The 288,358-nt window shown below is 46.5% G+C and overlaps 10 protein-coding genes and 1 non-coding gene across 22 annotated transcripts in view; 5 read left to right on the top strand and 6 right to left on the bottom strand.

Annotated features, from left to right (window-relative positions):
• LOC144093617 (beta-mannosidase-like) overlaps nt 1-4,318 on the top strand; it is a 43,578-nt gene extending 39,260 nt beyond the window's left edge. For both annotated transcript variants that reach the window (XM_077627189.1, XM_077627188.1), the window contains exons 17-18: nt 1-63; nt 2,410-4,318. The exon at nt 1-63 is cut by the window's left edge and continues 129 nt beyond it. In XM_077627189.1, coding sequence (XP_077483315.1) covers nt 1-63; nt 2,410-2,667 — 321 coding nt within the window. In that variant the 3' untranslated portion in view covers nt 2,668-4,318. The remainder of the gene's footprint in view (nt 64-2,409) is intronic.
• Nucleotides 4,319-8,635: 4,317 nt separating this feature from the next.
• Nucleotides 8,636-38,323, bottom strand: LOC144094755 (beta-mannosidase-like). Its single transcript, XM_077628665.1, has 17 exons — nt 38,053-38,323; nt 36,439-36,585; nt 35,117-35,265; nt 33,130-33,335; nt 30,553-30,623; nt 28,790-28,980; nt 27,266-27,419; nt 26,436-26,575; nt 24,794-24,970; nt 22,315-22,397; nt 21,491-21,687; nt 18,325-18,507; nt 17,861-17,955; nt 16,552-16,696; nt 14,758-14,981; nt 13,145-13,333; nt 8,636-9,236 (listed from the first exon to the last, which is right to left on the bottom strand). Exons 1-17 carry the CDS (start codon nt 38,210-38,212, stop codon nt 8,967-8,969), a joined length of 2,781 nt encoding a protein of 926 aa, XP_077484791.1. The 5' UTR covers nt 38,213-38,323; the 3' UTR covers nt 8,636-8,966.
• Nucleotides 38,324-41,831: 3,508 nt separating this feature from the next.
• Nucleotides 41,832-51,272, bottom strand: LOC144095313 (facilitated trehalose transporter Tret1-like). Its single transcript, XM_077629086.1, has 5 exons — nt 51,161-51,272; nt 50,097-50,320; nt 46,585-46,856; nt 43,974-44,246; nt 41,832-42,186 (listed from the first exon to the last, which is right to left on the bottom strand). Exons 1-5 carry the CDS (start codon nt 51,270-51,272, stop codon nt 41,832-41,834), a joined length of 1,236 nt encoding a protein of 411 aa, XP_077485212.1.
• On the top strand, nt 43,538-43,723 carry LOC144095728 (U2 spliceosomal RNA). The gene has a single exon (XR_013306751.1). It is a non-coding gene; the product is annotated as a U2 spliceosomal RNA (small nuclear RNA).
• A 9,655-nt stretch (nt 51,273-60,927) lies between the features above and the next one.
• On the bottom strand, nt 60,928-75,218 carry LOC144094754 (facilitated trehalose transporter Tret1-like). The gene is made up of 6 exons (XM_077628664.1): nt 75,143-75,218; nt 71,642-71,994; nt 67,971-68,194; nt 65,980-66,266; nt 63,945-64,217; nt 60,928-61,375 (listed from the first exon to the last, which is right to left on the bottom strand). Exons 1-6 carry the CDS (start codon nt 75,166-75,168, stop codon nt 61,024-61,026), a joined length of 1,515 nt encoding a protein of 504 aa, XP_077484790.1. The 5' UTR covers nt 75,169-75,218; the 3' UTR covers nt 60,928-61,023.
• Nucleotides 75,219-78,315: 3,097 nt separating this feature from the next.
• Nucleotides 78,316-90,047, bottom strand: LOC144094753 (endothelin-converting enzyme 1-like). Its single transcript, XM_077628663.1, has 5 exons — nt 89,661-90,047; nt 87,488-87,684; nt 83,077-83,332; nt 82,368-82,511; nt 78,316-79,654 (listed from the first exon to the last, which is right to left on the bottom strand). Exons 1-5 carry the CDS (start codon nt 90,036-90,038, stop codon nt 78,371-78,373), a joined length of 2,259 nt encoding a protein of 752 aa, XP_077484789.1. The 5' UTR covers nt 90,039-90,047; the 3' UTR covers nt 78,316-78,370.
• Nucleotides 90,048-90,998: 951 nt separating this feature from the next.
• LOC144095312 (uncharacterized) lies at nt 90,999-103,473 on the bottom strand. The gene is made up of 3 exons (XM_077629085.1): nt 103,414-103,473; nt 92,046-93,102; nt 90,999-91,012 (listed from the first exon to the last, which is right to left on the bottom strand). Exons 1-3 carry the CDS (start codon nt 103,471-103,473, stop codon nt 90,999-91,001), a joined length of 1,131 nt encoding a protein of 376 aa, XP_077485211.1.
• A 6,116-nt stretch (nt 103,474-109,589) lies between these two features.
• On the top strand, nt 109,590-123,262 carry LOC144095310 (phospholipid-transporting ATPase ABCA3-like). Its single transcript, XM_077629084.1, has 10 exons — nt 109,590-109,761; nt 110,533-110,833; nt 113,067-113,504; nt 114,352-114,664; nt 115,448-116,699; nt 118,245-118,373; nt 119,322-119,652; nt 120,456-120,638; nt 121,676-122,116; nt 122,550-123,262. The coding sequence occupies exons 1-10, from the start codon at nt 109,590-109,592 to the stop codon at nt 123,148-123,150; spliced, it is 4,161 nt and encodes a 1,386-aa protein (XP_077485210.1). The 3' UTR covers nt 123,151-123,262.
• A 10,360-nt stretch (nt 123,263-133,622) lies between these two features.
• LOC144093615 (uncharacterized) lies at nt 133,623-219,329 on the bottom strand. 11 transcript variants are annotated; one of them, XM_077627183.1, is made up of 25 exons: nt 219,205-219,271; nt 219,066-219,135; nt 216,641-216,744; nt 215,805-215,866; nt 210,407-210,479; nt 204,319-204,363; nt 202,607-202,668; nt 201,396-201,515; nt 194,078-194,228; nt 189,562-189,696; nt 185,062-185,775; nt 181,754-181,992; nt 175,173-175,445; nt 172,324-172,471; nt 170,938-171,071; nt 169,192-169,406; nt 165,627-165,836; nt 162,563-162,650; nt 158,784-158,984; nt 152,295-152,502; nt 147,116-147,192; nt 144,785-144,909; nt 143,481-143,569; nt 141,902-142,049; nt 133,623-133,780 (listed from the first exon to the last, which is right to left on the bottom strand). In XM_077627183.1, the coding sequence occupies exons 5-25, from the start codon at nt 210,465-210,467 to the stop codon at nt 133,738-133,740; spliced, it is 3,486 nt and encodes a 1,161-aa protein (XP_077483309.1). In that variant the 5' UTR covers nt 210,468-210,479; nt 215,805-215,866; nt 216,641-216,744; nt 219,066-219,135; nt 219,205-219,271; the 3' UTR covers nt 133,623-133,737. The 11 variants fall into 11 exon arrangements, with proteins under 11 accessions (XP_077483309.1, XP_077483308.1, XP_077483310.1 ...); XM_077627182.1 differs by lacking the exon at nt 219,066-219,135 and having other exon boundaries at nt 201,348-201,515; nt 219,205-219,329; XM_077627184.1 differs by lacking the exon at nt 219,066-219,135 and having other exon boundaries at nt 219,205-219,329.
• Nucleotides 219,330-244,382: 25,053 nt separating this feature from the next.
• LOC144093614 (venom serine carboxypeptidase-like) lies at nt 244,383-271,401 on the top strand. Its single transcript, XM_077627175.1, has 6 exons — nt 244,383-244,605; nt 248,448-248,543; nt 260,707-260,756; nt 264,256-264,425; nt 267,337-267,670; nt 268,280-271,401. The coding sequence occupies exons 1-6, from the start codon at nt 244,532-244,534 to the stop codon at nt 269,080-269,082; spliced, it is 1,527 nt and encodes a 508-aa protein (XP_077483301.1). The 5' UTR covers nt 244,383-244,531; the 3' UTR covers nt 269,083-271,401.
• Nucleotides 271,402-285,552: 14,151 nt separating this feature from the next.
• LOC144093613 (venom serine carboxypeptidase-like) overlaps nt 285,553-288,358 on the top strand; it is a 14,312-nt gene continuing 11,506 nt past the window's right edge. Inside the window, exon 1 of the mRNA XM_077627174.1 lies at nt 285,553-285,723. Within this exon, the coding sequence (XP_077483300.1) occupies nt 285,650-285,723 (74 nt within the window). The 5' untranslated portion in view covers nt 285,553-285,649. The remainder of the gene's footprint in view (nt 285,724-288,358) is intronic.

Below are 288,358 nucleotides of genomic sequence, written 5' to 3'. Positions count from 1 at the left end.
CCGGACACGTTTCTGGTGCCCGAAGAGCCGAAAAATCTTTCCCTGCCGCCAGCGTCTATAACTGTACGAGTACCATTGTTACTGGTATACTTTTCCATTGCTCCTTTGAGCGCTGCGCATCGCTACTTTGATAGAAACACGGTATACTGTGCGCCTTGCTGAGCTGCTCATATTTAAAAAATGGCTGTGTTTTAACGTAGGTAGCGAGTAGGCGTGCGAAAGCATGTCTTTAGCATGGTTGGCTCCTGGTTTTGCTTTGCTGGGTTGGCGACACGACTGGCGACGATATTAGACTCAGGCTAAGCTCTGATCGAAGTTCAGCTGATCTGCTCTGTTCGCGCCGCAGACGGAAGTTGATGAAGACGACGATGCGCAATGCAGAGTGCCCTCGTGCCGTGGCCAAGCTGATCTGTTCCTGCCGCCGCGAATTCGAATCCCAGTTGCGACAATATTTGCTTCGTTTTTCACGGTGAAGGCTTCAGCGATGACCCGGCTTTGGCAGTTTTGGTCGTGAAGTAGTCGTTAAGTAGAGCTCTGGCTTTAAAATGGTCCGCAGTTTCTTTTGGTTAGCAGCTGCAATGAAAAAACAGGCGCAAAGTGCGCAATTCGAATAATCCTCAGACAGAGCCTAGCTGTCGCGTGGCTCATTTTACCGGGAGAACTGTTAGTTTCCGACACTCAAAAATTATTAGAGAGTTTTAGTTTCACGTACGTACAGAGTTCACGTACGCAAACGTGAGAAGTCTACGTAGCATGCGCGCATGTCGTTTCGAACCCTTTTAGTTGCACGTACGCGACAGGCGCCGCGTGTTCTTCTTCCTAGCGCCATCTACTGACAGATGAAGGCACTGCTGTAGCTACTCTAAGACAAGACGAGTCAAAGCCAAGCCAGTCGAACTGCATCAGAGCGCTGCTTCGTTAGGCTTAACAGCTGGGAACTCGTCCTTATATCTTACAAACAAAAGCTATTTGCCACTTGAAAATTTATGCGAGGGTAAGAATGGGCAAATCGAAGGCGTATACAACAGTTTAGAACACGATATCGCGTCGAGGGATTAGCGAGGAAGCTGTTATCGCTGTGAAGCGGGCGGGCAGGGCGCTGCCATGTTTGTCAACGCTACGTACGCAAGCAACGCAAAGAGCGCAACGTAAAAATCCGAACCTCACGTACGTACGTGAGACTCGCGCATACCCTTTGCGTTCTGCGCATGCGCACTGGTCACCCGTAGAGCTCTACGTACGTGAAGCCTCTACTACTTGAAACTAAAACTCTCTATTGCGGCAGGAACACACAGCGCCGCGCGTCGCGGTTACGCTCGTAAACTGGCCGGCCTGCGGTTTCGCTGTTCAGTGAGAGCTGTTAGCGATACCGCCAGTCTTGCCCGCGTCGGGAGAAAAAAAAAATTTTGAGCAAAATAAACATTTTTTTTCGATAAAAGTCGGCTCACTGGAGAAGGAACACGCTAAACCCGTGATATTTGAATGATTTCATTTTCGCACCCAAGAATTCTGGGCAAAGCATTTATGAGCAGGAAAGAGTTTCTCAAGGCAATTTTTTTATGTATTGGAAGATTTCACTATAACAATCAACTTAACCGCAGATCTCCCGTCGGCAGGCTTGCATTTGCTATTAATATTTTTCTTTTTCTCAAAAGCGTTCCCACATCGGTTTTTATGGCAGTCTTAAATGCTCGATGCGATCGATGGAAAAAGTTTAGGATGAAAATTGATGGAAAGATATTGCTACAGATCGGAAGAATGAACCATTGCCTTTAACATTTCCATAAGAGTGTCTTCAAATTTTCAAATATTCAAAAATTTGTCCAAGGTTGTTGGGAAAGTTTTTTAATGAACCCCCATTGTTGTATTACAAAACGAGTGGGGTAACATGAAGTGAAGAAGATTATGAATAAAAAAAAACACTTCGCCCACATGGAACGTTATGTCTACCTATAAGTTAAGGCACATATAAAAGAGGATCTTTTTCGACTCACTATACCCTTCTTTAGCCGCACCTATCTAGACATGCTTGTTCTACGGTCTTATTACTTCTCTCCCATTCTTTATAAATATGACATTCCTGATAGAATTCGTTTTCCGTGTTAGAGAAAAAGTAGTCAGAGCTGAGAGCTCCTGTGCGAAGGGTCGTGCATATCTGAATCGCGTTCCAAAACAGAAGTTAAAAAGTCTAAGTCGCGTTACCATTTAAGAAAAAAAAGTAAGGCTAAAATATAAATAGCCACGTAATGCATAACTTTGGCACAATCCCGCTATACGAACACTTGCATACAATTGGCGACATTCCTCGTTAACTTGCTGTTTTGTGTACACACTGTACTTGGACACAACCGCACTTGATGCGCCTAGCGAGCCCGTGCAATTCTGTTTGACATTAAACTGTTATTTCAGGTTACTTCCGTGACCGGGCCCAATCCGTCATCTTCGAAGCCAGATTTCAAGGTATTTAGCGTCGGTCTTCGCACGGACAACGTCGCCCTCTTCGTATGGCTGAATGCGCACAACGTCAGCGGCCACTTCAGCGACAACGGATTCCTGCTTAAGGAGCAGACGAGCGCCGTCAACTTCTACACGCGCGAGAACGTGACTGCTCAACAACTTCGAGAGGCGCTTACGGTCAACTCTCTCACAGACTACTCGGTCGTTTAACACCGGCGTATAGTAAATAGCAGTGCAATAACGGACTTACTTAGAAAGCTGGGCGGCCCACTTAAAGCTGGAGGACTTGCCACCCCGTTTGTGCAATGATGGGACCCAGGCTTACTAGGGCGGCGATATTGAGTAAATTTTTGAACTTTACTGGGGCTACAGGTGTAGCCGAGTGTGGGGAATATGATTAAATAAAATAGGACGAAAAAGCCCGAAAGAGAACCAATCTTCCTGCTTTCTCTCTGCCAAATAACGATGGTGATTTCAATCACGGATGGGAAGGTTGCCTTTCACTTGTAAATGTAAGCAATATTTGTCAGTTTTAAGGCATTCGAGTTAAGCAGTAAGTGTTGTGGTAGACATGGAGTGCGGCCCGTCTGTTCTTCAGTACTCGCCAAAGAGTGGGTTACGTCACATCGTTAACGCAAGAGTTAAAAAATAAAGCATAAAACTTGATGATGATGCATGAATCTCGAAAGCTTCAATATAATGGTAAAAAACCCCGAGGTGGCCATGAAGAATTGCTGTTTACCATACGGTCCTTCATTTCATGCCTCAATACAGCCAAATTGAAAAAAATTGGTGGTTTTTCGCACCTAATAACTTTGTTGCTGCTGCAGGATTCACACCTCTATTGAGAGAGAGAGAGAAGTTGTTGCCAGGAAGAAAGAAAAGGAAAGTGCACAGGCCTGCCCACTGGCTGAAGCCGAGCCACAATTGCTACCATGTGCAGATAGTAGGAAAGTTGAAAGATGGGATAGAAAGACAGGATAGTAAAGACGCGCACTTCTTTAGAGGCCTTGTGTTATACCGCATGGCTCTATTAGGTTCGCATATCTCTCAAGGTGCGCAGTATTGCATCTATTTATTCTGAATCCCAATCCAGAGAGTGGGAAGGCAGTCTGTACGAACACAATTTAAAATAAAATTAGGCCGAGCACGGAACTTTAGCAGAATTACTCTTGCTGGATAATACGCAGCCTTTGAATTCAGATAAGCGAGAAATAGGGCCGAGTTTCAACGCTGGTTCTTTTCCTTATACAGACATCTTCAATTAGTCCCTAACCTCCACTTATTCTTCACTTTTGAGCATTGTTTTGATGGGAAAAGCTTATTGCCAAATTACCGCAAATAACCTGCATGTCAGTCTCAAAGAAACAAGTTGCCTCTTGTTTCGCTATGTAGCAGAGCGGATCGCTTCGGTTCCACTCTCTGCCACTTTTCTTCGTTTACGCTGCGAACAAACAATTACCGTACGTGCTCGAGAGCATGCTTTTATCGGCACGGCTCCCTGATTACTCGAGGTAGGTTGGTACAGCTTTGTTTTGGACGAAAACAACCCTCTTCAGCATTTATGTTCCAAACTACAAACGCAATCTTTGTTATTTTATGCGTCCGTGAATTCGGCAGTTGTGTCTGCTCACCAGAAATCATCAAGTGGGATGTCTCAGAAGAGTTAGCATCTAAATTACTATGGCTAGGGTAAAGCGCATTTTTATTTTATCCAGAATCCCATCCGAAGTGCCCATCATCTCCGACTTCGTGCAGAAATATTTATGCATGATTACGTTTGTGAGCCCATAGTGTGACTTGAAATCGTGTTATGCGCATGTTTACTCGAAAACAAAGCTCGTTCATTTTTTACGTATTGAACATGTAGTATGTTTGGCGATGTTCAAAAAGACACTCTTGGCAGTATACTACTTCTTTTTATCAATAAAAGTGCTACAAGACTTGGACAGAAATTCTGGTCCGCCAGATTCTATGTCACGTAGCGACAAGGTTGACAAAATCTACTCTTTTTCCGCGCTGAGGTGAATAAATTCTATGTCTCACGCGAGGTTGGAACAGCGCTGAACAAAATGAGCCATAGTGAACAAAATACACCATTTACCTTTCTTCCTTTGCCTCACTGCTCTCGGAAAATCAGCTTCGCTAAGAAATACTACTAGTTCTAATTTCAACACCATTTTTACAGCAGAAATAAGAGCGAATTTAAGGAACATAGAAATCAGACGTTCCCCTTTGCCATTTGGTTTGAGGAACTGGGCTTCTGTGGCTGTGCAAAAGGTTGGAAAAAAATGTCAAGGAAGGATTCGACATTCGAGATTTGCAGAAAACCGAAATCTATTTTTTTTTATTTCAAGGAGAAATTGAAGTTGGTATGTTTCAATAGAGTACCACGTTATACCATCAAAGAGACTACTCTTACTAAGACTGATCCTTTATAAACTGGGAAAAGTAAAAAAAAGAATACAAGTGACAAAAGGGACGAGAGAAAAGAGACAGACACATGCGCTGAAACGCAACCATACTGTTTATTGCAAAAAAAGACGGCAATATATATCAGCAGGGCAAGCGAACAAGCCCGACTTAGCCCTCTTGTGGCTTACAAGTGTCGCCATCCCAAGCCGACATCGCAACTAAATTGAGATGCGTCTACACAACATTTCGCGCCCATCCCTGAGGCTATGGTGTGCCGCCGCCTTTCACTCCAAAGCTATGGTCAGAAATCCCTCTTCGGTGTAGACGTCACGAGTATGAACAGAGTGGTGGAATCATCTTTAAGTGCAGTTCCTCAGGAAGATTACGGAGGGCACTTAAGACTAACTATGCGCTTTGAATGTGAAAGCGCTTTTTTTCATCATCATCATCATAATTCATCATTATCAGCCATACTACACCCGCTGCAGGGCAAAGGCCTTTCCCATATCTCTCCAATTAACCCTTCCCTGTGCGAGCGGCGCCCACCCTATGCCCGCAAACTTCCTAATCTCATCCGCCCACCTAACTTTCTGCCGCCCCCTGCTACGCTTGCCTTCTCTTGGAATCCACTCCGTTACCCTTAAAGGGGCTGTGAAGGGGGCTCTAATAAAGTTGCGGCATGCCTGGGATATTGAAGCACGCCGCTTCACGAAGTGTCCAGCAAGGATTTTTTAAATGCGCCTTGTAGAAGCTGAGTTATGTGTAGTTAAAATTTGAATTTCAGCGTCTTCGCGTCTTTCCCTCTCCTCTCGTCACTTTCAGCACGCTGGAAGGTAGGCGCTCCTTCGCCGACCCCCCCTGTAGGAGCGGAGCATCCCGATCCGCCGGAGATAAGCGGCTTATTGGCCGCGGCCACGGTAGCCGCCTGACGTCTGAAAGAGCCTAACCAACGGCCACCTCTCACCTTGTCTACGCAGATGCGGGGGGACGGATGAGGGTGCGAGCATGAAAAAGTCGTTGGGAAGGGCTCGCCAACTTTGACGCGTGATTGTGGGCCGTCTGCTGCGTGTAGAAGAGTATTATTTGGCTCTGGTTTTCATGGCAACACAGTGCAGTGATTAAGTGAGTTAATGTGCTCTCCTCGGAAGGCGTTTCAGAGCCCCTTAAAGGACCAGCGGTTATCTTGCCTGCGTCTTACATGCCTTGCCCAAGCCCATTTCTTCCTGTTGATTTCAACTATAGGATGTCATTAACCCGCGTTTGTTCCCTCACCCACTCCGACCACATCCGATCTCTTAACGTTACACCTATCATTTTTCTTTCCATGGCTCGCTGCGTTGCCCTTAAATTAAGCTGAACCCTTTTAGTTAGCCTCCATGTTTCTGCCCCGTAGGTGAGCACCGATAAGATACAGCTGTCGTACACTTTTCTCTTGAGAGATATTGGTAAACTGCCACTCATGATCTGAGAGAACCCATGCATTCACGTGTTCAAATGTGAGGAATACCGAGAAATATGAAATTTCTGGAATAGACGACGTTAGCAGCGGCATCGTTTCCCCGGTGGGAAAGCGCTGAAGCTATCTTTTGTTTCAAGAATTCGTTGGTAATTTCTGTCACACATGCTACGTAATAGAACAAAACGGCACATAATCACTACAGATGCGAAATGGCAGCTTGTTCCATCACAATGCCACAGAGTCGCCCGTAAAAGCTTTGCTTATATCTTTAGAAACGGCAGCTTCCGTTCTTTTTCATCATACTAATCCACCCTTTCCAAGTTCTCTCAATCGGAGGGCTTTGTGTGCGTCGTCCTGCGTGCGTGAAGCGACAAAAATGAAGTGAATCATAAAATGGCAGTTCTGTTTCAAAGAATTGAAACAGACAGTGTAGTTGAGTTTTATACGGCGTTAAATAAAAGATTAGAGGTGTCGCTGGCGGGGGTGTCCGCATAACATTTAGGGGCTTGTCTTCGCTTGATTTATTACTGGTGTAACGCCAATTCTTTTTCGCGATTATTATATGATTGGCAGCTTAAATACAAATTTCTCAAAGAAACAAATTGCCTTACAGTATGGCCCCAAAAGCTTTGGGGTGCTTTTGACGTATACAAGTAGGACTGTATTATCGTGGTTGTTAAATGGCTCTGCTCGAGGTGAAGAGGATGTTCGCCAACTAAGATTCCAACTAATCATGTCGCTGAAGGCTGTAAAAATTGAGAAAAGCCAAAATCAGGATGATAGCCTTTTTCAAAATAAGCAGGAGAGTTATTCCAGATTTTCTCAGAGCGCCCGTACTGCGGTTAAGTGCACTTACCCGCAACTGCCTTTAAGTGCTTAGAGTTTGCTAAAGGTAGTCAGATATGCTAACAGATTATCGTCTGTGCCATGCTTTCGTTCCTTCTTAATTCTCGTAATATACCACCGTTATCTTGGGTCGCCAAATTCGAATTCGCCAATGACCGTGTTATATATGTTTCCGTTGTCTTATCTATTTTTTTTAGCTTCGTCCGCCAATGAGGTATTTCGAGGTGTTTCGAGGAAGCAATATTTTCGCATTTCAGTCGCAAGCTGGACGAGTGGAAAGCTAAAAAGTAGTTTTTTCACATCAAGGATCCTTTTATAGGGTTCATGCGCTTAGAATCATGCGCTTAGAAGCTGAGTATAAATTAAACATAAAAATGCGATGGCTTTTTACAGATCTCTTGAATCACCACCGCGCTTAGTTTTAGCACAGGGGATTATATAGTAATACTGTTCCTTGTTTCGAATTCATTAGAAGCAACACGTGGTGACACGTCAATAGTTGACGTCACGTAGTATGTCCGCATGATACTGCACACAGAAACTGTGGCAGTGCTTTTTTACGTTACATTGATACTGCAAAGTAGGGCGCTAAGATACTGTCTACTTGGTACTTTAATATGTTGTTTCATAGCATTTGTAGCGTGTTTTGACAGGTTAGGGCATTTTAATTGGGAACATTGTGCAATAAACTTGAAGCACTCACCATCGTATTTTTTTTTTTGCTCGCAGTTGCCAGCGCTTCTCTGAGCCAAACCCAAGTGCACTTCATGGTTGTGCAACGGGACACTGAACGCTCCCAGGTTATTCGACGCCCTTAACATGTACTGTCAAGGACAAATTTACGAAATACACACCTATGTAAATTAATTTAGGCTACCCACTCAAATTAGTATTAGCCTGAACAGATCCAAGAACAACAAATTAACTTGGGTCGGATCAGTCGCATACAGGCAAAGGTGGTTTCGACGAATAATTGGGTTGGGGAGGTGAAATTACTGTATAAACGCGTGTAACGTCACCGCAGCCGTGTACAGGCTGCACCCTGTTTTTCTGAAGGAAATTAAAAAAAGATCAGTGTTAAGGGCCACACCCGAACTTTACATGACCTACCCACGCGAGAATACCCTTCCAAATGCATGCGCTGTGGCCTCCGCGATCAGTCCCAGCTGCGAGCGAAGTTTTTAGAGAGGACAGAAAACTTGCTCCGGCCAAAGGGTCCTATTCGATCAAAGCGAAAGCTTTATTGCACAATGTCCGGCGATTTTCGCCGACAACGTCGCTATTACCCGCCGCGTTGGCTCAGTGGTTAGAGCGCTCGGCTACTGAGCCGGAGTTCCCGGGTTCAAATATCTTTTGAACAAGGAACACACACACATCGAGCCTAATTTGTATTTACGCGCCTTGGCTGCATCCAGCGATGTTAAATGCACCGTGCTGCTCTGTACAGCGTAGCGGGCAGAAAACAAGCAACTGCATTTATTTACCTGTACAAGAGCCAGCAGCAGTAACAATAACCAAAAACAAAAATAACAGTTTGATAACAGGAGACACACACTGATACACGTCATGATGCTGTTCAGTTCATTTGTCCTCCACGCACATGACACTCACGAACAAAATTCATGCACACAACAAGAAAACATTTTTGCAACATTTTACAGTGCCAACAGCAAAAGAGAGAAATGAAAGAGTAAAAAAAAAAGACAGGAGGCATGCCTGTCCCTGCAGGCAGCTTTTTAGGATGCGGTTCAGTGGCCCAGGACACACACTGCCCGCTTCGTTGACTCATTCATTGGCGGGCTAGCTTTGTGTAGTCCGTAAGCGTCGTGACGTTGATTAACTCCATAATCCGTTCAGCAGTCACATCTTCGGTTGTTTTGAAGTCCACTGCGAGAGCACGATCCTTCATGACGAACGCGTTCTGCGAGAAGTACCCGTCGACGCCCGGTACCGACAGCCACACGTACAGGGCGATTTTGTTCGTTCTCAACTGCACCGTGAACACCTTCTGGCGTTGTCCCCACAGTGTGAAGCGACGAGGTCCCGTTACCGACGAAACCTGCACAATCATCGAAGGAAAAAGCGTCACTCAACAAATCTGACGCTCGTGGACTACGAGCTAAGGACTCCCGCTATCGCGTAGGACATTTCATGCCGAAGCTCCCTTTCAATGTACTCAAATCAATATGAGTCGCTGAGTTCCATTAACGCGTGAGGTGTATGTCAAGGAAGGCTCTGGGGTGCATTGAAAGAACTACAAATCAAGGATTCATTCATTCATTCATTCATTCATTCATTCATTCATTCATTCATTCATTCATTCATTCATTCATTCATTCATTCATTCATTCATTCATTCATTCATTCGAGTCATTCATGATGCATTCGATTCCCGCTATTGCGCATGACACCGCAGCGGTGGCCAAGTGGTTGAGCATCCACCTCGCATGCAGGAGACGTGGGGTTCGATCCCCAGTGCCGCCGGGTACCCACCGATGATACAATGGGTACAAGCTTTCCCCTGGTCTGGTGCTCGGCTTATTTAGGGTGGAATGCTTGGGAAATGGGTCTTCGACCCCACCTTGAGTAGTCAAAAACACCTTGTGCCATGGCGCTCTTTGGCCACAGAGGCCCTTGCACCATAAAAATCTGTAGTCATCATCATCACTGTGCATGAAGTATGCTATAGCTGCGGCTTTGGCGTTGTCAACAGCTGAGGCTTCGTTACTCAGCTCATACCAAATCTCCAAGCTTGTGACCGCCACCAGCGCTGCGAATGCTCATCAAGAAGGGGATACCAGAGGCGGACCCAGTATTTGTGTATTGAAAACCAAACTAGAAACGACCTACAGGATAGGTCCTATTTTGCATGGAACTGGTGTTGTGGGTGCTTTCCTCTTTCCACATACGAAGGACGGACGTTAGATATAAAGCACAGATTTCGTCCCTGCATTTAAACTGCCACCCGTCACATCACATCTCAACGAGTGCTCATATGTACCATAAACGTAACTGAAACGCAAACACAAGAACGCAAAAATATTAGTGCTTTAAAGGAAATATGGGAAGGGTCCGTCAACATTTAGACGCAGCGTTTTCCGCGCCATCGAAAAGAAAATTTAGCTAAGAATTGAACCCACGGACAACAGAACACCTCTGCTGAGACGACAGAAGTGCAGCGCGCGGTCGTCGAAGATAAGAAGGGGCCATTGACGTCGGCCGCATTCGATCGGCAGCGCCGACAACAATCCGGAACGTACAAGAAAATGTCTCGGCGTAATCACGATATCTCCAGAACGGTCTGGTCGCTTGTCGCGTATCAATCACAAAGCGATTATTCCGTGTACCGGCGACAACTCAGAAATAAAAGAACGTCAAAAACAAACATAACGCGTGGCGTCAGTATTCTCACTCCGTCAACTAAAATCTCCTTGTTTTGATGTTTCCATTACAGTTGTCTTGTTCGAGCTTCATTTGACGCTGACTGTACATCGAGCAACCCGTACACTTCCCAGAGTGAGAAAACGAGGTGTCTAATCATGCGGCTACTACACGGTGATTACCGTGCGACCTCACACGTATGCTGCTTCACTCCTCGCTTTTTTTTTTTGCAGGCAGTGGATACCTACCGACGCAGCCGTTCGTACGGACCTACCGTTCGTACGGACCCGTAATTCAGTTGTTCGCATGCGTTATAAATTTCGCCATCTTCACTTGTTCATCCCAGAGCCGTAGATAACATCAAATAGACTGTTCCAGAAGCGCAAGCGCGAAATTTATGAAACAGAAACGCAGTTCCTGCGGAGCCTCGAATATCATGATGGCCGAGCGAATGTTACAATCGGCGTTGCACGCTTATTCAGTTATTCGGCCATTTACCCTCAAATTCCACCCGCGTTCGATGTGTCATTTCTACGTATTCTCTAATATTCAACAAATGGGCTTTTCGAGGAATAAAGATACTTTTCACGGTATGTCACGCCGGAGGTGGAAGCCGTCTGAAAAAAAAAGGGGGAAGGGAATCATATTCTCTAGTAGTGCAGTTAATTAAACTCCAGCGTTTATTTCTCTATTGCAGTGAGAGGCCTACTTTTAATTAGAGATTTACAACCGAAAGTTATTAGTACACACAATAAAGCTCTAAAATTTCCGAAACGTAAGTGTCACGCAACATTTTGTGTTCCTCCCGAAGGCACTGCACGCTGTCTTAGCCCTTCAGCGCGCGTAGGGCGAGCAGGCCAAGGATATAGCACGCCGCAAAGAGACGCGTGCTCATGGGTGTGGCTGAGAGCACTCCTCCAGTTCGCCGTTTCGGTTTTTCATGTAAGAAGGGCCATAATTACACTCGCATAAACTTTTAGCAGCACTGCAGCAAAGGTTAGGCTGGAAAGGGAAGCAGATTGTTATTTGTCCTCGTGCCGTGTGCTCCCCACTGCTCGGGGACAAAGGCCCGTATCCTTCTCTTGCCTGTTTACCGTCTGTCGCAGTGCCATTGAATGCCGATCGCAAGTATATAGTTGATGCCACAGCGCTAAGCTGAATTGCTTTTTACGCTGATGGTGCATAAACTCCAGCACACAAGGTTGCCAGATGACGCTAACATGCTGGCTCATTGTGAAGAAGGACGCGCGAGACGTACCTCGCCGTGCCTTCTCCCCATGCATAGCATGCAGAAAAACGTTGTGAGAAAGCACGTGCAAAACAAGGCGAACATACATCTGACACATATAGCGAAAGACGAAAGTTGGTGCTGCTCCAGAAAAAAAAAGACTGTCGTTACATCTCGCAATTCTTTCCGTGTATGTAACTGCGTATTCTAAGAACACAAGAGAACTGGCAAACCAACGAACTCTCCAGATTTTCGCGGCGTGTCCTCACGTCCAATGGTCTTCGTCTTTGCTATACTTTCCTAACAGTTCTCAGTTTCCTTATTGCATGCCTATTAACAAGCTGTAGTCATTGCAAGTGTCTCCTTACTTCTCCTTTAGAACATACGTAGTGAGCACTAGGAACCACTGCATCGCACTACATTAAATTCTATGTGATGCGGTGCAAACTGTGAAAGGGGTCATGGTGTGGAAGGGGAACACAGTAATCTTTATGGAGCTTAATGTGTCATAAGACAATTAGTCACATGCCCCCCCGCGGTGGCTTAGTAGCTATGGCATGCGGTTACTGACCAATGTCAACCAATGGCATCGGCCCAATGACGCGACAGTGAATCGAGGCCGCAGAGCTCGCATTCAAAGAAGGGGACAAAAAATTTAGGCATGGCTTAATCACGGTTATTTAAAGGTCGAGCGATAGCATTTTGGCAACGACTCGGGCCAAATTTGGACGTCGCCATCGCGTCGGGCACGCTCAATTATGGTTGGACATCGATTTTGGTCCAAACTGGCCAAGGTCAAATTTCGGCGGTGGCTAGGGCTAAATTTTCGCAAAAACCCGGACCAAATTTGGAGGTCGCCATCGTGTCGGGCATGGTCAGTTGTGGTTGGTCATCGATTTTGGTCCAAATCGGATAACGGCAATGTGCCAAAGTCAATTTGTTGCTATGCTGTGCTTCTCAAGGATAAACCATGGTCAAAACAGGCATGGAATGGTGAGCGACTTTTGCGTCGAGTAGAGCTACCGCTCTAAAACGCCGTGTGCTGCACGATGTCCTTGCACGTTATTAATGAACACCAGCCTACATAAATAGATACGGAGCCCTCTGCCAAGGCGTCTCTCATAGCCCCATGAGCAGATTGAGGACGTTAAAGCCCACATACCATGACCCATAGTTCGCCCATAGAGCATGCTACCATAGACAATGAGTCATGTCACCGATGACCGATAACGAAAGGTAACACATTATCGACCACACGAACGATGATGACGTCATGCGAACACGCCGTCCTTTTGTGCTAACCACATGATCTCTGCCCAACAATCATTTAAGAGCTAGCGGTGCATAAATGTGCTCACCTTGACCGTCGGCCTTCGGTGCTTTGTCATGTACGGCGTGGCGATCAAGAGGATTTGGTCCGGGGCCAGCCGCGCGCCTCTGGCGTCGCGAAGCGTGCCTGTCAGGAAGCATTTATCCTCGTCGCAAACCTTGTCGTGGAACAGCTCCCTTTGCTTCTTCTCGAACACGAGCTTCACCGTCCCGTTAGGCTGCCGGAGTGCAGAGAGCAGATCCGCCGCACAGTTACAGAGCGAACACAGACACGGTTTACCCTTCTTCTTGGGCCGCAAAGAGACAGGCAGACTTCGAGCAACTTTTTAGAAATTTCCTTCCGATACTATAGAACTACAGGAGGAGTTTTACCGGCGTACTCAGAGGAGAACTGCTACCATTACGGACACGGCAGTTTATAATCGTTCGCAGGAAAACATTTAGAACGGAATGCGTGGCGTAACAATGTAAAGCGTCTGTCAGGATTAAAGAGACCAAGGTATTTGCTTCCGAGCCGTGTAGTGGGCCCCTCTGGCATACGTGGAAGTCCTAACTTTCGTAAGAATGTGGCCTACGCTTCCAACCAGCTTCGAAAGATTCTGAACGCTAGCGAGCCGTAACGATCCCACGCAGCATGGTCCAGAAGGAAAACTTTTTGGCTCTTTACTCTTGACTATGGCTGTACATAAGCTCAACGAGATTCACAAGTTTCCGGAAGGTGAAGAGGTTTTCATCAAGCAGCAGTTCGTTTTCCTTCATATGGGTCTCAGATACATTGAGAAAGCTAAACTACACAGATGATTAACGAATTTCTTGATATAAGGAATGACATCAAAAATTCACTGTACTGATCGAGCACTAATGCTAGGCTTGCTTTCCTGAACTTCGATGTCCAAGGTGGGGTTAAGAAATTAGACTCCCCGATTCGTCGCATCATTATAAAGAGCGTTTACTAAGGTTATGCTAAATTTATCACCGATAAATTTTCTCTCCAGTATACTGTATAAAAGTCATCACATCTGAGCTACTAAACTCTTAAATGCGAAATGCAGGAATCTTGGTATTCAAAAAACAATAACCTCTAATTTCAAGCCAGTCTAACTACTTCTAGGAAGAATAACTTGTAATAACAGCACCGATCGCTTACATTGAGACGTGGTCGCTACAACACCTGTTATGCAATTTCCTTGTGTCATGATTACGCTAAGCATGATCTGCACCATTTCGCTCATCTCGAAGTCAACTGACTGCACTATTCTCTGCTCACGGATCTCCTTGCAATCGTTCAAAAATATTTTCGTATATTTCAAGCATGCGAACTTCTGTATTCACAAGAAAGGAAAGCCGTCATGATAGCCTGTATTGAAAGGATTGTAATAAAGCCTGGGTTTCCTGAAAAACTAAATTTCTAAAAATATCGAAGTGCTACAGATTCTGTAGCGCTCGCTGACGCTCCGAGCCCATTTAGAGCCTGTGAAAAATTGTAGAGGGTATCGTTTTGGCTTTTGGGCAGTTCAGCGGCGTTTGTGTCGAATAGTCAGCGCTCAAAACCACCCCGAGGGTGGACAGGGGGCGCACGTCATTCGAGGTGCGAGGAACGAGCCCGTCCACCGGTTGTTACTCAAGCACAACAACTGCTTACCACATCGTCGATCGTAATGATGTCCTCTCTGAGTGGTTTGAAGGATGAATAGTTGTAGTGCTTGAGGGATAGCGTGGCTGGCCCCAGGCTGCGCTGCAGGTCGTTAATGATCCATATCTTGATCCAGGCCGTCAGATACACCCACTCCAAAGCCATCGACACCAGCAAGGGGCTGAAGAACTGCCGAGCGAAGTAGTGCAGCATCTTCCACTTGCCACCGTACTCTGTGCCAGGAGGAGGACGCGAGCCGTACGTGAGGAGATGCGGATAAGGAAATGAGGAGAGCTGCGACGCGACCAGAGCAGCACGCGAAGAAACGGCCGCTACTTGAGTGTTAGAGGCATCTAAGAGAGCAAGAACTCGTCTTGGTCGGCGGCTTATACTTACGAGACAACGCGCGAAACTAGTAGCAAAAAACCGAGAGAGCCACAGAGTCGAAGACACCGGGACACTAAACAGACGCAGCGCGTACTCGAAAAAGGATTTATTCGACGGAAAAGGCTTCTTTCCACGTACAGGTAGCTGTGATAACGTTTCGTTTTCTAGTAAAGATACGTCTTTACATCAGAATACTTAGGGATATCTTCTACTTTGATGTAACGTCGTATATACAGCTAGTGTAACCCCTTTCTGCGCAATAAATAATTTGTGGGTACGCGCTTCGTCGGTTCAGTCCCCTCTGTGTATTTGTGCTCGTTTTTCGAAACCCCTCCTCTAATGTGTTAGTCCGTCAGTGTGATAGAGTTTCACCTCAACTCAGAGCTAACTCCCATAACTGCACTAACATTACCGCTGACGGCATACTTTCGAGAAAATCCATCCCACAACACAGGGTTGGCCTATAGTGTTAAAAGGGAGCTGGACTAGGTTATGGCTGGTAAGCCGGTGAAAGCTAAAGACGTTGGCTGCGATAATATCGGAACGACGACGCCAGGTAACAATTAGCAAATTCCTTCGCATGGCCACATGCTGACGTCACTTAGCCATGAATGTACATTACGTCAGGATCGGCTACAGACATCTGAAATCTCCATCTATTCCTCTAGAGCATATCGCAAGAAAGTGCGCAGAAATGGTGTTGCTTTTTTGCTATTAAAACGGTTTTCTGGTATACTCACAGTCTCCAGTTGTACGCCCTAATAAACCAAACTGAAGCAACTGAACTGGGGTTGCAAACTGTGCGCCTTTTTCATCGTCACGCCAGAGATGAATAACTGCCAGCTGGGATGTGATTATTGACTCCATTGATGAGAAGACTGCAAGTAATACAATATCTTTTTGGCCGCCCCTTCAACCGCTTTCTGTGCCGCTGCTCGTAATTTTTCATTAACGGTGTTTTACTTTCTAAGAAAATCAATAGCCTATTTTGCGCACCTGGACATAGACTTCATTTCTTGCGACATTTCGCAACCCCAAAACTTTACACACATTTCGCAGTTGTGAAACATTCACTGCGTAAAAAAAAATATAGGGAAATATAAGCAATTATTATGACGTATAAATGCGAAAGGAAGTGTAACTGGCTCTCTGGGTGAGTGGACACCTCAATTGATGACGTCATTTGCGTGCCGCGCTTCGGCCCAGGCTTTCTGATGACGGCGCAGTTTTCGCACAATGAGCCATGTAATGCTCTCGCGTTAAAAGAACGGCTTGTTGCTCTAAACGTTCGAAACTTACGCGCACCCAGTGCAAAAATATCAAACACCACTGAAATTTATATAGCATAGCTTTTGAGTACAGTTTTAGATTAGCAGAAGTATAGGCTCTCAGTGAAGATGTCGCCGACTGTATTACCGATGGATGACCAGGTAGCTCCGGGCCACATGTCGTTCATGTGCCAGTACAGGGCGCCCATGGTGTGGCCGTATCCTTTGTCCATGCGGACCCTGTTCCGCCGGAAGAGCTCCGTGGCAATGCGCATAGACTGGGCCTGTATCAGCTGCACGGCCACACATCGAAGATATGAGAGCACTTGCCGCTGTGCATTGAATTATGGCAGGCATGCCGTTACACGCTACCCGCTAGCACGCTCATTGCCATATAGTGCTCATAACTCGTTCAAAAGCAAAATCATGACAGAACGGAGCCTTTCAGTACGAGTTCCAATTTAAGTGTCATTTTTTACGCATACTCTGGAATATCAAATGTACAGAATCTCGCGAAAGGACAAAAAAAAAATTGTCAGCGTGGTTCTTAAGTGGTACATCAGACGAATAAAATGGATACGAACGTCGCCAGCAAGTGGTAAAAGCGACGCATTGTATACTACTCTGGTTTAATTTGTTATTTTTTTACCATTTTAGTCAGGCAAGCTGCGAGTTAACTTCCATCGATTATGCCTGAAAACACTTTTGAAGGTGAGAGACTGGGAACTCTTTTGTAGACAATAACATGGCCTAAGATAAAAAAAACGAACCTAGAGATCCACTGCGTTCCCACGACAGGAAAGAGAGACAACTGTAGCTGCTCCACAGCCTCGGTGTGCTAACCCGCGCACGGGCTTATTATAAGCGCTTCCGCGGGACCACATCATACCCAACAACTCTGGGCAAAATCGGTTTTGAACGGGAAGGGTTTATGAAGGCATTATTTTCATATATTGTGAGATTTCAATATAGCAGTATATCCGCAGATCCGCGCAGGCTTGCTTATTTTTTTGCTGTTCACGTTTTTGCGATCATCAAAAGCGCTCCTCATTTCTTTCTATGGCAGTCTTAACTGCTCCATGAGAGAGATGGAAACACTATAAAAGAAAGGTATTGTTATACATCGGAAGTATGGACCATTACCTTCAATATTTTCATAGCAGCACCTTAAAGCTTTCTAACTTCCAAAATTTTTGTCCAAGATAGTTGGACATGAACCAGAAATGGCACTGTTCCATAACCCCCACAATCTCCACAAGTACTTTATGGTTGAGGCCAACCTGAATGGATAGGACATTAGAAATCGAAGGGGGGGGGGGGGGCGAGTTTTTGGTATCTCCATACTACACCGAAAGCGATGACAATGTTGTTCACTCTAGGCGAACTTTCTCATAAATCTACCGTTGCAAGAGATATATTAAGAAGACTGCGACAAGTTACTTTTCAGATAATCTCACCTGTGTCATGTATGCGCACATATCGTAACCCTTTGTACCCGAGAGTGTGTACGGCCGAAATTGATGCCAGTAGTTTGTTAGCGACTCGTCGGTCCCTGCAATAGAGTGCAAGAGTGTCGACAGTTATATCGTGCTCCGCCAGCAGTGATTTAGTTGGCTGTGGATTTTTTTTCCCTCTCGCGTCCTTTTCTGTGCATTCATTCAAATCTGAGCACGGAAAGAAAAGATGCTCACAGAGATGTTTTACATGACCGATCTTGCTATCTACAATGTAGTCTCAAACCCGCATCAGATTATAATTTCTTCGAACAGTATATACTGTCGCCGCGTTCAACCCGAGCATAAGCGAATGCAAAGACACTCATGATATCATTCCCAATCCCAGACTCCAGAAACGTTAAAGGCGAAAGTGCAGAAAACGTCATGATAAAAGAAAAATAAAAGTGTAGACTATAGGCGCTTACCTCCAGTCCTGCGCTCTCGGTGGTTGAGAAACTTGGTTAGCGGGAAGACGACCTCGCCTGGATCGCTGTATTTTTCCATGAGCTCGCGCGATGGATACGACTGCCGGCCGTATGCCGACACAAAACGGGCCAACGGGTAAATCTGGTACTGCCAGGGGTCCTCGTTGTAGTTGAAGAAGTGGGCTGAAAGTAAATAAAAGTACTGTTTTCCCGTGCAGCAGTGATTTCTTTTGAGAGGTGGGGGGTGAACCAGACGGTTCTGTTTCAGTAAACCAAACGGTTTACTGAAAAAGCCCGAGTAGCCATCGCAAAGAACTTTAAACCATTGCCTGCCAATGTTAAACAGCAAAAGCGAGAAGCCTTGAGGTTACTGGGCGAAATGAATCTACAATGGCTCCACTCGTCTGTTAAGAATGCAAAAGAAGACTGTCTGGACATATTTTTTTCAGCAAAAACGCATAAGCCCGATGTTCCTTTCCGCTGTATTGTTACAGAGCGTGCAACATGGCAATATGAGGTTTCAAGTTTCTTACAGAAAAACCTTGGTTCACTAACAATTGATGATCCGTTTCTTGTGTCTAATTCCCTGGCTGTTGTCGACTATTTGAAGTGTCATAATCCGGGTTTGTGCAGTATGTTCAGCGTAGATGTTCAGGACTTATTTTATTCACTTCCGCACAATAGTCTGCTACGATATGTTCGCAAGTGTATAGAAGATGAGAATGATGAAAGCGATTTCATTTCAAAATGCGGGATCTCTGTGGGGGCCTTTTTGGAGCTTTTATCGTTTTATCTTAAGTCCACCTTTGTTGAATGGGAGGGGAGGTTGTACACTCAAAAACAGGGGGTGTGCATTGGTTCAAAAGTGGCTCCTGTACTAAGTAACATCTTTCTCAGTTATGTAGATAAAGCTGTTAGGAGTAATTTGGGTGCCAATACAAAACGCATCTTCAGATATGTGGATGATTATCTTGTTTTTATGGAACACGACGACTTCAATAGGCAGGTCGATAAGGTGTTAAAGATTTTTGGCGAAAGCGGACACGGCCTAACTTTCACCTGTGAAAAACCTCAAGGGAATGAGCTACAATTTTTAGATATAAGATTGGCAACGAAGCCAGATCACGTGTGCTGGTCCTTCCTACAGAGATCAGAAAAGCCTTTGCTCAGTTTTCGTTCGGCGCATTCGAAGGTGGTTAAAAGTGGCATTGCAGTTTCTTGCCTAGGTGCTGCCATTGTCAAGTCATGCGTGCATGGTATCAGCACAAGTTTTAATCAGCAGGTTCAGAGACTAAGAATTGCGGGCTTTCCAGATGATGTCTTAGTACTTGCTTGTAGTAAGATAATTAAAAAGGTCAAAAGGGGAGAATCTCAGGATCATTCACAAAAAGATAAAAAGAAAATTGCTGTTCTTCCGTACATTCATCAAACTTCACACCGTTTGAAGCAAGTGGGCAGCAGGTGTGGAGTTGATGTTTTATTTTCTGCACCTAACAAGCTCGGCAAATTGTGTGCCATTGTAGATAGAAAGGCCAGAGAAGAGGAAAAGAAACGAAGAAAAACAAAAAGTGGGTGCCAGATAAAGCATGGCCTGAGGTTTGTCCCTTGTGCTGAAGGGGTTGTGTATGAAGTGCCGTTCACGTGCGGGAAGACCTACATAGGTCAAACAGGAAGGTGCTTAAATACCCGCCTACGAGACCACAACACTTCTCTGAAAGGGGCTCCGTCCTCAAATCTGGCTTTACATTAAAGGAACTGTCCCCGGAATAACCAGCCTGATTCTTCTGAAAAATCATGTACACCCATCTTTAATAAAACTAAAATCCTGTACAAACACAAAGATAAATTAACAAGAGAAATCAGTGAAGCGTTTCATATGCATAAAAACATTGACTCATGCGTGAGCACCCCCTCTGTAACAGTTCATGACTGTGAACTAATGTATCTGGATTTAAGTGATTGATTTATCACTGTGGCTTTTGGTGTTGCGCACGCGCCAGTGGTTGTCAAATGAGTATATTTTGCGTGTTTTTTCTAATAAACTTTCAGTTGTTAGTCAGCGCCGGTCCTGTCGTCTTCTTCTTTCTTGTCCCTCGTCTACGCGCTGTTATTCCCAGCAGTACTGAATTACTAGCAGTCGAACAAGTGAGATCCCGACTACTATATGGCACGGATATGGCAACACTGTAGGTCATCAAAAAAGTCATCCATGCAAATATTTTTGTAAAAATGATAACAATAACTGACTATCCTATCATCAAGAGCAAGACAAAGTATCGAGTTCTCCCTAAGAAGTAGTCTGAACAGTCTGTGCCAGCTGTCACACCAAACTTGCACAAGTGACCAACGGTCCGTGCAACCGGCATTGCCAGATGCCTTTGTGCGCCGCCAGCGCTAGCTTGAGCACTTTTTAATTGTGTTTCACAAACTGGCGCCGCTACTGCCACAGCAGCGTATGCACAAGGTAGCGTGTATCGCTTGCCTTGTTTCATGGCTAAAGCAATCAGCGCGAATTGTTGGTAGTTCGCGTATGTCCTTTCAGCTTCTGCGTTCGTCCTCGTCTTTAAGCGCACTTCTAGCCATGCAACGCGTATTGTCTCTTGCATCTACGCGTTTAAGAGCGTTCTACGAAACCAGCTGGATTACTTCATAGTTTGTTTTATACCTTCTACGAACACCTATTTAGTCAACTTTGCCGGTCTTTGAGCGTAAAAGTTTCGGAATATACGTCTCTTCTGTAGCCAGGCGGCGGCCACCAATGAGTTACGTTCCTTTCGATATCACAAGCTACATGAGCATTCGAACACTTGGATGAACCTGCGAAACCCAGTTGGTGTATTTCACACGAATCACACGCAGGAACCATCAAGACATCTAACCTACGCAGTTAATAAGATAAGTTCAATTCCGTCCTAAGGTTTTTTCAAAAGTCACTGTTTAATGCAACATAGCACGCGCGGTAAATAATGTTCGTTTACCCAAGAAATGAGACTGAAAAGAAAAAGGCAAAAAATTATCACATGCTAAAAAATGAGCATTCCTTTGTATTTCCTTTAGTGACAACATTTGGGTGGGTGCGTTAAGGAGACGACAGCTAGGATATATTTTATAGCTGAACAAATAAAACTGGACAGAGGTACGCAGTGCGAGTCCAATAAATGCTCACTGTCGCCGTGACGCCTGGTGTTGGGGTTGATGGCTAAGCCTTGCGCGTCCTCATTCCGGCTGAACATGCCGTTGGTTGGGCTGGAAAGGGTGTAAGGCCGGGACCCGTCATTTTCTTTTACCACCCGCTCGATGGTGTCGACGAACAGCAGGCGGTAGTCGAGGGTGTGGCGCATCTCCCGCAGAAGCATCTCCGGCCTGCGTGTCACGTGGGTGACGAACAGTGTGCTCTATGCCGCATTTTGTGCAGCACACTGCAGTACGAAATACCGTTGAAAGCAGCCTCCCCGAAAACAGCGTAATAGAAGAAAAAAACCTTTGGACATTTCACTATGCTGTGGTCCAAAAGAAATGAGGCAACAGTAGCGTGGTGATGCCACGCGATGCAAGTGCAGCTACATGCAAGCGCACTTAATTCCCAGTGCACGTGGCCAAGTATGGAAAATTCTCTAGACGATCGCCTTGATTTTCCACGTGATTTACCGTTTGAGTAACATTTTGAATGGGCCGTAGGTAAGCGCTGGCGTTCTGGCACACTACAACGCCCATGCTTTTTGTGACAGTAAAACCATCTATGCGGTTATAGCTGCAGAAAGGTGCCATATTTGTCATGGTCTAAGCATCAGTCGTTAGTTTCATGACATTGAAAACTTGTTGCACATAGGTTCCTCCCTCTAAGCATGCAGTATATATCTGTGGGTTTTTTTTTGTATGTCACTGCATTCGTTCTTGTGAAGAACTGATGACAGGAGCCAAAGGTGAGGCAGCTGTTGAATGTCTGCCCAATAGTGAAGAATGGATCGGACGCAGTTTGTCTTCACGTACCACCACCTATCGGCGATTCCTTGCTCGATCTGGTAGTTTCCAGTCCAGACGATGAGCGACGGATGTCGCTGCAGGCGACGAACCTGGTAGGAGGAACTCTTGGTTAGCACTTTGGTACTAGCTTTCCGCAGAAGAAGGGAGATATAGATAAAACTCGATTTAACGTACTATTTCGTTAAAACGAAAATTCCCAAAATCAAGGGCACCACTTTTCCGCACTTCGAAATCTAAAATCCTGACGTAGCGGCACCTAAAAGTTACGGCGGCATCGTATTTGCCGATAACCTGCACGAAGCATGACAGTGTTGACTCGCGAAGTCGGAGGCACCTATACCCTATTCGAGCGCGGGCTGATGGGATTGCGTGGCGGCCCAGGTTTGTCTGACGGTAAGGGCCGGGCCCGCCCTAGGTACGCGCTTCCTGAGTGGTCAGGCTTGTGCTACATACGTTCTGTACAGCGGCGTTTCGCGGGAGTTGTCTCTATGTCTTTCCACTGAATAGACGTGCAGCGCGGGCGCGACAAAGCGCGAATCGGTTTCTAGGCCTACCTGGCATGGATGCATCCACGAACTTTATCATGGCCGTGACTTAGTCCGACAAAGAGTTTGATTACCTTGGTCAGATCAACGCCGCATGCCCTGTGGAGTGAAGCCTTTAACGGTCATAGGTAGACCTCTTACAGACCTATCAGGGCGGGAAAGAAAGAGGGGTCCGCTCCTCCCGGGAGAAGAGGGGGGCCCAGTTGGCAACTGTAACAGCCAGAGTCTGAGAGGGCGAAGTCAGCGCATTCCTTTTCGTGTGTGTGCGTGTGGTGGTGTCACAAAGTACGGCGTTTCAACAAATGCAGGGAAGGCGGATCGTTCGGGTTCGAACCCGGCCGCGGCGGCCGCATTTTGATGGAGGCAAAACGCAAACGACGCCCGTGTGCTGTGCGATATCAGTGCACGCTAAACATCCCCAGGTGGTCGAAATTATTCCAAAGCCTGAATCGCTTGCGTATGAAAGCCAGCTGGTAAAACGGATTCGAAGCCAAGGTCGGAAGCGCCGCCTAGTCCGTTGTTCCGTGCAACGGCGCAGCTTGCAGCCCCAGTCAAAATAAAACCAGGGCCATGACATGAGCGCAAAGTGTTACTGCTGGCACATAAGCAGCTCTGGCTATCATGCGCCTTACCGGAGGTTTAAAAGTTGTTCGTTTTATATGTAGTGAAGAAGTTGAGCCGAATGGCTAGGGGCAGACGAAGACGAGATGTGAATGCCACACAGTCCGCCGGACCACCAGCGCTTGCTACCCGCGAACCAAATGGGCTCACCGGGCGCTTCAATCGCACACTGGGGGTGACATGCCTTCAATGCACATCGCCTCCAATCACTTCAATTGGGCCCAGATTCTACCATTTGTTACATATGCCTACAACACCGCTGTTCAAGCAACCACTGGATTCTCTCCATTTCTCCTGCATGGCCGCGAGCCTCCTCCTGTGCTCGACACAGTCCTGCCCTACCGTCCTGACATCTCGAAGTACACCTCAGTTTCGGAACCTGCCAGGCATGCTGATGAGTGCCGCAAGCTGGCGACTTCGGAAGAGCAGTGCCACAAGAAAGCCCGCAGCTACAACATTCACTCCGGCCACACCTTCCTTTCCGGTGCTCATGCCTCGCTCTGGGTACCTTCGACGCTAGCGGGCCTGTCCAGTAAGCTGGTTGCCAAATATCACGGGCCGATTACGTCGTTAAACCTTTCGCCCACTCCAGCGACCTTCGCCGCCGTGGCCGTGAGATCGTCCACGCCGACCGCTTGAAGCCATATTATGAACCCGCTATCATTTCGCCACCTTGAGTAGCCAGGGTGACCCCCCCCTCCCCCCCCTTTCCTGCGGGGGCCAGATTGTAGTGAAGAAGTTGAGGCGAACGACTAGAGGCAGACTAAGGCGAGAAGTGTGGCTGCCCGACAGACTACAATAGAAACATACAATACATGGCAAATTTGCAAATGCATTTTCATGTAACAGCAACGTTGGATCAAAGGGAATGTGTTCACTGTAGAATAGAGTAAAATATTTTAGCTGTTTCTGGTCCTTTCGAAACCGCAGTCGTCGCTCAACTTGATCTCAAGCCCTGACTCACGTGTCTACTTCTGGCGTTACCAAGACCGTGCGAACAGCCTGCAGCTCACCACTGCACTCCTATACGTTCCCGGCGCTTGAGCATCGTTCGGATTAACCACAGTCATGTGTTATATCAGCTTTTTTAATCACGTGCACCACCTATTGCGAGAGTATCAGCATGTATAAATTTTGCATGTGACATATACGGTGCTGCTTTTAAATCTGTAAGGCGGATGTCGTTTATTCAGACCTCGTTAGACATCTGCGCTGAGAGATTTTCTTCTCGTTTACTTACACCCCGCCCCTTTCCACTCCAGAAACTGAGAACTTCGCGCTTTTGAAGATTCCACACATGAAGTATCGCCGCAACTTACCTGCTGCTGGACTTCCAAGGCGACGTCGGAAAGGAACTTTTCATGCGCTGGATACAGGCTGCTTGCGAACATCATATCTTGCCACACAAGGATTCCCAACTCGTCGGCCAGGTCATAGAAGTCGTCCGACTCGTAGTAGCCGCCTCCCCACACCCGAAGCATGTTCATGTGCGCAAACTGGATGCAGTAGAATAAGATATGCAGCAAGCCCGAAACGGTTTATTATCAACGCTACAGCAAGGATGGACTATAATGGACGGCCCCTACGGTAATTGCAGTCAGGAATGTTTGTTCTCAGAAAGAAGAGTAAGGTGCGCTTCAAATCACAACGAAATTGTGCGCATTCGTTAAAGAGATTTGTTACAGTGCTTACATCCCACCAGAGATAGACTATTGTGTTATGGCAGTTTTTCATCGAATAACTTTTGCACTACCTCATTCTCTCTTCCTTAGGCGACTCTCTAAATTAAGTGAGATTGTAATGAACCACTAAATAGAAGCGGAACATGAGAACGTATTTTGTTACTATGGTCTCGTTAATTAACAACTACGGGGTCTCTGCTCGCATCAGTGCCTGACGTTAACCACCAACAAAACAAATAAAAAGAACCATTAGAGGCCTACAAACTGTGGAAGAGAGACTTCCGGAATAAAATAGCGGCACATAATAAAAAACAAGGCCAGAAAAAAATAGTCGACGCCGGTCCAACCGAAGATTAAACGCATACATACGGAAGTTGTAGCTTCACTTTCTATTCCACGAGCGCATTCTTTTTATACATTTACCTTCACCTAACAGAGAGATGGATCAATTAAGATGTCTTTCTGCTGATTTATGCTTCAACTACTTCTTAAGACATTTATTTCTTTTTCTAGACCTGGTCCACACACACACACACACACACACACACACACACACACACACACACACACACACACACACACACACACACACACACACACACACACACACACACACACACACACACACACACACACACACACACACACACACACACACACACACACACACACACACACACACACACACACACACACACACACACACACACACACACACACACACACACACACACACACACACACACACACACACACACACACACACACACACACACACACACACACACACACACACACACACACACACACACACACACACACACACACACACACACACACACACACACACACACACACACACACACACACACACACACACACACACACACACACACACACACACACACACACACACACACACACACACACACACACACACACACACACACACACACACACACACACACACACACACACACACACACACACACACACACACACACACACACACACACACACACACACACACACACACACACACACACACACACACACACACACACACACACACACACACACACACACACACACACACACACACACACACACACACACACACACGCACGCACGCACGCACGCACGCACGCACGCACGCACACACACACACACACACACATATATATTTAGAGACAGCGCGGCAGGAGCTGGGAAAGTATTACTGAACAAAGAAGCGCCAATCAAAAGCAGCTACAAGTTACCGCGCGTAAAAATTTGTCACCTTTGCGGCGCGCAGGAGTTTTTCCACGTATTCACGTGACACCCTTTCCGGAAAAGCGTCCGCTGGTAACCAAGTGCTTCCCTTCATGAATATTGGCACATCGTTGACCTTGAAGTAGAACTCTGTCCCGTCTTTTCCCTCTGCAAAAGCATCGAGGGCGAACAGCTTTCAGAAAGCTTTCAGATGATGCGCATGACAAATGTGCTTGTGTGAATGTGACTTGCAAGATGTGTGTTAACCAACTAGCCCAATACGCCATAGTCGTTGATAAACTTTAAGACTAGTATTTTCGTTCCTTCAGGACGAAAAACCAAGACCGGAGCCTGTACCACACCCTAGTGAGTACCCTCCCCAAGCTACTACCACTGTCATCGCCATCATCTCCATATCTTCAGCTGGATTACGCACACTGCCGTTAAGAGGCATCTCCCAATGCTCTGAGACATTTGTGGAAACTACATCCTTGCAAACTACGCCCCCCTCCCCCCCCCCCCCCCGCCCCCATCTCATCTTTCCTCCTTATATTAAAAGAGATGAGGAGAAATGAAGTGTGCTGGGGTAGAGCAGCCGCGGTTAGGGCAGGAATGGAATAACCGGCCAGCATTGAGAGAAGACTCTCCCCTGCAAAAAAATTTATAAGCCCAGGCGTAAACGATGCTTGAAATACTATTAGAGAAAACACTCCTATTACAGCAACAATTTATAATCGCGGTTGTCAGCTACGCCTTAATGCACTGCTAAAGATTTTAAAGAGAGACACAACAGAGAGTCTCTTAGTGTGGATTCCGCAGTGAAATAGGAAGCGCCAGGCGGAAAAAAGAACGACTCACTTCTGCCCAAAGGGCGCTCGACCAAATGGACTGTGCGGAAGCCAAACCTGACGCTCTTCGTGGCCACCTCCCCGTTGACGGTAAGAGTGGCGCGTAGGGTGTAAAGTGCCTGCTTCCCGTATGCGTGCGGCCACCATCTCTCCACTTTGAAAGACTGTGAAGAAGCGAAACAGTGGGCACCGCTTAAATCGCTGGTTTAAATTAAAGATCAGAACTGCGCAAATAAGACAGCACAGGAGACGTAGAAACAAAAAGGACACCACGGGCTAATTAACCAACTGGCCAGCCAGAACGTTCTACATCTCTGATTTGTACTGACACTGTGATAAAAGTAACTTAATGGCAGCAGAAAGCACATCCGAGCACAATGGTTGTATTTGCTCATCTTGTTATTTTCCCCGAGCTAGAACGTCAATTCGTCAACCGTCAAGAACGTCAATCCATGCGAGCGCATTCAGCAGCATTTTTCATTTAAAAAATAGGGAAAATGGGAGGTACTTGTCCGTTTGCAAATCTGCAGCAAGCAGTAGTTTAATTAATGGAAACGTTTGCAGTAAGCCGATGGTGGGCCCCGCCGCGGTGGCTCAGTGGTTAGGGCACTCGATTACTGATCCGGAGTTCCCGGGTTCGATCCCGACCGCGGCGGCTGCGTTTTTATGGAGGAAAAACGCTACGGCGCCCGTGTGCTGTGCGATGTCAGTGCACGTTAAAGATCCCCAGGTGGTCTAAATTATTCCGGAGCCCTCCACTACGGCACCTCTTCTTCCTTTCTTCTTTCATTCCCTCCTTTATCCCTTCCCTTACGCCGCGGTTCAGGTGTCCAACGATATATGAGACAGATACTGCGCCATTTCCTTTCCCCCAAAACCAATTATTATTATTAGCCGATGGTGGGTCCTTATTTGCCTCAGCGTTTGTTCGACAACTAGATAAAGCCCCGGTAGATGTGACATGAGAGATGCACTGCGTTAACAATGTTGTAATATCGAAAGAACCTCACTGCAGTGTCATCGAATTGAGGAACTTAATTCTCCCAAGGCTGCAGGCATTGACATTATAACTAACGGTTTTTAAAAACTATACTTCGAATAGGTTTCGCATTTCGCTCCTTGAAGGTGTCCGAGCGACTGGCTATTAACAAGAGTTGTTCCAGTTTTTTTTTAATGTGGAGCTGTATATTTTTATGCATAATATGCACCGAAAACTCCTGAACAAGGGATGACTTGCAAAAGCCTAAAAGAATAGGCTTGTGCGACTGTCCACTTTAGGACCTATTTATCAGCGATTCAATTGCCTCATAAAATTAAAATGTCTATGAAAACGTTCTCTGTATGCGTACACCAATTCATTCAGTAAATACGTTTTGTTACGCACATAGATTAAACAAAATTAGGCAATGAAAACAAAAGTGGCCCTCCTAACCACCCTTATATGTTTGACCTTAGGCGAGACTGCGGTGTTTTTTTTTTTTTTTAGCCTAGGTTCAGCGCAGTAGCTATGCGGTCACGTTGAAGCCATGTTTACCTGAGGAACTTGGAATTCAAACGACAGCCCCTTCTGAAGGATTCCCGTCGCCTCGAAAACAACTTCGTGTTCACCAAACGATACACCTTCTTCCAACTGAAGATGCATAGATCCATTTCTCGCTTCATTCGACGCTAACTCTGTGAAAACATTCACACTGATCGTCCACTCTTCTGTCTCGTTTTCCAGGCCTGCGAGAAAAAAGTTTCATCAGCAGCAGCGAGCAAGAGGAGCCGGCTAGCGAAAGCAAACGCTGATGTGACGGGCACGTTTCGTGGCTATCTAAAAACCACATAAAGCAAACTCCACGTAATATACATGACCCCCAATTTGCGTAGTGCACGATAAGAAATAATTGATAGATATAAATAATAACTGCAGGGCGATTCCACTGACTTAAAGAAGCCTGGAGAACAAACTAAAATACAGCAACCTGACGCTCCTAAACCCTGACTATGTAGAAAGCCTACAAAAAATTAGCAGTACGTAAATCATCTTTTTAGTCGCGTATGCGCTGAGTTTCTATCACAGCCGCCCCTACTTCTTGGGGCTTGGGATTTGACCACGGTAATTACACTTGGCCCTTTTGGTAAAGGAAATCTTAAGGTAAATATTACACCTAGTGAATAAGGCTTTTCCCCATAAGCTTAACGCATATTGCAGTTCCCGATGTCTTTCAGTCTGGAAGATAAATTTCAGTCTCGGAGCAATTTACATAAGTGGTTGGCATCTGAAGGCTTGCAATACCAGTAATAAAGCATTACATCCGCATTTTGAAAAAAAAATTATATCCTTATGTAGTTAATACACCCATACCGTCCAAGAAAAGTAATTAAAGCAAGCGCGATTCTCATAAAACAAAAAATGCCTGCTTCCGCTACCAAAATGACTAATTATAAATGAAAAATGTATTATCGAACATTTTTATGCTACTGCAAAACTACAAGCCATTTTGAGATGATTGCTTGCAAGTGTACAGTCGGGGGCGAAAGAGTTAGAAGCAGTGTTCCGCAAACTATCAGCCGGCAGTTAATAATAAAGCAATGAGCTTCGTTTACAGAGCATGCGGTACAGAGACTTTCGTACCCGACTGTACATGTCTGGCCTTTTGGCGTAATGCTGTAATTGCTACCTTTACAAATTATACGAGAGGATGCCAGTGAGTTTAGAGTGCAAAGCCTTAACTATAAGACAGCAGTTCTTGTGACGCGCCTAGAACACGTAGCATGCGTATGAAGGAAGCGCTAGCGGCCTGCTGCAGTCGTGAGCAACCTCGGCATCCCCACTAGTATTTGAAAGTGCTGTTTGGTGTTGCTGTTATGCAAGTATAGGGTTGGATTTCTGCGTGCCTTTAAAACAAATTGTTTTGACAAGCAGATTATATGGTGTCATGCGAAGCCACGTTTATTTCCGCTGCCGTACACACAAATGTTGGCACTTCTAAGTTAGGCTTAACAACCTAACGCACTCCTTTAAACACTTGGAATGATTAGTGTTACGCTCTTTTAGAAACAGCTGCGAGGCGCGTCATCGTTATTTTGCTATGGTATCTGTCTCCTGTGCAGTGTCCTGTTCATTAATGAGTTTAAATACAAAAATTGGCAAATATATCGGCGCATATTATTTTATCAAAATATTAAAGAAAGCAGGCCGCTGTACTTAGCGCAGTGCATAAGGTCGCTCATAATATGGAGGTCGCAGAATTATATCTCGTTTCCCTTTCCCCGAAAATGGTTTTTCGACCTCCTCGTCTTACTACTTACGCGCAACAGATGGGGTGACTGTGATGTCACGGATAAGAACTTCGCTGTACGCTTCAAGCCCGATCGGTTTCCTGCGCAGAGGGCCAAAAAGCGACAAAAGTACACAGACTTGGTGAGGCGTGCGAGCTCATTTCCCATGAATTGTGGCGAAAAAAAAATCTAGATCTGAAACGCAGCTACGCGGAAATTTTAGAGTAAAACCCGTGATGTTCACCCTTTTGCTTTTATGCCGAATGCCGCCTAGTACAGACACAATACAAATTGAAACTAGGCGAGGTGCCCTCTAATCTGTCATTTTATGTTCGAGACGATTCCGTGAAACACGGCACAGCACAGAGGGGCACAAGCTAAGATCACATTATTGCACAATAATTTGCCCATACATGAAACTTACACGCATATATTTGTCACGCAGACGCAAGGCGACTTCCGCTTTCTAAGGGAAACGAATGACCATGCATGGGGCCTGATCAGTGCTTCGTATAAGCATTTCTTCCAAGTTCATCATTATGTGTGCCTTGAGTGTGTGTGGGCATGCGCACGCGCTTTCTGTTTATGCTCTCGTGGCCACTAAGCAAGGGGCATCATCATCGTTGTCATCAGCCCTGTTAAGTTCAGAGCAGGGTAAGACCCTTTTCACTGATCTCCAATTTGATTTTCGGTACGCCAGCTTAACTGCTGTCACGAATCTCCTTGCGGCGTTATATGCCAGGCTTTCTTAACCATATTTTCACCCTTCACATCCCTATTTTCAAGTTTGGCTGAACCTTTCCTGAAAGAAACTGCTTACCAGTACGCAGCCACCGAGGGAAGCTATCATTTCACTGAAATTCAAGCGTGTGTGACTGTGTGAGGGTGTTTGCTAATAGTTGACATGCATTCCTTTTTTACTCTTCACCTCTCGTTACACCACTTGAGACTGCTATAACACTATGTCCCATGCTCGTAGCCATGGACCAAGCAGTCTACGCTAAATCCCTTTTCCTGCATCTTCTGACAAACTTTACTCTCTGGGATTCTTCACCTCAGTCATTCATAATTTAACAGCTTCGCGAAAGATGCTTCCTGTATGAAGTTCGACAGTCGCGGGCATAACCCTATGTGCAGCCTATTTTTTGTCAGACCTCATCGAATTATCTAAATAAGTGCCATAGTGTCTCTCAAATTAGTCGCTGATAAATGTTCTTAACAACGCAGCCTAAGCCGCTCTCTGCACGAAATACACCATTTAGGGTAACTGAGGAAACCCGACCCCTAACGTTCTCGTGCCATATAGCTGCTCCCCCCCCCCCCCCCCCCCCCAATTTTCCAATACTCCACTAGAACCCACCTACGCATCTTTTAGCAGCTATCGAGGGAAGCGCTTTTGGAACCCGCAAACACGCATGTGCTTGCATAAATCATGCCTGAACCCTCTACAGTTCTATAACCTCGCGTCTTGAACACTGCTGAGCCGAACAAGGCATTGACCTCGATATCCGTCCGAAAAAGCCTGTACAAAAAACTGAAAGCGAGAAATAGAGTTCGCGGTGGTATCCACGACTATGGCGTACAAAATTAAGCCTTGCACACCGTGCACTCTACCGAGTGGTCAATGTGCTCGGGACTCCGCGTACTCTGCTATTTTGTCCAACAAGGGCATACCTTAAAGCGGACGATGCACCCTGTCCTATAGCGTGCGAGTCACGGGTCATTGAATACTCTGTATGGCAACGGCTGCGTTCACGGCGGTTAATCTACCATGACGTCGATAAAAGCGTGACGCTCACTTCAAGGAAACAACGGCTGGAAGAGGGCTCCGCATCGCGCCCTTCCGTAATGACGTCAGCAGCATAAGCATAGAAAGCGAGTTCAGTGTCCTTGCCTCCCTTGTCCCCTTCAAGGCTAAAGGTAGAAAACGCACACATTGTATTCCCCTCACGCGCTCTTTACAGATAATTTAGGGCTGTCGTGTTTTCGCACTTCGTTCTTGTCGTCTACCTGCTTGATCGCTTTGCCTGCTTTGGGGGCAACGGAGCCATCTACTCGCCCATACAGGGACTGAATTCATAACGAGGGCTTCGGTTCTAGCAGTCAATGTCAGTACAGCTGCTTCCCTCACCGTTCGATCCCGTTCCGCGTGGCGCTTGGTGTATTACAGGATGTTCCAGCGTCAGCCGCTATGGTTGATGGTGGCGCTGGTTAACACTCCCAAGATTATGTACATCAGAATATGCACCCAAGAAAGCAGAAGATTAAACCGCTGCCGTCGTAGTCAGTTTGGTAAAGCACCGCACGCGACATGCAGATTTCCTCCGTTCGGATCCCTCAAGCCCCGTTTAGCTTTTTATTCTGGTTTCTAAAGAAGCATCTTAGAGGTAAAAAATATCTACACTAGCCGTTTTCCATTAATCACCACCATAACTTTAAATAAGTGGAGCCATCCCATGATGCCATGCCACCTCTGCGCCACATGTAATTCCAGGCCACTTTGGCATCCGCCCCCTACTGCGCGACTCGTTTGTTTGCGTAGCTTTGCAAATGGCAGCGGTGCCTCGAAAAAAATTCCCTCAGTATGCGACTGCAGCGCCAACTGACCAGATTCCTTGCGAAGGGAAGGCAGGTCCCATCTCCGAGCCGAAGCCGCTCTGGGTGCGTCGGATGTGCTGGACGTGGCAGTAGCCGTGCTGGTGCTCCGGCGGGCAAAAAGGGTACACCGGGTAGAAGAGAGACTGGGCCTGGTGCTGCCGCAGCGCGTAGTTCACGGGAGACTCGCATCGCACCGTGATCTTGTTGTTCAGTTCCTGCACACAGAGCGATGTTCACGAACAAATGCGACGACACTGCGCCGAGGCTAATCTTCTAGATTGTTCAGACTGCGACACAGTGCACTCGCGCTCTAAATGGCGGAATCTTAGTTATGGGCTGGGGGCGCCAACGTAACGACGCCTTCAGCGTCGATATGCCTTTACCTGCACTCTGCAGTAATTTCTCTCCCAACTTCGTCTCTCCTTCCTCCCGTATACCTCCCGCCAGAAATAGGGATCTGGATGCATCCATAGAGCCTGCCAAGGTGCTGTCGCTATTACAAGCGGTACGGCGTATGAGATCGAGCGAAATCAAAGTTAGGCAATCGGTCCAATAGATGACTAGTGAGGGTGTGCTGTCTAGCAAACTGCAGAAGCAGGCAGACTAAGTCTGAATTTGATGAAAAGTACCGAGATTGGTGGACTGCGTTTTGCTGAACCATTCTTCTACAGTGCCTTCCCAGGCCTTTTGCGATATAGGTAACGAACAGCAGCGATGTACGCTCGGTGGCGCACTTTACATCGTCGCTTGCCTTGCTGCAGTAGTCGAGCACTTCCGGCAACCAAGTAACGAGCTCGCACACGCGGGCACAATTTCGAGTCGCGGCATGTTCTGGTGCGCACATTCTGAGCAGTGTAAACACCAGGACACCGCCCTTAGAAGCTACGGGCCAATCTCTTACAAAAATTTTAGTAGGCTGTCTATAGATTGTTTATATGTATCCTGTACTTCAGTAGAAAGCCTTGGAAAACCTCAGAAATTGTGCGACGATTCATAGGCGGTCGAAATGATTCCCTGGTCCTCCAATACGGCACCTTTTTACCACTTTCTTCTATCACTTCCTCCGTCATCCTTTCCCTCTTGGACTTTGCTTTCAATAATAATAATAATTGGTTTTTTGGGGAAAGGAAATGGCGCACTATATGTTTCATAGTCAACGATACATGCGACAGATACTGCGCCATTTCCTTTTCTCAAAAACCAAATATTACTATTATTGAAAGCAAACTCCCAGTGACTGTGTCATTCTCTGTTAATTGTTTCTTTAAAGGAAAGACGCAGTAACTGTCTCAATTGTAGATGAACGCCTCAACCATGCCGTGAGACAATGTTGTACCTGTGGAAAGGAAAGGGTTCAGTAACTGTCTCGTTTCTCGGAAGACACCTCGATTGCCCCTTAAGGGAAAGGATGGCGGAGGGAACGAAAGAAGAAAATGGTAAAATGGTGCCGTATTGAAGGACTCGGGAATCATTTCGGCCGCCTATGAATCTTAACTTGCACTGACACCGCACAGCACAGGGGTGCTTTTTGTGTTTCTTTTTCTTCCAAAAGCGGCCGCCCGCTACGGCCGAGGTTACATCCAGTTCGTCCGGCACTGAGCGGGCCACCACGGCAGGTAAGAAAGTAGGGAATGAAAGAAGAAAAAGAGAAAGAGGCACCGGGGCAGAAGACTCCGGTTTAATTTCGGTCAACTGGGGTTCTTTAACGTGCACTGCATCGAACAGTGTGCAGGTGTGTTATGGATTTTGCCTCCGTCAAAAAACGACTGCCGAGACCGGGATTTGAACCCACGCCCTCGTGAAGATCTTGTCACACGTAGTACCAACGCATATCAAGGAAATAATTGCACCTCCTTCCCGGTATATTTTTTGAGAGCTTGTTGTGGCCGACGCCTGAAGTATAAGCGTCGCCCCTGGTAAACAAGACGAGCATTACAGCGCTTGCTCAGACAGCGCCAGGAGCGGCCAGATTTGCCATGCGCACAGCGCCACCCACCTTCAGCACTTGCTTGGCGTCTGCCACGTATCGGATGAACATGTCGGTGGAAGAGATGAGCAGCTTTCCGTTGACCGTCACATCGCACACAGTGTCCAGCCCGTGCGCCACAAGGTTGATCCGTTTGTACGTGAGGAAATATGGGGGCACTGCGCAGAGGGGCGAACATTTTTGAGAGAACGTCGTTATGTCGCCACCTACGCGTCTGCATCACGTGATGAGGGTGTGAAACAATTGTTCAGTAGGAGGAAATTAACTTCTTGGCGGCAATAGACTGGTTCGTACAAAAAAAAAACAGCCCGTATTTTGTTACGGTGCAGCGCATTCCTTTCATGTAGAGTACCTGTCCGCACTAGGACCTCTGGTGATCAATCACACAGTAATAAATTGTAATAAGTTGTAGAAATTTCCTCTTTCCCGTAGTTTTCCTTTTCCACAAGCGTAACCATTGATTTTGTTGGGAACATTCTTAGGTATTGTTTTAAATATCGAGAATTGTTCAACGTGTAAATATCTGAAACAATCCTTAGATGCTACTTGCAGAATACGCAATGCATTCTTCGGTGTGACCGAAAACACACCTAGCAGCCCAAAAAACGCTTTATACAGGAAAACGCTGTATCATCACTAGTGAGATATGGAGGTAAATGAGTGTTTGCTGAGACAAAATGGCAAAGAAGTTCATCTTGATGGCCTTTGCTTTGCTTCACAGTATTTACAGCTCCAAGGCTGGAACCTCTCACAACAGTTCCGGGACCGCAATTTTTATGGCGAAATTGAAGGCATTAAATTTACGCTTTGCATCAGAGGAACTGTACTGCTTCAGCACGATATTCATAAAAAAATAATAGTGGTGTCTTTCATTTGTTCTAAAACGCTTCCTTCGGTTTGGTATGCGGGGTTAGGTAGGTTTTTCACCCCCTTAAACGCACGCAGGTTATGAACGATGGCATAGTGAAATACTGGTAGTTAAGTACGACCTGCTGGAATTTTTCTTTCTCATCAACTGATAACACTTTTTCCCATCTCTCCCATCTTTCCGCGTACTCTATACACGAAGCGTGGGTCAAGACCAGCTGCCCGCGTTACATAAGCTGGCATCAGTGATGCAGAGGCGTTCAGCTGCAAAATAGCTGGCTCTCTACCGCTCCAGAAAGTGACGGCAGTCCTCTGTTTACCCAGCTTCAGAACTCTAGGAGTGTCACATGAGCCGCACAACACAGCCTGGAACTATATTCGGTCAGGCGCCATTGTGAGCCGTTCGCTTTTTGACAAGAGGCACGCATGCTAAGGCAACACTGCGAGCCCCATTCATGACCAACCTTCAAAGGTCCTGGAGAAGGTCCAGTTGTCCATGGCCACCCATTGGTACAGAACATCGTTGAACCCGTGGTATGGATCGTTGATGATATTGTTGCTGTGCAAGATTGTGTAGATGCCACCAGGGATGACACCGGGCACAGTAATCGCTGCAAAAATAAAAATAGGTCACATGTCTCTGTGCTCTCTTCTACTATCGATTATCGAATTGCTAGAATCACCCCAAGACAATCTGTGCAAGGAATTCTCCAGTGCCTGGAGCAAAATGTTTCAGGCCGAATGGGAAGAAATATGTGAGAAAAAACGGGGCAGCTGGTGCAGCGGTTGCTGTCTTCGCGACCGGCACCAGGTACAAAAGCAGGAGTCTAAATGTAAGTTGCCCTTTTCAGCTGCTAGACCGCTTTTTATTGCATGCGAATTAATAAACTAACATGGCTAAACATTCGCTCATCCAAATTTTTGTGCATGTGCCTTTATCAGTACGAAATTGCGACGGTGTTCCGAAAGTATAGTTCTCCCAGTGAGCTGGCAGAAACACTAGATTCCAATATTATATTACATTTTAAGGTATTGCATGTAAATACGAGAATAAAAGACTTATGCAATAAGCCATATATCCTTAGGATGAGGGAAACGGATCTATGTTCTCAGTTAAGGAACCGGCCATAATGGCAATGTAGCCTTCATCTGTTCCGCTCAGTAATAACGTTTTGTACACAATACGTGTTGCAGTCTTAAGCCAACAAGCCAACGGGCTTATTGCCTTACTCTACTTGCAGGGAAGAGAAACTACACTTAATTCAATACATTTCTCATGGGAACTGTCCCTGCATATGATGCAACCTCCTGCACGCGGAATTATAACAGTCGCCGGTGACTGAAGATCTCCGTTCCTTGCGTTCTCCAAGAGATCAAAAGCCTCATGATACGAGGATATCCTGCCTCCATCTTCAAAGCTCGGAACAGCCCAAGCGCCATAGCAATCCGACCAAATGGTCAGGACACAGTGCGGACCTGTTTGCTTTTAATGAGGTAAGACTTAGAGGAAGAGTATACCGTGCTGTGGCGCAATTTCAGGTCGGAGGCCAGGTACAAGGTTCGCTTTTCAAGCGTGCATCGTTCCATGTAATGGCTCATCTTAGCAGATGCACCTGTTCTAGAGGGAGCCGAATAGATTTAAGTGCACTTTTTTTCCTAGACATGGCAGCTAAATCCCATCAGCTTTCAGAAAAGAGGACTAATGCGGTCACAGAAAACTGTACTGGAAAATATAAATCCCGCACCAAATGCACCAATTTCAACAGTACCCTGTGGACCACAGGGTTCAAGCATGAAGCAGTGCGTGCAAAGTCAGCACGCAGAGGAAAGAGAAAAATGAAGACTATTTGGGTAAGCGGACGGTTTTTAGGCGTGGTACTGGCGCAGAAATAATCCCGGTACTGCCTGTATCCAAGCACCGACAGCCACTGGCGGCCAGGAGCACAGGACTCCGATCGCGGTATGCCCTATGCTTACCAGTCAGCGGTTAAACAAGATGCGCTCAAGATTTCACGGAATTCTACTCGGTAGGCCGGGATTGCAAAAGATGGGGCTAGGGTCCGCCACGGTGTACTCACATTGGTTTTCGTTGGTGACCGTCCAGCGGCCCTCCAGGGAGAGTTCCCGGGTCTCGAGCTGCCTCATGAGGTAGAGCAGCGCAATGGCAATTGCGCCGACGAGTATCGACAGGATCTGGAATGTCCTGGGCGAACTCATGCTGCTTGTGCCTGACTTCATCTTAGAGAGGCCACCGCACCGCTGGCGACGTCGTTCGTCGAACTGTGCCGGTCGACCTTCGGAGATCTTCGTTTTCTTCAGAAGGGCGAATGTTCTACACGCGCACGTCGCCGTGAAGATGACGAAGTGTGTTCTGACTCAGCTGTTCTTCTTCTTCTTCACCCCAGGTATATGGCACATACCCACGCGGGGGGATTGGCCAAGGTGTAGTTGAATAAACAAAGAAGTTTCCATGGAAGATGATGACAAAAATGTAGCACCAATCGTGAATTTTTTAAAAAATTTTTCGTGAACCTTTCACTTCTTCTACTTCGCATTTTTTCTTTCTCTCGCATCGAACCTTTAAAACTTTTTCGCGATTGATCACTTTTAACACAGTGTGTTGATTTACAGGTCTATCCCTTGTTGTTCTTTTTTTTCTAGTGTGTTTTATTTTTATTTTCGACTACGCCAACAATGTATTTTCTTTTGCTCGACGTTTTTTTTAATGCTAGGTTTGTTGGTGCAAATCATTGATGTCTCAGAGTTTTTGCTCACTGCTCTTGGACGGTCTGGCATTGTACTTGGAGGTTATGCACAGGATAGCGAACGCGCAGCTCACCCTAGAGTTTACGCATCGCCACCATCATTATTCATTACACGCCCACCGCCCTCGCCTGCATGGCCCTGTTCCTAGAGCACCGCTAGATAGCGCCACATCTTTGGTGGACGAGACGTAATCAATGCCGCCAGCGGTGAACTGCCAGGAGAAGGAGAGAACACTTATTTGGTGAGGTCCTTAGTTCAGGACCCGGCGCGGAATTAAATACAGGGCTGCTTGCGAATTGACTCAATAGATGGTGTTTAAACAAAATTACGGAGGGCAGTCAGGACTACTTACGTGCTGTGAATGAAAAAGCATGCATGCGGGGTATTCGGCTGCGGTGATGGTGCACTACTCTAATATAGTGGCTAGCGAAGCTACTTTGTTCGCGCCGCCCGAATGGAAGTTGATGAAGACGACGATACCTACATCCAGCGCGAGAAACTGGCAGTTCAGCGCGTGGGGCGTTTTTCTGCGATGATTAAGTGTCCAGCACAGATGATCTGTTCGCGCCAGCCTTCTGGGTTCGAAACCCACTTCGAGAGAAATTTTATAGAGATTTTATTTTTAATTGCTTCCTGAGGATCTCGGCACTGTCGGTGACGCCACGAGGTCCTGTGGTTTTCCGGATCGTCTGGACTGAACACAACGCCGCATTTTCCGCATCATGAGCCAAAAAATGCATTCACACTGTTAAATATAGCCCGCACAGATGTGCTTACGCTGGTGCTGACACTATGGTACTGTGAAAAAGACTATTGACCCTAGAGGGACACGCCACTCGGAAAGGGCTACGAAAGAAAGAGGAATGCGCACAGCTTGAAAGTGTTCAGTGCCGCTGAAAGGTATCTAGTTTTGTTTTTAGCACATCCACCCTGCTCAGCGATTGTTTGCGGAGCATGCCGCACCTAGAAAGGCTCCGCTCCGTGCTTGTCTGTCGTGCTCGAGCAGAAGAAGAGTGGTTTATGGCACACACGGTGCTAGCCTAAATTTGGACGCTCGACGAACGGGATGATTTCTGCCGCGGCCATTACGCAAAGCCCCACAGTTGCCTCTGCCATGCAACTTACACGAAAGCGTGAGCGGCTCAGAATTCTTGCATTTCGGCTCTTTTTCAACAATACGGGCAGGACGTGCCGTAGAAGGACCAACGCCATCTAGAGAGACGATCCGCTACCGCTAGGACCCGACGGCGCGTCTGAGCAGTAGTGCCACATAACCGTAGGCGGCCTTTTTGCCTTTCCAGAAGAACAAATTCCTTCTGCTACTCAGGGCCATTTCAGCACGCGCGGTTGGCGTCTCGCAGTAGCACACGTTGGAACATGCGCTTCTTAAGACTGTTGGAATGTCCAGCAGAGCGCTGAAGAAGAATGCATCTCCGGATTCATGAAGGTTATGGTGCACAGGGCACGATTTTTTTAAATTTCGGGCATCCCACCTCGCTTCTTCCGAAAGTAAAGTTCCTTCCTTCCTTCCCCGGGTTCGAACCCTACCGCGGCGGCTGCGTTTTTATGGAGGCAAAACGCTAAGGCGCCCGTGTGCTGGGCGATGTCAGTGCACGTTGAAGATCCCCAGGTGGTCGAAATTATTCCGGAGCCCTCCACTACGGCACCTCTCTTTTCCTTTCTTCTTTCACTCCCTCCTTTATCCCTTCCCTACTGCGCCATTTCCTTTCCCAAAAACCTATTATTATTATTATAATTATTATTATTATTATTATTATTATTATTATTATTATTATTATTATTATTATTATTATTATTATTATTATTATTATTATTATTCCTTCCTTCCCCTCATCAGCATCACTTTTAATCACAACACACAGGCTGTCCACCGCAGCTTCAGGCACATCAGAGGCACTGTGAAGATTAAAATCTTTGCTATGCCTGCTGCTGCATACTAATGCAAAATACATACTAATTGCCTTGAAAAGCGTTTCCAAGAGGTGTCTTGCCGCGCAAACAACTCTGCACCCACAGCGAAGTGTCCGTGCTGTCGTTATAAACGCAAATAAATGGCATTTTTTAGCGCAAAGCCAATCGACCCAGTTACTTTAGTGCACTCCAAACATAATGGGATGCAACGTTTTCTTCGCAAGAAATAACGTAGACGAGGGATGGCTATCGCGCACCTGAACCCAATACAGCGTTCAATTTAAAACGTCTCAATAGCTAGTATTCTACGCATAAAAACTGGCAGTTACACAACCATCACATTTTAAAACGTGCTGATTGAAAGGAGCCTTCGACCGGAGAAGGCAATTCATGCAGCGTTGCACACCAAAGTGTGAAGCAGGTATTCCTACCGCCGGCGGCGCTGGCACCGATGCTAATTTTCTTGCAGCGTGCCGTACACTTACAAAAAAAAAACTTTCTTGAGACATTCCTCATCTGTGCTTCAAGCCTCGACTTTTACTTATTGTTCGGTGACTATTTTGTTATTGTCGTCTTCGTTTTGCCTCGTGCTGCATTGGCGGCAAAGGTCGCTGACTGTTCATTTTCCATGCGTGCACCTTATGGTTCGTCGTGGTCCTCTCGGTTTTATCGGTTCTTGGCTGACTTTGCGTTACCCAGATATGTATCACTTTGATATTGTGTACTTCGTTTTGTTTTTTTGTATTAGATAGTTGAACGCGTTCGCTATTTTCTTGGTCACGTGGGTGTTGGACTGCGTTATATAAGCTGCTCATCTTTCTGAATAAATGTGTTGGTAGTACAGCGCCCTGTCCTGTCCACTTCTGTTCGTCCTTGTTTTTTTCGCGCTGCATTCTTTTACCATCTTCAAGCCAGGCTGCCTGCATGGCGCTTATGCCGCGTTATTAAAGCTAGAAGCATGTCTCAGATTCAACAACATAAAAATTTCGCACTGAACATGTTATAATTACGCATTGGTTGTTGAAGGAATCACGTTCACACGTGTCGCGTCCAGTGAAACAACGTTTGTCGCAACGGATGCACGCTAAGCACAGCTATAAACTGCGTTTGAATACAAGTTCGGTAATGCGCGCGACACGTCCAGTCGTGCGCGCGCATCTCAGCCAGCCCGCTCAATATCGTTCAGCGTCTGGCCTTCGGTCTCGGGCAGTAGAAAGGCCAGCGCACAGATGAGCACCGCCAGGGCGGCAGCCGCCACCAAATGCGCGTGCTTTCGGCGCATGAGCGCCACGACGGGGTCGTTGAACTGGACCAGGAGGAAGACGAGCAGCCAGCGCGTGGCCCAGGCGATCGGGGCGCCCAGGTGGCGAAGCCATCTGGATCCCGAGCAGAGCTCGGCCGTGAACAGCGCCGGAACGTGGCAGAGACCGACCGAGTAGCTGAGCACCACCAGATTAACCGAGTACACGGCACTCCAGCTCACCTCTCCTTCGTCAGACGGCATCGACCACTCGCTGTGGGCCCGGACATGCAAGCAGAGGCATAGGCCACGGTGGCACGAATGTTGGCGACCAAGCGCAGGTTTAACTACGGCTTGATAGGGCAGCATATATACAGGGCGTGTCGTTTTAGTCGATAGTATTTTTTCTTGAACATAATTACTACATTAGCTAAAGAACCCCGCTTTAACGTTCGGTTATCTGTCCACGGAGGCGCTTCGTTTAAGCAGAGCTGTCAGTCACACTTAAATCGTTAACAAATATGCTTTTATTAACTATCTGATGCCCTGACGTAGTTATTGAGTGTTGCATAAAATAGAGCACCCTATAAAAAGCTTTATCGTCTCAGATTGATTGACACATCGAGAAGCCTACATTCAGAGGTTACAAGTACAAGATTGTTCGAATCGTGAATCCAACGTTACCGAGAATGATTTCTAGCCTAAGACCTCGGAAAAATGCATAATCATTTCATTTTTAATGTGATCAGTAAGAAGATTCGTGCTAAGTTTAAGCGGATAGTTCTGTTTGTTGTGAATGGCTATTTTGGCCTCTTGATATATGAGTTTCAAAAACGCAAGGTAGTAGAAGGAGGGAGAACCATATACTTCACTTGCAACTACCCATTCATCAGGAAGCTAAAAGAAAAGATTCTTGTTCGGCATTGCTGAGATAGTTGCATGCGTCATTTTCTTGCAACTAATAACTACTGCGTTCACCTCAGCGAAATATAGGCGTGGGCTTTCTCGAAGTAGTCCGCTAGTCGTGCTCGTTTTCAAGATGGACCTGATAGTGGGAGCACTTCCGGGCGGTGGGAACTGCTGCGATGCAGCCATCGCTGTCCTTCCATGACTCCATGAGAAGGTTGCAAGTATTTCAGGTAATATATTGTCTTTGTCCCTCGCCTCGACACTCACAGCATTGTTTCAGAAAATGGCCTGATTAGTATCCGCGTGTCGCATAAGAAAAAAAACATCTTGGAGTCATGCCCGCGTTAACGTTGGACTAGATTACTGCAGCGATCCACTTGATGTTATGAGGTGGTGACTACTTTGTAATGGAGAGCTTCCATTGGAGCTGATCTAAAGGAACTTGTATTGAAATGAGGCTAACTTCTACACCGTATATGTCTCACTCTTCTTCCAAGACTAGATGAATAACATGTGTTCCTTGGAATACGTCTTTTCTCAGTGTAACATGTAGGCAATGTGGAGTACACGTGGCTATAATTATTGTGTACGTTTATAAGGACGTAGGCAGTCATTGTCCCTGGCCAATATCTAGCTAAAATAAAGAGCACACGTGAGATTATAAGCGCACAATAGCGTACATCGCGTACATGGCCGAGTTGGTAGGAGGGTACGTTATCCGTGTCATCCCGGTGCGATTGAAAGGATGCATGGGTTGTCAAAGAGATCTGATTTAATATCTGCTACGGGTCCTATTTGGACCCAAGATAATAAACTTATTTTTGGAATATGGCGGAGTGCTTGAAGCACTCCGGCATGGGTTGGTCCGGTATTGCACTGCCTCCGGGATCGGCCCGGGTTATAATAGCGCGTGTCTTTTCCTTCAATCTTGGCACTCCTATCTTTCCACTCTCCTACTTTCAGCACATGTGAGCGATTGTCGTTCGGCTTGAGCCAGTGGGCAGGCACTTTTCCTTTTCATTCTTCCTGTCAACAACAGCAAGGAGCAAGCAAGCAAGGTGGTCAAAGATGAGCGGACGTAGGATAAAGTGGAGATGTGGACGTGAAATGGATGCATAAAAGAACAGCCAGTATATTTGTTCTCCCGCTTGCCTCATGGCGAGATGCTCGAATGGTGGAAACGCGCAGAAGCAGAAGACCTCCAGCAGCGCAGACACGACCAGGAGCTCCCGGCGCCCCGTGACGCGGGTCAGGGAGCTGAAGAGGGCGACGAAAGACACGTGCATGGTCGTCGTGATGAGTGTGGCCCACGGTCCCTGCATGTCCTTCACGAGAAACCCCATGGTTTGGAGGGCTCGGCAGAAGAACAGCTGAGCACAAGTGGCCCCTTGCAGCACTTGGAGGAGCAGACAGGTGGTCAGCCGTCTGTAGACCAGCACGAGGAGGAGGAGAAAAAAATTATTTAGTGCAAGCGCTAAGGTCCAGTCAAAAAACAGCGCTTGCTCCAGTTAGGCCCTTTGCTCATCAGTCGGGTCCAAGTGAAAATTGGAGGCTTCAGAGAAAAGAAAACTGCGCAGTAACTTCCTCACTTCTCGATGGACACCCCCACCGCGCTGTAAGGGAACAGAAGATGATGGGAAGAAGAGGGGGAAAGTCAAGCCCTCCAGGAAGAAGCGGGAGGGTAAGGAAAATAAGGACAGGTAATGGCAGCTACATGAGTCATGTGTTCTGTACCTGCCCTGATGAAGACCACGCGACAGGCCGTCGGTTCTCACAGCTCTCACTTGATGTACTCGCCAGAGCGGTCTATGGTTTTATGTGGTTTAACTTCCCAAAGCGACTCAGACTATTAGGGACGCTGTAGTGGAGGCCTCCAAAAATCTCGACCACATGTGGTTTTTAGCGTGCACTGACTTCGCACAGCACATGGGCCTCTAGCATTTGCCTCCATCGAAATTCGACTGCCGTGGCCGGGATCGAACCCGCATCTTTCGAATCAGCAGCCGAGCCCCATAACCACTGAACCACCGCGGCGGCGAAAGCGGTCTGTTGCCGCTCCGCTGCCTTTCTACTCAATGCCACAAGATGGAACCGGCGTTTAGTAGGCGAGGTTGATAACTAGCCTGCTCGGCTCAGCTGCTTCTGACGCACCCGCTGGCGCCATAGACCACGCATGGTTTGCGTCTGGTCTTCTTGCTATCTTCCCCTTTTTCGTCCTTCAGGAGCGTTTAAACAAAACTGCAAATTATGGGGCATAATGGGATGCCGGGCAATCCGGGATGCTGTAGTGGAGGACACCAGAATAATTTAGACTACCTGGAGTTCTCTAGTGCGCGGTAACATCGCACACTATGCGAACACTTTTGTATTTCGTCTGCATCGAAGTACGGCCGTCGCGTCAGAAGCGCTTTCCAGTGCCACTCGCAGTGAGACAGTCAACAGGCCGTTTGTTTCTGTAACCCGCAGCAAAGCCTTGGACTTGTCACGCAGACGCCTGATCCACCCGCCACTGCGGTTCAGTGGTTAGAGTACCCGGCTCCTGAGCCCGAGGATGCGGGTTCAATACCGGGCGTGTTTCGATGGAGGCGAAACACGATACGCTCGTATGCTGTGCGATGTCAGTGCAAAGAACTCCAGTTGGTCGAAATACTTCCGGATCACTACATTACGGTCTCTTTAAGTGTGAAAGCACTTCTAGCCGCACTCCCCGAGTATCGGCGATGTATGTCTAAAGCCTCTGAGTGTCAAGTGTAACTGGCTTACTGGGTCAGTGGAAACGTCAATATCACTGTGAGTAGGCGGTAGTGTTCACTTCAAACTGAGGCAGCTATACGCCCTTCCATTTCTCAGAACCAGCGGAAGGTTCTCTCGCGGGCGGTCGACGCTCTCTGGATATTATTTAAAAAAATATATAGAGGGCATGCACTTACATTGAAAGAAATGTTTTCTCATTAAAACTTTTAAGCAGAATCTGTAGTACAGCGTCGTCGATGGCTGCAGGCGAGGTCTGCACTTTCCTTTTAAAGTCACTTTATAGAAAAGATTCTTACTAGATGACCAGTAGTTAAGACGCTGAAAGCAATGGCTTGGAGGGCCACTGCAGTTGCATTACGGCTCTAATTGCAGTGTCTCTGCGCTTTATCTTCGTTGTGAACCGGTGTGGTTTTTTTTTTGGTGCGGAAGCTTTTATGAGGCATCAGGGTATAAAGTGTAACTAGCACTGTCCTCTTCCACCGGAGAGGACTGGAAGGTAAGACCTCAAGGCCCAAAAGGCCTTGTTTCAACGGACGCGTGTGGCGTTGCTTGCCAATAGGGCCCTGAAATAGGGGCTCTACTTAGTATTGTGAGAGGAAAGACCCATTACGGCCCTAACCCAATCACCTCTCTGTAGCCACTCAATGGTTAATAAATGTTCTTCACCACCATCACCAACACAGTACACGGGCCTTTAGCAGCGTGGCCGTGATTGATTCCGCGTCTTTCGAGTCAGCAGCCAAGCGCGGTAACCACTGAGCCACCGCGGCAGCTGTATATTGTCTATGGGTGTACGCAGTAGTACATGTCCTTTTGTGGTTAGTCTCCAAGGGAGCAATGGTTGGTCGTTGAGGAACTAATGGAAGCGAACAAACACCATCCGCAAATGACTAGCCCTTGTGACGCTGATTTTTTTTTTGGTTTCGGGTGCATATATATGCCTTCCGCCTGTCAGATAGGAAGTGGTTGCTGCTAGCAAGCGAGCGTATATTGTGTTGAAATGACTAGCCTCGTTTGTCCCCTGGCGGGAACTGTTTCCTTGATGTCCAGCTGCTGGCGCCTTGGCTTCAGCTCCTGCGGCACGTGGAAACCGTAGAGGCGCGCGGCGGCCGTGTCTACCTCCTCAAGGCGGCCACGCGCCAAGAGCCAGCGCGGGCACTCGACCAAGACACGCTGCGCTCCCAGCAGAGGCAGAGGTGCCAGAGCCCACACCGTCGCTTGCACGCGCCATGAGGCGCCGGTCAGAGCGTAACTCGCCAGGATGCCGCCGCTGGTGGCCACCTGGTGGCGCAACGAGGGAACAGCTGTTAGAAAAAGCAATCCCTTCTAGAAGACATGCAAAGCGTAGACCCAACATTTGTAGGACTCGGATCAGTTTTAACTACACGAAAACACCACGTTAATGAACCACGTCGTCGTTTGACCTTGTGCCGTCATCACAACCGGCCCAAGGGATTGCTCACAATGGCAGGTGTCAGCTAAATGAATGACTGGTCACTGGAGAAGAGCAACCTGGGTCGCACAAGCCCCACCGGCGGCAGCACCTGCCATCGCAGGGCAGTGGCGCACCGCTTAACCGCTGCACCATGGCGCCAGGAGTGATATGATGACTCCCAAGGGTCTATGAACGTAAAGTTGAGAATAGCCAATTCCGCATATATCGACATTGAAGGGAACTATCAAGCTCTGTCTGAAGGTTATGACGCGATAGCGTTACTCGGTTAATGAAATAATAATAATAATAATAATAATAATAATAATAATAGGTTTTTGGTGGAAAGGAAATGGCGCAGTATCTGTCTCATATATCGTTGGACACCTGAACCGCGCCGTAAGGGAAGGGATAAAGGAGGGAGTGAAAGAAGAAAGAGAGAAATAGGTACCGTAGTGGAGGGCTCCGGAATAATTTCGACCACCTGGGGATCTTTAACGTGCACTGACATCGCACAGCACACGGGCGCCTTAGCGTTTTTCCTCCATAAAAACGCAGCCGCCGCGGTCGGGATCGAACCCGGGAACTCCGGATCAGTAGTCGAGCGCCCTAACCACTGAGCCACCGCGGCGGGTGTTAAATGAAAATTGGTTTTGAAGAAAGGAAATGACGTGGTAACTGCCTCACATATCTCGATGGACTCCAGAACCGTGCGGTAAGGGAAGGTATAAAGGAGGGAGTGAATGAAGAAAGGGAGAAAGAGGCACCGTAGTGGAGGTCTCCGGAAAAGAGGTTGTAGAATTTATTCCGGAGACCTCCACTACAGCACCTCTTCCTCCCTTTCTTCTTTCACTCCCTCCTTTATTCCTTCCCTTACCGCACGGTTCTGGAGTCCATCGAGATATGTGAGCCAGTTACCACGTCATTTCCTTTCCTCAAAAACAATTTTCATTTGATTAATTAACCCATTAACGCTATCGCGTCATAACCTTAAGACAGAGCTTAAGAGATCTCTTTAAATTTCTATTAAACTATTTATTTAGTACGTCGAGTACCCTTCAGAACGCAGACATGAATGAGGGGACTGGTTACAAAGCTGGACGCAGCGAAAATCTTCCACATTTTGCGAATACAAGAAAACCAGATCCTAGTTAGAGAACGTCAAGTATGGAGTTAATGAATGTGTATATAAATTCACAGTATCGAGAGCATGACCTTTTGCGAATATACCTTATTCCTGGCGCCAATGAATAGCACTACACAGTGGGTGCTATTATTCAAAGTTTTTTTCCTTTTAATCTTCGAAATTGCCACACGCATTGGCTGCGTGTGGCCCGAGGAACGACGGGAGAGTCACGGAATCGCGACGAGTGCTGCTTTTGATGGATGCGGTGCAATGGAAACACTGAAGCACCTGCTCCTTCGTTGTGCCGCGTACGGCGATGCTCGTCGCGATATGCTTGCGGCCTATAAGGGCGCTGGGCATACTACCAGACTTCCTCAAGACGCAATTGTGGCCGCAGGGCAGTGCGCGCACCCGTGAGCGGACCTTGGTGAGCCTCTGTGCTTTCCTCGAGCAGACGGGCTTGACGTTCCGTCTGTTCTCCGCCATGTAGTTACACGCAGTGACCGAACGCTCCGCGAGCTCTACCTTGGACAATTAACAAGTGGACGCCCCACTCCAGTGGTAGTCAACATAGTGCTGTGCGCGTGTGTTTTTATTGCTCCATCATGAACTAATCACGCGCACAACCTGAACATATTTCTTATTGTGTAAATAGTTTGTGTATATTACTTCTCCCCCTATCCTCTCTTCCTGTCCTCTCACCTCCTTTATTTCATTTCTCCATTCTGCCTGCTATCCTTTATTTCCGCTGCCCCAGCTCAGCTGATTCAGTAGCGATGGCAGATTCCGGGGCTAGTAAAAATCTTCTCCTTCCTTTTTATTATTGTTTTAATAAAAAAACCACTTACTATACGGCCTTGAGCCTCCCTCTCTAAATAAACAGCTCATAAATTCATTCAATCTTCGAAACTGAACCCGCCGCGGTCGCTCAGTGGTTAGGGCTCTCGGCTACTGCTCCGGAGTTCCCGGGTTCGGACCCAACCGCGGTGGTTGTGTTTTTATAGAGGCCAAACGCTAAGGCGCCCGTGTGCTGTGCGATGTCAATGCACGTTAAAGATCCCCGCTATTCCCCCCATCCCCAACCCAACCCGGGAGGACTGGGAGGCGACCCTGCTCGGCTGCCACGACTTACAGGCCCAACAAGCCTTAGTCAGGCGCGCCCGGGTGGCGGCAACCGCCACTGGGGTCCCATACTAGGGACCTCCACCTAGTGCTTGTACGGATCGGTCCCTTACGGGCTGATCCAAACATACCTCCTATTCATCCGTAATAAATGTTTTCACCACCACCACCACCACCACCAGGTGGTAGAAATTATTCCGGAGCCCTCCACTACGCACCTCCTTCTTCCTTTGTTATTTCACTCCCTCCTTTATTCCTTCTCTTATGGCGCGGTTCAGGTGTCCAACGATATATGAGACAGATACTGCGCTTTCCTTTCCCCCAAAACCAATTATTATTATTATTATCTTCGAAACTGAAAATACAACAGGATGTTTCATTTTGCTCGGTCCATAGCTCGGTGAGAACGCTCGGTAATAGTCAAAAAGTTAACTTTTATAACTTAGTTCTTTGCTTTAATAGATAACATGACTCGACACTTTTTTGATGTCCACCAACACTGATAATACTGTGCCACATGCCCCAGGAAGTTTCTCTTTAGCTCAAAAACCCTATTTTTGTGAATTAGTGGCGGGCTTCCCTGAAACACCTGGCATAGGGAATGTTCACAGAGCAATTAGTGCCACAAAATCCGCCGTAATTGAGGACTTCGCATTAATTTCTGTCATTGCGAGTTACGGACGCTTCTGCATATCGCTCCATAGAAATGTACTGCTGCTGACTGGATTCGACCCCGTCACCTCGAATTCAACGGCCAGTGAGCCAACGTAGCGCATCTCAACTGCGCAGCTCAGCTCAGAGATATCTGCATTACGACGCAGGCATTGCCTCGAATTCGAACCTCGGCGAGACCCATGAACAAGGCTCTCTTCTCGGGAGGTGCCACCTCGGCCACGTAGAGGCTGGCGCCGATGGTGGTCAAGCCTAGCCACACGCCGCATGCCGCCCTTGCCGCGACCAGCACGCCAGTGTTGTCAGACATGGCGAGCGCAAGCCACGAGGCAGCCAAAAGCAGGAGGCACAGGAGCAGCGTCCTCCGATTGCCCAGGAACCACAGCGGCAGCCCTGTGCACGAGGAGAGCAGGTTCTTCAATCTGCATAGTGTTTTATTGCCACAAAGCGCAGTGCCGCTGAATGTTTTGCACGGCCGTATTCGGCTGGCGAGCTTGAGCACTCGGGTTCAAATCCCGGCCAAGGCGACCGCGTTTTGGAGGAAGCGAAACGTGAACGATACCCGTGAGCTGCGCGACGCTAGGAAAACAAAAAGAGGCGAGGTTTTAACGTAGTGAAACCGAGTAGACGTGCGAAAGCATGTGTTTATTCTTCGCGTCTTCTTTCTGGCATCTGCATGTGCACGCAACCACGTTTTTCTCGCTCTTCATCGTCCTGTCTCCACATGAGGCAGCTGGTGCGACGCCCTCCTTGCACTAGCTGCAGCTTTCGCGACGCTCCTTCGAACTAACCGAAGCTTACCTGAGTTACTCCGATCACACAAATTAAGACTCATGCTCGCGGTTGGTAAATCTGGAGTAGTATTTCCACGTTAAAACATCGGCGTAAATAATAATAATAATAGGTTTTGGGGGAAAGGAAATGGCGCAGTATCTGTCTCATATATCGTTGGACACCTGAACCGCGCCGCAAGGGAAGGAACAAAGGAGGGAGTGAAAGAAGAAAGGAAGAAAGAGGTGCCGTAGTAGAGGGCTCCGGAATAATTTCGACCACCTGGGGATCTTTAACGTGCACTGACATCGCACAGCACACGGGCGCCTTAGAGTTTTTCCTCCATAAAAATGCAGCCGCCGCGGTCGGGTTCGAACCCGGGAACTCCGGATCAGTAGCCGAGCGCACACACATCGGCGTAAATGAAGTTGAAATGAAGAAGACCGTTCAGCTTGCACATACCTGAAAGAAGCGCGCCAGCGGAGGCCCCTAGCAGCAGCACACTGACGATCCAGCGGTTTTCAGGTGGCCTCTTAGCCACGGTGTACCAGGACTCACGCTCGATGTAAGGCATGGCCGCCGAAGCGAAGCCCAGCGTGGTGCCTGCGGCGCAGGAGCAGAGGCAGGCCACCAGCATGGCGCGCACGTGGTGTCCCCGGGTGCCGTGGCTGTCGGTGTCGGTTGCCGGAGAGCCTCCCCAGGGCGCCAGCTTCAGGCTACGCAGGTATTCCATGGCCGGATTGGGGGGCGATTCCTCTGCTGGTGGTCCGGCGTTGGCGGCCAACGGCGCCTTGGATGCTGCCTTGAGCGGGACGGTGGATACAGGCTTCGTTGTCACTGAGGAAGACGCCTTGGACGACCCCGAGGAAGATGCCCTGGACACCGTCTCGGTCGCTATGGCGGTTACCGCGGCTGACGTGGCTGCACCAGGTTGGCTGAGAAAAGAACACGGATAGCACTGATTACTATGATTTTACAGGTAGAGCCGTTTCTAGAACATTACAGCTTTTCCAGCACGCTGATCGCTAGACTACGACCCGTGTACTGACATCGCACAGTGCACGGACCTCTAACATTTAGATAGAGGAGCAATGCGAAACGCCCGCGTACTGTGCGATGTGAGTGCATGTTAAAGAACCCCAGGTGGCCGAAATTATCCGGAGCCGTCTACTGCGGCGTCCCTCATAGCCTTAGTCGCTTTGAGACGTTAAACCCTATAAAACGAAAAGCTAACATTAACGCAGTGGAGCAGTATCGCCTCATCTACTTTTTCTGCTTAAAACGAGATGGCGCTGCAATTCTGTATAACTTAAAGTGCAGATCAGGAAGGAATCGTTCGATGATAACTTAAGAGGCAGTGCCCTACTCTTTGAAGCTAGATCACGGTGTCTTAGAACGCGAAGCTAGAAAAATAAATTTAAACAAAATGACACATGTAACAATTGAACACCTTATACTAGAATGTGGTAGTAGCCATCCGAATGTCGATCCAGGCATATCCCATCTCTCTGAGGTCCTAGGGTTTGAGATAACAATGGTCACGTGAATCAACCTGCGATAGAAGTTAGCCAAAAGGGATTGGAAGATCGCTGGCTCCAAAGCAGAGAGGTGACATTTTTTTTTTCAGAGCAGTGAGTTGGGCAGCATGTCGCCGGCCATTTTTATGCAGGCAGATTTTGCCTCGAGTCATAATATCAATTTTTTTTGCACAATTTCGACCGTAATCTGCACCTTCGAAACACGAAGTGATTCCACGATCCCTCGGATGCTTATTTGACAAAACCAGTTTCTGAGCATTGCTAATGAAGTAGTGTTTTTACACTAGAAATGACGCATGAAAAGTTTAGACGCGAGGTGTCGCTTTTAAACGGTTTCTAAGCCAATTGTCATTCACCATCATTATCAGCCTGACTACGCCCACTGCAGGAAGAAGGCCTCTCCCATACCTCTCCAATTAACCATGTGCTTTGCCAACTACGGTCATTGTACCCCCGGTAATAATTCTTAATATCGTCTACCCGCCAAGCCTGCTGGCGCCCCCTGCTACGTTTGCCTAACCTTGGAATCCAGTGCGTTACTTTTAGACACCAGCGGTTATCTTGCCTTCGCATTACATGCCCTGCCCGCGCCCATTTCTTCCACTTGATTTCTACTAGGATGTCACTACGCGTTTCTTCCCTCTCCCACTCTGCCAGCTTCCGGTCTCTTAACGTTACACCTATCATTTTTTTTTCCATCGCTCGCTGCGTTTCCCTTAACATAAGCTGAACCCTTTTCGTTAGACTGCACGTTTCTGCCGCATATGTGAGTACAGGTAACATACAGCTATAGATTCAGATTCCGTGCGGTCTTTCTTAGCTGACTGCGCGTATGGGTGCCGAGAAGGCTTTGGCGCTTCAGTGCGTGTTTGGCATCGGCGCGGCTTTGCCGAAAAGCGCGCATTGATCACTAAACACAGCCCCTGCGTCGACCTCGTCTTCGAGAGAGACCGCCTCGTCTGCGATGTGCACATCATCAACCACTTCACCGGTGCACCTTAAACCGCTAAAGAGCTCTCACAGTGTTGTTGGCTTACCCAGCAATGATAAGCACTGGTGAATATTTTTTTTTGACAATTTACAACTATGTATGGGAGCTATTGCACTGGAACTATGCTCAACACTTTCTATGCTAGCAGCTCAATAAGGGCAAAAGTTTGGGAGTCTTATTGTCCTGTGCCGGAATGAAAAGCATCATTACTGAGCCTTCATGTTACTCTGAAAGAATTACTATGAATATGCCTGCGCGAAATAAGGAAACGCAGGTGTATTTCTGCGCGGGGTTTAAGCGTCAATGCTCCATCTGCGACACCACGTTAAGACAGATGTCTTCTGCTCGGGTGCAAGGCAACGATATGGCAGTCGCTAGCTTGCAAAGAGCAAGTGCGTTTGTGCTCGGTGGTCAAGACACCTTGGCAGAATGAGTTGCATGAACATTATCAGTCAGATGCCGCAACTATCTGGCTAGCGGTTTTAATATGATAGCACTGCAATGTTCTACGATTGCCTGGGGAAATTGACGTCACTAGACGGGAGCATTCCCGCTGACTGGGCGGGAAGGGACGTCATTTCCGGTAAAGGCGTCAACAGACGGTAATGATATCGCATTGCCAAAACACAATTTAATTAGGTGTCCGTGTTAATATTTTCTCATTGCTCTTCTTCGTTGGTTTGTCACTGTTCCTTTGTACCCAGGAGTGGTAGGATGACTCCCAGGGATCTATGAATGTTAAGTAGCAATTCTGCATATTTGGGCATTAACCCATTATCGCTATCCGAACAACTTTCATCCGTGAACAACGGATCCGTACACCGGAACCTTAGTGAAAACCACTAGCACACTTAATTCGCATTTGGCCTAACTAAGCTAATCGTAGACCGTCATTTTTTTTTGTTATTCCTCTAAGTGAATAGCTAGAACATTCGCCAGTCAAGTGGAAACGATATGACGTATTCAATTTATCGAAAGGGTCGAATCAAAAAGCGCCTTCAGATGGATAGGACAATCAAAATCTTAACGCGCAGCGTTATCGAACAATAATTACTATTTGACGTGACAAGAAAAAGAACACAAAAATTGGGAAGGAACAGAAGATCACGTATTAAGGCAACGTAAAGGGCCACAACAGCTAATGCAGCTCTTGCACTAACTATACCAGGCATGAAAATCCCGGGGAGTTCCCACACCAATGTTACCGCAATATTTCACTACTCTCAGCCCTTGGGTTGAGGCTGCCGTATTAGCGTACGATAATGAAAACTGCAAGAGTCATGACTCCAACACAACTCCCAGTGAGCGCGATGCGAGCGCTATATATCCTTCAAGATATCGCAAAATGCACTCTGCACGAATATTATGAAAGGTATCAATGAAAACTTTTACGTACGCATCTGATTTCTTCATTGCCGATGCCATATTGGTTGTCCCTTGAGCTCCTTTTTAGCACTGCGTCCTCCTCGGAGAAATGTTCTTCTTCTTTTGGAATGCGCGAGGTCTCTTCGCATGCGCTCTCATGGCGTTCTTGTCTTCTTTTTCTTCGTGAATTGGTACAAAAACCGCCAGTCAAAAGACAATACTTAACGAATGGGAGGCCGCCCTGCTCAACGCAGACGCAGACCCTGAGGGCCAGAAATGGCGCGTAAACAAGGTCGCCGTATAAAGTTGGGAACAAGTCAAGAACGAAGCGTCCTTTCCCCGTCAAAGGACCCCCCTTCCAGCCAATGGCGTCGGCCGATTCTCATGAACTTGCTAGCATGACAATGCAGGGAAGGTGCTATCCCCGACCAATGATATATGGAGGGAGGGGACTATCCCCTTTCATCTGCTCCTCTTTGCATTGTCCCGCTAACAGGTTCATGAGAATCGGCCTACGCCATTGGCTGGAAGGAGACCGTTTAACGGGTAAAAGCCGGTTCGTTCTTGAGTTGCATCCGACTATAGCAGCTTCGACCAATGGAACCTTGAAATAGGGGTTCCAACCACTAGGATCGTGCTGAATTCGATCAATAAACATTTTTAACAACGAGCAGCGCGCTTTCTTCAGGTTATCAGAAATTTAGAATTCAAAAGTACCGCAAGATGAACTGAACATGTGAATTTCTTGCCACACGAGATGATCCAAGAAACAAGGGGCTGGTTTCAAACACTTCTAGCCAGTATGTAGCCAAACTTCAACGTTTCGCCAACACAAAGCCAGAGCGGCAGATGTCTGTTAGGGTGATGAAACTTGGATATAGCAGCGCGGAAAGGGTGCCTGCTAAAGAGTGCTAATGTAAGATAAAGGTAGTCGAAAATAACTTGTGGAGTCCTAGGATCTTGATGATACCGTCGCAACATTAAAAGTGCTTAGCATTGCGGCACTAGTTTAGATTACGGTAAACCTCCTTTCCCCGGTGGCGCACGCTACGCGGCTACCCAAGCTTCGGGACCAAAGTAAGTAGGCACACAGCTGTGTGAGGAATATACGTCCAAAAATACCGTTCGCGTTTCCTCGGCAGCTCTTCCTGCACAGGCTAATACAAACGTTTAAGTACACCATAGCATCCAAAACAATCGGCACACACCCAGAAAAAGTAATCTGTCTACAAAAGCATACCCAGCAATTATGTAAAAAAGCAGATCTCAAAGAGAAAGAGTTTTTGAACCGTTTGCGTTTCTTCGGCAGCTCTTCCTGCACAGGCTAATGCAAAGCTACAGTCGATCAAACTGCGCGTCGGAAGAATGGACCATTGATTTCAACTTTCTTACAATATTCCAATATTCAACAGTTTTTTCCAAGAATGCTGGATGTGGCAATATCAAGTATGATATGAGGGGACGCAGCTTATGCCATGTAAATAATGGAAGAATACTAAATCACGGGCATTTAGGTGCCAGCCAGAAATTCACGCATCCCACCAAGTACGCTCGATTAAATACTTATTGAGAGTCGTTATTCAGGACTACCACAACATTCACACTTTTCTGGCTAAAATAGGTGACAAACTTGGAACTCTGGAGAGCACTTTATCGCAGTGAAGGATGCCACCCCTGCATCAGCGTGCATTACGCTTCTACTAGTCGCATTCTTAGTTCAGGGAAAGCGAATGGTTTTCTGTTTTTTTTTCTTTGTTTTCCCGAGAGGGTGCTTCTTTCTCGCTCGTCCCCCGACAGGCCGAGCGTAGGGAGTTGTTCTTTTGCTGAGTGCTGGCGCAAGGCGCGCCAGACTTGTGGTTGAGAAGGGGAGTTCCTTGCTTCAACTTTAGGCGGTGTTTATTCAGAAAAAAATAAACCAGACAAAAGATGCACACACGAAAACTGAAAAGATTGGGACGAGGCTGGACTGCCAACCCAGTCAGTTGGTCAGCTGAAGCAATGGACTTCGCCACTGCGGCTGCCGGTGGGTGGAAATGCCTTTTTCCCAGTGGATGCCCGGATGTGCGCCCACAGGAGTGTGCATCAAGGGTGGAGGCCGCACACGCACACGCGCTCTTCACAGTAATTTCTGGGAAGGAGGCTATACCACTAACGCTGTAAATAAAACTACGACCATACTCTAGTTCCGAGTGGTATTCGAACCAGTGGCGACACATCAAAGAAGCCTCCTTTACCGATGCCTTAGTCTACTCGGCCATCTCCGGAGTTTTTTTTTTATTGTCGCATGGAATATAAGGAACCTCCCAGGCTCTCCTTGTGCCTTACTTGACCGGGTCAAATTCAGCGATCTCGGCATACGGCCTCACATCACCATCACGGGCATTCAGGTGCTAGCCGTGAATTCACGCATCCCACCAAATACGCTCGATTAAATACTTATTGAGAGTCCTTATTCAGTACTGCAACAACATTCACACTTTTCTGGCGGAAGGCGGACACGTCAAGAAAGGGGAAACCAGTCAGGAGATTGAACTTGCACAGAATGCACCTCCTGCGCGAAAATTCCTTGTTCTGTTGCGGTTCAGCGTGTTTATCCATCATGAGGCTTTTCCACACGCTAAACAGCCCTATGAACAAAAAACTTTCACACAGAATTCCGGACTCTTTCACCACAGGCAGAAATATTATAGTGCAAAGAGTGGTCACAATATCGTTTTTAAGAGCATGCTAAAATATATCCCAAACGAACATAGAATCACAACACAATCCTTACAAGGAAATTAACTCCTTTGATGACCATATAGTTTTAAATAACGCCTTAACAGCAGTGTACCAGTGGTGTCAGGACTGGCAGATGGACATCAATTTAAATAAATCTGTTCTTTTATCTATAACTAGGAAAAACACACATCAGCTTTTCAGTACACGCTTAATAATATTCATCTTGCATCTGTCCTTGAGCATAAGTACCTTGGTGTGACACTAACATCTGATTTCAGATGGGATTCGCACGTTAACATCATCACATCTAATGCACTAAAACAAGTCTTCTTCCCTAACAGACGCCTTAAACTAGCACCCCCTGAAACAAGATTACTAGAATATAAAACTATTGTCAGACCAATTCTAGAATACGGCAACACCGTTTGGTTTCCCTTTACTAACAAGTTCATTAAAAAACTTGAAGGGGTGCAGAGAAAGGCACTAAGATGTGTATATAATAAAAACTCCCTTACAGACTCACCAACACAATTACTAAAACGTGCAGAACTCCTAACCCTGGAGAACAGAGCAAAATTCGCAAGACAAACTTATGTATCAGCTAATACACAACCAACTAAAAGTGCCCGCTACAAAATACATAACGACCACAAAAACTAGATCGACCCGCCACAACCTCACACACAAATTAAACGAGTTTCCATTCCGTACTGACATATTCAAATACTCATTTTTTCCTCGAGCTACAAGAGAATGGAACAATCTAGACATAGATATTACTAACAGCTCATCATTAGATGCGTTCAGTGCCCTGGTTATAGATCACCTGTTTGTTTCCCAGTAGTTATTCTCATTTTCCACAGTTTTCTGCCCTGTTTATTTTTACCGTTTTGTTTGTGCCTAGATTGAAAATACAACACTAACTGCAGCCGATTTCCTTTTTTTGGTATCCTTGTCATGATGTTTGCCGCCTATTATTTGTACCTCAACTTGAATTCTCTAACCGATTTAGTACCTATTTTTGCCATATGTTATTGTTAAATTGTTTACTACCAACATGTGCACTACAACTGTATCATTCAGAGCCCTTCCTGTTACAGTCCTTGATGGGACTTACAGTATCAAATAAATAAAAATAATTTCATAGTTCAATAACTTACAACTTACTCATCGCTCGCACAGGTAAAAATTCACTGACGACGGCACAAACGTCCCTTGGCGCAAATGCACATTCTAACGCGTAAGGTCATTTGAAGTCTAAAAAAACGTTTATTTGGCCTTTGGAATCTAGATCCGCTAAACTCGCTTTAATGCACGCACCGTTTGCATTGTTGGAGGAAAACCGAAGACTTAGTAAATGGAGTGTATCGGCACAAAATTATCTTACGTTCGTGTCCAGAAAGAGAAGAGTCCTTGTTCGCCCAATAAGCGCAGCTGCCAGGACGGGGTGGTTTGTGGGTTCGCAAAATAAAAACTTTGAAACAAGTCGGAGGACAAAAAGTGCACAACAGATTCACCAGACTCTATCAAGGAAGCAAAGAATTCTGTTAACGCATAGCTAGGCTCCTTTTGATAGCGCCCAAGAATTCACAAAAAATTATGTAACGCATTTACGTTCTTCACCGAACAGTGCAGCACTTGCATTAGTGCCACAACGCAACGTCGCCATTAAGATGTTGCAAATTTGTGTCCGTACAGACATGAAGTGCTCCCAATCCACTCAAGCCTGCTTTTTTTGTCATACTCTTTTTATGAGAACAAAAGGCGGCGGCGACATCAGCACAGGCCAAATTATCAACTTTACGCCGTACTAGCTTGAAGCCACGATTAGCCGTGTTCCTGAAGATACTGAGCTATAAGTAACAAAGGCGATGTAGAACGGGCGATTTAAATAAAAAATTGGAGAGGACACTTAAGCATCGCCTTAAGGGTATGACGCGATACGGTAATGGATTAATTCCTGCACATGCAGAAGGTCATTCCCTACTTTACATTCCTAGATCCCTGGGAGCCCTCTACCCCTCCTGGGGCAATAGTGCAGCGGTTAAAGGGCCACAGAAAGGGGTGTTTGAGCTTGGCTTTAAAATGCTTGCACTATGTAGAGTACAGGCCGCCGAGCGTCCATGCCGCGTACGAGACCTCAGAAGCGAACGGGAAATTTACAATACATTTTTAAAATGTCCCGCTTTCGCACCTCGCGGCGACGCGCGGTGCCGGGCTTTCACACGAAAACCTGGCAGACGACGTCACGTTTTGCAAATGACGTCAGCAGCCGGTGGTTATCATTGGTTCACAGCGCCAAACTCTTTCAGACGTCACGCGCTACCGCGGCCTAGGCCACTCCGCGCGCGCCGCAGCCGGCGGAGGTAGGCAAGGGGACGAGTGAGTGGGGCCGGCGGAGGAACGCCGCCGTTTTGGCGAGCGAGAGGAGAGGGAAAGGCGCGAAGACGCGGAAGTTCAAATTTTGTCTTCATATAACTCAGCTTCCACAAAACGCATTAAAATAATTCTTGCTGGGGGATAATTATGAACCGTCGTCTTTTAACATCCCAGACATATCGCACCTTTATTGAGACCCCATTTCTGGGTCCCTTTAAGCGATGCGCCACTGCACTGGGATGGCAGGTGCTGCCACCGGTAGGCATTGTGCGACTGACGTTTCTCTTCCCGAGGCACCAATCCTTAATTTAACTGCTACCTGCCACGGTGGACAGTTTGATCGCTATCCGGTGGGACGGCTGTGATGACGCCGCAAGGTCACGTGACCTAAGAAGCCCCCCTGCATTCTAAGTCGCTCTTTGGGAACCACCTGCCAGAGACATGGCGGTGATTTTTCGCCCAACGCCGACGCCGGATTTTCTGGGGCCTTAGCGTTGTCGCGTTAAAATACGTTTGGTAAGCTCTTGAGTTGCATGTTGCTGATGTGCCGGGTCCCAGCAGCGGCGGTCGAATTTAGATGGAGGCGAAATGCACAAACCCTGTGTGCTGTGTGATGTCAGAGCTCGTTTAAGAACTCGAGATGGTTGAAATTAATGGGGGTTCTCCACTATGTACTTCCCAATAACGTCACCACCAATTATTTCTAACGAGGTGTATCTGTTTACAAACAAAACACCGTCGTCTACTGCCGTATATATTTAAGGTTTCACAAGCAGCAAATGGTATTTACTGTTTAATCCCCGTGTCATATGAAGGACGCGCCTTGAAACCACCACGCAGCGACAATGGTTCCAAATCCAAATGCATTTTTCTCCTCTCAGACTGCAATTTATGTGAACGTAGCACACAGTACGCTTCCGATAGTTCAAGGAAGAGAACAGAAGCGTACACTAAAGGGCAAGTAGAAGCAACTTGAAGATTATAGTCGCTCAAGATTTGTCCTTCCCTTTGATCTGGGTTCCTAACCGAAATGCAGAGAAAGTCAAAGCAAAGAAAGGTGAGAGCATGCGATCACATCGTAGAGAATAGTCTGAACGACGCAAACGCACGCAACGAATCCACATGAGGCAAGCGAATCTCCGCGTAAAAACCAAATTCAGAAAAAGGGTTTGTTTTAGTGTCCTTGGGGAGCCAAAACAATATTATTTTTTGGCGAACGTTATAAAATAGGCGAGGATTCGATAAGACGCTTCTTTGCAAGATACAGTCAATCCGGGTAAGCGTTCGTGACCTAACATTGATGAACCTGTCGACAGAGACGTCAGGCGACGTCACTGGTAGCGGTCGATATCTTCAAGAGAGCGTCCGTCAGTCTCCGGCATGTAGACCACAGCGGCGCCAGTAATGAGCACCAGCGTCAGGCTGTAGGCCACAGTCGACCCCTGGTACTCGTCGATGCGCAGCACTTGGTGGTCGCCATGAACCAGCGCGAACGCTACGAGCCAACGGAAGCTCCAGACGCACGAGGCGCCCAGGAAGCGCCACCTGTTGAGGGGCAGCAGCTCGCTGGTCAGCAGCGACGGCAAGTGGCACAGCCCCACTGAGTGGCCGAGGGCCAGCAGGCTGACCGAGATCACGGCGTCCCACTGGGTCGCAGTGGGCACCTCCTCTGTCGTCCATTGCCTTCAGCGCATGGGTAGGCACCACAGTAATCAACTAACTTTGCGATAGGGCGGTTACCGTGCTATCACGCAGTTTAGGGGAAAATAACGTTAACCCTATATTCAGCGCATTTAGGATGTTCTCGCGGAGCTTCACCACCGGTAGAAACACTCGTAAAGGCCGATAGATTCTGCTCACCGCGCAGCCTGAGCTATGGGCGCTATGCTGACAGCCATTTTCCCGGTCTCAAGCCATCCAGGGAGGTAGAAGTGTGGACCGCAAACACCGCGCGATTCATTCATTCATTCATTCATTCATTCATTCATTCATTCATTCATTCATTCATTCATTCATTCATTCATTCATTCATTCATTCATTCATCTTTATTCGGCATCTTTACAGAGGTCTGGAGCACAGACAAAAAGCTGAAAAAGACAGCTTGACGGGGTCTGTGCCCCTTAATAATTCATGTTCGTACAGACATGTATTTAAATGATAGTTGGCAACGTCAGTTGCAAATTTATAATTCAGAACATAAATAGTCACGACTGAAAACTAAATGAACGAATCTCTTATTAATATCTGTGGATAAACAATTCACAATATACTAGTAAAAAACATTCTGGGTAATGATACAAGGTAGATACAAGGATAATGGCTGAGTAAAACAAAGGACGACAGCAAGGAAGCACAGGTGGATACAGGATAACAAAGCCAACAATCTGAACGTTAGAAAAGCAATAGAAAGTGACACGTTCATGAAAGCTGTAAAAACTGTAGGAAAAGACGTAGTCTTTCTTCTACGTTTTCTTTTGGCTTACAGATTTCTTTTTTCATAGATTACGAATATCTAGTAGGGACGGTAATCTCACGCGTAATGACTGAGTGCCGTAGTTGGTGCGCACTGATGGAATGTGCCATATTTCATGGTGACGTGTTTCATAAACATTATCATTTCTCATCAGGTTCGATAATGTTGCAATGATAGTATTTCCTTGGTTTCTAGTTCTAAAGTATCGTCAGCCGTTCACGTCAAACGCAGAGATAGGCTCGGAAAGTTTCTAAATGCTGTATGCATGAAATGCTGTTCCGTTATAGGAGGTATTCGTGTGAAATCACGGGCGCCATTTTGTTGTCCATCGCCCAGCTTCAGCAGTGCAGGCCAGAGGAGGGAAGAAGAAGAGGATAATCTGATTAGACACGCGCCGTAGCCTTTCGCCGTGCTGCATGGACGCCAAAATGACGACCATTGTGGCTTGAGTGCATACCTCCTATACGAGTACACCAAGTGTAGCCCGAACCAGCAATGCTAGTGGCGACATCTTGTGCCGCTGCGCTTAACCAAAACTAGTGGGGGCTGTCGAGGTGTGTTGCTGTTCTCAGCAGGCTTAACGAACTGTGCTAGGATCAATTCTGAGGAGAAACATTCATGCCAGGAAGCAAACATTGCACGGTCATGCAACAGCTCTAGCTATATCGCACTCACCACGTCACTAGTGGTGGTGCTACTGGCTATGATGGTATGATGTCACAGCATTTAGACGAGCCCCAGGATAGCCTCTATTAGGCACACTTTTACGCCAATAGAGCCAAGCCGTTGTCTCATCAGACTTGGCATGAAGGAAGACAACTAGTGTCTCGGTGTGTGTGTGTGGTGTGTGACAATAACTGTACTCCACTTCTAAAACAATAATCAACTTTCTGCTCCGATACAGCCGCCCACATACCCTTGCGCAACGGTGTTGCCGAGCGGACACATAGCAATAGGACAATTTCTGAACTTCTTTTTCTTTTTGCCGTTGTTCTTTGGAAGTTCAGCTTATTTGTTCAATATCGACTTCTAGCATACTGTGTTTTCGCCATTACAGCTTGCGCACCAAACGTCGGTAATCAAGGCACGTAGCAAATATAATGAAACATATAAAAGCAGGTCCTCTCAAAAGTGCGATTTAGAGAAGAAATTAGCGTCGAGATGAATTTAACAAGCAAATCGTAAACACTGGTGTATGTACCATTTATAGCCTTACAATATGAGTCAGGTCACGTGCTTTGTCTCACCTGTGTGCACCAAATAATAGCTAAATGCATCGATAGGGCAGTCATTGATATTCATTGCTGATACAAATATCGTTGTAAATAAAGACATTAACGCTATGCGTCTAGACCGAGCAATGAACGAACTGTCGCTTTTCGAAAGGTACGATGGCCGCTAAGCAAAAAAAAAGTGCACTGGATGTCGAAGACTACCAGACATTTCTCACGCTCCTTAGCCAAATAATTTCAGGGCTAGCATTATCCTAATACGTAGTCTTCCGCCACGTCTGTGCCTGCTGCCGGCCCAACTACAGTCGCAATCATAGTCACACATGGCATATTTTCCTTAGCACACCTTTCCGGCCAAAATATCTTTAATGACTCAGGCTCACTTTGAAACAGTCAATTTGGATACCACATACAAACACGCAGACACAGACCACGATGTTGTTGCCATGAAGAAAGCCCCTCTTGCATCTACCATCGTAAATAGCGAGCAAATGGCAGTAGCATGCAGGAAATGAGCGTATAGCCTGTGCGTGACAGGACGCCAACCTGAAGACCAGGTGCTCGAGGGGCCGCAAGGTTACGATAACTGCGGCCACCAGCACGGCAGAAGCACCGAGCAAACGGCGGCGACCCGCTACGTGCGTCAGAGTAGCGAATAAAGCTGCCCAGGACACGTGCAGTAAGACCATCAGGACAGCGGCCTCGTGTGCAGACAGTGTGGACACCAGCGGTTCCATGATCTGCACCGCTCGCAGTAGTAGGAGCTGAATGAAGGACAGGTTCTGCACCAGGTTCACCATCAGGCACAGGGACACCATCCTGCGCAAAGAAGCAAAAAGAACAATCAACCTAAATGGCCGCTGAACCAAATGCAGACTTTAGGCAGCGCTCGCCTTTGTGTTCTTCCTACGTCCCCATCCCGCCTCTTTTTTGTGCTGTCTACATTCATGGATTACCAACTCGTCCAAGCGTCTGTTTTAACGAATGCAAAGACGTCCTCTGCCTAACAAAAACGTTCTAACTTAATTTTCCATGGTAAGTCAGGCGTGTAGTTGAAGTTGAAAGTTTATTAATACGCTGTAGCAAGCAAGCTTTTCCACCTTTCTTTATGCTTTCCACACAACCCGCACATTGACGTACAGGGTGTTTCACGTAACTTTACCAAAGGCTTAAAAAAAAAGGGGGGGGGGGGGTGGCCCCACATGCGTGAAACCAGCGCCGGATTGTTTGTCGTCGAATGGGGCAACTCAGTCTTTGTTTTTAACTTCATATATCTGGCTAATTAGCTAATACAAGCTCTTTAACCCCCAGTGTCGTGAATTCCTGACATACAGTCTGTACGGCGTGTAGTCATTACATGGAGTTTCGTACACAAAGTTTGATGTTGATATGTTCGCAGTAACCAGCGCTTTTCGACAAGAATTTCTGGCGTCACTGTGTGGAAACTATGCGAAGAAGGCGCGAATGTGCGCCTTCGAGCCAGCGTTTAACGATTAATAATAATAATAATTGGTTTTTGTGGAAAGGAAATAGCGCAGTATCTGTCTCATATATCGTTGGACACCTGAACCGCGCCGTAAGGGAAGGGATAGAGGAGGGATTGAAAGAAGAAAGGAAGAAAGAGGTACCGTAGTGGAGGGCTCCGAACGAATTTCAACCATCTGGGGATCTTTGACATGCACTGACATCGCACAGTACACGGCGCCTTAGAGTTTTGCCTCCATAAAAGCGCAGCCGCCGCGGTCGCGTTCAAACCCGGGAACTCCGGATCAGTAGTCGTAGTTCCCGGATTCGAACCTTGTCTCATTTTCTGACAACTGTTGCGGGAGGAAGACGAGTATGTTTTTGGATAAAAAATCATCTACTGCCCCTAGCCCTTCAAATATTTCGAGACAGTAAAGTTGGTCTCTTATACAATTCGGACTAGCTGCAGAAAATTAAGCAAATGCCCACTGTCTCGAATTCGCGACCTAGAGATTTTATCATATTTTAGCTGCACTAACAAATTATAGACATTGGCTTTTGATTGTGGGTACACTATAGCTGAAATAATTTGGGGCAATGACGTTTCCTTAGACACTTTACAGTTTCGGCAATAAAGGATCAATTGGGTAAAATTTGTATTTGTTCGGAAAATTTGTAGGCACAATCGTATTTCATTAGGTTGTAAGGATTTTCAGCGGATTCAGTTTGTTATAGCAGCCTACTTTCTTTGCAAAAAGCAAGTAAGTACCAGGGTTTGTTTCCTGACCGTGTAGCGGAGCAATTACACTGCCATTGAAGCTCTAAATCTGTGAAAAGTAAGCGGAACCCTTGTCCTCACCTTTCGAGACCATTTGTTCTTTAAGGGTGCTGCAGCGGCTCCGCTATATGAATAAAGCAAACCCCGTTGCATGGTTAGTTTTGGCAAAGACGGTAGCTCCTGCGTAGTCCTTCTTTCTGACATTTGAAGAAAGCCGGCCAAATATAAAAAAAGACGAAAACACATGACTATGATCTTGCGCTATCGCACTGTACAAGCTCGCAAGACTCATCTAACTATAAAGCCGTATTTTTTAAAGGCTGCACAGTCCACACCCACTTGGCCTCCTTCCGCCAGCGCAGCAAAGTCCCGTCCAGGTGAACCTCGCTTCGTGTCTGCCTCCTGCACCTGAACTCCGGCGGCGGGTCCATGCCGTACAGCTGTGTCACGGCCGTGTCTGCGTCGTGGCCCCTGCCGCGAGCTCGGAGCCAGAGAGGGCTCTCGATGACGTGGTGGTGCATCGCCAACACCGGGAGGGGCGCCATTGCGCACAGGATCGCCTGGATCTCCCACTTGAATCCACTCAACGAATAGGCTGATAGCGCCCCCATGTTCATGGCAACCTGCTACCACGGAAAGCACACAAAAGCAAAAACAGCGGATGTCTTAAAAGGGCTCGCGTGCAGACCACAGGTCTGTTGACAAAAACTAGCCAGTGTGTGGCCAGAGACGCCAGTTTGGCCGCCTGTTGACCGCTGCCGCGTTTGGAGTGTTTTAGTGGCGCTACTAAATGGTAACGAATGCGGCACTGCGATTTGTTGGAATTCTGCAGATTACCGTCAAGAGGAAATCCCCCAACAGGGAACGCCTGCCCTGCGATATCAAGAAAGCTTCGGAAACAATGAAGTGGCTGGTGCTAGGAAGAACCAGTGACGGCACATATTTCTTCCTCTAAGAAGATTTAGTGTCACGTGTGCATCTCTGTCACCTGAGTCTGGCAGATCATCGACATAGGCTTGCTGCGAAATGCTGACAGTAGCCAGAAGATGGCCCATCAGCTTTCGCCGGTTAAGTTGTCGCGTGTTTTTAACCTTTCTGAGCTCCACAAAAACGGTGTCCTGTGAATTTGACCCTTGAGCACCCTTTGTCCTTTGGATGAGTGTGCGGACAGAGTGAGCGTGCGCAGTATCGTGGCGGTGTGTTCATTAAAGTGGAAAGTCTGACCAGAGTCCTCGTTTTGAACAAAAATGAAAGCACCGAACATGCCGCTGCCTACAGTGCCTCAGCTGTGCGGGAAGTGGATGAGCTGTATCTTCAGAACCAGAACAGTATCTTACTTTTGTTCTGCGGAAAAGGCTGGTGATGCTCCGCGAAGCAGTTTGTGACAACTTCCCTTTCAGCTTTATTTGCCGACACGCCGGTTTCCTATATGGCAGCTAGGCTTATGGCTTTTACCATCCCCGTCAGTAAGTATAGTCTACAATGCGTATCTACGCAATACAAGCTCATGAAATGAAACAACCTGAGTTCTCTTGAACTGAAAACAACAGATATAAACGAGACTTTCTCCTGGATGAATGGAATCAGCGCCACTGCTACAACTACTGCTACTGCTGATAGGAAGAAAGAAAAGGAAAGTGCACAGGACTGCCTACTGGCTCAAGCCGAGCTGCTATCACTGTTTTAGCACGTCGCAACGACAAACTCCCGAAATACATGCTGGCTGATCGCAATGATATCCAAGCGGTCCTAATGTGGAATCTAGAGTAGGCGCTCATGAGAGCATGCAATGGTACTCAAGTGGGAATAGGCTTCAAGCGCCAAGGGAACCGGAGAGTAGGCGCTTTCAAGACTGAGGCCATCATGTGTGCTCTTTTGATGTACAAGTGACCGTTTACGTAAAGCGTACGGTAAAGCTCTCGCTACGGTTTTCTTCCCCTTGAAGACGGCGAAAAGTCGGGCAGCTATTTCTTTCTCTTTGCAACGCAGCTTTGACAGGGAGATTTTTCAGGACGTATGGGGTAGTTTTCGTTGCCCTGCTAATGCCAATAGTAGTAGTGCGTCGAAGCGCAAAACTAAATGAAGTGATCACCTCTCCATCGTCATGTGATCACTCTTTGAGCAATGCGGTGTCTGTCTGCCAGCCAGCGAAAAAGTTATACCTGGAGCCATGGGGCTCAGGTCCGTAGTCTAACATCAGTGTGTGCCTCCTTGAATGGCAGAAGGCTTACCCAACCGAAGGGGCTAGTCCTAAAGTCCGGGAAGATTTGTGAGTCTCGCTGTGAACCGATCACAGCGGGCATAGAGTAGAAATCGCCGCTTATGCACACCTCCGTGAGGCCGCCGAACAAGGATCTCTTCGCAGGAGGAGCCACATCGCACACGTAGAGGCTAGCGCAGTTGGTGGTGACACCCAGCCAGAAGCCGCACAGAGCTCTGCCGACGAGCAGCATGGCGACATGGTTGGACACGAAGAGAGAGATCCACGCGCCGAACTGGCCGATCGCGGACAACATCAGCGTCCTCCGGTGGCCCACCAGGCGAAGCAGGAGCCCTGCACGCAACCAGGCCACGTCTCTGTCGCAAATCAGGCCACACTGAACCCAACTGCCGCGAACGCTGAGGCTGCTACGAGTGCAGTATTAATGGCATCCCTTTTTGCTCAAGGACGCCCGGAGGAATCATTAGTGAAAACCTATCTGTCTACTAAAGAAACTCCAAAGGCTGTGGGAATTCGACGTACAGCATTGAACAGTCGTTTCCAGTGCTTTCTAATGGTCTAGTTGCAAAATTTCTGGAGTTATGATTCACAGCGTTTCTCTTAAGTTTGGTCGGGTGTGCAGCGCTCTCTCCAATATACACTATTGTCAAACATTTGCATCACAGGGGATTTCTTTCGAAGCCATGGTGCAGCCGCGCTCCAGTATCCTCCATGGAAGTCCAAACTTTAATAAGGGGGGGGGGGAGGGCTGCAGGTCAGAGGAACTCTAGCCCTCACCCTTCTGAAAGCTAGGCCTCCCACGCATGGCTTGGAATCAAACCACTTGGGATGTAAACTTTTGACAAACGCGTGTACACGATTGTGAGGTCAGGGGAAGACGCCACGTTGTGGTTTCAAAATGTGGAGGAGGAATAATGTGCATCCGAGTAAGAGGCTTAAGCAAAAGGCAGCGGAACGTACAAAGAACAGATGTATAGCAGAGAACGCTCCAACTGGCGGCGGCGTTGTCTACAACTATCAATATGTTATCAATGACTGCTTTTTCTGAAGAGCTTGTGTTAGCTCTTTTTTGTTTCGTATGTTTGTGTCTTTTTGGAGACGATTCACCATCCCCCCAGATAAGCAGTGAATTGTTAGAAGGGAGTTCAACTGTTTCTTGTAATAGATCGTCAAAATGTGCCCTGCTATTAATCCAGACTGGATTCGTACGTAATACAACGCCATTAATCCAGCGAAGGAGCAAGAGTACTGCGTGGCCTTAAATTCGCAACAGGGGTTCGCAATGGGACAAAACCTCAATATTTAGATATCGTTCTCTTTCTCCAAGAGGAAAACTTTATCTTTATGAGAATCCTTATGAGAAAAGCCTTGGCTCTCTTGATTTCTGTCTCAACGTGGCTGTGATGCTTGCTTAAGAAAATAACCACGTGTGTTTGCGTTACCGTATGAGACTGGCCAAACCATTGCTAAACATCACATCCGGCGCCTGGAAGCTCATCAAAGATGGCATCACTCTCTCGCCTGATGAAAGGTGTAACGAAAACAGCGCGACCAACGGACACAAAGACGCACAAACGACAGGATCAGCGACAGTGCCGTTTACTGTCGTCTTTGTTCCCGTATGCAGTGACGTACTCTCTATATCTTTTAACACGAACAAACTTGCCTGAACAAGAGTATTACTATCGCCTGAAATTGGCAATAAGGGAGTCATGTCAAGAAAGGATTAGTACGAGCGTTTTGGCGCAGGCTCGCAAATTACGGGTCGACGGCTGTCCGGTTAATCTCATTTCTAGTGTTTCTGAGAAGCTGCTCAGGCGGGTTTAAGCAAAGGGTCCTCCCAAAAAGAGCAGAAAAAAAGTTCGGCTCTTGTTCAGTACGCACGTGGCAACTCAGCTGAGATGCGGGGAGGTGCAACGTTGAGATCTCTTTTCCGTCCACATGAAAAAATTCGGGGGTCACTTAAGCTCCGCCTTAAGGGTATGACGCGATAGTGCTAGGTCCCTTCAGCGGCCCGGGGTCCTCTTTGCATACGACTTGGCAAATACGGTACAATGGTATTTGTTATATTTCGTTTGATATTATTATTTGTATTTTTTTATTTACTACACGACACAAAAGACATCCCTTTAACCAGGTCAAATGAAAGTTCAACTTGTATTGCATTGTATGGCCACGCCTTAAAAGACAATAAAGAAGAAAGAAAAGGCTTTTAATTGGTCTAAAGGTACAGCGCCCGGCTCACGACCCAAGGGGCTGCTGTTCGAGTCCCAACTCGACAATTTTTCTTTCCAGCACAGTTGCTTTTCTTTCTTCACAAGCACTACGTTGTGATAATGGAATGATGTCACGACCATGCAGACCAATGAGGAATTGTGTAGTAACGTCGTCACTGTTGTGCTGTGATTGTTATGAGGTATATGAATTACCCGCGTGAGGTCATGTAGTGGTGACGTTATGATCCTCTTAACCAATCCCGATTTTCTTGACACGCCACCAGCTACGGTGTTTCTCCACATGAGCGAAACTCTTAACGCTGTGGCGTTCATAAGATGTGCGGGCAAACTGAGCTTAAAAAGAATGGAAGGAAAGACGGCTGTTTTGTGGCAACAGGTTTTCCCAGCTCATCCCGTGTGTTTTAGGCATGATCTGCAAGATTCTGTTGCGATGCATAACATCGCCGAAACAGGAATATGCGCAATCTAGCAGCTTAACGAACATTACAGGGCCCGTGGGATCCCTCAAAGCTGTCTCTTGCAAGAGATGAAGATGTATACCGATGTTCACATCGCCGTTTTACTTCGTACCTAATAAAAAAAAGTTTAACCGCGATATCACTGGACTTTCCCTCATTCAGAAAGACATAATCACGTGCGTGAGCCATTCATCTGTGCTTTCAGTGAATATATATTATCTCGTAGCCCTCTGGTCATACCTGAATGTCTTTTAGCTTAGATTCTTAAGCTTCATTTTTTTTTGTATTCCTTATATTCCTACCCATTTCCTGAATAGTTTCGAATTAGTTGTGAGCCAGCGCTTGTCTGTGATTTTTTTCCTGCTACACTCGTGAGCAATAAAATAGAGAACAAACATTTTGTGCTAATTTTCTGGTTATTTGTTCACTAAATTTGAGAATGACTTTTGTATAATATACAACAAGAGGAAAACTAGTTTGAAAAAGAAAAACAGTGCTTATCATACCAATTATGGAGCTAAATGACTGCTCAAATGGCAGAACGTCTTGTTTACTTAGCAGTGTAACTCCTAACAAATCCACGCTAACTTGTCCACTCGTCGAATTTTCTCACTGGATGCGTTATACGTGACGTCACAGGCGCCTTAATGATAGACTGCGCATGATCGCATGGCGTTGTTTGGACCCTGAGGCGATCAGCCGATCAGATAAACCCTTCGCACTCTGTTTTGCTACAGGAACCAGAATGGCGGCCAGTATGACGTTGGTGCGAGACAATACATAATACCAATGATGTAATGTATAGAACACAATGTAATGAAGCATTATATATAAGAAATGATGTCGCGAGTAGCATAGACACTCACTTCTGGTACAGTGCTTTGCACGATAGGTCAATAAGGCATTCACTTCGGCACGTCCATTCGGTTCGCATAATGCACTACCACACGATCTGATTTGGTGTCCAGGCTGGATAGTCAAACTTCAGAAAATTCGGCTGCACTGATAATACAAAAGCAATATTTCTCGTCGATACGGGTACGCAGTCCTGCCAATCTCGTTCGCGGTGACACGTAACAACTCACCGGACAGCAGCGCTCCTGCCGCAGCCCCGACTAGCAGTATGTCGGCGACCCAGCGGTTCTGCGGGGGGCTGCGTTCCAGGCTGTACCAGTACTCGCGCTCGATGGAAGGCATGGTCACAGAGGCGTGGCCCAGCGCGGTGCCGGACGCCAGGGAGGCTAGGCAGGCGATCGCCATGGCACGCACGTGGTCTCCCCGGTGCAGCGAGGTCTCCACGTCGGTGACAGGAGTGCCACCTACGGCCGAGGGACACAACTTGCGCAGTCGCTCCATGGCGGCGTTGAAGGGCAGAGACGAGGACGCCGCGGGCTCGCTGCTCGCGGAGATCATCGCCGACGACGGTGCGGCCAGCGAACTGGGAGCACGTTTCATCGCAGCTCAGACCGACGGCGCAGTGTGTTTAAAGGAGGGCGTAAACCGATTTTTCAGTTTGCTTTTCGCTGGTAGCGTTACGCAGCGCCATACGAACGACGCAACTGATGGGGATGCGCCCCAGTGTGCTTTAAGCAATTATTACACCACTATTTTTAGTCTGTAATTTCGGCTTCTGCTTCCACGGCCTGTGACACTCAAAGATAGCACACAAAACCCCAGCGAACACGTGCGCCAATAAAACTAAGACGACGCACTGCTTCGTCGCTTGCTGCGAACACACACGACTTGCGGCGGTTCTGTGCTTCGCAGCAGCCGATGGATCAACGAATGCGTCACTGTTCTGTAAGCGCAAGGCTTACGGCGGTTCTGTGCGGTATATTTTTACGGGACAGCCATCAGAAACAGACTCGAGACAGCAGGCGAAAAACAGCGCAGCAATGAATTCTTAAAGACGTACTGGAATCCTATATATATTTTCCTCATTTCTGTCGTTGCTAAGCCCATCCCTATCGAAAAACAGAGGAGAAAATATTCTGTTGCCACGGCAGATTTGCTTGTGATATATTGGGATGTGACAACAGAAATAATTGTAGTAACGACAGGACTTTCTGTAGCATTTTGCAGTGCCCTTTCGTAGCGACGGAGCGGTTCTGTCGCTGCAACAGACGATTTCGCAATACTACGGAATAATCTGTCGTAACGACAGGACGACAAAAAAAAAACTGTCGTATCTTGGGACCGATTCTTTGTACTTTCAATTGGGATGTGCATGTTAACAAATGGGAAACAATGCAGTATGCCTACTTCTTTTTAATGCGCTGGCAAAAGAACGCAACAAATGTTCCCGGGAAAAAAAAATTAAGGCGGTCTTATTCAGGTTGTCGATTTCTTTGGCACCGTAACGTAGGTGTTGGACTTTAAGTTAATAGTTTTGCGTTCGACCTTTTATTTGTGCGAAATACCACCTAAACAGTACCGCGAATACCACGTAATCGACTACACGGATGCTTCACACAATCCCACCCACTCACACGCCACCACCGCCATTGTGGCGTGTGACACCCGGCACTCAGCATTCAACGCCGCCCGAATCCAATCCATCACCATCGCCGAGGCCCAATGCCGGGTCATCGCACTCATCATCACACACGTGGGCTTAAAACAGACATAGCACACGACAGTATGCACAGCCTCCCAAGCAACATACCGACAGCCCCTCCTAGGGACCATCCCACGTTTTTCCACTCGAATAGTCTCCGCACTCTCCGGTCTAAAGTGGCGCCTCTTTTTTTTTTTACAAAGCTCTCCACTGTGCAGCCCATTTCTGAAAAACTGCAGAGCGAGAGTTCTTTATTTTTGACGGTAGGCCAAGATTATAGGTTACGTATGCCTGTCCCAAGCGTTGTGAATAACTGAGAACCAAAGTAGCGTGTTCCTTTCTTAGGCACCGTCTATGAAGAATAAACTGTGAACCACTTAAGAACGATATTTAATATTTTATTCAAGTTCAATGCCCTGGCTACTTGCGTAAGTGGTGTTACGAACATCCTGGTTGGCGCAACGAATAAGTTCACGTTTTTATGTGTAGCAGGATCTAGGCAAGATCTACGGCGTCGAGTGCATGAACACAGTATCGCAGTTTACAGTAAAATGCGCTATGTACTCCAAACGCGAACACGCATACGCTCAGACAGTATTTAAGTGGAATAATCCTCGTAGCTTCGCTGGTCGAGCAATTCTTCCTAATTAATTATGAAATATGCACTGACCCACCACAATACTGGCATGGCATATCAATGGTGCACAACTTAAGGTAAACTGTGTCACAAGGAAAGTTAAAATGAACAAGTTTTCTTGGAAGCTTCACTTCTTTTTTTTCAGGTTCTGTACCAGTCTCATTCAAAGCAACAACTAGCAGACTGTAGCGAAATTAAGCGCGGCTTTACCCGAAGCGATGGCTGAGAGGGTATCAAATTTTCATTGACATAAATTTACCACTATAATAGTCGAGTTTTAATATAGGGCTATGCCGCTTTTCTTCCCGCGCAAAGAATTATGACCTTATGTTTGTTAACAATAGTAATAATAATAATTGGTTTTGGGGGGAAAGGAAATGGCGCTGTATCTGTCTCATATATCGTTGGACACCTGAACCGCGCCGTAAGGGAAGGGATAAAGGAGGTAGTGAAAGCAGAAAGGAAGAATTAGGTGCCGTTGTGGAGGACTCCGGAATACTTTCGACCACCTGTGGATCTTTACCGTGCACTGACATCGCACAGCACACGGGCGCCTTAGCGTTTTTCCTCCATAAAAACGCAGCCGCCGCGGTCGGGTTCGAACCGAGGCGGCTGCGTTTTTATGGAGGAAAAAACGCTAAGGCGCCCGTGTGTTCCCCTTAGCAAGATTTTGCTGGTATTCTTTGTCACAAAGCAAACTTGGTCCGTCATCTGGAGAAAAAAAAAATCAAACAGTGAACACATGAAAGACATAATAAATAAACGAAAGAGAAAAGAGGAGTCTTTTTCGCGTGGCCTTCATAAGATGTCCTGGGAATGCAAACGACAGAAAATTATGCTGCAAGTAGAAAATTTTGATTTTACAGAAATCTGCTTGATGTTTTTCCTAAGTGCGGAAACCGCATCTCTTATTAAGCTTCCTTAGCACCACTAATTTGCAAGGTGTTTTCAGAACAAAGCCGAGTGGCTGCTCAGTACTCCTCAAACAACTGGAATGAAATAAAGAAAAAGTTTACGCTACCATCTGTCGGAAACGAACAACCGCATCAGTGGAGGAATGCCTCAACTGCTCTAAAAACAGGTGACCCTCGCTTCTAAAGGTACCAACACAATCCTTTTCCAGTTCGCAAAGCTCCTTCTAACCAACACGATGAATCGTCTCAGCAGAGCGGTCACCCTTTAAACGCTGAGACTTTGGTTGCGTGAGGATACCAGGTGGCCAAACCGCAATTTGATGCCATAAAACACATTTCTATGCCGGCCCTGGTCGGAGTACATCGGCAAGCGCCGGAGTAGCTAGTTCAACCTCCCTGCAATCATCCAAACAAGGCAGCCAGACCACGTTTTGTTTGGGAGCAGAAGACACCCACGTAACGATGAAGCGCTACTCACGTCTTGGACCTCATTGGCGACGCCATGATCGAGTTTTAACAAAGCACAAAACGGACAGCTGATGCGATATTCTCTGGCTTTTTGCTTCTTCTTCTTCTTCTTCTTCTTCTTCTTCTTCTGCGTCTTCTCGGGAGTTCCGCGCGCTGTGCTGAGTGCAAAGAGCATTTGAAGCGAAATCCTTACAGCCGGTTCAACTCTTACGAAAGCGGTGCTATAGACCAAAGGCAATGGTTTTGGCACGTGTGATGTGCTACAATTCCTAGTTTTTTTTTGTTTTTTACAGTGAGACCGCCACATGCCGGACTAAAAACTTACAACACTGCAAAACCATAGAAATGTGTAAGCATTAAACAACTAATATCCAACCTACCGTTCTGTCGTGTGCGGTTAGAGCTCATTCAATTTGCTGTCATAGTTATGCTGTCATTGGCCACACCAAAATATAGTCATGTAAGATCGGTGTACCCGTGGGTCGAAAATCGAACCGCTGTAATCTTTTTTTTTTATTCTGGCAGATTTCATTCTACTGCACTTCGCTCCAAGCGAATGAAGAGCACAGCGTGACTAGCCCTGCTTCGCCCAGCGCTAAACCGGGAAGCTCAGTTTAGACGCGGAGTTTAAGTTGCAGGACGGATGCAGCACCTGTTCGTTTGAATAGATTGGAGCTCTGCTGTGAAGTTTTTTTTTTATGAAACGTCATATCTGATCTCATCGAACTGCCATATACGCGGATGCCACCCTGCAGTGTAACCACAGCTCTTGTATCATGGACGCCAAGAGGTGGCACAGATCAGGTGTGTACGTTACCGGAGCACGTATTCTCGAGCACGGGCCATCTGCCAAAAGGAATGGCGGCGCCTTTAGAATTTTTTCAGTATCTCGACTGTGAGATGAGTTGGCAGCGCGTAGTGTCCTCACTCTTGGCCCCACCGCAGCTGCTTAGAAATGAAAGAGGGGGCTTTAATTTACCGTGGTTTCTGACCAGATTGGCGCTGCCTATCATTCGTGAATAAAAGCTGGCTTCGATGAAAAAGCTAGCGAGCTACACTGCGTGCCAGCTAACAGCCGTGACATCAATGGAGAAACATCGGCCTTTAGGCCGTCGACTTTGTAATCAGATGCGCGCCGTACACACCCAGTTTCTATTTTCACGAGTGTAATTCACATCACGATGGTGAAAGTAAAGTAATTGCATCTAGTCACCAACCTTATAGTTATGTCCAAGGCGAAAAAAAGTGTATGCAAGTGCATTATTTCCCTTCGTTTCTGCTAAACTTTACAACTTATACGCAGCTCATTCTACCATTCCCGGAAGTTTCGAAATGTTTAAAGGCACACAACTGGAGCTTCGATTCAGCAAAACGTTCACCTGTCGCTCCCATTTTTCCGCCCTGGGGAAATCTGCAAGTTCGAGAGTTTTTTTTCGACTGCGAGGCACATGCACAGATATTAGTGAACGCGATATAGAGAGAGCGTGCGCAAGGTTTCCTTCACAGATACTGAGTACCTTTCAGATGCTAATTATTATCCAGTGCGGCAAGATTTTCAGATTTTGCTGACGACCATGCAAATATTGCACAGCAAGCGTACTTACTCTCCCAGGTGATTGTGCACCTTCTTTCGGGCCCTAATATATCCACACCTCATCTCAGTCTTTTCAGCGTCTAAGTTAAACTTTTTAAAAAATCACTAATCAGTGCTCATGGTTACCAAAAAACAAGAAAACAGAGCTACCGTAGACGCAGCACTGCAACTATTCTGATATATCACCCAAGGCACAACTATTAGCTAGGCGCCAGTTTACCCTCTTCTTTGGGCTCTCCTCAATGAACCCTGGCCAATCCCCCGTCGTGGGTATAAGTGTCATGTCACTAAGGCAACAACAAAAACAACATATTAAACCGGTGACCCGTCATCATCATCATCAGCCTGACTACGCCCACTGCAGGGCCACGACCTTTCCCATGTCTCTCCAATTAACCCTTCATTTGCCAGCTGCGGCCACCCTATGCCTGCAAACTTCTTAACCTCATCCGCCCGCCTAACCTTGTGCCGCCCCCTGCTACACTCGCTTCTCTTTAAATCCACTCCGTTACCAGTACCAGAGATGAAAAGGGTTTTCTTTTCCTCCATTGTAAAAACGATTTTGACGCATGGCTGCCTTGAGATGGCTTTATGCATGATTTTTCAGATTTACGCACATTTTTATTTCGTACACATTTGCAAGCATTACACCCTGCAGGCGCGGATTTGATAGCATTCATGTCTCGAAATGTGGTCGCAGTTTCTCGAGGGGGTATACTGGCACGGTATATCTCGGATGCTGATGCCTTTACTGTGAATGGAAGCGATATGCTTCGTGTAAAATATAAATTATGTGGCACCACTTTACTATTTGGTTTGCTAGCTTCCGAAGTAAAGGAATACTAAAGTCAACTACCAAAACAAAACGTAAAACAACTTTCTTCGGCCCATGAGCGGGACTAACGGCTGGTGAAGCAAGCAAGTAACAATGATAAGCCATTCTGTAAACAGTGGAGGAAGGTTACTTGGGACAGTGTATGCGCTATGTGGCGGAGCTGGGGCCCTTCACTTCTCAGCTCGTTAAAGCTATAGTGGCCTTTTTTGCCACCGTTACAGGGCGCCGCTGTACCATGATGCGTGATATCCACAAGTCCTTCCACTCTTCACCATCGAATCCGTCGTTTGTGTAAGTTTTGAGGCCATGATGCAATGTTGTTCTATAAACAGCGTACAGCTTCCAGGTACAGGCAGTTCCTTAGAGAACTAGATATAATTGGGGATCGTCGGTGTCTCACTACGGCAATTCCATCCAATGTGCGCAAGTGGCAGACACTAATACATTAATGAAAGCTCGTTGTTCCAATAGCGCACACTGTTCCAACAGCGCACAAGCCAGACGGCGTTCACATGGCACACAAAAATGTTCATAAAACAATTCCACATACACGCATGCAGAAAACTAGCACGCCACAACCGGAAAATGTGTAGCTTCGCGATTTGAACATTCATTACAGAGCCTCGCTTCCATCGCAGCAGCACTGATTTGGAATGCACACCAAATGTGCTGTGGAGTACGATTTTGCTCTATACCTATGTGCATGCCAATACTGTTCGCGAATTTCTGACAATATAAGTAATTTTGACCCTTATACAATTTTTAAATATGCCCAGATGCCCAATATATTGAGCGGCGAAAGCAACTGTTCACATAAAGTCGCAGCGCATCGACGGGTTCATCGCTTTTCCCGCGCCGCACTCGAACGCCTCGGCAAACTCGGGCATGTTCAGCAGGGGAACGTTACAGCGCATGCGTGGCGGCGAGTACCAGCCGGGGCTCTGCTTCTCGTCTCGCGAGCACCACTTGAAGCAGCTGCTCACGAAAAACAACTGCTCGGCACTGAAGCGAGCCAGCGGCGACGACGCAGCGTCGTCAGGGAGCTGCGTCTCCGTCACCGCCTTGGACACAGCCCGGAAAGCGCGGTACGCCTTGAGCACACCGCCGCTGTCGGCGAAGTTCTCAGACAGCGCGTGGTCGCCGAAGTTGACGCCGCCGGACCACGGAATCTCGTTGTACAGCCTGCGCAAGCAGGCCAGCTTGGCCTCAAACATCTTGCGCGAGGCGGGGGTCCACCAGTCGTGGCGGAGCCCATCGCGGTCGTACAGGCCCATGTCGGGGTCGAACGCGTGCGTCATCTCGTGGCCTAGCACGTGTCCGAGGCTGCCGTAGTTGTACGAGGCCGGGTCAGAGGTCACGTAGAAAGGCGGGTAGAGGATGGCCGCCGGTATGACCACCACGTGGTACACGGGCAGGTAGAAGGCGTTGACCATCGTCAGCGGCACGTTGACCCGGTCGGGCGATGAGCCGTTGGCGCGCAGAAAGCGCTTGACGTAATTCAGCTCCGCCACGTGCAGCGTCAGCACCATCTCCAGGTATGTGCCTCGCAGCTCAGGCAGGTAGGGGTAGAGCTGCAGCAGAGCGTGGTCGGAGGTCAGGTTCTCGGGGCTGCCCACGATGGAACGCAGCGTGGCCAGCTTCTCGAAGGCGGCCCGCTTGGTCTCATCGTCCATCCAAGACACGGCGGCCATCGTGGCGTTGGCCATCGCCCGGATGTCGGCTAGCATGGAGGTCACGTCGCGCACGGTCCGCTTGGGCAGCCAGCGATGCGTGAAGACGTGTGCGAAGGCGTACGGCAGCCTGGAGTCGGCGTCCACGTAGCAGCGACCGATCATGTAGCCCAGCGTGGCGCTGTGGCTGGTGGTCCCCGATTCATGACGGACGTTCGGGTAGTCCTCGAACTGGGTGCGCGACAGCGGGTACGATGTCATGGGCGCCACGTGTCGCGCCACGTGCCAGGTGATGTACGACAGCAGCGCAGCGGGGTCGTCGAAGCCGGAGATGAGCCACGCGAGCAGTTTGAGCAGCCGCCGGTTCAGGACGAAGATTTCGTCGTCCAGACCTAGGTTAACGGGCAGGTGTTTGTTTACCACCTGCGAATGAGCGAAATTTGTTGCCGACAAACACTTCGGACGAACCAGTACAGTGCGACTCGTCTGTATACGTACAGCCTTCCCGATTTTTAATAATATAGCGCGAGGGTCGACCAACCTGCTGGTCAGAGCCTTATAACGGCAATAAGCGTGCAACACGGCGAGAGTTCGTGCACGTGCACGAAGGGACAGAGTCGTCTGCTACGCTGTTCCGATCACGAGGACACACGCCCTGCCACAATATCTGTTCGCAAAAAAAATGGGTGGACAGTAGAGCACGTGCGCATGACTAAGATGTGGCACTGAGACGCTTGAAAGCTGCGGTGCTTTTTTTATGCCGTCTAGAGAGTGAAAAACTGACATGGTGCCAGCAGAGGGGTACGAACCCACGCCCTATTGCTACTGAACTGAATGCTGACTGAAGCTAAGTGCCGTACGGAAAAAGCGAAAAGAGCAGCAAGCCGCCTTGTGGTTGGTGCCCCTTTTATCGTGTTCCCACCTCGCGGAGAGTTGCTCAAATCAGAAGGTTCGCATTCCAAGCAGTGGCTTGCAATTGCTGCTGTATTTCCCTTTTATTTTTTCTTATCTTAACTCTGCGTCGTTAGCGCGGCCTCCTGTAGTAGGGGAAAAAAAAGAGAGAGAAAGCAGGTCTCAATGTCGCATCTTAGTCATGTACATGTGCTCTACTGCCTGCCGGTTTTTTTGCGAGCCGATATTGTGGCAGGGCGTGTGTCTTCGTGATCGGAACAGTGTTGCAGACGACGCTCTCTCGCGAACTCTCGCCGTGTTGCACGCTTATCGCCGTTATAAGGCTCTGACCAGCAATTTTGTCGACGCTCGCGCTATATTATTAAAAATCAGGAAGGCTGTACATAAAATTTTGCTATCAGTGCGCTAGCACTAGATGGGCCACCAGCGAAAAGGCCGTGACTCGTCAGGTTGAAGCCTCGGAGTAACTAGGGTGAACTCGGAGGAGCGTCGCACCAGCTGCAGCCGAGTGCAGAGATTGTGTAAAAATGAAGAGCGAGAAACGCGGTTGCGTGTACATGCAGATTCCAGAAAGAAGAGGCGAAGGGTAAAGTCGCAGGAGGAATGTGCAGTGCAGCGAACGGTTAATCATGGAAAAAACCGTTCTTTAGACCGACTCCGAAGCCGAACGACGTTCATGGCGAGTTGAACAGCGACGCGGAATAAGGTAGCTTTAAAGTAAATCAACCAATGCAGCGGGTATGACCGTATAAGTGAGGCGGCAAGCCGACGAAATGACGAAGAGCAAGGAAGAAGAGGCGAATGATGAAGTCATCGAAGGAACGTGCAGTCGAGAGGCTTCAGAGACTGTCAAATAGGGAACGGCGACTCGAATCGCAAGGAGGAGCCCAGGCGGCCTTACGCATGACTAAAACCGAGCAACGGCTGCGAGAACATTTGGGTGCAACTCGAATTTTAAGGCTTATAAAAATGTTCTTGGTTTATGGGGGTGTTAACGTCCCGAAGCGACTCAGGCTATGAGAGACGCCGTAGTGAAGGGCTCCGGAAATTTCGGCCACCTGGCGTTCTTTAACGTGCACTGACATTGCACAGTACACGGGCCTCTAGAATTATGCCTCCATCGAAATTCGACCGCGGCAGCCGGGATCGAACCCGCGTCTTTCGGGTCAGCAGCCGAGCGCCATAACCACTGAGCCACCGCGGCGGCTGTTTATAAAAATGTAAACAAATATTAACAAAACTAAACAAGCGCAGCTAAGTCGCATTTAGGTTAAGCGGGTACATCGGGGCAATTTTTTATTCGTCCCGTCCACAACAAGCACGTACTCCTCGCGCACGTCACACAGTGGTGCGAGTGCTTCGTGCTCTTTTTCGAAGCCCCGGGGTGGAAGCAGGGCACGTGGCAGGCACGCCGCTGTGTGACGCGTACTCGTAGGTTACGTGGCTAGCTCTTTCTCCGGCCGCGCGGTTTCGGTTTCCCCCACGGGTGGCCCTAAAGTTTCTTGCGCTGCAGTGGCACCGAGAATGCAATTTTCAAAAATCTATAAACAGTTATGGGCATCACTTAAGGTGGGCTAGAAACCTCTCAATAATTAAGGAGTCTAACTGCAATAGTTAAAAAGTTAACTATATCAATATTAGTTAAAGAACCTGCCGTTAATACGTCTTAGGTGTGTTCCGAGGCACACCATCGCTGACGACGATATGCCGAAGACGGCGCTCTTCTAACTCAGAAATATTATTTCAGGTGAAACACCCTGAACACTGCTATGTCGGACACGCCTCGTCTCTGTGTCGAGGGAGATGAAGAGAAAGATAAAACGTCCAAAAGTTGCACGAAATCAGTGCCGTAGCGGCTCGCGCTATTCTTGGCGTTGCCCTTCGTTTTGGTTTCTGTGAAGTAACCCCCCCCCCCCCCCAGCTTTTCTTTTGTATGAACCTCATTTCAATATTTATTATTTATTTATTTATTTAGCAGGATTTTTAGCAGGATTATGAAAACATCACCTGAAAACAAAAGTCATGGATACATGACGACAGCCAGTAAAGGCGGAGAACAACCTGCTTCCTCCCACTGAATAATTACATTTAATAAAAATACTTTGAGTTAGTTAACACACATCTTTCAAGCAAGAAACCCTACTTCATAAGTAAGCTTAGCTGAGAAGCGCGTCATGTTTCACAACCTCTTCGTTTCACAACCTCTTCGTGACACGAAACGTACCTGCAGCCACTCAGCTGCAGAGAGGTAAGGGCCGGTGACGAAGTCAAGCTGGCGGAAGGCAATGTACTCCATGTAGGAGTCCGGTCGCGGATCCATCAGAGATGGCACTACAGCGGACAACACTCGGTTGTCCACCATGAGCACCTGCGTTGAACAAGAGAACAATAGCGCACAACAGCTTTAGCAAAGCGCCCACTAGCCGTTGACAGTGAGGAAGTGGAGGGCACGTCATATCATGGGAAATGTAGGGGGCGTTGCTATATGCTGTCATGTACGTGTCAACGAGAGCGAACTCTAACAGTAATATCCGCCACTATGCAGGAGGATCGGATGATGGCTGACGTTATGCGATTGCGTGAGCACTTCATACCCCAAGGTCCAGGTAAAATATGCCCCATCTGGAAAAACTTGGTGTAAATATGCGGCTTAGAACTAACAATTGATTTGCAGACGTTCGTGTAATGTGAAAATCCATCGCAATTTGTATTTTTTCCTCTCCCATGACAAGAGGCCTCTGCCCTGCAGTGGGCGTAGTCGGGCCGATGATAAAGATGATGATGATGATGATCAAGCTTGGTCTACTGAGAGCGAGGAGTATTTGCTCTTGACTTAGCTGTCGTTCTGTTCTGGTCAAAAAGCAAGAGTTTCATGGAGGCTTCGTTTATATATATGTGTGCCAGCAATTTCCGCCACATTGAGCCCAGCTCACCTTCTCCACGGTGTCCCGGCATGCGGACGAGCCATTGAGAATGATCGAGGCGCGGTCGAAGTAGCCGAGAAGCGCTCCCTTCTCCTGGAGGGCGTTGCGTGCCACGAACCACTCCAGAAGGTACGGGTTGCTGCCGAAGTGCAAGATGCGGAAGCCGGGCTGCTTGAAGTACGCGTCCACGCTCAGATGGAAGAACACCGAAATGCCCCAGTCCAGCGACAAGGAGACCAGGGTGTCCAGGATTTCCAGCTTTGACCTGCAGCGGCGCACCCGTGGAGACCAGTCGGAAAACAGGCGGGCAACTTGTGCCTATCGATGTAATTGCTAGAGTCGGATACAACTCGAGAACAAAGCGACTCTTCCCCGTTAAAGGACCCCCTTCCAGTCAATAGCGTCGATCGATTCTCACGAACCTGCTAGCGTGACAATGAAAAAAGCGGCGTGACAATGCAGGGAGGGAGCTGTCCCCGGCCATGGAGGAGGGGGACTATCCCCTTTCATCTGCCACTCCCTGCATTGTTGCGCTAGCAGGTTCGTGAGAATCGATCGACGCTATTGGCTGGAAGGGGTTCCTTCGATGGGGAAAAGCCGCTTCATTCTTGAGTTGTATCCGACTAAAGTGTGTAGCCACTAACCACTTATATACTCTGCCAAATTGTCAGAGCCATTACAGCCGGTACAAATCTACAGTGGCAACATTCACTTGCTTTCATGCAATGAAAAATTACGTGCAAAACAGGACATGCTAGTGAGCACGGTAATGAAAAAAAGCATGGCGATAAGAAAGTAACATCCATGATGATGCACCTTTGCGGATCATCGCAATCAAGACAAAAATTAAGGTTCACAAAGGCTTTTTTTGTTTCACTGCGAAGGATGCCTTGCTATGTGTTAGGTGTTAGATGAAGTACAACCAGCACGCAACACTACCAGGCCCCAAAAAAAGAGAGACAGGTAAAGTTAATGAGCTAGCATGTGTAATTTTTAAAGAGCAAGAGTTGGGTACAATAAAATATTTTTTATAGTCCGCAGAACATAAGCCCTACGTAAAGTAAACAAGTGAATCACACTGGTACGAGAAAAAAAAAACGGGTGCATTCATGCAACTGTGTTCATGTTCGTTCTTCAGGGAGCCAAGGCACTCATACTGGTGCTCGTGCTGCACACATGTAGACTTAGAACGCATTACAGTAACACCCATGATTTACAGGCGCTTCATGCTCCCCAAAACTGCAAAATGACGCAGCTTGCTTGCCGCTTCACGGATCGAACTTGCAAGATCGTGCGCATCGCAGGCGCAGCTGCTTTCTCGCCTGTCTCGATTCAGTGTGCGCAGCACCTGTCGGATTCGCCACTCGATTAGTGACGATTTTCAAGACTTAGAAGAGCGCCTCAGTTTATCCAATATGGCGGCGCTGCGAAGGACTGCTTCTAGGCGCAGCTTAGATGTAGTCATGCTTGTTTCGAAATTTCACTGTAATCTCTTCCTTTCTTCTTTCACTCCCTCCTTTACCCTTCCCTTACGGCGCGGTTCAGGTGTCCAACGATATATGAGACAGATACTGCGCCATTTCCTTTCCCCCCAAACCAATTATTATTATTATTAATCTCTCTTTTTTGTCGATTCTGGCGACCTCGAGTGAGTCTTCCTTCGTTGCCGGACGGCGTAAAAAAAATCGGCTGACACACTTAAGACTGCTTACGTGTGAGAAAGCGAAATCATTACTGTCCCTGGGTGCATTGTTTACGCGAATGTTTGTACATGCATTAAAGTTCTTTTTTACGAGTTTATGTGTTTGCGTATTGTTTGCGAATCAGACCGCAAACGTTCGGACTTTCTCGCTGCACGGTAAAGAGGTTGGTCGAGTTTTCATGTCGTGGACGCGATGTATAACACAACCCACAAACACACACACGCGTATTACACAGCCCGAAACACTGTACGACGAACGGTAGCATCAAAGTTTTAATACGAAGGCCTGGGTAGGCATACAATTGAAGGTGCATACGTCGTCGGTTTGAATCCCTCTTGCAAGCTATCATCAAACTTGACTAGCACATCTAAGCTATATGCAACGAGAAATCGTATGATACCAACCGGAACCCTGCAGGACAAAGGGTTGCGTCACATTTTTGGTATGAATGTAGGGAAAACTGGCGCTACAAGGAGATCGACCAGTGGCGATTACATATAGACGAACGACATGTATATGATTTGTAGTAGCGATGCTCGGCTGGCTGTGTGCGTCATACGGTCAATAGACGACGTTATCCCTATTTTCCTTTCCATCGCTGGGATTTTTTGTACCACCTGCGAGTACACACACAAACACACACACACACACACACACACACACACACACACACACACACACACACACACATCACCGGAGCTTCTCGTAATGGTCAGCAAGGCGGAGTTTTGGGCGAGTTGGTAAGTACTCATCATTTTTGCTCACAGAGCAACAGGGACGGGACACGAAACAAAAGACGCACAAACTAGCGCTATCTACTTGTTTTTTTTTTTGTTGAAGAGCGAAAGCCGTATATACACAGGCAATGAAAGACTTATCGAGAAAACAAAAGTTATATGGAAGGCACGTGGGAGGTCGGATAAGTCAATTCCCTCTCGGATAATGCAATGGAAGGGCTGCTGATACACATCGTACCGTTGTGGTGAATATAGAAGGCCTCCATTACCTCCCGTGTTAGTTTATCGCTGTGTCGGAACAGGATGCGCGTTCTTGTCTAAAAGGATGAAACGAGAGACAAGCAAGAAAATGCTGTCTGGCGTGTGAAAACGGCTGGCGTGAATGCGGAGCGGTAGACGGTGGAGGTGCACTTTGGAGATAACTTAAAATCAATAATATCGATGTTGGAGACTTATAAAACGAGTGAATTATAGAAATATAAGTTCAATTATTTTGAATTTAGCATTACATGATAACAATAATCAACGACTGTCATGCGGCTTGCGCAGAAAACAAGGAAGACATGCTCTCACTGTCGCATGAGTTTTAAATGCGATTTGCCCCTGCTTTGTGTTTTTGCGTGCTCATAAATTGTAACGACCGCGTGCTACTTGAGGCACGAATAAAGGCTTTAATCGTTCATACAAGGAAGAAAGCCAGAATAATAGCAGATCGCCTTCCCCGCGTGCTATTTTCTCAGAGAAAGCGCGCCTGGCGCTCTCTGATCGTGAACAGTTGGCAGAAGGCACGTAATGAACGTAAGACCACTGTGACAACATCATCTCGTGTGATTCTATTCGGTTCTTACCATCCGCCCATCTGAATGCACGTCCCTAGTCACGGCGGCGAAGGCATGAGGCAATAACAAAGTGATAACGAACGAAATTGAGTTCGAGTAAATTAGAATATCAACCGCCTTACCCCGCTAGCCCCCTCCCCCCCCCCCCTACCTCATGATAACAAATCAAGTACACGTACGTCGTAATAAGGCCTGCCATTGCAAGACCATCCATGCACATAACTCCTTGGTCGCTTCCGGTAGCTATGTGTGCACGCTCAGCGATGGTTTCTTACAAATAGCACCTCGTATTTGCATAGGTCCATGCAAATCAACTCTTTAGAAATACAGGCTCGGGTGCCAGCAGGCGCTCCTAATACACAGCGTGCAAACTTCCTGTCCCCGTGCTCTCTCTGTATTGCTGGCGCCTGAAAACTATAGCGCAACGACGTTTACTGCCTCTTCAATCTCGTCAGCATGCAGACATCCGCGCAACTGGGCTCCTAAGATATATTTCTACGGCAGAACTCCGACAACAACTCTGAGTGTGCTTGTGAACCGCCTATGCAACGAAGCAAACATCGCGGTTTCGCGCGCCGATCCTCCTTAGAATAGTTCGCGGCACCGCCTCAACGGGGCGTCGATTTCGCGAAAATCGATGATCTACGGCACTTAAGTTTCGCTATAAATATCCGTCGAAAACGGCAAGTCAAGCCCTTTCCCGCCCTTTTATTCTGTCATTCCCCTCTCACTAGCTTTCCCGCCTGTCCAAGCTCACGCTTGCCACGTGCCGTACTGTTCCTATAGGTGCTGCCGTACTGCGCTCCGCGTAGCGGAATCTGTACGAAGCACGCAGAAGACGGATCGAGACACTCAGTGAAGCGAAACGTGTGCCACTGAAAAGCTGATTTCTCCAGTTAGAAAGCTGACAGATTTTTGCTTCGTCTTTCAATGACAGGCAACTGTAGGTCTGCGCCACGTCGTGGAGGCCATAGGAAGCACCGTTCGGCGTCGGTACCCGAGTCGTGCAGCGCTCTCTCTAGCCTCACCATATCGTGAAAGGGCGGCGAACGATGGTTGGCACTGCTCCCATTGGAAAGCGAGTGGTATGACAGACATTTATAACAAAGGAGGCGTTGGTAGAAGACGTCAACCAACGAACCTGGGTAGTGACGTAGGCCAGCTGAGGTTGAAACGTGCCAGGAAACCCCGCAACTCGTGCAACCTGTGCTGCTGGTTGAATGCCAGTTGTGCGCATCGCTGAAACAGGCGCGCCACTTGCTGCCTCGGCCTGGGACCGTCACCGTCTTCCAGCATGAGACTCACGATGGCTGCTAGGGCTACGCGCTGTTGGAGAGCCTGCGCGTGTGAGAGGCCCAAGTGGTCAACGAATGGAGCTTTTGTCTGCCACGACCACAGTCTCAGAAGACGCTCAACACGGTTTCAAGGAACATGACTCCGAGATACAGGGCGCGAGCCGCACCACCGGAGCGATCGGCGCTAGCGTCGATCCTGCGCCGCAGGTGAATTCACGTGATTACCCTTACTGCGAAAGCAGCGGGCAGCTCTTTGGAGTTTCTGAACTTTTAAGACACCAGGCCTCGCTATTCTCATCATTTTTCCTGGTTAGTGAAGTCTTTTATTCCTCATATGGAGAGGGAACAGGAGCACAAAACAATAAACGCGGAAACTAAACAGCCATTGAGGTAGCTCAAAATAAGAAGGCAACACACGTGATCCCCTTTCCAGAATCACGCTGGCGCAGCGAGAGATGGGGTCACGGTATGTCCTCGCGTTGAATACGACCTGGTGCGAAAAACTTTTATTATTGCAAGCTGTATCATTTAGGCCTTTCTCTTTACCGTGAGCACTCAATAAGCACGTCTAAGGAACATAAGCTGTATGGTGGCCTGGCTGGTGCGTAAACGCTGCCTCTTTTTCGTACGCCTCGCAGCTTTGGCTAGAATATATCGAGAAATTCTGGACAAGTGCATTTTTCAACGGGAAATTATTTATGAACAAAGCTTTTTTATACCAAGATTCCGCAGTAGCAATCAATATATCCGCAGGTATCCCCATTAACATTTTTGCCGCGTCAAAAACGTTCTTCATTGGCTTTCTATCGCAGTCTATCTACTCGATGGAAGCAACGGACAAACCTTAAAATAACTATTCACGTAGCCGGGAGCCGGTTGATGAGTCCACCGCTACGCACATGTTAACCTTCTGACACGCCATTTTTTGCTTCCATCGAAATTAAATATTTATCCGCCTAAATAGTATATCCAGGCATTAAGCAATACAGTTTGTTAGTTTCTCAGCGTATAGCGCTTGATTTTTTAGGGACGTGCAAAACTTAGTACAGAGTGTCACATTGATAAATTAGCAACGTCGAAATGCCGCGATTTATCAAGCAAACCAGAAAAATCGTGGAAATAATTTCTTTTTCGAAGGTGCAAATTGCGCCTGAAACTGCGAAAGAAAAAGCTATTTCACTACTGGTGGCAAAATATGTACGCACAAAAATTACTGCCGACGTGCTACTCCGCTGTTTCGAGAAATATTTACAGCATTCGCCATATGGCATAAAAAAAAACTAGCATATTTGCGATATGAGGGATGCGAAATTGACCTGAAACAAAGCTCCAACTCCCTTTATTTACAACTGCGTACATCATCATAATCATCATAAGTCTGACTACGCCCACTGCAGGGCAAAGGCCTCTCCCACGTTTCTGCAATTAACCCTGTCATTTGCCAGCTGCGGCCACAGTACCACCGCAAACTTCTTAACCTCATCGGCCCACCTTTCTGCCACCCCCTGCTACGCTTGCCTTCTCTTGGAATCCACTCCGTTACGCTTAAGGACCTGCGGTTATATTGTCTTCGCAGTACATGCCCTGCCCAAGCCCGTTTCTTGCTCCTGATTTTGGACTAGGATGTCATTAACCCGCGTTTTGTTCCCTCACCCACTCCGCCCGCATCCGATCTCTTAACGTTACACCTATCACTATTCTTTCCATAGCTCGCTCCGTTGTCCTCAACTTAAGCTGAACCCTTTTCGTTAGCCTCCACGTTTCTTCCCCGCAGATGAGTACCGGTACATAGGTGTACATAGCGTATCGAAGCGTTAAGACGTGTCATTACTGAAAAACCGAATAACCTAAACCCCGCTCGTCCAGCATAGTCTCGAATGTGAAGAGTATTCAGTGCCCTACGTCTACGTTACCCGACGTAAGTTGCATGCACCCTTTGCGGATATCTATGACATTTTAGCGCGAAATAATCCTCATCCCAGTATCAGGGCGTTCCGCCTGCCAAAGCGCTCCCCTAACCTGGAAGTGGTTGGCAGCCCCTGGGTTGGCGCGCTGCCACCCGCCGCACACGAATCCGTAGAAGTCTTCGCAGGGATCTCCCTTCGCGTCCTGCAGCGACTTGCCCAGCATGGCGCTGGCCTCGAAGCACCCGGGATCCATGCAGCCGAACATGTGCCGCCGTAGAAGGTGCGACAGCGCGAACCCCAGGAACAGCGTCATCAGCGTCAGAGACGACACGAATGTGCCGTACCGGTACCACGATGCCCTACCCGGGCTGGCGGCGCATGAGGTAGTGCGCCGTACGTCGTACGGCAGGTACGTCGTCTTGGCCAAGTCTCCGCTGGAAGGCACCTGGCTAGAAACGGAGACTCGTGGCTGGCCGTGGGAAGACGCCATAGTTCGGAATTCTCGGTGCCGCGAAAGCAACGTTGCCGCGTTGCTGCGTGACAAAGCAATATGGCGACCCAGAGGAAGGAGACTGGTATTCCGCGTCTTTGTTTTCGTCTGCGCGCACTAGCTCGAGACCTCGCTGGTCTTTCTTCTGGCGGGCAAAGTTGGATTTTATAATAAAAAAAAACCGCGCACACTTAAACGTAATGACAAAACAGCAATCATGTCCAACATTCTTTGGCAAAAATTTTGAAAATTGGAAAATTGTAAGATACTTTTGCTGAAATATTGAAGGCAATGGTCCATTCTTCTGTTATGTAGCAAAATCTTTCTTTTCAAGTGTTTCCATCGATTGCATCGAGCAGCTATGGCTACCATAGAAAACCAATGGGGAACGCTTTTGACGATAGCAAAGCCATTAATAGAAAATGCAATGCATTCCTGCAGTCGGGTGACGTGCGGATATATTGATTATTATAGTGAAATTTTACATTATATGAAAAAAATGGTCAAATGTTTTAGGGGAATCCCACAAGGTGGAGTAGATCCGTAATTACATATTATTACATATGAAAAAAAAAATTCGTTCATAAACGGTTTCACGCTCAAAAATGCTTCTGTCCAGAATTCTTGGGTATGAATGCATGAATGATCGCTAGCTCCACGCTACAAATTAGCCATCGTGATAACGCTAAACTAAGTTAACAGCGATGTCATTTGTGGACATAGTATTGCTCTTGTAAGAGGAACAGAAATAGTTCCCGTTTAATAAAGAACGCAAATTAAGCTCTCAAAGTACATTTCAAACTATTCTGTGAGATTACTTCCCCTGGCAAAACAAGTTAGTATTTCTGGATCCCTCATTTGCAAGAAAAATGGCCACGATACTAGACGGTTTCATTGTAAAGTTGCTAGTAACGCTCCGTGAGTGACTCACAAGATCGCCAACCCTTTTTATTGCCCGGCTCAGCCAGTTGGTTCTGATAGGGATTATAACAATACAGGATGGAATGACAAGAAGTACTATAATGTATTGGTCCTTGTCACAAACTTTTGATTCCCATGACGCTTTGTACATGAATCTGTGCATACTTGTAGAAAGCAAAAAGTACATGTTGCCCTGTGCAAAACAAGTAAATTTTATTGGCCGCTCTGCAGATTATTTAGAGCGGCGAAATTTTTTTAGCACCGAAAAAAAAAACGAGTGGCGCTGGAAGAGGTTAATGTACAGACAATAAAAACATGCCAGGGAATAACCTCCTTTGAGCCCACGCACATCGAGGAGCCCTTGAAACAGTATGTATTCTGTAGGATGAATAAAAACATATGTCACAGTTTTCATCGCAATTTTTTTTATTAAAAGCAGCTAAACCTTCATTTGCGTTCCCATACATGCATGGCTTGCAAGCTGGCTGCTGTGATCCGGAATGAAATGGCTTGCTTCTGACCTGTGAAACCCGTCTACCTGATCCACGATCAAAACAGGTCTGCCCATTCTGTGCGCGCCGTTGAAGGGATCTGCATGAAACATGCCGTTACCTTCATAGTGAGTATTCGGAATGGCGACTTATGCAGCCGGGGCTTAGGGAGTTTCGGTAATCTTGGGAAGTCTGTCCTCATCGTTTATCAAGGCCGAACCACCGTGTCCGGTCGTTTAATGACGGACTATTAGTGTTGGTCGCAAGTTCAGCTTATGCGACTGCTTCTGAATGTTATCCGGACGCACTAATGACTTCACAGCTGATTCAGGCAGCCTGGAATTTCTGGCATTGTGTTTGAAAGTAACATCGGCCATCTTTTTATGGTTGAAGATTTCTTGACGTGGTAGAGCTGCTAACGTGCTGCTGTAATCATCCGCCGAACTACGCCTGGTACTAGAGAAATCGACGTGCTGTTTTGAAGGAACAGTTGCCTCTTCCTGGCCTAAAATACGCACATTAGGATTCTTCAGATTTAACCAGTTGGTTTGAAAGGAATCGTACGCGCGCCAGAATCCCTCGTATGGAGCCGCACGGCGTAGCGCTTCCATGGCACCGCTTTCTTCCACCAGAGATGTCAGGTTACGGACCGCCGAGCGGCCACGGTCGAGGAAATCAGGTCCGAAGAGATTTCCGTAGCCTTCATACATTGAAGACACTCTATCAAGTACGTATGTTTCGTTGGTTAGCCTCTGGACTCCCATGTTGAGCAATCTGTAAGCCGCAAGAACAGTAAGCGGCATATGCTGTGTGCCTGGCAAAAGCTTACTGACGGACGTAAGTTGAGCGTTGCTGAGGTTTCCACCGGTGTCGACGTACGACATGATGCGACCTGCCACCGCACGGTCTAGAGTATGGACTGTGTTGTTCGATGGCAGCAAGTCATGGAACCCATAGTAGTCTTCATTAGACGAGGAAGGCATGTTAAACAATTCTTGGAGGACAGATGTAGCGTTCTTGTGTCCAGTACTGATTGGAAATCGACATGGCGATGCTTTACTGGCTTCCACGCAGAGCATTTTCGGGGGGTCAAAACGCATTTCGTGAGGACACTGAAATACGTGCTTCAGAAAAGTGGACCGCGCAACCCCGAAGCACGAGTAATACTTTCGACATCCAGATTTAACATCAGGGAAATATCCTAAGTTTGACGGACAAACGTTGCGCCTCCGAGCTTGCTGTCTGCGTTTTTTGTTTCTATTTATCTTCGTCTTGGCTTCGTGCTCTCTTTCGTTTGTGTTAGTGCTTATCGTCTTCACAGTGTGTGGAAGGTCAGTCGCATTTTCTGACAGGTCACGCCGGGAAGCTGTTTCCTCGCTTGTGACCTGGGTAACGTGCTCCGTAGCTTCCAGTTCCATCGTTGAGAGTTCTTCGGGGCCACACGGCACCTTCCTCCACCCACAAGCGCCTCTCAAAGTGTCGAACATTGTGCCCGGAGGGCAAGCCATTAGACGGTGTCGCCAACTACCGTCTTCCGCCCTCGTGCAGTAGTGGTAGCGCTGGCAAGCAGAGGAGAAGTCGGCGTAGAAGTTTCCACGGGCGCGGTCGCAGCTGGAGTTCTCCACTGTTGAGCCCTCATCCGTCTTCTTGACCTTTTGAGAGCAGAGAAAAAACAAACACAAGGCGTCATATGAAAATTAATGGCATGAACATACGAGGAGCTTATTCGCTTAAAGGAACCATGAAATTACATTTACTGAGGTCAGGAAAAGAGCAGGAGCGATCGTCATTCTGTCACTGATCACCACACCGGAAAACTTTTTAAGCTAGCTTCGTTAACACCAAAGATATCGGCGACTAAAAATGATTCTCCTCTCAGCCCCCCTCAACTCAAAAACGCCGACGCGCCAGAAGAAAAAACATTAGGCAGGGCTTAACCACGGTTACAACCAAAGGCCAATCAGGCAAACGCGGCTACGCGGCGTTTATGTACGTGCCATACGTTTACGTCACGTCACGTGACTTGACAGCAGCGCCACCTCAACGAAACTCCTTTAAGGAGAAATGTTAAAAGCCAAAGGTAAAGGTCAAAGTTCAAAGAGCAAGCCACCATGAATGATATCAGGCATTATGGTGTACCTTTGGCAGCCATGGTACGCTATAGGTTTTTAACTTCGTTAAACCTATTATAGTGCGAAAGCATTCTCAAATCTCCAAGGTCAAATTTTTGCAATGACCCGAACCAATCTTGGATGTCAACATCGTTTCTCGGTGGCTCTTTTCTTCATGGCTTGAAGCTCTTTCCGGTTCCCCGAACTTTTCTTCGCGGTTTAAGTTGTCCTTTCATCGCCCCCAACCCCTTCTATCCACGGCTTGAAATTCTCTCCGTCGGCTCGGGAGGGGAAGCGAGCCAGCACCAGGAAAATGGAGATGCATACCCCTTTTCGACGCCCATTCCGGCGCACGCCAAGAGCGCCGACGCTGAGCGCGTACGTCCAGGAAGGGCCCTTGGAGTTGGCGCTTAAAGGGTCTGTGAAGGGGGGCTCTAATAAAATTGCGGCATGCCTGGGATATTGAAGCACGCCGCTTCACGAATAGTGTCCAGCAAGGATTTTTTTAATGCGCTTTGTAGAAGCTGAGTTATCTGTAGTTAAAATTTGAATTTCAGCGTCTTCGTGTCTTTCCCTCTCCTCTCGTCACTTTTTGCACGCTGGAAGGTAGGTGCTCCTTCGCCGACTCCCCTCTGGGAGCGGAGCTTCCCGACCCGCCGGAGATAAGCGGCTTATTGGCCGCGGCCACGGTAGTTGCCTGACGTCTGCAAGAATCTAACCAATGGCCACCTCTCACTTTGTCTACGCAGATGCGGGAAACGGAGGAGGGTGCGAGCATGAAAAAGTCGCCGGGAAGGGCTCGCCAACTTTGACGCGTGATTGCGTGTCGTCTGCTGCGTGTAGAAGAGTATTATTTAGCTCTGGTTTTCATGGCAACACAGTGCAGTGATTAAGTGAGTTAATGTGCTCTCCTCGGAAGGCGTTTCAGAGCCCCTTTAAGAACGCGCGGTGCGGTGTCGCCCTGATAGGTTGCAAACTACTCCGAGCAGCAATTTTCAAAAAGTATTGGTAAATTATAGGGTTCACGTGGAGCGTTTAAATATAACTCGAATACTCACAAAGACTGCCGCTACCGATCTGTTGGACTAGAATATGATAATCTAAATTATTTCAGGGTCCCTTTAAAACAGGCAGTAGTATACCTCTTCCTACATGCATTGGCCCACGTTTAAAGGGACACTGAAGATTACTTCATCTGATTTTTGTTCTTAGTAAAAATCGTTTCTGTGGCTCTTTTCTGCCTATGTTAAAGTTTTTCCCGAAACAAAAACTCATTTATTGCTGAGAAATATTGATTTTAAAATTTTCCTGCCACTCGATTTAAACTTGTGACGTCAAGACAAAAAAAAAAGGACTCAGCGATCACATCACGATTTGGAGGTGAACGGTAGCATAGCCTAGCCTCAGGGATCCGTTCGGGAGCAATGGTTTGTTTGCTAAAACGGGGACCCTTTATTTCAGTTTGTCTTTTTCTAGATCATAAAAACCTCCGTTTTCGGGGAAAATAGCATCTTCGTCATTAAAACACAGAAATTATTGATACAAGCCACCTTCAATTTGTCCTAAATTTCTTTAATAAATCGCGTGTTATGATTGATAGAAAATACATTATTTAAAATTGCAATGAAAATAAAATTATTTTCCACTCGTATAGCTCGCAGATAAGAATAGGCCTCGGTTTGCTGATTATTCAGCTCATCCGAGTGGTCTAAATTTTTCGCAGATGGCAATGCTCCAAAATCACAATACCTAATATCTGCCCATGAGACATCGAATGCGCTTTCACGAACTAGAGCATGCCGTAGACACGGTCAAGAGCAAGCGCTGTCAAGCACACTGTTGATTTAATCTGATGCCGTACTGCTAGTAAACCAGTTTATTTTTTATGCGCCAAACCGTTGGGAACCGAAGCATGGAAAACAAGGACTGCAAGCACTTGAGGGGACCTCACCATCTAATACACAGTAACTAACACCAAAATAACGCCAAACCTCCGCGTCTTTTGTGTAATAGTTTGTTACCCACCGCAAATTTATGCACTTATTCTTTTTATCTTTGTTTCTGTCTGGCGTCTTTCCACGACGCCACGTTACCTAGGGGACGCTGTGCCAGCAGGCCTTTGTTTGTGTTGCCTACCTGATGCTGTGCTTGTACGGTGTCATTTTTCGCTGCTTCATGGCACAGTACGTGGTCGGCAAGCCCAGCGATAACTGCAAGAAATAAATCGGACTGTCTTTACCGAGAGTTTTGAAATCAAAGTACTGGAAAACCAGGGGGCAAATGAAGGAGTTTGTTCGGTTCACAGCCAGGACGACTTCAATTTAAACCTTGCAAAGAAACTACACCTCAGTCTTGAAGACAAAAATTTCAGGGGAACTACACTTTTCTGAAATTTCTTTAATCAAAACAAACTATATATGAGTTTATAGTGATTGGGGGGTTTTACCGTCCCCCGAACTGTGACAGTGCATTTTGTGACAAAGTCAACGAGTTCTTGTGCGCATACAGGAACCACTCCTGCAGTTTGCTTATGGCTGGCGATTTTAATGTTCCATCTATAGATTGGAGTTGTGATTTACCAATCGCTCTTTCTAGTTCCTCTGAACCCTTTGTTGATCTTATTTTACTGCATGGCATGAGCCAGCTAGTAAAAGAACCCATCCGCATTCAAAAAGGTTACGGGTTCGTCCTGGACCTCTTTCTCGTTAATAATGCAGTCGTTATTCGAAACCCGCGCATTGAAGTAGTTGAAGAAATTTCAGACCATAAAATTGTGTGTCTATCACTGTACATCAAATCCATTCACAAACCCCCTGAAAAAGAGCGACTCGTTCCAGTGTTCACGCGTGCTAGCCATGTTGACATCTTAGACACACTTGAGAGCTCATATTCTGTCTTTTCCTCTTTCTGCGCTTCAAACAAACACACTACTGACAATTTATGGTGTTTCTTTAAGGATCTGGTTCTGACGTGCATTACGAACTACGTTCCTTGTAAACTCAAAAGATAGCGAACCAACACTCCGTGATGACAAAAGAAATCATACGTCTGAAGAGGAAACTAAAGAAAACTAGAAAACAGCACAAGCAGCACCCGTCACCGTCCACCGCAGTGAAACTTTGTAGTATGAGGGAATTACTGAACGGTAAAATTCAGACAGCGAAAAACTATTACCAAAGCGTCTCACTAAAAAACTTTCTTCTATCGTCCCCAGCTAAATTCTGGCGTCACATTGCGCCAGTAAAGAAAACTGCCCCTATCATTTGCATATATGAGGTCGCTGTAACCGACAAAGTGGAAATTGCTGAAGCACTAAACAACTATTTCTGTTTTGTATTCACCCAAGATAATAGTGCAGTGCCCAGCGTTGCTTGTTTCGAAGAAATCCCGGATATCTCAGACTTGAGTGTTAGCGAGGAAGGCGTTCTGTCTGTACTACTTAACTTAGACATTAAGAAATCGCCAGGAATCGACATGATACCAAGCGCCTTTCTTGTACGCTACGCCGAATGGTGTGCAAAATACCTTGCCCAAATTTTTAACAAGTCCCTACAGTATGCACAACTGCCACAGGACTGGAAATACAGTAAAATCATTCCCGTGCCGAAGACAGGTAGTAGCTCACTTCCTGAGTCATACAGGCCCATTTCACTACTTTGTACATCTGTTAAAATGCTTGAGCACATCATATTCAAACACATTTCAATTTTCGTCGAAGAAAATCAGATTATTACTGACGCGCAACACGGTTTCCGCAAAGGACTATCAACTGTAACACAACTGCTAGACGCAGTCCATGACCTTGCATCTGCCCTAGATAAGCAAGGTCAAATTGACATCATTTTCCTTGATTTTGAAAAAGCCTTTGATCGCGTATCCTGCAAAAAGCTGCTTCTTAAGTTAAAGCCAATCCTTAAGAATGACAAGTTACTCGCGTGGATTCAAGCATATCTTTCTTATAGATACCAGGCCGTCAGCATCGACGATGTGCTATCCAATTTTAATTTTTCATCAGTTGAGTCCGGCGTCCCGCAGGGCTCAGTTTTGGGGCCGCTCCTGTTTTTGGTCTTCATTAATGATATCACTGCTGAAATACCAGTAAAAATTAAGCTTTTTGAAGATGACTGCATAATCTACCATTCAATATCTCCTGCTCACAATCAAGCAACCTTAAACTCACCACTCGCTAAATTACAGACCCGGTGTTCTATATGGCAAATGACTATAAACACCAAAAAAAAAACTGTTGCAATGGCTGTAACTCGAAAGAAAGACCCGCTAACATTTAAATATCAAATCGGAAGCCATTATCTGGCAACAGTGTCAAGTTTTAAGTACCTGGGAATCATAATCACTCCTGACCTTAGTTGGAACCAGCACATAGTCTATATTAAAAATAAAGCAATGCAGCGACTTGGATATCTGAGAAGGACCCTCGGAAAGTCCCCTCCTGAAATAAAACTACTAGCATACAAAACATACGTTAGGCCGATTTTGGAATACGCAGCCACCGTATGGGACCCCTTCAAAAAAAAAAAAACATAGCGAAACTAGAAAACGTTCAGCGCAAATCCGCGAGGTTTATTTACAACTGCTATAGGCGGTGCATGTCCCCCACCTGTCTATTACAGACTGCTAACTTAGATACACTGGAATCACGTCGGTACCATGAAAGATTGAAGTTTTATTTCTTACTGTACAACGACAAAACACGAATAGACAAAAGCACATACATCCAACCCGCGAATGTGCGTACGACCCGTTTATTCCACAGGAAAAGGTTAAGGATTTCACGTGTAAAACTAACGGGCTCAAGAACTCTTTTTCCCAGGACAACACCTGACTGGATTGCACTGGATGCCCAAACTGTTGAATGCTCCACTCTTGGTGCGTTCACAGACGTACTCCTGAGTAAAAAACAAAAAGTATTGTAATCTGCTCTGAGCCTTTTTCCCGGTCACAATTGAACTTTGTATAAAGAACCATGCGGATTTTGACGCTGGAGACCATCTGTTATCTTGAAGTGCGCTTTCTTGTCAGATGTATCTATTCTGAATGATTATTGCCACCAACTCCTGCTCAAGACATTGCATGAGGTCGGCAGTACATGTAAAATAAAATAAATAAATTATTTTTTTTTTCTAAATGAGCCTTATCCAGAAAACAAATTTAAGTACACCTCTAGTTGCAAGTTAACCGATAAGCCTTACCTTTTAAAAACTATCATAATTGAATCGCACATATAACTAGCATCTTAAAGCATATCACGTTAAAGCTTCTAATGCGTTGCTGCGCATAAAAATATTCCGCGTTTTTCGTGGTTGCAACGCATTGTGCTGCTTGTCGAAAAATATTAAATAAAGCATTTCTTTGGTTTGGCTATATCGCATTTCGCTCGCTTTCCTCAGCGAGCAAAAACACCGTCGCTATAAAACAACTGCTACAGTAATTGCGCCGTTTGTCGTATTACTTGCGCCCTAAAAATTTCTGAATAACACTTCACAATTCTGTCAGCTGGGCTTAAAAGTTTACTAATGACTATTTATTGATTTTATTAGCCCGAATAAAAATCCTCCTGTTTAGTTTACACGACGCCTGACAGAAGTGGTTCGGTTTTCGTTCCAAAAACCTTTAGCAATTTATCGTTAAACCCACGATCAGAGGAACACCACTCATATTGATCACGAAGCGCAAATTCCGCATATTTTAAAATATTTGGGTGTGATGAGAAAAGTTTCTTGGAACTTACCTCGGTTTATCCTCACTGATTTCCGTGATACAATATCTCCCAAAGAAAAGTGAAATTTTCTGCTCTTCTCTATTTTACACTGTTTGTTAATGAGTCAAATTGAGTACAAAAGCTTAAAACATTTACCCACGACCAGAACTTGTAGGTGCACCCCATGCTGCCCTCCGATACAATATTGAGTATAATATCGCATGAAAATGGAAGCGCAAGGAAGAAGCTGTCTTATGGATAACTTGACAAAGCCCCACGCTTCCACAGTCGAACAATCAAAACAGCAATGACAGTAATATATTGCATTCATAAAGAATATATAGGTCAGCATATACTGTGCAACTGAGTCAAACGTAAAAAAAAGAGGCAAAACTGGCCTAAAAACTGAAAGCAAAAAATACACGAGCAATTTACAGTGAATGCATACAACAGCTCAAAAATAAACCGAACAAAGCAGCATACGGTCTTTAAGATCTCACTCTTGCAGGAGTTGCTGTTAATTACACGTATTGTTTCAAGCTAACTGCAGTAAGATATACGAGTTCTGACAATCAAGCCAATTAGGTAGCCTTGGCAGTCTGTTTTCTATGATTTGTGGTTCATATGTAGTTTTATGTTTTTACTCGCCATGATTCGCTATATCGGGCTCTGTAGATAGGGGGCAGTTAATTGCAGATTGGCTAATGATGCCAAAAACCAGACGCGATATTTAAATGTTGTTTGGGTGTCCTACAAATCCAGCATTCTTGCTTCATAGAACACACATTTCTTGAAGAACTCACCCAGGACCAGGAGAATGAGCCAATGGCCGCGCATCGTTTTCTGCAATGCCTGCAAAGTGAAAGTGACAGCTTAGTATGCAAACGCTTCCTTCTTGCTTTAGATATGGAGAAACCCAGTAGTCATCGAAACCAAACAAAGAATGGGGAATATTTCTGTATTTTTATTTGTGGTGTTAATCAAAGGCAAATTAACAATGTAATTACTTTTGACTGGAAGGTAATTTATGAAAAAGTAGAAGCAAAAACAACCGCAAGCCGCCGGAGGAATCCCGAACTCATGGCATCCTAGGAGTACGGGTGGGGCTCTCGAGGACTCGTTTCTTCATGGCTTGGAGCTCTTTTAGGTTCCCCCCACATTTATAATAAGGGAGTAATTACTCATTGGCATCCATCCAAGCACAGCCATACGGCTACAAAGGAAAGCTATACAGCTTTTTTACTCCACATTGAGGGATGCCCCTAAACATTTGACCAACACTGTTCCCACTTCGAGTTATTGATCAATTCGCTCTCACCGTAGCATAAGCTTGCCGTCCCGGTTAGCTCTCTCAATACAGCGACTGCTCCGGAGAAGTGGTGGTCCCAGGTTTGAAACCCCGGACCAGGACAAATTTTTCTTTAACTACGAAGTTTCTGAGAAAGCTGTATAGCTTTCTTTTGTCGCCGTATGGCTGCGCTTGGGTGGATGCCAATGAATAATTACTCCCTCATTACAAATTTAGTCCACCTTTGGGGATTCCCTTAAACATTTGACCAACAATTTTTGTCGGCAAAATTACTTCAGTCTCAACCTTTTCGTAACAATCTCCTATGTAACGGCCGATCTTTTTCCTGGCGGGCAAGCGCTTTCGTAGACTTATACCCCAACTAGGCAAATTAAGTAAACATTGTCGCGTCGTATGAATTTCGCCCTCAATTCACGCACAGGCAGAAATAAAACAGAAAAGCTCACCGATCTGACGCAGCCGCCCATCATTCAGGCACTGCTCACGACCAGTTGACGAGCGTGCATACGCCACTGAGGGCTTCCACTGCTGGGCGTCCTTTGCGCAGTTCCTCGCGTCGCCAAAGTCGCAGAGCCAGTGTGAGGCCAGACGGGTTCCGCGGCCGCGGCGCCCGCGAGCCAGAACATTCCTGGGGGGTGGTTACACTTAGTGGAAAAATTAACCGCGCAGTTTCCCGAGAGGAAGCTTGCGGGTGCGTGTGGCTAAAGGGTGGTGGTTGCTAAGCGCACCCGTGCGCTGCCACCCTGGCAACTGGCTACGAGCCGTGCTTGCAACATCGGAAGGGAGACGGGTGTCAGAGGACGGGAGAGGAGGGATAGCAGGCAGAAGGGTGGAAAGGGGAGAGAGGAGGTAGACAGAGAGAATGCACGCACTGAACACACGAAAAAGCTATGCCTGTCGTTTTGGGGGAATGTGCTGGGGAGACATGACAGTGATCGATGTGGACAAAAGACACCGGCACGCAGCGGAGAGATGGCGATTTGAAAAAAAAAGAAGCTCGTACCCTTTATTCCTATCGTTCCCTCTTTCTTTCCCCCTTTACTATCTTCTCCCTGTCCTTTTACTTATGCTAGCCGCATCTCAGGTGCTTCAGGTTTTGGTGGCAGATGCCGCGGATCGCGTCTACCCGGCCCCTGCAAAGGGACTGGGGAAAGCAAACGAACGCGTTCTACTCCGATTATTCACCAACACAATGATGTGCCCGGCAGTACTAAAACACTTCGATCCCGCGTTCACTGGCAGGTTCAAACACTGTGGGGAGGTGGCTGACACCTACCACATGGTTTGGGTTTGCCAGTGCAACTCAGCTCTCTCCCCCCACCCCAACCCAACCAGAGAGGAATGGGAGGCGGCCCTGCTTGGCTGTTCGGACCTTCAGTCCCAAGAGGCTTTGGTCAAGAGGGCTAAGCTGGCGGCTTCGACCAATGGGGTCCCGGAATAAGGACTCCACCCATTGCGGGGCTCTTTAGAGAGCTTCACCTCTTTCTTTCAATAAAGGCTTTTCACCACCACCACCGGCTTGCAACACCTTTTCCTTCTATTGTTATTTTAATAACAAAGAACTACTAATAATAATTTTTTAAAAAGCAGCAAGATTTTTGCGCGTAAATTTTTGCACCTTTCGTTCGTTCTTCCGTACTCTCCCTCCTTACGCTAAATTCCGCTGCCATGACCGGACTTCACAACTGAACCAACTTGTGTGTGGGTCAGGAAACCAATGTTTTTCCGAACTTGAGGTGTCGATTCGAAATAAAGTTAATTATTTTTTCATTTTCTATCATGCGTATAATTGGGTTACAGAAATGTGGAAGTCGTCAGCTACCGTGCACAGCGAGAACCCCTTCATCATGTTGGCCCGGCCTGTTTTAGGGCAGAAGTAAGGTACAGCGATGGAGACTTCTGGTGTCACAATAATGCCGCGCGCGTCTCTGGCGCCATGTACTGCTTGGCAGGAGCAGCGACAATATGCAGTGAGAACACATTTGCATATTCCACTGAGTGCCACAAGCGTGAAGCCTCCAACGAGAAAGACATAGTGGTCGCAATTAAAATTAAGCAGATTTTCAATTGAGGTTAGGACCTAATTAAGCGTGCGAGGAATTACGTCGAGTGAAATATAGAAAACGGCAACTGCAAGTTGCTCACATTGCGAAAGTCGGAGATTATGCAGATTGCCTCAAAGCGTCGAAAGGCCGAACTGTCGCGTGCACCGAAGAGAACTGTGGCACTGCAGTAACTACTCCACCCCCTTTAATAAAGTTATTAATTATACAGATAGAGCATGTGTCAGTTGTGACAAAATACCAAACGCACGTCTTAGCGTAAAGTTTCATGAATAAAGTCGTAGCTGATTTGCCGTGGTTGTCCTCGTACGCAACAAAGCACCTCAGCAAAGAGCTTCAGCACGCATAGTGTTTAAGTTTATTGAAAACAGTTTTTAATAAAATGATATAATATCGCCACAAAGTCCCGCTTTTCAGGTTAGGTTATCGGAACGGTGGTTACCTCGTTCATTCCTATCTGTGATTAATAATTTATTATTTGTCAAACGTGTATTAATGGACTATAAATAAAATATGTTCTTATTGCCTGTATGAAACGAATCGCGACACCGTGCACAGGTACTAAGTGGAAAGTTATTGAACGCACTTAGTAAGCATTTTGAAGTGCATGGTATCGTGTTACGATTTCATTGTTCCCCTTCTTTGTCTTCACCAAAATGAGAGAGGTCCAAGGCGCATAGGTATCGCCTTCGTTACTATTTATCTTAACTGGGCGAGTGATCTACCGCATTACCATCATCATTTTGGCATATGGCTCCCACCTGGTGTGGAGGCGGCCAGATCACAAAGATCCAAAGCCTCATAAGCATCATCAGCACCATCGCGTGGTGCGCGGCACGCGGCCCGGCGGTGCGCTCGAGCTCAGAAGACGACCCGCCACAGCTGAGGAAGGACGTTTCTTGCGGTCTCCCCGGACCCACACCGGCAACCGACCCCCATCGTTCAAGGCGAGTGACACCGGTAGGAATTCGCATTCTGTTCCTTCGGAGATCGTGGAGCCTGTCCATGAGTACGCGCCTCGGGAGTCTGTAATGCTCCGGCGCTTTTTTAGGCTCCCACTCATCGACTTTGCGGCTGTCTCTCTGTCGTAATCACAACCTTCCCACCGGATTGTGGGAAGACTGCCTACCGTGGCAGTTATGACCGGTCGCGAGACGTTCCTCGGGAACAGCGACGTGGGTGACACAAGCTCCAACGATGGCAGCACTGGCGCATCGCTTAACCGCTGCACTGCTGCGCCAATAGTGGCACGAGGACTCCCAGCGATCTATGAATGTAAACTATAGAGAACGACCAATTGCGCATATGTGGGCATTAATCCATTTTCGCTATCGCGTCATAACCTTAAGGCGGAGCTTAATTGTCCCCTTCATTGAAGCCGAAACGCCGAAGCCGAAGTGAAAGCCGAAGTGCTGCGCCTAATCACGCTAAATCGTCTTGTAATTTTTTTCCGTTCCAAATTGGTTGGGGTCTTCTTGCCGGTTCTCAAGTGTTTAAAGGTGGGAATAACAGGACTGGCCATGGTAGCGCCTGCCAAAGTTATTGGTCATGCGTTTTGCATGCCATTTGCGCTAATTAAAATAATCCAACGTCTTTGGCGGACGGCTTCCTTGAGACAGGAGCTGTTAGTCTGTCCAGCCATTCTCACCTTTTTTTTATTTTTTCCGTAATCCCAAAACCGAGGTATCGTGCAATGCATTTTGTTTCTCATGCCAACTGCTGTATTTCTTCCCACTCTAGCGTGCTATTATGGTACTGCTCATCTACGCATGAGCATCCGCATGTGTATGTCGCTGGGTTCTAACGCTGGTGATGTGTTTATTTTGAATTCGTCTTCCTTCACGCTGGCTGCAGACACACCCTATACTTATACAGTTTATACTGGCCGACGAATATTGATGATTAGAGTTCGATGTGGATCCAAAATTTGTTTTCAATAGTGTGGAGCTCGAATCGAGGGAAGCCTTTCTAAAGCGCTTATTGGTGGCGGGACTAAAGCCTCAGTTCGAGTAAACTGGAAGTTCCAATTAAGCGAGTTAGAATTGACCCGTTGTACTGCTTTCAGATTTCTTAGCTGCACTGCTCGTAGCATGCGAACCAACTACCGGTAATGAGCACAATTGCGGTTACTGTCAGTGAGACTCTGCGCTATGTTTCCATACTGTTTTTTGGTGTTCTCGTTCGGAAAATACCGAGGAAAACGAGATATTCCGTGTCAGCACTGCCAAATATGATTACTTTGGTCGTATATATGCACCTTTCTCACACCACTTCCTATGGTGGTGATGTTGTGGAAGACATTGTAGGCGTGCACAGGTTTCTCCATAAGAGGGGGGGGGGGGAGCAAAGTTCATGGTAGCGTCCGTTCATGCCTTCGGAGTAGCAAAAAGAATATGGTAAAAAATTTGAGCCCCGTTTCTACTCTATATATTAGGGGGGGGGGGGGGGGGTCACTTTCCCCCTTGCCCCCCTCTGTTCACGCCTATGGAGGACTGTAATGGCAGACCGTCGCCTGGTTTGGAATCAAAATAGCATACAGTATGCTATCGCACCAGATGACTAACCCATTCACTGGTATCGATTCGGGTCGTCTTTGCATCGTGCCTTCACTTTCAGGCTTCGTATCTGTGATGCAGACCTTGTCGTAATTGTAGTGGTGCAAAAAAAAAAAACAGCTCTCTAACTTCGGTATCATATATCGTTCAGTGCATACGCCTATGCACGACGCATTTCTTTTTCGTTCGTACGTGCTTTTGTTAAGTGAATCAAACCGCGAATGGGTCGATCAGTTATTTAGTGAGCGAACAAGAGGTCGATGCTCAATGGTAGCCTTCCATGCAACTCTAGCGTTATTTTTCCCAACAATCAGTGTAAGAGCGGCGCGTCGCACATCTGCTTTTTGATCTGCGAATTAAACGCGAGGTTAACGGCGCCCTGTTTTTAGTTAAAAATGCGAGGGCATGTATTCTTGCCGCAAGCGTGTCTACAGGCAATGCAAATGGGGGCCTAATAGTAAACGTGTTTAATACATGTGATCCGAAAGTTATTCCCGCGAACTTGGCCCGAGATCTTGGATATACGCCACTGCGATTCGCGGCCGCATATCAGCAAACGCTGTTTGAGTTCTATGTGAAGGTAACATGACACTGCGCATGAAAGGCTAAAGCTTTAGGAATGACTCGAAAAAGCACAATCTCGTTACTGCGATGTGAAGTAACACCATGCGACGCGTGGGCGGTGAGGGCTGTTGCAGATAGCGGGACCCTCACGCTGTTCAGTGTTTGCGGAAGGCTGTTAAATTGGTTTTGAGGAAAAGAAAGACGCAGTGGACTGCCTCATTTCTCGGTGGACACCTCAACGGCGCCTTGAGAGAAAGGAGGAAGGAGTAAGAGAAAAAGGTGCACCAGTGGAGGACTCCGGAACAATTTCTACCACTCGGGTATCTTTAAGGTGCACTGAATCGCACAGCAAACGGGGCCCCTTTTGTGTTACAGCGATAGCTGTTAGGCGCCCGTCCCTGGCTTCCGTGTCGTAGTCGTCCGCCGTCGGCGTAACCGGTTAACCTGAGTCGCCTGCGGGTGGCCCTGTTCGGAACACTCGCCTTCCAGTGCAGGGGTGCACCACGTGGCAACTACACCAGTGCGCCAGCAAAATATCCCCAAAACTAAACGCCTAAACAGCTCTCGCTGAACATCGCGTCACACAATCGTAACCGTCCGGTGAATTTTTTCCCTTGCATTGGAACGCGGCCGCCGAAGCTGGGATTGAACCCAGGTCCAACGGCACAGTGGCCAGGAGCTCTAACCACTGAGCCACCGTGGCAGGTAGTTGCTACCTTTCTAGGTGGGAGTTAAAAAACGGCAAGGAGATAGAGGGTGATTGTGAAGGGGATGCGCCTCCTTCCTTCTCTCTCCAAAAGGTAACGCAAAAGTTTAGTTTCACGGTCTTGTTTCAGTAGATATTCCGCCAGTAGTAAACACCCCAGCGTAAAGCACTTGCAGCCAGACTTAAAGTTTAATAGGTCCGTAATTGTTTAAGATTGTTGTTGGGCCCAGGAATTGAATATACACTGATGAGAAGAAGTGAAAAAGAGATATAAGATTCACTGTCGGCATCTAAAATGGAAATCAAGGAGTTGCCCTTTCGGCACCATTTTATGCGTGTGCGAGAATCGGGAAAAATAACGATGACTATTCCAAAGACTGCGTTTTATAGAAAACAGCTGATGCTAAAAAAAGAGGAAAAGAATGATCAAGTTAATTGCGCAATAAGAATATGACGTGTTGAACGCTAGCAAGAAAAAAGAGCACAGGTGCAGATATACTCTCTTGGAACATTCGCTACATGAAAAGGTGGTGGCAGGAAAAAACGTTCCCCGCGTCGACACGCATGATTTTTCGCTTTGGCTGAATGAGTGCCGTAGACACACTAGGGCGAGGTCACCATCAGTCACCCGACGCCACCTTCTCTGACGCTGCCCCGACAGGCAGCGCCATGAGCGTCCTTTTGCAGGTCTACGCCATCGTGTGGAAGGACGTATACGTGCAGGCGATCAAGCGCCACTACATGATCACCTTGTTCGAAGTGGCCCTCATCTGCCTCTCGTTCTTCGCCGTTGAGCAAGACAGGCCGCTGGTGCCACCGGCGGCTTCCTGCGAGAAGCCACCCTGCCTCAGGCTGAGCCCGCCCCGCGACTACCCCGAACGCAACGAGAGCCACTTCAACGCTCCACAGCTGGCAAGGACTGCTTCGCATGCTCTTTGCATTGTTCATTTGTGCATGTTCCATCCGCTTTTAGAATTCTTGTCGGATGAGCAAGGAATGCTGCCATATATGGCCGACAACGTACCATATGGAGGAGGAAAATGCACTATAATCACATCGGTTTGGAAATTTACCTGAAAGTATATGCATAAAATTCTGTCCTCTGATCGAAAAGTCCGTAAATGACTAACTGTCCCGCCACTCAGGGCTTTCAGGCCAAGTTTTCAAGGATGCTCAGGCCTAGTAGGGCGTGGAAAGAAACGTGACAAGGTGCAACTTTAGCAGACTGCCCAATGGAGCTCCATGCTAGGAGCAGATCCGGTGCTGTTGACTGATGTACAGCTAGTATGGTAGTTCATCCAACATGGAGACAGTGGAACGTACAGAGTTGGGCATATATCCCCAGGTGACAGGGTCTGCTTTCAAACCATATATTGGGGCACTTATGACATACGCGAAGTTAAAAAAATCTGGAGGGTGAGTCTCATCCTCGGCCCTGAGAACCTTGGTAGCTGAGAACCTTGGTAGGTGCCGTAAGTGCCCTAATATACTGCCTAAAGGCAGACCCTGTGGCCTCGGAACTTTTGACCAACACTGCACATGTATTTTAAGAGTTAGATTCCAGCGTCTTTTTCGCTTTTTATACTAAGCTCTTTAGAGACAGTATGCCGCCATGACAGGCTTAAAGGTACCAAGCAACACCACCCATTGCTACTATAACGCTAGTAAAACATTTCCTAAACAAAAGCAAAATGCACCCGCAGTGAGAAGCTTATGGAACGCAATTTTAGCGAAAAAACAATTTCCGTCGCCGCCTATTTGAGCGCAGCGTGAAATGGATGTATGCAGCCTAATTTTGAGTTTGCAAATTGCACAGCGCAATATTAAGTGTCGAGAAATTCGCCGTGGACGCAATGAAAATAAATTTATTTGCCAAAGTTGTGTTGCATAAGCTTATGACAACGAGTGTGCGTAAGTGACAGTTCAGTTTCAATTTAAGTAAAGCAATAAAACTGTGCAATAGTTGGTGTTAATTGCAAAAAAAAAACTTTAAAAAAACACTCAGCTGGTGCATTGCACTCTGTCCACTTTTGCCTAAGGCTGTCTTGTTTGTGTTCGCTCTGTTCTTCATTTGGCACACTAGTCCACTCTCTCCCGCCAACTTTGCTCAAAGCACGGCTTCATGTTACTGTATGTCCGATCAACAACCGACTGTGCTCCTGCGTACTTTATCTGCTCTTTTTCGGCGGCTGTATTGTACTTTTCCTCACGGCAACTCTCCAGCGTCCTTCACAAGCTAGCATAGCGCTAATTTTCTTATCTTTCCCCCCAGATCCTCTACACTCCCCGCGGTGAAAAAGGTGAAAACCAGGAGTTGGTGAAAGCCGCGTTTTCGCTGAACGATCACGTGAAGACGCGCGGTTTCAACAGCGAGAAAGACATGCTCGACACCTTCTACCGGTTGACCCCTCAGCCGAAGTACGGGCCCGAACAGCGCGTCATCGCGGTCGTCTTCGGCAAGCCCCGCAACCAAAACGACCTCGAGTTCACCGTGCGCTTCTTCGACGACCCGCACTATATTCAGCGGCGCCGCAACATCTTCGCGGTCTTCAGCACTCTGCCCAACCCGGTGTCGCAACGCGAGAGCATCGCCTACTGTCAGATCGCGCTAGTGCGAGCCAAGGCCGAAAAGCTTCGCCAGCTCGCCGCAGCGAACGGCAAGGACGTCGCTTCGAGACGCACCTACCGCATGACGACTCGGCGAATGAGCGAGGGCCCGGTACCCGAGGACGCTGCGTCCGAGCGCTGGATCATGGTAGTGCGCATAGGCATCGGCTATCTCGTCCCCTTCTGCACGCTCGTCGGGCGCCTGTCCGAAGAAGCACACGGCGGCATCCGCGAGAAGCTACGGCTGGCTGGCCTGAAAGACGCAGTCTACTGGCTGGGCCACTTCCTGGCGGCCATGTTCAAAGGAAGCCTCAGCATACTCATTGTCATGACCTACATGACAACGGTCGAGTACGAGAGCGGAGGCCTGCACACCACCTTCCTCGAAAACACCGACAAAAGAGTGGCGCTGGTGTCGCTGGTGCTGTTCAGCATCCAGTACATCACGACGGCCATGGTTCTGTCGCTGTTCTTCTCCGACACGACGGGGGCCATCCTGTTCGCCATGTGCTACTGGATAACGGCGTACGCCACGCCCTGGCTCACGCTGGAGGACTTCCAGGGACTCTCGGCGCACTACATTCGGCTGAGTCGTCTCACCAAGCTGCTGAGCTCGGTGCTGCCATGCATGGCTCTGCACTGGTGCTTCCGCATAATCGGCTGCGCAAACGTTATTGGTAAGGCTGCGCGCTTTGCGGCGAAAGTGCACAGACACTGATCGGCTCGCTAATGCGGTAAATGTGCCCGCAAAATATTTTAGGAATGCAACTAAGGGGAGCGAAAAAGTGCACATATTAGGTCCTTCTCAATGGTAAACAACGTGGTACTTTGCCCCGGTATGGTTTAAAGAGGATTACTGCAGGCTAAGCTGTATATATAGAAAGCGGGAACTGTCTAAAAAATGAAATTTTGTGAATACTGTACAGTTAATGCTACTGAACGGCATCAGCAGCACTGCAATTGTCCTAAAGAAAATTGGCCGCCGCTTCAACACTTTAGGAAGCATCTTGCTTTTGAAAAGTGACAAGGTTTTTGCTGTATCATACTGAGAACGTGCTTGATGGCTTTCGCCACACAGCGACAGGCTTAGGGGAGCCAGATACTCTTCAACGCGTGAAATCAACTCCATGCCATGCTACCGGGTACAAAGGGATTAACCACAACAGCATGAGAATCGCTCGGCGCCATTGACTGGAGGGCCTGCTTTGAGAGGCATTGACCGCTTCGTTCTTGAGTTGTATCCAACTATAGATGCTTGAGCGACAATACTGCAAATGCAGCTCGCAAAACACATTGCGCTCTTACTTCTTGCCAGGCGAGACGCGAATGCAGTAACAATACCCGACCATGTTTCGTTCACTTCTATCCGTGCTCGTGTATGTCCGTAATGTCACTGAGCTTGCCAGTACGCATCTAACCACATCTCAACGTCGTCGTCCCTTTGTCAGGCGAGCCGTACAGCTTTTCATCCGTGTCAGAGTACGTGCTCCAGCGCGACAACGTCACCATGCTGGAGGTGTGGACGGTGATGCTGACGTACAGCTTGGTCATGTGCATCACAATCTGGTACATGAACAACGTGCTCTCGTGGACGCGCGGTGTGCCACTGGTGCCCTGGTTCCCCCTCTCTCCCGCGTACTGGCTCCCAAAGCGACAGGGGGCCTTCCAGCAGATACCGCCCGTAGCGCCCGACGGTGTCCACTTCGAGCATTACCCGCGAGACAAGCAGGAGGTCGTCTTCGTCAACAGGTGAGAGCCTGTCGTATATGTGCATAATGTCCGCCGCTTAGAGAGCTCACAAAGAAAACTATTTCAGAATGGAATGCTATAGTATTAGATTTCACATTGGTCGCAGCTTCTGTTGCAACTTCTGTGTGTGTTTGCGTCAGTTTCTTTGCAATTGTCGGTCCATCAACCGCCATATTAGGACTACTCGCTGCAGTAGTTTTCCGCTATGCTGTCACGATGCTGACATTTGCATATACAAATTTTTTTCTGATTTTTGGTTTAGTGACACGGGACGGCCCCGGGTTGCTCTTGAAGCGCACTTATACCCTCTGGGTTGCTATCTAGAAACTAAATTGCTCAACACGGTGGGCAGGTTGTGATGACGTCACTAGGCTACGTGATCTGTCTATACCAATCATTAATTGCCACCTGCCACATTGAGCAGGTTGCTCACAAACCGGTGTCAGGTTGCCGCCTGCCACACTGGGCAGGTTGTGATGACGTCACAAGATCGCGTGACCTCTCTCGACCTATAGGGCGGTCCACCATTGAAGGTTGCGATGACATCACTCGGCCAATCTTTCGAGCAATCGGAGAATTTCGAGAGAGCCAATGATATCGCATTAACAAAATTGCTGTTTTATTATTCGCGATTTTCATCACCGGTTGATTAGAGAGACTGGGACATGGATGGGTTCAGCCCACATGTTCACGGAGTCGCGACGCCTCAACATGCCTCACGCCTGCACATTTCGGACTGCAGACGCCCAAGTCAGATTTTGTTACTTGCGCTGAAACGTTACGCATAACAAGGACGACGCCTTAACAGGCAACCTAGTGAGCGGCAGCAGTTTTGTAACGCCATCTGCCAGATCTGTGATACGGCGGCAAGAAAAACAAAATTTCCGTCCATTGCAAGACTGAGGGAAGCGGGTCACGACAACAGCATATAAGTGGTATCCCGCTCTCGTCGTTTGTCTTGTGAACATCGATGCCTCAGCGGCGGTGGCCCACGATATACCAATCCTATAGCGCTGTCCGGAAATCGCAGGGGTTCTACATTTGTCTGAACAAGCCGTGCAATGTCCTAGAACCTAGATGTGCTGCCAGCCAATCACGGTCCCTAAAAACCGCTCATATTGTGACGAAGAAGAATAATAATCAGAGAATTAGGTTTCTGGCTATTGTCATGGACCAGCGCTATGGTGCCGGTGCCTAAAGATAACAAACCCCATTCTTGCATTAGATCAGTTGCGCGCATTTTGACAATGATTAGCTGACCTCAGATGTCTCGGCGATACAGCTATCGGAGTACGGAATAAATCAGCTCATGATACGAATCGAGTCTGGATCACAAATGCTTCGTCTTTGAGCAGTCAATCTCAACATATTCAAGGAAGAGCATCACTAAAATCTATGGCGTACCTGGAGCCCTGTTGTGCCTGCTCAATTATGCTTCGCCATGCATGGATTGGCTGCAAGCCGAAGCAAGAGTAGCTGATACCTCGTCCTTCCAACCACGCGGCAAAGATAACGCGTGAATTTATAGTGCAAGAGCACTACTACAGACATACCAACGCCGAGCAAGAATCTTGTCTTGTCCCGTGCTCCGAACTAACCCGAGCTACCCGAGTTACTCGGGTAAGCTCGGGTTAGTTCGGAGGAGCGTCGGGCAAGCTGCAGCCAATGGGAGGCAAGTAACAGGTGGCAGTTAATGACTCGTCGCGAGAGGCTGCTCGAGAAGAGCAACATGAGTTGTACAATCCTATACCGGTCGCTGTGATAGAAACAGCCATGTGCCAGTACAGAGTGCATCGCTTAACCGCTGCACCATTGCGCTGGTAGTGGTATGAGGACTTGCCGCTATCTATGAATGTTAAGCAGAGAATGACCGATTCTGCATATATGGGCCATCATCATGGTCACCAATAATCAGCCTGGCTACGCCAGCTGCAGAGCAAAGTCCTCTCCCATGCCTCTCCAATTAACCCCGTTATTTGCCAGCTGCGGCCCTTCTCAAGCCCGTTTATTCCTATTGATCTCGACTACAATGTCATTACCTCTCGTTTGTTCCCTCACCCACTCTGCCCGTTTCCGTTCTATACCCACTAAAGCTATCGCGTCATACCCTTAAGGCGGAGCTTAAATGTCCCCTCCAGTTGAAGAATGAACACGTGCTTTCGCACGTCCTACTCGGTTTAAATATACTAAACCCGTACCACTCTTTTTGTCCTCTTGCGAAACCACGGCGCAGACTGGAGTACGAAGAGGAGCACACCCACGTCCTCCGCGACACGAACTTCAAGGCGTACGCGAACGAGCTGCTGGCCGTGATGGGCCCCAGCGGCGCGGGCAAAACATCGCTCATTCGCATCATGACCGGCATGCAGCCGCCCACCGGAGGCCAAGTCATTGTCGAGGGCTACGACGTGACCACCCAGACGGCGAGCGCCTGCGCCAGCATGGGCGTCGTTCTGCAGAGGCCCGTGCTGTTCAGCGACCTGACCGCCTACGAGCACTTGCTCTTCTTCGGCGGCCTCGCAGGCCTGATGGGCGAGACGCTCGTCCACCGGGCTATCGAAGTCAAAGACATGCTGCTCTTGACCGAGGTGTCCGCCATGATGTCTCTAAACATGAACGCTTCGTGCAAAAGGCGACTGGATTTGGCTATTGCCATCCTTCTGTCACCCAGGTACCCGCACCGTGCACGAGCTGGCTTCTGTTACCTGATATGTGCCATACTTGTGTAAGCCCGCTAACAATGCGATGAAAAGCCAACACCGCGACAAATGATCATCATGAGTGTCGGGCTTTAGAGACAATGCTTGCGAGGTGTTGCCTCATAGACATATATAAGCCACACAAACATGAACACACTATCTCAAACCCAGCAGTAGGAGCGAAACCAGGGAACTGGGAAATATTACCAAAACAAATACATAATCATTATCAAGATCAATTAGGTTACCATTTACCAAAATAATCATGTACTGATGGCCCCGCAAGACCTATATATCTATACTTTGGTTAGATATCACTCTCTCTGCTTCGCTGCATACCGTGATTCTGTGCATGTTTGCTGTGAAACTCTGATATTTATTTTTCGTAACGTAGCAGAGTTACGCAATTCACTACAGCAGTTTGCCAAAGTGCATTTAGAGATTATCAGGAAAACTGGTTTCCCCGATGCCATTGGGGTTTTCTGTTCCTGCTTACCGTGGAGTAACAACACACTCTGTTATAGTATTTTCAAGGAAAAGGTCTAATGTCGTATCAACACAGGCATGGTGCAGGTCCTCTTCCTCTTTGAGGGGCTGGACATATGGAACGCAGCCATAAAAAAGGTGTCCGCTTTGTACAGACTTCTCAAAACAAATGCGTCGCCTAGTACAGCAGGACTGTTTTTTTTTTCAGTTTGGAAAATGTTTCTGTAAACTCTGCCCCAATAAACTGATAGAACGCACGCTAATATTGTCGTACATTCATTCTCAACTTCTCTTTTCACAGCGATGTCCAAATTCTTTTTTTTACACCAACAGGGTACTTATTTTAGACGAGCCCATGTTCGGAATGGACATCGCGTCCCGCTACCACGTGTGGAATGTGCTGGTACAGGCAAAGCAGAAGACCTGCGTCATCATGACGACATCCGACATCGACGACATTGACGCAGTAGCTGATCGGACGGCTATCCTCGGCTACGGAGGCCTCAAGTGCTTTGGTACACCCACATTCCTGCGCCGACGCTACGGCTGCGGTTACAACCTGCACTTGACCAAGGCGCCCAATTTCCAGACCAGCCAGGTCGTGGAGGCGCTCCAGGAGGTTTCCAAGGAGACACGCGTCCTGCAGGTACGATAAAGTGTGAACCGTGTGAGGAGCCTAGCAAGCTGCCTTGTTTAGCCGCACCAAGAAGCTGAATCGATTGCTAATACCTGCTTTCTCGCTTTGTTGATCAGCACTTCTTTGAATCTTATAGTTTACGGTATTTTGGCATGAACTTTCGTTATAACGGTGCATTTATAAAGCCAATTACGCGCCAACACTACTATTATCATTGCAACTAATAAAAATGTGACCTTATTAGCAGGCGATCAGCTGATCAGCACTTCTTTGAATCTTTTTGTTTACGGTATTTTGGCATGAACTTTCGTTATAACAGTGCGTTTATAAAGCCGATTACGCGCCAACACTATTATTATCATTACAACTAATAATGTGACCTTATTAGCAGACAATCACCTGATAATGTTCATGTAACGATCAAAAAATATAGTCCCAGATTTTTCTACCACCCCCGAAAGGCGGTGATGACAACAGGTGTACTCGGTTTCCCCACAGTATACAATTGTTTACCCTTTATAGAAAAACTTAACAGTGTCAGGTTGGCGTTGCCGTTAGTTATACAGCCAAATGCTGGAGTAGCCTATTATTTGGACAGACCGACGTGCTTTCCAAAATGTCATACGCATATGTGAGTAGACAAGCGACGCTTGAATACAATATAATATGTCAGTTGCCTTGATATTAGGGTTCTTTGGTTTAACACGACCAAAGAAGCCCCAACATAATTTAAAATTCGCTCAGAACTGGACCGCTACGCCGATAAAACGCGCAAGCTCCGCGGCCACGCAGGACCACAAGCAATTCGCGATCGTCAACCTCGGCGACCGGCGAGACCACGTGGCCGTGTCGAAGGCGCTGCAAGTCGTCGAGCAGCGCCAGAGGCAATACGGCGTCGAGTCGTACAAGGTGGGTGTGATCACCATCGAGGACATATTCCTGCGCGTCATCATGGAGATCGACGCCAGCAGCGTCGAGTCCAAGCGCCGCGCGGCCCTGGACAAGGGCAAGGCGCAAATGGGTATGACAAACATCGGTGCCACCGCGGTCCAGCAGACCGAGAACGTCATGGCCATGGCCACAGCCGACGTCGGCGGCTTCACGCAGCTGCCGCAGGAGGCGTACGAGTCGTCGGTGCAGATCCAGGAGCACATGCAAGCCCTGTACGACTTGGCGGCGGGAAAGCCCCGCAATTACCAGATCTTCCTCGCCATGCTGACCAAGCGGCGCCTTTACATGAGGCAGACGCTGTACACGCCTCTGGCCTGCTGGCTGCTGCCGTCGCTCCTAATGTTCCTCGTGTGCCGCTACCAGGCCAGCTACGAAGAACGGCTCGCGGTGCACTTCGGGGCCGACCTGACTGTCTACGACTTGGCGACGCTCCACCCGGAGTCCGGGGTCCTGCTCGCGCGCGACAGCGCGTCCACGCAGCTCGCCGACTCTTTTTTCCGGCCCCACGCCCGCTCAGCGTCCCTCACTGTCAACGAAGTGGGCAACATGGACGCGTACATGAGGAATCTCAAGGGTGACCGGACGGCACACCGGTCCGCCGTCGCGGGAGCCGAGTTCGTGGCCGATGCCGACGGCAATTCGGGGCGTGCCATCGCCTGGTACCACGGAGACTTCTACCACACGCAGTCGGCCTCGGCCAACCTCCTGGGCACGGCACTGCTGCGCTGGGCGTCCGACGACTCGCAGGCCTCCATGGTGTCGATGCTGCAGCCAATGCGTCGCCGCAACCACAGCATCTATTCGCGCTCGCTGCGCCGATACCATGCCGCCGAGGAGCTGCACGCTATCGTTGCCACCCGGCTGATGCGCTTTATCCTGCTGCCGGCGGCCACGTCGGTGACGGCGGCCAGCTTCGTGCTGTTCGCCATCGACGACCGTGTGAGCAACTCCAAGGCGATGCAGCTCATGTCCGGAGTGCCGCCGCTCGTGTACTGGATGGGCAACTACGTTTGGGACATGCTGATGTCCGTCATCTCGCTCTTCTGCATGTTCTTCCCCGTTTCGTTCTGCGATCCGATGTTCTTCGATGTCGGTAAGTCGACCGTGAATTTCGCAGGTGTGGGACAGAACAGCCACGCGAGCGCATTCGTGATGATCCCTAATTGCCGGGAACATGCAGCGCTCTTCGCTTTCGATCTACAAAGGGAACGTGTTGTTTCTGCTACTAGCAGAGCGGCAAGCGAAGAAAATGCAGCTGCATGTTTCCGGAAATGCGAACTCGGTAAGAGGCGCAACACTAGAACACTGCAGTCCAAAGCTGAAGCAGCAGCATTCTCTAACCGAGCCACGTAATTTATTTCTATAGTGAGCGCGGTTAATGTTTTCCGCTAAGTTTTTAATGCGACAGCATTAAAAGCCTCGCTGCAGAAAAAAAAAATCATGAGCCGTCGTCGGTCATAAAATTCCCCCATTGGCTCGAGAGAAGTGAAGTGACGTCACTTATGGGATATGCATCAACAGGCTAAAATGCTACTACTGCATTGCCGACACGTAAGGTAGATGTCTTTGTCATTTTTTTCATACTCTCTGACAAGGAGATACAATGCGCTTCATCTGAGGAGTAATATACACGCGTGGTTTCAGCGTGCTAACAACACATGTGCAGCCAGCTAACAACTGCGTAACGCGTGTGCTTCAAATTTAGGTTTTATTTTTAAAGCTGCGTATTGCAAAAAAATCAGCCTTTCGTAGCTCGATGGGCCAGACTAAGCATTAAAAATGCTCTTCTTAAATTTGTGAATTGAAACCATAAGTAAATAGCATAACATGTCCCCACATTTTTAATCCATGAAGTTGTCTCACTGCCTTTTGTGCGTAATGTCTTTTCCGTTCACTCAAATTCACGCCAGGCTCTTCCCCAATAAAACCTAGAAGAGTGCGGTGAGGGGCTAGTTGGTACGACATTATGGGAACAATGAATAACTGCGCAAAAAGTACGGGACAAAAGAGAAGAACCACACGACACAAGCGCAGACTAACAACTGGTTTATTCCACCAACTCCTCCTTCCTTCAACAACAGAGCGCATGCGCACCAACCACAAAGACAAAAGCCATAATCATCTCGTCAATCCAAGAAACTCTAACTCCTTGCGGTACAAGTGTATGGAAGCCTAAAACATCTGTCAGGCCCTAATCAGGATCTTCTCTCTTCTCCCATCCTTTTTGCGCAGTTATTAATTGTTCCCATAATTCCCCAATAGTAAGCACAGAACTGACGATCTGCGGTGTTTCTGCGACCACAACTCACCTACAAATAATTTCAAGCTCTGTAAGCAGAAGGAGCTGTTTTATTTCAAAGTTTCATAAACCCTTGCCAACACAGTCGTCGCTGAGGTGTTGGCCTGCGCCACGGACACTAACCTAAGGCTTCATCCCAGCAACCGAACTGGAATGAATATCATTCGAGCAAAGCGTGGCGCACAGATGAAGCCCTTGCCTTGAGTCTGCGGAGCTCTATATACGATGTGCAACTACTGAAATGACACTACGCCGAGCGAAATGTCATATTAGCACCTTTGCATTAACCCATTTATGGGTTGCGAGTCTCTCAGCCATGGCTGGCGCTTGGCGACGCAGCGCCGGCCGTGCTCTGCATCTTCATGGCGTACGTGCACAGCATCTTGGCCTTCGTCTATTGGTTCTCCTTCTTCATGGACTCCATGCTGTCCGGATTCATCCTTGTCAACGTCGTAGCATCAGTAAGCGGTAGGTGCAATCGTTCCCGGTCGTAGCAAAATGATGGATGATCAATGATATTGATGCGGCAGAGTAAGCGGTAGTATTCGTGTTCCCCCAGAAGCCCGCCCCGTAGCCGTGCGGCTGAAACGCCGTATTACCACCTTACTCTCCCCCACTCGCCACCCATCGTCTCCAACCTTCTCTTCGTCTTAGTTTACTGCGCGCTACGACGCAGTACTATTGACGATGAGAAGACGAACATACCGACAAATATACATACGAGGCACGAACTGGCAAGTGTTCATTAGGCATGTAACACTCGCTTTTTATACATTCTTTAGCGCATGATGCGTCCAGTTTTTGGTCACGATGATGCACGTGTCCCCCCTCCCCCAACTCTCTCCGTTCTTGGTTGTCTTTTCCTCCTTCTGTTAAGGCAGTGGAAGTCACTAATAATTTTCAGGATCTGCTTCGAAGATTACATTTTCCTCTCTAATCTCTCTTTATATCCTTGCATTTCTATGTCTTGTTATGCTGATCTCACCAATGTACTGTCTGTTTCTTCGTCTGTCTCATCGTCAGTAGTGTTGTGTGATAGCGCGCAGTAAACAAAGGTGCAGAACCAACAGGCCCCTGTTTTAGCACTGCTTCCTCTTTCGCTTTTTTTTTTTTGCCTTCAGAAGTGACGTCGCCAGACCGGAGCATTCCCATCTGCTGATGGGAATTGACGTCACCAGAGCATTCTCATTCAATGTATTGAAGTGACGTCACTAGACGAGTAGTGACGCCACTTCCGGTAAAGGCATCAACAGCTGCTAATACTATAGCATTGCCAACACGTAATGGAATTAGGGTCCCTTTGAATTTTTTGTTCTAATAAAACCACTGCCACCGATTCATCATGCACTGCATGCGCGCGGGTTTTTAGACGGCCGCGCAACAGACAGACCGTTTCCAATTTGGTTGTGCATGCAGGCACGGTGTGCGGTCTGGCCTACCAGCTGTCGCTCATCGGGCAGACCGCCGAGCTGATGGTGGAGGACCCGCCACGGGAGCCGACCCTGTGGCTTCTCTACCTGCTGCCGCCCTTCTCGTACACGTGGGCGCTCATAAAGACGTCGCAGAAGGTGGCCGAGGAGAACTACTGCACGGGCTCCATGGCCGACGTCCGCGACGTGTGCGCCTACGTGCACAACAGCCTGGACGAGGGCGCCGTGCTCCTGCCCAACCTGCGCTACTGCTGCGCCCACTTCTACGCCTCCAACGGGACCAGCGTCAGCAAGCTGGCCTCATTCTCCCTGCACAGGCACGCTGGCAGTTGGAATGCACTCACGGGAGTCGAGCTTGCAGTCTCTCACACTAACCTGGGCACTGTCACATTGCTCGTTGGACAGCTGTGCGCGCCTGGCGCTACCGCTAAAACCGCGCAGTGCTCCGGGTGAGAACAACAGCCATGTGTACAAAATGGCGATGCCCATGGAGCACTTAGCAGTGCCTGCAATTCGACGAGCAATAAGCCGATGCCCGGGTTGGGAAGGTTGGAGTTTCGTGAGGTCTGCAGCATAGTTTCTCAATAGCTGTTACCTAGACTGAAAACTGGCGCCGTCGTTTGTGCAAGCTTGCGGGAATGCCGGGAAGACTAGGCTTGTTAACTGACTTGACTACTGTTGGCCCAAAAACGCGGATTCTGTCTCTGAATCGGAAGCTCCATCGCGGAGCGCCGCGAAGTGTACTAGGGAGGTATATTAAGAAGTTTGAATAGCTGCTGAAGGAGCTCAGTTTGAGCACAGCCAAAGACTTAACAGTGATGATCGAGAAATGTGCTACATGGATACCGCTTTACACCAAGAAACTCCTCTATTATTGTGTTTTCTTATTAACGCGTTTGACTAGCGCAGCTGTTCGTGCTTTGAGGAGACTTCGCCAATACATGTGTGGTGCGCGCTTGGACGGCTCTTCGCTGTCGGTGACGTCACCGGTCACTTGGAAGCGCTGGTCACGTGATGTTACGCCATCACACACGCCAATGCTCACGCCACAAGTGAGCCGCTAACGGCTTCGCTGTAAAACTGCACCGCTCAATCACCGCACTCTCGGCGATCCGCACAGAGACGGCATATTGGCCGAGCTGCTGGTGATGGTGGCCGAAGGGTGCATCTTGCTCCTGCTGTTGGCGCTGTTCGAGAAAGGCTTGTTCCGTTTCTGGGCGCCTGGCAAGGCGGGTGACGCGTCCGGAGTGGCCAGCCCCCTGAACGAGAAAGAAATGCCCCCCGACGTGGTCGCTGAAGCTAGGTGAGTCGCTGCTTTGACAGCCGGAGGGTTTTTCCGCTGCAATAGCGATTTCCGGGAAAGAACTCAGTTTTGAGTGTTCGGACGCATTCAGCTCGCCCAAGCAGTAAACCCCAGTTTTCAGGTAAAGCAGTCCAATAAATGTTGTAGTCGATGCGACTTCTATAGCAGCAATTGCTTGCGGTGTATCGAGTCTCTTCGCGTCCCTTATTTCGAACAAATATTGAATCAGTTAATATTTCGTCATGTGAGGCTTGAATACCCCTCCCTTTATTCCAGAACAATAGGTAAAAGTGCTGCCTGGCCGCAAGGACTCCACGCGTATCAGGACAGTTAGTTTTTGTACAATGAACTTTTCGATGAGGGAAACCGAAACATAGAGCGCCTTATCTAATGTGCCAGAACACAGAAGGCGAGCTTGTTTCGTTACTGTGTAGGTACTGCGGCATTCTCCATTTTTCCATAGCCACTTCTGACTGCTGGCGCTTTCAGGTAGCTAGCTGGCTTTAACTTCTGCACCTTTTCGTAAGGGCCTTAGAATGTGGCGTTTTGCCAGATGCATGCGATTTTAAAATGCCACTAAAATGATAGGCTGACATGCACTGTTTACAGTGTTACTGGAGCAAGTTTCAACTGATTACAAGCTGTTAAATTACTTTTTTTATTAATATGCGTGTTCACTGTACTATTGCTCTGCATGCCTGCCTACAAGGAATTCTTTGCTTAGATAGGACATAATAATAATAATTCTTTTTTTTTGGGGGGGGGGGGGGAAGGAAATGGCGCAGTATCTGTCTCATATATCGTTGGACACCTGAACCACGCCGTAAGGGAAGGGATAAAGGAGGGAGTGAAAGAAGAAAGGAAGAGAGAGGTGCCGTAGTGGAGGGCTGCGGAGTGATTTCGACCACCTGGGGATCACCTGTTTCGTAAACAAAACGCAATCAACGTAACTATAAAAAAGGGCCAAGTAAACGGCAGCGAAAAAGTGGTAGAGGTACACACACATTGTCTTCTCTCACGTTGTTCGGTTGATGCAGGTACGTGGAGAAAGCAGTTGCAGCTCACGATCTGGCCAAGCCTGCACTGCTGGTGCTGGACCTGAAAAAGAGGATATCGTCGCTCAACGTGCTGCGGGGCCTGTCCTTCCATGTGGAGCCCGGTGAGGCGTTCGCGGTGGCCGGTCTGCGCGGCTGTGGGAAGACCACGCTGCTCAACGTGCTCTCGGGCAGCACTATGCCCACGTCGGGCACGGCCCTCATCGGCGACGTGCCGCTGCAGAACCTGGCCGGGTGGGAACAGCGCATCGGCGTCTGCCCCACGCATGACAGCGTGCTGGGTCGCCTCACGGTGCACCAGACACTGCGGCTGTACGCGAACATCAGGGGCATCCGGCCAGAGGACATCGACCGGCTCCTGGAGCACCTGATCCTCCTCCTGAACCTAACGCAATCCGTGGAAAACACGGTGGAGGAGTGCGGGTGAGCTGGCGTGTACGCAGGCACTGAAGTTGCAATCTTACCTGAAGCCTAGCTCTCCCTTTTGTATCCTACTCAGCTTTCAAGCTTGTAGCTGTAATTTCTGGGCCTCTGGCAGAGCTTGTCCGCAGGAAACTTGTGTGCCTAGCAACGACGTAATGGAAGCTTCCATAAAAATTGTTAGGACGCAGACCATGTTAGGACTGCAGTCGTTGCTGACGTATCGTGCATGACTGTAAGGACAAACGCTTCGTTGGTATTCAAGTTGGTCAATAAGTCCACAGTGTTAAAGGGGAATGTTGGCACTGGGCTGGATGGGGCAGGAGTATCATGGCATCAAATACATACTGTTCTACGGAGGCCTCGCAAGCGCAGCGCCATGGCGCCTGAAGCGCATTAGAACAACCTGACTTTTTTTTTAACCGTTTTGTCGCAGTGCCGTGACACGCCGCAAGCTGGCAGTGGCCATCGCCATCATTGGGCTCCCCCCTGTGGTCCTGATGGACGACCCAGCCACGGGGCTGGACCTGATGTCCAAGCGCAAGATCTACCGCACCATCTCCATGCTGCGGCAGCTCGTCAAGTCGGCCGTGTTCATTGTGACCCACAGCCTGAGCGACTGCGTCGTTATGTCGGACCGTATGGCAATTATGCTCGAAGGTCAGTTCCAGTGCGTGGGCACCGTGGCCGAGCTCCGAGATCGGCTGTGCGTCGGCACCGTGCTCCTCATCAAACTCAGCCTGAGCAGCGCCTACGACGCGGAGGCGCTCAAGCTGGTGCACATGCTCGTGCTGAAGGCGTTTCCCAGCGCCGTATACAACGGCAGACTGGGCCACTCTATCGAGTACACGGTGACGCCCTCCGCCCCCTGGAGCCAGCTGGTGCCCAGGGTGCACGAGCTGCAAGTGCAGGTGGCCGCGTATGCCAGTGACGTCATCCTCACCGACATGACGCTTGAGCATGCGCTGCTCAAGATCGTCAAGTACCAGAAGCCAAAGGTCGCCTCCACACCGGCTGCCGACGCCATTGCCTTGTAGCGAGCGATATGAATGAGCGCGACGCGATAGCAGCCGCTTTGGGCTCCGCCTAAGTACGCCATAAGTAGCAAAGGTACGCGTGCACACAAGCAGAATAAAATCAGACGGCACGCTTAAAAACGAAAATTATGCTTTCTAACTTTCGTCACATGTCCATGCTATGGCTTCCGTTTTGTTTTCACACAAGGAAATTATGTACTGTGAACAGCGTATTTCATAAACTGACAACACAGATGACTGCGCACCCTTTTGTCGGATTTTCTGAAATGCCGCCCGTCAACCGCCCCCACTTTCTCGAGGCTGTACGGTGGCTACACCGCAGAATAAAATAAAAACATCGAGAAACATGGAAGTGTGATTACTGTCACTTCTGTATACAAATTGATGGTATATCCGCGTGGTAAATTTGTCCATCAGTGCAGTTATTCGCGTCGCTTTGTACTGACCATCTAGCTGCTTTGATATAAAAGTGGCCGTAAGAGAGTTGTGCCTCGCGAAGGTTGATTTCCTGCCCCTGACATACATCTTTCAGCTTAGAGCAACTCGCATAAATGGGGAACAGTTGGTGACCGAGTATATAGAGATACACCTTTCGGCCCACGCCACTGCGTGAACTCTTCCTCCATTGCATTGTGTATAAAATACAAAATGAGTTTAGTACCTGAATTGGATCTGATTGCAAAACATTTATTGTGTCGAGAGCAGGTTGCAGGAGACACATACTAGATGGCCGCTAGCCCATGGCTGGCGGCGACCTCATTGGCCCGCTCGACTGCCCGTACTTGAATCTCAGGGTCCGAGCTGACCAGCACGGCTCCCCACCGCTCGGGAGAAGGGAGCTGTATCAACTCCGCCGGAGGCGGATCATTTGCGCAGTTCCACAGAATGTGGTCGTATGTGGCCCTTTCACCATATTTATAGCAGTTTGGGTCGTATTGGCCAGGGTACATGAGGGCAAGCACTGCGGGATTCAGAAGGGAGCGTGTTTGCAGTCGGCGCGTAACTTCCTGCGCTTTTAACGACTTGCGGGGAGGGGGATATGCGCGCCTCTCCATCCTAAAGTGATGAGTGAAACATGAGATGAGATGAAACCGTCCCTCGTGAAATTCGGGTCGGAGGGTGCGCTTGCCTCCTGGTCGACGAAACCTCGGGCTTGCACGTGAGCCGCCTCGTTCCCTGGGTTAGACGAGTGGGCCGGGACCCAGATCAATTCAACTTCCTCTAATCGGAAGGGGGGTGTTTTGAAGGATGCGGAGTGAGGTAGATGCGATACGGCCCCTCGCGAAATTGCGAATGGCTGTTTTGGAGTCGCTGAATATAATATCAGCACGCGTGTTCGCTACAGCTAAGGCTATTACCGCTTCCTCCGCCGTCTCGGAGGTGGTGGTTTACATACACACGGCTACCAAAGGGGCGCCGTTCCCGTTCACCGCGACCAGTGCAAACGCTTTCCTCGGGGTTTGTCGGTATTCTGCTGCGTCCACGTACGCCACATTGTCGTTCAGGCCGTATTTGGTGTGTATAGGGCGCGAGCCCTCGCTGTGCGTCGGCCTTCGTGGTGCATGTTCTTAGGTAGGGGTTTAATCAAAAAAGCTTTCCCGATGTGCGTGGGTAACAACGTTTTCGCGTCTCTCTCTGGGAGCTGTTCGTACATCTTTAGTCTGTATAGGATGGCACTTCCCGCGCTCGTACGAGTGAGTCGTCCGAGCTGGGAAACGAGATGCGCCTCCCACAGCTCCGAGAGTGCGTTGTGAACCCCAAGGGCCAGCAACCTTTCCGTGGACGTACTGTGCGGGAGCCCAAGGGCCTCTTTGTAGGCCTGCCGGATTGTAGCTTCGACCCTGTTCCTTTCCGCGAGCTGCAGGTAAGGAAAGGAGTAGACGACCCTGATCAGCACGAAAGCCTGCACAAGTCGACATAGATATTTCTCTTTCATGCCTCTTCTTTTGCTGGAGATCCGTCTGATTAGCCGCACAGTCTGATTGACCATGGCCGTGAGTATGTTGATTGTTTCGGTGTTTTTGTGATTGTTCTGTAGTACATGCCTAGCAGTGGCGTAGCCAGAAATTTTGTTTGGGCGGGCGGGCTCATGTTGCAGCACCGGCCTCCTCATAGAATTAGTGGAAGGATCAAACGCAACAATAATAACTGCATTGCCATTGACAATGTCATTGTGTATTAGATAACGCTACGCACTGTCTAGACATGTGAAATAAGTATTTTTTTTTAAATAAAAGAATGCACTCGTATGTCTTAAAAAGCATGGCAGACATGATTAGTCTTGTCCCCTGCTCAGTTTTACGTTTTGTTATGTCATACCAACTGTCCCCTTATCCTTCACTCGTCGCAGACATAACTGATACCAATGCTTCCATGTTTTTGCGTATTAAGTAAATAAAATATCACACGAAGTCTAGAACTATATCAGTCCGGAACCAGCAAAGCAGTGCATGCCGCTGATACGAAAAACGTAAAGGCCATGAAATTAGCAAGTAGAGGACAAATATTTTAATGAATGTTTGTCGTTCAAGAACCTTTACATTTTTGTACACATGCAACTGCCAGGGAAAAATCTCATTGACGCTGTCTTTCGTTCCAGTGTGCTGCGCAGCAGCAGCTGTCACCGGTCATGTATTGCGAGTAATTGCACCGAAATTTGTCTCAACAGCGAGCCATCAATAGGCCCTTGAAAGTTTGTGCTAAGATGGGGCCCCTTGCGTTACATGACTCCAGGTGCATGGGAGTTGCCACGAAATCCAACCCGAGTTAGCAATGTCTTATCTAGTCTGAAAAAGACACTGTAGGCGGCAAAATCCAGAATGACTTCCGGCGGTGCATGACAGTTCGAAAAAATTTCGGGGGGAGGGGGGGTGGTAAAGCCCCATAAGCCCCCCCCCCCCCCTACGCCCCTGATGCCCAGTATGCGTATGGTTTGGACCTCCTTGACCGGAAGTCCTTGCACATATACACTCAGAGGGGCCGGCGGGGTAAGGTTTGCGTTTCTACCACGTGGCTTGGCCCTAAGAACCAGCAGTTCCGATTTCGAGTGCGAGCATTCAAGGCCCGCTCCCGACGCCTAAGTTTCAATTATGTCAACCGCCTGCTGCAGGGTATCCTCTATTTGGCCGTCATTCCCAGTGGTTACCCACAGGGTGATGTCGTCCGCGTATAAGGTGTGCTGCAACCCCGGCAAGGCGGCGAGTTTGGGGGGTAGTGTAATGAATGCAAGGTTAAAGAGGAAAGACGAGAGCACCGAGCCTTGTGGCGTGCCTCAGCTTCCCAGAGGAATGGGCTCCGATTTGAGGCCACCTAATGCAAGCTCTGCGGTCCGTTAGGATAGGAATGATCGGACGTAATTGAATGTCCGTTCTCCCGGGTCTATTTTTGAGAGGTTCGTGAGGGTGGTCTCATGCGAGACGTTGTTGAGGGCCTTGTTCAGGTCTAGCCCGAGCACTGCCTTCGTCCCGGTCCCGCGTGGAGGGTCCAGCACGTCCTTCTTAAGCTGGAGTATCACGTCCTGCGTGGACACGCTAGCCATAAAGCCTGAAATTGCTTTCTGTGGGTATTGATATTCCTTCTTACTCAACTACAGTGGAGTAGCAAGACTGCGGTGCTATACTATAAAGACATGCCCACAAACACAGCTTTCAAAGCTGTGTGTGTGCGTGCGTGCGTGGGGGGTGGGGGGTGGCATATATATGTACACCTAGCAACCTGTCCACCGTGCCAGGCGGCAGCTCGTTTAATCGTGAGAGGCTGCTAGGGAACAGCAACTTGGGTCGCAACCCAACCCAGGCAACCCAAGTCCCATCGATGGCAGCACTTGCCATCGCAGGGATGTGGCGCATCGCTTGACCGCTGCACTACTCCGCCAGGAGTGGTAGGAAGACTCCCGGCGATCTGTGAATGGAGAGAATGACCAATGCTCCATATATGGACATTAACCCATTGTCGCTATCCGAACTGCCATCCGTGCACACTGGATCAGAACACCAGAACCGAAGGGAAAACCGAGCTGCTAACGCACCTAATTCGCAATCCAGTGAATATCCCTGTAAAATAACACGCGAACTTCAGGGGACCCCATATTTACCGAGGTGAAAGTTCGCCCGTTCGAATGAGCACGCTGCCATTCATTTTGATGAACTGAAGTAATTTTCACAAATTCAAATCGATTTTGAAGGCTCTGACGTACGAGTTGTGCTCTTCACACGTTTGGCAGCATGCATCAATTTTAACTTCTGTAGTCTTCCTTTCCAGTTTCATAAACTGAGTGAGTTCGTCAATGCTTTTGGCGCCTGTATCTTTTTTTTTCATACAAATGAATGCTGGGTAAAACCTCGTTTCGAATTTCCTCCAAAAACAGATTCTTCACCCGGATTCGAGTTCCCGGGTTCGAACCCGACCGCGGCGGCTGCGTTTTTATCGAGGAAAAACGCTAAGGCGCCCGTGTGCTGTGCGATGTCAGTGCACGTTAAAGATCCCCAGGTGGTCGAAATTATTCCGGAGCCCTCCACTACGGCACCTCTCTCTTCCTTTCTTCTTTCACTCCCTCCTTTACCCTTCCCTTACGGCGCGGTTCAGGTGTCCAACGATATATGAGACAGATACTGCGCCATTTCCTTTCCCCCAAAACCAATTATTATTATGATTACCCGGATTCGAACCCGACCAAGGCGGCCGCATTTTGATGGAGGCGAAACGCAAAGGCACCCGGGTGCTGTGCGATGTCAGGGCACGTTAAATAATAATAATAGGTTTTGGCGGAAAGGAAATGGTGCAGTATCTGTCTCATATATCGTTGGACACCTGAACCGCGCCGTAAGGGAAGGGATAGAGGAGGGAGTGAAAGAAAGGAAGAATACGTGCCGTAGTGGAGGGCTCCGGAATAATTTCAACCATCTGGGGATCTTTGACGTGCACTGACATCGCACAGCACACGGCGCCTTAGAGTTTTGCCTCCATAAAAATGCAGCCGCCGCGGTCGGGTTCGAACCCGGGAACTCCGGATTTCCTATAATTTTTCAGTTTTTAATCCTTGTTTTTATTTTTTGAGTTCATTTTGTATGGTTTATGTGGGTTTAACATCTCAAAGCGACTCAGGCTATGAGGGACGCTGTAGTGAAGGACTCTCGAAATTCGACCACCTGGGGTTCTTTAACGTGCACTGATATTGCACAACAGGGGCCTCTAGAATTTCGCCTCCATCGAAATTCGACCGCCAAGGCCGGGAACGAACCCGCATCTTTTGGGTCAGCAGCCAAGCACCATAACCACTGCCCACCGCGGTGGCTATTGTAATTTTTTTTAAATTTCTGGTTTCATTACATATACATTTTTGTTTTATTTACCACACAACTTATGACTGACAGTTTGTGCAAACAACTTCCGCCCACGCCACTCATGAGACTTTAAGAAAGGCTTTTCGCCTTAAAAAAAAGTGAAGGAAATGAATGTTGCTCGCTGTCGCAGTTGCTAATATCTCAAGCACCTGCAGCCCGCGGAGGTGAAACGGAAAGGATAGCGAGAAGTATAGAGGGGAGCGATAGCAAAAAAGGACAAGGGAGAGCTTTGTACACTATTTACAAAATACCAAAAGTAATGGAGTTCTCACTCCCGCACTAATGTCCAGGCTCTGTTAGAAAATAAGTGTGATGCTTTCTGGGCTCAAATATGCCTACAGACAGGGTCTGTATTCAATAACAAATTCCATTATTAAGGTTTTGGATAGAGCAGTCCAAAGCGATGCCTGCCCTTGTTTACACAGAGTCAAATTAACAACCACCACAGAGACAAGCAAATTAGGGAGATTGTCGAGGCTAAGAATATTGCATGTGCAAGCAACGTGTGAGTGTAGATCACTGGCACTATCGGGAAAAAATTAGTTTATGGTTTATGGGAGTTTAACGTCCCAAAGCGACTCAGGCTACGAGAGATGCCGTAGTGAAGGGCTCCGGAAATTTCGACCACCTGGGGTTCTTTAACGTGCACTGACATCGCACAGCACACGAGCCTCTAGAATTTTGCCTCCATCAAAATTCAACCGCCGCGGCCGGGATCGAACCCGTGTCTTTCGGGCCAGCAGCAGAGCGCCATAACCACTCAGCCATCGCGGCGGCGCACTATCGGGAAAAGAGCTCGCGTTTCTAGATAGACAGCAACCAGCGAAGGGCTGAGTTGTATCAGTGTGCATCAGTTGACCCGATTGCTCCTGTCCATCTAGTGCTGGCAGTTCCTGTGTATATTTATATGTTGCAACAGCAAGAAATAAACAGTTAATAATCAGCACTTGTGTCCTTTTTTGTCTCACCTTGTTACGCACTTTACTATTACCATAATGAATCATTAACTCGCCCGACAAGCATCACTTCAGGTTAACATGTGTCCAGGAATGGATTATGCTGTCCAACACCCTTGTGATCAGACACATATGGATTTGTGGCAACGCATCTTTGATGCACAGTTGGCCGGAACCGATGTCACCTGAGACGACTTCACTGGTGTAAAAGGGAAGATTGTTGGGCAAGTTGGTCGAAAACAGTGTGAAACACTGGACAGAGAAAAGAAACACATGCAGCGCTGAACTTTCAATGAGTGTATTTTGCGCGATGTTGCAATAAATACAGAAAGACACATAAAAACAACAAAAAAACACCAGTGCAAAACTGATATTAGTAGTCCAAATCTAAAAAGGCTATTTCCTTCTTCGATAAGCGAAAAGATGGTACGCTCAAACATTTGTCACCTCTTTTATAAATCCCAAACGCTTCATAAAGTTTACGTTTGTGTGTGGTTGATGCTGATGTCGCAGAGCCATTCTGTGACGAAGCTACTCAATATGAAGTAGAAGCCTTGACATACCTCCAACCTTCTTCAATTAGTCCCAAAAGCAGCTCGTTGCATGCAGGAGCAAGGTTTTCATGGGAAGTGCATGACTGCGCTGGACAGCTTGGAAAGGGCTAAGACTAAGCTTTGAAAAAGCAGAGCCTTATCACAGCCCACTGAAAAAGCAGGCATGATGCACATAGCTGACCATTCTTCGAGAAAAAATCACCACTTTTTGTTTGTCATAAAGGAAGTCTCCTTACTAGTATATACGCACTTCAGATGCACCAAATGTTAACTGCACGACCCTCAAGTGGGCTCAACCTGCTAGGCTGTTTTTTTTTGCTAATGGAACAGATCTGCACTGGGCATTGGCTAGGCAAAACACCTTTTGGTTCTTTTATGTACGTTGCGGGAGGTTTGGGAACATTTCAAAAACTCAAACAATGCCAAGAGCGTATACCTGTTCGGCCTAGTTTTTGCAACTTAAACAAATTTCAAAACATCATCATGAACATCCAACGTATTAAAAAGAAAAAATCCGCTCGATGTCCCACACATAACCACTCTCACATGGGACCCAGTCCTGGAAAAGTGGAAGAAAGTGCCACTTGACGACATGATTCTCATGAACACCTCCAGACTTCAGGGGCCAGATCCCACTGCAGTTCCGTTCCAGGAACCAGTTCCTTTCTCCTCCTCTCATTGGCCGTCCGTCGTCACGTCCGGCGTGACAAAAAACTTCCGGAGGCGGCTCCGCGTTTTTAGTCTACGTCACGGGGCGTGGCCACGGCGCTGAAAGGAACCGTTTCGCCGGTTGGCACAAGAACCGCGGCGAGTAGGTCCGCTTCGCGGGAACCGCTGTTGCACGCTTGTAAACAAACATGGCAGTGCCCATGACCCCGTATCTTTTCGCGGCTCTTTGCGGCCGCACTGGGCAGAGAAGACCTAGAAACAGGGAAGATGCCTTCGATCTGCCGGAGGAGGATTTCCGCCGCCATTTCAGAATGAGTAAGGCGCTGGTGCGTAGGCTGTGTGCTAATCTTGAGGGCGAAATCGGGACAAAGGGGCCGACCGGACGGCCGATTTCTGCGCGCTTCGGTTTTTTGCAACCGGGAGCTAAGACTCCTGTCGGCGGTGAGGTGACCATCCAACTCTCGCAATCCTCAATGAGCCGCTGCATCAGCACAGTAGCACTAGCTATAACTTGCGTAGGCAAGCGAAAAGGGTGGGTAGCCTTTCCGTCCATGCCAGCGGAAAAGCAGCAGGCAGTGGCAGAATTTTTCACCGCGACCGAATTCCTGTTGTTGTTCCGAATTCCTGTTGTCCGAATGTGCGTGTTGTTGGCTGCATCGATGGAACCCTCGCTGTCATCAGTCAGCCCAAAGGCCTCAGCCCTGGTGAAACGCAGGCATTCATGACCAGAAAGGGCTACTACGCCCTAAACACGATGTTGGTAAGTACTACATGTCCACTCGTTAAAACAAAATCATAATTCGCGAATTTCAGCCGCCTACGTGGATTTCGTGCATTTGTATGCTTAAATTTGAATGCACTCAAAATCGGAGTGAGGAAACATCATTTACATTGTCGGGTAACATGTTAACGATACTTATGGGAAACAAATTCTGCCGAGGTTTCCGCATTATTTTCTTAATATATTGCATTCTGCGTCGCAATACGGTTATTGCGGCCCTACATAAAAACAGTTAAAATTGATACATATAACAGCGATACTCGGCAAGGCAACATATAAATGGCATCATTTATTATTAGAATAATTTCTGGCGTCAAAACATACGACCCTTTTACGAGCCACAGGTGTTCCTCCATGAACTCTACCAGCACAGTATGCTGTCGCAGCGAAACATGGGGGCCAAGGGGCCGGCGAGTCGCTGCTTCTACCATTGCGAGTCTTCTTGTCAGAAACGGAACCAAAGGCAGACGAAACTTCAACGTGCGCCAAAAAGCACATGTTCTCCCAGACGGCACCGCGCGCTCGCGTATGCGACACCATCTACCGACAGAAAAGAGAAACATGTACCAAAAGAAAGGTCAAAATAGTTTTTTACTGCACTCCCTTGCACATACTGTGACTTATTAAATAATATGTACTACCATTTATTTGTAATATTTGATTTCTTGTTAAAACAACCTATTTTTTAGTGTACGGCCCCCAAAAAAGCCAGGCAGTCGTGGGCCAGGCTCCCGCGAGGTCGGGCGCTCGCCGATTGACCGTTGGTGTCCCCTTCTTTCTCCTCCTGTACTTCGCTGTCGTCATTTTGACATCACTCCGAAAAGGAACGGTTCGGAGACGGAACCGAAGTGGAATCTGGCCTCAATATGGCTTCAGGACTACAACCTGCTTGCGTCTGGCACTCTCAATACAAATTGACAGAAGATGCATGTGCCCCAGTCATCACCGGCTAATGTTGGTATGTGCACTAGGGCTATTATACATCTCATGAACTAGTGATGAGCTGCCTACTCACTGAATGCACACCAGCCCAAGTTTATGCCACAAAAAGACATGCATTCCCTTCCTTTCATACTGACCACAGTTGTCACCCACTACACAACCCTGACAGAACCCAAGAGCTTTATTAGCATGGAAGCACTGGAGCCACAGCCTCGAACTGTAATAGATTGTCAGGATGATTAAATAGATACACTAAACATTTGTGTACAAATATATGAGGAATCGCAGAATGTTAGCATAACATTAAAACATATAAAAAATAAAAACACATTACAGGTGATAGTGATGCAGTATTACTGATGACACATAAGCATCTTCCAGCTAATACAGGAAGAAATAGAAATGTGTGAAAAGTCAATCAACCATGCTAGAAAGAGCGTGAAAAGATGAACAAAACGGTAGACACCACGAGTGCTCACGGTGACTGTTTTATTCCTCGTCTTTCCGGGCTGCTTGTAGCATGGATCATAACCAACTCACCCAGCAATTATAAACTGGTATTGTGTCTCAAGAAAGCACCAAAGGTGCACTTTTCTTTATGATGGCACTGCATCCGAGTGTTTCCCATGATTGTGCAGGCATAAGTAGCAAGAGTGGCTATGCAAACTTTGGTGCCTTATCTTGGCAGCAAGACAAGCGTTAGACAGTCGTGGGATGTCCAAAATGCGCAACTTCCACTAACATTGTGATTTCACACATTTTGGTAAAGGCACGAAAAATAAGTCAAAACAGTCCCAACACTTGCAAACATTTCTTGTTCTTGGGCTCCAGTACCTTCAATATAAAAACTTATTGCCCATCGCCATGCATAGATTAGTTCAGCAGGATAACTTTAGCAAACTGGCATAGTATGAAGCAAAGAAATACCTACTCTAGTTTGCTCTATCCAGACGTCAACAATGCTGCTTCAGTCTCATGTCTATTCATGATTTTTTTAACCCTAGGCTCTGGTTAGACTCACCAATTTGACTGCAAAATATAACGTAAAACACAGCATGATGTACCGCCTGCAAAATGCCAAATTTCAGTACACATCACCGGACACAGGGCAGTTCGAAGACTGAACTATACGCACAATAGATAAAGCAATGCTCAGCACCTACTATGGTACATATGTGCCTTTTTTTTTTCTTTGAGAACATTTAAGCAACAGAAAGAAAATAACCTTAGCACACAAAAAAAACTGTTTAATGAAAGAATTAAAACTTTCTGTAGCAGTACACACAGCTGTACTGCATAGGGTGATGGCCAAGTGGTCCCATAGCTGACTCTGGAGGAGCACATTATTCGGGCATATCCAGCCAGCTTAGTCGGCCCAGTAGGGTCCTGCAAAGAACAAGAAAAAATTGGCAGTGGCTTAACTTGGCTAACCCCGGAATTCAGCAAAAAAGCAAGCATGCTAAGCGTCCGAGGCTTGCCCATGGCAGCTCCTCTACACGCTCGCGACAGCCATTCTATATACAGTATTTACTCGAATGTAACGAGAGTTCTTTCCCGGATTTCTTTCCCTTAAAGTCTACCCTCGCGTTATAAATAATACCGCAGTTCGATTGGCCTAAAGCAGTGCCACGATGCAGCCATTTCAAAGCAATCAGCTTGGTTTCGGTTTCCGCAGTTTTGAGATCTTATGCTGGCAACATGGGTACCACGGAAGCCAAGTCGTCATCCATCCAAAGTCAAAGCGTTGTTTTTGTGTTCGTTGCGACCTCGCTATATAACCTTCTAGAACACTATAACCTCGCGCTCAATGCGTCGTCGCGTCGTGTTCTTGTAGCGTCGCTCGCGGTGTATTGATTCAGTGCACACGATGGCAATGCGTCAACGCTCGTTTTAAGAGAAAAGCGATCCTGTTAGCTGAAGAGGTCGGGAAATTTGCGGCAGCTCGAAGACTTGACCTCAATGAGACAACCATCCGCGGATGGCGGCTGCAGCGGGAGGGGCTTTTTAAATGCGAGCCCGACTGCAAAGGATTTTGTGAGACTCGCCACAGCAACCACGTTGAGCTGGAGAAAAAAGTGGGGGACTTTATTATCGAGCAGCACAACTATCTCATGGGGGACAGTGCCGAGCTGAGACGTTGCTCGGGAGATGGGAAGTTCAGAGCGTCTTGTGGGCGGGCCAAACGTTCATGCAGAGGAATGGATTCTCCCTGCGGTGAACAACATCGATACGGCAGAAGTTACCGGGAGACTTCGACAGCGAAATAGGAGGACTCCATTTCCGAGAACTCAACCTCCGAAAGCGAGGAAGATGAATAAACATGTTGGCCACGATGTCCATTAAAGGTAGGTACTTTGTTTTGCGTCCTTAAGCCTCACATTACATTCGTGTTTTTATTTTTTCCCGCTGGGCAGCATGTAAAGTTACCCCCCTCGCGTTACATTCACAGTCGCGTTACATTCGAGTAAATACAGCATATACACACGACCACGTGGCTATGTTGTGGTATCACATGGTCGACGGATGTCATCACACGGCTTCACATCACCCCATCGGATATTCTTAAGGTCAAAAGTCAATCCAAAGTCAAAGGTGAAATAAAGGTCATGGGTCAAGGGTTCGACACCATAACTGTACCACATATGGTCATATACAGCCAACATGGTTGGGCTGAAGGTCGTTCAAAGCCATTCTCTGGCTTGCGCGATGACTAGAGTAGTGAAACTTTTTGCTTCAAAAAAAAAGAAAGGAAACATGTTACAAGAAGGACAGTTGCTGGGCTAGTTGGTATGTGCTTAAGAAGAAGATTCTGCCACGCATCATATTTGCACTAGCCTTCCTGTGTACTAACGTAGGTTACGAAAGTGAGTCAAAGTAGCCTGTATCAAGAAACACACCAAGTCCTATGCTGATTATGCCATGAAGGTGATACGCAAAATTCCATTATGTAAAAACTCTTACAAAGAAGCAACTTTTCGATTCTAACAATCACTTTTTTTCTAGATGTCACCTGAAAATGACATGAGCATTAGAATTGAGTACGAAAATGAAACTATGCCAGCAACATCCTGTTGTCATCGAAATCACAAAGATGATGGCAGGATATTCTTTGCAGAGCGATATCTCTACCTAGACTACTGCAGTCGTGAATACCGATAGGCTTCGCGAGCATTTCAAGTGCCCTGCAAGCAAGGCGCCAACCTTGACTTGAGCCAACAATGAAGCACTGATTGCAAAGATGCACTGATTTCACTACGACACCGGGTTGACAAAAAAGTGATTTTGTGTGCAAAGGCAAAAGACAATCGGGCGGCCTCATGTGTGTTTGGTGTTCCAGAAATTTAAGTGCGCAATTGGCGGAGGCATAGGGACAGGATTCTCATCACCAAGTCGACTCGGAAGGGTTCCAACGGGCGACAGAAGGGCCGGTTTCCAGAAACAGAAGAGGAGCTTGCTGACTTCGTACAAAAACAGGAAGCAGACCACAAGGCTGTGACTATGGAAGTTAGGGCTATGCAGCTAGTGAGGCAGCAAGTCCTAACGTGGATGGAGTTCAAAGCAAGCAGGTGCTTGATTAACAATTTTGTGAAAAGGCATGGATTTTCGTTTTGGAGGCCAACAGGCATCTGACAGAAAGACGATTGAGGCTGTGGCACTGTTTACTTCATAGTGACATCCAAATACTTGCAATGAAGGTTGTTTGTTCCATGTGAGAAGAAAATTCATTTTTATCGAAGCATGAAAAACGGGTGCGCATAACAACCAAAGGCGTGCTAGAATCGAGGTCGCTGCATAAATGACTGCTTTGGAGCATGCAATGACATTTAAAGCTGAAACTGACACACATCTGCCAGTCCACTGCACTGCCTACGGTTGTGAGCCACTGTTTACTATGTACATTGAGTTCTGCTTTTTAGCAAAATGCGAAAATATGCTATGTCGTAAACTTTCTCAAGGCATTTCTTAGAAAGAAAAAGGGAAGCGCGCATATACAAAAAATTGCTAACTCTTTAAGTTGTGCAAATGGTTTCTCTCAAATCCTTGATGGCAGATAAATGCAGATGAATACCAATGTTTCCTACGTGCACATGTTGTTAGGGTTTATACTTGTGCATGGTTTGCTGGCTAACGGCATGTACTAATGTGTTCATTTCTGTAGTCTACTAAATATGTGTATCATTTCTATGCCAGAGTCTTATCCCTCGACAGTATGGGATATAGCACATGCCTCACAGTTTTTCAGTGAGTGCACAAGATTTAGCTGTTTTTCACGACTTGCAGGTTACACCTAGAGAGAAGGCGTTAAAAACTACAGTCAAATCAAGATCTTAGAATAAGATCTTAAAGATGCTCTTTGAATCAGTGAACAAGAGCCATCATTCACCTCACAAGAAGTTGTTCGTTTTAATGCGACATCAAAAAAACGAATGACAGAATACGGCCCAAAAAAGTGAGGCAGATGCAGAAAGGACAGAAGGCGCAGGTTGAAAATGAACCAGACTAAAGCTCTCATGCTCTGCGACACAGTATACACTGTGAGTGCATGGCACACTTAGCAAGCAATCAGTCAATCACACCACAGTTGATTCTCAAGCTATGAGAGCCAGATATGGCCTGCAGGCAATTCTAGACTGGACTTGCTTTTGGCATTTTGAAAAATGTCTTGGGTGCTAAATGCACTGTGTCCCCTCCCTTCCCTCTTTTCTTCTACAGTCAAACCCAGATATATCGAATTCTAAGGAGATAGGAAAATAGTTCGATATAGAGGAAATTCCATATACTTAACTCGCGCTCGAGATCATGACAAATTGAGACTTGTCGATTGCAAGAGTCATGAACCGCAAAGTCCGGGCATGCAATGTGAAAGCACTTTATTTCATGGAAAAAAAAATTATTAATTTCTGACTGCTTTTTGCTGTGATTAATGAAGTTGAAAACACTAGTCCCGATCTTCTCGAGACTGTCCAAATGCGACAGCCCAGTACCTTCCATTTTGCTGCAACAACGCCGAATGAGGCTGAACGCTGATGCCAGTTCAGCGGCTGAGCACAGGCGCATCTCTTTTGAAACACAGCTGTCCTCATCGTCGCTGGGATCGCCTTCTTGGGCGCCAGCTATTCCGGCCACAATGTCCTCATCACCGAGGTCAGCTGCAGCCTGAACTTCGCTGTCAGCATTGATGAAGTCCTCAATGGTAAAAATGAGACAAGTCACGAAATGCGTCCTCTAAGCATTCATCGTTGCCATCCAAAGCTTCAGGACATTCATTTCCAACTACTTCAAGGCCTGCCTTGCCAAAACTGTTGGCTACCGTGGCCTGTTTTACGTCGTTCCAAGCGCCGGTAACCATCTGGATGGCACCGAGCAGGTCAATCTTGAGATCAGTTCCCATGCGGAGGCCTATAGAGAGCCGCTGAACAAATTGCCTTCTGCAGCCTACCTTGAAAGCCTTTATGATACCCTGGTCCATGGGCCGCAGTCTCGCTGTGGTGTTCGGTGAGAGAAACTTGAGTTCAATGTTCTGCAGCTTGCAAGTCGTTTGATGGGCCGAGCAGTTGTCTAACAGAAGGCATACTCGGCAGCCCGACCTGCCCAACTCGGCGTCCCAAGCCTGCAGCCATTCAACAAAAAGTTGGCTTGTCATCCAGGTCTTTCTGTTACAGTCATAGCGGACAGGAAGCTGCTTGCAATTCTTGCAGCGCGATGATGAGCTCTTTCCGATAACAAACTGATGCAGTTTGCATGAGCCATCCATGTTTGCCGCAAGCAGAACCATCACAAGCACTTTGCTCATTTTCCCGCCGTGACACGAGCTCTCATGGAGATTAAGTGCCTTATTCAGCAGCATTTGCCAAAAGAGACCAGTCTCGTCTGCACTGAAGACTTCGGCAGGCGAAAACTTTGCAGCAATCTTCGGCCACTCCTCTGAAAGCCACTGCTGCATCTCCTGGTTGCTGACAGCCTCACTTTCGCCTGAGATGGCTTTTCCCACGATGCTGTGGCGGTTTTTAAACTGCTGCAGCCACCCAGTGCCACCGCAAAAGTTCTCTTCGCCAAGAGCCGTGGAAAACCTTCTCCATTAACACGGGGCCAGCCACAGGGATGTTTTTCGCTCGGGCTTCGAGAAACCACGCATACAGCGCCTTCTCAACTTTGTCGAAAGCAGCAGGGCACACACGACATGCTCCCGAGCTCTTCGCTCACCTGCTTGGAGCTTGATGTCCTGCTTGTTTTTTAACAGCATACTTAGAGTGCTCCGTGGAATGCCAAATGCGTGTGCCACAGAGTATTTCTTTTTTGCCATTCTCAAAGTGCCGGATCACCTCAAGCTTTGTTGCGAACTCCAGATTCTTTATCTTTTTCACATCTGTAGATGCCATAGTTCACTTGATAACAGGAGCCACGCACGCTACAACCAGTGTGTTGAAACAAAAACATGCACAAGAAAAATGCGACAGGCCCCGCACTGGCCGATGGAGTCGACTGGCGTTTGTCGAGAAGTAAGCGAAGGAATGACAAATGCACAAAGGAAAATGAAGGAATGAGAGGGAGAAAACTCAGCTGAAATTCACCGTTGGTGCTACAGTAAAAGCTCGTGAATTCGAACTTCATGGGACCGGAAAAAAGTTTGAATTATCCGATGTTCGAATTATCGAATGGCCTCGAAAAATCTGACAAGAACCATTTGCATTATGGTATATGCACCATATTTACTGGCGTAAGACACCATTCGCATAATGAACCCACCCACCCCCGATTTTTTCCTAAGAATTAAAAAAAAAAGCGTCAGCCATTAACGCTTTCCTCCTTCCATTTGTTTTGCACCATCACAGTTCACAATGCATTTCTTGGCAGTGTGCCAAGATGCTGCCCAGGGATAACATCCCTTGTGTTTACTTTGACGGTGTGTTTACCTTCTGACATTAGCTCTAGCAAGGAGGGGAAGTGAACTTGGCAGAGCGCCAGCGCTTGTCCGGCAACCGAGCCTCGTTTACAGTATGTTCACCTTATTGCGCCATGGGTGATTGCGGCGGACGTTGTCTACTGCCATTCAATCATTGGAACGCGCCATAGCAGCAAACGCCTTTTGCAGCGAACGATGCTAAAAGCCGGCATCATGATTGCGGCTGATCACATGCTTCTGTTGGCGACTGATGGGTGGAAGGACGACACTCACAAAGAAAAAAAAAAGTTTTTCGTACGTAATTTGTACCGCCCGTCCGAAGTCGTAGCCTTTCATGGGCACTGGCTGGGACCGCGCCGGCAGTACTTATCCTTATTTCCGAATTAACAGGGCTCGAATTAACGAGTATTTAGTTGCGAGTTTCGGAGGCTGTGCAGAAAAGAACATAGGCAGCCGTCACTGCGGCCGCCAACCCCTACTCTCCGGTGCTGCCGCCCACCGCACCGGTGATGGCGTCATTTAGGCTTTACTCACTCTTCCACGGTTTTATCTGGTTCCATCTTCTGTCCCCGTTTAGGATGTGCGCAGCCATAAACTATGCGGAGGTGCTTTTTTTTTGGCCACGTGCTGTGTTGCCAAGCCGCCCAGATGCGGCGGCTTGTAGTTCGAATTATCCGTAGCGGAACTGACTCACTTTCGAATTAACAGGCTTTTTTATACACAGATCTCTATGGAGCTTGGCCGGACCAAGTAGTGTAGTTCGAATTATCCAAAAATTCGAATTATCGAGGTTCTAATTAACGAGCTTTCACTGTAGTTGTGCCAGTCGTCGGGGGGAGGGGGGCGCTGCCCTCACTTACAGTTTCTCTCTTTTTCCCAAGGAGGCATGGTTTGCAAACATCGCTGCTCACCTCCGTGCCGTGCGTTGCGCAACCAGAGATGCGAGTGTCTTTGGGGAAAGCGCACCTGCCAGGGGCACAGCGCGGCGTTTGAAACATCGAATGGCTGGCGAAACTGGAGTTTGAGATAATATGCAACTGTCCTATACTTGTACATAGTATTTTCAAGGGGATAATCTTTGTGTTCGAAATAGCCAATAATTCGAAATATGCGGGTTCGATATATCCGGGTTCAACTGTATTGCATATTAGGCCCATGAGCAGTCTTTCCTAATCATACACCCATTTATCAACTCAAGCCTTTTCAAGACCTCGCATAAGTTTCAAGGTCTGCTATTATTCAGTGAGCCCACAGGGTAGCCGTAAAAACCCGCGTGTAATACGAACCCGAACATAATACGAGGTGAAGTTTTAAAGACGCAAAATGGAAAAAAAAAAAAAAATTTGCCCGCTTATAATACGAGTGACCAAAGCTCAGGGAAGACATTTATTCAAATCACATCCCGCACTTCACTTCAATCACTTTCACCTTCAGCACTGCTTTCTTCGGACATTTCTTTGTCTGACAAATCATCCCAAATGTACGCATCTTCCGTGCCATCGAGGGCATTTAAGATGCCACACTTTTTAAAAGAACGACGCACAAGTTCTTCTGGGATGGCCGCCCATGCGTCCACGATCCATTTGCACAGTGTGGCTGGCAAAGCCCGCTTCAGCCGCCCGGTTGGCGTCACTGCGGGCTCACCTGAGCGCATCTCATCCACTCTGCATAGCAATGCATGACTGCATTCTTGAAGCGTTTGTTCACACAAACATCGACGGGCTGTAGTTGTGACGTCATCCCACCCGGAATCACACTGAGTTCAGTGCCGCAGTCACATAGCAGCCTCTTCACCGAGTCAGCCAAATGGCAACGAAACGCATCCAGCACAAGGATGGACGGCAGAGACAACAGTGCACCATGTCGCCTACACCACACAGACTTTACCCAGTCTACGACTAGATCCTCATTCATCCACCCTTTCTCACGACATCTCACGATGACTTAAAAGCAGCCAAGTACTGTTTTCAAGACCCTGACATCTTGCTCCCAAAAAAACATCCACTCCACGAAGCATGGCTTACAATCGAGCACGTGCGTTGGCAACAAGCACAGGGTACACCACGACCCCCCGGCACACCCAACGGATCACTAACAAAGAAACGACATCGTGACGTCGTTTGTCGAGAGTAGCGAAGCCAAGCCGTAGCCACGTCGCAATAACGAAACCAAAACTTCAAGCAACTTCGAAAATTTTTGTTCGGATCCGCAAATAGTACGAGGCGGAAACTTAGGACGCTAATTATGGGAAAAAAACCTTGTTATACGCGGGTTTTTACGGTAACATCAGCAAAGACAAGACAGATTCAAGAGAAATCATTAGACAAGAGGTCTGTCTGGTCAGGAATGCAAATTTAATTTACGTGAGAAATGAACGCCAACTAAGTTCTTGCAAGAAAGCATGACATTTTGAAGCCTACTTAGTTTCTTCATCAAGGTGTGACTGCAGGCGAGCAGCAGTTGGGTCAATGAATTTAAACTGTGTATGTAGGGAGAAGTAAGGGTTCTCTGAGGGAGCAATCGTTGTGTTTTCTTGTAAGCACTTGCTTACGTTCATTTCTCACTTAAAATTAAAAACAAGAGAGATGTGCTGGTCAGCTTACGGATCTTCCAGGGGTGCAAAGGAGCAGGAAGAGGTGGACGCTTGAAGGAGTGTTGCTGCGCCCTCTGTGCTCACAATGATGGCTGCGGCTGCTTGTGAAACAGTCTTTAAAAAGACCTCTTCAGTCAGATTTCCCGGCACAGGTAAGGCTGCCAACAAACAGATGAAGTGTACAGCAATGTTAAAGAGCACAGAAGAGGAATGCATGCACTTCGGACTTGTGCAGTCAGTCATCCCTCTTAATATTGGCAAGTGATGATTGTAGCTATTTAGTGACCACTTTCCTAGCCAAGCTTTATAAAATTTGTACCTCTGCCTGCAAGTACGATCTACAAAGAAATGACCAGCCCTTAAACACAATGCCCTTTAGACCTTACACCAATGCAACATCACCTTAGTGATGTTATGATTGGTTAGGGAACATTTAAGACGTGGTTACCAGACGTCAAGGACTGAGTGAAAAATGATACAGCAGACTTCCTTTAATAGGAACTTGAAGGAGCCATGAAAATTTCCTATAACAATTTCGCCTTAAGGGAGGTGCCAATAAAAGGATATGTAAGCATGCTCGAAGTGCCTAAATATATTTTATATTATAATAACAAAGTGTACTGTGCATGGAATGAGCTGAAGAGTGGGGCATGCAGCAAGCTCGTGTTACACTGCTTTATAAAGGCATTGGTTTAGTTTTCTCTTTTTTCACTGCCTCTTTTCCTTACTCTCTCCTGCAGCGACTGCTATTTGTGTGCGTGCTTTTTTTCTTTTGATAGTTTGTGTTGTTCCTCTCCTTCCTGCATCAAGTTCTCCAGGGTGCCCCGCTGAGTAACCATTGATCTCTCTTATCTCACTGCTTCAGTACATGGCTGTTCCAAATTTTATGAGCAGGTGTACCACACGCCTTTTCGTCCTTCACAGACAATGAATGTGCACGTGGAGATGATATCTGACATCCCCGCGCTGCGATAACACATGTAGCGATGCCACATCATTTGAAGACTTGGCTCCCAACTGTAAAGCCCCAGGAGAATGGAGCAGGTGCACTATGGACCTACATGCCTTTTCATCTGCCGGAGGAAGTGTGCTGCCTGTTTGCGCTTAGTCTTGCGAGCATTCATCCTATGTCCAACCTGTTGCATATTTCTGGCTCTTCCTTTCTGTTTACAGGCAGTGTTCAGAGCACAATGCTCATGCTCCATCTCAACTACATCCATGGCCCTCCCACAATGCGAATGATGTGCCACATTGCCACTGGCAGTATGATCACAACTGCTGCTACTGCGCAGGCGTGCTCGATGTCGTGCCATGCAGTCATTTCAGGATGTTATCTTGAGCGGTGTTTCAGGGCGTCCGCTGCAATCATGCTATGACTGCATTTCTCATCTGATAAAAATTATGTTATCGTGAGGCACAAGGCACCTGCACGGAGTGGTTACACAATTGCAGGTGCTTTTAAGCGACGAGCACTACAAGCACTATATGGGTTTGCTAGGAACCTTTGCCTAAACAGGTGGCACTGTAAAAAAAAAATGTTCCATAAAATGGTGCACCTTATTGTGATACAAATGTCGTGAACAGCTCACCATCTATTTGGCCTTCATCTTCAAATGCTCCAAGAAAGGGCTGCAGCTCTTTACATGGCTGCCTCTTGCCTCCAGCCTTTGCAAATGACCTGCACATAAGCCTGGTACATTAGCACTCCTTCAATATGTTTCTACCTGATGCAGCTTAGTGCTCGAGTGGCTGTAGACTCTACCATGCGTTGTGGCGTGTTGTGAATTCTGCTCTACGCAGAAATGTTACATCAGAGGGAGGCAGCAGTAAAAACAAGCATAAAAATAGTATAATACACAGCCTCGTCACACCTTACTGTCAAAACACTTGTCCAGTTGTCAGGAAAAATTTAAGAGATGCATATACTCAGGAACAAATTTCTCGCAGTGCTACCTCCCGAAAGTTCCCCACATATTAATCCTGCTTCAATCTAAATGTTACAATATACGACAAGATATAGCATGCACATATCCCCATACTAACATGTTTCAAGTGATCAATTTGAGTGACGACAAAAAAAAAAAAAAGTCAGTCGATTTGGGTAATAAGGCCAAATGCAGATATGCGCGCTAGCATGATGTGTTTCGGTGCTGTGCTGCTCTGCTAGGCTAAGGTGGTAAGCCTCCGAGTAGTAAGTCATCCGCAGTGGCACCTGTCAGGTGCTAGGGCGGGTGTTGCCATTGGTGGAACTTAGATTGCTTGGGTTGGTTTGCGACCCAGGTTGCTCTTTCCAAGCAGCCTCTCACAATTAAAAAAAAATGGGCTGCCGCCTGACACGGTGTGCAGGTTGCCCACCACCTGGCTGGTGGGCAGGTGAGCAGCCTGCCACAAAACCGGCTTCAGACAAACAGACAAACAAAGAAAGCCCAAATGCGAGGAGTGGCCACTATAAGTGCTAGTGCACTAAATATTTTTTTCTGCACACCCGCATCCTATAAACTTTTGTGTCCAAAAACAGGTGCTCGACATGCTGCAATGTATCTGAGCACAAAACTGCAGTGCTTCCTAGTGGCTGGCCAATCAGAAAAAGACAGACACTGTTGGACAATTCAAATTTTTGGAACACATTGTTGGAATTGTTGGAACAAATTGTGCTGGAACACACTTCTGCCCGAAATTGTTGCTATCAGCAAGAGATATTTTTTTCCACGCTTTGATTGCATTATAAGCTTTGTGAAACTTGATGCCTTTGTTTATGTGTATTGTTTCGAATTCATCAAGTTTTGTAACCCCCCCCCCCTGCTGTAATGCCTAAGGCGATGCAAGTATTTACTAAATAAATAATACATAAATGCAGCCGCAGAATGTGGGAGATAGGAGAAGAGAGACTAGCCTCTTGGCCGCCTGTCGGAGTGCCTCGAAGCCATAAAGCACTCTCATGTTTGCCACTGTTTTGATCTGATCTTCACCAAACAGTTGAGAGCTGGTGGCCCCGAACTGGTATGTCAACGTCACCACCTGCAGCAAGCAAACACAACATGCTTGGCTCAACAGGTTCATATCTGATGATGAGAAGGTAATACATGTGCCTTGAATACACCTAAAATGTGTATTTGCTGATATTCTCTCATGAATATCAGCAGTAAAACTCAAAAACCACTGAGGGTACCCGCGCTCCACTTAAATAAAACTACAAACAAATGTTAGATACAATATCAATGTTAAAACAAACAAACAAACAAACAAACAAACAAACAAACAAACAAACAAGTAACTGAGCCTCTATTGCAGGAGCCAGAAGATAACATGAGCTTCTTTCACACAAAACCGATAAAAAACCAATAAGCTCTTCCTACCCGACCCGTAATCTTTTTGCATGTAGCATAATTAAAACTATGCACGATGGAAGTCGCAAGCTCAAGATTATGCTGACATAGTAGCATTCACCACTCCATGCAGTGCTCCAACAACGTCAGGGGCTGCCTTGCATTCTACTTTTGAAAGACTTGTGTTACCTCCGTTACAGTTTTCTGCCGAGATACTTGCCTTGCATAGCAGATTTCTTCATGACTGTTTTATCTATTTTGACCCCGTTTGTCTTGTTGCACCCTTAGGACCATAGTGCGGTTCAAGACATTCTTTGGTTTTCAATTTGTGAATTTTAAATTTCTTGTAAGAAATTTCCTTCTCCCTCTAGATACCGCATATACTCGCATAATGAACCCACTTTTTTTCCAGAAAAGTTGACGTCAATTTGGGGGAAAGGTTCATTACGCAGGAAAAAAGTTTCAACAGATTTTTTTGGGAGGGTCGCTGCCAACACGCGGTGACGCATTCGTGTGGCTTGTGTTTAGCATCGTTCATTTTGAAAGGTGTTTGCCATATCACAGCGTGATGTGACGATTATGTGATAGCCGGTGGCACCGGCAAATCGCGGCGAGATAAAGCGAACATGCTGAACACCGGCCTTCAAGGTCGGGTGCGTGTTGTTTACGCGAGCTTGAAAAAAATGCCCAGGACGGTGAGGGGTAAGGCATTTTCGCTACCGATCTCGAGCTTACCAAATCGCTTGAAGGTCTGAAGGCCCTGCTTCCTTCATAGCATTTCAGTGTAGAGGATGTTTTATAGCATTCTGTTTTAAACTGCTACACTCCTCTCTGATGCTCCTGATGCTCGCGTGTTTTCCAGCTTTTCAAGCACACAGTATCGCAGCCGGATGCTTCTGTCAAGTCACACAACATCTTGGCGCTCTACCAAGTTCGCCGAGCCCCTCCCCCCGCCTTCCACAGGAGCTCTCCTCAGAAGATAAACAAACATGAGTGATGTTATCAGTAAGCAGCATTTTGGTTTGCTGCAAGGTCTGTGCTGCGGACCTCTCGAAAACTGAGGACATAAGCTCATGGTTTAAAAAAAAAGTAACTTTTCACAGACAAAAGTGGGGGGTTGGTTCATTATGCAAGTATATACAGTATGTCAACCGAAATGGCACTGCAAAAATTCAAAACCAAAAGGTTTGTTTTGTGAAAAAAAAAATTCAAAGAATGTTTTGACTTTTAGCATATCAGTAGGAATGCAAGGAATGTTGAACCAGCCTTATAATGCATTTTCTCAACTCTGCAGCCTTTTAATACTTGAAAATAATTGTTTGGAGATATAACAGGGAAACTTTGTGAGAGTAGCAATAAAGTTTTTTTCAATATACTTAAAAAATTCCACGTTGATACATCCAGAAATAAAACGTCTTGCTGAAAGCTACGTCCCCTGTTAACTCTTTTTACCATACTTATCGATACTCACACCAATGATGGAATCTGCTCTACTAGGCCTTTATCTATTTTCACAACACAAAAGTCAATATGCCCTTTTTCTTTTCCTGATGATAGAAAATTTATTCTTGTGCCCGCAAAGGAAATAGAGTTTCAGAATTTGTTTAACGAAAAGCATGTCATGACGCATGATAGCAACTGGGCGCCATTTCATGAGGAAGGCAGCATGAGGCGCGAGCATGAAACAAATAATATGGACACCGTGAGAAGCAAGCACGTGCATGAATAAAGGAGACTACAACAAACAAGCCGTAATTACACAAGTCTTCCTTCTTCTGCAACAAACATTCATAGAGCTCATTTACAGAGCACTTCCTAGAAAGTGCTACAACATTTGCAAGAGCCCTCCATTCCTGCAACAAGTAACATTCCTTGAGGCTAATAGAAGTGTTCCAAACCTTGGTTTGCTTCCGACGTAGCACCATGCACGATGGAGACACTGAGAGCTCACCATAGCCAGCTTCTTTTGCAGTTTCTGCATACAACAGTCAGTCAACTTAGGTCAGAAAGCATTGCAGCTATATGTAGCCAAACGTTTTATGAGCAGGGAAAATTTATTTCTGCTGCCTGGAGAGCTGCACTGTTAAAAAAGTGCACGATAACTAAACCATCACAAGATCTGTCTGCCTACGGCCAACATGCTATTAAAATTTCGCTGTTAGCAATGAGATGAGCTACAAGGCAGAAACATAATAATGAGCATTGCCTGCCAGCAGCATATGACTAGTTAAACCACGAAAACACAAAAATGCCTATGATTCAATAGTGGAAAAAGTTGTCATGCAAGTTCGCAGCTGATGTGTTTTTACCAGAGGCTAAAGTGGCCCTGTTCTCTTTTAAATATATCACACTTGTGCTAGTTAATGGTAGGAGAAAATAGCGAGGCAAGAGCAACAGATCACAGTGGCACAAAAAAAGTGGTACAGTATGGTATGGTATGTGAGGCTTAACGTCCAAAAGCTGAAAAGCTGTAAGAGATGCCACTGCGGAGGCCTCCAGATTAGTAATTCAGCTGCACAGGAAACAATCTGCATGAGGTTGAAACAAGAACAGCTAACTTCTGTGCATCCGTACAGAGCTTATTCATTACCGCATTTGCATGCATAATAAATGCATTGATAGAATGAATGTACCTGCTATTTTGCTATTTTAGTTGTCAAGATATAAATTATTGCTAGCATTACTCCTTGTAACGAACATTCTCCTAAGATTTTTGCAAATTTCTCCAGGAGAAAAAAAGGGCATTTTGTTGTGGACTAAATATAGTATACCGCCAGAGTTGCAGCTGTGATCATTCTGCCTATGCCTAGCATAGTGTATGCCCTCATATATTAGCATAGTGGATCTATGATGATAGCCTTCCGTTTTATTAGAATTCAACAGAAAGCAAAACATTAAAGGGACAATGAAGTGTAATCTTATCATGAGTGTATGCTGCAGAATGAGCTGCGCAATACACTATTAGGCAATGTCCACAGCCTTTCATTCATTTAAAATGTGCAGACATAGAGGAAACCTCGCATGCTGCCAATGGCATTCAGGTGAACTGCTTGCACGATGTAAAAACTATCGGGGGCACTTAAGTCTGCTTACGTGCTATGAATGTGAAAGCATTGCGCACTACTGCTCTTTCTGTCGATGCATTTGTGGTTTGTACGTTTGTGTAACTTAGTTCGCGTTCACTACCAAACTGCACACCATTGGAGCTCCGTGGGTCAATGCCCTTATTATGCAGAATCGGCCATTCTCTAATTAACATTCATAAATGGCGGCGAGTCCTCATACCACTACCAGTGCAGTGGCGCAGCAATTAAGCGATGCATCACTGCACTGGCAGGCGGCTGTTCCTGTCACAGCCACCAGAGCAGGAGAATTTACCAGAGCTTACTTGAGTTACTATACGAGCTTACCCGAGCTTCCTCCCATTAGCCGCAGCTTGCGTGGCGTTCCTCAGAACTTACCTGAGCTACTGAGTAACTCGGGTAAGCTTGGGTGAGTGTCCACATTTTCTGCTAACACTTTCTGTTAGCACCACGCATGAGCAAAGTAATGCTTACGCATTGATAACACGATGGTTGCCATTTCCGTTATGCTGATTTGAGCATGCAGTCTTAGCAAGCACGCTTTAGCCAAGCAAACATAAGCCAAAGCAAACCAACGACTTCCATCACAGCACAAGCGATAACTTTCCCATGTGCCCCACGCACTGCCTATCGGGGTGCCACTGAAGGCCTCTTAGCAGTCACTTTTGAAAATACGCACGGCAGTGCAGTGTCCAATGCTCGTCCGTTTGCTATGAGGATGGCCAATGTTCTCGGTTGCGATTACTCGTTTTTTATCCTCTCCTGCCGGTTCCACAGGTTGCAGCGTAGAGTAGGAAAGGTGACTAGCTCCACTAGCGAGCAATGGCCACTCGCTTTTGCACCACACTACGGATCAGGCGTGCATCTCTTGTCGCATCCTGCACTCTGCTTGCATGCAACGTTAAGTGAGTCTCAGCTATGGCGGGGCTGCTTTTCGACTTTTCGACGAAGGCGAAATGCAAAAAGGCGCCTTGCGCAGTGCAACATTAGTGCAGGTTAAGATTATCTCATGCGCAGTTGAGGTGTCTATTGAATGCTTAATTCAATATTGACAGCTACAAGTATGCATAGACCAGTGACCTTTAGCTAGAGAGCTAGCATTCCAAGAAAAATGACCGAATAAAAAAGGAGGTACAACTCAGACCATTTATAACGTAACCGCTTAGAATGCGGGACTGTATTATATGCGGCTTTGTGTCACAACCACTACGCTTCCCATAGAGTTCAATGCATTGGCGTACTGCTTAACACGTGGCAGCGCGTAACCGAAGACCACATATAGTGCAGTTTCTGGAAAGCCTGGTGGCCTGTGTACCAGCGCGGGCCCATGGGTACCAGCGGGCGGGAGGAGCGTGTTTCCCAGATTGTGCAAGAAGGGGGCAACAGGCGGCGGGGCGGGGGAGCGCTGTTGGCATGGTTCAAGGCAAGGCGAAAGGCAGGAGAGGATAGAAAAAAAAAGTTGGCGGTGGTTTAGCTCTGGTTAAAATCTGGAGTGACGCGATAGCTACAGCTGGCTGAGTGGAACTTGGTCACGTGACAAACCACGTGATCAGCCATGGCGCCGCGCCACCGGCAGCTGCTCCAAACCACGTGACCAACCACGTGACCAACCACGTGACAGCGTGGCGACGCCGCCACGCTGAAGGCTCGAAATGCTACCGTAGTGTAGCTATCGCTACAAAAAGTAAAGTCGCAAAGCAGGCGTTTTTCCTCTCACTCTCCGATTCGTTAGGCATACTGATTGGACAAAACCTGAAAGCACGTGACGGCACGGCCAGACGAGCATGCTGAAGAGAAGACCGCCGCAGCAAGTGCATGGCATGACGCTGCAAGCGCTGCTCATACAACGTACATATGCGGCAGCATCTTGTCATGCCTGAGCCCATGAGTGAGATATGTGTCGTCGCATGTAGCGAAAAGTTTACAACGTAGTCAGGTCAGCTGACAACTTGAGCAAGTCTACCAGCTTCTGCTGTCTTCAGTTTCGGTGGCGTCTGGTCCTCCGAAAGCCAGGAAACGGCAAGCTCTCGAAACATAGCAGAGCATCGAAATAGGCTACGGTGGCAAAAAGTACAGTGTTGCCGACACTACTGCGCCCTCCATTTGGAAGAACAGCGACAAGTTGCAACAACAGGAAGTGGATTCGTGCGTCAAAGTACGAAGATGTCGCCGCTTTGTTTGAATGATTTCGTGAGGTCTGGGCCCAGAGAGTTCCTGTGAGTGGCTCGATACTGCAAGCCAAGGCCAGATGCATTGCAAAAATTTTGGGGTATGATGGTTTCAACCCACTGAACGGCTCGATTCAGCGTTTCAAGGACTGGCATGAGATAAGCTTGTCATCGCCGCCAACCCCAAAAGGTGTTGTGTGTGAGGTAGCCGCCACAGATGAAGACATCCTGGCAGCGGTGCGCGGTTGCGATGGGCCTCTATTCGAGGATGAGCCCGAGGAAGCGAGTGAAAGTGCAGCAGAAGTTTCGCGCAAAGATGCGCTTGACTGTTGCAATAAACTACGCCTCTACTGTGCTCAGAGAAACCTCAATGAGCAAGCGCTGAAGTGCCTAACTGTTTCTGAAGATGAAGTCGTTAGGAACGCAGTTCAGTCGCAGTGCCAGGCTAAAATGATGTTCTTTCATTCACTACGTCATTTCGACAAAAACATGAAATAAACTTCTATGCTGCCTGTGATTGCAGTGTTGCGTCTCTGACACGCTGTCAGGTGCACTTTGAAAGGTAGGCTGGCCATTCTGAAAACGCGAATGCATGGAAAAGCTGTGTTTTGGTTACAGTGCAGTACCGCTTATAATGCGGATTTTCTCGACTCCCGCGGTATGCGTTATAAGTGGTCTATGCTGTATTAAAGTGAAATGTGATCAAATTGAATGCTCCAGCTCATGATGACGGCCAATCTTACAACAAAATGCGTCTACAATGCATTTAGTAAGTATATGAACATCCAACTAGAAAAAAATGTTGCTGGACATGCCTTGAAGTTCGTATCGCAGTGCACTGCAGTGGATGTTGTTTATAGCCCAATGCAAACGCCGAGTAAAAGGAGCTGAGTTTGACACAACAGCGCTGAAATATATGGCGAGCGGTTGGTGCGGCCCACCCCTTTCCCACATGTACTTGCGAATCCCGCCACCACTGGCATGGCCCTCACTCTGCGCAGCGCCTAAAGAAACTTCTACAGGGGCACCACAGATAATATCATCCCTCTCACCAAATGTGCAGGAAATACGCACAGCCTCATTAATTCAGTCATGAGAAATGCCTTGAAGACGACGGGGCACATTACGAGCGATGTTATATAAAGAGATGTCTCCTAAATGCACAACAGCAGACAAGGAACTGAATGTACACTTATATTCAGCCTTCAGAGTTTCACTCAACATGTGCGCTGTATTCAGTGGTACCTCGAATAAGTGCGGGAGGACGGGTGTGGGGGCTGAAATTTGCAACTGCCAACTTAATTATTATGCCATGACCACATGAGGGAGAAGCTGAAAGGAAGAAATAAGCCCTCTGCTTTGTGCACTGTAAGCATTACATGCTGTGTAACTTGGCTGAGATGTTTTGCAGCTGTCCAGTCGACCACATGAATGTGATAATATGCGAGATCAAGAGGGGATTGCGAGGGCCTCTTTAAAAGAAAGTGTGTTTCTTGTAAATATATATGTCTTAAGAAAACATTAGAAATATACATCTCTGAATATGCCTAGGAATGAGAAAATATATGGCTAATATGTATTTAGTACTGCAAAAAGAAATATGGTGAACTTAGACCAGGAGCGATACTCCTCGGATGCTAACGGACAAGACATCAAATCTAGTATCTTTTGAGTCCCTTTGACACATGTAAATGAAACACCAGGACAAAGCTGCTATAACAGGACTGTCCTGGCTAAGACATGGTGCATGGCTGCACTTGACCATTAGCAGAAGATAGCAAGCAAGAAATGAGATCAGTCAAGACCATCTCCAAGGGGGTCATCACCTGGCGAGTTGCTCAGGAATATGCTGCCGGGCGTGGCGAAGTGCACACATGCATCCCACTCGCCGCCATTGAACAAGGTGACATTCCTTATCACTGTGCTCCCTTCAGAAAGGAGCGGACCCATGTCAACTAGGTGACGATGTGGGCCGAGTAGAAGAGTGTCATGCACATCTACACGCAGCATTCCACTGAAAGCATAGAGTGCCACCTGCAAAAAAAAAACAAAAAAAACGTCTCATTAGGACGCTGCAATGCCTTACGCAGCAGAGTCACACAGAGATTGATGGCACTCTGACTTGAGAAGCCTGGCCAGCTCAACCACGCGGCCACGAACAAAGTATACTAATTTCATGCATGCCGTGCCAAACTCGTTGATACGAAGTACACCTGGCGCCGGCCTCATTATGCCAATGAGCCACACGTGCTCTCTTCTTGCCGCTTTTTACTGATCACACCTGGTTCTATCGTAAGCCCTTCTGCGCATGTGCTTTATAGTAGTGCCATGCATACATCTGGCCTTGGCCGTTGCCCTTGCACATGCCAGAACAACGGCATGTACAGTAAAACCTCGTTGATACGTTCCCGGTTCATATGCTAAAAATCGCACACAATAAAAAATGTCCCACAGAGTTCCACCATTATTTTCCCCTGTTAATACGTTCCCAAAAAACACGATTTCCCGACTACTACGCTTAAAATTTCGGCAAATTGTTGTCGTTTAATATGTTTATTGACCAACCGCACATTTCCAAACATACAAGTGGGCCAAACGAGAGGGCACGCAACTTGTTTTGTGCGGCAGTCACCTGCCATGGTGGGTTCTCTGCAGTGGCTCGACGCAACGAGGCGAAGCAGCAGCAACAGCAGCACCACCACCACTATCACCACCACCACCAAGAACAAAAAAAAAAAAAAAAAACTGCGTGCTAGCATTCGCGCCAGCAGTTTCTGCGGGGACGCGATATGAAGAGGAGAAACGCTGAGGTTTCTTCGTGGTGCCTAAGGGAAAGGAGGCGAAGCTTCTACAAACTATAGCGATGCTGATGCGCTCATAACCCATTAAACGCCAATTTCATCTGTTGAAATGAAAAATTTCTTCTTGCGTAACTCACAATCAGTGGACCAAGCAGAAGTGAGGTGCAAAAAATTATGCAAAAATGTTTGCATTTGAACGTATTTTATTTGCATCCACATATTTAGACATAGCGCCGTTTACTGCAGCATTTGCTACCCTTTTCTAACTGATCGTTAGACATAAATAAATCTTTAGCTGTGACAATATACGATTCAAAGAATTATTCTCGAGTTCATGACTTATGAAACAGATAAAAGATAAAAACAGTCATTCTGCGACGACAGGCAGAGGAAAATTAGATATTTACTGCACCGAACGTGCCTTTTAGATGTGCAGCCTTCACGTGGGCACCGTTGTGCAATTAATGTGTTCAAAAGTTGGGGCCAATGGTTGCTTCCATCATAAGCAGTGCTTAAAGTCTGGCTCCATTGAAGAGGTCTTGAGTGATCTGAGCACAGGCGGAGAGGGAGAGAGAGAGAGAGAGCTTGCGGCCTGTTTTCCGCATGGTGTTTACAAACAGGAGAAATAATTGTTAAAGGTCGCTGTTTGCTCAATTCAAGTCAAAGTCCTGAGACAAACTATTCCAATTCTCTACCAGTGTGCTGATTGTTGTTTTGTAGCCTTGGAGCTGTTATGCTCAGAAGCACTCTCAGTTGCTCTCACCTGTACAATATGTAAATAGTTTTTGTATAAAGTTTTCCTTGCCTTTTCCTTCGTAACCTCGTCTCCGACCTCCTCGTCCCTTCTCCGGCCCTACCACGCTACCCCATCCCAGCAACTGGTGGCAGTGGTGGGATGCTACTACTTGAATCCTAACAGAGCATAGCGGCCAGCTCTGAACTGACTCGTGGTGTGAGCGCTCGGCTTCCCCTTTTTCATCTCCCCTTGTGCAGTGGTGCCACTTTGTATTTTTCTCTGCCTCCGGTTTTATACAAAATGTTAATGATTCTTGCTAACATCCACAGCAAAAGTTTCAAAACGACAAAGAAGAAATGTTCAGACTAGCATTGAAAAGAAGCACAAGAATGGTTTCTTGCTTCGGATTCCTGCAGTCTACATTTTAGCATGTGGGGCCTCATATCTCGTTTCACCATTGGAAGGAATCTGAGACCCTCCAGGACCTTTGTAACTTTAAGCACTGATCATAACACGTGTTTGTCGGCAGTGGCTCAGCGTAGTGACATTCTTTGCAATCATCTACAGGTCTTCATTGCTCGGTCCATTGCGCTTCTCCATCGGCTACTTTCATGAACAACGCTTCAGCGCTGGAGTCGTACAACATTCTCCTTCTAAAATCATAGTTTTCAACACCTGTACGCAATAATACCCATTTCGTACTACAAGCTCCCAAAAAAATGGCGCACTGTGGGCAGAAAACACCCCTTTGATAACTTCAACATTAAGGCGCCATGTCCATGTTTTGTGGACGAGCCACTCTGAATGTCCACCGCAGCACTTTTTCTTTATCTACGACTAAGAAAATTGGTGTGCCATTTCTACATTTACCTATCGACACATTCCAAACAGTAAATTGCATCACTGACGACCATTTGAAAAGATAGCATGCAAAAATAAAAGGTATTTACTCGCCCCATCAAAAAAACGTCATGATACCCATCTTTGCTTATTTTTTAAAAACACATTTCGCTGTAGCCGCAAGAGAGATGGCACCACAAGCTTGACAGGGAGGGTCCAAATGGAAAATGGAAAGAGCACGTTATTCGCCTTGTATATAAAAACTTGAGCATGCTTAAGCTGTGTCCACATATGTGGATGCAGCGCCTGAAGGGTATATACGAACGGCCCGGGTCTGGGATACACAGCTTAAAAAGCAGGAACACTGCGACAATCAGCCACCGTGGTGACTTTCCCACAGTACTTGCTGCAAAGGGGCGAACCATCAGAAAATGACAAGGAAGAGATTTTGGCTACTTTATCACTCCCGTCGACAAGCCGGATGCGTTACGAATTTCCTTCCGTGCTAAGGACAGTGCGAACGCGGACTGAATTCAGCAAGCACTGGGATAGGATCTGTTCAGCTCGTGCCAAGAAATGCAAATTGACATTTTTATAAAGTGAAGCAGTCAATGAATATCTTTTTACCTCATTCAACAGTTACACTTCTCAAAATCAGGCGGTTTGGATCATACGTTTTCCTGGATAATACGCCTTTTCCCCGCAATTAAAAAACAATGTATCAACGATGTTTTACTGTATAAGTGTCGGCAAATGGCGAAGAGTTTTCGCAGTAACTGAGTTACATTGAAAAAGATGCATTGCCATGCACTGAAGACTTTGAAACACAGGTGATTGAATTTTGGGAGTGATGCAATGACCATGAATCCAAATAAGCTACTACTGTAGGCGTTGATCATTATTAAGTTAAATGCATCTTTCTTGAGTGCAATGGCAGCAACTCTGACAAATTTGATATGTTATGGACCCTCCCCATCTCCTTTCTGTAATGCCCTAACAGAAGGGCCTTTAAGGGTGAATAAATGGTAATGATGATAAACTGAGGTCCTGTGTGCGGTCCTGCGTGCAGTTGAATAATGTTTCGTGCTTGCCTTCCTTCGTTTTATTTTGTTTTTGAATATTTATTATTTGGAAAACAAGTTTAAAAAATATTGCCACAAGCTCTCAAGACAGCAACGAAGACATCAGAGGAAGAACTGTGCTGGCTTGTCAATCTTCGGCCGTTACTGCTGAATGCTGCTGTGCCTAATTCTTTGGGCTTCGTCCTTGATACACCTGCAAGACTATTTACCTGCGTGACAATATTTCATGCAGTCCAACAGGTTTCAAATTAGTCAGATTTGCTGTATGTGGTAAGAACCATGCTTACAAAAATAACCTTTATTTTTAAGCAGGCGCACTGATGCCAGTATGCTAGACCAACATGTGGCAATTAGAAAACCTGTTTCCATTACAATACTAGGTCCTTTGATGCTTTCCTACCAAACATAAAATATTTGCACAACGCTAAGGGACAGCTTTGTGTGCCACCTGGAGTGAATGCACCATTGTGCTGGGTTGAATGAAGGACAGACCTTCCTGCTAGATGGAGATCGCCCCTGTTCAACGCACACATGTCTACAGACATGACTGATTAGCTGTTCTGTAAAAATGGTGCAAAAGCCATATGAAAGAAAAAAAAAACAATGTAAATTATGGCATTTCAAAAACAAATGAATACCTGACTATCTTAACCGCAATTATTTCTGCATTTAAATTTAATAAAGTAACACATTCTTCGTTAAGCTTCTTATAGAGGAATCTCTTCTGATGTGCAAGGATTCTTTCACCATACAATGATCTTGCCGCCCTCTAATTGAAGGTGGCAACTCTATACTTCATCTCACAAGTACAGGTGAACCTCGTTATAACGAAGTTGAAGGGGCCCGGCAATTACTACCGGTGATGCAATTACCGGTGATACAATGGGTACAAGCTTTCCCCTGGTCTGGTGCTCGTCTTATTTAGGGTGAAATGGGTCTTTGACCCCAACTTTGACCCCAGCGAGTGTTTGAAACAGCGAGTGTTACAAACACTCGCTGTATTTGAAAAACACGAGCAAGATCTACCTATTCTGTTACTGCATTAATTGTTCGAAAATACAGTTCTACATTGTTCAGATATAAAGGGGGAATACTTGTTGTGTTCCTACAGCCTTGACTGCATGAAAGAGCTGTAACTTGCAAACCTACAATAAACACTGCTGCAAACTACTTGTGAGATGGATCATAATGCTGGCTGGTTCTGTCCCTGGACCAGGGAAAAGTTTGCGCCCAGTAAACCTATCAAAGGACCCTAAATATACATTTGGAGTGACCTGAGCAAGGAGACACTAACCACTCTAAACACAAAACAATATTGAAAACCAATGGAAAGAATCATAAAAATGAATGGTGCATGACAGCTTGAAGCGCTGTGGGCATAGTTGCCTCAAGCACTACATACTTTGTGACATTCTTCTGGCAGTGGAGAGGAAGCTAGAGAACCGAAACACACCCTCTCTTCCTACACATTAGAATACAGTCGCTGCTTGCAGTTATTACCGTGATGTGAGATAATCTGCCTCTGACCCCGTTGTGCGCGCGGCGGGAGGTATGTTTTCCCGAGCCTCATCGCAGGCGAACTGCCCACCCTATTTTGTGCCGCTCTCAAGCGAGCTGCCCTTTCCCCATCGACATGCCTTCCAAGATCGCCCTCCCGCCCCTCCTCGCAACTCCGCTCCCCTCTCCTCACTCTCTTACAAATCCGTGCGCGGCCTCCGCAATCAACAGCACCGCCGCCGATGCTGATCGCAGAGGCCACGCTCCATGAAGCAGGCCTTCTGTGGGAGCCAAGAGGTGGCTGTACTGACGTTAACGGATGCCCCTCATTGGTCTCTCCGCTGGCACTGTGCGTCTGTATCTTTAGCTTGATTGCCGCCTGTGCACGTTGCACGTCTACCCCATCATGCGCTTTTGTCAGTCTTGTTGCGGTGCAGACGTTTCATTGGCTTCGTTCAAATCTCGGGCCCTGGTTGTAATTCGGGATGCCGGACAGGAACACTGTGCCCATTTCCAATGTATTCAGCGGTAGAGATGATGAAAGCAGCCTGGGCGGAGGTGATGGCCACTGGCGAGCAGAACTGTCTCATCGACACAGTGTCTGATGCCGAGCATGATGCTTCGGAAGATGACCAGCCCGGCGGCGATTTGTGGCAGCGCGCCGTCGACTCTGACAAGGGGGGTTATGGTTGGAATGATTTATTTCTGTCGATGACGACATCGACACCGCAGAACCGTGCACGGATGAGGGCATTGTTTCCGGAGTGCGGGACAAGAGTGATGCAGAGGAATCAGATGAGGATGAGGACAGCCTCAGACAACTTGTTTATGCCAAGGGCCTCGGCGAAGAGCATGCTTCTGCCTTAAAAAAACTGGAAACCTCCCTCATTGGATCTGCGCTGCAAAAAAAGACGTCCATTATGGACTTTTTTGCAATGAAAAAATTTTGTGTTTTGACTGTTCTTAAAGCTGTGATCCACTTACTACCAACTTCTGGATATAGTGAACGGATGCCGCATGACGCTCTTTTTCGTTATAAGCGGGCTCGACTGTATTCGTTACTTAGGGCATATCACAACTGCCAACTTTCAATGTTGACATTCAAGACAAAAACAGTTTTCTTAATTACGACAAATATGTTAGGCATGTCTAGTTTCACAAAGCTTCAAAAGATGGTGCCAGCTGCTCCAGCGATGAAATGAAGTTACTGCAGGGAAAGCAATGCGGCAAGTGGCCAGACTAGCCAGGTGTACAGTCGCGCGGCCTTGGTGGAACGGCCACTACTACTCTGCAGCCTTCCTTTCGCTGCAAGGGAAAGCTGCAGCCTAGAATGGTGCTGTTCCCTGCCAAGCAACTCACACTCTTGGTGTCGACAGCACGGCCGCAGCGACTCTTGATGATCAGTTTCAAGTGAATGAAACGGGCGGCTTCCTCTGCTGCTGCCGCTGCTGCTGGGCTAGCACGGCTGCTGTGGGTAACCTTCACCTCCACGGTCTCTCCGGCTTCCAGCTGTGTGCTGGTTGACGTGCCTTTGGAGTCTCTCGCTCCTGCAAATCTCGCCTGGAAGAAACACAAACAGAACAAATGCTATAACGATCTAAAGATCATCACAGCACACAGTGCACAAATGATGCTGCAGTGAGGAGCCGTTTGCAAGTGTCCCCAAATCTTGCTTCCATTGTCAAATAAAGAAAAAAGGGACAAACCTTCACTTGAAGGGGCATGATGAAATGAAGATTGTACAGCTATACATGCTTAAAAAATGCTCTATAAAAAGATGGGAACAGCGGCAGCCATCAGAATAATGGATCTGGGCTAACATGTTCAAACTTTGAACCATATGTGTCGGCCATATGGACACAGTGGATAGAGCCATGCTCATGTGCTATCAGCATCAAATGAACAGACAAGACACCTAAAATGTAAACAAGGAGACAAGGTATTAAAGGGAAGCTGAAATGGTTTTTTGAGTACTCGAGGCTATTGAAGTATATTCGAATATAGGAAGCCGAAATTTCAAATGTCCGCTGTCTTCGCCTGCATGCTACTGTGCGTCGTCCAATGCCGTCAAATAATGCTTCGTGAGCTTCACCTTCGATGGTGATTGGTTTGCTTCCATGCAACAGCAGTTTCTTCGCTGGAAACGTAGCACTGTCGTACGTGAGGTCATAATCGGGGCCTCTGCTCGTCGCTGTGCACTGCAGAGAAGCCTGAACACTAACGCCGCTTTATTCGGCGATTATGCCGCCATCTCAAATGCTAGCTCATAACAATTTCGCAGGCTTTACCAGCGTGTTTAACACATTCAGCCCTTTTAAACTCATCGAATCCAAAAACCACTTCAGTCACCCTTTAAGTGAGAGAGACTGTATATTAGCACAGCTGATTCTAACTTCAACAGCACGATGATCCTTCCCTGGAAGTTGTAATGAACGTTGCCTATATGCCCTATTTCGCAGCAAATTTTTTGCATTTTCATGCTCCCAATTAGGTTGCTCTCTTTATGCTTCATTTGACATTGATGGTGCCCAACTTTTGGTGCTGTGCATACAAGTTTGAGTGGAATTCCACGCCAGGGTCCATGAACATGCAAGAACTTCCCTTAAATAAATAAATGCTACTCAGACGTGTTAGTGCACTGGTTAACTTTAGGCTTGTGCAAATATTCAATAATTTTGAATACTCAGTCAGATAATAAAGCGTTTGATATTCGATTTGACTCGTATGTTCGCTATTAAAAATCTCGAAGCATTAGTCTTAAGCAAATGCACATACTGCGGGATAGCTTTGTGGCACACGCGCAGCTATAAGCCGCAGAATGATGTAATCACAATTATGACCAACAGCCAGAGGTAAGTGAAAGGCAATAAAACGGCGTAATTTTTAAGCCTCTCACTTGTGCTTATAAGGCGCGCTGTTTGAAGTTTCGTTAGCGGAACTGATTTGCGAACGAATTGAAAATTTCTTTTTTCCAACATGAGGAGCTCCATAATATCATGGCAGGAACGGGCACCGGCATGAGGCATGTAATGACTGTGGCTCGGCCTAACCTACCTCAGACCTCACGAACAGGTCGGCTCCGTGTGTAGGTTGACTCCTCCAATTACGGCTGACCATTTTTCTTTTCCATTGATCGACATTTTACTGCGTTGGCAGCCTAGTCCTCTTTCAGTGAAAAAGCCATTCATGTGAAGACTCCACTCCCATTGGCCCTAACAGATCAGGGCACCCTCTAGTAAATATGCATCTCCCGCCTACGAGCCACCACCCAACACGCACACACCCACCTCAACACTCCAGAAGGCGTCCACCAGTACTGCCAACTCAGATTTGTTGCATCACATTACATGATCCTTTTTTTTTTTTACATCTCCAAGAATAATGGCGAGAACAGCCACCAGCACGAGGCGTACAATATCCCCAGCTCTGCTGCACTTACCTCAGACCCCGCAAAAAGGTCTGCTCAATGTGTTGTTGACTCCCCCCAATTTCAGGTGGCAATTTTTGCATAAGGTTGATAGAGCTTCAATGAGTGCACCAGAACTTCGATGAACTCTTTCTTTGAGGTAATCGCTTTGTGCATTAGAAATAGTATACATGATTTTGAAAATGTGTACTGTGCCATTCAACCTATTTGAAGCACCAGAACTACTATATTCGAATGTTGACTTCGAAATTTTTCGAAGAAGATTACTATTCACTTCCAACCAAACTACTATATTCGCACAAGCCATTAACTGAGCTGTGCACGCCATGCTGACATCTGTATGCCAATATCCATATCTGATATCTGAAGATCCATTTACAAAGCATTTTAAAAAGAATAAAAAGAATACAACCTAGACAGCAAAGCTGGGCTCCTTAACATGCGTGCATAGATTTTTCAAAACCAGCAGTTTACAGTACAGTTGTGCCTCACACTTCGGTTCCCGAGGAAGTGTCTATAAAGTGAATCGAACGCAATCACGAATGATGAAGAAAAACAAAGAAAAGTATTCAGAAACAAACGTTTCATGATTACGGACTGCTTCTGTGTATACTACTGGCAGGCAGTGGAAACCAGGCAATCTTGGAAGGTTGAGATGCATTATTCTGGTTGCCATTAGTATCTTTAAAACCACGCAATGTAGGTTGAAGCATGTTTGAAGCACCTAGCGGTCCATGAGACGCATGATGGGGCTTTTTGGTGTAATGAAGATCTCCTACCACAATTGTTCACATCCCAAGAACTTTACTCACTCGGTTTACAGCTGCTGAATGTGGTTTCCAATGCAGCGCATAAAGAGAATTTTTGCATCAATTCATGCAATACTGCAAATGGTAAGGCGCGTCGATCAGGTGCCTTGCCACTAAAACTACACACACACCCAAAAAGGCCATTACTGCGGCATTTTCACTTTCGCATTGCCTTTTCCTGGTTTTCTGCATGCAACATACAAGTGTGAGTCATCTGGCACAGGCACTCGGTATTCAACATTTTGTTTTCACTGCTGTCCATATTAACGGGACAAAAGTACATTGGTCCTATTGGACTAGTACATTTTCACCCTGTACACTGTCCCAAGTTTCCATATTAACGAGACATAAATACGTTGAAAAAGTCTGGCCTACAAAAACTGTCCATAATTCAAGTCGTGCATATTAACAGGGCCATATTAATGGGGCACAGCGGTATTTCGATCACATTTAAAGGAATACATTTAATTTCACTTATTTGCATCTGATAATGCAAGCAACCCAATGTGGGCACCACATGAAGTAGTACGTTGCTTTCATGCCTGCCCCTAATAGGTATGTCCTATGAATGCATAAAGTCTTAACCCACCCTGAACTTGATTAACTTATATTTGAATACTCACAAACAGTGTGAAATTAGTTCAATCAAGAGCCCCCCCTTGGGGAGTTCAGTTCATGCTACAATTTTCAACTCTTGTTTTCCTGTTCCCTGTCTTTGTTAAATATAACCTCTCTGAATCATCAATACATCACATTATGGTTTGGAATTGATACCTAACTACCTGATTTTCACCGATCCACACTCATCTAGAAGTCATCATAACACTGAACAGCCCATGGCAGTCTGAATGATTACAAGCTCTGACAAGTTTATCAGAGTAAACGCCAAACAGAAAACCCACCCGAAACTGCTTGCTGTACTGGCCAGCCAGCTCAAGCTCCACACTGACAGGGCTTGAATTCGGGTTCCTTAATGTCAGGCACTTTGACCTGCAAAAAGCAGTAATAAAAAATGCAGGTTCCTTGCTGTACGCTGAAAGCTACAGCAGACCATGCTACACACAATCACATTTCTCGAGCACAACCTCGAGCATCTCTCAATCAAAACTTATCGCCCACAACACAAATATAATAGATTAACCCCCCACACAAAAGTTCTTGCCCACGAGACATGAACTTCCAGGTAAGCTCCAGAAATCTAGGACGGCTGACATCTCTACAGCATGTGCATGCATGCATGCATAAAAGTACACAGAAATGCGCACGTGTAGTAGCCTCGTTCCCATCAGCTCCAAAATAGCAGTACGCTAATGAAAGCCTTCTCTCATTCTTTTTCGTTTATTTCAGTCCTTTTGCGGTGTGCTGGATGTGTAAAGGTTCCGCTGGATACCATTACAATCGCATGTTGTCAAGTGGGGGCAACCAGGCCGGCGAAAATTCAAGCGATTTGTTGGGTGAACTTGTGCCCACAAAAAGAAAAGTTGGTGGCAGTGGCAATGGCAGCAAGTACACTTGATGAGCGATGCCAACTGAACAGCCACTGGTCTTGGACGCACTCAATTTAAAGGGAAGCTGAAATGGTTTTTTGAGTACTCGACAAGATTGAAGGATTCGAATGTATGAAGCTTCTAGGTATTTCATGCCAAGTATTTTTGCAATACTTTTAAAATGATGACATATGTAATCGCCGATGAAAATCTTTAGGCTTCTCCTCGCTCTGTCTCAGAGGTGTGGAGAAACTTGGTGATGTCCTCATTGCCAAAACTTCACATTTCCACTTCCTTTGCCCACATCCCGCCGTGTATTGTCCGATGCCAACAAACACTGCCTTGCGGGCTTTGCACAAGGTGTCGTTGGTTTTTTTCCTTTAAGCAACTGTTTCTTTGTAGGAAATATAGCATCACCGTACATGACGCCATCACTGTGCCCCCGCCCGGTGTTGTGCATTGCAGAGAAGCCTGGATGCCGCGGCAGCTTTATTCGGCGATTATGTCACCATTTCAAATTCTAGCTCAAGAAAACTTTGCATCCTTTACTTGCAAGTTTAACACATTCAATATCTTTCTAAAACCTCTTCAGTTGCCCTTTAAAGACTGCAGCAAACTTCTGAGATAACAGGCTTAAACAGCCCAGCCAACAACACTCTCTAACACTGCAGAAAATGCCACGTGTGATCACGGCAGTTCCGGAATGCTGTGGTCATGCATCACGCCGCAAGCAAAGTGGTAATGCCAAGTGCTGGCGCCAATATACAAAGAACATAGGAAAACAAACAAAACTATGTTTCACGGCATTATCGCACTTAAAAATAATAGTTAGTGAGCCTCTTTGCGATCTCATGCATGGATGTGCAAAAGCAATAACAGCAAGACCAGAGTGCCCTGCAATTCTTGCTCATCAAACAAGGAACTAAGAGACATCTAGTGTGTATGCTCAATGTCTACTGATATGCATTGAACTGATACTTATAGTTAACCCGAAAGAAGTCCTAAGCAGTGGTACCATTATGCACACAGTCACTGACCAATTTTTCGGACTCTACAGGATCCAAAAAACGAACCGAATAAAAGAACATTCTGAAAAATCCACGAACTTAAAAAAAAAAGCACTTTTCAGCGAAAAAAAAGCATTAAATATGGTAAACTTAGCCATTTCCAATGTTCAGTTTCCAAGCGAATAATACTGAATTGTATTTGAACCATTCACGCTTTTGCCATGTCCGTGCTACCTAATGTCACTGATACCGGACTACTGCTGGTTGTACCACGCGAAAAAAAATATCTGTTTCCATGGGTAACGCCGGTTACGAAGACCACAACTGTCGTCACGTCATCCCAGGACTGGAATGATCCATCACAGGACGGCGTAGATTATATCAATGCCATCCATTTTACGAACGTTATCAAGACCAGTATTGTTTAACTGCCACGCCCATCCCTCATGTAATGCTTCATACTAGGGGCCTTTGATGGACAAAATAAAAAAAAAGAGAGAGAACCCACAGGAAAAAGAAAGCGCCTTCAACTGCAACCCCACCGCCATGTTCCCCCATCTGCCTGTATCACAGGTGGCATCGTCTAAGCCGTGGCGGATGCTGCAGCTGGCCCACTTCCAATGATTGTGCCTGACTGCACCATGGTTCATGCGCTCTTCCTTTTAGGCCACCTCTGTGGCAATGAAGACCATGCTATTAACTTAAGTGGCATCAATGAGAAATTATATCCTAGCCTATCAAAGCCAGTTCATCGGATTGATCCCGTTTAAATCCAAGATGGTACCTTTCATGGTGGCGGAGAACTGGTTGGTAGTGAAAGTGATGCTCACTCAAAGAAACAAACTTTTGGTTGAAGAAACAATTTCCACAGTATTCTAAAAAAATCGGACTTTGGACTCCACAGAGTCAAAAATATTGGCTTTGAATATGTACAAGTTCCTACGAGGTGCATAAAGGTTGCTCAATAAAGTCTGAAATATTGTGCAAGTCTGAATTATTGAAGTCCCAAAAATTGGTCAGCTACATATGACAAAATCGCATACTTTGAACATACGCAGAATCTCAACGATACAATCACAGTTCACACAAATTCTGGTACAAATACAAATTTGTAAAATTCCTTGTCTAAAGTGCATTGCATAGAATGTGCAGAATTTCAGGTGTTGCGAGTATTCACCGCTATGAATAATACAAAGGTGGGAGCCGAAACCACACCCATGAGCACTAAGCATGGCCCGCACGTCGCCAAAGCTGCGATCTCCAGTTGCACATTACGCACCGTAAGCAGTGAGCAATGTTGCGCAGGCGTCAACAGATCCAGACCTGCATGAATGCTACGGCACACAAGTCTTATTTGTTTCTTGATTATACGAATTTTGGGTGCTTCTGATATTTTTCCTGACCTTTACACATTTGTATCATTGAGATTCTACTATCTATCGAGCAATGAAAAAACAGGGTACGCTGCTTACACAGATGATGAGGCGTGCATTCCTGTCCACAGAAGGACTCGGCGATTGCTTTCAAGAGTGCGAACAGAACGATCGCTGCTGCCTCCACCACTTCGCGAAGCGGCCACAGTTGACACTGTTGTGTCTTCTTTGATGCGCTGCTGGGAAGGGCTCACCAATCTAGCGAGAGCCACCTTGAAACCTTGGGGTACAAGGACAGCCTCGAGGGTACTGTGTAAAAGAAATAAAAACAAAAATGACTCCCAACTCGCGAGTCAGGCCAAACGTGAATTAGGTGCGCTAGCACTGTGTGGCCATTGTTATGCATTGTTTATCGCGGTATGGCACAGTTTATCATGGTTATGCTTCATTATTCATGATATTGCTATGTGACTGAATAGGTACATCAAGTGAATTCTGTGTGTTGTGTGTGTTTGAATGGCATGTATGAAGCGCAGTAGATACGTGACACAATGTTATAATTACAGTCGTTCTATGCATGCATATCAGTCACGGCTTCCATTCTGCGGAAAGCCCGGCATCATCAACGGCGCTGTGAGTGGAAAGGCGACCTAGGTGCATGTGTACACGCATGCATGCACGCACGAACACCTGGGCAGATTGCCACCTATCCAGTGCGGGAGGTAGGCCACCTGCTATAAGCAGGCTTCAGAAAGATAAACATCACAGAAATCTGTGAGTAGATGTTTCAGTGCGATAGATTTAGACCACATTGCGAAGCCTTGCATAATTTACAGCTAGCTGCAAAAATTTCCAAAACAAACATGCTGTGGACAAAATATTGTCTCGCGGCCAGGTCATGTAGGCGAAATACAGAGGCAAACCACTAATGTGTAGGAACCACTGAACCACACCAGTGTTTTTCTCTGCATCTACTGTTACCGAGTGTGGCATGGAACTTACTGGCACGATTGTAATTGGAATTAGCCTCTGGTTGGCTTTGACATCACTGCCTCAGAACAATCAGCCATAACACGACTTGCCACTGCACTCACTGACTGCAAATCTCGGGGATTGCCCCATGTGTTCTCGTCTAAGATACAAACCCGTGCAGTTTCTACATGACTCAAAAGCGTGTTTTTGAGACAATTAAAAGAAGGGGTGACAACCTTTTCACAAAGTGCATAAAATAATGTGACCTGGATGCCATGCTTGATTGCTGTAATGCACTGTCCCCCATAGCAGTTGCTATTACCACAAAAACCCATGTATAATCCGAGATTTTTTTTCCGGATTGTAGCATGTCAAATTTCCGCCTCGCATTATATGTGGATAAAAAAAATTTTTGGCCAAAATTCACAGTTCCGGTTTTGTTATTATCGAGCACCGTACCACCATGCATCGAGCGAGAGGAGGCGCTATCTAGTGGTGGCGTAGGTCAGTGGTTTTGATTTTGGATGCCAGGTCACTACGCGAAGCCGAGGATGGTCGCACCTCCCAAGGTATCGGGACCGCGAAAGCAGCCTTTGGCTGCTTTTAAAAGAAAAGTAATTGTAGCTGCCGAAAGCACCGGTACCGCATCAAGCTCTGCTACATGGTCTGGATGAGGTAGGAAGAGCCTGCAGTTACTGCCGCCGGACACTGGCCTCTCTAGCCACGCTGTGCAGTTGGATGGCGGACGCTTGGACTAGCATTCCCGAGGAACTCACCAGTTGTAATTTCAAGAAATGCTGGATATCAAACGTGTTCGGCGGTACTGAAGACATGTTTCAGTGAAAAGATATCTCTGACAAGGGCTTTTCAGAAGACCGTACAATGAACGACGACGATCACTAAAGCACCGACTACGAACACTTCCAAAGCTTGCGCGGAGCAGGTCTGCGCATGCCTGTGGCAAAGGACACGAGTGGGTGCAAGCGCAGTACCCGGTCTGTATCAGCCAGATATTTGGCGCCCGTGCTACATGCGTCGTATCTAGCGCGCACAAATAATTGGAGGACGTTCAGCTTCCGCGACTTCTGGAACGTCAAGATGATTACGTTCTCGCATTATACGCGGATGAAAACTTTTTTTTCCGTTTTTGCTATTCCTAAATTACACCTCATATTATATGCAGGTCCATATTATGCATTGGTTTTTTCGGTAACCAGGGTGTCACAGCAAAACTCACCAGTTTAAAAATAGGCTTTCTGAGGCATAAAAAAACAGGTGAACCATGCTAACTAGTAGACTAACTTTTTAAACAGTACAGCTGGGCACATGGCTGTCATTAGAGGTTTGTAGCTGGTCGTTAGTAATAGAGAAGCGACAGTTTTTGGAAACTTGAAGGTACCATACGCTCAGCGCTATGGCACAAAAAATTCTGGCCATCCTAAACTTCATGCAAAAACCATAGCACGAATTCTAAACCAGCTGCTCCGATATCATAGATTTCAACTTACGATGCAGCTTTGAAGCCCCGAAAATGAGGCGAAAAAAATATATTTTTTGAAAATAGTTGTATCTGCTTGTAGTCCTCGTTTTTTATGCTGTCCCAAGGTTTTACTGCTGAAATCAACTGGAAAGTACTATAAAAACTGTTTCGTGAACCGCAGCGGCTATGCACTACGGGGAAATGCACGAACATGGGAGTACATTGAGTGTTTATCTCCGTTAGGGTTTTCTGCCCAGATACTCAACTTGCGGAGCAGAATTCTTCATGACAGTTTTTTCCATTTTGACCCCGTTTATTCTGTTGCATGCCTTGGACCATTGTGCAGGTTAAGACGTTCTTTGTTTTTCAAATTTGTGAAGTTTGGATTTCTTGCACGAAATTTTTTCTTACTCTAGAAATGTCAATGGACACTGTGTAGTTAAAAATTGAAAACCAAAATTTGTGCTCTGCAAAAAAAAAAAAATTGTAAGACTTCTTGACCTGCAGCAAACCAGTAGGAACACACTGAATGTTGAACCAGCCTTCTGCCACATTTTCTTAACTCTCCAGCTTTTTCACGAGATTTAGAGGGAAAATATATATCAGAAAACAATTTTCTGGAGCTATAACAGTGAAGATTTGTCACAGTAGTCATAAAATTATTTCTGATGCGCCCAGTAAATTTCATCAAAAGATAAAAAAAATTTGCTGAAAGCTATGTCCCCTTCACAAAATTAACCTTTAAGAAGTGACACTGTAATTGCTGGCATTCAACAACTATTTGATTCTGTAGTCCACACTGCATTGTTACAGACTTTGCACTATTTAAATAAATATTTCAGAGAAAGCAGCTAGCTTGGATCTCTATAATTTTTTTCCATTTACCTAATACTGCCGCACCCATGTGGTCCCAAAAGGAAGGGCAAAGAAGAACATTTTTTTCTTCAACGTCAATTCAACGTCATAGCATTTGTACACTGAACATAAATGTGGCCAGTTTTTTTGGTATTGCACTCCTTGAAATATAAGGTACCACTTAGTACTATACAAAACAGGAAAATGTAGAGCAAAGTCACTGGAAAAGATGTTTTATTGAGACCACAACAGATCATCCCTAAATCATTACTCGGAATTTCGCATTAACATTTAGTACGGTGTAGGAAGCAAAACACATCTGCAGGAAGCACTTTTCATGATAGCTGACGTCCGTACCTTGAGCTGGTCGTAGCGTGTGGTATTGCACGACTGCTGGCCGACTCTCTGGCACGTATGAACAGCTCGACCGAGCCTTTGGCACGGATCCTTGCATTCCGGGGGCTCACACGGAAGAGTGGCCCAGCAGACAGCTCAAGCTCAAGAGAACAGGGTCCATCATTTTGCAGAGACAGGACGGTAGCCTGACCTTTCCCATCGCCCACCTCTATGGGCTGCATTGAACAGAGGCTGCCGTGAACACAACACTCGAGCAAGCAGAAATAATACACACTGCACCTGGGATTGATTAAAGCACACTGCAGATGAAATGAACGGTGCCAACAGGCAGAGAAGCACAAACTGCTTTTTTTATGGCAAGCTCTGGCTCCAATGCTAGTTGATACCATTAACTGAAAATGACCTAAATACACAGTGTAATCTCAATAACTTGAACTCGCTTAATTCGAATTTCTAGTTTAAGAAAACAGAAACTATGGCCTCGTCAGCATCGAACATATGTTCAAGGCTCCTCTCTCAGTAATTCGATAGTTGCATAATATGAAGAAATTTTCGGTTCCCTTTATGTTCAAATTACAGTGGAACCCCGTTCATACGTTTTTCACCGGACCGGGGAAAAAAAACGTAGCCGGGAAAACGCAACAGTGAGGAAAGCTCCAAAAATGAATCAAAATGTGCAGTTTCGACTATAGACAATTTATTTCCACAGAGTGCGCTTAGGACTTAAAGAAATCCAGAATGGTGGCTTGCCGTTTTTGCCACGAGCCTGCTTTGCTTTCGGGCCGAAGAGCGCGGTATTCCCCTCTATCTCGGCACGCTTCGAGATAATGCTGTTAAGCATCGAGGGTGGGAGACCAAGGTCCTTGGCAATGTCGACTCTCTTCCGCGCTGGCTGCCTGTCGACTGCATTTAATGCGTCCAGCTTTTCCTCAAGGGAAAGCGCTTTCCGCTTGTGCGACGCCGTCTAAGCACAAGTTCGACGTTCATGAGGCTTAATGCACAATGACGATAGCATGATAGAAGAGGAGTCGACCCGTTCAACAACCATGCGGCGACCGTAAAAGTGAGAGCATTTTTCACGAATGGCCACCTAGTGGCGGCCTCTCGAACTGGCGTGCGGCTTCTTGCAGCCAGTTCCATAGCCAAGCCCGGCCAAGCCCGGCCAAAACTCGCCAAAAGTCAAAATGGCGGTTGCAGCGCATTGCCTACTTCAGTCCAGGCGTGTTCGGGGTGCTAAGTTGCGACGTATCATGCGGGAACGTTTTCACAGCTACTACGTAACAACGGGGTTCCTTATACATTGGATCCTATGGAAGCTATGCCGGGACCGGATGAAAACGACATAGCAGCCGGGAAAACGCAGCAGTGAGGAACGTAACAGCAGGGTTCTACTGTATTGGGAGTCAACTGCATCAATTGACATCATCTGGCATCAATAGGCCATATTACTCTTCCAGTAAATGAATTTGGACACACGTAGTCACCATTTGTCTTTTTTGAAGCATTCCACTTTTTGAAACCGCAGCATCCAAATATCATAAGCACGTATCAGATACCTAAAATAATTTAGAAGGTACTGAACAACACAGTCTGCACACAGAAATACCCTGCAGAAACCAGAGATGTCATCCAACCTTGGACATCAGCATGCGCATTTACATTATGATCACTTTCTCTTACTCCAGCAGGAATTGAGATGATCACTGAATACTGCATGTCAGCAACTCAATGCATGTGAGCAAGTACCTCATCATTGCTGATGCCTTCCAAGCTTAGTGATGGCGCCACAATCGATGCAGAGAGGCCAACCGTCGCCAGAATTTTGCGGAAGAGCAGACAACCGTTAACCTCGATTTCTATCTCGGCATTGATGGCGAGGCCTGAAAACACAAGAAATAAGGGTACTTTTACCATCCATATAAATGTGACTGAAATATGACACACCACAATTCTCTTTCCCTGTTGCACCCATGAACCCAGAAACGCAGCGCATGTTTATGCTTGTAAAGAGCTTTGTGCAAACCTACTCCAAGTGTTACGGCTTACACAGTAAGTAAAACAGAGGCCTTATGAAGTTTTTTGCGGGTTCTGCAGTTGGTTTGGAAACATCATGAAGCGCACAGTGCAACATGAAACACACAATGAAGAATGAAGTGCATGTGACGACACTGTATTGTCTTTTGTTCTTCACTGTGAGTCTCGTGTTGTGCTGTACGCTTTAAGAAGCCCTTTGCTTACTACAACCAACGGAGAAGAAAGATGGCGTGAACACAAAAAAAAAACTGGCCCCCGATTTTTCTGGTTAAGCTAAATGCAACTTAGGTGTGCTAGCACATCTACCCTCGTTTAGTGACGCGGTACAAATGCGATAGCATTCGCTTCAGCCTCTACTGCAGCACGTCACTGCCTCCCTTCAGCAATTTCAGCTGCCCGTTTCAGATGCATTTAATTTTGTTGAGTCATTCTTAGTCCGGCGTCTCTGTCCTCTACTCTACATGTGGGGAGAGGGATTTCCCCCTTTCTACCTTGGCAGGTGGAGGCTTCATCAGGACGTAGCGGCTTTTAGCTAGCAACCCATCCAGTGCTAGTGCATTAAAAATAGGTGTTTAGTGCTACAAATCCGCAAATTATATACACGAGATTACTAAAGGCTTAAGTCAGGTGGCAGGCATGTCTACTAAAGCTGGTGACAGCCCAAGGATGTGACACATTCCATGTGCCGCGCTTGCAGTACAAATGGACATACAACGTCCACTGCTAAGGTTGGGTGTGGCATTAGTGAGCACTCTGTATGCTAGGTCACAATGTCACCTTCACAACTAAAGTGGAGAGATGCAGCTGCTGGCTGAGCCCAGATAGTACAGCACTGCTTGCGACATGCTGAGGCCATGGGTTTGGCTCCCATGGCTGTTGTCTTTTCTCTCTTATCTAAAACAATTACCTTGCTGCTTTCCCTCTCTAAACCCTGTAAACTAAGAAAACATAAAAACAAATGCTTCCCATGACTTCAAATATTATTAGCATCATTTGTACGTACTAATGACACACACAAAAAAGAAAATCCAATGCTTAGCAACAACATTCTGGAGCTGTATTCTGCAGTTAGGCAGTTTACAGAAACTAAAAGCTCACACTCTGCGTCCTTTGTAGAGCACTCAACAAGGAGCTGGGTAGCAGCCCGCTCCATTTTGCTTGGCAGTATGACATGCAGCATGGTGGCAGCTTGTCCCAACTTGTGAGTGGTGGCATCCTTCAGCCTCAAAGAAAACACAGAGTTGCCCTGCACACCACACCAGAGAGAATAAAGGGGGAAAATATTGCAGCATGAGAAAACAGCAAGAGGCCCCCAGAAGTGGGAGCTATTTTGGAATAGGGGGAATGTGATGCTATGGAATTGCACAACCATGAAAAAGTTACGCCTTGCACTGTAGATGGAAGCCTAGCTCAGCTGAATTGACTAGAAATCATGCACTGCACTCATTGTCTGTGCTCTTATAACCATTGCCATCTAGGTGTGTGCGAATATTGAAATTTTAAAATACAAATCGAATATGAATATGAAGAAAAAATGGCTTCGAATATCAAATCGAATATCTGGTCAGCACAAAAAATAAATTCAGAAAAGATAAACAAGCAAACATTGGTTCTCATTTTTTTCAGAATAGTCTTATTGCCTTTGCAAGTGAAATAAACAAAGCTAGACTGCCTGAGCACCGTATAAAAAAAACATGATGTGCATAGAAATGTATACTACTTGAACAGCATAACAGTATCCAACCTGTAATGTGGTCAGGCAAAATGAAATCCATAACATGACAAGACTGGAAACAAAAAGTAATATGATGGCTAGTAAAACCTCATTAATTCGGAGTGCAAAGAACCGACAGAAATGTCCGGCTTATTCGAAGGTCGGTTTATAAAAAGCCTCGCGGCCCTGAAAAAAAGAAACAAAAACTACCGAAAATGCGGTAGTCATATGAGGCGGCTCTATTGTGCAAATACGTGTAATCCCGTGACGAGTACAAAGTTTCGGTGTGCTGGAAGACATCGCGAGCATAAGAGAGATGGGAACGCACATTGACATCAGAATGGCAAGACTGCTTCTAGAAAGAAAAAAAAAATGACGAGCGACGCGTCAGTCAGCGTCTGAAAGCGGCACGGTACTGAGATTGGAGCGCAAATGCACGGGCGAGTGGCGAAACTCAGAAACCAAAACCACGCGGCCAGGTTATTTTTTTGACCTAGTGACAGGGGCCCTCCGAACGTTGTCACGCCTGCCGTTACGCCCACTAAAGAGATGCATAGGTTACAGTGCACCATGCAAAGGCGGGATTTTTACAGGATCGCTTGCCCTGTTGTGACACCTCGACTCACCCCTTCAGGAGCCTCATGCGAAATTCCGCAAGTAGGCTTTCCCGCATAGCGTAGTTGACCAAAAAAATGTGGTGGTGGTCACGCCCAGAGAGTTAAGGTGACAGAACGAATGCCATGGGTGTGAGCCATAATTAGATAACATATTATGGAAGGATAAAAAATAAACGCGCTTTCGCGTTGCAATTGTTAGAAGCGGGTCGTCCCCCATCTTGTTCGCAGCACGTGTGGTATGTGGGAAAGACCACTTGCGGAATTGCGCACAAGGTCAAGCCTAGCGGCATCGGAATGCGATCGGTCCATGCGATAAACGATAGAGAAGAAAGAGAACAGGGCCTTTATATTGTTTTCCTGGAACTTTGAACTCTATATTCAGATAATTTGCCCAGATATTGTGCTTTTGCCACAATCAAATTTACGAAAGTCGGCGTGGTATACGATCTCTGCCAAGTATTCGGGAATTTTCGAATATTCGAAAATTCACGAATATCATTTCTCGAATATGAATATGGACCAAATATGAAACATATTCGATTCATATTCGAAATTTCGAATATTCGCACAACCCTACTGCCAAGATGAATCTCAAAAAAGAGAGCATTCATTTTCTTTACACCGTGATATGCACAGCATGCCATGCTAGCCGCACTATAGTAGGACACAACTTAAAAAAACAGCAGTTGCTAACACTGGGCCACGGTCCGCGGCGTACTTTATTACTCCGCTAGCCAGTAACAAAAGTGAACGAAATCAGCTTTTTAATATTTGACTTTATTAAACAAGCCAGGTATCAAAATTCTAGAGCTTAACTTTTTTTCTCATGGTTAACTTCTTGTTTAGGTGACAAGAGAAGTTTTAACAACGGCCTACATTTTTGTCGTGGAGGAATCCTGTGCGCCGGTCCTGAATGTGGGCGGAGCTTCACTGAAGACTTAAGTTGTATCCGACTATATCTGCTGGTGACGGTAGGTAATGCTGTCATGTCAACCTTTGATGTGCCTTAGGAATGTTGGCCCAAGCGTCTGAGATCCAAATGCACAGCATGGCTGAAGAGGCCCATTTCAGCCATCCAGTTCCAGTAACTGCAGGCTCTCCCTACCTCACCCAGTGCATGTAGCAGAGTTTGATGTGGTGCTGATGCAAATGGAAGCTATGATTACATTTTCATTAAAAGCAGCAGAGTACTGCTTTTGCGGTCCTGACATCGTGTGAGGTACAATCGCCATGCTTCGGATAGCATGGGCATCGTGAGGTCAGCGTGGTGGAATAGCGCCGAAATCGAAACCATCAAAACAGTCAACTGACGGCATTGGTAGATAGTGCCTCCTCTTTGATGGTGCACTATAGAGCTAGTCATTATTAATCAAATTTGGGCATCATCTACCCGGTTGTGGGTCCGCATGCTCTCTTCTGTACATCAAGCATGAAGGGCAGAAAGCCAAGACATTCAGGATCTCTCGGTGCATTTTAAAATCATCGAGGTTATTTCGCGGCTAAAAAGTTTGAGAACCCTGGTACAGGCCGTGCGAAACTGCTGCAAAAAAGTTTAGCTACAGAGAAGCTGCAATAATCAAAGGGGACGTGTGTGTATACACACAGTCCACACTTACCCCACGCACAGAAACAGAGACTGGCACAGGGCACGAGCTTTCATTGACCACAGTCAGCTCCCGGCTGCACCTGCTGCTGTCCCCCTGTTCCGCATCAAAATGGAGCCCTTCAAAGTTGAGGCCCTGGCTTGGCTCCACGCTGAGATGCGGATGTTCAACCTGTGCACTAAGTGTCAACTTGTGCACGTTCTTCGTAAGGTTGCCCGTTTTGTCCTCAACCGCAATGCTGACGTCTATCTCCACAGCACCGGGACATGTGGACACAAAGAATCCCTAAGAGAAGAGAGACAGCAAGCATTTGTGCCATTTTTTGAGGAAGCAAGGCTCTGATGTGCATCTTTTAAAGAACTAAGCACTGTGAGGGAAAGAAAAACCATCCAACAGATGCCCACACTGCGTGAAGGCTTTAGGATACCTGCATGTACCTAAGGGAATGCCCATTTAGTATGTTGGGAAAGTTGGAGCAAACATGGGATCAGGGGTAATATTTCGTGCCTCCTTTAGTTAGCCTGCTGTAATGACACTGGCAGTGACATTCACCCCCTGGCCCAGCACATGAGCAAGCCAGTACCAACCAGCGCCTTATCCTCAGCCTTATACCAAAGAAAGGGATACATTAATTAAGGGTTTTTATTTGTACTTTGTTTTTCAGAATTTCAGAGATTAAAAATGCTATATTCCGAGTTTTTTCCTGCGTTGGGTACACAAGTTTTGCTGCAAGTCATTCCATAATCATGTTTTCTGCAGGTTCTTTCACCAATAAAAACAATTGCGCATGACCGCTTGTTTTGCTGTGGGATTTAGAGTGGAACTATTATTTATTATATTCAAAACCAAATAAAATATGGCAGAATGCACGAAGAAATTGCTTGCTAAAATGCATTCATATTTTTCTTTTAGTTAGAAATACTTAAATACAAAAATTACCATCCCATTATATCAGTGTCAGTGCCTGTGTTAGCATGCAAGCTGCAAAAACATTCTCTCAGCATTGCGGCAGTCACTGGAAAGCGTAAGTGTTGTGCAGGATGCTAGTAGTGTTAAGCAGCATTTATTACAAAGGTGTTCACAAACCAGATGCCTCTGCTCTGGGAGTTCAGTTGTAGCCATTATGCATGAACTTGCCCTTAATAGTAGCTAGGGTTTCATCCTCATCGTCATCATCATCAGCCCGACTATGCCCACTGCAGTGCAAAGGCCTCTCCCATGTCTCTCCAGTTAACCCTGTCCTTTGCCAGCTGCGGCCACCGTATCGCCGTAAACTTCTTAATCTCATCCGTCCACCCAACTTTCTGCCGGCCCCTGCTAAGCTTGCCTTCTCTTGAAATCCACTCCGACGCCCTTAAGGACCAACGGTTATCTTGCCTTCACAATACATGCCCTGCCCAAGCCCATTTCTTCTTGATTTTGACTAGGGTGTCATTAACACACATTTGTTCTCTCCATTCTACCTGCTTCCAGCCTCTTAACGTTAACACCTGTCATTTTTCTTTTCATGGCTCGCTGCGTTGTCCTTAGCTTATGCTGAACCCTTTTCGTTAGCATCCACGTTTCTGCTCCATAGGTGAGTACCGGTACGATACAGTTGTATACTTTTCTCTTGAGGGATACTGATAAACTGCCATTCAACATCTGAGAGGACCTGCCATATGCGCTCCAACCCATTTTTATCTTTCTAGTTATTTCCCTCTCCTGATCCAGATCATTGATCACTACCTGCCCTAAGTAGATGTATTCCTTTACCACTTCCAGCACCTCGCTACTGTTTGTGAACTGTAACCAACTGTAATGAAAACAGGCTAAGGAAGCAAAATTTTGAATAATAAAGTTTTACCCAAAAGCTGTAAAGATAATATAGCATGATCAACATTTCTGCATTAAGCAAAGTGTGGACTGCAAAAAAAGTGTTATTACCACAAGAATTACTGTTTTCCCTCTAGGCAAAGAAACAGCACTATACAGTGGAACCCCGATTGTACGACTTTCTCGGGACCGCGAAAAACCGGCGTAAAATCCGAACATATATTATGCCTATAAAAATACTACTTTTTTCGCGCGACGAATTTACGAGAAACTTCAATGTAAACTAACATACTCTGCAGGGCTTGGAAACCAAAATTACCAAAAAAGTAAATGCGATAAGAATGAATGCCGCAGTACAGGTACCAATCATGCTTTATTCAAATGGACCTTTCCGGCACTCCACTGCCCACTGCCGCGATTCCCACCAGCCGGCGCGAACTTTAAAAAAAGTTGGTCAGTTTCTTTTGGACCTTATTTGATCCGTGAACTTGCAAAAGCTTTCACTCGAGTTGGGCAACGTCCCAAAGGAGGTCCTCTGCGACGTCGCGTGAACAGATGAAGTTCCGGATGCCGTCTATGTGCCGTAGCACCTCGGCGAACGTGGTAGGCACAGGCACGGCATCTGTGGCGTCGTCGTTGTCCTCGTCCGATGTCGCAGTGGTGTCGGCACTAGGCAAAGCCTCCGCGATTGCATCATCCAGCGACACCTCGCCACAGATCGCAACGTTGTCGTCGGCCTCCTCTCGTCGGCATTCACGTACTCGGCGAAGGTCGTGGCGAGGTTTAAACCCTCGAAATCGTCGTCGGCGAAGCCTGCATCGGCCTCAAGCGGCATCGAGGTCGTCGCGTCCCCAGCAGAGGAGGCAGTCTCTCGCTTAAAGCCACAGTGCTTGAACGAGTTGGCGATTGTGCTTTGCGACACTGCGTTCCACGAACTGGGAATAAAATGCATGACGTCGAGCACAGTGATCTTTCTTTCTGACTCCCTGCGGTCCATAGCCGCCAGCCGACGCTACACCAACTGCTTCCGGATCCCTTGCTTCACGCACTTAATGATGCCGGCATCCAGCGGCTGCAGCAGGCTTGCGCAGTTAGGCAGAAAAAAAAACAACCTGTACGTTCCTCAGGCTGGACGTATAGGATGGGTGGCACGGTGCGTTGTCCACGAAAAGCAATATTTTCCTTGCCTTGGAACCCATTTTGCAATCACACTGCTGCAAAAAATTGCTGAAGAGCGAAGACGTCATCCACGCCTTTTTGTTAAAGTTGTAGCTGCACGGCAGCGTCTTCAAGTTCTTAAAGCACCGTGGCTTTGCAAATTTTCCGACAACGAGCACGGGCAGCCTCTCGGAACCGTCCTCGTTAACACAGAATAGTGCTGTCACCCGCTCGTTACTGCACTTGCCACCATGACAGCTGTCACCTTTAAACGCAAGGGTTTGCTTGGGCTGCATATGGTAATAAATACCGCTCTCATCAGTGCTGAAAAGTCGCAGGGCTTGTATGCAGCAATCATCTCCGGCAGCGACTCCGTCCACTCGTTCACTGTCGAAACATCCACGGAAGTGCTTTCTTCGCAGGAGTGGCTGTACACAATCCTGTTTCGTTTTTTAAAGCGATCCAGCCACCCGTTCGATGCCTGAAAGTCGTCGATGCCCAGACGCAATGCCACAGGGTCCGCTTTTTCTTTTAGAATGACGCCGTCCACGTTGATCGCAGAGCTCCGTGCCTGATGCAGCCACCTGACAAGAACTTTTTCTAGCTTCTCATGCTGTCCTTCTTCTGCCACTTTTCGCTTGAGCCTGAACTTGTTGGCATTTTGCAATATCACCGCTTTGTTTGCCAGGATCGTCTTAAGCGAAGATTCGGGTATCTTAAGGTCCCGGGCAATGCTGGCTTTCGTGGCTCCATGCCGCTTTTCCGCTTCCTCAATAATATGGAGCTTATCACCGAGCGACAGAACTGTCCACGTTCGGGACATCGTGCGTCGCGTTGCTCCACACAACTCAAAGCCTTGCTGAACGCTGGTCGCTAGGATTACGACGAAGATCACAAGCGATGAACCTAAGCCTATCCATGCTACCTTGTCGGCGATCTGCTGCTGGGAAACTGGAAAGAAAGAAACGCTTCCCCAACGCGACGAGAGGCGACGCCGCCGAGAAGAGAGGGAGCGAAAGTGAGGAAGTGATTGTGGAGAAGAAAACGTGCTATTTCAGCACAGCGGGCGTCACGGAGGGCAGCTGGTGGGGGAGAGAGAAACGAACGCTGAGACGAGGCAGGAAAGAAAGCTGCGCCCGCCCGCCGTAGCAAACCGGTTGAGCGAGGTCTAGCGCTCTGCATGCGGAGAGATGGCATGACGAAAGAGATCCGCGGCTCCTTTCTTTCGTCCGCCGTTCCGTCCCGCACTTTGCGAGAGTCGTTGTATAACGCGGGTCCAGCATAAAATTGCGTTTTTTAATACACTGCTTCTATGGGGACTTCGCCGGGACTGCATTAATCCGTCATAAAACCCGGGTCGTCGCAAAACCGGGGGACGTATAACCGGGGCTCCACTGTAGAACACATATACATAACCACACCAAGTTTCAAAGAAGTGGTTGCTATTCACGACAAACTCAACATTCAAACTATACCACCTATGATTACATTTATTCCAGGTTTTTGTCACGAAAACTGCAGCGATAAACGTGGAAACAAAGCTGATGAGGGTCAGGCTGCAGGCAACAAATGCCGTGTTTGACAAGGTACAAATCAGCATTTATGCAGACCAAGGAGCCTACGATGGTTCTTACCCTCCAGAATGCTGAATCAAGGCTACACTCTGAACCTTCTTAAGCACAACTTCTTGCAATACACTCGCAACCTTTAGACCAGACTGATTTTTACCCTTACTAGAAAGTTCACAATAAGTTCATCACATTCACTCCTTGAAGACAGAGGAAGGCTTTTTTATGTTTGAAGAAAAAATACACACAAGAGGTGTTGGCTGTAACGTTTGGTTGTAGTCTTGGCGACAAATTTTTTATGGATGGAACTGAAAGGTGTTGCATTCAGACTTAGGTTTGGAATGTCTCCTTTCCCAGGTGCACATCACTTCTCTACATAAAACTGTAAATTGTAGTAAATTTTAAAAATGTTAAATTTCTATATCGAGGTGATTTATGCTTGGGAAAGAAAACATTCCAGACTTATAGTTACCACCGGCAGGAATGCACTACTGCTGCCGATCCACTAAGTAGCCTCTGAATGCAACCGTGGCAGAATGAAGGTGGTAGTTTTGCCTCGCCAACCTTACAACCTTACCAACTTTACAGACTTCAGGCTCTTTGCTGAGATGAAACTACATCTGAAGGGTATGCACTTCACATTGGACAAAGAGGTTGCCAACAAAAAGTGCCGTTTTGTTGCGTCCTGCCTCATTATTGTACCATGTGGTAGAACTGCATTGCTGCTCATGGGGACTGCAGTAAGCACTTGCCAACTCAAACTTGCAAATTTCGAAATAACAGTAAAGTTTCTTAGAAATTTTTTTCATTTCACACAATAATTCTCACAGGTACCTAGTCAACAGAAAGTATCACGGCATCATAAGGTACACTTCAAGAGGTATTCCTATTAAGCTCCGTTCTATTATAATTAAATGCTCAGTTTGTGCAGTGGAGTTTTCATTCAATAATAAAAAGAAAAACCTACTATTTAGAAGTGGTGTAAATGTTTACAACGCATGGTCAGTACAGTGAAATTTTGAAACTCTGATTATCTAAAAATAGTTCTATCCAATTCCTGCAACTGAACCTAAAGGATTTACTCCCTTTTAGAATTTTTCGTGAGAATGACAACATTCTAACCTTTCATATGACCGTAACATCTTTTAAATCCGTTTTTTAATAAAAAAAAATTGCAGCCAACTATGCATAACTTTACCACTACCTATTTCTCATTCACATATACACGACATTCTAACCTTTCATATGAACGTAACATCTCTTAAATCCCTTTCTTAATAAAAAAAAATTGCAGCCAACTATGCATAACCTTATCACTATTTCTCATTCATATATACATGACATATGCAGTGCGTCGAAAATTAAGACTTGGTGAATGTTTAAAAAATAAAAACAAGCAGCACATAAAAGCTGCTTTTATGTGCAGGTTATGTGACCAGGCAGACACAGAGTGAGAGGTTAATTGTTGTTCTCAACCTCCTAATTAGATAACATCAATTAATACATGGAGAGAGCCATTTGCAGAGCTTCTCCATTTTTAATTGAATTCCTTCTTCTTGCTGTTTTGCTTTTAGTTTTTCAGTTTCATCAACCAAACGATGGCTGTGACACTTTGGGAGTGTTTGTTCATGTGAGACACGAAAAGGAGTCCAATATAACTGCTGACATATAGCTTTTTGTAATTACAGCTCATGAAGAAGCCTGGCCTAAGTGTTACAGTGAACTAAAGCTACGCATCAGGAATTATATTTCAGCCTTTTTTTTTTGTGCATCCCTTGACCTAAACACTCTTAACGCATCACAGGCATCGTTTGCCTGGTAAAACCAAAATGAACCAGCATCAAAAAGGAATTCAATTACAAATTATTTTCCGTAGGCGAATGCCACATGGCGAACCATGCATTCTAATGTCTAACGCATCATTTTAAAGAAGAAACGTGCAACTAAAATGAGGTGTCTATAGTCCTTCAAAATCGGGTATACTTGGTAAAGTAAGATGTCGTTTTTCACTCTGTCAGCACAGTGCCATGCATACTACTGAAAGGTTTTCACCTGGACTTCTGACACACAGCCAGCGCACACAATGTGCCGATGTGGAAACTCTGCTGTAAGTGTTTCATGCTGTCCAGGGGCCTGTCCGCCAACTAGAGCGCTGCTCTGGTCAAGTTTGTAGCACTCGGTTTTCGCTGTTGGATTGAGCAGCATAATCGTGACAGCTTGTTGTGCACCAGCACAAACTTTGCCAAGGTTTACCACGGGACACTGAACAAAGCCCATTGGCATTAGCAGGCCTGCGAAAAAAAAAAAAACATAAAATAAAAGCTTGCACTGAAGGTAATTGTGCCACTAAGACAGTATATTTATGCACTTACACCAACCGTGGTGGTGGCTCAGTGACTTCGGTGTTTGGAACCTGATTTTAAAGTCACAAAGTTAATCACGGCTGAGCCGGCTGCATTTTGATGGAAGCAAAATGCGAAAATGCCTGTGTGCTATGTGTTTTCACTGCATGCTAAAGAGCCTCAGGTTGCCTAAATTAATCCGGAGCCCTCCACTACAGAGTCCCTCATAGCCTATGTGTCACTTCGGCACATTAAACCTCATATTTTACAATAATTTACAATAATATGAAATTTTACTGATGGACTTATATTATAGCACTGGTTACAAGTTGGCCCTTCTAACTATCACCATGTGAAAAATAGAACTGCACAATCCAGAGCACTATGCACTTTGTGGCTCATTCAAGAACTCTAACTGAATTTTATTACTCATCACTACAATTATTCACGCTGACAATTTAAGTACATTCTTTTTTAAAGGGGTCATAACTACTACAAGCATACCGTCCTATGTCTACTTAGTTATATTCAGTAATGTATTTATTCAGATAAAAATTTTTGTAGGATACTTGAAAGAATGACACTCTCGTGACATGGTAATCAACACCATATCACAGCCAAGGACAACTCACTGCACAGAACCACAGCTCTGGAAGTACCAACCCACTTCTCTGTGCAAGACCTCAAGCAGTTGACAGTTTTTATAAGTCAATCAGTACAGTCATCACAAGCATGTGTGTGCTTTATTCGACGAAAACACTTTCTGCGACTTTTTGTTGTGCTGGCAACAAAATGTAACATATGGGAGGGGCCCTGAATGCAGTGGGAGGGAACTCGAGTGCAGCTGTAAATTAGTACTGATAATCTGGCTTTGTAGGCTGGTACAGTGAGTTGTTTATCTAGAGCAAAGATGAGATGGCGACAACTTCCACATCACAAAAGCGCTATTTCTGCAAGAGTGATTTGGGCTGCATTTGCGGGCTGTGACAACTGTAGATGGTATGCTTAGATTGTATGTATGCTCTTGCGTATGTGACCAGCCACACGTCGGAGAGCCCGGGACCTGGTTGCCGTCTATGCATATGTGAGTGACCCCACGTTGGCCCCCGATGGTTGCACACAGTCCAGTTAAAGCTACAACTACAAAGAAATTGGCTTTTATGACTGTGCTGCTCTCACAAGCCAACCACAGAGGTATGGAAATTGTCACCTCATGGTTTTCATATGTTTGCCAACAAGGTTCGAGGCACTGCGAAGTTAATCTGTTGGCTTCACACTCAAAATGGCACAGGAAAAGAGAACAGTTGCAGAATGCAGGCAGGATATTAGGGAACTGCGTAGTGTATTAAGGGGAGAGGTGGATCTTGAGATAAAAAAAAATGTGAAATTTCAATTTTTTTCAAAAAAGGCCTAACTGGGTTCAATATACCATATTTGCTCACATAATTTATGCATTGCTTTAAAAATTAAGGCTTCAAAAAGGGGGTGCGCAAATTACGTGAAAATTTTTTGAACACGTCCTAAAAAACACTACAAAGGTAATAGCGTGCAACACCTATATACTGTAAATTGCTACCTATATGTACACCAGGCTCCCAATCTCGCATCCCTTACCAGCCAAAAAAAAAAAAAAAAAAATTGACTTCAAATATAACATGTATACCCTTTCAATGGCTGGTGAGCACACTCCAAATGCAATTTTCTCAACTTTGTTTTTTTTGCCAACGTGACTAGCCTTACATAAGTTTCCGGTATGTTTTTACGGTGCAATTTCAATTAATCTTATACCGTTGATTTGAGAAAGAACTAAGCGCAGAATTATATTCATTTCAACAGACTATACTTTGGCATTTCGAAAAATGAAAGACATAGTTTGTATGAAATGTTTTCGCTTTGATATTAAGTCTTCCATTCATCAACAATCAAATGATATTTGACAAGGTGGCTTGAAGCTTACACATTGATATTGTGCCCTTTTATGAATTCAAGAAATTAATGTACCGAATGCAAACAAACTGAAAATATATAAGAGCATCCAAGTACAGCCTTCTGAGCTAAAATTAACTGAATCACTAAAATACCGCACACTGTCACAATGAGCACAGTCAAACTATCAAAACGAATAAAAAAACTCGCTGGACGATTATGACAGATTATGTGCATTTTCAGCGCAGCTGCGGAGGTTTTTTCATTCCGTGATATACATTGAGCGCTGTTCTCGTGGCACTGCCCTCGATAAGCACTCCTCTCCAGTTTAGTACTTCATGCGCGTGTGGGAGACGAGTGTCATAGTAGCAGCCACAGACACAGTGTGCCACATTCTTGTGCTTTCAGTGCGCCCTCCTCCTCCTCCCTCTTTGGTAACCTCCTTTCAAATAGGTTACCATCCTCTCCAAGTATCAACCTCCAGGAAGACCCACTGGAGTGGTTTAGCTGGAAGCTCCTCCCTTCACGGTAACTGCACTCCGGGTGGTTACCATGGTAGCATAGCAAACTCAAAACATGCACTCTCTTGGCTGTAATAAGCACACTCATAACGCTGACGTTGTCGATCATTTCATTTTTGCCACCCTGAACACATTAGCGGACTAGCACTGCCAATAGGTAAAAATTTCTTTTTGAAACATCCATCTCCCTATAAATATGGAGTAATTAACTCAGCACTGTTAGCATGAAATCGACTATGAATATGCTTTAGGCAGTCAGTTTTCAGGGATATAGTTATTACGGGCCAAGTTCAGAGCAGCAGCCATTGCAGTGACAGCAGACCAGCACAGAAAACATTTCAAACCAACATGTATGGGCTTCACCTCGTACATACCTGCTGATGTTCCTGCTCTACAGATGCCAAAATTAAAGGAAGGTTCCAAAATAAGCATTTAGCAGGCAACTAAACTCAAGCACTGGACTATGCTACAGATTGATTAAAAAAAAAACCCCAACAGGTTTTCCACAAAAAAATTCTCTAACACCACCAGATGCAGAGTAACTAATATGCTAAAACCGTGCAGCACGCACCTAATGGAGCTGGCCCCGAGCGACCTTCAGAGTTTGCCAACAGGTGTGTAGGTGACTGCCCGAAGCTGGACGCAGTCAGGAACTTGCTGGTCGAGCCCCCGAAGCTACCACTGGAAGCACCACGTGATCTTCCAGTTGAGCCAGTGTTCCTTCTCTCAGCACCCTTTTCCCTCTCAGCAACAGTGTCCTTCTCAGGAGAGATGAGACTCTCGTCACTTTGGCACGAATTAAGCTGTATTACAGATTGCTGGTCACTGCCTCGACTCTTGGAGGACCTCAGGTCTGGGCTGCTCAGTGATGACAGCCTTGACATCTGGCGGGGCATCTCTATACTGTCCACATGTCGATGCACAGTGTGGGGCCTGTGGTGTGGCGAGGCCGGTGCTTTTTGAAGGCCCTTTGGCACAGACTTCCCTACGGTGGTCTGGTCTGATGCGTGAGCTGATGGCACCCCCTTGTGTTTGCTAGGAAGGCGCGACTTGCTGTTTCTCGGAGACTGTGCAGTGCGTGAAGAAGCAATGCGCGAGCTTGAGGAGGACGACAACACGCTTGTAGAACTTTTGTCAGAAAGCTGGATGCGCTGAGCCGAACTGGTTGGTGTGAGCGGCTGCGATGGCCTTGTGCGTCGAGCTGCAGCCAGTGGGCGCTTAAAACAACCATCTTCCTCCTGTTTGGCTTTGCTGCTGTTGCTAGAAGACTGTTGCTGTGCAGGCCCTGCACAGCAGAAACAAAGTGAAATTTTTCCCATTTTAGGATGAATGTTAGTTACCTAATCTGTGCATGAATGCATGTTAGATGCAAACTTTTTTTTCTTTCGAAAGCTTGCCCTTTTTGCCACAGGCAGTGTCTGTGGACCATCTAGTACGTAGTCATCATGGTCATATATCGCTTGCAATATTCTTGCGGTTTAGATGCTCAGGTTTTATGAGGAAGAATGGGTGGATGAGCTAGCAACAACGCAAAGGATGTCCAGAATTAACCAACGCACTGAAGTCTGCTAGCTGATATAAAATTTAGCACAAACAGCACAACCTAATCACAGTATTCAAACAAGGAACAAGACATCACAAGTGCCGCCCTACATACAAGTGAAACTATAACGCATGCCAGAAATTATCTAGAGGCTGTACATGAAGAAAGAGAGAGACATAAAAAAGACAAGCAGGAAAACAAAAAATTCTCCTGGCAGGTACAGGTGCCAGTTCAAGGACAGTGCCCATGCCCACTAGTGTCCAATGAAAGGACAATTTCTGAACATTATCTATCAGGCATAGATCGTCAGAACCGCTTGTTAGCAGGCAATAAGAGCTCCAAAGGTTACCAGATAAGTATATACGAGCATCGGCGACCTGGACCTCAGATGTGATGAATCTGACACTTGAGTACAGACGATTAAAGCACATAAGTAATGCGGTATATGTGAATAAATCCAGGGCAAAGGACTACTATACGCAGAATCACAAGGAAAAAGGCAGAAAAAGAAGCCAAGAGAAAATGCAGGCAGCATGAAACCGAAGAGAAGTTAGAAGTAATTTGCAGAGCACAGTGAAGAACAGACACCAACAGGAGGTTATATTGAAGGGGACACTCAAGGTCCGCTTTAAGGGTATGACGCGATAGTGTACTGGGTTAATTCCCATATATGCAGAACGTCATTCTCTAGGTACTTTACATTTATAGATCCCTGGAAGTCCTCACACCCCTCCTGGCGCAGTGGTGCAGTGGTTAAGCGATGCACCACCACCCTGCGATAGCAGGTGCTTACTCCAAACGCAGGCTTTACACATGCAACAGAATTTTTGTGGAGCGTGAAGCTGGGTGGGGTGGGCCAAGGGTGGCAGTGGGGGGTGGGGAGGTGGCTGGAGGGTGGCGCTTCTGGAGGGCAACTGGCTCCCTCACTGCATCGTTGAATTTTATTTTAGCCATCACTTTTTCATTGCACCGCTGCATTGACTTCTAGTGGGTGGAGGTTCCTCGCCTGGGCTGGAGGCTTCCCTTTAATAGACATCAGATTTCCTGGGGAATGACGGCAGCACTGTTTTCAGTTAAAACAAAAAACTAAATAACATAAAAAAGCCATTCAAGGCGTTATGGGGCCGTCAAATGTGAAATGATGTATAAGAGGTTAAGTGGTTCACGAAATACAAGAATCAAGTTACAGAAAAAGATAGCACTGCACCCAAAATCGTGTTTAATGCCGGACTCACATAAAATACACAGTGTAATCTAATTTGGGGATGGCAAAAACAGAAAATAAGTTTTCATCTACTTATAAAGCGAGTGAGGAAAGCTCACTGAAAGCATTTATTTGCACTGCATCTTGCGCTTTAGTGGCTGTCGTTGTTGTCAATTGTAGTGTAGTTCGAGAGTCTCTTGTCAGATATCTTTCCATACAAACTTTTCTTCGGTACTGTCAAGCGCGTTCAACATCCCATATTTATTCAAAATGCGACCGGCAACCTCCTTGATAATCATGACCCAAGCGGCTGCGATCCAATTGCAAGTGCAGCTGGAGAGGCCCGCTTCAGCCGTTCGGCAACAGTAACTGCTGGTTCTCCCTACCTCATCCAGTCGCCATAGCAGCACTTGATGTGGTCACAATGCTTTCGGCAGAAGCGATTACTCTCCTTTTAAAAGCGGCCAAGTAAGCTTTTACCATCCTGACATTGTGCGAGGCGCGATCGCCCTGCTTTTAACAGTGTGCGCATTGTGAGGTACATGTGCTGAAATGGCACCGAAATCATAACAGCCAACTGACGCCACTGCTATTATAGCACCTTCCATGATAGCGTTGAATAACGAAACTGAAACTGCAGATTTGAGCTGAAAATTGCTGGGATCCATATATTAATTGTGCGAGGCAGAAATTTGACATGCTAACATCTGGAAAAAAAAAAAACCTCGTATTACTGTATTTACTCGAATGTAACGAGAGTTTTTCCCCAGATTTTTTCCCCTTAAAGTCTACCCGCACGCTATAATCGAATACCGCACTTCGATTGGCCTAAAGCAGTGACGCGGTGCAGCAATTTCAAAGCAATCAGCTTGCTTTCAGTTTCCGCAGTTTTGACGATCTTATGCTGGCAACATGGGTACCGCGGAAGCGAAATCCTCATCCATCCAAAGTCAAAGAGTTGTTCTCTGTCATTTTTTTGTGTTCGTTGTGACCTCGTGCTCAACGCATCGTCGCGTCGCGTTCTTGTGGCGTCGCTCGCGGTGTATTGATTCAGTGCACACGATGGCAACGCGTCGTGCTCAGTGCGACGCTTTTTTTAAGAGAAAAGCGATCCTGTTAGCTGAAGAGGTCGGGAATTTTGTGGCAGCTCGAAGACTTGACGTCAACGAGTCAACCATCCGCAGATGGCGGCTGCAGCGGGGCAAACAACATCGATGCGGCAGAAGTTACCGGGAGACTTCGATAGCGAAAAGGAGGTCTCCGTTTCTGAGAACTCGGCCTCTTAAAGGGAGAAAGATGAGAAAACATGTTGGCCACCATGTCTATTAATGGTACTTTCTTTTGCGTCCCTAAGCCTCGTGTTACATTCATGGCTTTATTTTTCCCCGCTGGGCAGCATGTAAAGTCACCCCTCGCATTAAATTCGCAGACGCGTTACATTCGAGTAAATATGATATATGCGGGTTTTATAGTAAGTAATGAAGTTGACATTAAAGCCATTAGTGAAAGTGTGTTAAACTAATGTTCGAAATCTCAATAATGGCTAAAGAGGTATTCAGGTTGTCATTTTCATTACATTATATAGAAATGATTTGCTGTTCAAGCCTGGGGACGAAATGCACCAGGAAGTGAGGCTAAATGGATTGAGGTGAACCCAGGAGTTGAGAGAGAAATAGTTTAGCTTATGGCGGTTTAACATCCCAGGTTTAACATCCCAAAGCGACTCAGGCTATGAGGGACGCTGTAGTGAAGGGCTCCAGATAATTTCAACCACCTGGGGTAATGTGCACTGACATCGCACAGTACACGGGGCTCTAAAGTTTCGCCTCCATCCAAATTTGACCGCTGCAGCCGGGACTAAACTCGCTTCTTTCGGTTCAGCAGCCGAGCGCCATAACCACTTGAGCCACCGTAACAGCAGTTGAGACAGAAATAAACACCAATAAATATGCCAAATTTTCAAAATATGAAAACTGAAAATTCCACCTTCTATCAACACTCTATTTTTTAGTTTAGTTATTTTTGCACTGTGTTTTGTGTGCAGCGGCAACAGTTTTAAGACATCTGCCATGTGCACACAGTGACTGATAAGCCTAAGAATGAATTGCACAACAACAGCATGAAAGCACTGCAACAGGCGAAATGACAAGTACTACAAAATGTGGCCCTCTTTATTACTATAGTGAAGTGGAAACTGCCACAGGCCTGCCAAGGACAAAAACTATGACGAGACACACAGGGAGAATTAATAAAAAAATGCAGTGAAAGCCGCACCTGTTAAACCCCTCCATCTACCTTAGTTTGCTTGCAATGGGGTAGGTTACCTTTGATGTACTGGCGAGCAGCGCCGATCAGCTTTTCAACCAGCTGGTTTGAGTCATTGAGGGACACATCTTCTAGAGCTCTGTCTATTTCAGACACTGATAGTTTGCATGCCTTGATGCTCTCAGGTGGCTTATCTGAAAAAATGGGGAACCAAGCCTTTATCAAGAAAATGCAGAATAGAAGCCCAATGCAATAAAGCACACAAAATACAGAACAGAAATAACTAAACTGAATAAATAGTGTTATTTTTCATATATTTTGGAAATTTGGCATACTTTTTTGGTGTTTATTTCAGAACGCGGTTTTCTCAGCTAATACTACTTCCCGTGGATGAATTACCGTATTTACACAATTGTAAGTCGACTCGATTGTAAGTCGACCTCCCCAAATCACATTTCTAAAAAAAAAAGCTTCGAGGACGTCTACACTTGGCCTTTAATAATGGAACGCGATAGCACTGTCCTGTGGTCTCTGCTTATTGCCAGGCATTATCGGCTGTCGCGCGCGGGGGCACCCGTGGGCACATTCCAAAACAGAAATATATTAGTCACTGGACTACTCGTCAACACTTGCACCATTGTTCTCACTAGCACTGCCGTCGTGATCGCTGCTGCGGTCCCAAAGCTCGTCGTCCTAACATCGTCGTGCAGTGAAATCCCGCACTTCGCAAACAGCCACATCACGACATCACGTAGAACAGCTGAAAATTTTGCCTCGCTGCAGCTGCCACATCTGTATCGCCTGCGAACGTCGAACTTGCAGCCCGGTGCGCAGTTGTTCTTTTCTTCGGCATAAAGAGTGACAGCCATCTTGAATGTAGTCGTGAACGAGCGCTGTTCGCTTACCGGACCCGGTGCACAAATGACGAAGCATCACATTAAGAACTTGCGAAACGCGGCTGGCAGTAGTTTAATGCGTCAGAACCAAAGAGAAACTATGCGTGAGCGGCGTCGGCTCTTCCGTCGGCTACCGACACCCCCTGGCGCCGCTGCGGTTCCGAGTGGGGGTGCCGCCGTGATTGGAACAGCAACCCTTCCATCAACTATCGATGCTCCCTTAAGCGCTGAGTGCACGGTTAAAAGTAAAAAAAAAAAAAACTTGGACGGCGCCTAGCTATTAAGAGTAGAACACGAATGCGTTATTGGGCCGCCGCCGCTTATCAGCAGAAGCAATCTGCGGCCACACGTGGGGAGTGGGCTGGCGATCGACAACCACCATCGGCTGCCTTGTGCGGGGTGGGGATGCCGGTTCTGCTTGTTGACATAGCAGCTGCTCAAGGCCAGCACCAAGAGCGATGCGCCGAAGCCGTGCAGCAAAAATGCAACCATGCTATAGCATGCCTGATATCTCATTTGTCTCGCCTTTATTTATGGTGTGATGCTTTGGTTTTGATTTTTAGTCGACCCCCCCCCCCCCACTTTGGATTTTCAAATTTTGAAATATAGGTCGACTTACAATCGTGTAAATACAGTAGTTTTTTTTTTGCGATATAATGATGTAGTCTAGCGCGGGAAAACAACTTTCAGAGTTTATCGGCTTTTTTTTTTAGTAGCCTGAGCATTCGATTGACCACTAACTAATGCATAAATGATAGCTAATTACTGGCAAGGCACTTACAGCTGTGCTTGCAGGTGGAAATGCTATCGTCAGTAACGAAACTACCATATTTACTTGCACAATGAACCCACTTTTATCCCAGAAAAGCTGGCATCAATTTGGAGGGAGGGTTCATTATGCTGGGAAATAAGTTTTGAATGATTTTTTTTGCGGAAGTCAGAATTTCATTTCACACATGCGTCCATCCACCCACCCACCCACTCGCCTGCCCGCCCGCTTGCTTGCTTGCCCGCTCATTTGTCCATCGATCCATCATCAACAAAAACACAAGGTTAGCTGTGTTCATGTCGCCTGTGTTTAGCATTGTTCACTTCAAAAGGTGTTTGCTGTATCCCGGCAAGATAAAGCGAATATGTTGAACACCAGCCCTGAGGATTCAGTGCAGGTTTTTTACATGAAGTTAAAAAAACTTGCAGGACGGTCACAAGTGTGTGACGTTGTGTTAAGAGTGTGTGTGTTAAGCGTTAGCTGTGGTGTGAGAAGGATTAGACAGTGCCGCTCCTGATCTCGAGCTCGCCAAATGGCTTCGGGGTCGGAATGTCCTTATTCTTCCCTGCTCCTCTCCAATGCTCGAGCACTCGCCAGCTTTCTACACTGCTGAGTTGCTGAGCTCCAGCCTGGTGCTCAGCAGCTCCCTGAGCAAGGCACTGCCACTCCTGCCAAAGGTGCGTAGCATCTTGGTGCTCTTCCAATATCACCGAGCATGTCACCCCAGCAGGAGCTTTCGTTAGAAGATTAACACACTGTGATGTTATCGGCGTGCAGCATCTCAGCATGTTGCCAAGGTCTGCACTGCAGATGCCGCAAAACTGAGGAGCGTGCTAAGAAAAGCTAACACTTAAAAAGAAAGTAAATTCTCAACAAAAAACTGAGGAGTGGGTTTATTACTCGAGTAAATGCTGTAACGGAAGCTAAATTATGGAAACGGACAGCAATGGAAGTGCAAGTTGATTTCTAAAATGCAGGTTGCCATGGTACCGGAGTGTTGTTCTAGGCTGAGTGAGAGGGCATGGTATTACGCAGTCTGCATGCTGACGGTAGTCAGAACACGACACCTATTCGTGACGCTTATGCACAGTTTCGAGTGTCCTTACATGCCACAAAAAAAACTTCTTTGATTTAACGGTGCACAGTCTCATCACGTTCCTGGCTTCCGTGTTTTGTCAGCTTTTTTCCTTTGACTGAGTGCAACTCTTACTGACAGCCAGCTAGCTGTGTGGCATTTATGTCAAGAAATCCGACCTTTTTTTGTCTAAAACCAAACTATGAATTCGGCATGCTTTTATCGTTTTTCTAGAAAGCGCAACCTCTAATTAGAGGACATGGCGAAATGAAATAAGAATGCACTTCTACAATGATATGAAATGACACAGAACAGAACAAACAACACCTAGATAGATGTCAAGTAAACATTACATTGCAAAGCCCACCTACAGACTAATTGACTGTCATAAAAAACCTGACGATTAAAATTTAATTAAGACAGACTGCCACTGATTAAACATGCTTAAACTGTTTCATCAGACATTTCCAAGAAACCTGCATAATAAAAATGGATCTCCTCTTTCACATCAAGCAATTATACCTAAGCCTGGTTTTTTTAAGCTATTTTCCAGGAACTAGATGGATAACCTCCAAACTGCTTCAGTAAAACTGCAATTAAATCTCAGGTCAGATCACAGTAACTGGACTAAAAGAATACAACAAGGCCTGAAAAGTGTGTAAATAAGCAAAAAAGAACTATACTTTCTGTCACCATTATCCCCAGCCAAATTATGCACACTGAAGGACAAAGGCCTTTAAAATGATCGGCAAAGAGCACTGTCCTGCACCAGTTGTGGCCACACAATCTAGACAAATTTCTTCATCTCATATTTCCACTCCCGTTTGCTGCAGCTCATTTTGTTTTCCTTCCAATGGGATTCGTTCTGTTACCCTGAAGATCGTTGGTTATTTGTTTTTGCCAGGATCTCGTTAAGTCAGGTTCGTTCTCTAATCCACACTACTCTGTATCTAAACAAAAAAAAAGAGAAGAGACTCATATTGTAAATTGGGGAAGACTAATAACCATGCAAAAGAGAGACTGGGAACTGAACCTGAGAACTATAAATGTCTGAAAGTGGCTACTATTCCAACACGCAGCAGAACAGAGCAGTGGAATTGCTCATGACGAGTTTAACACGTACCAGGTATGATTGTTCTGGGCCTGCTAGCCATTAGTGGGGAGCACTGCATTTGCTGTCTCCAATGTGAAATCTCACCACAAACTACTTGGGCATGTCAGTCCTAACAGGTTGAGCCAATTGCACCAAAGGTAGCCATTCAATGCTTCCATCAACAAGCTTTTTTGCGTGTGCATGCGCAAGTACATACATGCATGTGTGCATGCGTGTGCGTGAAGCTTCCATGGTAGTACCCCTCATGAAATGGAGTGGATCGGGGTACCCTCTGGTGGACGCACCTATGGGCACTCGCCAGTGAAAATGTATCTCGCCAGAACACTTCCACGCCAACGAATTTGCAGCTTTGTTCTCCTATCAACTACTTTTATGCCCAATTATTTCGTTTCCTTATCACCCGAAGCTGTTTCACCAACGAAAACTAAGGTACACAGTGCAGTATTCCTTTGGCAAAACATTCCACTGCATCAGAGCAGAAAGAAGTGACAGCACCAGACAGCACTTCGTCTAGCATAGCACTATGCGACATCCATCCACCTCTTTTTCTTGGTTAGGAAAAGCAATTCTTTTGCAAATGTAGCCGCCATCAGTGACTTCGTGAAAACAACACTAGATACTTCAAGAAAAATATACAAAAGCCGCGTGCATAAATGCAGATGCCACAAAGGGCTAAAGTACAGAGAACATAAATCCTGAAATTGATGGAGGCTAATCCTACTGGTCTGTTTCCCATTGCATGCAGCCTTCTTGCCGAGACCAAGCTCTTCATGGACGAGATCTTGAATTGAGCTCGTCATGGATGCTGAGTTAGTCCCTCTGGCTTCACTCTCATCTGCCTCCACCAGGCCTGGAAACAGCGGCGAGTGGCCCTGTACCGCACACAGAAGAAATTACAGGTATCAACACACGCCATCACAGTCATTCATTGAACCACAAATTTCTCATCTATAACAGAATGTTTACACATGATTTGACATTCTCACCAAAAGCAGCTATGCAGGGTAATGCAGCTATGGGTAATTTTTACCCGTTAAAAGTGGACTGAAAAATGTGCTTTCCGAGGTGCCATTAAAGCAAAGGTAATGCCAACCAGCTAGCCTTCTAGTTTTATAAATGAGATTTCACAGAGTGCAGCCATGTGCATTTAGTACAAAAACCCTTTATGACCCTCACCGTGAATTCAGTTCACCACCTTATTAAAGGTGCACTAAAGAGGAATCTGAACTCGTCTTTTTACAGCGGGACCTCTACCTACACGTTCCGGGCATTCTTAGAAACTTCGAATTATTATCCTGTGCGGCCGATTGCCATAATTAAATCGGATTAAAAGTCCAGGCTCCCGCCTTTCTTTGAACTCAACGCGCTAGGTAAGCGGAGTCAACCAACGCGTCAGCAAGTCCCGTGGCGGCTTAACTTTCGCTTTTGTTTTTTAGGTTTCTGTGAAAAAACATTTTCAGTCAGAGACAATATAGCTGCAAATTAGGCCCATGAAAATAAAAATACACGTGGACTCTTTGATTTACGTATCACTCTGCTGATGGCAGAGCGCCAAGCCGCCACGGGACTGGCTGACGCGTTGGTTGACTCCTCCTACCTACTGCGTTGAGTTCAAAAAAAGAGCGGGAGCCAAGACGTTTAATCCAATTTAATTAGGAAAATCGGCCGCACAGTACAATAATTCGAAGTTTCTAAGAATGCCCGGAACGTGTAGATTGAGTTCCCACGGTAAAAAGACGAGTTCAGATTCCTTTTTAGGGCACCTTTAAGTTATGAGCATCAGCACCATGTTTTGGATAGCGCAGTGTGCCACCTGTAGCAAGAGGCAAGGCTACTATGCAGCCAAATTTATCTAATAAATGATCTGTGATAATGGCTATCGTTTGACAACCACAGTACTATGAACCTGATCAACGTGGTGTGTATTTGGGCAACTCTACACGCAAAACAGGATTAGAAAAGTTCTTGTCTGACATAAAACCACTCTTGAAATAGTTGTTTGAGCACTGTGTTTTGCCTGCACAATTCAGCCCTGAAGCTTTTTTATTTATTTTTTTCTATCATAGATGTTGGTGGGCCTGGCTAATGAGGGAAAGGAAATGAGTTGAGGGGCAATGGACCCTTCCTCTGCATGGCATACAGCAGGAAATGAGAGTGGACTATTCGGACTCTGTTTGCTTTTACACGCCAGAATTTTTCATCGCCGACTTGCATGTCACACAGCAGCTATACCCCTGAGCATGAGGACTACTACTTTCTATACCAATCCCTAAAATGAATTTCTCTTCCGCATATCATCATGCAGCCCAACGAAGAGCACTAAGCAGTGAACACTCTTCCAGATTAAACTCGTAACTTTTCACAATATCCTGCAGTGAAGAAGTGATGGAGGACCGCATTACACTCCCCTGCCTCTAGACTGCCCACACCTGAGCCTACGTGCACTGTATGACCACCGATGGTGGTCTACAGGTGGTACATTCTCGAGAGCACGAACACCTCAACACACGGCTCTTACAGCCAAGACCTTACATCTTGTACTCTACACGTCTTGGACTTACACAGGGCCAAGGCTTGTTGTGCAGCTGCTATTGCTGTAAAAGCGTCTTTTCATTCTTCCCTGTCCAAGACCCTTCCTACTACACTACAGTAAAAGCTCATTACTTCGAACTCGAAGGGGACCAAAAAATTGTTCGAATTAAGCGAAGTTCGAATTATCGAATGGTCGCTAGAATGAGCAGTCATTGCACCCTACCGCGCTGGCAGAACCCAAAGCAGTTACATCTCGACTCGTTATTACAAGCCAGGCGCTACTACACGTTTGTGGCGGGTGAACTAAATTCATGCGGTCCTAATGGCAAATGAAATACAGCCGAGTCCATTTAAAACAATATTCAAGTTCCACGAAAATTCCATTGTTATAACCAATAATTGTTATAAACGAGTTGCATGAAAAAAAGCATAACAACTGCAAAGAGGGGTCACGGACGGCAAGTGACATGCGAGCTCCGCCGAGGCATCGTTTTGGTGGCCTCGAAAGGGGCCTTGTAAAAAAATACGAGAAGGTTGAAGTGGCTGCCTCTGAGCTTGAGAAATCCCGAAGAAACGCTGGGGTGAAATCGTCACAAGCATCTCGCAAAGTACTTCTCACTGGCTTGCACGAGAAAACCCCATGTCCGTCGGCCTTGCTTGCTTCACACGAAGCTTGCCAACATCCTTCTCCATGGCCTCCCTTTGAAGCGCTGCATCCAGCTGCCACATGGCTGGAAGTCCACATTGTTAATCAGCAGGGCAAACTGCTTCGCTTTTGTGGCCAGAATCAGCCCGGTGATAGGCAAGTTCTGGGCACGGACACCAAGAAACCACTCGTAGAGGGCCTCCTCCACCTCCTTATAGGCACCTTGTCGAACGCGTTTGCACCCAGTGTGAAGCGAAAACTTTTCTTTGTCGAACTTCTCAGTGGAGCGGATGATCGTTGACACCGTCGGTTGCTATAGTGCGTACTTCTTAACCAAGTCACACACTTTCTTACCGTCTTTGTAGTCCTTCACGATACTGCACTTAGTTTCCAAATCGATAGCCATGTGCTTTCTTTTCACCGGCAACGTCGTCCGATAATCAGTGGGCGGATCAGCCATCTTCCGTTTCGGTGGCGATTCAAACGAGACGGAGAAACCATGTGGCCAAGAACGACCTCAACGCAACCAACTAAAACAAACAACCAAATCTGTTGGCAGAACTGCACAGAATGAGAGGCAAGCAAGCAGATCAGCGCTGTCAGCGCGTTGGCAAATTCCATTCGTGTTTCGGAGGGCGGTGCAGCGTAGAGCTATGGGCACAGCCCATTTGTGTTCGGAGGGGTGGAAGGGCTGCGGGAGTGAGGCGTGTTCGGAGGGGTGGAAGGGCTGCGGGAGTGAGGCGCGTGAGGCTGGCGATACGGAGAAAGCCGGAAAACAGGTCCTCTTGTATGAGCGCACAGCGGGGAGGGTGCAGCGGCTGGAATTTCTTTCTTTTTCTTTTCAAGGATTTCGCATTCCACTACCTTTTGGCACGAGCACTCAGGAGCCAGACTTCATTGTTATAACCGATAATACGGCATGGGGGCATTGTAGTAAGTGGGTTGTTTTACCATAGAAAACATACAAAAGTGGACGGTGCAGCAGCTTTTCATTGTTGTAACCGATATATTGTTAAAACCAGTATCGCTATAAGTGGGTTCGACAGTAAATTGATCAGCCAGTTATGCACCAGAAACAAGTACTGGAATGCATTCACGTGAGCAACGAGATTTAGTGCTGGAATGTATGACTCTATGCTCCAAAACTTGTTTATTTACGAGGAAGGGTTGTCAAAATTAGAAGTAACCAGTGAAGTGCATTTGTTTGCGTTTCTTCTGCCGAGACTCCACCAGCATCATCTGCAGCTTGCCCAAAGCTCCTGCGCAACGTCAGAGTTCTCACTGACAGAGAAGTGGCGCGCTGCAACATGGAGCGTTGACACTACCTCACGTACACTTGGCGGTGGCACAGGCTCGTTGCCGCAGTCGAACTCATCACTGTCGGCTGTTATCACCGCAAGTGAGCCCTGCGGCGTCTGCTGAGAGCATGCAGCCTCAGTTATACCGGCGTCACTCAAGGGCTGCTACGTCTCCATACTGCAGTCCACACAGCTCACGGCACCAACAAAAAGCATGACTGCAGCAGTCGAACTGGCCGAACTGCGTTGTGTACACCACATGAACGTGACCACGGCACAACGAAAACTTGGAATGGCTTGCGCCGAAGCATCAGCGGCATGGGCGAGTGCTCCGGCAGAGAAAACCTGCTACGGCATGCAACGGAGCGCGGGCTCCGCCACCCTTGTGCACTCTGCTTTTTTTTTCTTTTCCATTGTTTTACATCTCTAGTAAATTTGGAGTGTGTTGTACTCACTATGGTTCAACTTCTATCTAAGAGGAGCGGTGTCAGCCAGGGGCTTCTAGTTCGAATTAACTGCAGCGGATGCCGACTTGTTCGAATTATCGGGAGTTTTCCCCCATTGAAATACAAAGAGCTGTGCCAGGACCCGGGCGTCAGTTCGAATTAACGAGCTTTTACTGTAATTGCATTGGAGACGCATACAGTCCTTCAATGATGCAGCCAATAATGCCAGCTGCATGTTGGAGCAACAACCAGCACATTAATTACCGTCCTTCAATGATGCAGCCAATAATGCCAGGTGCATGTTGGAGCAACAACCAGCACATTAATTTTTATTAGGGGTGTGCGAATATTGAAATTTTCGAATAAGAATCGAATATGAATATGAAGAAAAAATGGCTTCGAATATCGAATCGAATATCTGTTTAATACAAAAAAAAATTTCAGAAAACGATGAGCAAGCAAACGTTGTTGCCCTTATTTTTTTTTTTCAAAATCGTGTATGGTCTTTGCAACTAAAATAAACAAAACTAGACTGCCCCAGTACCATATAAAAAACATTCATACTTGACAGCGCAAAAAAAACGAGGACAAAAGCGAACGAGGAGACACAACACAAGCGCTTTTGTCCTCGTTTTTTTGCGCTGTCAAGTATGAATCCACACCAACTAGCCCAACTTTCTGTTCTTAAAAAACATAATGTGCACAGAAATGCATACTACTTGATTAGACAGCATAACAGTATCCAAACTGTAATGAAGTCATGGAAAACAAAATCCATAAAGTGACAAGACTGGCAACAAAAAAAAAAAAAACATGACGGCTATTAAACCTCCTTCATTCTGAGTTCAAGGGACCAGAAGAAATGCTCGGTTCATCCGAAGGCCTCTGTTAATAAAACTGCCCCCCCCCCCCCCCCCCCCCCCCCCCCCAAAAAAAATGCTGCCGAAAATGCTGAAGATGCAGTAAGGCCTTATGAGGCGGCTTCATCATGCTAAAACCTGTAAGCCCGTGACGAGCCATCCGTTTTGGAGTGCTGGAAGAACAACACAAATGCAAGCAAGGGGCCGTGGAACACACAATGGCGTCGGAGCGGCGAGGTGGTTTCTAAAAAGGTAAAAGAAATAAGCCGCGCGGAGCTGGGATTGGACTATCGGCGAATGCGCGGGCCGACATTTAAAGTTGCCGCGGGGCAGCGGTGAAGCTCAGAAACCGAAGCTACGCAGCTAGGCTATTTTTTTGCCCTAGCGACAGAGGCCTTCCGATTGTTGCCACGCCTGCCGTTACGCCCGCTAAAGAGGTGTGCAGGTTGCAATGCACCATGCAATAGGCCAGATTTTGACAGGATCGCTTGCCCTATTGTGTCTACGCGACGCGCCCCCTTCAGGAGGCTCCCGCGGCATTCCGCAAGTAGGCTTTCCCGCACAGCGTAGTTTACAAAACGGGATGGCGCAAGTCACGCTCGGAGAGTTACGAAGGCGACAGGACGCATTCTTCGGATATGGGCATTAAATATGTAACGTATTACCGAAAGATTAAAAAAAAAGCGCGATTTCGCGTTGTGATTGCTTGAAGCGGCCCGTCAGCCATTTTGTTCGCAGCACGAGTGATATGTGGGAAAGCCCACTTGGGGAAATTCTCACGAGGTGAAGCCTTGCGGCGTCGGGATGCGGTCAGTCCGCGTGACAAACGGCGGAGAAGAAAGGGGATAGGACCTCTGTATTGTTTTCCTGGAATTTTTAACTCGATTATCGGCTAATTTGCCCAGATATTGTGGTTATTGACACGGTCGAATTTATGAAAGTATGCGCAGTATACGATCGCTGGCGAGTATTCGGGAACTTTTCGAATATTCGGAAATTCAAGAATATCAATTTTTGAATGCGAATCGCATATCAAAAATATTCGATTCGTATTCGAAATTTCCAATATTTGCACACCCCTAATTTTTATTCAGGAGTGCAAACAACATGACAACATAGTTGGTCCTTCTGTCCTTCGCCGCTTCCTTGTCTGCTGACCTTAATGTGAATAAATAACAACTAGCCAAACTACTCGTGTTAGTTCTTTACTGAGGATGCACTGAAGTTGGCTTAGATTGATGAAACACTTCCAAATAAGAAAGTGGTGGCTACTTTCACAGAAAAATTCAGGGGTGAAGATGTTGATTAAAGACTACACAATTACAAATTTACTAATCAACCAATTATTCATAACTAATTACTATTTAACGAAGTCTAGTTAGTGCACTATATATAGCTACGACATACTACACCACTGATGACATCAGTTTGCTTGACAGCTATAGTGTAACAGTTTTCTGCAAACATGCCCTACACCACTGATGACATCATCAGTTTGATTGACAGCTGCTATAGTGCGACAGTTTTCTGCGAACATCCCCGCTGGCGAGTCATGAGCTTATAAAGGCTTTCGCCTTAAAACTGTGTTATTAACAAGCGAGAAAAGAGCAAAAAAACTTGGGGGCCTTCTTAACCACGCTGTTAAAGATGAAAATGCAATAGCATTTTGGACCCACTAATCCACATTAAGTCATTTTCTAGGGTGGGCCTACTTCCAAAATTTTGGACGTCCTTAGAAATTTTTGTGGATGGGACAGCTTCAAAACTTTGGGGGTCCTCACATTTCCACTTTGGTGATGCCCAATGATTGGTCCACTGGTGTTCAAGTGGTGTTGATGACGTCACGGCCCTCTCAGTTGCATTCATGTATATAGCGGGGCGTTCTCATACCAATACTGGTGCAGTGATGCAGCGGTTAAGTGATGTGCCACTGCCCCAGCAGGTGGCTGTTTGAAATGTAGCCACTGGTGGTGCTTGTGAGGTTTAACAGGGTATAAAAGGTTCTGGGGACCATTTTTTACAAGGCATTTGTGTTACCCTTTCATACCTTACCTCCTATACAACAGTGCTTAGGCCGTAATGCTGAAATTAAAATTAAACAACCAAAATCAGGTAAAATCAGCAAAGCCTGCTGAGCACATTTGTGCTCAGCCTTTTGTGTGCGCAGCACACAAAAGGCACAGCACAAAAGGCATTAGAGGGCACTCACAAGCACACGTTCCATGGGAGCTGAACGGCTCCTGAGGTATGCGCTTACGGAGATTCGGTTGTCACCAGCACCGTCAGACCACCATGAAGGTCGGGAAAGGTCAGTAATATTGGTAGCCTCCAGACTGTCAGAAAATTTGCTGTCCGAGAATGAACCTTGTTGTGGTATCTGCACAGAAGACAGCCAGTCTGTCAGAGCAACTGCAACAGCCTTCCCCCTTAAAGCACAATCATTATTTTCACTACTGTTAGAGGAAAATGATGGGACATGTAAAAGTCCATGCGTGACCTTTCATTTGTTCAAAAGTTTGTTACAGACAGAGATTAACTTTTACGGTATCAACTCAGCCATTTAAAGCCTGATAGCCAACCAATGCCCCTCCTTTTTAAAGAAGTTGTGGTTGTCAACATGAAATTAAATATCATCCATGTCATCACAAAGCAAGGGGCCATGTGACATGTCATGTGACCATTTATTCAATAATGTAATCAGTTCATTAAATGAACCTCCAATCTTTCTTCGATGTCCCCCTTACAGAAAAGCTGATGCTGAAACTCATATCACATTACATGAATGCTCAGACTTCTTGTTGTTTGTGAGAACTGCACAGATCTCCACAAACACCATCACTGATGCATGGACGTGTCCTACGGCGTTGCACAAGGAACATAAAGTTGTGTGCACTTTTTAAAATGCAATAGCGTTAGAATCTCATGTCAGAAAAATCTGTCTGTCTGAAGCCTTTGCTGGCAGGTGACAAAGGGGAAAGAGAGAAATCCCCTCTCCACTTGCAAGGAAGATTGGGAGAGGGAAGTAGAGAGGTTGGGAGGCAACAGGTGACGGGTGGGGGAGAGTGGAGTAGTGATTGACAGACTGAATTACGCCACCCGCTCACACGGTCTGAACCCATCAGCGGCAGCAGCTGCTCCGTCCGGGAGCACTAATCATAATGCATAATGCGTCACATCAATCGCATTGATCGCTTATAATTTTTTTTCTACAGAGTAGTTACTGAAACTTAACAGCGCCTCAAGGGAAAGAGTTTGACATGTGGCTCTCATAAGATCAGAATGAGATTAATGTGTACTAAGCTGTCAAGGCTGCTCAGGTTGTAGAGTTAAAGAATAGGCTCCTAACACTCCGAGCTATGGAATGCTAGTTCATCGAAACTATGATTCTCTGTGCTCTGAATAAAAAAGTGCTCGGGCACAGACTTTCGCACGGTATTCAGCCCATACAGCCGGAAACCACCAACTTACGTTCAGAAAGTGCTCCTTTTCAAACTCTTTCTCATCTTCAGCAATCTTCTTAGCTGCCACATCTACAAAACAGAGCACACATGACTGAACTGCTAAGTTGCACAATAGCACCGCTCATGCAAATAATGCTAAACTTAGAAGAAATGAAACAGTTACTCAGTGACATCCACCTGAGCACTGCCAAATATGTAGTTACCGAAACTCCGTGGTAGAAAAAAAAATTCTTCCAACTATGACGCTCAAACTTTGGCCCATCACCTGCCCGGGACAGCCACTCTAGCAGTTAAGCTAACAACCAGGACAGCTAGCAGATGGCAGGGCGAGGCCAAATCAGTAAATGGCTTGAAAAGGAAGCAGTGTTAGTCCAAAGTGTTGGGGAATCCTGCAAGAAGTAGATTTCAGGAACGGGAGTAGTTACTGATTAACATCCCCCCCGAGTGTAGCCATACAGCTGCAAAGAATTCAAGTTGTTGATTAATTCAACCTCATCCTGTCATCTGCCAATTGTCCTGGTCAGCCTTGAAGGTTGAGAAACTGCCTTGGACAGGTGATGGTCCAAAGTTTTGAACTCCGGACCAGAACAAATTTTCTCAAGCTGCAAAGTTTAAAGAAAGCTGTACAGCTTTCCTTTTGCATAGCTGAACTCGGGTGGATATTGAGTATTAAAGAGTAATTATGCTCCCTTCCTTAAAACCTACTCCACCTTGGAGGACTCCCCTAACACATTAGACAAAAAATGCTTAACTTTGTGCTTTGCCTTCTACAGTGTGCGGGAACACAACGTGCAAATGCATAAGGCTGAACATAGAAAAATAGTGTCATTTTATATGTCCCACTACAAAATCAACATGCTTATAATAGCCGTTAGAGGTTCATTCCCACTCAAATCATGTTCCTTTGCAGCTACCACATTGTAAGAGGCAAGCCTTGTGCAGCTCACCACCTTTGGTGTTTCTTGCTTCTTCCTTTCTAAGCTGCTCAAAGATATCAGCGTGGCATCTGTTTGAAAACCTTTACAAACTCTCCCAAGCAGCCTGGACAGTCTATACAGGCAACAGTTTAAAAGCAGCATGCTAGACCACAATGCTGGCCACCCAGCAGCAAATACACAGTAAATTTTAAAAAAAATGACCTCGTGCATTTTTTTAGTTCAAAGAAGACCTGCCAGCATTTTCTTTAGTCACTCCAAGCCAAAGCATGCAAGCTTATGCAAGCATGCAAGGTGCGCGGGTAAAGTCGCAGAACGACTCCGGCTAGACTTGAATGTGGTGTTGCGCTCAAGAAATAAATCTTGAGACAATAAAACAATCATTGTCCCGCCTACTTAACCTGGTTAAAGGGCTGCTTCTGCACTTTCCGTTGACTTTCACCTTGCTATGTTGCATTCTTTAACTGTTCCATCTCCATTCCCGTTTTTTTTTTTAAATATCAAGAAGAGGCAATAATACATTTTTTTATATTTATTCCCTACTTGTTGGCGAGGTTGCATCGCATTTATTTAGTCTGATATTTATTCTGAAGCATTGTTTGACATCACAGCATCGAACAGTTTTGATGAAACAAGTTTTTTTGCCGAGTTTTTTGTTTTGTCAAGCACGTTTTTTGTTCATCAAATATATTTAAGAAGATTAGGCTTTTATTTAACCTTCAATACACAGCTATCTTTCCCCTTCTCCTCCCTTTTTATATATCAAATGACTTAAACCTCTCACCCATGAAGTTTTCCTCAACTTCCAATGATTTCTGGAGGTGCAGATCTGAAATGACAATGGTCAAAGTGGCACACTCACTTTTCTGACTGAACCCAGTAGTAAGCCACACAAGGGTCTTTCGGAACAGCAGGATAAGAATCCATTGTTCAAAGAATGATCCGACAATGCTAAATGCAACATGCATTATGGCACTATTGTTCATTACCAAGGCCGATACAATATAGTACTGATTTTATACAAATTTCATTCTACTGTTTTTCCTGCTCTTCAAAAAAGCAAAATAGAATCAGAATATAGTTTATCCTGCCTCAGATAACATGCAATAACACTGTTCACATCTGTGCTCATGAAATGTACACAAGTGTCAGCCATATGCAGGGAAACATGCCCACAAACAGGCCCAGAAAAGCCGCCACCCTGGACAGAAATGCACACCGGCAAGGACAAAACAATGGCAAGATGGCGCCGGCGGCTGATGCAACAAGCACAGCCGGCGGCATAGGTGGCGCTGCAGTCGGGATGACGTCAAACGCATCAGCAGCGAGCGGGAAATATAAAAGCGATGGAGAGGAGCCGTGGCAGACAAAGCGTAGAGCTCTGCCGCTCCCGAAAGGAGACGTCAAGATTACAATTAGACCCAAAGACGGACTATCGGTGAAGAACCTAACCGGATACGAGGTAGCACGCGCCATTATACGGGCCTGAAACAGCAAGTGCAAAACCAAAGACTTCATCGTGAGACTTCGCCCGGGATGAAATATTATCATCGCGAGCACACCAAACGAAGATGTCGTCAAACTAATTCGGAACATCACCGCCCTCCACATGGACGGACAGGACTATCAAGTGAACGCCCACGCGGCCCAGTCCCAGAAGAATTTAAAAGAGGAGTTATCCACGGGCTCCCGGCCGGAACGCCGGGAAGCTATCTCAAGAAAAACCCACGGCTGCGGTCCCAAGGCGTAACGATCGTCGGGGTCAGGATGTTGGGAAAAACAAAGACGGCGTTAATCACCTTCGATGAACCATACCTCCTGAAACAAGTCATATTCGAAAGTGGCGAGCACTTTTGCTACCCAACGTGGCAAGTGTGCCATGTATGCCATCAGCAGAGACATCGGTCGGACGTCTGCCCGACACCGAATGCCCGGACCTGCCGACAGTGCAGAGCACAGAACCCAGCGGAGGGCCACACCTGTCAACTGAAATGCCTCAACTGCGGCGGGAGCGAGGGAGTGCCAAGAACGACTCAAGCGGCCAAGGGAACTACGAGGCCTCACATACAGAGACAACTACAGCAGCAGGAGGGACCAATTGAAACGCCAGCACCGGACGCGGTGGTTCAGCTCGGATTGAGACTCGAGCGGGTCCAGGAGCAGATTTCGGAGCCGGAACCGAGGCCCACGGAACCAGTCCGAGAGCCGGTCCCGGAGCAGGTCCCGGAGCATATCGTTCCCACCGCTGACCCCGGTCATCAAAGGCAAATAGCAGCAGCAGCAGCAGAAAAAGAAGGGACAACTCCGCCAGGGCGGAAGCACCAAGGTGAGCTGGAAGGCAGGCTCTCCCAAATCACTGTTTCCGCACTCGGGAGACAAAAACAATGAACATAAAAACAATGAACATAAGAGCAGCCCTAGCAAGAGAGAGAAACAGTTAGAAGAACTCAAACAGCATAAACCGCAACTAAGCGGCTGTTACAAACTAACAGAAGAACAGAATAGGAAACTCGACGAGTTTGCAAGTCAAGTTAGGAACCAGAGGGCACGCACTCCCTCTCCCGAGCTGCAACCACAAATCGAAACAGCTAAGGCAGGGGACCTAGCAGGTATAGCCAAAATTCTAAAAAACATGCAACAAAAATTCCAAGCGATAGAACAGCGCATGGGAGTGATGGATGCCGAAATCCCCAGCCAGCGCAAACAAAGAATAACGAAAGGCGTAAAGGACAAATTCAATGCCCGACGCCCGCTACAGGATTCGGATCTAGAAAATTAATCATGGCTAGTACAATTAAAGGCAGTCAAAACACCGAAAATCTCGAAATATGGCAGTGGAACTGCAGAGGATATAAGAAAAAGAGAACTATTACAGCAATTCATAAACAAATAACTAACCCCACCCAATGTAATAGCGTAAAAGAAACGAATAAGACGCCAACGCTGCAAGGATACATGACATACATGTACCCGGAAAGCACCAAAATCGCAACGCTCATAAGTAAGAACTTAGTCGCAATCATGCACAACAGCATAGCCGACACGGAAATAGAACACGTAATTACAGAGATAGTCCCAAAAAAGAAAAAGCAGGGCAGCAGCACATTTGCAGTCAACATCTACAGCTCCCCTAAACAACAGAAGGACACGAAATTCCATGAACTGTTCCACGGCATAAGCAGCCTAGATAAAGGAAACAAACTGGTAATAGCGGGAGATTTCAACGCCAGAGACAAGCTGGGGCTATGGCAGAGCAGACAAAAAGGCAAGAATATAAAAGAAGCGGCGGAAGCCAAGGGGTGTCAATTGATAACGGACCCATGTACCCCACTAGGACCGGGAACAGCATGTGCAGGGACACCTGTCCAGACCTAACGTATGTCAAAAGAACGGGGGAAACGTCGTGGGAAAACCTTAATGAAAACCCAGGCAGCGACCACTATATTATCAGCACGCAGATTACAGCCAGCAGATTCAGGCGGAGAATCGGCGCTGCCAAAATTACGGATTGGGATGCGTTCAGACAGGCATGTAAGAAAGCCCAACCGAGGCAATAGACTTGATTGAGGCATGGGGGAACATGCTCAAAGACAAACAACGCAGCTACACCAGGGAGATAGACAAGACAGAGCAGACACCCGAAGTGGACCCCAAACTCCTTAAGCTATGGGAAGCATGCAAGGGGCTCACCAAACGGTGGAAAAAGCAAAGATACAATAGGAAGCTAAAACTGAAAATTGTGGAGGTAACAAAGAGGGCAGAGGAGTACGGAACAACTAGCGAGAATGAATTGGCAGCAATTGAGCAACTCGCTATGCGGCACTCCAAGTACAGCCAGAACGTGGCACATACTCAGAGCCCCCCTCAATCCAACTAAAACCAAAAAACGAAAACAATAAGGCGATCCACGGACTGGTCCATCAATTTCAAGGTCCAGATTCGGAATTAATAGAGAAAGCTAGGCAGAAATGCTTCGGCAACAGCGACCCAGCAGCATACACTGAACACTACCGAGGACAGGAAAACCAAGAATTAGATAAGCCCATAACTAGGGAAGAAGTCTACGCAGCAATTAAAAGCACAAAGAAATACAGCCGCAGGGGCGGACAAAATTACAAACGTACTCATCAGTAACCTAAGCGATGGAATGATTGAAGAGCTGGCCGAATACTTTAATAAGCTATGGAAATCGGAGACTGTTCCAAAAGAATGGAAGCACATGGAAATAGTAATGATTCCCAGACCAGGTAAACCACTGCAGGTAGAAAACTTCAGGCCGGTATCATGGGCCTAGACATAAAGGGAGCTTTTGATAACGTTAGCCACGAAGCCATACTAACAGGCCTGGACGATTTGAACTGCGGGAAAAGAATCTACGGATATGTAAGAGCTTTCCTCACAAAAAGAACGGCTACAATAGAGCTCGTGGAAATCAGGTCCAAGAGCTTTCAAACACCAAATAAGGGAACAACGCAAGGGTCAGTGATTTCACCCATACTCTTTAACATAGCAATGGTTAAGCTGGCTAGACAGCTAGAAACCATACAAGGCATAAGGCATGTAATGTACGCAGACGACATCACTGTGTGGGTCACGGAGGGCTCACTCAGTGAAAAGGAAGCGAAACTGCAGGCTGCTGCAACGTGCGTAGAAAATTATGTTAGAGACAGGGGCTTGGCTTGCTCGAAGGAAAAATCGGAACTACTAAGGGTCTGGCGAGGTAAACTCAACCGATTCGTACCGGAAACAAGAGGACTAAAACTGAATGTTTATCTAGAAGGGCAACTCATACCGGAAAGAACAACCATCAGAATACGTATTAGGGATGTGGATTCAATCCAACCAAAGGTGCACGCAGGCGCTCAGACTAATGCAGAACTCGGCGACACAGGTCGCCCGCATGATAACCACGGTCTCTAGGAAAACACACGGCATGCGGGAGAGCAACACGCTTAAGCTCGTGAAGAGCCTAGCGGTTAGCCGAATTACATAGAGCATACCGTACTACAACCGCAACAAAGCAGAAATAAAGCTAGCGGACACGATACTTAGGAGAGCATATAAAACAGCGCTACACCTACCGCAATTAACCTTGACGGAGAAGCTAATGGCTCTAGGTCTGCATAACACCTTTGAGGAGCTAAGGGAGGCCCCACTCGTAGCTCAGCTCCACAGGCTAAAAAAGACCAAAACAGGGACAGAGCTGCTCAAAAGGTGCGGCTACGGGGGTGCACTGTCAGAGATAAAAAGATCAAAACGAATACCCGATGAACTGCGGCAAACAATGAGGGTAGCACCGATTCCCAAAAATATGGATCCGAACCTGCACAAAGGGCGACAGGAGGCTAGGGCACAGTATGTGCAACAGAACCTAGCCAACAAAGAAAACATTACGTACACGGATGCGGCTGCATACAGAAGAACTAGACAACACAACAGAAATAGAGCGGTTGCAACGGCAATTAATCATGAGCTAAAAGAAACAGCCAGTGCAACTATCAGGGATGGCATGATTGAGGAGGCCGAAGAGGCTGCCATTGCCCTAGCGGCGGCAGAAGGCTACCGTGCTCAAAGGTCCCTAATAATTCTAACAGACTAGCAAACAGCGTGCAGAAACTACATGAATGGCAAAATAGGGGGGGCAGTGCTCCACATTATAAAGACAGCCAAATTACCGCCGAAGGAAAAACAATTGCAAGACATAATAATGTGCGTACCAGGACACACAGGCATCGCAGAGAATGCCGAGGCAGATAGGAGAGCTTGAGAGCTTACAAACCGAGCCTTGAACCAAACCAGAATTGAGCAGCCTGACGCAGAACCAGTGCCCTTAGGATACTCAGAAATTCTGAATTGCTATAAAAGGGTCAGGATTAGATATCCCCCACCTCACAAAAATCTCCACCAGCAGGAAGTGGTCAATTGGAGACAGCTACAAACGGGAACTTTCCCGAATCTAAACATGCTAAGTAAGATCCACCCAGGGCTATATAGCAGCAAATGCCCGTGGTGCGAGGACAAAGTTATGTTGATTCATACAACGTGGTGTGAAAAGAGAACAAATGCAGCTGCAATAAACAAAATCCCGAGTACGGAGCAGTGGGAGAGGATGCTTTCCAGCGAGGATCCGGCGGTCCAGGCAGGACTGGTCCGGAAAGACTACATGGCGGCAAGACTCAGTGGGGCCCTGGACTAGGGGCTCCAACCCTGCCACAAGAGCCATAGACCATGTCAAAAGATGAGAAGAGTGGCTCGACACCAAGACCCACCCATATATTTCTATGAATAAAGTTACCACCACCACCATATGCAGGGAACTAAAATTTCATTTAAAAGTGAAAAGTTAGTTGGCAGAAAAGCATACTTCAGTGTAAAATAAAAAGGAAATGCAGCAAATATTTATTAAAAGAATTTACTCTAGAGTGAAATAGTAAACAATATGCATACAGATAGCACAAAACACTGCTGCAGTGTTCATAAAAACAAATTCATCTAACATAGTAGATTCTGATTGCAATATTTGAAATCTTTCTCAAGGTTAGTATAGTGTCATATCGCGGCATGAGATATTCATGAGTAGCCTTTCACACCGATTTGTGTAGGCTTTTGGAGAACATGACATTTACATGTGTAATGAATGTAAGCCTCCCCAAAGAACTCAAGAAAATTTAACCAATATGGTCATTATGTATTGAAATAAAAGAAAATTTAATCAATATGGTCATTATGTATGGAAATATAAAAACAAACATTTAGAGCACTGCCCTCCCACCTCCCAACCGCCACATCCAAGTGTTGCATACAAACCCACCAATGCCTTTGTCATGCAATGACCTCAACTTGGCAGTCTGTAAATTGATGCAAGCGCTCACCGTTTTCAGAAACATCAAACCTTTCCCTGAGGTAGCTGTTGCTTGAATCTTGACTACCCATTGCGCCACGATCCTGTAAAGTGGCAAAAGTATAGCCATGTCCTGTTTTCAAAAAGGGCAGAGCAACAGCAGAAGTTCGAAACAATGCCACACGATTAGAAGACAAAAAAAAAAAAAAACTTTAAAATAACCGTAGCTTTCAGACTTCCTCATGCAGCAAGCACATCATTAAATGGCAATAGAATGCAGTCCTTGCTAAGACACCCTTGTTATACGTCACATTAAAGTGACAATGACACAAAGTCGATGCATGTTAGCACTTATATACAAGTCAAATAAAACTCAAGAACAAAATGGTTAATGCGCGTCACAGGAGGTTCCCCAACAAATGGCGCTGCCCTATTGACACATCATAGCAGCACCATTGGCACAGCAAAAAAAAAAAAAAGCGGTGACAATGATCAGCTCCTGTCTCGTGCCGCTCTGGCTCACAGCGCGCTGCAATCTGTGTTCGGTTTGGCCAATGTGAGCCCAAGCTGTTTCACAACCTGCCTGAGTTAATACTATGACCTATCTTTGTGGAGCTGTGTTACAGATTAATTTCCAGTGAACACGGCTCCCTTACATCAACATCATGATCAACTGGCTTGCACTTGTTAAAGGGCAACTTCAACAATCTTCTGTCTCCACAGATTTTACTAAAGCTTTCACGGTACATCCTCTGCACCCATCGGCCTTTTGCGCTGAATTTTGCAGCCGCGCAGTGCTTTGTTGCAGCACAAATGGATTTCAAAATTTTACATTTAGTGGCCTCAGATGGGGTGATTACTACGAGCAACCTTGAGTGTGTGCTGCAAGAGTCTGCATGCTAGTCGACATTCACCATCAATTTGCTGAAGGACAAAATTTACAGCTTGGTTTTGGTCAATTCAGACAGTGATCCATGCTGTCATTCGCAGTAACCAGTTTAGCGAATCAATGGCACATGACAGATTTTTTTTACAGTATCCGTGACATCCGTTTGGTTGAAATCCAGTTTCAGTTTCCTGGTTTTTGATGTCTTGGTTTTTGTTCGTGGTCTTTAATTAAAATAATGTGATGTGATGTAATGTGTTAAAATACTTGTAATACTCGGTATTTTGAAAAACTTTTTATTTATGCCAAAGAGAGGAGACTCCAAATAGTGTGATGTGATGTGATTATCAACTCAAAATGTAAAAAAAAAACAGAGTTGACCTTTAAAATGTGCACCTCCCAACAGCTATGCCAGGTGCAAGACAATTCAACGCGATATCGTGATAACAGGTCGGTTCCAGTGGTGGAAGGGCTTCCTTTGAAGGAACATTTACTGCTTTGTCTTTGAGTTGGTACGCAATTAATAGTAGATGTTGGTTGTTTTCGTATCACTAGCAACAGTGGTACTTTGTGTGCTGCAGTGCTTTGTCGCCCATGCTGTTTTTTTTTATTCTGCAAAATAAGTTGTATATTTTGAAGTTACGTATTTTCCAAAAATACTGTTCAAATCTTATTTCCATGTCCGAGAGCGCTAGCAGCCGCCGCTCGAAGGCCATCGAAATCTCAATAGAGTTCCGCGCTGCCCCCATTGATTCTATGGCCATTGAAACCGCCTATGCAGCAACGCTCAATGGGTTGGTAGACTATTGGTTCGAGGGCCTTCAAAATACTTGTGTGACAAGCGTATTACATGCAACTTCAGTGGTGTGGCATGAAAGGAGTGTTTTTATCAGCATTGCCACTGGCATATTAGCACACAGTACAAAGGCAATTTAATACGAGGGTGGTTCAATAAGTAAGGACCCCTCACGGGTGTGCAAATAAATTGCGGAAATTAAATTCCATGCCTAGATAGAAGACATGATCAAAGCGTTCAAACGCCACCAGTAGATGAAAAAAGCTGTGATGTTGCATTTCAAAACACAGTTACAAGATGAAGGCACTGACAGATACATGGCCAGACATTCAAGTGCGAAGTGTAATTTAAAGAATATGTCCCCAGCTGCAATTCATCGCCAACTAGTGTAAGTGTATGGAGGGAGAGTAATGTCAAGAAAATAGGAGTGGTTTTGGTGCCAGGAATTCAGTAAAGGCTGAACAGATGTGTGAGACGAGCAAAGGTAAGGCAGGCCAAGCATCTCCGCTTCAAATGACATGTGAGTTGGTAGTGTTTCCGATGCACTGCATTGGAACACCCTTCATAAAGCCCAGATCACGCACCAAGCAATTTCCATCACTTCAGACCTTTAAAGAAGCAACTGGCCAGTCGGCACTTCAGAACCGATGCCAAAATTCAGGACACTGTTTAAGTGGCTCCTAGACCGTGACCCTGATTTTTCTTATGCCGGTTTTGACAGAATGGTTTGACATTGGAACAAATGCTTCGACAATAATGGCGACTATGTGGAAAGGTAATATGTACCAGTGCCTTAGTAACTCTGCGTATCTCTGTGATTTCCTGAATAAACCTTTTCTCTCAGAGGAGTTGTAACCTTACTTTTCGAGCCACCCTCATACATAGGCATGCAACAGTGTGCCTGCGGTGTGGAGATGTCCTCCAAGCCCATATTAAACAGATTTTGTTCATCTGGAAGCACAATAGATGGCCAGCAAAGCATTGAGCTGAAAACCAGACAGCTTATAACAAGGCCTGAGATGAAAAAAGAAAAAAGAATTGGAAAGAACTACAATGAGCTGTACTAAGGGCAACCAAGTTACCCATAGGCCTAGCCAACCATAAGGATGTCAAATTCTTCAGTACACTTTTTTTTTTTTTTTGCAGTAGTGCCACCTTTTCCAAGTTGCCTGACAGCAGCGAAAGATGGTACCCTTTGTCCTTCAGAAAGTGGCTAAAAACCTGAATTCATATAGGAAACCTTCTTTTTTGAAAGATGAAATTGATGAGAATGACTTGCTTTTCACGAAAGCATCATTTCTGAGTCAATTCATCATCCACCTAAATGTCAGAAATCAAGTTACAGCACTGAACATTGACACAGAAAAAAAAATCAGCCACGGAGTATCTAGACTAACAGCTAATAATGTTGACACGGAGAGCTGAATGAAACTGCATAATAGAGAAGCAAACCAAATCCCATCATTCTATTTTCAACAGCAAAATCGAACGTGGCAAGGAAAAAGCACTGCCCGACCAATGATTAATTAATCTGGACGTGCCACCCTTTGGTGTTAACACTGTGCCGAGTGTGCACACTTCTTGGCATACAAATCATACCAAAAAAAAATTCTGAGGACCACTCAAAAGTAAAGCCCAAAGTTTCCTAAATCAGCACTTTTTAATTTCTGCACATCTGTGAACGAAACCATACCACCAATGGAAGAAAAAGGCTGGAATAACTTGTGGCGAATGTGTCAGTGGTGGAGAAGGAACAGAGCCAGGTCAAATAAAACCAACTGTAACTTTTTGAAATCACAACACTGGAACTAAACGGAGTTCAATTCCAATAGAACCAAATTGTATTTTCAGAAGTTTCAGTTGGTTTTTGAATAGAATAGAAGGAGATTCACCATTTTCTAAGCAGTGGATGATCAGAAACTCCATCTGGAGTGCCATGTTTGGAAGTGTTGTGAAAAATAGTGAAACTGCATTTCTGGTGGATGTAATGCACACGGGAGAGACCATAATTTGGAAGCAGACAGCAAGACCTTCAGCCAATATTGCTTTTGTTTTGGAGTTAAACACAAATACTGAAAAGATTCCACTCCAGTGCCAGCCGTAACTTGGACTTGAAAGACCAGAAGGCAGTGGCCAAATCTGGCAGGATAGCGCTTGCCTATCTAACAATGGTCGCAAAAAGGTTTGAAGGGTACAAAACAAGATTACCCGGGTAGTGAGAAATTGTCTGCACATGCAGCAAGTGGCATTACTGCTGAAAAAAGCATCGAAGCACCTAATTTTCTTCACGCTGACGTATCTTTGCACTAGTTAAACACATGCTCAGAGTAAGCTATTCATTGAAAAGCAGATCACAGCCAGCATGCTTAATGTCAAAGAAGGAGAAATTTTTTTCTGAGCACGCATTAAGAATACTGCTAGTGAAAACAACTAGAAATATGACAGGCAGTGACTCTCAGTAAGGACGTCATGTGCTTCAAATATAGCTCTAGGCAAAAAAATATTTTTCTTCTAGGCAACCATTTTGCATAAAAAGACAGAAGTTCATCAATTAAGACCATACATAGCTCAAACAGACAACTATGGTGAGATTTGGATGGCAAAAAGAATGAAAGAAAAGGTGCTCTGCAAAACAAAGTGCAAAGTACTAAAAACTTCAGGCTGTATATAGCTTAAGGGGACACTCAGGACAACTCCATATACATTTTGTACTTCATAAAAATCAATTCTGTGTTTTTTTTCTGGTCAAGTTGATGTTCGCCTGTTAGCAAAATACGCATCTATTGCTGAAATAATTTGGATTACAAATCAGCCAATGATGGCAACGCTCGTTGTGCTCATCAACGCAATGTCTACGGTCAGCACCTGAGACACCCCCATGTGCCTCCCCCCATCATTAGAGGATTACGTGTGAAGACAGCCCACAATGGTCAAGTTGAAAGGCTGGCCTTTCAACTTGACAGAAAGGGGCACTACTGTGGCGTGTACCGTTGACGTCGTCACGTCGGTCCTGCACCGGTAGCAGCGACCCCCGGATCCCTGGAGACCAGCAGTGACATGCGACTCGCTGATGCACAAGAAGCTGGTCTTGTGACTCAGCAACTATGCGGCATGCGTGGCAGCCACTAAGAAAGTGCGCATGACAAATGATTGGGGGCCCGCTCCAGGTGCGAGGGGGAAACAATGACAGAGGTTGGCATGCTCCATCCCAGGGCATGGCCGTGTATGTGACTGGTGTGCATTGCTTTGTAAGGCTATTTAATCAGGTGTTGTGGCTACTGTGAGAAACCTGATGCAACAAACGAGGTCGAATATCTGCTCCTAAAGTACCGGCTTCACTCCGAGGTGCCCAGCAGGCACGTCCCTACAGATCACCAGTCCCTCTTACGAGCATGGCAGGTGAGGGCAAAGTACACCCCCAAAGTACAGCGGCTCAACAGACCGTCACCCCTCTAAACAATCATGATAGGTGAGAGACAGGTGAGTGGCTTTGAAGGTTAATTTGTTATTTTATTTTTCCTTTTCTATATTATAAAAGCTTTTTTTTAGTGCTAGTGAAAGTAGTGTCTTTGTCGTCAGGATGTCGTAATTTATCGATAGGAGCCAACCTCAATTTGTCCTCAGCATCGCTTTAACACAGCAAAGACACAATCATGTCCAAGCTGAACCCAAAGCACTTGTGTTTTTATAGCACAAAAGCAGCAAAGTGTTACCAGGTAGTTAACAAATTTCAATGCAAAGCCTTACCTCCACGTCACCTGCTCCAGTGTCTCCTCTCTCTCCAAAACTATGACTCAGAATACTCACATCTGAAAGCAAGGGATGCATGAAAGAGTTGCATGGCTCTTATAAAAAGTGAAACAGCCCTTTGACATCTCCCGGTAGCACCTCAGACTGCTTCACTGAAAGTCCAGCCCCTGAAAGTTGCCCTTTGGTCCAAAAGCTTTAGGTTTTTGAGCCTTGGTTGATATCACAGCCCCCTCTATGCCAGCCTATACAGTTAAGTGCACGTTGTATAACCATTCACATATTTATGCCTTTCACTTGAAGAGAAAAGTGGCCACAAAAGGAACCACTTCTACGTAAAATAATGAAACACTGTATGCTGGCATTTAGACATCTTGAAGTAGTACATGGCACACCAATCCATAGACAGTTCCCACCCACTACAAATCTTGCACCTGTCTAAAGTGAAAAAGCAACAGCAAATTTCAACCATCAATAGCATTAGCTGGTTCCACTGGTACTAAACTTGACACGAAGCACCAAGTATGAAATTCAGGCAATATGGTAGGAATGATATTGGAATTAGTTTTTTTTTTTTGCTTAAAGGAAAAAAAGTACATAAGCTTTGACACATTACAGTCATTTTTTTTACTTAAAAACAACACATCACTTCAATGCTGTTCCTAACTTTTAGAGTGACAGCTGCACCAAAGGACTCTCTTACTCCCAGAATTGAAAAATTTGTTTTTGATCACAGTGATAAACAGTTCCTTTGCTAAATCTGAGGATGCTGCACAACTCTTAGGGTAACACAAGAAAACAGGAGTGAGCAACAATAATATACAATTAACCTTTACCTGAATAGTTCCCTTTCAGCAGCCGAAGCGACTCTTCACTTGACGTGTCCTCGAAAAGTACTCTTGCCAAATCAGAGACCTCCGGTTGCAATGAGTGGGGCCTACTGCGCAGTTTTCAAGCAATCCCAAAAAGAATGAAAAAAGTTACCAGAGCGATTTACATCATCAGCAGCAGGATGGTGACTACACAAGACAATAATATTATACCAGTTCAGGCACTCAATATTGAACATGACACTATACTGAGACACGCAGAAGGCAACAGACTGATTCTGGTGACAAGAAAATAACCATTAAGTTTACTTGCAGGTGGTTTTTAAATGTGGCAGTATGAGCTTATGGCACTGAACTCAGGTAGTTCATGCATATTTGGTGACGTCTGACACCTAAACATGTGAACAAGGACCGGGAAAGGCGACATGAGCACTAAAACTTCAGTGATGTGTTAGTGTTGAAGGTTGTCCGCTTGATATCAAATTCCTACATGATAACCTGGTTGCAGCTGGCATGTAAGTTACAACATGGCAAGAGCCCATTACCACAAGAAAGTTACTTTTACATCAGTAAAAAAAAAAAAATGGCCTGCCTTAGCTTATGGTTAAGCCTAGGATGCGAAGCACACGTCGCTTGGCAAGCCGTACTTCTCGTTCTTCTCCCGTTTCCATGGCTCTTTGTAACTTGCGCTTTGCGGTCTGGCGAGCCGCCCTCTCCCTGGCCGACATCTCGCTGCTCAACTGACTCAACGAGTGCGTCGCCTTTTATACAATTGCGTGACGTCAGTATCTCCTAGCGGTAGGAGCGGGAGTTAGGCCGCCGGCGGAGGCTGCGCGTCCGCAAGCGAGCGCACGAGTTGAGCCCCAGCTTTCACAGCTGTTGTGACGTCATATCACGTGGTGCGCCGATGTAGGTCAAGTGGTAGCTACGCGGCCGCGCGCGGCGCAGCAAGGAAGAGCTCGGTTGTGCGGCTAGTATGCTTCGCATAAAACATGCCAATCACTGAGGTGCAAAACCATCATCTCATCAAAAATGAGACATTGGCTCTGCTAGAAAACTGCTGACATATTGTCTTTTATTTTAAAAAAAATTAAACAAAGCACTCTCAAAATTCCCAAAAGTGGCCATCATGTATTACTGACATGCACAGTACAAGTAAAGATACTGTTGACCTTTTACTTTGAACATTCAGTACCATCAATAATGTGCAAACGTAAGGAAAGGTTTCCATAACAGGAGGTAGTCAAACTTCGGGTCCTGAATGTCAGCAGTGCACTTCAGGTTTTCTCTGTCCTACCATTGTAAAGTGCACCAATGAGCATGTTCTCATGCTCACTGTCTTCAGTGCTATTGCAGTACACTACCAATTAATTTTCACCAATGCAAAGAGAATGCCTACATAACACTGCAGCACCAAGTTATCCACACAATGCAGTAGCAACCATTACATCAACAAACTAGGTACAGTTAGTGGCACAGTCATATGCATAGCTGCAAAGCTGGAAGTCAGGAAGTGCATTTTGCAGGGTTTATAATAAATACAGCAGAGCAAAGTACATCGTCTAGGGATAGCATATAAACAAGCAAAAAACATGACCTCTTTGCAATACCCGTTGACCTATACATAATTCTAATTAGGCTCACCAGCAATGAGCACTTATTACATCTTTCAGTCGCACCGGCGTAAAACATTCATGGCAAAAAAAGTCAACGTTAACGTCAACCAACATAACATTAGCACATACGGTAATCATGGCCGCTAATATGCACCTCACCTGCTAAACACGCACACTGAAATTACGCCGTTGTAATGATGAATTTCTTCTGACACTCAAACGCCATCCAAAGAAACAAAAAAAAAAATTGCAGCCACTCGCATGCGGTGGATAACAGTCCTAACCATCAGTGCGCCAGGGAAGACGTCGCTGGCTTTCTCCTTTACACTTTCGCCAAGGTCGAATTTGCAACCTTGAATCCAATTTTGTTTTTTGTTTTTTTGACAAAGAAAGTCATAGAAATACGTGATTTAAATGGGGCATAAATCCGCCCGTGACTTTCACGGCTTTAGAAGCGCAGTTGAGCTTGCCATGGCGACGCTTTACATCTTTGTGCCCAGTGCTCAGAGAACGCACATAATCGGAAATCTTCAAGACATCGCACTGAGCCCCTACCTATTCCTGTCAGGCGCGCACAGTGCAATCAACACATATATGTCTCAGGAACGGCCGCAGTGCTGCTGTGTAAACAACAGATTGGACTCAGTAAAGGAAGAGCCTCATCGGCCTATGCCACCAGTACCGACGAGCGACTAGAAACGTGCTCATGAAAGCATACTGAAATACATTCTTTTAGCAAACTCATCCTCTGCAGGAGGGTGCATTTATACGAGAAGGGGTAAACACGAAATCGGTTCAAACAGTGCTCGTCTTACCGCGTTTCTGACAACACAGTCGAAGTCGCTTGAGGCGAGACGCATTCTAACTTGGACAGGTTTGTGTCATCTAAAAAATCGCCCATCACCCATATAGCTGCCAACAACAGTTCTTACACACGTGTACAATACAGCTCACCTCAGACCGAATTCAGATTAGAACGCAAACGAGCGAGGTTTGCGGCGCGCGGGCGCGCGCTTGTCTCGGCAGGAAGTCAGCGGGATTGGATTGCATTGGATTGAAAGTTTAACGGTGACGTGGTGGTTCTGCTAATCTCCACTAGGGGAACCTACCGGAAGTTTTTATGGTTTTTGAAGTGAATTTTTGTCGTTTTTGAGCTTGTCCCGAATTATTCCCCAGTGTCGGGCGTCTTCTGCGCTTTCAGTGGTAGAACCGTAAACCTACGGTGGCTTGATGTCCGTTGAGAATTGTAAATTGGTTTTTGGGGAAAGGAAACGGTGCAGTATCTGTCTCACATATCGGCGGCTACCTGAACCGAGCGGTAAGAGAAGGTATAAATGAGGGAGTGAAAGAAGAAAGGAAGAAAGAGGTGTCGTAGTGGAGGGCTCCGGAATAATTTCGACCACCTGTGGATCTTTAACGTGCACTGACATCGCACAGCACACGGGTGCCTTTGCGTTTCGCCTCCATCGAAACGCGGCCGCCGCGGTCGGGTTCGAACCCGGGAACTCCGTATCAGCCAACGTTTATAGATATACTTCAGTATCGAAACTCCTCGGCGCGCCCACGGGGAGGAGCCGGCCCGCCGCGGTTCCTGCCACCGCGGCGCTGCGGTTGACGGTTGAGCAAGCGTCGTCTGCTAGCACCTAACGTTTCGCTTGCGCAGGGGTTTCCGAGTTCGCTGGAAGAATGTTTGTTCAGCGACCCTCTTCGACAACTAGACATTATTTCAATAAGGCACCCTTGTTTTACCGCGTGGATAAAAGTTTGAGTCGGGTTGGCTTGTTTTTTTTTTTTTTTGGTAGCACTATATACGTTGCGCGCCCGCTCCTGCTAGCACGCAGCAAACCGATGCGTCTGAATGCGGCATTCACCGCGCCGACATCTGCGACAAGAGTGCACTCGAACTAGTGTGCATATGGCGCTAATTTAGGCGTGTTGCGGTATAATTTGAAATGCACTTGCTCGTTCGTCATCTGTCGTGTCAGGCCACCGTAGCTCCATGCACACGTGTACAGGCGACGTCCAATAATTTTAAGCGCGCTCAGCGCCCCGTTCTTCTGGTTTACGTTGCTGCTCATGATGCAACATTCCTCAATGTACTGGCTCATGATATACTCTAAGTGCAGCACTGGGCAACATACCATTGTTTTAATGCGAAAATTTCTAATGAAGGATCGCGTATGAGGGAAAGCAATCACCAAAAATAAGTGACATCAAGAAAACTATTGAGAATATTAAAAGTACGATATAAGCTATAAAAATGAAAGGAAGGACTTGAATTTATTGCCAGTTTATAGTGTGGACATATTTAGAGGTACACTCCTACGAGCGCTCTTTTTATTTTCCAGACGGTGTTATAGCTGCTCCAGCCTCGCTCTGGGCCCGGGCGACCTAACACGACTATAGACGCTCCCTTTGCACGGATCTTTTTTTTTTTTGCATCTTCCGCAATAAAAAAAATACATGTGTGTTACCGAATAAAAATGAACAAATTGGGCTGATCTAGCGTTTTAAGCAGCTTATCGAAAACTGATGCTCAATTCTCTTGAAGATAAACGGCTTCTTCTTTCCGTTTCATAAGAAAATGCACTTGCAGAAGATCAGGCTCCGGTTTTAAAAGCGGCAATAAAGTAATTTGACCTTGCGAGATCTTCAAATTCTGAGGAAGTCGTAGGGTAGGAAACATCGTTTTCGGTAATATTATAGCTGCGAGACAAGTGCTCTCCAAATAATAATGTGACTCACCTTTCTTAGCATGACTTAAAAGATACTGGTTGTGTGCTGCTATAAACTCCGTCCACCATCTTCTGCGATCGCCGCTTTTTGAAGGCAAACGACAGGTGTATAGGCAGGATTGATCAGAAATCGCGTAAAAACGGATTTTTTTTTTTCAGTGCGCCTTGTGTATCTCCACAACGTCACCATTGATGTCTACGCTTTTACGCTAAGTGATTGTTTGAAACTTAATCACATATATTGTGTGTTTTCTCGAGCAGCCTGACAGCGCAGGGATTTTCCTGTTTTCCTCTTTTTCAGGAACAGAGGGTCACATGGTGAGCAAATTGCGGCCATTCTTACATATCCTCAGCCACTGGTGCAACCACGCATGAAACAGGCAGTCATATTTGTTGAATATCAGAAAATCGGAGAGTATAAAACAGTGCCGCGCCACTTAAACGCTCGGAAGTTCATTAATAATAACACTTCCTAGTCACAGGAAGCGGCTGCATATGCATGAGCGGTAGTGTCGTCCATTACGCCTTTCAAACTTTTCGTTGATAGATATCAAACTGCGAAGGAGAACGGCTAGCCGTTACTAAAAGCCATGAATGGCATGACATCTCAAGAAAAAAAAAAACTGGGCGTAGAGTATATATTATACCACCATATACAACGAATGAGCGCTGTCGCCCGCACCGCGCGACGGCCACGACGGCGCAAGCGTCGACTGCAGCGCCCTCACACTCCCTAGGGGCAAGTCGCGCCCGGCTCCGGCGGGAGAGTTTGGAAACTCAAGTTGGTGTCAGTAGCCCACAGAGTTTCTTACTATTAGCTAGAGGGAAAGCTGGTGCCCGCCTATGGGAGTTTACATGGAGCTTCCTCGAGACCACCTGAGCCACCATGGGCGCCCTAACATGGCTTAACATTCAATATCCTGTCTATAAATTGCAACAAACGAGCAGAAAATCATGCCGATATAAAGTTTGCCCAAGATAAGCGATGGCTTGCTATCCTATTGGCCAAGTATGGCAGACAACAATATCTAACATTTTGTGCTTAACAGGCGCTTTTTTAAAAAGAAATATGTTTTTGAACAAAAAAAAATTGTCGTCTCTACACTTTAAGAGGTTTTTAATGACACTTCGGAAACCAAAAACCTTTTATTGGCGTCGTGTGCTGTTGCGTTTTCACTACTATGGCTTTTGCTCACTACGTTTGCGCCACAGTCATCTGGGCCGTGGACGGAACGGGGCCACACACTGTTCCTGAAAAAACCGACTGTCCCGCACCAAGTAGCTCATCGCCCCATGATGCTTTGAGCGCCCATGGTGGCTCAGGTGCAGCGCCGCCAGCGTTCCCTCTAGTTAACAGTAAGAAACTCTATGCAGTAGCGTTGGTAGTAGTAGCTCTATGGCAATAACCGATATCCGTTCACCTCCGCTTTCAGGGTGGGGACACCCTTTGTACCACCCCGCGCCGCCGTTTTCCCCTCGTAGCGGCATGTTGGGTCCCATGCACCGGTCCCGTACAGCGCCATGCGTGTAACGGGATTTGTATGCGGTTGCGTGCGACTGAAATAGAAATAGGGAGCGCATAGTGTTTCGTTAGTGGCAATAATTTCTGGCACTTTTGTGTATGTAATATGGATGATGCAGTCGCTCTAATTAAACGGCAATCGAAAAGTTATTAGGGACTACTGTGTTTCCTAGTATGCCCTGAAAAAGGACCGCGGTTATTGGTGTTCCTTCGTAGCTGTATAGTATCAGGATCGCCGATTGCCGTAGAATTAAGCTACATTTGTTGTTCAAACGTAAGGACTGTTCACAAGGCCCCAAGTTTCTCGGGTATGTCAGCAACGCGAGGTTTGAACTGAGTAGTTAACACCCGCTCTTCTAACATTCTCTGGGATCCCTCTGTCTTATTACTGCACTGTAGGGAGGGAATTTCACGCAGTAATAATGGCAAATTTCTCTTCCAAACTGTCGGTCGCCACATTTCGATCTCTGGGGTGGACAGCTGAGGACACGGGGACACGTCTGAAACCAAATGGTCATATGTTTCCTCAACGACTTCCTTTGGCTTGTTACATAACAAAACAACGCAGACTGTTGAGTTTCCCTCTGAGCGGTGTTGTCTATGAGTAGAAAACACTAAAAAACTGAACGCATTGCAGCGACGAGAGCTTCACATACTCGCTTGCCAGCGAGAGCTTTGTTCGGTTTATGGGGGTTTAACGTACAAAAGCGACTCAGGCTATAGGGAACTTGCGCTGAAGTTCGCGGTGCTGATTGCAGCGCCATAACACACTGCCTAGCGAGAAGAGCAAGCAGTTTTGGATAGTACTATTAGTACTTTTCCGCACCACCTTCAGGCGCTTATTGGCGTGAGCCTCCGCACTCTGTCGAAGGCGCACGTGCCGCGCGTCAGCTATATATCTGGGCTACGCCGAGAGAAGCTAGGCAATGAATGCTGCCAGCCAAACGCGTGCATCTAATCGCGCAGAATGTCTTCTCGCGCTTGAAGCGTCCCAAGCGGCTGACAAAAGCAGTTTTGAGTCACCGAATGGAACAATTGCAGTGCCACCTTGGCAGTGCAGGTTCCCCGGGATGCCGCAGTGAAGGGCTCCGGAAATTCCGACCACCTGGGGTTCTTTAACGTGCACTGACATCGCACAGTACACGGGCCTGTAGAATTTCGCCACCATCGAAATTCGACCGCCGTGACCGGGATCGAACCCGCGTCTTTCGGGTCAGCAGCCGAGCGCCATAACCACTGAGCCACTGTGGCGGAGTCCTGCGAGAGTTCCTAAATAATATGGCTGTCTTACTGGGAAACGTTTGTCGTCAGGTTCGGAAGAAAGCACTCGGCAAATTATAATGTGGCCTGGAAACTTTTAACCCCCGCCTCCCATTGGCGCGATCAGCTGTGGTACGATTACAGCTTTTCCGGCGTAAGTCGTCGGTTTACGTGCTTCTGGTCTGGTGGGCAAAACATCCGGCTTTTGACAGGGTGGAGGCAGTACCGAGGCAGTTGAAATCTGGAGAAAAAAGGCTGCGACACGTAACGAGGTGTCTCTAATCGGGAGAACAAAAGGTGGTGGGGAACGGTCGAAATAAGCAAAACCGTGGCGAAAGTGGGCAATTTCTACCGCTGGTTGGGCAACGCCCCTCTGCTTGATGTGAGCTTCTGTGGTGTGCGTATAATGCAGCTGTCGGAGATCAAGCAATGTGGGGCTGTTGTTTTCCTGGCTGTTTTGCCCACATTAGAAAAGGACAGCGGCTATTTCGCTCTGCTCGGGATAGCGCACGCAGAAAAAGCGAGAATCGCAGGTCAAGCAATACGGATGGAAAATAACAAATAGATCGAAAGTATGCAAGCTAAGCCATGCGAAACGCTTTTATTCCGGAACAGTTCTTGCTGGGAGCGAAGGAATAATTACTGCACGATGTTAACTTTACATCCTCTGAATTACTGAAATTTTAGCAGCCATCAAAGGCGACTTCTCGTACTTGGTTTTATGGCGAACTGGCGAACGAAAAGCTGTGTGAATGGCAGTCCCTGGCAAATATGCGAATTCAGCCTCTGAATAAGTAATTGTTATTGCTGCATCCGGGGATCTTTGTATCCGAGTCAACAGATTTCACTGGAGTATGCCACGCCCGTTGTATGAATGTAACGACTGTTCACAAGGCGGCGAGCCCTCCGCAGATTAGCTGCGAAAGAGGATATACTTTAGCGTAATGAACTCAGATTCTCTGTTTAAACAATCTCAGGCACCACAATGTCTTGGCAGGACACGAAATTTGTGGAATTCCACGCGGTAGCGGCAGTTTTCTCTTCGAAACGGGTCGCCGCAGCAAAGATCTAGACTCCGATAATTTTGACGAAAGGAGGGGACTGCAGAACTGGCTCCCTGGAGCATTGGACGCCTCAATCGCGCTTTGAGGTACGTGGCGGGGAGGGGGGGGGGGAGAGAGAGAGAGAGAGAGAGAGATGTGGACTGCATGCATTTGCGCTGACAAGATTGTTGCAGACACGCGCCACTGCAGCAATAAGCCGCAGCGTTCATTGGGTGACCAACCTCTCTCGATCAACTATTAATTTAACCGCCACCTGGCAAGGTGGGCACATTACCTATCCAGTGTGCGGAACGCACTCACCGTTAGAGGCCAAGCCGCGTCTACTTAACCGATACACCACAGCTTTCGCTCTCTACCCACGTTCAGCAGTATTTGAACCGCACCTAATCGGGGATCGGCCAAGAATCGGGTGGCTATTCACTTGTACTCAGCTAATAAAAAAGACAAGCACGTGGGAACGCAACACCGGAGTATTCTTCCTCATGAACAGAAAATAGATGTGTTTTGATTTCCAAATTATTATTATTATTATTAATAATATTATTATAGAGAGGGATTTAAACAGAATTATTAAGTAAAAATGTAATAATTGATAGAAAATAAAATTTTGTAACACTTAGCAAGGCAGTCGGTGGATGGATCGATTGATGGAAACAACTTTTATTAGACAAAAAAATCTTCCAGGATGGTCCCCTATACTGGTTCAGGGGTCCACTGGCTTGTGCCTCACATAAAGCCCGATCCACCAGCCATTTCTGGCCGGCGGGCTGAGCGGTCCGTAAAGCAGCCTCCCAGGAAGAATGAGTGGGATTGGGGAAGGGGGGTAGTGCCTGTGGGGAAGGACATTCCCAAAGATAGTGGGAAAGTATAGATCTGTGCACGCCACAGGTGTTACAATGAGGAGGAAATGTGGGGTGAAAGCACGAGAGACGGTAGGGTGAAATAAAGCAGCCCGTATGTAATTGTCGCCATGTGGCGCTGGATAAGGGCGACAAGGTACTGTGGGGTGGTGGTAATGTCATGCGGCTGAGTTTGTAGAATGGGCAGTCGGTGAGATTCTAGCAGGAAATTTAGAACAGCGGTACAAACAGATCTGTGGCTGGACCCAAATGTGGTGGCACCAAATGATAGCAAGAGCAGGCTGCTTAAACTGAGGCCAAGAGACTGCAACGGCTCCTCCAGTAACCTTCTTCTCAAAGAGATGAATCGGCGACAATAGAGCCAAAAATGCTCAATAGATTCAGGCTCACGGCAAAATGCACGAAGAGGAGAGAGTTCCAAACCTGATCTGTGTAGATATAAATTTAGAGGAGGGATACGGCAGCGCAGTCTCGTCAGAGATACTTCAAGCTGCCGAGATCGACAAACTTGCGTGTTCCAAGAATATTTGAGGTGCTGATAATCTGCCGATGTTAAAAATGTGTCTTGCGTGCTTAAAAACGCACGTCACCGAAACCTAGATGCTGTAATGTAGGCTGTAGCCGGGATGATAGGCAACACGGGGTCACTTAGGGAAGCCTTTGCGAGATTACCAGCAATCTCATTTACTAACACATTGCTGGGACCGGAAACCCATACTAAATGAACAAGGCTCAAATGCGGAGGAAGCAGGGATTAGAATGTGTTTAAAATGGGACTGTCACCATGCGCGGCGACGGACGAACGCAAAGATAAAGAATCGGTAATTACTGCCACTGCGGTAATAGAGGGGTCTAACTTGCGTAGAGCAAGTACTACTGCCAGAAACTCTGCTTGAAAAATGGGGTGAAATCTGGAAGGCGCAGTGAAAAGGACCAGTCTAATTGCGAACAGACAGTGTGCACTTCAGTTGACAGTGAGCACTTGTTTTGTCCTTCTTCTTCATCGTCCTCATTCGTTTGGTGCTGCAACATGGATCCATAACAACTTGCCCAGTTTTCTACCCTTTTACACCCTACGCAGACCACATGTAGAACCACCCTAATGGAGATCAGTGGTACAACCGGGTACCACTGAGCCGTACGCTGCTACCCTCAAAGGTTGAGCGACAAATTTATTATGCATGCTTCGAATCTCATATTAATTATTGTAGCCTAATTTGGGCAACCACTACGAAAACAAATATCGCGAAGATTCTGCGCCTTCAAAAGAAAACCCTTTGTCACATCGCAAACGTACACTGCTTATCCCCAACAAACGTTTTGTTGCCATTGTATCACATTATCAGCATTGACCACATGTATGACTTCCGGATGTACGTTTGTTTTCATTTTCTTATAGTTCTTACAAGGCCTTTATAACTGAAACAGCGTCCTTAAAAGTTATACATACTTCTGCTAATACTCGCAGCACAGATACATGGTTTGTTCCTCATTTTAGAACTAATTATGAACTCCAAACATTGCAACACATTCATCCGCATGCACTCAATAAATATAAACATACGGCAAATTTCAAATTCAAAAAATTGCGATGGTATTTTGTTGAGTTATGAGGTATTTTTTAGATTCCTTACTTCTGTCCCCTCCTCCTGCTGCACTTAGCTCATATGGTTGCCTGCGCACTCTGGAAACACTGGCAATGAGGCCGCCGATCCTTTAGCTCGAGGGTCTAGAAACCGGGCACAGGCGAGCCTCATGGGGAGTTTCTCAAAGGAGCGTGCGTGTAGCTTCGTTGAACTCATAGCGAATGCTCGTGCCGAAAGCCAAACATACCCACCCTGCGGCTAACCCGCCGCGGTGGCTCAGTGGTTAGGCGCTCGGCTACTGATCCGGAGTTCCCGGGTTCGAACCCGACCGCGGCGGCTGCGTTTTTGTGGAGGAAAAACGCTAAGGCGCCCGTGTGCTGTGCGATGTCAGTGCACGTTAAAGATCCCCAGGTGGTCGAAATTATTCCGGAGCCCTCCACTACGGCACCTCTCTCTTCCTTTCTTCTTTCACTCCCTCCTTTATCCCTTCCCTTACGGCGCGGTTCAGGTGTCCAACGATATATGAGACAGGTACTGCGCCATTTCCTTTCCCCAAAAACCAATTATTATTATTATTATTATCACCCTGCGGCTGTTGCCTCACTACCAGGTAGCAATACCTTTGGCGTCGTCTGCAAACGCGGGCCCATACCCACCCCCTCTCTCCTCTCCCACTACCGACCCATCCCACCTTCATGCCCTCTGTGCAATGCACAGAAGGCAAACCTGACCCATATCCTCCTGGCCTGTCCGGCATTGCCTACACCCGGCGGGCCGGTGCCACTCCAAACATGAAAGAACTGGGAGACCTCACTACGCTTCATAGACCCGGCAAGACAAAAGATCGTCGCCGGCCGCGCTGCCAGCGTCATGGACCTTTCAGGCATGAACATTTGAGTGTGGTGGGGTCGTGCGGGGACCCAGGCGCCTGGGAGGCCCGAATCCCCCAGCACAATAAAGTTTTTTTCCCTCTCTCTCTGATTCTCTAGGTGCACTGTGACCTACAGGGACAATTTTGTGCAATTACCTAAAATTTTGATTATTTCATACAACTTCATGTGTATATTCGGCTTTTTACGTATGTACATAGGTTCAAAATAAGTATTAGTGAGCATTAATTACATCTTTGTGATTCTATTACATGTGTATTTCTTGATTACGTATTATTTTGTACTAGGCGAGCCTAGAAGGTATAGTTTTCACCATAGAACCGTATTTATAGTGTGTATTCATTGTTTGCATTTTATAGTGAGTATTTTCGTTCTCCTTTTTTTGTATCTTCCTTATGTTTATTTCCACCACTTGGTATGTCGATGCCACTGCTATCTAACGGTTTTTCGGGCCCAGTCAAGCTGCAAAAGAAGCCTTTTGCCTGTTATTCCTTCCATTTTTTCTGGAGAAATTCAATGGATGGAGGCAAAACGCTAAGGCGCGTGTGTGCTGTGCGATGTCAGTGCACGTTAAAGGTCTCCATGGGGTCGAATTTATTCCGGAGCCCTCCACTACGACACCTCTTTCTTCCTTTCTTCTTTCATTCCATCTTTTATCCCTTACCTTACGGCGCGGTTCAGGTGTCCGCCGATATGCGAGACAGATACTGCGTCATTTCCTTTCCCCCCAAACCAATTTTCATTTTCATTATCATTACCATACAAACCAGAACTAACGTTAACGTTCGTGCTCTGTCGGTAATCAACACAAAAGCGCACTGACCCATCCTTCTTCACCAAAACCACCGGGGAAGACCAGGGACTGGCGGAAGGGCGAATAATGTCTCGGCGGAGCATATCACTCACATTGTCCTCGATGACTTTGCGTTCACATAAGGAAACGCGGTACGGTCGGCAGCGAACAACCGAGGTAACCTCGGTCACGCTGCGGTGCTCAGCCACAGAAGTCTTGCCCAGGGTAGAGGAAGCCACATCAAAAAAGCCTTGGTGCTTGCGAAGCAAGTCCAGTAACTCTTGCCGTTGCGATGCCGGAAGATGTGGATTGATGGTAGCAGAGAGGACGGAGAGAGAAACGTCCGCTGAAGGGGGCGACTGGGGGGAGGGCGCGGTAAGCACGACGAGGGAAACCGGGTGCATGTCCAACGTGCACGAAAAAGAAGTGCCTTTGGGTAATACTAGAGGTTCACGGGAAGGTGTTCAAGGCAGCGACGACGGCTGATCAATTTTCAAACCGAACCAGGCTAGGCGGCAAGGCAAGTCCCCTGATCAGATGTCGATCAGAAGGCGCGATGAGGACATCTCCGTGAACGATATGGTATCCGAAGTAAGCCTGACAAGACAGCAGCGGCAATGAGGCGATGACAGGGCTCGATGACTTCAGATGATGGGTCGCTCTCGGTCATGTGCACGATGCGGTTCACGGCATGAAATAAAAGCACTTACAGAAGACAAGAAATCCAAGCCAAAAATCATAAGGTAAGCGCAAGGAGAAAGCACAGAAAATTGTACGTGGTGACGGACACCGTCAATAGAAACCCGGACAGTGCACTTAGCGGATGGGCGAATGATGACGTCGTTAGCTCCACGCAGGGGAGGCCCATCGTACGGCGTTTTCACCGTTTAAATATTTTTGGGAGTTTCGGTTCTGGTTTCAGTAGCCGAACGATGGTCGCAACTTCGCAAGTATACGTGCGAATTTTTATCTATGATGTTTCATGATGCGATGGCTATTCTGGATCAAGTTTCTTTTCTTTATTTAATACGGCAAGCCTCGCACGAAGTTACAAATATATTACATCAGTAGGAACTACAATCTTTTTTGTTTTATGTTTTTGTTTAGAATGGTGCTAACGAAACAGGGAAAATACGAATTTGGAAACATATAGCTGTATTTTACAGGATTTATGTAAGTATTCGATTGCAATTCCCTTAACTTGACCCCTTGCTCCCTGTTCAGACTTTTGTGTGGTTCGGCGTATACTTCCCTCGTTAATCTCAAATCTTGCAGTAAATCCCTGTAGCTTAATAGTGGTTCAGAACAATTATGTTCGTGCGAATGGTGAGGGACCCGGGGTAATAGCGCGCGGGCAGCGGCGTGAGCGCCTTAGTTTCTTTTTTCTCCTCTTCCCGTTCCCCAGTGCAGAGTAGCAGGCCAGATATTTATTTTTCGGGGCAACCTCTCTGCCTTTCGCGTCAATAAACCCCCCTCTCTCTTCGTTTCCAAAATCTTCAGAGTGCCCTGGAGTCCATATGACTGTGAATTTAAGTCTGTATCCTCTTGAGTTCTGAGTATTCTGTTTGCGTGTTTACCAATCCTTCCTCTTGTATAGCTACGACATGCAGTCTGGGAGTCTGTAATAACATACGAGACCTTACTGGAAACCATCGCCGAAGCTATCGCCGCTTCCTCAGCCTGGGCGATTCTCCGGCATCGAATTGATGCCCCATTAACTAATTTCCCTTGCGCATCCGTGCATGCTATCGTTTATATCCTGTTGGCCAGACCTGCCACGTCCACGTAAATACCTCTTCCATGGCGCCCCATGTTCTCCTGATGGTGTTCGCCTTAGCCTCCCTTCTTTTCTTATGATATTCCGGGTGCATATTTCACGGAATGGGCTGCACCTCGAGATTGGTTCTAAGCTGATCGCCCAAGTAATCTTTGTCCTCCCTTCCAGTCCTGCATCCTGACTGCCGTATCCTCTGCGATATCGAATGGCCTTCTCTAATTTCATCTACAGTATTGTGAATGCCCATGTGTAGTAATATTTCTGTTCCTTCGTTGACCGGGATACCAAGGGTTCTTTTATATACTTTGCGTATAATGGCATCCAGCTTATTCTTCTCACTTTCTTCCCTTTCAGATAAGGTGCGGTGTAAGCTATCCTGCTCGCAATAAAAGACCGCTTACTGTACAGATGCTCGATGTTGTCTGGCGCGTTTTCCCAGTTCTACTTTTGGTTTGCGTCACCTTTGGCATTCGAGTGTCTTTCCGTGAACAGCCGATTTTTCAAAAATTGGGCAAGTGAGTGATCTTTCACGACGGTCAAGTGGCGCTAAAAATGACACACTAGACAGAACGGACCGAGCACGTGTTGTGCCATTTGCCAACAGAGGAAGGCTACAGAAACGCAAAGAACACAAAGAAGATATCTTCGAGTACACGACACGAGTGGGAAGAAGCGACTCGCTGCGCGGTTCTCACTTGCCGTCCAAGGACTTTTAATCTCTCTCTGGGCGACAAGGTTATGGTATCCTCACTTACCCACTTGTATTTCTTTTTCCTTTCTTTTCGATATGGTGAGCTTCACCACTCCACATATTGTTTGACCTCGGTGCGCGAGAAGCGTTCGCATTTTATCGAACAATGCAATGGATCCACACGTCTAGTTGAGTTGATAGGCGGGAATGTGTATTGCCTTTCAAATTCTTCTTATCTACTCCAAGGCACGTGTCTACGCAATTTCAGGTGTTATCAGCGGTCAACGCTCGCCCGGTCTATTCGGTCTAACCAGCCGTGTCTTTCGATCGCCGTTTGCCTATTACAAACTTTAACCCGGCAATTTTCTTTCTTTACTAGGAAGCTCGTGAATCAACTCTAAAGGAGGACGTCAAAAAAAAAAAAAAGAGAAGTGCACGTGCTGCAAGTTTGATGAAGAAACGGCATTGCTGATTGTATCTTATGTAGGCAGAAGTAGTAACTTGGCGAAAATTGTTTAATAAACTTGTTAGCCGCAGAAGAAAATGAAATAGCTTGCTTGCTATACAAACGGTGTACTTTGCTTAGGTGCACCTTTCTCTGAGAGTATATTCTCGTCCTAAGCAAACCCTGGGATGAAATCCTAAATATCCGCAACAGGAGAGCATGTTTTCAACATTAGGCATCCAGCAGCGCTGAGAGCTTGCAGCACGAGCGGCAGCGTACACAGACCTCGAGTTCTACGGAGTGATATTTCATTAATAATAATAATAATAATAATAATAATAATAATAATAATAATAATAATAATAATAATAATAATAATAATAATAATAATAATAATAATAATAATAATAATAATAATAATAATAATAATAATGATGATGATGATGATGATGATGATGATGATGATGATAATAATAATAATAATAATAATAATAATAATAATAATACAATAAATTGCTAACAGCACTGCTGTGCCTTCAGAAATTGCGCAGTATGAGCTCCTTTATGACGTTTCGCCAGTTTCCAATTGAAGCGCGTCCCTCTATAGTCGCGTGCGACGTAATCTAATTTATTAATTTAGGTGGAATATATGAAGGTGAAGCTTTATTCCAGAAGGCACGCAGTCACAATAAAAACAAAAACAGACAATCCAAGGGCCGTATTCTATGAGGACACATTTTCCATTCCGTTTGGATTGACGTCAACGTGACCGCAATTTCAGACGAAAGCAGCAAGCGGCAAACCACACAAATCACAAGGTAGCGGGTATACAAATTTTGACGGTTGCCTTCGGCACTCGCCGCACACAGCGGTTAACCATTGGCTGCTATATGCAGCCAATGATTGACGAGCCGTTGGTCCGCTTGGTTCCCACGGACACTTGAAAGCCGCAGCTGCGTCGCCGAACCAGAGTGGCCAACGCCAGAGGACAATGAAAAATGGAGAAATGGACCCTATATGTTTCTCGACTGTACTACCCACAGCAGTGGTTTAATTTAAATTTGGCAAGATTAAGCGACACTGATGTAATCATAAAGCAAAAAAACATATTTGGGGACAAATCCTGGACGAGAACTTTCCGGACAACATCGAAATCCGCGGTGCGAATCCTGCAAAATCGCTAATTGCATAGAAATTATACGCTCCTTTTCGAACTGTACCGGGCTGAATGTACACGCTATTATCGTTCCCGAAAGACTGCCCTGGAAACGTGTCGATAAAAGAGGGAAAATATATTTAACAAAAGCTCAGATAGCTCCATTATAATAGATATGTCTTGCACAACGAAGAGAAAAGCGGTATCAAATCAATTGAGGCGCAACCGCCACAAACGAAACGGAGTCCCGACAGAAGACCGCGTATGCAGCCCACAGCCGTCCCAGCGCGTACTAAGGAATCGGCACTTATGTTCTTGGAAACCGGGGCTTCCAGCCTTTGTGAAAAACCACTGATGAGCAGCAAGATGCCGGCTTCGGGGCGTTTTGAGCTTTCACAGCACTCATAATCACAAGGAATCCACCGAAAGTCCGCCGGCTATAGGCTAAGGGATTTCTTTGACCGGAATTTGCCGATACGTGTTTGGAGTTCGGCGAGCGGAATATAACGCACCGGGCAACAAGCGATTCATTACAGAAGCCTGATTTACATGGCCGCTTGCTTCCCCGAAGGAAGATCCGATACCTGGCGTGCTCCTGTCTAGTGCACTGCCGCCGGTGGCTTAGTATAGCGGTGTCTGCGGACTCAAATTCCCCGTTGCGATGCAAAACGGCCCTTTCGTGCCTGTTGCTGACAACGCTTATACCTCTGGCGAGTGAGCGACTGTATCGCATCAGTGCGCTGACTCAAGAGTACTGCGTTTTTCTTTTTCCGCTTTTCTTCTCGGGGAACGGGCAGCAATGCATCGTGTTTTCGCGCGCCCCCTTGTCAGTACATTACTGACCGCCAACTGCACCGGTGAATAGGACTTCATTCCAGGTTGCAGAGTTGGCCGTGCGTCGATAGAACATCCAGTTTTAGGTGAGCAGCCACCTTTTCTTGATGTAATTTACTGCGTACTAAAAAAATTTCGGGAACGTAGGTGACTTCTGCACGTCATTTATGATCAGCGTTTCTGCAGCGCTATCCACCGTGACAAGAAAAACCTCATTATCGCTCAATCAGCAATTACACTGCCAGTCGAAATTTGAACCTCACTTAACTAGTGGCTTATCTACCTTTCGTTCTTAGACGGTTAAGTGTTAGGGTAAGTTTATATACAATGTCGATGCTGAAAACAATTACAACGTATGAACACAAAACGTTTTTTTTGTCACGCATAACGACCTTGTCCGCCAGAAATGCAGTTACCTTAAATGTATGTGTCAGTGTACTGTGCGACGTCAGTGCACGTTAAAGAACCCCAGGTGGTCAAAGTTCCCGGAGCCCCTTACTACGGCGTCTCTCATAGCCTGAGTCGCTTTGGGACGTTAAACCCCCATAAAACCAAACCAAAATTTACGTGTCACAACAAATCCGTTGCACATGTAACTTAATACGTGTATTCTGAACATGAGGAATGCGCCCAGCCTTCACGACTTGCACGTCAACATAATCTACGGCTAAGATATCATATCTTGTAAAAAATGCACTCCGCTTCCATAGAGTATTTGTAGCGCTGTCGACACGGCTTGCTATTTTGAAACGCCTAAAACTTACCGTTCGCGCGTACATGTCGGCAATTCACGGCGGGCTAGGCAGCTGAACGACATTAGTGCGTCAAGTGTTTGTCACCGAGCAAGACGAATAATTACTCGATTAAATAGTACATCTGAAAGAACATCCACTCCGGGCCGAATGTTGCAAGAACGCCTCTTTTCGGTGGAGAGTTTTTCCAGAGTGTTGAGACCGTATTGCGAGAAAGAGGGAACCAATTAGCAGAACCCCCTTTTTCCGGAATCCTTTACTTATCCGCTTATCGTCTTCTGAAGAAGAGGAGAGATAAGGCCAAATTCCACGCCTGCTCTGTTGGCGGGTGTAAGGAAAGGAGCGAGCTTGTTTTTTTTTTTATTGCCTGGCTTTGGCCCATAACATTTAACCGAAAAACACTCGTTACGCCGCTTCGGCAATACACGCCTCGCTATCACAGCTCTTAGTATAGCGTGCTTAGCCAGGTATGCTGACGTACAGGCGGGCTATTCTCCCGCCCTGGACGTTTCGTTTCTTTAAACAGGCAGTGCTCGGGAAACACGACTGTCAGCGCTGCAGTACTAGAACCTCACCTTCGGGTAACCTCCTGCTAGTCTACCCGTAAACCTGGCTTTTCAGTTCTGCGCGGTTAATTGCTATCCCCTCTACCCCCCCCCCCCCCCCCCCAAAAAAAAAAAAAAACACGTCAAAAGTGTGCGTTACTAAAAATATAAATGACATCTTCTTATTTATAATAGAATCTGCAGGCTTGGAACGCTTGCACTATGCACTAGATGAATGCATTATTACCCGCATGCACTGCAGCTCTGCAAAAATAAACAAACGTGGAGGTGCTGTTCCAATGCCACTTGGTTGCAAACAGCACTTCAGCTCTGCTGCGCACCGTGTGTTGAAAGCATACAGACGGGATAAAGGAAGACACGTCGAGTACTGTGAGAAGACGTACATTTTGAAACTGCCACCGTGTATGGCTATTCATAAAAGTAGCTTCACAGTAGAGTAGCATAAAGAATTTTTTGTGTGTAAGTCAGGCCCGGAGGCCCTACATTTTGGTTCGTGCGCTCTCGTTGTTTTTAGTTGTTAAAAAAGACACGGTGCCTCATATGAACCATTTTAAGCAAGTGATAAAAATATTGTTGTGCTCTTAGCAGGGCGTAACAAATAAAGGACCAAGCATTTTCAAAACTGTTGGTAAGCCACTACTGAAGTCTTTCTGTACCGCTGCTATAGGGCAATACTTTTTACTTTGAGCAGACACTTCTATTATTTCGCATAACTTCGTCTTGAAAACAGCAGTGCCTGCTCCAGCTAGCAGATATCAACTAGAGATTTTATTCAAGAACGTTCGACTTATATCAGGTGAATTCTGCCATGCTGAGTTCTTAGATAGAGTAAACATTTTGGGACCTTTGTTCTGTCTCCCAAAGCCACAATGCAAAAAAGGAATCCTGTTAACATTAAATCTTGCTCTACCTTGTTGACTGTCATTTCTCGGCAATAAGTGAGCTGACGGTTTCTGCCCCGTACTGAGTTGCATAAGGAATGTTGACAAATAAATTAACTAAGTAACGTTTGTTTTCTGCAATTCGTCCAATTAAATAACCATTTTATATTAACCGACAGCTCAAGATTAAAATTCAGGGCAATGTTTCTAATTAGCGCCTCTAAAAAAACCCAAGAAAAGGCCCGGGGGCAAGAATTTTACAAATAAACCATCATGTACCTTGGCCATATTCAGGAATAAGACAACAGTGCAAAGGACTTTGTTGCGCTGGATGTGGCTGACCGAGTCCACGATACTGTCCCTTGCGTTGAGGCGTGAACGGAACCTGGGGCCGCATTTTATAATGAGGCATTTCATATTCTACTCATTAAGTCCTCTGTCATTGGTCGCTGCTTCCTGTGACGTAGGCCGCTAGAGATGACGTCATGCTGGCAGTGCCAGGAACGCGCCCGTCAAGCCACCTACTTGCATAGGCGCGCACCGCACCCATGTGGCACTGGCGAACCGGCGGCGACGCACATGAATGACAGAGCACGACTACTGTCTGACTGTGACAATAAACTTTATTATAGCTGAGCGGGAGGGGCGGAGCCCCTCGTAACGCAGTTGGTCAACCCCGCCGCATGGATGAGAGCTTATGCGCCTGATGAGCTTTGTAGGCACTAATCTATTGTTGGATACAAGAGAACGAAGCGGATTTTCTACGTCAAAGGACCCCCTTCCAGCCAATGGCGTCGGCCGATTTTCATGAGCCTGATAGAGTGACAATGCATGGAGAGGGAGATGAAAAGAGATAGTCCCCTCCCTCCATGGTCGACGATAGTACCCTCCCCGCATTGTCAGCTAGCAGACTAATGAGTATCGGTCGAAGCCATTGGATGGAAGGGGTCCTTTGAAGGACTTCACTTTATCCACCTTAAAGATCCCCTTCAGTGGGTGCTACTTAAGAAGTAGACTAATGTATTCATCAAGAAGTACAAATCATTGCCTGGAAATATAAATGCTTACAACATCTAAAAATACAGATTGGTACGTGGGGAGGGTATTTCAGTCCACAACAGCTGCAGTACAGGACACAGGGCAGGTAATCTAAAAGCCACTTCTTTCTTGAGTTTTATCCGACTATAGTGTTAGGTGAGTAACTGGGCTTCGATTGCTTCATATAATGCTTCTTATACTGCTTCCACATCAACTTTCCTTAAGAACACTGGTGTAATTTCAGCTTACAATCTCTATAGATATCGCTTAAGTCATGTAGATAAACAGGAAATCCACAGGAATATCACAAATATGCGTAACCTATCCCAATTACAGGACAGAACTCCAAGTTACATTACAATAATAATAATAATTGTTTTTTTTGGGGAAAGGAAATGGCGCAGTATCTGTCTCATATACCTTTGAACACCTGAACCGCGCCGTAAGGGAAGGGATAAAGGAGGGAGTGAAAGAATAAAGGAAGAATAGGTGCCGTAGTGGAGGGCTCCGGAATAATTTCGACCGCCTGAAGACACTTCGAGGATTGGCCAGCACCGATGTCACGTTCAAATTACGGGAAACAGTGCCTTAAGTACACTATACCAACTCTTTTAAATTATTTTAATTCGGTCCATTTTGATCTCTTCATGGCATTCTACAAAGACCTCCGGCAGATATAAGAGAGTTTTAGTTTTACGTACGTGGAGGCTTCACGTACGTAGAGCTCTTACGGGTGACCAGTGCGCATGCGCAGAACGCAAAGGGTATGCGCGAGTCTCACGTACGTACGTGAGATTCGGATTTTTACGTTGCGGTCTTTGCGCTGCTTCCGTACGTAGCGGTGAAAAACATGGCGGCGCCCTGCCCGCCGCTTCACAGCGATAACAGCTTCGTCGCTAATCCCTCGAGGCGATATCGTGTTCTAAACTGTTGTATTTGCCTTCGATTTGCCCATTCTTACCCTCGCATAAGGTTTCAAGCAACAAATGGCTTTTGTTTTTCAGACAGAAGGGCGATTTTTCAGCTGTTAAGCCTGACGAAGTAGCGTTGGTCGTCGTCATAGCAACCGTCTCGCTATGAATGGCTTGGCTTAAAGATTTGTCTTGGATGATTTAGGCTACAACCAGTGTCTGTGTTTCTTAGTAGATGGCGCTAGGCGTAACGCGCGGGGTGTTTCGCGTACGTGTAACTATAAGGGTTTCAAACCACCTGCGTGCAGGCTACGTAGACTTCTCACGTTTGCGTACGTGAGCCCTCTACGTACGTGAAACTAAAACACTCTATATTTGGTTTCTATGTAATGTTGTGTAGCCTTGCTGTTGTTTTCTTTTGCGTTTGTAGCAATGAGTTCCGCTGTTTGTTGCTTTCGTTTACATTTTTACTGTGAGTACTATATCTGCATCATATTAAATATGTATGTATATGTTTGGGTATGAATAATATGTTTGCATATGGGATGCTGCCACTCTGCCGAAATAAGGGATTGTGGACCTATCAAGCTGTCGAAGGCAGCTTTTTTCTACAATCCCACCATTTGTATTTGATGGCAAATAAAAGATTTCATTTCATAATGTGACGAACCGGCGTGTGGTTTAACCGGGCTGGACACGGCAGCATGGAGGATAGCTTGCGGCGGCACCGCAGGCCATCCGCGTTTTCTTGATACGCCTTGAAAATTCGCGCTTTTCATGCTTTCGAACATTTTGTCACCACTCTCCTTTGTAATTCCTTTGTGCTATTTAGGGTAAATAAGTGAAAAGAAATAAAATTTGAAATTTGCACGATACAGAGCCTCCGTCGACTGTGCCGGGTAGCGTGTTTCTGTACATGTAAGTTCTTCAGGGCCCCTTCGCTCTTTTTACAGAGCGGTCGCAGTCTATAGAGAGTTTTTTCTGCATAATTTTGCTTTACTGCCTGCTGTCAGCAGCTGCTGTTCTGTGCTCTGTGTGTTTTTGAGGTGCGCCCAAACAACGTCCTCGGTGCTGCGTGCCTTAATACCTTGGCGCAGAAACTACACTGGTTCACTTGTTATGCCATCACGTGTCGCATGACAAAAAAAAAAGCGGCTGCACTAAAAAGAAATACAGACAGTATTGATGGTTCGACCTGAGAAACTCTGTACAGGTGGGTTGTAGCTTTAAAGCACTCGGGTATACGACGCAATGCATAAGCGCATGCGGACGCACTTGCTTATTGCTTTACGTTGTAATATGAGATAACCGTACTGTGAAAAAGTCTATTTTGGACAATTTTCCTATTTTATTTCGACAAAAACGGTATTGAACCCTGAAGTCCCAGTCCCCGTAGTATTTGAAGCCGCTAGTAAAAGGCGACTGAAGTGTGGATACTTCATAGTTTCTCATCGCTCAAAAGGGCTCTGGATTTTCATCGTTCCCTTAGATGCCTGTTCTATGAAATGGAATTTTGTGGGACAAATATAAAATGGGATATCGAGACGCCTTTGTCTTTGACATGTGCGGGAGATCAGCTAGAACTGAAATCCTGCGACTAAACCTAGTAGCTAAGTTATCTGTACGATAAGTGATACCAAGGAACATGACCTCTGCTACTGAAGCGGTATAAAAGCCACATAGCTTAGCGGCGCTAGCTAGAACAAGTCTGAAATTCCTGGTAACGGTGGCGTTGTCTCTATTACAGCCCTATTGTCAGTTCTTCGTATTAGCCTCAAGTACGCGTCGAGTTTCACAGCCGCAGCGGTGCCACTGTGAATGAGCCTGTTCCTACGTGCGTGGCTGACCTCGAAGCATGGAATCCACGGTGGCTTTTACGAGTGGGCCACGTTGAGCCCTTATCGACGCATCGCATTCGGAGCTGGACCATGACCACGGTCATGTCAATAGTATTGCGAGGCACGCTTATCGCGCGTGGTGCAGTTTGTACTGAGTTGCTCAGAGATTAAGGCAACCTTGCCACTTTCATGTAGCGGACGTTTATTTCCTCTCCACGTTTTGGGCTTACATAATAATAATAATAATAATAATAATAATAATAATAATAATAATAATAATAATAATAATAATAATAATAATAATAATAATAATAATAATAATAATAATAATAATAATAATAGCTTTTTGGGGAAAGGAAATGGCGCAGTATCTGTCTCATATATTGTTGGACACCTGAACCGCGCCGTAAGGGAAGGGATAAAGAAGGGAGTGAAAGAAGAAAGGAAGAAGAAGTGCCGTAGTGGAGGGCTCCGGAATAATTTCGACCACCTAGGGATCTTTAACGTGCACTGACATCGCACAGCACACGGGCGCCTTAGCGTTTTTCCTTCATAAAAACGCTACGGTGCCCGTGTGCTGTGCGATGTCTGTGCACGTTGAAGATCCCCAGGTGGTCTAAGTTATTCCGGAGCCCTCCACTAAGGCATATCCTGCTTTTTCGCCTTCCAGCTTCGGCCTTCTCAAGATTACCACCCAGAAAACGTTTGGCGACATGTAGCGCACGCGAAACACTATAGTAGCTCGTAATTGCACGAGCGCAAACAGTTCAGTGCAGTATATTTCTGGTTTTTGCTGCAGGTATGCAGACTGAAGTGGATAGTCAAGCAGAGGAAGCGTGGGGTTTGCGGGTCTCTCGCTTTCCTTGAGCGACCTCAGCGGAGGGGCGCTGCCGATTATGTGCTAATTATCTTCAACACCTGCGGTTTTTGTGAATAGAACAGGAGCAGCCGAGCCGCATGCGCCACTTCCTTTCGAAGGAGGGGGGGGGGGGTAGTAGGTTGGACAACTCTCCCAACAACCTCCTGGCAATTTTCGTTGTGTTCGTGCTTCCTTCTTCGACTTCCCGTCCCCACTGGACCTCTCTCTAATGACGTAACAGAGTGTTGTTGTTGCGGTAGAGGCACGGGCCTAGAGGAAGACCAGGACGGGACTGACCTGAACCGCAAGAAGGTGCGTAGTACTTTGTATCAGTCCCCTGCCCTTATACAGGGGACCTTCGAATGCTTTTGAATTGCATCCCTCGTTTTGTCCGTCCAGCAAGTACCAGACACACACTCCTTGTAGTTTTGCTCGAGTTACGGTTAAACGAGTGTTATTTCAAGTGCCTGCATGGGTACGGGCCCTCTGGAGTCGGCAGGGCTTAAGCGGCGGATTCTTCGTCCGCGCCGGCCAGTCTCGGATCCGAAGAGCGCAGGATCATTCGTACACGGGCTTCGTCGCCAGCGTGCCTACCATGCATGCTTCATCTGCCCCGACCGATTCTGTTTTAGTGGATTGTTTGATGCTGATGAGTGACACGACGCAGGAAGAGATGAGGCCTCCTTACCACCACTCTGTGCACTTTTTATTCACAACTGACGACGCGGCCAGAGACGAACTCTGATAATTACGAGCAGTGGGTCAGAGCTCACACTTTACGAATCTGTAAGAACAACCGACGCGAGTAAACGCTGTGCTTTGCTCTGCCTTGTCGGTTCTGGGAACAGAGCCAGTGTGAAGCTTTCAGTGTCAATTCTCGCTCGTCTCCACCAAAGCTGTTTTTTGCTGGGGTTCTGTGCCGTCTAAGCTTTATACATGGGCCATGACCCTCATTTAAAAAGCACCACCAATAGAACGATTAACCGCACGAGGTTCTTGTTGGGTGGCACTTCGCATTATCGGGGGGTTGCGCTCGGCAACCCAAACAAGGTCATCGGCAAAGCAGCAAATAAAACAAAAAGAAAACAAACAAGCATCCATAGTTGCGATCTTCTATGTCTCACTTTCTGTCCTCGAGGCGATCCGATTACAGTCCGAACTTCCCAAAAGTAAGCGTCACTTGCGCTCGGAACGGGACAGCCCGGACCCATAATTGGCAGCGCACTTTCCACACCATAGCGTGTCATAAAATTTCCCCTTGCGGGGCGAGTAGACTTGCGTGCGCTTCCTTAAAAGCACTGGGTTGCGTCTGAAGATGTCACTCCGAGCTGGCGCGCCACAGAGCGCTAGGCAGGGAGGAGCTAGGATGCAAGTGAGTTGAGTTGAGCTGTTGAATGCTACAGGTGGGATTAGCCTTGCTTAATCTGCCGCCAATTGCTCCACCGTAGCGTCCCTTCTATGTTAACAATGCCCTGAAATCTGTCGCATCTACCCCCGCTATGCGCACAGTCTCTTATAATAGCACACAGTCCTCTCTCGCAGTCACCATCTATGCACACAAACACTCCACACAGTCAACTTCACAGTCCACTCCAGAAGTCACCAACTATGCACATATTCAGTCACAGTAGAACATGGTCCATTGCAGTGCCGCAATCCATACACACATTCACTCACAGTATAACATAGTCCACTCCAGAAGACACCATCTACGCACACATTCAATCACAGTAGGCCATCGTCCATTCCTGCTGTCACCATTTAGAAACGAGATCAGTGTTCTGCAGAAATGTGAGCTACGTCTTCTGCAGAATGTTCTGCACAAATGTGATGCGCGCGGCGCAGGTATTCGCACTATTCTAACAGCGACTTTGACTGCAGGCTGGCTGACCTTTCGTCGTGAGCTCTCAGAGGGTGGAGCCCTTAGCCCCAGGGCCTCATTAGCTACTGCATTCCGGTTTGCCCAGTCGATCACTCTGCGCTAGTCGTTCAGGTCTGTGCTGGAAAGAGCGGCTTCCTATTGGGAGGTGGAGGGGTTGGGTACGGAAGCTTGGGTGAGGTTTGGGGCATTCTCACGTAGAATGTAAAGGTTTGGGCGTCCTCCCCAGGAAAGGGAATCACTCTGGGTACCTGGTTCGGTAGAAGTTGTGCCTCAGCGCGAGGCTGGGGAAGGTGTTAGTTTGAAGCTGGCGCCATTTGGGGCCTTCTTCACAGGCTCATTTCGCATGTGGCGGAGGGTGTGTTCTACGGCATAGCCCATACAAGGCATGGCCAAACTGCGGCTTCCTCCCCCCACCCCCAGAAAAAAAATATCGCCGTGCCTTCCTCTATACTGCGGCTATTCACTAAAAAAGTTTTTTTTTTTTTATGGCTACCCCTGGCCTATGGTGTAGTAGTATGTCTGCGTTCGTAAGAGGGATACTTTCCAGCCAGTCTGGGTTGGGTTGGCCTTTCGGTGGTTCCCGGAGGGTGAGGAGGGTGCAACGCACCGTTCCAGTATAAAGAGGCTCTCGTAGAATGTTCCCCACCCTCACATCCGTTTGTTCTCTCGTTGGTTCGGTAGAGGTGTCCACTCAGAAGTGAGGAAGTTACTGCGCCTTTCGTTCCTCTTCCTTAATTAACGTCGTAGACCGAGCGCAGGAAATCAAGACAAACACTTCTATAGTTTGCGCTGCTGCCGCCACGTTCCGCGTAGCGCTGAACACTCAAAATCACAGCGGGAATTTCAAATGTTGAGGCGAAACGCATAGGCGCCCGTGTGCTGTGCGATGTCAGTACACGTTAAAGATCCCCAGGTGGTAGAAATTATTCCGGAGCCCTTCACTATGGCACCTCTTTCTTCCTTTCTTCTTTCACTCCCTCCTTTATCCCTTCCCTTACGGCGCGGTTAAGGTGTCCGCCGATATGTGATGCAGATATGCGCCATTTCCTTTCCCCCCAAAATTTTCATTTCCATTTTTTTTGAATGTTTGGTACATTCCATTTATTTTATATGTCCGTGAGAAGTAGTTGGTGCGGGCACAGAAAGCGTTTTGTAAGTCAGATTTTGCTGCTAGGAGAAAGAGCCGGCCATGATAATCACCATGTTAACGCAGAATCTCTCGGTACTCTCCAGTTACCTGAAAATTACGTCGAAAATATCCCTATCGAGTTACGCGGAATTCGCTACTGGTGGCCAACAGATGACGCATGGTCCCTCATGTGTAGGGTCCTTGTTGTGCGCGCGTGGTTCCGTTGTGCCTGATTCTGAGGCAATGCGGCAGGGCTATGTTTTGTCTCAAGGCTTACGGATTAATGCACCGTTCGTAATGCAGCTTACTGCTCAAAGAACAGTCTTTGTTGCTTCGCTACAAGCGCCCACCGGCGCTGCGAAGGCTGGCCGAGCTTTCGGCTTCGCTCCTGACTTAACCCCGCTTTGTGGAAAACCTTCGCTCTTCACTGTGTGTGATTTATAACCTTTACAGTGGCTAAGCGCTGGTAAGGGTATGCGCATATATCTGAGTATTACGGTCACTTGTCAGTCCACCACTTTGACATGGCAGTTGTCCACGTCTAGTTGTCGCGCTTACATGAATAAAACAGCAAGAAACAGGAAAACGACTCGTGTAAGTTGTATCCTGCCCGCATGAAGCCAGATAACGGCGCCCGCTCTTCAGAAAGCGCAGCTATATCTCTTGCGGACGGCGATCTCCTTCTGGCAAAAACACCGTGCCTACCTTACCGCTCGCTGTGGGCTGTTGAGAGGAAGGCCACTGTAAGACAAACATTGCGTTCCCCTGACTCCCACGGTTTCATTTCGGCCCCAAAGCCGTACCAGGTGACGATGACTGCCCTGCGAATGCTCTTCCTGGTGCAAGCGGGCCTGGTGCTCACTACCAGAATCCACGCATCTGACGCGTAAGTTTCGCCTGATTGCGGGGTTATAATACCCGCATTTTTTCTCTCTCCATAGCGTGGCGCATTTGTCCAGTTGCCCTTAATTTCTTGATACACTGCTCGCCATTTTTATTCACGTAAAAACTATTTTCGGTCTCAATATTTTTGTTTTTACAGGCCTCAAGAGAGCCAACTAATTTTGTTGCGCGAAACACAAATTGCGTATTTACTGTAGGAATGCCAAAAAAAATCGTATGAACAATAAGAATAATCGATGAATGGAAACACCAGGACACGGAAGCACGAGGATTAGCAGGATAAGTGCTGCAGCGTTCGTGGTATAATGTACTTGTTTTCAAACATGCACATGGCACTTGCAATCGAGAGTAAAAAGGCAGTAAATACTTGCTGCGTTCACTCACAGGAACAAAATGAAAAACACTTTAATTGCGACATGAACGGGGCTATATTTCTCTGAGGCAAGGAAATCACTGCTAACTGTAGATCAGTTCGAGAAAAGCATCGGGTGTGTGACGCGTACGATTGTACATATAGCGAGTGAAAACGTTAATAGCCTCCCTGCAAGGCATGTACAGTACAAGGGGTTTAAGCGCAGTTGGGCGTGCTGCTTTTTCCTCAGGAAAGGAAAGCCGAGGAGCTGAAAAAGAGAGGGAAAGTTTAATCTGGAAATGATGGAGATGCAGTATCAGTAGATGTCTGCAGGAGGGAGTCCTGTTTGTTATGCGCCGTGATGGCTCAGCGGTTAAGGCCATCGGCTACTAAGCCGGAGTTGCAGGGTTTGAATCCGGCCGCAGAGGAGGCCAAACGCGAAAAGCGCCCACGCACTGTGCGATGTGAATGCACGTTAAAGATGGCCAGGTGGTCGAAATTATTCCGGAGCCCTCCACTACGACACCTCTTTTCTCCTTTCGCTCCCTCTTTCCTCCCTTCCTCCCACTACGTGTTTGGTTGACCTGCCTTCCGAGAAGTGAGATAGTTACTGCGCCGTTTACATTTTCCAAAACCAATTTTGTTACGGCGCATTATAATTGCGGGGTTGACGCGGCCATGCTCTCTCAAGCAAAGAGGGCTGTTGTGTTCTTTTTTTTGTCTCAGCAACAGGGGATGCTGGCACTCACTTTTAAAGGAACACCGAGGACAATTGCATTCGCATATTATTCTCAGTAAGAACTGACTCTCTGGCTCTTTCTGGATATGTTAACGTTAGTCTGTCCCCAAAATTATGGCTGAGAAATTTGATCTAAAAACTGTTCCTGCGTCTCGATTCAAACTCGTGGCTGGTTGCAGCTGTTTTCAAGTGAAAGACGATGTAGGGCAGCTTCTGAGATCTGCGTCGAAAAATTCGCCGTCGACTCACGCAGTTTACCTGTAAAATCGGCCAGGGATGGCGACATCTGTACTCCGTTTTTTTTTCTAACGTATAAAAGCTCCGCTTTCGGTGAGAGTGGTTTCTTTGTGATGAACACATGGTACCATCTCGATGGAGTTCCACTTAAATTTGTCCTCAATGTCCCTTTAACTAGTATGTATCATGGCATGCGGCTTGTCCACGGTAAGTTAGGCTGACTTCCTCGTCACCTGGAAACTATTTATCATCGACGTCGTCTAAACGTTGCATTTACAAATACCTTACAGTCTCGTTTCGGTCAAGCGAACAGTCCATATTGCGACTACTGCGGCTTAGTAGAAACAGTGAAGAATATTTTGTTAGAATGCCCACGGTATGCTGGGGAGCGTGCATATTATGGCCATCTTATGGAATCACTTACTCAAGTGCCTCTAACACTAGGCTGTGTATTATGGACCCTTAGCCTGCCATAGGCAGCAGAGACACGCTATGAAGTTTTTATTTAATTATTTAGATGACATGGGTCTTCTAGACAAACTCTAATCCCTCCGTCCAGCACTCCGACTCCGCATTCTCCATGACGTGAACTTCGTCACCACATTTCCTACACCTCTCCCATTTAATCTTTCTCTGCCACAATCCCTTCCCTACGCAGAGCCCTTATAAAAGGGGACTATAGATATTCTATAGACTTATTACATACTCTATTTCCTTCCTATAGATATTTCTTTTATCTATTCATAGTCTATAGACCTTCTATAGACAAAAGTTTACTAAAAGTGTGTGGCCAGAAATCTATTGATTGTTTCTAGACTTCCTATGGGATTTGTATTGCTTATAGACTTTTCTCAAGGATTTGCGCATGGAAAGTCCAAAGATTTTAGAGAAAAGAAGCCTATGGAGACTCTATAGACTGTCTCAAGAAATTTTTGTGCGGGAGTAGCATGTTAGCGCATTTAAACGCCGGCTAAATTCTGTTTTTTTTTTCAAATAAAAAGTTCTCTCTCTCTCTCTCTCTCTCTCTCTCCTGATAGGCTACTAAAATTTGAATGATCAGTGCAACCAGGAAATGGAGCAGTTCTTCTCGCAAAGCTTTTATAATTTCCAACTCTGTGTCATACGTATACCTTACAAGATAGATTTATGGTGGTGGGCGGTGGAGCCAGTCAGTGCGCCTCACAGACACTAGTTTAAATCTTAGGTGACCAGACAGGGTCGTTTCCTGCAGTGTTTCTCCCTTCAGAAAGCACAGCGTTCGCGGCGGCGTAGGAAAATAAGAGCCGTATAGCTTCGGAGCACTACGTAGACTAGGTGAGAAGTTTCCTGCTGCTTGCCAACTGAATTGTCCGAGCATATACTGTCAGGATTGTTGTTTCATTACCGCCGGTAAACAAACGAGAAGAGCGCTGCACAAGACGAGGGCGTCGAAAGGAGAAGAACGGGACGAGCGCTCACCTACACCTATAGTTTATTGGGGTGCATTTTGGCAGATAACAGAAACGTTTCGGCCCCTTAGTCACATGCGAAATGGACGTAGTTTATGTGACCTTTGCCATCCGCTGTAAAGTTAATATAGGACGAACGGGCAGGTGTAATAATGGTCGCACGTGACAGCATGACCAGTTCATATGAAGGAAAGCTTGTTTTCACCTGGCTTTGCAGATTGACCTCGATTGAATGGCAAAATTTGAAGAAATTAGAATCTTCTCCACAAGGCCGAACACACTGTTGCTCGTGAGCTTAATGAAGCGTATCATATTAAAAGGAAGTGGAACCAGTGCATTAACGACACACCTGTATTGCTACGTGATAAAGAGTTTGAAGTTTAAAGCAAAGTGCTTTAGCGAGACAGTCCCATGAACGCAGAATGTGCTTTCGTTTCATGCCTTTTAGCCTGCGCATACGTATGTGCCTCTTGCTCAATCTATTGGTTAGTGAGCCGTTTTTCCCAATAGAGTATAGTTTTAAGTGACCGCTGGTCGTTTTCGTCCCTTCGCCATGTGTTCGTCTCGAACCGCACTCTTCACTTTTGCTGACTTGTCTGGTTATGACTTCCTCATATTTTCTCAGCCAAGACTGGCTTGTGAGATCTGTAACTTCTGGAGTCTGTAATGAATGAAAAGTACTGATATAATGAGACCAAATTTAAGTCTGCAGTGAATCTCCGCCCCACATTCACCCCGCCTCAGAGAATTTTTCCGTGACAAAATGTAGCCCGTAGTTAAAACTTTTCTTCTTACCAAAACAAGAAGCCGATTACAAAAAAAATTACAAACTCTAGAATTTTGATACCTGACTTGTTTAATATAGTCACGCAGTAAAATGTGATTTTGGCTGCTCTTGCAGTTGGCCATCGGGACGCCGCGGACCGTGACCCAGTGTTAACAACTGCTGTTTTCTTAAGTTGTATCCCACTATAGACTGTTCACTCTTCTGCTGGAAGAAATGAAAACAATTACTTTACCGTCTATGTTTATCACGGCGTGCCATGCAGGTCAGACAAGCCCGAAGTTAACACAAGATGCGGTTCTCAAGGTGACGGTGCAACGGATAAGCCGGCTGCCTGCATCCCGGCTCGCACAGCTCTCAAGTACGGAATGAGCTCTCTTCTATGTTTTTGCATCCTGCCTTGAGAGGGCCTTATCACTGGCCACAGTGGAAGTGCTTTCGAAGGATGTGGGAGCAAAACAGTGGCAAGCACTCAAGGCCTCTTCGATTCATGCGAGGCACTCGCTTCGAGTCGATATATAGGTGCGTACCGCTGGCCACTTGCCAACACCAGCCACCGAGCATCACCCTGAGAGCAGGGCGAACGTGCAGCAAAACGTACACATACAAAATAATTCAGAATAAGAATAATAAAAATAATAAGAATTCAGAATCAGAACAAGGCACATAGATAAGTGATCCCCTAACTTTCCTCCGAGGCTAATCGGCAACATCGTTTAAACTAAAAACAGGACCCGAAGTTGAGCAAATATTTGAGCGAGAAGAAATTTTTAAGACTCTCTGCCGTACCCCGTAGTCCGAGGCTAATCGGCGACATCGTTTAAAATAGTAAATATGGACCAAAGTTATACAAATATTTCGATGCGAAGAATTTTTAAAGATTTCCTGTCGTGCCCTGCAATAAGAGCACACAGGTACAGCTTGACACAGACCCATTCTTTGACAATTTGTTACCCATATTTGGTTGTTAATTCTTTATAAACAATGTACTTTTTTTCATGCATCTACTACGGGGTACTATTTTTTGTGCGCACTGTGGTAGCAACAATGGTTCGCTCTGTATGCTGCACGAATTGCTCAAGATGGTGTTACTCGTTATTAATAAACACTCAGGACCTAAAACGAGTCAGGATTGGTTGCAGCTTGGCGTTACGATTACGTTGCCTTGAATTTGACAAGTGCGTCTTAACAAACGTGCCAGTAACACTTTTTTTCCATGCCCCGTCGCCCAACACAGCAAGTGATTTTTTTTTGCGTTGAAGTCAATAAGCAGGCGAAAAACACAAGTTCGCGTGTAATAAGGACCTGTGTAGAATGGCAGACGTAGAAGAAAAACTGGTTCTTTTCTGCATCGAGTCGCCCGTGCTCTGGAGGACGGCGCAGGAAGGAGCCTATACGTAGCCATGACACCTCCACCTTACGCATCGCCGACATTCCTATCCGACGACGTTCCTGTCCCATAAATCTTCTGTGCCGGTCAGGACACGTATATGCGGTGAATTTCTGGTTCTGCACGTGCGGAACGGTGATTCCTCGTTCTGATCTCGCCAATTTTTTGTAATCATTCAGGGAGGTGAGGCGTTATCGGCGAGGGACGTTGACCTACGTTAAGCTTCGAGACAAGCGCTATCTTCTTGCGTTTATTGCGTTCAAGGTCACTTCGAAATGGAAAGCTACCTGTAGGCAGCCTTCAAAACACCTGGTAGCCTCTCGTCCCGTTGCGTCGCGCTGTGCTTCTTTGACGTCTCGCGCAGCTGTGCTGCACTGCAAACAGCTGTAAAATCTGGACAAATGAAGCTAAATGGATAAAAAGAAAGTCAAGGCGTAGAATGCATAAAAACAAATAAAAGAAGCAGCAACAAAGGCAGCCTAATAAAACGTGCCTACTGCCTCTGCCCAGCTGCTGCTGTGAAGCTGGGCTCGCATAAAAAGGTCAAAGCGATAACTAGAGATGAACCCAGCAGCATGGGAATGTCTGAAGCTGTCAAGTGAGCTGCACAAACAACGTATTCACCTCGTTGCCGCACGTAGGACTAAGTAGAGATACAAAAAACAGGAACGAGATTTTAAACAGAGGGCAAGGGTGACTAGCAAAAGCAAGAGGGTTGCTCGTAGTTGGCGATCGAGATATGTATATAATGCAAATGAATGCTGTGTGTATCTTAGCGCTAAAGGCAATAGTCGAGGACTATTTTTATTGAAAGATGTTGCACTAAGTTTACTTTATCGAGCAAATTTATATTATGATCCGGCAACTTGCATATAAATGTATAATAATCAGATTTTAAAAGACCTTGACATAGGCTTTTTACTAAAAATAAAAGCAGCAACAGCAGCTTGCACAAACACCAGCACCAGCAAAACGAAGTAGCATATACACACGCACTGTGACGTAAACGTAACGCTAAAAACCGTTGCAAAAAAAAACAACAACCACAAAAGCGCTAAATATGACAGTTTTAGGAGATCAAAGTAATGGACGATATCAAGAAATTTCGGCACATGTGTAATATTAGGCTTTAGAAGACAATTATGCGTGATGTGACATTACCATAGTTGTTGTAGAGATATGCGCTTTTTGGTGTTTAAAAATCTCCAACTTTCCTTCTGTAAATTTATTTCGAACACCAATGCAGAGAAATCCCGCAGAAGAAAAGCCAGCCTCTTGCCGCTACACCACCCGATCCTAATCACTCCTTTTTATAACGCGCCCTTAACCAATAAATGGGGCTCACTACGTACAAAGTGACATAGACCTGCGAGAGAAAAAGTTTGACCGCCGCCTCTTCTTCGCTTTTTTAATCCCAGCGCAGTCGCCGCCGGCAAAGTCGTGCTCAGGTGCTTGCGCGTGTTCCTTGTGCGCCTATTCAAAAGACGTGCGTAGCCGCATTTCGCTGCCTCTCACATAGGCTCGCCTCTACCTGGTGGAAACACGAAGATACCTTACGATGCGAGCAACATGATCTGCGGCGCCAGGGGGCTCCGGCGATGATATCCGGTCGGTGCGCAGGCTCAGTGCGGTAGAAACACAGTCCAGGGCACGTGTTCCAGCATCGACAAAGGATAGCAGTCGAGCTTCTCTGCTTACCATAACCATAGAGAATATAATTCCGGTTTAGCGATTGCGAAGTTATGTACTTCCTAACTCGAACGTTCAAGTGAAAAAGAAAAAAAAAGCTATCTTACGGCGTGTGCTTGCTGTTTGTCCGACGAATTGTCGTCCTGGCTTGGGAAGGACATCTCATTCACTGGTCGGACAGCAGCTGACCCGGCGTCGTCACGCTAGCCACAACCCAACGTGACCACGGCCGACCAGGAGAAGAGTCCAAGGCTTAGTGCGGACCCGAAAGAGCAGCCCGCACGCGCTGATGAGACGTGTCGCTGCGTTACCAGCAGTCGCAGAGGTTTGTTCCTCCTGTGTCAGCATTGAAGCGAGGACGAGGTGGAGCTTCTTGCGTGGAATAGACGGCCGTCTGGAAATGCCCTTTTGATGCGTCTGCTGCGGCAGCGTCGTGTCTAAATGGCCCCTGCCGACATGGTGCTGGACGCCCTGCTCTTGCTTCTTCTTAGGGCGGGTCCCTTGGCCGGATTCCGATGGGGTGGCGTCAAAGGGTGAGCCCATATTAGCCTTCAGAAGTGCGGAGATTCTGCTTCTCCCTATTTTTTAAAAACTGAAAGGTGAAACACTTTTATTGAATTTCTTTCCGCAGTTCAGCGTTGACTTGTGTTGCCTTCGAGTGTTGAGTTCGGAGACGTCGTGACGGGGCGAACGCAGCACAAATGGAAGGTGATCTAGTCTACCGTACAGAAACGCGTGCTACATGGCAATTTCGGCACGTTTCCATAAATGACGTCATGTTTCATCGGGTCTGAAAGTGACTAAGAATTTTTCGAGCTAGGAATGAGTGATTTGCCTGACTGGAATTTCTGTATCGCGCAACAAAGCTTGTGCGAAGATTCAGGTGTTTGGCAGCTGTTTGAGTGTGGCATCAGTGCTGAGAAAGCTGACTTGGCATTTAAGAACCGAAAACAAACGAAAGGAGATGTTTCCTTGAAGATTTATTTCTGCCGCAACTAGCTGACTACTTCGTATGCTCAAGCATAACGAAATAAAGAGATTCCTCTGGCAGTAGCGTAGAAGTCAGGAATATGAAACCAGCGATATGATTTTCACCAAAACAGTACGAAGAATGGTGCTACGACCTGCGAAAACCACCGTAACAAGTGAAACGCAGTTTTGATTGCATAAAAAAACTGTACAGTTAGTTTCCGGCATTGATATGTATGCAGAAGAGCAAGAAAGGCTTTTATGACAATGTAAGTAAATATTTTATTGAACTGTTCAAGCCAAACTGAAGAGATCTGAACAGGGGGTTTGAAGCACCTGCGTGAAAAGCTGGCATTATAGCTTCAAGAGAAGAGCACCTCTTTTTGCTGCACCGAAGCAAACCAAGTAGTGAACCTTCAGCACTTGTGTCATGCAATCTATTGCAGCAGCAGTGTTATCTCTTGGGGCAACCGCTAAGAGGTGAACGCGAAATAATTAACACCAGAATGATCATTCTTCTCCAGTTATCTGTCGCAAGGATCCCCAGGTGGGTGACTATGCAACAGCATATTTAGAAAAAAAATACCTTTTTTTTGTCTCCTGACCTTCCTGATCACCATTAGAACAGACAAAAAAGACAAAATTCCTCTGCAACTGTTTCGTATAAGTAGGAAGGAGAAAGCACACTTTATTAATTACCGGAGATGTTCGCCTGCAGATAATGTGGATTGTTTAATTGCTCTGGTACTATAGAGAATGTTGAGAGCAATCTGACGTTTGTTCAAGGAGTAGCCTTTTTACCTTGTCAGAAAAGATCGAAAGTATCCCTCGGATACTCTAGAAGGGCCTAGCCAAAGCTGAAAAGAAGAAAAAGAAACAATATGATTAAGAAATATGTTTTACCAGACACACGCTCGCAGATGAACACCCGCGAACGCAATCGAAACTAAATCTCACTTAAGAAACCTCTAAAAAACTGAATAACATTGCAAAAAGTTCCACCACCATGCGGACTTTATTGGTGCAGTTCCTGCGTTGCCATTTCATTCAGTCCTACTGTGCCAGTATGATGTCACTGAAGAGAAGAACATTGTCTTTGTAAATTATGCAACCAATCCAGTAAATACGCAAAAAAGGAGAAATTTGGAGAGAGCTTTAACTTATCGTATGTGACATAACCCGAGCATGCTCATTCTAAATTTTAGTGTTATTATAAACGGATCGTCTCGGTATAATTCCAAATGCGCTGAACATGTAGCATTGTCCGGTTCAACTCGTGGTGACTTTAACTATTTGAAAAAAAATGAGTGTTGTTGGCAGTTGGGTGCCTCGGTACACCGCATCGAGGCAGCCTAGAATGGCACTAGAGCTGCCGACCATCTTGCATGCCAGCTGCGTTGATCCCAAAGCCCCACGGCGGAGATCGGGCTACTGATAAAACCTTGAAAGGGCCTTAACCAGTCGATGAAGCACATATTTGAAATTGCGCGCTTTGCGCGCTGCTCTTACGTGGCAGCAATAAAACAAAAGCCTTTGAGCAAATGTCAGAGTTATAATAAACTGCACATATCCAACCAAAAACTTTGATTTTAACCCAACGTTTCGAAGTCGACTCGGCTCCCCTGTTTAAGGAGCCGAGTCGGCTTCGAAACGTTGGGTTAAAATTAAAGTTTTTGGTTGGAGATGTGCAGATTATTATAAGTCTTCAAACCCAACAAGACAGGCAAGTCTGTCGAAATGTTTAGTTTTCAAATGTCTAGGCAGCAATGAACGTTAGACAAAAGAAGAATCATTCAAGCCACTGTAAGAAAATAACAAGAATTGCACAACGCAGCGCTTTCAGAGCTGATCACGTGACAGCAGAAAACATATTTTTCTCTCACATCACTGCAAAAAAGCTTACAAGTGGTGATATGTGTACTTGCGATATGTGTACATGCGCGAAGCGTTGGAAGTGGTAAGACAACACATCCACTAAGGACAAGTAGTGACCGCAAATCCGCACCACAAGAATGAAGTAGCTAGGAGAATAAGAATGAGGTCGAGTGCATTTGGCAGGTGTTCTCAGATGATGAATGGCAGTCTGCTAGTATTACTGAAGAGAAATGCATATGACCACTGTACTTTACTGGTGTCCACCTATGGGGCAGAAACGGTGAGGCCAGCGAAAAAGGTTGAACTTAAATTGAGTACAACGCAGCGAGCTATAGAAAGGAAAATGATAGGTGTAATGTTAGTGACAAGAAGGAGGCAGAGTCTGTCACAGAGCAAACGCGGGTGGATGGCATCCTAGTCGAAATCAAGAGAAAGTAATGGGCTTGGGCAGGGCATGTAATGCGAAGGCAAGATAACCGATGCTCGTTAAGTGTAACGGAGTGGATTCCAAGAGAAGGCAAGCGTAGGAGGGGGCGGCAGAAAGTTGGGTGGGCGGACGAGATTAGGAAGTCTGCGGGGGTAAGGTGGCCGCAGCTGGCACAGTACAGGGTTTACTGAAGTGATTTGGGAGATGCCTTTGTTTTGCAGTAGACGTAGTAAGGGTGATGGTGATGGTGTGGAGTTGGTTTCAGGACAAGAAGACCAAAACTAGGGACAAAGCTGTTGTCTTCAGTCAACTATTTTGATTCGCACTGCGCAATTACTACATCGTAGCAGTTCTCATAATCTTCATCATCATCTCCTTTTTCAACCTAAGTGCCTCCACTGGAGCACAAAGGTTTCGCCCGCTGACCTCCAGTTAACCTTGTCTCAAGGTAGTTAAGTCTTATGGCGCATAGGGGAAAGATTCACGGCTGTGCACACTTTTGTGCACGAAGGCGCTTGCACAAGAAACTGTGCAAATAGCCCGACAAAAGGTTCGTGCACGATTGCTCAGTGACGCAAGTTAATTTTTTTTTGCCTATCAAAAGAATGGGTGATCGAGGTAACATCATTCCTAAATTTTGTTAGTGCATTTTTATCCTTTTTTTTATAGGCTCCTTTTCTCCTATTACAACCGCCATTGGCACCCTCACACATGTTCCCGATATGCCTTTTCTCTTGTGGCACGTTACGCTAATTCGACGGTAAATAGCATATCAAGCACGACACTTTTAAGAGCACAATGATTAGTTGAGTAAGCTCGTTTAGAAGATTGAACGCCATAAATGTCGTTGAAGCTGGAAACTCGCGCTCACTCATAAAATGTGAGGTTTTACGTAAAAAAAAATCTTGCTTGAATGATAACGTAAAACTAGCACAACTGCCACAGGTTACGTACCTATGGTTGAATGGTACGCAAGTTTTTCGTTTACGTGAACCCTGAGCTGCAGGTTTTTCGTTTTTAGACTGATGCCTCAATTTTTCTATTTATCCTCAAATAAAAAAAAAATGCTCCGCATAGCCTCTTACTGCTCAGAACAACACTTGCAGCTTCTTACAAGTGCGCTGTCTGTGTGATTGAACATCAGTGGCTGGCTGGCAAAAAAACGATTTGACACATGGAACTAGGTCTGAAAAGCCGAGTCTGACCGGGGCAATGCCTTTTTTTCTGCCACCCGAAAGACGGGAATAAGGTATTTTTGTGACAGGCAATGCCAGGTGTTCGCCGTTCAAATTACTTGAAAGGAGGCGTATAAACCGTCAGCTCGGTGTTCACGAGTCTTATACGGTGATCACTTCTCGTTGCGATTAGCGTACGTCGAGATGATGCTCTTTTTGTGTGAAGTGACGTGTAAGGAGGTCGCGTGGGGTAGCGGCTGGCTTAGGTGTGGTGTTCCATACATTAGACGAAAAAGAAAAGAAAGAGGAGGGGAGGGAATGATTGCCAAAGCGTTAAAAAAAACAACGTCACGAGCTGTACTTGGCATGTCTTTATTTACGAAATAAGTCTTGCTTTCTCGATGTCAGTGCACGTTAAAGATCCCCAGGCGGTCGAAATTATTCCGGAGCCCTCCACTACGGCACCTCTCTCTTCTTTTCTTCTTTCACTCCCTCCTTTATCTCTTCCCTTACGGGTGCGGTTCAGGTGTCCAACGATATATGAGACAGATACTGCGCCATTTCCTTTCCCCAAAAAACCAATTATTATTTCTCGACTTCGTGCCATAAGAACGAGATCTTGTTTTTCCCGTTGCTAGCCCAAAACAGGAAAAAAATTTATTGCGCCCAAAAGAAGAAACGGATAACCAAGCCCCTGATTGAATGTAGTGAAGCGTAAGAGCCATAAAAGTCAACAAAAATGAGTGGATGAAAATTTTGATGCGGTTGTACCAAGGTCAGGCCAAAAAGTGTGACGAGATAAAATCAATTTTTGTAGCAACGTGACGGATGTGCGCTGGCCTCCACAATGACCGGCCGCAAATTAATTTTTGGCGAAAAACTGATCCATCACTCAGACCTCGCAAAAGACGTAGGATAAATAAAAAAAATTGACACGACATAACGCTTGATGTCGAGTGAAGGATTTATTCGGGATACAAGTAATACATGACAGTGCAAGAAGAAAACTACAACAGGAAAAATTAAAGTCTGTGTGCGCAGGCAAGAACGAGCAACGAAATACTTTATTGCAAGTGTGGATGAAGGTCTTCGCCCGCACCCTGCTGATCTATCAGGCAGGAGATGCCAGCTCTTATTGAAGGAGAACTTTTGCACTTTTCAGTAGTTTGATTGATCGCTCTTCACCGCACGTGCCTCACGTGTTTCAAATGAAAAAGGTCTTGACCAGTACGCGAGGTACCTGGTTTTTGTGCTTGAAAACAACGCTCGTTTGAAACCACTTGTATTTTTAGGATGTTCGAGTACCCAGATGCCTGCAGTGTAGGATGATCAGGTTTTTGTCCAAAAATTTTAATGGTAAAAACGCCCATGCTTCGTCATAAGGGATTAGTTTAGGGAAATAATCCCATGGCACAGTTGAGATACAAATGATCTTTAAAGTTTAGTAGACGGTGTTTTCATACACCGTAGACAAGTATGGTGCAGTTGACTTAGCTTGCCTGATAACAAATCTTTGCAGGCTGATGCTCAAAGCTAAACAGCGTCCCAGTCTTGCAGTCACATATGATAGCAAAAAAAAAATTGGAGGGGACACTTAACCACCGCCTCAAGGATATGACGCGTTAGCGTTAATGAGTTAATGCCCATATATGCGGAATTGGTCATTCTCTATTTTACATTCGTAGTCCTGTGGGTCTCCTCACACCACTCCTTCCGCAATGGTGCCGCGGTTAAGGGATGCACCACTGTCCTGCGATGGCAAGTGCTCCCAGCGGTGGGGCTTGTGCGACCCAAGCTGCTCTACCCGCACAACCTGTCGCGATCAGTAATTAATTTAACAGCCACCTGCAACGGTGGCCAGGTTGTGATAACATCACTAGGTCACGTGTCCTAGGCGGCCCACCTAGGATGCTTCTCCGGCAGCAGGCCACCTGGGCTACCCTACGCAACAAAATTTTTCGCTCGCAACGCCGACAACGCCGACGCCGGATTATATGGGTAACCGGGCCTTTAGCGCTATCGCGTTAACATATCTCTGCTCAGCAATTAAATGCCACTTGGAGCCCGCATGGGAGAATGTGAGACCCAGACTGCTCTTCCCTGAGCTCCCGTGAGGCTCGTGCGCAGTGCGACGGTGGGCAGGTGGCCATTGCTAATGGTGGGCAGTGTGCTCACACTCCGGTGGGCAGGTACTGCGGTACATCCCGACGGCATGGTCAGCCAAACAGCGCTCTAGACGAACCCCTCTTGCACAACGCTCCCTCGACTCTTATCGCACATTGCCGTCGCCATCACGCGCCTATTCGCGTCGCTCTGAATAACGCGCTTGTTTCGCACTGCACCACCGTATAAGGGTGCATTCGTCCGCTCGCGAACAGCACCGTTCACTCCTGATCGCGGGGTACATGGCACCACAGTGTTCTCGACAACTTGCGATACATGTGAACTTGGCTCATGTGTTCCTGGGAGTATATGTGCTCTTATAGAGCGTGGGTGGAAAGAGATGTCCTTAGTGAATGATGGGAGGCAAAGGACCTGCTATGTTAGACTATGACGGTTTCTGATATACATCGAGTTCTGAAGACACTTTATCATCTAAACTTAATAGGTATGGCCTCTTGAGAAACCTTAGAGTATCCTGCATATAGCTCCGAATCTGCGAATATTTTTAGTGCTAAAGAAGTGCTCCAGACGTACTGACCCCGAGCAAGAATACTGTCTTGTCTTTTGCTCTTGTGTCTCTTGCCTTGTGTCTTGTGGTAATGGGAAGAGGGCCTCGCGCCACCTAGGTCACTTGGCCTTGTGGCGTCATCACAACCTCCCCACCAGATTCAGAGCAAACTGACCCCCGTGGCAGGTGGCCCTTAAATTCATGACTGGTCGCGAGAGGTTGATCGGGGATAGCAACATACATTGCAACAAGCCCGATCGGCGGCAGCACCTGCCAACGCAGGGCAGTGGCGCAACGCTTAACCGCTGCACCACTTTGCCAAGAGTGGTACGAGGGCTCTCAATGATTCATGAATGTTAAGTAGAGAAGGACCAATTCTGTATATATGGGAATTAACGAACTAAACTTATCGCGTTATACCTTTTTACCTTAAGAATGAACAAATGCTTTCGCACGTGTACTAGGCTTAACTACGTTAAACCCCTACCACTTCTTTTCTCTTTGTTTGTCTATGCTCAAAGCCGCCGGCACGGGGCTTTATCATTTTGTGACGCGAGATGAGACGAGGCTTATCTCCGATGATCGCAGCCTCACGCAACTACTTCTACATTGTCCGACATTGCTGCATCTGCTTTTAGTGCCTTTTCACGAATGCTCTTTGTCAATTTTAAATTGAGTTCGGCCGGGAGCGGTGGTGACTCTGTTCTTAGACGACCACCGATCATGTTTGTGGAGCATGCTTGTGGCTTTCACCGCCGGAGAGTTGTTAATTCTTTGTAAACACAAACCAGTCCAATAAGGAGCTTTTGTTTTGAGACTTTCGGTGCCTTCCTGACTGCTGGAGTGCCGTCACCACTACCTGACAGTATGACATCTCCTCCGCGTCATCGGCAATTTCGGAGTCGTAAGACAGATGTTGTAGACATCATCTCTGTCTACTTTCACATTCCATGTCATTGCCGGTTCCTTCAGAAGGGTTACTGCTTCGCATTTTTACTGCTACACTCAATTACCTAGGCGTTCATATCACACGAAACTTAACATGACGCACCCATATCGAATACGTGAATAATAACGCTAATCGCATGTTAGGGTATTTAAGTCGCAACTTCTCCGAAGCTCGATCTTCCCTAAACATTTTACTTTAAAAATCCCTAATACTTTCTAAGCTTGAATAGACAACATTTGTATGGAACCCTACTCATTAAAACCTCTCTCTCTTCTCGAAATTATCGCGGTAGCTCAGTGGTTATGGCGCTCGGCTGCTGATCCGAAAGACACGGGCTTGATCCCGACCGCGGCGGTCGAATTTCGATGAAGGCGAAATTCTAGAGGCCCGTGTACTGTAAGATGTCAGTGCACGTTAAAGAACTCCAGGTTGCAGAAATTTCCGGAGACCTTCACTCTAGCGTCCTTCATAGCCTGAGTTGCTTTGGGACTTTAAACACCCATAAACCAAACCAAAATAATTCCGCTCGCTTCATCCTTTCCAATTATAAACGTACCGCAAGTATCACGGCATGAAAGCTCACATCCCCCCCCCCCCCCCCCCCCAATCCCCACCCTTACAATCTCGCCGGAAAATCAGTCGCTTAACTTTTTTCCGCAAGGCATATCACCCCGTCACACTGCATGAAGATTTCATTTCACCACCCCTATACATTTCCCGTCGCACTGATGATCGTCACACGGTCGTGATTGCAAAATTCCATAAAACGCCTGTTTCCAGTCTCACCTCCCCCGGACTTCCGTCGATTGGAACCGCCTTCTGCCTGGTATAACAACGATTGAAGATAACCTACGTTTTCGCGATGCACTAGCGAACATTGTATATTCAGGAGAAAGTTGTATTTATGTTGCAATAACATTCACTGTATTGTATACATAGTTTTCTTTTATCCTATGTAACCCACTTCCCTCTGTAATGCCTTTGGCCCTGAGGCTACAATAAATAAATAAATAAATAAATAAATAAATAAATAAATAAATAAATAAATAAATAAATAAATAAATTCCTTAATTGGAGGTGTCTCCTACACAAACGATAACTGATAATGCACTTTTATTGTGTTGCGCTGCAGCAGCTTTATATATAATATACATTCACATGCTTTCCCAAAATTTTTGGCACAGCCACCACTGTACTTATCGAATTTTGTAAGGTCACTAAGAGTGCTTGCTCTATTACTACTTTTATTAGCGCAGCTGAAAACGTCAACTGAGGAAAAATTCTTGAGCTCAATAACACAGTGGCACCTTCTTTATCTTCAGTGTGTTTGCGCAAGCACAGATATTTACAGCAAACATCCTTCCATGTTATTATTACAGGCACCCGGAAGTCACCACCGACGGGGCTTCGGTTAAAGGCAGCGATTCAGGTGAGACCTGTGAAATTGGTGGAAATAATGATTACACTTCACTCTGGTCAAATGACGTCGTTTGAAAGTATTTAGGCTGCCGCAGTGGCTCATTAGTTACGGTGCTGAGCTGCTGACCCGAAAGATGCAGATTCGATCTTGGCCGTGATAATAATATTAATAATAATAATTGGTTTTTGGGCGGGAAAGGAAATGGCGCAGTATCTGTCTCATATATCGTTGGACACCTGAACCACGCCGTATGGGAAGGGATAAAGGAGGGAGTGAAAGAAGAAAGGAAGAGAGAGGTGCCGTAGTGGAGGGCTCCGGAATAATTTCGACCACCTGGGGATCTTTAACGTGTACTGACATCGCACAGCACACGGGCGCCTTAGCGTTTTTCCTCCATAAAAACGCAGCCGCCGCGGTCGGGTTCGAACCCGGGAACTCCGGATCAGTAGTCGAGCGCCCTAACCACTGAGCCACCGCGGCGGGTGCGGTCGCGTTTCGGCGATGGCGAAATGCTAGAGGCCCGTGTACTTTGCGATATCAGTGCACGTTAAAGGACCTGTGGCCATGGCAGTTATCCGGAGCCCTCCACTACGGCGTCCCTCATAATCTGAGTCGCTTTGTAGCATAACTCTACAAACGAAACCAAAATATTAAGGTACAATACTGTCAAGTAATGTTTAGACAATAATGCACGGTAAAATTTAATTTCAGTGGATACGTGCGCCGACCAGCAATAGCATAGCAGTAGAACACAGGCTTTGCTACAGCGTTGGGCCTCTGAAATAAAAATGAGGAAAGGAGCAGGCTCCTGCTTTTTAATTAAACGCGTTTGCCTATAACCAAAGTTCGGTTTATAAACGAAACTGAAGATTCCCTAGTGTGACACCCTTGTTGATATGGGTATGGTAAAGGACGCCGCGACGTGGTTTGCTTCACGCATCCCTGGAAAACTGTCCTGGCATGTTTTAAAGTGACAAGTCGTGTTATCACGCCTTTTAATAACACAGGTCATACCAGACACTCTGTAGCTCGTAATGTCGAGAACAGCAACCTGTGACAGATAAGGTACTGTCCAGAACTACTACACCTCTGTTCACAAAACTCACCCATCTTGAGCATGTGCTGATCATGCAGATGCGCACTTGAAGATAATTGCTGTATGTGTTCTACGTTTGCAATACGTAGCTGTGCACCGGACAATGATCCAGCTAAGAGTGCTGCTGCAGCACTGGGCTAAGTGACTATAACTTGCCTAATTACCGACCTAAGCACACGCATTTACGAATGGCAGATAACGGCGGTTTTTATTCTAGAGATAGCGTGGTGGTAGTCCGGCTCCCAGTGGTAAGAACTCTGTCGGGAGTCGACTTCCCGTCCACTAAAAGTGCGTCTTACAGATGAGGTGTGTCTCACATTTGCTCAAATTCCCCAGTATTCAAGCAAAACGGAAGGCGTGAGGGGAAAGGTCTCTGCACACGTGCTGTGCGCCTGTGCTTACCTTATGCAAAAGTGTTCCTGTGCGGGCGAAAAAACAAGCCGGTGGAAGTCACCGGATACGGAGAAGAAAAAATGCAACAATGTTATCAATACCAATACAGGCCACCTTCTCCGGTGATGGTTACGAGTCGACATTGCTTGATCGCGATTAGAGCCGAATTCCTCTATACGCTAATGTGTCTTGATGTTAAAAGGTGGGTCTTCGCTAGACGCTATGTCGGCGGCGGCGACGACTTGTTCCACTGGGTCGAGTGCTCGTTCTTAAATTTTTATAGTTTTTTCTTTCTTGCGGTCCCCTGTTAGACGATATGAAGTTGGGGGTGAAACTTGATAGAAAAGCGAAATAAATACCACGCTATATCCCAGGCTTGATACGTAATCCCACTCGCAAAATAACTGGTTCACGAGTGCGACTGAAGCGTAGTTTAACTGCGTCCATGCTCCTTGAACGAAGCTGTCCTTAACACAGACTTAAAAAATGCACTAAACGATGTGTAGAAGGCACATGGATTAAGTTCTCTTTTATATACAGGCACTAGCAAAAGTGAAGAGACCATGGGCGCGGTGCCAGGGCTGCTTCTCAGTGCTCTCTGACGTCGCGTGCCTATTGTCGAGATATGTGCAGCGCGCCCTCCCTAATAAGCTTTTCTGTTCGGCGACCTTTTGTAGCGATAGCTACATTACGGTAGCATTTCGAGCCTTCAGAGTGGCTGCGCCGCCACGCTGTCACGTGGTGCGGAGCAGCTGCCGGCGGCGCGGCGCCGTGGCTGATCATATGGTTCGTCACGTTGTTGGTCACGTGACCAAGTTCCACGGGGGCAGCTGTAGCTATCGCGTCACTCCAGGTTTAACCAGAGCTAAACCACCGCCATTTTTTTAAGTCGGACACGGCTTTTTTTTTGAAGAAATGCCGCAAGATATTTCTTCCACTCTTGACTTCTGCGGTGGTAGGCTGCATGGGCGAGCGAGTTTTCCTGACCGAGACACTTTATAAGTCAGCCGCTATCGCAAATCGCTATCTCGCACAACTTTGTGTTCAGGGTATGGTTCTGCGCAAATAATCCGGATCATCGCACTTCGTGGACGTGTAGCGCCAAATTTCGTGCTCTCTCGCAGCTTGCAAGCTGAGCTCAGTGACCCATCGTCTTTCGTTGACTGGCACAAGCAGCGACACCTCCGCGGGAGACATAGCTCGGCATGAGGCACAGGTTACTACACCTCTCACTCAGCAGCGTGCACGGTCACGTGAGAACGACCACAGTCGAGTGGAAGCCGTGCGTTACTGTAGACAGTACGCATTAGAGTGGCTGATAAAACTGCTATCGCGGGCTAACTCGCTTGCCCAGATATCATGGCCTCGCAGAAGGGAAGAGTGATCCCTTGGGGCTTTTATTAAAAAAAAGCCTTGCCCAACTGAAATGCGTGGGCGAACAGGCCAGAATATTATAGAGGGCGCACTGCACATATTTAGGCTAATCTCGGCAGCAGGCACTCGCCATCCTATAGCGCTGACAAGCAGTACCGGCACCGTTCTCGTGGTCTGTCCACTTTAGCTGACCCATATACGTGTACGCGTTGCATGCTAAAAAAAAATCGTCCTTTACCTCTTGCAGAAATCAATCAAATCTCCAAGAATTCTCTCCGTGTATCTAGTGTTAAGAATTGATTAGACTGTATTTTTTTAGACATCCGGCCCTGTTTTGGGCCTGGCTTCTTCTAACTACTGACTTCTTACTATAGTCTGCTTTTTTTTTTCGTGTACAAATGGTTGCACATATAGTTTCTGGATGTCCAGAGTCGCGCGGCTCAGGACATGTTGCTGTTTTATGTTCTTTTTGTTGTACTGGGCATAAAGCGCATTTAACTTTGAGCTGAAGTAGCTTTCAATCTCTCAGTCAACCCCGTTCAACCCGAATCGGGAAAACAAAAATTGAACCTCAAAGCGGGCGTTTTCAGTTGCACACAACATTAACGCTCTTTTGTTGTTTTGTCAAACGTTCTTGTTCTGCAGAACCACTGATTCTGACGCCACTCATCGCGGCAGGAAAGCTGGATGAAGCCAAGTCCCTGAGTAAGGTCGGCAGAATCGGCGCCAACTTCGAAGTTCCTAGCTACGCGGGATACATAACTGTCAACCCGCAGTTCAACAGCAACCTATTCTTCTGGTTCGTTCCATCTTTGGTGAGTATATTATGATGCGGCACCTCAGCGGAGCGGCTTTTTACAGCTCTCTTCTCTTTCTTCTTTTAAAAGCGTCAAATCGCACCAAGACCAGTGTCAATGTGATACTTATATATTTCACGAGACACGGTTAGAAAATTAAGAAGTGCGCGTAGGTCAAGCGGCTTTCCCGCGTAGCCGAAAAAATCGCAACCTTATCAATGCTGTATCGGTTGTGCATGATCACACAGCTTCCCTAACATTAGGGTACGCGTGATTTCCTTTATTATTGCAGCTCCTCTCTCCATTCACAGTTTGTGCCACCTGTACACAAGCGATAAGCGTTTGAAGAGCACTGCTAAGTCTTTGAACAGCAAGCTTGGATATATGTTTTTCACAAACTTTAAACGTGCTGAAGGGTGGACAGGAACAACTAACAAAGTGCGATGCTATGAAAAATTATAGAGGGCAGGGAACGAGTTAAGCGCGCAGTATAGACCATTCCATTCCGTTCGTGTCCCATTGGAACGAGGTTGCGCGTGATACTTTTCCGACAAAGAATTCCCCGAAAAAAAATCCTTGCGCTAATTTCTCGCAGCGCCGGAATTCACTGAAAGGAAATCCTTGCGTTGTCCTGCCCGAGTTATAACATGTGTGCCTACTAGAATACCGCATTTCCGACGCCAAAAGCGCCCGTTCGTGACGCTGGCACAATGAGATATGACGCGTAAGGGGCTTGTTTAGAAAACGAGAAGACAGTATGCGAATAGTACGATCGCAAGAAAAACGAACGGAACGTCGAGTTGCGCTCTGGCATGTCCGTATGCTGCTACTTCGATTCGAACTAATGCAGACAAGCCGACTCAGCTAAGAGAGATAGGGTTTATTGATGGGAAAGGTATAGAGGTTGGCTTGAAAAATAAATATCTGGCGTGCTACTCGGTACTGGGGAACGGGAAGAGGATGATGGGAGGAGGCATATAAAAAGTACATAATAAAAAATCAAGGCACTTTCTAACATCACAAACGCGAGGCAAGGTCCGTGTCGCTTAAAGAGCGTGAGAGCGCTCACGTTGCCTCTACAGTTTTCAAACTATCTGGCCAAGCGCCGGGGATAAAACCCCCGAGAGGGGCCTTGTGTCCATAGACTTCAAAGCAGATGCGAGCATGAGTCTTTCACTTGCATATGCTGGACACGCCACTAAAACATGTTCTATAGTGGCGTGTCCAGCATATGCACTAAGCTAAGCTTTGCAAGGTAGCTTTGGAGTCGCACGTGACAGCATTCCTGGCAGCTTCACAGCTCACTGATCTGCAGCGTTTTTTTTTTTTCGCGCATAATGCTACCGGTGCGGCCATGATGTAGCACTTGCTGCAGAAGAAAATATAGCATCGTTGTTCACCGCATCCCGGTTTAATTAAAAAAGAACACTATCTATTCGCCCGCACGGATTGGTTGATAACCTCAAGCTGCTTTTTTGGAGAGGCCCTGCGCTCCCACGCACGTTCTGGGCATCCACTTGTCCATCCCGTCGGAGGACACGTAGTTCGATCCTTGGTTTCGCTTCCCGAGTCGCCCAGAGTCTGCCAAGATGAACCGCAACCCGTAGCCGATCGTAGAATGCACGCTTCCGCGCGTTTTCGCGTATATATAGATGACCTGGAAAGAAGAATATGTGGCTAAGTACGCGCAGATGAATACGCAATAAGAAAAAAAAAATTACGACGTTTAGGTTTGTTGCGTAAATCGTGAAATTCAGCGAAAGATAGAGTAAATGGTAATTCATCTAAATCCGTGCACATTTCATTATTTGCTTAATCTCTTCCTTCGTGACACGGTTGAGATGACCACCTGCTTCAAGAAGGGCTGCTTCCTTCCCTTTCCTCTCCTGTCCTTTCCTTTCCTTTCGTTCTGTTAATTTCCTTTCTTTTCCTTTCCTTTCCTTACAGCTGCTTATAACCTCTACGCAAACACGCGCACTGTGTGGCTTCGGCAAAGCATGACGCCCGTGCCTCGAACTGTGAATCAAGTATGAATCAAGCGCGTCGTAAATGTTGTCAGTTTTTATTTTTGAAAAGTGTGGGCACAGTATTGGGGGATGTTATCAAGCATCGACCCTATAGCGCATGCCCCCTACGTCCAACCTTCCACATCTTTGTGGGCTGCGGCTTCCCTGGCACATACAGCGTCTGCGAGGCGCTTCGAACTCTTGGGCGGCGTGTTAAGACTGCACGTCTTATCCCATGCCTACAGGAACCAGCGCACACACAGACTTGCACACGAACAACGTAAACGACAGGTCGGAGCTCTCCGTCCCGTCGTTCCCCTTGTTCTTGTGTTCCATCTCTATGAGCGCTGGTTCCTGTAGGCTTGGAAAATAACCTGCTAGCCCATCAGTGAGTATTGCGTCCTATCCGATGATGGCAAAGGTTGCACGAGGCACGCGGAACGAGCTACATACCACGGTGGTCAAGTGACTGTGAGTGAGCCCAACCCAAAGACGACGAAGTTATCGCGAGGCACGTGCGCATTGCCGGAGTACTCCCTTCCGCGGTAGCCCTGGCTGTGCTTCGCCCTCGCATATGTTGCCTTTATCCAGACTCCTTATTCCCCCTCGTGACATCCCCTACTCTGGTAAGCTAAGCTGGCGTTACCCTTCCCTTCCTACTCGTTGCGTTGTCCGTGCTTCTCTCTCAGCTGCGGCACAAGCCATTGTAAAGCGGTGTCCAACCCCGTTTACGTATTTGTTTCAAATTACTAGAGTGATTTAGATAGCGGACATGTGGCCGCGTTCATGTAGACGAAACCAGTATAGGTGAACCAGTTCGGCTGGTCCGGTATATGCCTATACTAGCCTATGCTATAAATGTCTCCACTTAAGCCTGCATCACTCATTAAACCTAACGTTGTTCCTAATTTTTTATTGCGCAGTCTAATCCCAAGAATGATCCCGTAGTGTTGTGGCTGCAAGGGGGACCCGGCTCCAGTTCACTGCTCGGTTTCTTCGTCGAGCACGGTCCGTACCGCATGTCTGAAGACGGCAGCAAAGTCGAGTTCCGCAACCTGACTTGGGCTCAGCGCTACTCGATGCTCTACGTGGATCAGCCAGTTGGATCTGGCTTCAGCTTTACGGACGACGACTGCGGCTACGCTCGCAATATGTCCGACGTGGCTCGTGACATGGTCGAGTTCCTCCAGCAGTTCTTTACGCTGTACGGCGAGCTCTCCAAGAACGAGTTCTACATGACCGGAGAGTCATATGCGGGTATGTGATCCCGCTGACAAGCATCTTCCACTGACGCGTTAGCGGTGTCGAATAGTTTCGGGGCCACCATCTGACTTTGCTCGACTGAAGAAAGTGCAGGCTGGTCAATTATAATTGTGGCGTTAAGATTTACGACATATATGCATTGACCGCAGCGGTGGCCAAGTGGTCGAGTATCCGCCTCGCATGCGGGAGGTGCGGGGTTCGATCCCCAGTGGCGCCGGGCGCCCACCGGTGATACAGTGGGTACAAGCTTTCACTTGGTCTCGTGCTCGGCTAATTTAGGGTGAAATGCTTGGGAAATGGGTCTTTACTCCACCTTGAAAAGTCGGAAATACTTTGTGCCATGGCGCTCTTTGGCCATGGATGCCCTTGCGCCATAAAGATCCATAATCATCATCACATATATGGATTTTTGCAATTGGTTGATGCCGCACGTTCCGTCATATTAATACTAGGTGCGCTTCTGTTGCTTCCTGAAGGCTTATTAAGATAAGCCATCGAGTATCGCTCTCTGATTATTATGCTACTCTAACCATTGACAACCTAAAATGTATTAGAAACCACATTTCTCATTCCAGCCTTTCGGTTTTTGCTCCTCACTCGCAGGCAAATACGTGCCGGCAATCGGCGCCGCATTGCACGAGAACGCAAAATCTCTCCGGGTCAAGATAAACTTCCGAGGCATCGCCTACGGCAACGGATTCACAGACCCGATCAACATGATGGACTTCGGAGAGATGCTGCACGCCTTCGGCCTGATCGACCGCATCGCTGCAGACTACATGACGCGCGTCTCCGGTCAGGTGGCCGACCACATCCGCGCCGGTCACACCCGAGACGCCGCGATGCTAGCGGACAGACTCTTCTTCGGCCTCATGCACCGTGACACTTACTTCAAGAACCAGACGGGTTTTAACTACTACTACAACATGCTCTACGACAATGCACCCGCGGACAACGTAGCGTACAGGGCACTGGTCCAGAGGGCAGACATTCGGCAAGCCCTGCATGTCGGTTGGCGGAAGTTCGACGTGTCCCGCAGCGTAGTCCCCAACAAGTTCATCGACGACCTGTTGCGCTCGGCTAGGCCCCAGTTCGCCGTGGTACTTGAGGGCGGCTACAGGGTGCTCGTGTACAGCGGCCACCTGGACTTTGCCATGTCCACGATGGCGACCGAGAAATTTCTATCTCAGGTGTCCTGGTCGTACGCCGACCGCTGGGCCCGCGAGCCCCGGAGCGTGTGGCGTAGCACGGACGGGAAGAGCGTTTACGGCTACGTAAAGACTGTCAAGAATCTCAACTTCGTGGTGGTCAGGAACGGCGGCCACATGCTGCCTTTCGACCAGCCGGCGGTCAGCATGGAAATGATCACATCGTTCATCGACGTCAAGCCGCCTTTTATCGACTAGGGCTACTTCTCCCGTGTGAGAGCTTCCTGTAGAAAGAGCGTGATACGGTCACCGGTGGTCGCGTTTGTTACCTTGCTCGAAAGCCATTCACGCAGATGTTTTAGTTCGAACTGTAGTTCGCCCAAAGTTGGGCCAGGTGTCGAGGGCTTGTGTCGAGATAGTGTGGTGGCCATATTCGACGTATGCGTAGTGTTGTATGCGTTATCAGCAGCAATGGGCCCCCACGAAACACAAGCTCGTGTAAAGGAACAGCATCAGTCAAGAGGTGATGCGGCTGGCTGTAAGGGGACCTCATTCACACAAACTTCTGACGAGCTGTACGCATGGTTACAGCTCGCCTTGAGTACGTTACTCTTCTCAGTAGCTTTCGTCTAGATCAGGTATATACTAATATTCACTTTATGAGGGCTAGGGCACACCGTCGGCAATTTAATCATTAAAATTTGCTCAGGTTGCTTAATTTTTTACTTGTTAGAGGTCTACTTAGCCTTTATGCTGCTGCGGGCGCTTTACTGAGATTTTACAAAGGAAGAAAATTGGATGCCAATAATACTGATCAACTATTGAAATAAATGATGCAATAATTATGTAATGCTAGCTACTTGATGCACAAGTGCGAAAGAACGCAAACTGATTATTTACAGACTTGGTTAAAGTCTGCATAGCCTGTAAGCTGCTGCGAGCATGTCGCTGCGATTGTACTAACAAAAGACTGAATATTAAATGTTTTGAGACTGAAGAGCTAAGGAAAACAGCTGCGCAATAATTGCGCTGAGCTAATTTTTTATTGCACAATCAAATAAAAGCTCTTAAAATCGCAGTGTTCTTGAAGTGTAGTCCTACAGACAGGGGGTTTGAATTAATACTTTCTGCAATTTTTAAAAATAGGCTTTTTGAGGTAGAAGAGCGCTTTTTTCGACATACCATTGTCAGGAGTGTACTGCATCACAGTACAGCTAAGAGGTGCTACTAGCTGGTTAGTTCACTAATATTTACTAGCCAACTTTTTAACTACTACTGTTACGCTTCTTAATTAGAGTCGTGTAGTCGGGCATAAGTAATAGCTTTATCAATTTCTAGAATTTCGAAAACGCGCTTACCCTCGGCGCTGTGGCCCAACAAATTCTGGATACATCGCACCAAAATACGTGTGTTTTCGAGAAGCTTGCATGCAAAGCAACCGCTATAGTGCACGTAACTCGTCGAAATAGGCAAATTTTGTTTTGCCACAGCACCAAGGGTAACCGAGTTTTCTAAATCCTAAAACTAGTGTGCATATTACTTACAGTGAGCTACGTGCCTCTCGATAATTAAGGGGCCTAAATGTAATAGTTGAAAGCTAACTATTCAGTATTAGTTAACCGTCCTGCTCTTTAGCAGATCTTAGCTTTATTTTGATGTACTACCCCGCGGATAATGCTATGCCAGGAGAAGCGCCTTTCTTGGTCAAAAAGCCAATTTAAAAAAATTCAGAAAGTCTTAAGCGAAACACGCTGTATAATTACTGGTAATGGAAACCAATAATCCCCCTGTTCAACGTCATCTGCATCGAGAGAAGCATGCAATGGCTGAACATTTTCGGCCTCCCTGTCAATGGAACCCCATGACATGGTACCCTCTTTTATAGTGCATAAACCTTCGTCCATTACAGCGGGGTGCGCGGACGTACCACAAGAGCTTTTAACCAGAGAGCGCGCAGGAACAATGAAAAAGTTGGGAGACGTGCGATGCGACGCACTTAAGTGAACGCCTTTGAAACCTCAACTATGCACGCATGCTGCAAAATGTCTACCGAATCGCTGGCTGCAAGTGCTTGCGGACAACTGCAATGACTGCATTGAAAGGGCATATAAGGATTACAAAATACGTGAAAAATCGCCTCTGAACCACCATGGGCGTACTGTCGTTCTTGCTGTACGCGTTGACCTTACGAGGACGCAGATGTCTTCCTCCGGAGGTCAGTACTAGGAACAATCACGTACCCTACACAAGCTGTCAGCTCGACTGACTGTTTCATGATGATGTCCTTAGCTTCAGGGACACCTGTGACAGCCGCCGTAACTCGTAATGTCAAAACGCATGGCAGTCTTTTATCTGTGCGGTATGATGAACCTGAATGTGATGACCTGCGTTTTTTTTTTTCGTTCAGGTTCGCCTACGATGCGGTGTAGAAGCATGTGAATAAAATTTCTTCTCGCCCGATAGCATTCCTGCATTCGGTTGTTGCATTCGCAATAAGCTGATCGTGACTCTGCTGCGGGGGAATGTTCCTTAAGAATATGGGTACATACCGGGAAAATAAAGGCGATTAGAGTTATGTCTTTCTGTTTGGATTTTCTTTTTTTATAGATATATACCTTAGCAGCCCTTCTGGTAGAGAGAGGCCGGACAGATGGTTCTTTGACACACACAAAGTTAACAACAAATAAGAAATCGTCGGAGTGCTCGCCAAGGTTTCGACAAGAGACTTGTCTTCGTCTGGGCAAAGCGTTCATTATTGGCGAGGTTTATACCGGATGTTTCCCCTATGATTTAACACCGTTTTTAAAGATAAGGTTTTAGAGTTAGAAGAGCGCCTTTTTTTGGCATAGCATTGTCAGCGGTGTAGTAGATCAGAATACAGCTAAGACGTGGTAACAAGCAGGGTGGTTAACTAATATTGAATAGTTACCTTTTCGACTATTACTGACAGGCTCCTTAATTATTGAAATGTTTGTAGTCCACCGTAAGTAATATCATTATCAGTTTCTATAATTCGGAAAACCCGGTTATCCTCGGCGCTGTGGCCCAACAAATTTTGGCTATTTCGACGAGTTACGTGCACTGGAGGGGTTGCTTTGCCTGCAATCTTCTCGAAAGCGCATGTATTTTGGAGCGATGTAGCCAAAATTACTTCGGCCACAGCGCCGAGCGTAACCGCGCTTACGGAGTTCTAAAAACTGATACGGATATTACTTAAGGTGGGTTAAACGCCTCTAAATAATTACAGAGCCTAACTTAATAGTTAAAAAATTAACTTCAATATTAGTTAACCAGGCTGCTAGTTAGCACGACTTGGCTGTATTCTTATGCACTACACCGCTGACATGCTGTGCCGAAAAAGCGCTGTTATAACTTCGAAAAGCCTATATTTAAATATTATTCAAAGTATTGGGTGAAGCACATTGTAAAGGGCGCCTCCGCTATGAGGGACAAAGGCCCGGTGTGGGGAGAGGAGGGTAGGATGTGAGAAGGTGTTAGGGTGGGGAGCGTGAACTTGAAAATGTTGTCTAGACAGCGTGGCTGCTAGAGAGGATTGACCGGTTGACGCGCAAAACTGTAATAAACATATACACCAGCTTAGCAGAAAGGAATCCAGGGGTGTGTAGCGTGGAGAGATAGCGAACGTGGGCTTGAAAGGCTGTGTGTCCAGCTCCGTAAGGTGGGATGGCATGATTGGCTGGCCTAGAAAAACTAGGATAAATGAATTGAGCAGCACGGCAGAACGAAATACTGGGGAAAACAAAAAGAGTAATTGAAGGAAAGAGAGAAAATGTGGAACAGTTGAGGAGAAAACGCGCAAGTAAGAGAGAGGGGGAAAGAGTGCGGAAGCGGAGGGTTCCTGAGAAATGAATGCAAGAGGTGCAGGGCCTAAAGTAAATGTAGAACGATAACTTAGAAAGAAAGATATGTGGTGTAAAAATGCCGACCAAATTCGTGTTTGAAGCAGTGCAGACGGTAGAAAAGATGGATAAGAGCCTTTGCACGTGAGTTTTTTTCTTTTTTGGAGCAGGTCACGTTAGTTCATTCTGAATATAGTGGTGTGATCACTGCCCTTAAAACAAAGAAGGTTTTCTAGAGGCTTTGTAGGCGGAACAAGACCGTCTCACTCCTTTGGGGCTTGACCTGCACTTCTTAGGGTTAGCCCTCGCGGCAAGATATATCTACTGCAACCTCTGAGGTACTAATCAGAAGTGTTATCACTGACACTGAGTGAATCTTATCTCTTTAAACTCGTGCTTGGGAGTTGACATCGGCCCGTATCCGACGCTACAGTTAGCTCTGCAAGGTGTAAAAAAATCTACAGGGTCAAGAAATCATTGCTTACCAAAAGTTTTAAATGAAACAAGAAAGCTCCGCAGAAAGATGTCGCAGAAGATCCCGACATTCGTTTTTGACGTGGGTACAGGGAACACTACTTTTCATTAATGAGAACCGTCTCCATCGCGCCTTATTTCTTATTGCGAAGCTGAAAAAAACACACCAATATTATTTCTCTGGCTTGCGAAAGCTGTTGTCTCAAGCCAGAGTCCTCGGCAGCGGGTTTCTGCTTTCTAAAGGCCCTTCACGAAACAGACTGCTGAACTCTACGAAGTGTGGGCGCCCGGGATTTAACACAGCAGAGTGGGAACGAGCGCCGTGCGAGGACGGGAAATTTTAGTGCGAAAGTATTATTCCGAAGGGTAAACCCAGAGCAAGATCGTGCGATGTTTGTGGGTTTGTGCCAAGTGAAATAAACAAATACAAATAAATCAGATAAATATCCGCGATAGGGATTCTAACCCGCGGCGGCGCGAACAGATTAGCGTCCCTGGCACTCAACGAGAGCACTTGGATATCGCCGCAGCAGAACACGCCTCGTGTTAAACTGCAACACACACTCGCGCTGTGAATTGCCAGCCAGTACGTATTGAGTGAGTCCCACGGGATCTGCTGACCACTCAAAGCAAGACAGATTTAGCGACCCGCCTTGCGAATCCAGACTCATCACTGCCTCCGCTCCTTCATTTGGACAATTTTACCCTCCTTTCATCAAGAAGGGAACTCCTCCGGCGCTGCACACGTGCTCTCGTCCCTCCGTGTACGGTAACCCTCCCCCGCGCTCTTACCCGTGCAGATGAGGTTGCGCTTAGGAGGATCCGGGTCGGGGTTGCCCTCACACCAGCCATCACTCGGAAGTGGCCTCAGTACCGAGATTTGTTTCCTCGGCCACGGTGTCCGATATGTAAACACGAGGACATTGAAGCCGACATTCATCCCTTACTGTGGGACTGCCCAGCTCTCAAGCCTACAAGGATCCGGCGCCAGAATGCAGCGGGTCTTTCACCAAGCCACCCTGCTTCATATATTGCCTGGACACAAGGACCGTACCATCGTTCTCTACTGGACTTCATCAAATCAGCTAGCATTTTTTCATTCATTTAATCACTACTACATATTTCATCATACCTTCAACCATTCTTGATGCCCTGCGGCAATAAATTTCACTATAAAAAGAAATTGCACACCGTCTTCTTCATCGAAAAATACTACTATCAAACTAATATTCGCGCTTTGAGATATGGGGCGGTAGGGACAGAGAAATGTGCTCTGCATGCCTTGGCGTCGATAACGTTGTGGTAGAAACAAGGCACTAGAACACTGGGCCTTGCATTGACAACAATGCTGCAGAAACGCGGCACTGGAGCACAGGCCGCCGCCGTAGACTGGGTAAACTGACATTGATGGCGAAACATTTGAAGACGCGCATAACTGGCTCCTTGGGTAAGTGGACTCCCCAGTCGCGCTTTCAGGTACGTGGCAGTAGTGTCCACCTGCAAAAAACTGCTTTCACACAATATTTCGTGCATAGCAATGCTGAACCGCCAGCCATATTTTTTCCTTTCAAGCATGGTTGTTTTCAGTTTTTATTGTTTTGATTACGTTCTTATTGACAAACGCATGATATTGCTTGAGCGTATACCGTCCATGGTAAGTCCAGTGCAGAAAAGTGAATGCAGTGCGCAGGCAAAATTGTGGGGCAATTATTAGCAGTAGAAGTTTATTAACAAAAATACAAAAAAAGAAAGATGATGTTGCCAGCCGCGGCAATTCCTATTTATTATCTTAAGCAACCGAGCTGCAGCCGGCGGAAACAAAGGGAGAAGATAGCAAGGAGAATTACACAGGGGAGCAGGCAATTAAGTGCGTTTTGTACAATACTGCATAATACTCCTAGCGAGGCCATTAATAGCTGAAAGTGCGCTTAATTGACGCAAGCAAAACTGCTTTCGACTCGGACATGACAGTGCTCGAATGCGGCGTGTTACAATTCCGGGACGGAATAGGGCTGTACTAGAGCGGCCAGAGTCCTGGCATGCCCTTGCCAGCCATCTGGTGACAATAAAGCAAACTAAGTGCTTGGTTGTCGAGCCAGAAATACATGGGTGCACGAGTATACCCAGAAAATCAGCTTACAACAAATGCACGTCGCAGATCCTCACAGTGCTTGGCTTCTGTAACTTTGGTCTTTGAACTGCTCAAAAATCAGTTTTTCGCTCCTTTTCGCTATTCAGGAAGCGGAAGAAAAAAATTATGAAGGCACTTCAGTCTGCTTACTTGCAGGAATGCGAAAGCATGGACCTTTCAAGAACACGGGTTTTTTTCCACGACGCCAGTACGCGTTTTTTAAATTTTTATCGTTATTTTTATTTCTGTTATGTTCTATAGTTTATTGTTCATTTTTTATTTCTTTACATTTCTTTATGTTTTTGTCTTTATTATATTTTATTTTTATTTTCATTTATTTCAATGTTTGCTGCTGTTTATTATTTTCCTTTGTTTAATTTATTTTAGTTTTGACGACGTCATATGATGAACAGGTAAGGCGGACACTTTCTGTGGACTCATGAGGCAGGTAAGGCTTTCGCTTTAATATATGTCGCTGGTCTTCAATCGATTCGCGCATTCCACCGCGCAACAACTCGACGGTATTGAGAAAAACACAGCAGACTGTCACCACATCCACTGCACATCCACTGCAGGCCATATCCACTGCACCACGTTGTCAGCAGCAGAATGTTTTGCCAACCACGCCAACACACGCCCTTCACACCTCCCTAAAAACGTCATTCATGACGTAGGCCGGGAGAGATTCATTTCAAGATGTCAATCGATTTGATTTGATTTGATTTATAAGTGTTTAACGTCCCAAAGCGACTCAGGCTATGAGGGACGCCGTAGTGAAGGGCTCCGGAGATTCCGACCACCTGAGGTTCTTTAACGTGCACTGGCAACGCGCAGTACACGGGCCTCTAGAATTTCGCCTCCATCGAAATTCGACCGCCGCGGCCGGGATCGGACCCGCGTCTTTCGGGTCAGCAGCCGAGCGTCATAACCACTGAGCCACCGCGGCGGGCAAGACGTCGATCGAGTTGACAGAATTACAGGGTTAGCGCTATTCGGCAGGCGCATCCCTAGGCATCCCTTTAACCGCGTAATGAACATATGATTGCGCAATACAAGGATGTCGCCAGTGAGGCTTAATGACCGCTCTCTCTGACGTCGTTAGAGAGATTTAGCATAGCGGAGACGTATTAGCGTAGACTTATACCGGTTTACAGGGCGCTCTTACGAACGGGCAGAGGAATGGGTGGGGTCAGGTTGGGCCACTGTGCGTGCACAGCCAGCGTCCGGTAAACCGGCATACGTCTCCGCTATGCTAAATCTCTCTATTTCCTTGAGGCAGTCACGCGGACAAAAGCTCATTCAGCGTTAAATAACACCAGTTGGTGGAATACTTCCGATATCCTTCACTACGGCGTGTCTCACAGCCTGAGTCGCTTTTGGGCGTTTAATTCCATAAAACCAAATTAAAACCAAATGTTCCTCATGCGTATGTAAGCCGCTTTTTTTTTAGTATTTTAGGTTTCAAGCCGGACACTGCCATTACTGAAGTATTTATACAGCAACCATTTAAAAATAGCTGGTGTACGTGTTGTCGATCCATGCTACACTCATAATTGGAAACTACGACACGCATGTAGGGTAAAAAAAGAAAAAGTACAGTCGCTGACAGAACAATATTAACCATGCTTCTGCGTTCAACCTCTTCTGTCGCGCTGCGTAGCGGGAACAGAAATCCTTGCTGCGTTTGTGTTCAAGGAAAAAAAAGTGAATAAATTTGCATATTCATAGAACAACCATTACTTCTGGCAAGGTAACGCGTCAGACGAACTTCGCCGCTCAGGGGTGACCCATATTCTTCTGTCCGCGATTGAACGTTAAAGAAATGAAAACAAAAATGTTCACCTAAAAACTACGAAAGAAGAAAAACAATACATGCAAGTAACACACAGGTCACAACAACTACAGAGAATTGGATACCAGATGATGTTGCGCGGCAGCATCCCCGAAAATGCTTGTCAAGCGTGTCACTGCTTTCTGTTAGACTTTAGTCGAGACAGAGAGAAAGATAGAACATTTCATTAAAATTAATTTTCTTCGTCGAGGCTGTGCCTCATGTTACAGAGGACTAGCGCTTGCTGCAGTCTCCCGCGCATGGCGGGCCAGCAAAGGCTGAAGGCCGGGCAAGGGCAGAGACAGCCAGTAGTGTCACAAGGCCCTTGAGGGGTGGCGGGGGGCGTTTTTTTTCTTGGGGGGTGGGGTTGGGGGTGCTTGCACATTTCCATACCATGAGATAGAGCGTTGGTGGGCCTTTGGAGACGTGCAGCGGTTATCTACTGAGGAGGTATTAAACGCGAACGGTAAAACATAATAAGGGCGCGAAAGCATAGATCGCTCGATTGATGGCGGTAAAATGAAGGCATGGCTAGTTTATGCCTTCGACACCTTCGGTCACAGCGCCTGGCATGTGGAAACAAATTTATTTCTACTTTCAGTCAGTGGTCATGTTCCCATTAATTTGATCACAACAAGGCGTAAATCACTGATATTATGACATAATCGAGGAACATTTGCTGACTGCAACAAGAATGCAGTCAAGTACATTTCTGGAACTTGTGTAGAGGTCTAATCGACGCTGTTTTCCTGGCACAACGTCGGTCCCGCATCATCTGCATGTTCTGTGCTCAAAACAGCAGATTAGGCCTTTTCTTCAACCTTCCTTCCAAAGTTCTAACAGCGCCCAGCTGAAAAATTCCGAATGTTTAGGAGTGTTCGTGATTTTAAATGGCGGATACTTGATTCAGTATTATAAATTTTCATATACTGGCACCTAAAAGTGATCGATTCGCCATGTTTCCGAGATGGAAACGACATCTGTTTATGACCGTAAGCGCTACACAGTGGACAACTGTATAAGCTTTATGCTCATAAAACCTTTACTAGTGCAGTAACCGAGCTTTGAGCTGGAAGGAAAAGCTTGGAATGCACGTCTTCTACATTTTCCGAGCTTAACGCCTTTAACCGACACGTTAATGTCTTCGCTACAGTTGCCGAATACAATTGGTGGGACATACGAGTGGATCTGAGCCGCTGTCACAAGTTCTAAATATATCACCTGTCGGTGCTGGAGGCACACTGCTGGTACGACGCACTTGAGAAAGAGAAAAAGAAAAAAGGAAAAGAGAGAAAAAAAGAGAATAAATTTAAAAAAAGTAAATTTTCAGGGATTTCCTGTGCGATGACTGGAAGGGCTGAAGATTGCCGGATTGCAGAGAGGAGACTTTTTGGTCTCGCAAAAAGAAACGCGACCAAAGCAACCCCTGGAGCTTGGGACTCGGAGATGTACATCAGGCCGATGTGTGAGCTATCCCTCATTTACTTTTGTTTACAGTTTTATGTTCAGCCTGCTTCAGTTTTCGAAAGCGAGCCATTCCTGTATTCTGTTCGTGTGGGAATAGGAGTAGTCTATGCGGCTCAATTTATGAAGGATATTGATTGCCCGCACAACTCAACATGGATGCATGCTGACACCGAGGGAAACAGCATTTTTTTATAGCTACGCGTGTATCGCCAGTAAGGCACTATTTTCGGGGATTCAGATAGAGGGGGATGACGCAGTTATATGAAGTTCGCCGTCAATCACACGAACACATCAGTTAATGCAGCAGCGAATAAACACCAAAAGCAACATAACTAAAAAAAAAACTACGATGTACAGTCGCTCGAGGGACAATAAAATGCAAGTACATAATAAACTTCGGAAGAAGTAGTACAGGTTCATATATTAATAAACGTTTTCAAAAGCAAAACAAAACTAAAACTAATCAATAAGACTTTTAATAGTATTTTCAATATCAGGCACATCCATTGCATCAATAGGCAGTCGATTCCAGTCTTTAATTAAGTTAGGATAAAACGGCTATTATGGCACTGATAAGCTGAAATCATGTTAACATTGTCTCTCCTGGAGACAGCGTAACGCGGCTTTTCAATGAGCAGTTTTTTATCAGCACCAATTTTGCTCTTGTACATATTGGGAACAAATTTCAATCAACAGATTAATCCATCACGAAGCAACGAGGACACTTAAAGCACACAACTCAGGACGGTCTTGCCTAAAAACTATTCATTGTTTCATAAACCAGCACGACATATACCAACGAGACTGGACCATGTGATACGGCTGGCCAGCAGGAAGTGTGAAAGACAGCCTTCAAATGATCGACAATATTTATAAAGCGATCAGCAAAACAACTAGAAATCAACTAAGCCATGCGCACGGCACAGGCCATACAGCAAAGTCAAAGTAAACACAGCAAAATATCTTGAGTTCAACCCCATCTTTTAAATCTTACTTTTTTTTTTGCGCAAACAGAGCGTTTTCCAAGTACAGCCCTTCAAGTATTCATGGTTCCTGACAGTTAAATTAAAAATCCCTGTTACAAAGTATGGTGCTTTTTTCTGGATTTGTTCGATTTTATGTTAGAAGGGTTATGGTTTGGGCTAGAGGGTAACTCATATGAGGTTCCATAGCGCAATACAACGAACGGGCAAGACACAAGCGCTGAACTTCCACTAAACGCTTTATTTGGCGCTGAAAGAGTTTATACAGGTACAAACGAAGTGCGAGTGAGAAAACACATAAAGAATTATCAGGCTGACAGCATTTGCGCCAGCCTGAAAATTCTTGATGTGCTCCCCCTCTCGCACATGGTTTGTATCTTTATAAACTCTTTGAGCGCCAAATAAAGCGTTTAGTGGAAGTTCAGCGCTTGTGTCCTGCCCGTTCGTTGTATTGCGCTATGGAACCTATTTTATCTAGGAGGTTTTCGCGCTCTGATCTCAGGTTACGCATGCCTATTCTAATGCCAGTGCTAATAGTTGTCAAATACATGTTTCCATTAATTGGTGATGGAGAACGCTTAAGATTTCGTTGGAAAATGTGAAGGAGACGGTAAACTTTTGCGGTAATTAAGTGTACACGAATAGGCCGGTCAAGCACTTTAGTGACGGTAATCCCGATGTACATAACGCGTTTTGTGGTCTGAAGTGCAAAATTATTTACTTTATACGAGCACGGCAACTTTTTCTTCCTTTCCGCAACTGCACGTGATAGCATTTTTCGGTATTCAAAGTAATCTGTCACCGGTTCCACCTGGCAGATTCTTTTTCGAGGCCGCACTGCAAAGCAGTCATAACAGCAAGGCGTTTCACTGGACAATACATGAGACAGTCGTCGGCATACGGTCTGGAGGTAGTTTAAAGGCCTGTTAATAAATAACTGATGTAAACGATAAATAAAAGCGGCCCAAGTATATTGCCCTGAAGCACTCCCGATAGCACGTGCCGTGAAGCTGACATGACCCAGTTCCGGACAACTTGCTGTTTGTGTAGTGTAAATAATGGCGAAAGTACAGAGCCCTGAGGCAATCTGGATAGCACGTGCATTGAAGCAGACGTCATCCCGTTCAGAACAACTTGCTGTCTTGGCAAGCGTAAATAATCCCTTATACAGCCGAAAAACCTATCTGTTGTTTGACATGCTAACGCTAGGCGGATGAACGGCCTTACCTGGCTTCTTAAGGACTATAGACACGAAATTACGAAGCTCAGAAACAAATACAACCGCCTTCATGGTTGTACAGCTATGCCCCCCCCCCCCCCTCCACCCAAGCAATAGTAACACTTCGTTTGGTCAAGAAGACAGTTTATTTTGGTATTAATCACAAGCTGTGCAGATACCTCATAATTCAAAACCCATCGGTAGCGACATCTCCACGACGAGCAGTCGATGTGACAAACAATGTGACATCATGCAGATCCATATGACAAGTAGCAGAGTGCCGTGACGCACAAGTCTGAAACTCGCTCGCCGATCTGGCCAGTCGAGACCTTCTTGATCTGTGCTCCGCAAGGTCCGTGTGCGCATCACTGCATTGTGTGCACACATGACCACAGAATTCCCGTGAGGGGGCGCTTGTGTGATGCTCATACACAAGTTATGGCTAGGGGGCTTGAACCCACGCCCGATTTAAAGGGTTCATTCTTTTCCATCCATCCATCCATCCATCCATCCATCCATCCATCCATCCATCCATCCATCCATCCATCCATCCATCCATCCATCCATCCATCCATCCATCCATCCATCCATCCATCCATCCATCCATCCATCCATCCATCCATCCATCCATCCATCCATCCATCCATCCATCCATCCATCCATCCATCCATCCATCCATCCATCCATCCATCCATCCATCCATCCATCCATCCATCCATCCATCCATCCATCCATCCATCCATCCATCCATCCATCCATCCATCCATCCATCCATCCATCCATCCATCCATCCATCCATCCATCCATCCATCCATCCATCCATCCATCCATCCATCCATCCATCCATCCATCCATCCATCCATCCATCCATCCATCCATCCATCCATCCATCCATCCATCCATCCATCCATCCATCCATCCATCCATCCATCCATCCATCCATCCATCCATCCATCCATCCATCCATCCATCCATCCATCCATCCATCCATCCATCCATCCATCCATCCATCCATCCATCCATCCATCCATCCATCCATCCATCCATCCATCCATCCATCCATCCATCCATCCATCCATCCATCCATCCATCCATCCATCCATCCATCCATCCATCCATCCATCCATCCATCCATCCATCCATCCATCCATCCATCCATCCATCCATCCATCCATCCATCCATCCATCCATCCATCCATCCATCCATCCATCCATCCATCCATCCATCCATCCATCCATCCATCCATCCATCCATCCATCCATCCATCCATCCATCCATCCATCCATCCATCCATCCATCCATCCATCCATCCATCCATCCATCCATCCATCCATCCATCCATCCATCCATCCATCCATCCATCCATCCATCCATCCATCCATCCATCCATCCATCCATCCATCCATCAACTTGATGTCACACCATGCCCTTGCTCTCCGAGATCGATATCGAAACTGACCGCGCTAAATGGCATGGTAATTAATTAGTTACGTCGCGCTAGAGCTTTTAAGGTCGAAATTCCACCGTTCTGAACCACTAGCTATCAATTATAGCAAAATTCTTGAAATAAAAGATACGTGTCTATAGTCCTTTAATTGCCTTATGCTTTCATAAACTACTAGACACAATGAAGAAAGCATACCTGACGAACAAAAAGCTGTGAGTTTGTTGCGACTTTACGATTACTGCAGACATGTACTGCAGACCTCTGCTCAAAGTACCGCGTTGGCTGTGTCTCGGTCACTTACGCACCGTTTTGTGCATTGCATGCCCGACAGCAAACGCAGGAGACCTCGACCCGTATATTTTGAAACTAATTAGCCCCACACTTGATAACTGTATATTTTTGTTGTCCAGAGCGCGCTCGACGTCCTAATAGAAACCAATTACAGCAATGTCGAGCAAATGCAGGTCAGAAGGACAAGGGTGCCCTTAATTTAGCTGTCAGCTGCTCATAGTGAGGTCGATCTTTTCGACAAATGGTGTACAGTGGAGAAATAATGAGATTGAGAATGTAGATGTAAGTTGATTGGACAAAACATTGGTAACTGCAAAATTGGCTTTCGGATATTAAGGTTGCTGATCTTATTTAGGAGCCGAACTAGACTGTTTCTCCTGGGCTCTTCTATCGCGTTGGCTATTTTATTGGAGCTTAAAGCGGGAGATGCAGTGCGCCTACGTTCATGCTCGTTAGCTGATCCGCATTTGAGTAATTGCACACATATCCCATAAATGGAGAGCCACGGTTAGCCGACTTCTTTTGATGAACAGGTGGGGAATGCGCATTCGTGAACGAGAAGTCGTCATAGAGTAAAAGCAATTTGGCATTAAGAGAAAGTTTCAAGAAAGACTGACTCCCATGCAACACAGGGGAAGCGAGTGCACTACGATAGTCATACAGCTAGTCGTGCCAACTGCACCTCATTGCCAGTGTTGCGAATTCGCGACACATCAGTTGACCAAATTACATCGCTTTAATATATGATCTCACTTTTTGCTTTCAAAGTGAGTGCATTAGCCCACAAAACGGTGAAATTATGATTTTTGCCTTGTTTCATACTGTGACCGTTGAAGGGTTTAGAGGTGCCTCTTGGATGACTCGTCGTGCTATGTTCACCGCCCACATGCATGCGGCCATGCATGCGACAGGTAACCGGTCACAGGTGACAGGCCACAACAGGAACATTCAGCTTTGTGTGCTAAGAGTGCAGTATGCAGTGACGTATGCGTTGGAAAGGGAACCTAGCCTGGACTCCATCAATGTGCACCAGGTATCACCGAGCGAGAAAGTAGTGTATGTGTGGAGTGCTCGACTATGGGAGTGCGAGAGTAGTTGAACGAACATGTCAACGCGTATTTCAGCGCTGTAAATAAGTTTTGTTTCTAAATATACCCTTTTGCGTTTTTCCACGTGCGTCCATTAAACCGCGTGTTTCTAAAAAACATGAATTGCTCTTTAAGAAATCTACGTCGGCAGGAGAGGATGATCCGAGCAGCACTCCAGAACACCGGTCTGCAATTGTCAGGCGCTACTGCGAACAATGGAACGCTGGTCGACGTCGGGCATCAAATATGCATGAATCTACGAAATGCATACTAACAATGTGGAGCGTTTAGAATTGTTGCACCGAAGGCATTGGAAAACATCTCTTTCGGTAAATGTCAGAAACAGGAGTTGAAACATTTGGTGTATAAAACAACCGTGGAGAGGACGTAAGTTCCGCTGGCGGATATTCATTCTCCGTAAGGTATAGTTCAACTAAAATCAAAAGAATCTTTATTTCATAATCCAAGGAAAATTTGTACAAAACTTGTACAAAATTTGTACAATTGTACAAATTTGTACAATTTGTGCCATGCATTCCCTGCATGACACACGATCTCAAGTGACCAGCGCTTGATGGAGAGGGTGGTCGGTATACCTTGCCAAACGAAAGAAAAGGAGACCACATTACTACTCCCATTCATCGACAGTTAGGTTACGAAACTCGGGGATCACCACAGAGCGTGCGGTCTCAAAGGGCACATCAAAACAGACACCAAGGCTTTTGCCGAAAAGGTGGCCAACAGCAGCTTGCGAGGCGCGCACACTGGCACGAATAAATGGCACAGAGAATAGCCTATTCTATCTCCAATTCGTACCAGTTGCGCAGACAACGATGGCGGTTTAAAACAGCTTCGTGTCGTGTCATCAAAGGAATGAACGGCATTTACGAGAGCGTTAGTCTGCTGCTCCATTACTTGCACTTGTACCAATACCTGTCGATTTCCTGAGAAAACTACACCCAGAACTCAAACTGGTGAGCAAACTGGTGTAAAGGATTCATAGCAGCTATAATAGGACGTCATGTCTTAAGGTGTCATCCTAGCAGAGTGCAGGCGTCTGGGCTTTCAGTGCTCATTGATTGTATTCAAGCCGTACTGGGGATGATATTTTGATAAGTGCGTGCCAGAGTTTCTCTCTTTGATGATTTAATTTTTATTCTTTCTTTAGCGTGCCATTAATTCTGGGTTTTACGTAGCGCACTGCACATTTATTACATATAGTCTACGTGAAGTTATTTTTGCGATACATGCGACTCATTTTTTTCTCTCTAGAGTTAAGTGCCATGCTTATTCTTCTCAATCCGAAGGTAGTTTACTTGTTCTTTTTGTGCTAACGTAGAGAAGGAGTCGTATACCCTGTGATGGAATAGGTCAACTACGCCATTAAAAAAATAAAATATCGCTCTCTCTTTCTCTTTTTTATCCATCTGCTGTTTGCTGCTCACGAAGCCAATACTTTTTTGCACCGAAATTAGCCTCTGGCCTTCGCTCAAAGGTCAGCGAGTCCTCTCGCAACGCCTGAAACAAACAAACAAACAAACAAACAAACAAACAAACAAACAAACAAACAAACAAACAAACAAACAAACAAACAAACAAACAAACAAACAAATAAACAAACAAACAAACAAACAAACAAACAAAGCGGTGTATAAACCGAGCAGGCCAAAGTTCCGCGGAGCTCACAAATATGGGTGAAATAGAAATTTTCCGCGGCGTCTGCACAGCCAGTCTGCCCAAACCAAGTTCAGACAGGACCTCACGTTGTAACAAGCAGGCATCGCACACTGGTGTGCGGCGGCGGGAAGGACGCATTCACTTGTCCCGCACAGACTAAAGGTTAAAAAATAAATGTTTTCAATTACAGATCCACCAGAAACGTCACACAGGGATAAAAAGCTGACTGGTGGATGTTCCCGCTCCGCTCCAACAGCGTACAGCATAAAAGCAGCAACAGCGAGGCAACTGCGAGGTAAAGCCGACCCCTCGCAACGTCACACGTCGCTACGGGGTTCCTGGGTGTGCGCGGCGACATGCAGCTGGTGGCCGTTCTCCTGCTGATTCATGCAGGTCCCCTGATTGGAATCGGGGTTCGCAGCGTCGCTGGGTGAGCCGATTTCTTTTCTTCACAAAAATGGTGCTCGGCTTGTGGTCTTCGTCGCGTGTGCACTTTCGAGAAGAAGAGACGAAACCTGAGCGAAGGCTGCGCACGATGGCAGTCTTTCTCATGGCTTCACTCATCTCCAACAATCTCGGACAAAAATTTCGAAAGTTTGAAAATTGTAAAATACTGTTACGGAAATATTGAAGCTTATTGTTTGTTATTCTGATATGTAGCAAACTCTTTCTTTTAAAGTGTTTCCATCGATCGCATCGAACAGTTAAGACTGCCATAGAAAATCAATGGGCAACGCTTTTGAAGATAGCAAAAACGTCAATAGAAAAAAAATGCTAGACTGCTGTCAGGTGGTCTGCGGATATATTGATTGTTATCGTTAAATCTTGCATTATATGAAAAACTTGCTTTCATAAAGAGTCTCCCGCTCAAAAATGCTTTTGTCCAGAATTGTTGGGTATATGTGTTGCTCTTGCCTACTGCACTGTTTTCGAGGCTTTCCAATTAAAATAATCGATTTGCTTCTCACTAAAAAAATGGCTCCGATTTACCTGGTTATGATAAATGCACCCTAGGTGCACAAACACGTTTGCGCTTGTTCAGCTTTGTTTATTCTTGTATAGCTTATTATAAGCTTGAAATTCGAGTTACAGCCAAATGCTCTTGTAGTCGCTCCTGGCCTTTCATCTTTCTATAAGCCCCCTCAGCTGCTCGTTGCGGTTAGAGTCACCGTTCCCTCTTTTCGGAGGTATTTGAAATCACGCGTAAATGCCTCTCTACTGCCCGTTCCTCCGGGGACTTCGTCACTCGCCTCTTCTTCCGCGCACTTCATCTGTTTCCGCATCCCGTTTAGCAAGGTTATAGTGTCTTCTCAGTTGTGCTTTGTCTTGCCACCCCGCTATATCCTCTGGATCGGTTGACTCACATTGGCGCTCTCTTCTTTTGAGTTGCTGTTCAGCTTGCCGTGCATGCTGCTTGGCTTCGGGATATGTCGAAAAACCGGCTTCAGCCATAATTTATGGTTTGCTGCACTTCACGTTGTTGTTGTCGTTTCTGCGGTTGTTTCCCTCACACAATGGCACATACCCACAAATGGGATTGGCCATAACCAGGCGGTGGCTGCTTGAATTACAAATTACCTACGACGAACATGGGATAACCTAAAAAACTGGGGAACTCAGTTTCCGTGACAGAGGTGGTTGCGGGTGGTTAGAGTGTCTAACAAGCTTAAATTTAGGCAAGGGAGTGAGTACAAGAGGAGAAAATAAAAACATGTAGGAATAGCAAAAAGGAGGCACCCAAATACGAAAGCTTATGTGATATGGGCAGCACGAAAGCTTATGATCGTAGGCGTTTAGTTTCTAGAAGCAAATTTTGGACGGCAGAGCAAACATTCCCATTGGGGTCCCTTCGGTGAATTCATACTTCGCCTCTTCTTGTTTTGCCTCTGAAGGAATGACACGCACCCCCAGTGGGGGATTGTCCACAGTTTTTCTCTTGTTTCTGGCAGCTGCATGCGCACGCGCTTCTCGCCCTTCGCCTTCACACCCTCTCTACCTGGCTGCAGCTGGCGCGATGCCCTCTTCCCATTGGCTGCTCGACATTCCTCCGAGCTTACCCAAGCTTCCTCCTATTGTCTGGCGCGACGCACCCCCGAGCTTACCCGAGTTAGTCCGGGACTTCAAAATGAAGAGTGACTGCTTTTTCGCTAGTGACTCAACTAGTGCTGGCGCACTGAAAGAGGAATTTCATAGCGCAGATACGTCTTCCTCTCGCAAGGCCCAAGCATAATAAGAGTAATCACGAGGCTTAGAGTTATCGCTCGCTCGCTTTTGTTATCCGCGTTAACCCTATGACCACGAAGCGCAATAATGTTAGTCGTAAGCATTATTCACTCATCGAACCATCTTTTTTTCTTTTTTTCCTGCACGCCTTTGTTGTTTCGATACTATTGAACAATCTACGTGGCATCTGCCGGCAAATTAAGTACGGCGTAGATCTCATATCGTTTTTCACTCTCAACGCTAGTTCGGGTGGTCAAGTGAGCCAAGTTTCTTGGTTGCGTTTGACACTGAGTTTTTTCACATACGGGTACTGTAGAATGACTATAATTCTCACGATCCGCCGCGCAGTAGTGAAATGTTGTCGACGAAAATGCACCGTTAGCTATGCGAAGCGTAAGTTATATTTTCCTGCTTTTTGTCTTTTTTCAGCAATAGATGGCAGCATTCTTGCACGCGACCTTTGCAACGTAAGAAATATTTGCCGCGGACTCATCGATGTTGTTTTTATTTCAGCGAATTGCATGAAAAGTGAACTTGAAAGACATGACAAGCGTATCCGGTGCCTTGCTTTAGAGTGCTTTTTTTAATATTTATTAAATTATTGTACGAAAGGACGAAGACACGCTTTATAGGCAGCATATGCGCAATATGGTGCAAATTCACGACAAGATTTTTCTACCACGCACTTTAGTTTGTAATTACATTTATTCGTACCACAAAACAAGCTTACTCACTGCAATAATTTTGTGGTGTTGCCCCTGACCTCACACGTTGCGATGCCAATGCTTAGGAGTCCTGCAGTTGATCATTTAGCAGATTGTCCATCTTTTTTGCAATAAACA

Source organism: Amblyomma americanum, chromosome 6 (assembly GCF_052857255.1).
Source record: "Amblyomma americanum isolate KBUSLIRL-KWMA chromosome 6, ASM5285725v1, whole genome shotgun sequence".
Classification (NCBI taxonomy): Eukaryota; Metazoa; Arthropoda; class Arachnida; order Ixodida; family Ixodidae; genus Amblyomma; species Amblyomma americanum.
This window is presented reverse-complemented; position numbering and strand designations above follow the sequence as displayed.

Bases quoted from the DNA above. Each gene is read 5' to 3' on its own strand.
- LOC144094755 (XM_077628665.1), bottom strand. From the start codon at position 38,212: ATGAAGTCAGGCACAAGCAGCATGAGTTCGCCCAGGACATTCCAGATC. The intron at 33,336-35,116 runs GTGGGTGGCGCT...CTCTGTGTGCAG, and splicing joins ACGCCAAGCAAGTGCTGAAG to GAACTGAACAACAAGATCAC. The intron at 21,688-22,314 runs GTACGTGAAGAC...CGTGACACGCAG, and splicing joins GGAATCGCCGATAGGTGGTG to GCCGGAGATGCTTCTGCGGG.
- LOC144095313 (XM_077629086.1), bottom strand. From the start codon at position 51,272: ATGCCTTACATCGAGCGTGAGTCCTGGTACACCGTGGCTAAGAGGCCA. The intron at 44,247-46,584 runs GCTAGTCATTTC...GCTGGTCTACAG, and splicing joins CCCGCCAGGGGACAAACGAG to ACGGCTGACCACCTGTCTGC. The intron at 42,187-43,973 runs GCAAGCGGGAGA...CCGGGCCCACAG, and splicing joins TTCGAGCATCTCGCCATGAG to CGAGTGGTCGATGCCGTCTG.
- LOC144094754 (XM_077628664.1), bottom strand. From the start codon at position 75,168: ATGGCGTCGCCAATGAGGTCCAAGAC. The intron at 71,995-75,142 runs GTGAGTAGCGCT...ACGTGCTCCCAG, and splicing joins TCGCCAATGAGGTCCAAGAC to TTCGCTGGCCGCACCGTCGT. The intron at 64,218-65,979 runs GTGGGTGTGGAC...TTCTTTGCGCAG, and splicing joins CGCTGGCGGAAGGAGGCCAA to GATGGTGTCCCTGTGCCTGA.
- LOC144094753 (XM_077628663.1), bottom strand. From the start codon at position 90,038: ATGGCGTCTTCCCACGGCCAGCCACGAGTCTCCGTTTCTAGCCAGGTG. The intron at 87,685-89,660 runs GTTAGGGGAGCG...TCACACGCGCAG, and splicing joins GGGCTGCCAACCACTTCCAG to GCTCTCCAACAGCGCGTAGC. The intron at 82,512-83,076 runs GTGAGCTGGGCT...TGTTCAACGCAG, and splicing joins GCCGGGACACCGTGGAGAAG to GTGCTCATGGTGGACAACCG.
- LOC144095312 (XM_077629085.1), bottom strand. From the start codon at position 103,473: ATGGTGCTGATGATGCTTATGAGGCTTTGGATCTTTGTGATCTGGCCG. The intron at 93,103-103,413 runs GTGGGAGCCATA...TGCTCTCAAAAG, and splicing joins TCTGGCCGCCTCCACACCAG to GTCAAGAAGACGGATGAGGG.
- LOC144095310 (XM_077629084.1), top strand. From the start codon at position 109,590: ATGTGCTACTGGATAACGGCGTACGCCACGCCCTGGCTCACGCTGGAG. The intron at 110,834-113,066 runs GTGAGAGCCTGT...ACCACGGCGCAG, and splicing joins GAGGTCGTCTTCGTCAACAG to ACTGGAGTACGAAGAGGAGC. The intron at 113,505-114,351 runs GTACCCGCACCG...TTACACCAACAG, and splicing joins GCCATCCTTCTGTCACCCAG to GGTACTTATTTTAGACGAGC.
- LOC144093615 (XM_077627176.1), bottom strand. From the start codon at position 219,151: ATGGGCGATTTTTTAGATGACACAAACCTGTCCAAGTTAGAATGCGTC. The intron at 144,910-147,115 runs GTTTGGAACACT...TGCTTGCTGCAG, and splicing joins TACGTCGGAAGCAAACCAAG to GTGGTGACGTTGACATACCA. The intron at 133,781-141,901 runs GTAAGCTGACCA...TGTTCTTTGCAG, and splicing joins TTTGCACCCCTGGAAGATCC to GACCCTACTGGGCCGACTAA.
- LOC144093614 (XM_077627175.1), top strand. From the start codon at position 244,532: ATGACTGCCCTGCGAATGCTCTTCCTGGTGCAAGCGGGCCTGGTGCTC. The intron at 264,426-267,336 runs GTGAGTATATTA...TTTATTGCGCAG, and splicing joins TCTGGTTCGTTCCATCTTTG to TCTAATCCCAAGAATGATCC. The intron at 267,671-268,279 runs GTATGTGATCCC...CCTCACTCGCAG, and splicing joins GACCGGAGAGTCATATGCGG to GCAAATACGTGCCGGCAATC.